Here is a 288358-nt window from a genome sequence, read left to right on the forward strand (position 1 = left end):
ATACAGCATAGCAAGGCTCTGTTACTAACCATTTCCTATTATTGCTGAGTTATAAATTCTGAGGGCTTTAACTGTATTTTAAGATATGTATTACATCAATTGTCTCGCTTGAGTAGTATAAAAACCATTGATGAAAGGTATAATGGTTGTTTGCATGAGCAGTACCAATGTTAACAGTGCTGAGGACATGTAAAAAGCAAAAAGAATGCAAGTTAGCCATTACAACCATTCTTCTGATTGGCTGCTGTGCACTATTTTCTTTTCTAAATCTCACCTACAGCCTACATTTAACCCAATCCTAATACAGTATGTAGTAAGTTCCTAAGTTGTTGTAGGCAGAATGTTATGTTTTTGGAACTCTGGATCAGAACAATGGTGCTCTGACCACTATAAAGATGTAAAGGGTTTATAAGGGGTTATGTGGGAATTGATAGTGATCACCTATCCTCTGGATAGGTCATCATTATAACATCAGTGGGGATCCAAGTCCCAGCATCGCAGCAGATCAGCTGTTTCAAGGAGCCGCTGCGCTCGCTGGTTTTCAACAGCTTTCAAAGCACAGTGGCATACATTGTATAGCAGCTTTGCTTGGTATTGTGACCGATGGCCATGTGACTGATGAATAATGACAGCACATGGCCTAGGAAGACATTGCGGCGCTCACAGAGCACTGGCCTCTTCTAACAGATGATCATTAGTAGTCCCAGGAGTTGGACTCAACCAATCTCATACTGATGACCTATCCAGAGTACCAGAGTATAGGTCAGCAAAATAAATTCCCAAATAACTCCTTTAAAGACATTAAGAATTCTAATTAAAATGTATGCTTTACATCATGTTGCTAGAATCATATTCTATAGGGACTGTTTCCTTGCAAAAAATGTAGACTGATTTGGGATAAGCCAGCACAAGCTCACCTGAAACCCCCTTGCTGCTATGGGTCCAAGGGAAAGCTGGGCCCCATATCCCATTGGGTAATAAGAACTTGCATTGGAATGTTCCCTCTTCACAGATTTGCAGACAGAAGTCAAAGAGATCTGGAAACCAGACCATGAAGGTTATGTTTGGATCCTGTGGTGGTATGTGGCAGCAAATGAAAGGTGCTGTTATAATTTTTGCTATGGGACTCCCTCTCTTCCATGTATGGTTCCAGTTAGGGAACTCATTTGTTACTTTGTCCCAGCTCTTTCGGACATAAACCATACAAATCCCACTGTAAAACTTAATTAATTGAAGTGGTGCTACTTGAAGCTAATGTACCTTCTTATTGTCCAGACATTTTAATGTGAAAACTAAATTATAGGAACAGCACTCCTACTAGTCACAAAGAACTGCACATGATTCTGCCCATAGCAGTCACAATGTCTAGTTAATGTTTATTTGTAGACACTTTTCTAAGAGTGGTCAACTGAAAGTACTAAACCTGGACCTGGTCATTACCTGATTACTATAAATGGACCTTCTATTTTGTGACTCTTGACAGTTAGAATTTGTCTGCTTTTATTAAACCTCCAGACTTTCATGTTCCATTTACTTAACCTTTGATGTGCTACACCAAAGTTTAGACCTCAATGCAAAAATCCTATGCAAACTTTATATAGTTTACTCATAGGTGTAGAATACATATAGCAGCATACATGCAGAGGAGAGGTATCCAGCTTCAGTTCACAAGTAACCCCAACAGGGTGATTTTTAGCTTCTCGTACTCGAGAAGATGTCAGTGGATTAATACAGCTGTAGTTTTTGAAATATTACCCTTTTGGGAGAACTTGAGTGTTGGAGTTGGGTCACCACAAGAGCAGGGTGTGACTTGTATTTTCTGCTGTTCCCATGCATTTAGTTAAAATGATTAATCATTGTGAACTGCTCAGTAATGACCAACAGTGATCACTGTTTGCAAATTGGAGGCTTTTAACAAAGCCTCAATGAAGAGGGCTACAGTTAATTATGAAGCTAGGACTAGTCCATCGCCTTAACTGCAGTTTAGCCCACCAAGAGATCCACATGTCTACTTCTGTAGATCACACAATCAAGATATTTGGAGTTGGATGTAGCTTTCAACTCCTACATCCAAAAGTTGAGTCCAAAGCAACCCAAACCAATAGAGGGTGGTCCTCTTGCTGAACAACCACTGCAATCTGTCGATGATGTGAGAGTATTCCCTGTAGCCAGCCTTACAATAAACACATAAAATAATGAAATGTTAAGTATCTTTCTTTACTTAGGGAAGAAAGGAACCAAGAAAAATAAAATGACTCTTTAATGTAAGTTATCCTTTTTTTTCCACCATCTCGCAATGATCAATCGAGAACAAACAGTAAAAAAAATGTGCAGAAACAGCCAGGAATATGTTTGCAAGCATGAAATCAATCTGGCCAGGAAGTCATAAAGTACATGCACATACAACACAAGATGCTCATTTCATGAAAGGGAGTTTGGTTCATTACGGGGAGTTTTATTTTATGTCAGAAGCAGGAGAGATGGCTACCACAATTTGCATAGAAGAAGTTGCATACAGGAAGAATCCATTACCTTTCACTTCAAAATATGTCTTTTTTTTTTATGGATTATACATTATATCTAAGTCCTGTAATAGAATCCTATAGCGCCTGGTCACTATAGACATTGAGTACCAAGGCTCCCTACTCAGTATTTCATTTTATGCCAAGGATGCCAGTTCTGTTCAATTTATATGAAGAGTCTTTGTGTATGGGAATATGGGGAGTATGCTGGTGCTGTATAAAGATTATTATTAAGCAGGCAAAGAGTGGATTTAGTCTTGTCCATGGCAACCACTCACATCATGGCTTTAACTTCATAACCTGCATTAGAGAAAAGAAAACTGGAATCTGATTGGCAACTGTCAAGGCCATCTGCTTTGCATGTTGTCCTCTTTCTTCCAGTTTTAATCCTACTGCGAGATGAGTCTTAGATCTTAGATGCCCTACCTTGCATAAAGAGTCTGGGCCTAAGGCGGTAGAGTTGGAGGATAACCCGCAAATAATTTTAATGAAAATTGATAGGGAGTATGTAGTATTCTATTAAATATGTATACTGAATATTGGAACAAAATGAAGAAATGGACATGTTTTATTATCTAATATATAAAGCTGAGTGTATGTATGTGTGTGTATGTATGTATGTCGGCTAAAGGAATCCGCACCGGCGCATTTACAATCATCAAATCTGGCACACAGGTACATCAGGTGCCCGGGAAGGTTTTAGTCCGGGTCTCAGCTCTCTAGCACATACCATTCCTGAGATATTCCCAAAAAATGCATTAGCCAATAGAAGCCTGGTAACATGACCCTTATCAGCCAATAGAAGCTCACTGGTCTCCACACACACACAGTTTTACACTAGGTTTACATAACAACCCAGCCATTTTTCTTCACTGCTGTAGATCAGCTTTAAAAGAAATCTGTCACCAGGATAGTCACTATTGAAGTAAAGCCATAGCCCTATAGCACTTATTACCTTATTTCAAGATGTGCCTTTGTTCCAGCAATAGATGTTTTTTCCCCCCCTGAAAATCCAGTTTATTTGGTATGCAAATGAGCCAATAAGGTGCCCAGAGGGGCGAGATTATTGCAGGAAGGAGCCCAGGCACGCCTCCTGCCATAATGTGTCTACCCACCCCTCCTACATCACATTCAAGCCATTTCCCTGCTCCCAGCATGAGGGCAGGCTTGGACACTAGCAGGAGGCGTGCCTGGGCTCCTTCCTGCAAGAGTGAAACCCCTCTGGGCACCTTACTGGCTCGTTTGCATACCAAATCAACTGGATTTTCAGAGGATAGAAAACATCTATTGCTGAAACAAAGGCACATCTGGAAATAAGGTATTAAGTGCTATTAGACTATGGCTTTGCTTCAATAGTGATTATCCTGGTGACAGATTTCCTTTAAATGGGCATGGTGCTGTGGATGACACTGCTAAGGGAGTGCAGTGCTGTGGAGATCACACCCTCAAAAGATGGACTTAAACCCCTCCCCCAGGTCCCGCTAAGCCATGCCCCTAATCAGGTTAGGTCACGCCCCCTCCCACTCCGCAGTCGATGGGGATTGAAAAAATGAAGGTAAAAATCTACTTATATCAGCTGCAGGGGTGGGAGGGAGGGTGACTTTCTACCTCCAGCTCACGCTCAGACAGCACAGTGCTTCTGTCGGAGAGTAAGCTGTTCAAAAGGACATCCCTGTGTCCGTCCATGCCCTGCGCCGGATGGAGGACAGGGAGTATAAAAGCCGGACTGTCCTCCCTAGGGGCAGGCTGCTGTGGAGGTCACAATTAAGGAGATGGTCTACTATGTAGGTCAATGTTAAGGGGCAGATTGCTGTAGAGGCCACTGCTAAGGGGGGGAGGTGTTGTGGAAATCACTGTTAAGGAGATGGGGTACTATGGAGGTCACTAATAAAGGGGTGGCCGCTGTGGAGGTCACTGTTAAAGGAGCGGGTCACTGTGGAGGTCACTGTTAAGGGGAAAGGATGCTGTGGAGGTCACTGTTAAAGGGGTGGGTGCTGTGAAGGTCTCTGTTAAGGGGGCAGGGAACGGTGGAGGTTACAGTTAAGGGGATGGTCCGCTATGGAGGTCAGTGTTAGGGGGCGGGGTGCTGTAGAGGTCACTGTTAAGGGGACGGGGTGTTGTGGAGGTCACATTTTAAAGGAACGGAGCTCTGTGGAGGTCACTGTTAAAGGGGCGGGTTATTGAGTAAATCACTGTTAAAGAGACGGAGGTCACTAATAAAGGGGCAGCCGCTGTGGAGGTCACTGTTAAAGGGTAGGGCACTGTCGATGTTACTGTTAATGGAGGAGAGGACTGTGGAGGCCACTATTAAAGGGGCAGCAGGGTATTGTGAGGTCACTGTTAAAGCAGTGCGGTACTGTGAGGTCACTGTTAAAGAGGACCCTTCACTAGAATAAAAAATCTAAACTAACTATACAGACATGGAGAGCTGTGCCCAGGGATCTCCCTGCACTTACTGTTATACCTGGGCGTCGCTCCGTTCTCCCGGAATAGCCTCCGGTATCTTCATATGTTAGGCTCCACCCGGTTGAACCTGCCGGCGTCTCATTCTCCCATGCTGTAGCGCTGGCCAATCGCAGCGCTCAGCTCATAGCCTGAGAGAAGAAAAAGCCTCTGAGGCTATGAGCTGAGCGCTGCGATTGGCCAGCGCTACAGCATGGGAGAATGAGACGCCGGCAGGTTTAACCGGGTGGAGCCTAACATATGAAGATACCGGATTTTTTATTCTAGTGAAAGGTCCTCTTTAAGGGAGCGGGGTACTGTGGCAGTCATTGTTAAAGGGGCAGTCCCTGTGGAGGTCTCTGTTAAGGGGTCCGGGAATGGTAGAGGGCACAGTTAAGGGGACTGTAACCTATGGTCAGTGTTAAGTGGCGGGTGCTGTGGAACTCACTGTTAAAGTGGCAGGCTGTTGTAAAGGTTAAAGTTAAGGGGGTGGGCTGCTGTGGATGTCCCATTTTGAGGATACGCGGCACTGTGGGGGGGTCAGTGTTAAGGGGTGGGGGGCTGTGGAGGTCACTCTTAAGGGGGTGGGGTGCTGTAGATGTCACTGTTATAGTGGATACTGTTGATATCTTTTAACTAGTGATGAGCAGCAGGGGCAATATTCTAATTTGTGATATTTGGCGAAGATTTTGTAGAATATTCATCATATATTCGTGAATTCGAGATTACATTCTTGATTGCGAAAATCGGCAATGTAATATTCGCGTAATGCGCGGAAAATACAGACGTGGCTCACTTATGCTGCATTTTTTAAGCTGGTATAAGTTTCCTGAGACTGGAGAAAATGTTTGGCAAGGCAGAACATTAGAATAGCTTTATATGCAGATAGAGTGCTCCAATATATTTGCGCTTGCGAATGTTCGGCAATTAATGATGCGCTTATTTTTTTCGCAATACGTGCAACTTGTGACATCACAGCACTATGTCTGTAGCATGTATGTATGGACAGCAGAACCTATCAGCTACACTATATCAGGATACAACCTACACTGACTATCTCCCCCTAACTATCTGAATTATATATATATATATATATATATATATATATAAGTTAACTGTCTAATGTAATACAAAAAAGCACAGAGCACAGCAATGACACTGCTGTCTCTTTCATAACTGCAATAAACTTTAGAAGATAGCTGCTGGGGAGGTTCTTATATAGTAAGCAGTAGGCAACTTTCCTATTGGTTGCTAGGGATGTTGCTAAGCTGTGACAAAGCCTTCCCATTGGCCCACAAGCTAGAAGAAGGGAGGGATGATCACCTGATGTGTACTGTGTTAAAAAAACAAATAATATAACGAATATATAGCACTATATTCTAAATATTCGCAAATTCTCGAAGTGCCAATATTCACAATAAAAATTCGTAATATGAATATTCGCGCTTAACACTACTTTTAACGACACGCACAAACATTAAATTAAATAGATGAAATATAACCGTGCAAAGCCGGGTCCTACAGCTAGTGATTATATAATTAAAATTCTGGTCCTCATATATCAAAATGCAACTATTCAGAGCCCAGGACAGTTTAGAAAATGAAATCTGAATGTTGATTGGATGCTAAGGTTCACTATCTGAAGCCTTGAGCTGCATGTTCTAAAGAAATTTAAGCCAAGGCATACTTGCTACTGCTAATGCAGAATAGAGCTGGGGCTTCAAAAATGACTTGCCAAAATTCCCTATGGGGGAATGCAGTTTCTTGCCATAGTTGATAGAACACCATGACTAATACTGGAATTTATATGAATGCATATTGATAGCAATTCACCTTTCTTGCACTAGTTCATACAGAAAGGAAATTTAATTAGAAAAGTAAATGCTTGTAGCTTGGATGGATGCATACTGTCCTTCTGTCCTCCATAATCACCTAAGGGTCAGTGGAATAATGGGTCTTTCATAATTTTTTTAGGCCAAGATGCCCCAGGTTGTGTGCTATTATAATCGTCATTCTTAGACGGCAGGAAGAACAGATTTTATATTTTCTAACACGATTGTGTGCCATTCATATAACGCGGAACTATGAATAAAGAAAGGAAATTAAAAAAATATAAATTCTAAAAATAAATAAAATAAAAATCAGCAAGAGGTGTGTACTATGCTATGTACTAGAATGTTATAAATGCATATATTCAATGCATATATTAGCAATAAAATCTCAAGAATACCGAGAACAGCTAAGCAAGCAATGTAATTTAGTGCTGCTATATAATTACTAGCTGATACTCTATGATTGATGAATGTTTCTGTTATCTAACTCCCACGTGTTACAATTTTCTTACACTATGAATTAATTTACATTTTAAAATCCAAATGTGTGTGATAGGGCTAGTAGCAGCAAATGTCGAATTTTATTGAAAATCTCAGAAAGAATTCTAATGTATTTTATATATTTTTTCTTATTGTGGGTTGTAAATGTGTTTCAGAAAACATCTAAATTTAGCAGGGAAGCATGGAAACGAGACTAAGTGTTGCTCGCAGGCATCACGTGAGGAGTACGGTTCGCCTAATTAGTTTATATTTTTAGCCAAAGCCAGAAAGTTATCTAGAGCACAAGAATGTCCTTTTACTGTGCGTCTTCATGTGTATCACCAGAATTGTCTGCTTTTTATAGATGCTATATGAAACTGTAGGTTTGTGAAGAGGGGGGGGGAATAAAATAAAAAATCTGTCTGTCTATCTATCTTGGGAAAACAGAGGGATGTGTATTTGCCGATAGAATGTCATGAGTAAAAATCTTAATTACATGATCTGAAACGCGTAGATGCTGTTTGTCATGCTGAATGGGTTTTATCCTTTTTGCTAAATAAATCTTCTTTTTTTTTTTTTACAGATGCTGGATATTTCAGTCTCCATTAACTCAAGAATATTGCAAAAATAATGGGTGGGCTACTATTACCATTTTTTTACAAATTTGTAATGGCATTAAAGGTTTAAAGTGGAACAAAAATATAATATCAATTCTACAATTGAGTGATTTAAAAAACCCTCATTTTCTATAGTAAATTGAGTCCTGTTTTACAGTAGTAAATATGTCAAATGAAAATATTTATTTAAAAATAAGTAAAATAACAAATGGAAGGTTTTCTAAGGTTTAATTTTATCCTTGTGTGTGTGTCTGTGTATTTCAGTACCTCCATCAGTATGTTAGGAACCACAAGGGGTTCTTGGATCCCTTACATGTGGCTCTCCAGTTTTGGCAGCTATAGATGCTAATGGCACCAGGGGCAACATAACACTACTATAACTTGGTACCTGGTAAAACTATACCACTAGTCATATCTGCAATAGACTTTTTCTCCTTTCAGGCAGTTTTTACATGCCCATGTGTGGTCCATGAAACATGCTCCATGTGATGGCTGCATTTCCTGGACTGAGCAAAGCTCCTCTGAGCTGAACTCCCTGTATCATAGTGATCTGTGATGCTGTGAGCTCCTGCCCAACCATGGGCCTACTGTCCCATGCTCAAATGATGCAGTAGAGTAGACTCGTGATGGGGCTGGAACTCACAGAGTCATAGATTACTATGATGCAGTGAGTTTAGCTCAGGCAAGGCTCCTTCGGTCTGGGATATGAGGCCATCACACAGAACATGCTTCACGAACCAAACATGGCTATGTTAAAGCAGTCTGAATGTGGATTAACACTATCTGTTGTATTTGAAAAAGGACTCATGACCCACAAAAGGGTGGGACCTCTGGTATAAACATAAAATAATAAAGGACAACAGAGGCTGGGCCTCATTTTTGATGAGACTTATTTTGCACATAAAATGGAAATTATGTTTGTAGCAACAATCAGATTCGAGCTTTCATTCATCCAGTGCAGGTGAGAAAATAAGACCAGTGATATGTTCGCTTGCTACTGGTAAACCCTCCAATTTTTGCCTGCATTAGTCTAACTGAATTCCAAAAATTATTCAAAATCCAACCTTTGTTCTCACATGACCCGTCATAGATTGGTCATCATAGTTTTTGTCTCTCCTTCCTCTGTCAACTAAGAAGAATTGTAAAATTAACCCATTAGTGAACCAACCCTCTTTCATCGCCATCCTTTGTGAACAAGAAACAAAGGGCAAGAGTTAAAATACGCATTGAAAGCAGTAAATCGCCATCATTGTCATCTCAACAAACATACATTAAGCACCAGGGCCACTGGCACGCTCAATCAGAAATGCATCATAGAAGTATTTCAAAGAGCAGAGTATTCACACAGAAAAGCACCTTCGGAATACTCCTCTCATGGAAAAGAGCCCCTTACATAGATTCCTTCAATTTATGTAGTGTCTTTAAGGTACTCATCATCATCATTGAAAGGCTGGCTTAATTTGTACATTTTCAGTTTTGAAGTCTGGAAGGAAAATATACCTTTTTTTTGCATATAACATTAAATATCATTGTTACAGTATAACATGCAAACACATGCTGGCTAGGAAAATGCAACCTTTAAATAGTATTTTTGAACTTGTTTTGTTTTGTTATATCTTTCCAGTTCCTTTTCCTTGTATTGTTAAATTTCTTTTGATGCATTAATGCACCCATAGCAGAGAACTGCCTTGCAAATAGTCAAAGTGATGAACACATTATTCTCATCATTCCAGTGCAATCCACTTGTATAGAACCTCAATTTAAAAAATAGAAGTATCCAGTTTATGTTTTATTTTTCAGTTCCTTCTTTCTTCCACATCGTCTTCGTCGTCATCGCAGCTGATTATTCTGACCATTATCCCATAGGCATTGGGAATGACCATTGATTTCCATCCCTCATTTTTTTATCTGATTTTCTTTAAGATTTTGCCATACTTTCAAATTTTTTTTCATTATCTTGTATATTTCTGTAGTTGCTGTTTTGTGTTATTTCAATTTTTTTAAATTACTAGTATTCGGAAATCATAGTGTCGGAAGGAGATTTGTGTACATGGGAGGAAATCAATTAATTCACAGTGACAGCTTCCGCCTGCATATATCGAACAAGGACAGGACTCTCCTTATAATTTTCTGTGTGAAGACGAAAGAGAAAAAAAAAAAGAAAGAGAAGGAGGAAGAAAATAGGAGGGAGTGTGACACAGGTAAATATAGTGGAAGGGAGGAAAAAAGAAAAAGAGAGAAAGAAAGGAGAAGTGGACTCAGCTTTCTGACAAAAAACAAAAACAACAGTCAACAGGGCCATGCACCAAAATGATTAGATAGCTATGGGAATGTCACCATGTTAAGCTACAGTATATACATATTTTAATTTATTAGGAATTTTGTAAAATTTAGGAACATGCAGTCAGGCAGACTCATTATTGCTTGCAACAGTAGCTCATGCACAGAAAGTAGAAAGGAAGTGTGAGGGTAGCAAAACAAATACAAATACATACACGCATACGTGTGTGTGTGTGTATATATATATATATATATATATATATATATATTGATATATGGCTCTTCAAATCCTGAGTATGGTGGTGAGGAGTGATCAGGAAGCACAAAGCAGCTCCATAGGTATAAGATCATGGGTTAATAAAAGAAAGAAAGGGAAATAAATAAGGATGAACCCCCCTACACACACACCAAAAAATAAAATAAAATGTATTGGAGAATCATAAATATAAGTATATATATATATATATATATATATATATTTAAACAAGTTTTCTGTAAGGTTATTAACAAATGTCTTTTGTATGTATTTATATATATATTATTTATGATTTTTAAACTTTTTTTCATAATTTCACCTTCACATTTCAAGAAGGAAATTCTTAAGAACAATAAATAATCATATCATTAAAAAAGTATACCCTTGTATCCCTCTCCGCCCTAAAGAAACCTCCTTTGGCTTGTGTCTCCTTGCCGGAAGAGCCTTTTCTACTCCACAAAAGCATCTTCCTGGAGCACAGCTATTTGATTTAGTAGGGGGAGTCATACAAGTCTTTTATAGTCTATTATATATTTCTCAACAAAGTGCAAAATGTTTTTCAGTTTTTTCTTTTTTTTTTCTTTTTTGTCTTTCTTTTTTCTTATATTAAAAGCCAAACTTGATTTTTTTTAAATATATCTGCATATAATCTATAATTTTCATCATCCTCTTAAAAAATAGCAAAATTTGTTAACGTCTCTGTCTTATATTTGTTCTTTTGCCACTGTTGATGTTTTGTAGTTATTACTAGTTAAGGTTCCCCTTATGAGTTGATTGAGTCCATGCTATAAGATGGAAGGAATGGGAGACCGTGGGCGTCTCACTGCCGATGGTGACCCAAATGGGGTAGAGATAGGAGACAGTCTGAGCGTATTTCCACTCATGCCAGCTATGCTGTTAAGACTCCGGGATTTTTCATAACCTTGATATTCATGAGATAAATAAAAAAGAAAAAAAAAGATTATGAAGCACAACTCATTTTGCCCCAAAAACATGGACAGGGAAACTTTATATAATAAAAGCTAAAATTGTGTCTACCCAGAAATAAAACAAGCCCTATACATGTCCATTTTCACGTTAAGATCATGTTGATACATGTAAAAAAAATTATTAATGTGCTATTTAGAACAGAAAATGTACAATTTTTCTTTTTTTATATTTAATTTATGCACATGTCCCTTACTGCTTGGCTGTTTGCATTCTTGCTTGCCATGGATTTTAATGCTTATTGATTATTTTGGCCTGGGAAACAACATCTTGAGCAGACCATGGTACCACAAGTACAAAGCTGTTCAAACTAGCACTCTCAAGATTGGCGTGGTTTTTGGTTGACATTTATATGAATAGTCAATTAATAATAATTATATCATTTTAAATATTTTTCTTACAATATTGTAGGGTACAATATGAATTCTACATAAGGACTGAGAGTGTATTTTTGGCAGTTTTTCCAGTTAGTATGGTAAACATACCATACAAACTAATTTTTATCCGGAAATGTATAGTAAGCAATTCTATGGCCTAAGCACCCAATCTGATAACTGAGACAAGAGTCACAAGCTGCAGAGTACTCAAAATGGCAATTATTAAATCTCCAATCAACCAACATGACTTTTCACTCTTTCACTAAGAAAAAGGAAGGTGTCCAAGTTCAGAGAATTTGAGCCTCTGGACAAACTAAACATGTTGTGGGTAAGAAATTTGCTTCTCTGTGGCCATCATTATTCGTGGTACACAAAACAATACTTCTCAATAGAAGAACATTTTTAATTGACCTAAACTAAGGTTCACTCCCAGTCTCTTGATGCCCCTAGGGATCTCAGCACTTGTATTGTGGGTAATTCATGGTACAGAAAGGAATACTTCTCTACAGAAGAACTTTTTTAATTGACCTGTTTCACTCCCAGTATCTTATCTCCTGCAAATGCCAAAGCCAAGCCTTGATGGCTGCAATATGTTTTTGATGGATGATAAAATACCTCTCCCACTAAACAGTCTTCATAGGCACATGTTATAAACTTTTTGGACTCTCACCAACTTTGATATTTAGACAGTGTTTGGTCTATCATGTTCTCATAAGAGCTGCCTGGAGAAATAATATGGCCCTGTTCCAGGCAACCCTGAATTATCCTTTAAAGGCAGCCTCTTTTTTTCACTTCCCATTTTTGCTAGTCTATTACTTAGCAATTAGAGAACGAAATAAGCAGGTGATAACACCATTTTCCTGTAGGTCTAGATTAATTTAATTGTCACTTATCTACAGACGTGGACAAAATTGTTGGTACCCTTTGGTCAATGAAAGAAAAAGTCACAATGGTCACAGAAATAACTTTAATCTGACAAAAGTAATAATAAATTAAAATTCTATAAATGTTAACCAATGAAAGTCAGACATTGTTTTTCAACCATGCTTCAACAGAATTATGTAAAAAAATAAACTCATGAAACAGGCATGGACAAAAATGATGGTACCCCTAACTTAATATTTTGTTGCGCAACCTTTTGAGGCAATCACTGCAATCAAACGCTTCCTGTAACTGTCAATGAGACATCTGCACCTCTCAGCAGGTATTTTGGCCCACTCCTCATGAGCAAACTGCTCCAGTTGTGTCCGGTTTGAAGGGTGCCTTTTCCAGACTGCATGTTTCAGCTCCTTCCAAAGATGCTCAATAGGATTGAGGTCAGGGCTCATAGAAGGCCACTTTAGAATAGTCCAATTTTTTCCTCTTAGCCATTCTTGGGTGTTTTTAGCGGTGTGTTTTGGGTCATTGTCCTGTTGCAAGACCCATGACCTGCGACTGAGACCAAGCTTTCTGACACTGGCTAGTACATTTCTCTCTAGAATTCCTTGATAGTCTTGAGATTTCATTGTACCCTGCACAGATTCAAGACACCCTGTGCCAGACGCAGCAAAGCAGCCCCAGAACATAACAGAGCCTCCTCCATGTTTCACAGTAGGGACAGTGTTCTTTTCTTGATATGCTTCATTTTTTCGTCTGTGAACATACAGCTGATGTGCCTTGGCAAAAACTTCGATTTTTGTCTCATCTGTCCACAGGACATTCTCCCAGAAGCTTTGTGGCTTGTCAACATGTAGTTTGGCATATTCCAGTCTTGCTTTTTTATGATTCGTTTTCAACAATGGTGTCCTCCTTGGTCGTCTCCCATGTAGTCCACTTTGGCTCAAACAACGACGGATGGTGCGATCTGACACTGATGTTCCTTGAGCATGAAGTTCACCTTGAATCTCTTTAGAAGTCTTTCTAGGCTCTTTTGTTACCATTCGGATTATCCGTCTCTTAGATTTGTCATCAATTTTCCTCCTGCGGCCACGTCCAGGGAGGTTGGCTACAGTCCCATGGATCTTAAACTTATGAATAATATGTGCAACTGTACTCACAGGAACATCTAGTTGCTTGGAGATGGTCTTATAGCCTTTACCTTTAACATGCTTGTCTATAATTTTCTTTCTGATCTCTTGAGACAGCTCTTTCCTTTGCTTCCTCTGGTCCATGTCGAGTGTGGTACACACCATATCACCAAACAACACAGTGATTACCTGGAGCCATATATATAGGCCCAATGGCTGATTACAAGGTTGTAGACACCTGTGATGCTAATTAGTGGACACACCTTGAATTAACATGTCCCTTTGGTCACATTATGTTCTGTGTTTTCTAGGGGTACCATCATTTTTGTCCATGCCTGTTTCATGAGTTTATTTTTTTACATAATTCTGTTGAAGCATGGTTGAAAAACAATGTCTGACTTTCATTGGTTAACATTTATAGAATTTTAATTTATTATTACTTTTGTCAGATTAAAGTTATTTCTGTGACCATTGTGACTTTTTCTTTCATTGACCAAAGGGTACCAACAATTTTGTCCACGTCTGTATGTAATCTGGTAATCGGTAGACATATTGTTGGATGCATAATTGCATATTGGTGACATGTCAGCCTCACTTCTGTGCCCTGGACCACAGTGATGTAACTTCAGCAGATTCCACATGTACTGAGATGTTAGCTTCACTATTGGTGGTAGTGGCAGCAAAGGTTTAGAAGACATGAAAGGTGGATAATCAACTTTATTTTTTTTATGTCTCCTTGTGGAGTACACAAATAGTAGCTTTGTATTGTGTGGCCTAACCTTAAAGCTGCTAAAAACACAATTTGATTCACTCCTTTGGACACGTGAAGTAAGTTATTCTTCAGAAACTAATATTATATTCTAGAGATTAGTTTTTAATCTTGTTTTTACATTGCATTTGATCTAGTGCTAGTTTGGTACCACTGCAAGTGGTTTCTAATAAAAAATATTCTGACATTCATGCACATTCCATTATATTCCATTAAATTTGAGACATCGGTCTTAATATTGCAGTAAATAGAGAATATTATGGTCATTTTTTGGCATATGATGGGACATATATTTGGCTGTGATACTTCTGAGCAGACACTGTGTTGTGACAAACACAGCTCCAAGCACAAACATTTAAGGTAGCGACACAAGCAAGTTACAATATGACCATTTCCCATAAATAATATCATCTGGGTGACACCTTGAAAGCTGGTGCAGACCAATAAGAGCATGTTGCAGCCTATGGAAGCCAGCCAAATATAGATCTGATTGGTTGCTATAGGCGACAACATATATTTCCGTTGCACAAGCTTTCAGAAATCCACCATAGGAATGAGAATTAATATACATTGTAAATCAGAAAAACAAATTTTTTTCTTTGTGGACCTTTGGTTACTAAAATTGATATCTTTTGGAGTAGTGGTTGCATTTTGTTGAAATTCATGTTTTCGCATTGATAGATGTGATCTCTAACCAGTGGTTCTCCAGCTGTTGTGAGACTACAACTCCCAGCAGGTTCTGACAGCTGCAGGCGGTCACAGCATGCTGGGAGTTACAAATTTGCAACAGCTGGAAAGAAACAGTTTGGAGACCACCGCCCAACTATTTAGTTAAGTTGAGGTAATTGTATTTACCTAGATTGTTGAAAGGATAGGACATACAGTTCTGTCCATAATTATTCATACCCCTGGCAAATTTTGACTTAAAGTTACTTTTATTCAACCAGCAATTATTATTTTTTATGGGAAATGACATAGGTGTGTCCCAAAAGATAATAAGACGATGTACAAGAGGCATTATTGTGGAAAAAAAACATTTCTCAGCTTTTATTTTCATTTGAGCAAAAAATACAAGATGTTCCGCACTGTGGAAAATCTCAGTGGACGTGGTCGGAAGCCAAAAGTGACACCAGTGCTGGCCAGGAGGATAGTTAGAAAGGTGAAAAAGAATCCAAGGATCACCACCAAGGCCATCCTGGTGAATCTAGGCTCTGCTGGTGGCAATGTCTCAAGGCAGACAATTCAGCGGACACTGCACAATGCAGACCAAGGAGGACGCCACTTCTCCAGATAAGGCACACAAAAGTTTGCTTGGCATTTGCAAAAGCTCATCTGGACAAAGAAGAAGACTTCTGGTCTTCTGTGTTATGGTCAGATGAAACAAAAATGTAATTGTTTGGTCACAATGATGTTTCCTTCATTTGGTGTAAAAAAGGAGAAGCCTTCAACCCAAAGAACACCATCCCCACTGTCAAACATGGTGGTGGGAACCTAATGCTTTGTGGGTGTTTTTCAGCCAATGGACCAGGGAACCTAATCACAGTAAACGGCACCATGAAAAAAGAGCTATACATGAGGATTCTCAACGACAACATCAGGCAGTCTGCAGAGAAACTTGGCCTTGGGCTCCAGTGGACATTTCAGCATGACTGACCCAAAAGACACAGCAAAAGTGGTGAAGAAATGGTTAGCAGACAACAAAATTAACGTTTTGGAGTGGCCCAGCCAGAGTCCAGACTTGAATCCAATTGAGAATCTGTGGGGGGAGCAAAAGATCAGGGCGAAGGCAAGAAGACCCTCCAACCTGAAAGATTTGGAGCTCATTGCTAAAGATGAATGGGCAAAAATACCTGTGGAGACATGCAAAAAGCTGGTATGCAATTATAGGAAGCGTTTGATTGCTGTAATAGCCAATAAAGGCTTTTCTATTGATTATTGAGAAGGCTAGGAATAATTTTGGACTGGACACTTTTTGCTCAAATGTAAATAAAAGCTGAGAAATGTTTTTTTTTTCCCACAATAATGCCTCTTGTACATCGTCCTATTATCTTTTGGGAGACACCTATGTCATTTCCCGTCAAAAAATTACTTGCTGGTTGAATAAAAGTAAATTTAAGTCAAAATTTGCCTGGGGTATGAATAATTATGGGCGGCACTGTATATGTAGCATACCACCTCTAATGGCCTTTTCCTACTAGAAAGTACTTTGGTAAAAGCTCATCTCTGAAGCATTATAGTGCACCCATTGAAATCAGTGGATATCCACTGAGTCAACTGACCCCCATGAACTGAAAAGTCCACCCCTTGATGTCTGTTTTATGGGACAGTCCCCTAATAAATGGGTCAATTGTGAGGTATGGTACTGAGACAAAAAAGCTTTGTGCAACTTTCACATGAACTCCAAAAATGCATTGACCCTCAAATTGTGCCAGGACCTACTGCTAGTCCTACCCTGTGCCTGTACATGACAACCCACATGAAACCTGAGAGCCACCGATGCAAACCAGACCCTTAAAAAGGTTGGATTAGAGGCTTGATTTTAAAATTCTGAACAATAATTCAAAGGTTCCCCTCTTCTACACCCAAAAGGTGAGAGCACCCCCCTTCTGCTTTCAATGGGTGCTGTGTAATGCTTCATGTCTCCTGTGGGAGCACTGTGGCTTGCTTCCAATACTGTTTTGACAATAAAGGTCATAATTACTGTCTTCGCAAACCAGTCCCCCTGAATACAAACTGCTCACAATTATTCCTCAAAGGACATTCAAATGTTATTTTAGCTTTTAGATGGTATTCTCAATGAGTGTGTTTTAAGGGGTTGTATGTGATTACAACAACATGGCTACTTTCTTCCAGAAACAGCATCTCAGGTTATTGTTTCAGTGGTACTGTTTCTGGAGAATGTTTTTCTAATTATATTTTTCCACGGAGAACTGTATTTTGATGAACATTGGTTTAGCTCACAAAAATAACTACCTTCAAGGTAAGCAGAAGATAGCCAGACTGTCAGTGATACGTTTGCTTAGCGCTACCTCAATAGCCATTGTAAAGCATGGAGTATAAGCAGGCATGCAGCAAACTAGCCGAGACTTGCAGTTAACAAATCCATACACACAATCAAACAAGACATTGACCCAGCAGCAGGGGAATCATCGAGGTTGATGGATCTTGATCACTTTACTGTGGACACATGCAACTTTCTCCTGCTAAGAGTTCCAGTGCTTTTTGCTTGTGTCAAACCTCAGTGATCCAATACAATCTATGATTGTGAAATTTCAGGACTGTCTGTTGCATTGTGTGTGTCCATAAGGAGCATATGTCTAAACAGTGCTCATCATCAGTGGTTGCATCAGATTCTGCTATTTGCTGGTTACGACCCATGATAAGTATTAGTTTTCAGCACAGAAAGAAAGCACAATTCTCACAGTAATGACATCTCCGCCAACCTTACCCACTACACTTATACACTATTAACAGTGGTCACCATGTGGCTTTAAGCATGAATTGATTACAACATTTGTACTGTAGTGATTAGACCTGACTTGCCTCAAATTTCAGCACTGAATAAATCAGCTTCAAGGTTTTACCAGAACTAAGAGGGAACAAAAAAAAAAAACACACACATACACACATAAAAAAAAAAGAAAAGAAAAAGAACTCAATATCAAAATTTTAAATAAAAAATTGGGTCAGGTATTAAAATTTATTATGGTTATCTCTAAAATTTGTCACTTTGTTAAATTTGGGTCACTTTTTTCTAAAATGAGGTGTTAAAGGATTTGAACAAGATAAAGAAAAAAGGCTGCTTCTTCCATAAACAGCTCCACGAATTTCAATGGGCTGTGTCTGGGATTCCAGCTCAGCTGCAGTAACACACACAACCTATGGACAAATGTGGAACAGATCCTGAAAGGAAGCAGCCATGTTTTTCTAATCCTGTACCATCCCTTTAAGAGCAAATATTTCTATCTAGTGAATGCAGCCATTTTGTGGGCCTTACCAATATTCAAAGGAAAGCAAGTTCCTTCAAATCATTAATGTCATTCAGGAGATCTTGTGAATTCTTGCTGCCTGATTCCTGAAGTTTGTAACACTCATTGGGCCTACACGGACCGGTGTCATGATCTGGAGTATGCATTATCCAGGGGAGGGCGTATTTCTATATACAGGGAATTAGATGAATTATGGCACCACTCTGTGCGAGTGCTAAAGTTGGCATGCTCTGGAGGGAACATACAGAGATACACTGGATCTGAGCATCCATTGTGAATATAGTTTTGGGCATGAGGCTGAACCATCTCTGGGCAAAAACTGGACATTCAGCATTAGGCTTCATTCACACGTCAGTGATTCACGGACGTGTGCCATCTGTGTTCTCCACAGACAGCACACGTACCTATTCATTTTAATGTGTGTACTCACACATCAGTGTTTTAGCACAGTCCGTGATTTAAGCATGGAGGCATACCCTGTTTTGTCTGTGTTTCCATCACGTCCATTATGGTGTATGGGTCCAGTAAAACACGGATGCAATACAGATACCATCCGCGTTTCATCCGTGTTTCACGTACCATTAAGAGGAGAATTAATTTTCTGTGGTGCAGTGTCAGTGGAACAAGGATGACACACGGAAAGAAAAAACAGACACACAGACCAAACATGGATTCTTCACAGAAATCTTCACGGATGAATCACTGACCATCTTATCACGTGTGAATGAGGATGTGGAACATACCGTATCATTAGAACGTAGTAAGGAGTTTCTCTATTATCCCAAAGTCTAACCCTCAATCAATTAAATAGTTGCAGTAATATTTTAGGGCTTTCCTAAAATGATCTCAATAAACTCAACAGCTTTATGATCTTGGATTACACATATGTCCTGTTACCCTGGAAGCACATTTTAATATCCGAAAGAAACATTTTGCAATAAAATGGGTAAGGCTACTTTGACACTAGCATTTCTATTTTCCGGTATTGAGATCCGTCATAGGCTCTTAATACTGTAAAAAAAAAACACTTCAGTTTTGTCCCCATTCATTGTCAATAGGGACAAAACGTAACTGAACAGAACGGAATGCTCCAAAATGTATTCCATTCCATTCTCATACCGCATGCTGCGGTTTGCTTTCCGTCCTGGGATGCTGAGCAAGACACAATCTGAGACGAAACGGATCAGTCCCCCATTGACTTTCAATGGAGTTCATGACTGATCCATCTTGGGTATGTTAACGATAATACAACCGGATCTGTTCATAACGAATGCAGATGGTTGTCAGTAACAGAAGCGTTTTTTCTGAACCCTGCCGGATCCAGCAAAAAAGCTAGTGTGAAAATAGCCTTATAGTATCACTAAAATGACCTGATCTTCCAAGGAATTTAGGTAAAACCCTTGTGGGCCTCAATTATTCATTCAACGAAAACTTGTATGAACTTGGCTTGACTACCAGCTTGGTCTTGTGCACATTATCAACATTGGTCTAGAATGATCTAAATGCAAGGATGCAAATATTCAGGGACCGTATGGAGTACATGTAAGTAAATCCTTCAAATGTGGGTGGTGAGAATGAAGTCAATTTTTGACAGTCATTTATTTAGTTGGGTACATTCTTTATATATTTTATTTTCTGTGTTTTTGTACTTCTCTGAGCTTATTATTATTAGATTTATTAGAATATTTTATTATAATAATGACCCTTGGGTTTCCTGACACTTTAATATTGATGACCTATCTTTAGAATAGGCTATCAATATCAAATTGGCGGGGGTGCAAATGGCAGCACCCCTTCTTATAAACAGTAGCTCCTGCGCTGGAAATAGGCATCTAAACTTCACAGCTCAGTCCACAGTATACTGACCAGAGCTGGGTACTGCAGCACTGCTCGTGTTCATAGTGAATAAAGCCTTGTAGTTCAGGAGCTACCACAGCAGATGATCGTTGGAGGTGCCAGCCGTTGAACCCTCGCAAACTGAAAAAGATGGTCCTTAGGGTAGACTATCAATATAAAAGTCTTTAAAATTCCCTTTTAGGGACTTGTATGGCAGTAGAAAAAACATGGCTGCTTTTTTCAGAAACAGGGCCACTGTTGTCTATGGGTTATTTTTGGTTTTTGGTTTTGGCTCGGCCACATTTATTTGAATAGGGTTGATCTGCCATTCCAGACGCAGTCCATAAACAAGAGTGTCTCCATTTCTGGAAGAAATCAGCTAAGCTTTTCTAGACCCCTATAATGCTCACGATACCTCTCCTTCATTCACTGTAAATATTCTAAAATCTTTTCATATTTTTATATAATAGATTTATGAATTGGCTTTTCATGAACTATAAATGGTATGAATCAGATTTTCCTGTTGTCACAAATCTAAAACCTTGCTTTACAATTTTTAGCAAACAACCACAGGCATCATATTTTATATGATATTATACCAGCAACTGGCTGATTGTACTTGTATAGTCAGGTCTGAAGTACTGCTGTGTAAGTTTCTAAGTAAATCTAATTTATATATTTAGTTCATTTAGTTATATTTAATAATGGGCAAATGAGTAAAAGCTCTAAACATTTGGTATGACTGTACTGGGATTTAAAGAGTTGAAGCTTTCCATGAAATGCTGATGAAGTTAAGCAAATGGAGAAGAATTCAAGCTGATGGACAATTAGAACATATTATACTAGTATAATATATCCCCCTCCCCATAAAAAATATTAAGGGGTTGAAATCCAACATTATTGATCAAATCATCTTGGTCATAGCAAGGATGATTGAATGTGACTGGCCACCTTGTAACACAATGTGGCTTTGAGGTCTAGCATGCTGTACTACTTTATTTCTTAAATAAAAATTCTTTATTTTTAGTTCCACCTCAATTTTATTATTAGGGCTCATGCACACGAAGGTTTTCTTTGTCCGTATCTGATCCGCATTTTTTGCCAGTTGGATGCAGATCCATTCACTGTTTGTCTGTTTCATTGCAAAAATATAGAACATACTACAGAAATTAATATAGAATAAATATATAGAACGTATTACGGACAAGGATAGGACTGTTCTATTATGGGCGGAACGCACAAGGCCAGTGGATCTGCAAATTGTGGACCGCAAAACTAGCTGCGGTCGTGTACATGAGCCTTACAGAGATGCAAATCCTGAGTTAAAGGGAATTTTCCACAATACAAACTTATCTCCTATCCTGTGGATTTGATCGACTGTTGGGACCTCTAACAATCTCAAGAATGGGGGTGAAATTCCCCCGAATGAACGGATTGGCAGGTTATACATGCATGCTGCCACTGCATTCACTCTGCATGGAACTGCCAAAGACTACACGCTCAATCTCTTATTTAGAGAAACAGGACCCCCTTTCTTGTGACTGGTGGCAGTGTCGGACTGGGGTACCTAGGGCCCACCAGTAAAATTTATTTTGGGGGCCCACCATACGGATACATTCAAATATAATAAATAATTAAAAAAGTTTTTTATATGAAGATAGGCTGGTTGAGGTGCTGTACATTGAATATATGTATGTAGTGTACTAAATCTAATGTGTTATGTTCAACTTGTGCAGGGGGTGGGAGACTAGGGGCCCACCTTGCTTAGGGGCCTACCGGAGGATTCCCCTGTACCCCTGTGGGCCAGTCTGAGCCTGACTGGTGGGATTCCCAGCAATCAGACCCTCACCAATCAGATACTTATTCTCAATCCTGTGGTTTTTATTGTGAGAAATGTATGATAAATGTATGGCTGCCTGCAACTTCCATTGGGGGCAGCTTATGAGCTGACTGTATATTGTTTTATTATCTAGTTCAGTGTATAAATTGTGTGCAGTCATTTCCTAATCTCCCTCTACTGGTGGTTATTATAGGTACAAATATTATATACCGGTATGTTATCAAACTAAATGTCTATGGGGGGAATTTAGGGTTATGCTGAAAACTGATCCCTGAATATTATAAATGGGTGTTAAGAAATTTTAGTTTAGAACTTTATAGCTACTTGTATTTGTAAAAAAAAATAAAAAATTGGAGTTCACTTCATGTAAGCCATAGACATTGGTATCAATTTCTCATTAATATGCATGTTTGACTAATCTTGGAAATTTAGGTGTAATGAATCTTTCTGCCCACCAAGAGAGGATACCTGAAACTATATAATTCAGAGCAGCATCTAAAACAATGGCATCAATCCAACAGGAATCTATTGTGTATAGGTGGTTGTAAGGATGTGAATTTTTCAGATTTGGCCAGAAATGTGACCAAATCTGACCAACACCCTCCATTCTGCTGTCAAAATAAAAGACTGGATCAAACCTTACATTCTTTTTAAGTCTCATAATCTGGCAAAAGATGGAATTCTTCTGACTGCACCTTAATGACAACATAACTAACATAGGTCCACTGATTAAACATATACACTGTGTTAATCACCTGAGATTTAAAGGGGTTGTTTCCATTGCATTAAACATCGCTCATTTCCAGGGGTTATGGCCACTGCTGCAATGCAGACATGAGGTGGCTGGGGTGGGAGCTCCTGTGCATGCGTGCGTATGTGCGTTCCCATGATCCTGGCCACCAGAGATGCCAGCGCTTTTACCTATAGTGTGCACGCACGGCCAACGCTGCTGGATTGCAGGATGGTCATGACCACTGGAAATGAGCGGCGTATAATGTGATAGAAAAATGAATCCAGCCAGCAAAAGAGGCAATATGGACAATCATAATACATTAGTAAGTGCCTTGTATTAACTTTCTCTACATGATAAATGCCATTTGCTGAAGCGAGACAACCCCTTTAAGTGCTGATCTCCAGCAGATGCCAGGTACAGCTTGTAGAAGATATCAAATGAGCTTTGTTCAGATATTATCGAATGGTGACTTGGCCATTGTGTGATGGTAACTTGAATCATGAAGACAGATGGTGCAGCACTGCATCTGCTTCCTTCTACCACTTGCCAATAGTGAGGGTTATTGAGGAATGATCTGAACATGTCAGATTGCTTCCAAAGGCTTGGTTGCTGCTTTGCTTCCAAGACAGCTCAATATGCATTTTGATGCATAGCCTTTGGATATCAGATCATTTTATAACTTGAATTTAGTATATGAAATGCGAGTAAAATGAAGTAGGATCCATACTTGGCTGGTGGCATATTGTACATATGGTATCTTTAGAAATTCTAGCCAAGACAAAAATCACTATAAATATGGATCTGGAGCTTATGAGTAGGATTACTTGGTGCATTGCAGAAACCAAAATGAGCAAGGATTGTAGTTAATGAGGGTGAGAAAAGGGACTCCCCTTTCATGCTACTCACCCCTAAGGCATCATGCATCCTACTGCTTGATCCATGTGGCTGCATTGGCATTGAGGTCATGCAGGAGATCAACGTCTTGTTTGTACCAGTCGTCGTGCTGAGGTGATGGAGTGCAGGCGTTGACAGCTGAAGGGCGCAGGCAATGACAATGAAACATGGATGGTAATGAGAATAAACAAACAAAAAAAAGATATGTTTAAATGTAGATGGTTTTATAGAGATGTACTGCCCCCATACTCCCAGCAGGTGTGTCAGACCTTACATTCTGTACACTACAGGAGATCACACCTTTTTATAAAAAAAACATTGCGTAACACTTTACAGAAAGACTAGAGCATCTGTCTTAGATTTAGCTAATTAAAAACTACCTAAAAACAGGAAGGTACATGAGTGGCAGAAAGTCCTACAGCTGAATTACCTCAGTCTTAACTTTTGGACTATATAAAACTAGAACTTGTTGGACCTTTAAATGAGCTATGACCAAATAGTGAAGGATGACTAAGACTCTAATGTTCCTCTAACCACATACTTGTTGTTGCATGTTTGGGACATTTGATTGATGGCCGATCCTTAGGATAGACCATCAATATACGATCATTGGTGATCCCATCCCTGGGATCCCCATACCGATGAACAAAACAAAGGGACAGTGGTACTGTAGCTGGAGAATAGTGATGAGCGGCAGGGGTCATATTCAAATTCGTGATATTTCGTGAATATTTTGTAGAATATTCGTTGAATATTTGCGAATTCGAATATTCGTCATATTCTACATTCTTTTTTTTTACTCGAAAATTGGCAAGGTAATGATCGCGTAATATGCAAATATTACGTGTTCAATACAGGCATGGGTCAAAACCGAATATATAGCACTATAGAATATAGTGCTATGTTGTTTTTTTTTAGAATATTTGTCATTTTTTCCATCTGAAAACATGATTCCTCCCTGCTTCTTGCTTGTGGGCCAATAAGTCATTGGCCCACAAGCAACTTAAGACGGGAGGAATCATGACTTCAGATGGAAAAAAATGCTGAATATTCTAAAAAACTAATATATAGCACTATATTCAATACTGTTCACTTCAGATGGAAAAAAATGACGAATATTCTAAAATACGAATTTACGGTATAGCACTATATTGAATATAGTGCTATATTCGTTTTTTTCAATATTCAGCATTTTTTTCCATCTGAAGTCATGATTCCTCCCTGCTTAAGTTGCTTGTGGGCCAATGACTCATATAATGAAAAAATGACGAATATTCGATATAACGAATATATAGCACTATATTCTGAATATTTGCAAATTCTTGAAGTGGCGATATTCGAGATAAAAATTCACTTTTCGAATATTTGTGCTCAACACTACTGGAGAACCTTCAGTGCAATACCCAGTCCATTGACATCTATAAGAGTGTGATGCTACTTGGTGATGCAGATCAGACAGATGCTGTTCTGTTTGCTTGAATGGACTTAGCTGTATGGACTTAGCTGTAGTACTAGACAAAGCCACACTCGAATGGAGGTTGCTGTGCCAAGAACTCTAATAAAGTTGCCATACTTCTCCAATCTGGAGCCCCTTAGTTCTGTTAATTGTCGGGGGTTCTTGGGGGTTGATTTCTCACTGATCATACAATGGTCTTTTTTTATATACTTGAAAACCCTTCATTACGCCTTTGCTGTGAAGGACAGGCTAAACCTATTAATGTAATGCTTAGAATTTAGAATATTAACGTGCTAACAAATGACCACACATAAACGGAAGTGTTACTGTAAGCTGTGTTAGAATAGTCCTCAGTGATACCAATAAATATTAGCATTTCCAGTGAGAAGACCCTTATTCTAAGTAGTAGAATTATCCCATGTTTCAGGAGACAATTAATCAAATAATTCTTCAGAACATATTTTCTTAGACAGAATTAAAGTGGTTATTCCACGAAAAACATATTTTAATCTATCCACAGAATAGTTACTTAATGTCTGATTGCTGGGTGCCCTACTAACCTCTAAAACGGGGATACCTAGTTCCCCATTCCTGCTCACTGCACGATGGGGACTTGGAGTGGTGGGCACACATGTACCCTGACGCTCCATTCAATGTCTGTTGGGCTGGTGGAGAGTACTCCTTGTTCAATGACACAATACATAAAGCAAGCAATGCTTTCCACACTTTTTCATAAATGACCTGTCTGATACAGAAAAGTCTAGTTTAACAGTAATACTTTTTCTTATACTGCTGAAGTGCCGAACAATAGCTACAGTATGCAAACGGACACAAAGGTAGCTCTTTTAGCTGACAATGCATAGAATACAGGTTTCCAAAAACAGCATCTGTACTGTGCAAATGGTATGTACTTGGAGCTGATATGTATTTGATTTCCTTAAGATTAGTGGATAACTAGCTGATCACTGGAGGTTCCACCAATGGGACACCCAGTGATCCCAAGAATTGGAGTCTCATTACCCCTTCCCTAATGGAGCGACATGTCAAGCATGTGCACTACCACTCCATACATTCTCTGTAAGAGCACCATAGATAGCCAAGTACTGTACTTGGCTATATCCAGTGCTCCCATAGAGAATGACTGGAGCAGCAGTGCACACATCATCAAAACAGGGGATCCCTATTCTCGGGGGGAAGGGGGGGGGGTCCCAGCGGTTGGACCCCCAGCAATCAGCTACTTACCTCCTATCCTGTGGCTAGGGGATAACTTATAAACTTTGCACAACCCCTTTAATGTAATAAAGTGCCTCTAACCTTGAGTGTCCCTTTAATTCATCCTTTGCTTCCTGTTCACTGTTAAATCGAAATGAAGGACTGATTTTCCTACATTTAAAGTCTCTGAGCAAAATTGTTAATCAGTTTTATAGTCAGGAAAGCAATTGCTCATTATGCTTGGTAGACGTGTGTTATAAGCTGTCTGCCATGTGCTGAAGAAGGTCTGTTGGGTGTAGGGTTCATTACCTGAATAGTCATTTAGTAATGCATGCAGTAGGTCAGTTCTATAATATGTGACTGCTGCTGGGCTAGATTTACCTATGGCAACATTAAGTGTATACCAATAGGCATTAGGGTAGAAAGGGGGTGCTGCCATATTGCACTTTAACTGTGAAAGCTCTTGCCATTGAATTTTATAGCTCAGTTTTTCCGATGCATAAATAGAAAACTGCATGATCACTCTTAACATCTACCTGGGGATCCTTTCCTTCTTTTGAAATATCAACTCTAATATGAGCCAAACCTTTTTTGTTCCAACTACTCCTTCCCTAGTTCCCCAAAGTCTTAGACCACTCCTTCCCTAGTTCTACTACATTTTACATCCTTCTTTTCTTGCCACCTATACCAGACATATGATATATAGATATATATATATATATATATATATATATATATGTATATATATACAGTCAGGTCCATAAATATTGGGACATCAACACAATTCTAACATTTTTGGCTCTATACACCACCACAATGGAGTTAAAATAAAGCAAACAAGATGTGCTTTAACTGCAGACTGTCAGCTTTAATTTGAGGGTATTTACATCCAAATCAGGTGAACAGTGTAGGAATTACAACAGTTTGCATATGTGCCTCCCACTTGTTAATGAACCAAAAGTAATGGGACAATTGGCTTTTCACCTGTTCCATGGCCAGGTGTGTGTTATTCCCTCATTATCCCAAGTACAATGAGCAGATAAAAGGTCTACAGTTCACTTCAAGTGTGCTATTTGCATTTGGAATCTGTTGCTGTCAACTCTCAAGATGAGATCCAAAGAGCTGTCACTATCAGTGAAGCAAGCCATCATTAGGCTGAAAAAACAAAACAAACCCAACAGAGAGATAGCAATAACATTAGGCTTGGCCAAAACAACTGTTTGGAACATTCTTAAAAAGAAGGAACGCACCGGTGAGCTCAGCAACACCAAAAGACCCGGAAGACCAACTCTGGTGGATGACCGAAGAATTATTTCTCTGGTGAAGAAAACACCCTTCACAACAGTTGGCCAGATAAAGAACACTCTCCAGGAGGTAGGTGTATGTGTATCAAAGTCAACAATCAAGAGAAGACTTCACCAGAGTGAATACAGAGGGTTCACCACAAGATGTAAACCATTGGTGAGCCTCAAAAATAGGAAGGCCAAATTAGAGTTCGCCAAAGGACATCTAAAAAAGCCTTCACAGTTCTGGAACAACATCCTATGGACAGATGAGATCAAGATCAACTTGTACCAGAGTGATGAGAAGAGTATGGAGAAGGAAAGGAACTGCTCATGATCCTCAGCATACCACCTCATCAGTGAAACATGGTGGTGGTAGTGTCATGGCATGGGCATGTATGGCTGCCAATGGAACTGGTTCTCTTGTATTTATTGATGATTTGACTGCTGACAAAAGCAGCAGGATGAATTCTGAAGTTTTTGGGGCAATATTATCTGCTCATATTCAGCCAAATGCTTCAGAACTCATTGGGTGGCACTTCACAATGCAGATGGACAATAAACCAAAGCATACTGCAAAAGCAATCAAAGGGTTTTTAAGGGAAAGAAGTGGAATGTTATGCAATAGCCAAGTCATTCACCTGACCTGAATCCGATTGAGCATGCATTCACTTGCTGAAGTACAAAACTGAAGAGAAAATACCCCAAGAACAAGCAGGAACTGAGACAGTTGCAGTAGAGGCCTGGCAGAGCATCACCAGGGATGAAACCCAGCGTCTGGTGATGTCTATGCGTTCCAGACTTCAGGCTATAACTGACGGCAAAGGATTTGCAACCAAGTATTAAAGAGTGAAAGTTTGGGCCGCTTAACAAGTGGGAGGCTCATATGCAAACTGTTGTAATTCCTACACCGTTCACCTGATTTGGATGTAAATACCCTCAAATTAAAGCTAACAGTCTGCAGTTAAAGCAGTGTGTTTCATTTCAAATCCATTGTGGTGGTGTATAGAGCCAAAAATGTTAGAATTGTGTCGATGTTGAAATATTTATGGACCTGACTGTATATATATTTATATATATATATATATATATATATATATGATAACTTCCAGACCATCCCTTCCCAGTTATTCATTATCACATCACATCTCTCAGTTATGTGTGTCAGGCCCTCCCTTCAAGTGATTGTTCTATGTGCCAGAGCGCTAATTTCTCAACTTTCCTGTATGCCAAGCCACTCGCCACTCTCTCCCTTATTTTTTACTGCATACCAGGCCACTCCTTTCTCAGATTTTCTGTGTGCCAGGCCACTCCTTCTCATATTTTCCTGTATGCCAGCCCACTCTATCTCCAGTTTCCCTGTGTGCCAGGTCACTCTTTCCCCATTTTTACTATGGTCCAGGCAACTCCTTCCCCAGTTTTTCAGTGTGCCAGGCCACTCCTTCCCCAGTTTTCCTGTGTGCCAGGCCACTCTTTCCCCAGTTTTCCTGTGTTCCAGGCAACTTCTTCCCCAGTTTTTAAGTGTGCAAGGCAATTTCTTCCCCAGTTTCCCTGTGTTCCAGGCAACTTCTTCCCCAGTTTTTAAGTGTGCAAGGCAACTCCTTCCCTAGTTTTCCTGTGTGCCAGGCAAAATTTCCCCCATGTTTCCAGTGTGCCAGGCCACTCTTCCCCCAGTTTTCCTGTGTGCCACGCAATTCCTTGCCCAGTTTTCCTATGTGCCAGGCTAGTCCTTATCCTATTTTCCTTTGTGCCAGGAAACTCCTATCCCAGTTTTACTGCATGCCAGGCCACTCCTTCCACAGTCTTTTTCAAGCCTTCGTGACACTGGTTGTTATACATGAAATTAGATTTTTTTAATCCATTTTGGACTTTTGACTTCACTTACAGAGATTTCTAAGACAATAAATAATGTGGATGAAATAATTTTTTACTCAGGTTAATTTGGGAAAATGAAAAGAAAGTAGAGCTTGGCCCATTTCTTGGCTATTTGTATTCTCTTATGATCAGTTTGAAAAAAATGAATCAGTCACCATCTATTCAACTGATAGAAAGTGATTAATGGTACCATGAAACTAACCAGTAGAGCAATATTTAAAACCTGTGAAAACACAAATGATCTCAGGTTTGGTTCAGCACTGGTCCAGGATGAAAATGGCCTTTGTCTATTAGCTTCTACTATGGTAGGAACTCAACATACAGGGCTCTCACCTACATGAGCACACAGTCATATGGACACATATTCACTCCTTGCCACACAGTATCAACAATTGCATACCATACTTTATGGTCATGTATGCACTGGTCTCTTGCATGACAGCTTGACCCACCATGCCTGTAACAGCATGACAAGGATATGGGTATGCTGACTAATGTAGCTGCAGTAGTGCTTTTATAAGATTTTGGTACAAGTAGCAAAATCTATTGGAATATGTATGTAGGTAATGACAATAATAAACTTGTATAGCAATAAAACCTCAGTCAGATATCGGGCCATTATGATCTGTCACATGAGCTGAAAAACAAAAGAGCAACAAAAGACACGAGAGTCGAAGGACATAACATATAACATGAGAACATGGCTGCTACTAGCCTGGCATTTCTAGACTTTCCAACATATAGACATTGAAACAACATCACATATGAGCATGCTGAGATAACATTGGGGCGTTCCATAATGCCTACATCCTTCCATTGATCATGCTTACTTATTGAGCTTTGTTTATACCCCAACCTTCACCCATCACCTCAGTTTCTTAATTCTGGAGAGTTCTGAGGTACTCGGGTGTATGACCCAGAGGTGATGTGGTAATTTTTTGTACTGCTGGAGGAGAGTAACCCTTGATACAGATGTTTTAGTTTCAATTGTATGTGGAGTGCACCCATCTATTCAATATCTTCTTCTTACCATACAAAAAGTAGGTATTGCATTTTCGCATTTGTAGCTGAGCTCCTTCTTGTTTTTGCAGACTCCTCAGTATTTTTCCTGACCACCATGGCGCATACACAGTTCAATTAAAATAGAGACTAAAATGTACTATTTCTACTAAAGCAGCCTACAAGAAGCAAGATTGCAAGGGAAGACGTGGCAATTTATTTTTTACTACGTGTAGCTCACATCTACACATCCCATTTAAAGGAGACTGAGAGTGATCAGAACCAGCAAGATCTAAGTTGAAAGCAGATCACAGACATTGGTCTTTGCATGGTAGTTTTTCAGGGATATCTTTTTCAAGCTTTTGCATTGCTGGCTGCAGTTAGCTGCATAAATGAAAGTGAGCAATGAAGGTGGGGGAAGTATGCATCAGAGGTGAATACCTTTGCGGATATTGCCATCTGGAGAATGGGCAAAATCCCCCGTTGTCAACAGGAAACAAGCTCGGTCACGATTGTATCTCTCTCTTGCACCAGGAGTGACAGGAGACTTTTCTTCTGGGGAAAGAGCCTGGTCTATTGTTGGGCAATCCTCATTGGCCAGTGCAGCGTTGGCAGCATCCCCGTTCTGCTTGGAGTCTTTAAGAACAAAGTAAAACAAACAAATGGATAAATTATGAAAGACCAACGATATATCTAATGGTCCAGGAAATGTATTTCCCCAGCCATCTATAAACTATAGATGTCCATTTGGCATGCAGTGCTACATTATTTTATTAGGATATATTATAAGGACGACACTCATAATAGAGTTATCCTGCAAATCCAAAAACATTAACGAACACCAGCCCAGATTTACTAATGTATATGCACCAAAAATTATTTGGTACATCTAATTTTTCTACACTTTTCCCCTCGACATGCTCAAAAAGGGGCAGGTCTTAGCATAAAGGGATGGGGCTTTGTGAGACGTTGGTGGGCTAAGATGCATCATTTTGCACCAAAATTTTGGCACAATTCTGGAATAATAACCTGCCTCAAATGAAAGGGGTTATGCAATGTCATAAACAGCCCCCCCCCCATGTGCCAGGCCCCTCACACAGAATATACTTGTCCCGCTCCCGCCACTGCTCCTAGTCCCGTCACCGACGCCGCTGCTTCCCCTGTCCCCCGACAACAGATGTTTTTATCCGTGTACAGGGAGGAGCAGCAGTGGCAGTGTGGGGACCAGGAGCGGGGTAAGTATATTCCATATGAGGGGTCCAGCACATGGGGGGGCTGTTTATGACATTGGATAACCCCTTTAAGCCAACCAATAGTTAGTATAGAGTCAGTGAAAAGTGTCTATCCCTACACCAGATGTATCAGATTTACCAGATTAGCATTATTTTGCACCAACATTTTGGCACAATTCTGGAGTAAAAATCTGCCTCAAATTAAGCCAACCAATATTTAGTATGGAGTCAATGAAAAGTGTCTGTCCCTACACCAGATTTATCATACAGCCTGATACACTTTTAAAAATAGGGTGCAGGTCTAGGCAGCTTGGTTGCACCTTTAGTACTAGTAAATAAATCTGGGCCATTGTCTGCAAAAAAATCAGTTCTGATGTTTCTTACTTGTAGAAGCCATTACATCTTGCAGGATACTGTCTGAATACAATTTCCCTATTAGGGGAACTTAACTTGAAATTGTTCAATTTGAAAAACCCGGTTCACCAGCTGCTACCCTATTTTTGGGACCTTTCAAAGATAACAGCTGATAGGACATATGGAAAGAGGTTATTAACTCTGGTCAAATGCCATGATACTGAATGGGAAACCTCTGCATAGAGGAGAATTTGCCATTGAAATTATTTTTTAGGGAGTCTTCAAGCTCTCTAAAGTTTAGTCGTCAGCTACAGTATACCAGACAATTATGGTGCAGTTCTCATCACTGGATGTGAATACATAAAGGGGTTGTCCAGGGGGGCAACATTTTTAGTAAAATACTCAGCTTTCCTGCTGGTCTCCACTTCTTGGTTCATGCTCAACATAAAGGACATGGGAGGAGTTGATTGCTCAGCCAGTCAGTGTTTGAGAGTGGTCATACCCTGCCATTTCCTGTGTGTCATGTCAGGACACATGGCGGCCAGATGGTACCTGGTAACAACTGGAGCAGCAGTGACAGGAGATCGGTGAGGGTAGATATCAATTCTTTCTTGTAATACATTTATATATTCTGAGCATTTTACTAAACATCTATCCCCAATGGACAACCCATTTTTATTGCAGTTTTGATGGAAAAGATTTAATGCTAAGCTTGTACTGATATTTTATGACTTTCTACTTATGCAAAGTTTTGGAGAGAAAAAACAGACACACTGACCTTCTGACTGCCTGGTTTAGCTCTACTGTTTATGTCTGAAAATAGCTGCTTAGTTATTGCTATAGACTTGCATTGAAACTATAGCAATTGTTTCTGTGTAGGTTGTGCTTCTTCACTCCACCTCTCCCACTAGAAGGTTCTAGTTCAGCTAGAAACTGTATATAAGGAGAGCAGTCAGAGCCCCTAGTTGACTGCATGAGTGACCAGAAGATGGGAATGCAGTGCCACCCACCCACCAACCCTGTGATCAGAGAGCTAGCTGGATGACTGAGCCACAGACCCTAGGCCACCAGCGTCTGGTCAGGATACCAGCCATCTGAGAGAGAGAGAGGAACAACGAGCTCAGGCTTTTCCTCAGCATGAAACCTTCTTCCACCAGGGAGGACACGGGAGACGCCACCTCAGTGCCTCTCCTGTATTGTTTTGCACTTGAGTTTCTACGGTAAACAAGTACACTGGTTTACTGCAGACTCTGAGTCTTATTGGACTTATTTCTCTGGACTTACCAACCCCTCCAGCAAGCAGCAACATATGGTGACACCTTAAAGGTATCTGGGGGACCCAGTGTTGTGTTGGGCTAACTCAAACCCAGCCACTGCATATACTCAGATATTTTCGGAAGAAATATAAAGGAAGAACATGATGAATCAAAGATATATTATTAAATGAACTGCCCTTCTAATAAAACATTTGCTGTGTAGTGGCCTCTGCAGGGGAAACAAGGCAGCTGATGACTATTTCTTGTCTTGACAGCCATTCCTACAGCGATCAGGTGATCGTCACAGCTGCTCTCCTATTAAAGGGGTTATCTGTAATGAGACACCTTTAAGGCATAATCCCCTTTGAGCCTTATTTTGTAAGATATATATATATACAGTACAGGCCAAAAGTTTGGACACACCTTCTCAGTCAAAGAGTTTTCTTTATTTTCATGACTATGAAAATTGTAGATTCACACTAAAGGCATCAAAACTATGAATTAACACATGTGGAATTATATACATAACAAAAAAGTGTGAAACAACTAAAAATATATGTCATATTCTAGGTTCTTCAAAGTAGCCACCTTTTGCTTTGATTACACTCTTGGCATTCTCTTGATGAGCTTCAAGAGGTAGTCACCTGAAATGGTTTTCATTCACAGGTGTGCCCTGTCAGGTTTAATAAGTGGGATTTCTTGCCTTATAAATGGGGTTGGGACCATCAGTTGCGTTGTGGAGAAGTCAGGTGGATACACAGCTGATAGTCCTACTGAATAGACTGTTAGAATTTGTATTATGGCAAGAAAAAAGCAGCTAAATAAATAAAAATTAGTGGCCATCATTACTTTAAGAAATGAAGGTCAGTCAGTCCGAAAAATTGGGAAAACTTTGAAAGTGTCCACAAGTGCAGTCACAAAAACCATCAAGCGCTACAAAGAAACTGGCTCACATGCGGACCACCCCAGGAAAGGAAGACCAAGAGTCACCTCTGCTGCGGAGGATAAGTTTATCCGAGTCACCAGCCTCAGAAATCGCAGGTTAACAGCAGCTCAGATTAGAGACCAGGTCAATGCCACACAGAGTTCTAGCAGCAGACACATCTCTAGAACAACTGTTAAGAGGAGACTGTGTGAATCAGGTCTTCATAGTAGAATATCTGCTAGGAAACCACTGCTAAGGACAGGCAACAAGCAGAAGAGACTTGTTTGGGCTAAAGAACACAAGGAATGGACATTAGACCAGTGGAAATCTGTGCTTTGGTCTGATGAGTCCAAATATGAGATCTTTGGTTCCAACCAACGTGTCTTTGTGCGACGCAGAAAAGGTGAACGGATGGACTCTACATGCCTGGTTCCCATCATGAAGCATGGAAGAGGAGGTGTGATGGTGTGGGGGTGCTTTGCTGGTGACACTGTTGGGGATTTATTCAAAATTGAAGGCATACTGAGCCAGCATGGCTACTACAGCATCTTGCAGCGGCATGCTATTCCATCCGGTTTGCGTTTAGTTGGACCATCATTTATTTTTCAACAGGACAATGCCCCCAAACACACCTCCAGGCTATGTAAGGGCTATTTGACCATAAAGGAGAGTGATGGGGTGCTGCGCCAGATGACCTGGCCTCCACAGTCACCGGACCTGAACCCAATCGAGATGGTTTGGGGTGAGCTGGACCGCAGAGTGAAGGGAAAAGGGCCAACAAGTGCTAAGCATCTCTGGGAACTCCTTCAAGACTGTTTGAAGACCATTTCAGGTGACTACCTCTTGAAGCTCATCAAGAGAATGCCTATAGTGTAATCAAAGCAAAAGGTGGCTACTTTGAAGAACCTAGAATATGACATATTTTCAGTTGTTTCACACTTTTTGTTATGTATATAATTTCACATGTGTTAATTCATAGTTTTGATGCCTTCAGTGTGAATCTACAATTTTCATAGTCATGAAAATAAAGAAAACTCTTTGAATGAGAAGGTGTGTCCAAACTTCTGGTCTGTACTGTATATATATATATATATATATATATATATATATTATATCTGCATACAAGTTATATCCTGTATTATAGTGTTGCATTCACAGTTTTGCTAGTTGCTATTGGAAACAGAGAATTTTGTTGTCAGATACATCCATAACAGCATAGTTGAGCTCCTGTAATGCAATGGAACAATTTTTACTGCAATACATAAATTACGACATAGTGCCTGGTGTAAATAGCCTACTTCCCAGAATATAAGTCACCAAGGTAAGCTCTGTGCAGACACCCAACAAGCTGGGATATTTGAGCTCTGCTATAATGCAGACAGTGAATAGTATTGATCGTGAATATTCTAATGGGAAATTTTTATTGTGCATTTTCCGATTGCTGATTTTCACAATCATATATTTGCTAAATATTTGCCCAAATATTCTCGAAATATCGCAAATTCGAATATTGCCCCTGCCACTTATCAGTGACAGTGACTCAAGGCAAGGCCTCATGCACGCGACAATATTTTTGGCCAATTTCCAATCCATATTTTTGTGCTGTCCGCATCTGTGCGGCTGTTTCGGAAATTATGGAACAAGTCCTATTCTTGTCCGTTTTGCAGACAAAAATAAAGCATTTCTATATAGGAGTTGCACAAACAGCCTCTATCTAAATTTTGCAGATCCACGGTTTGCAGAAGACAAGATGCATATGGTCATGTGCATGGGGCCTAAGTAATGAAACGTGTTTACAAATGTAATTAACATTTTATAGAAATCCTTAGATATATCATCTATAAAGTAAGTATATCCTTTAACCCTTTATTGACAGGATGCTGGTACTCGTTGCCAAGCTTTTCTGGCAAGAGACTGCAGAAGGAAGACTTTTATTCTTTTGGCTCTCGGAATGCAAAATTGTACATAAAACGTTAACTTTATTCTGACCTTGAAATACATATTACTTTGATAAAAAGCCTGCAGTTAAACTATCAAATGGCAAGAAGATAATTGAAGAGTCTTTCAGCCATACAGCCTATAATTTATTGTAAAGACTAAAGAACACAACAATTTCACCATATGTATAATGGGATTGGATCCAAGTATCTTTGACTATACAATGCATCATCATTTTCCCCATTAACCTATTCACAACGCAGTCCTGCTGGAAAAATTGAAAAGTAGTCCCAACGCAGAGTGCATAGAAAATGGACTGCTACACGCTGGATTACTCCGTTCCTTTTGGTATTCATTTCTAAATGTAATGGGAATTTTAAGGCATGTTGGTACAACAAATGGGGCTGTAGAGGTTGGAAATGCAATTGGACCCCTACGCCAGGGGGCTTCCTTACAACAAGTAAATGGTGGGCCCAGATATTTATTTTTCCTTCTGAACCCAAGATCAATCTCCATTTAGCTTTTTCCTGCCCAGTGGCATGAGTTAGTAAACCTCCGGGGGGAAAGGGGCAGGAGCAGCAATATGCGCTCCTACCCTACTCACTGCTGCTGTGGCCCCATTCATAAAGTGTACATCCTGTAATCCATACACCGCTGAGAAGTCAGCGGTGTACAGAAATGTTAATTTTAAGAGCACAGAAAATGGTGCGCTTTAGGGGGTGGAAACTGTAGTAAAAATACAAAATGCCTTAATAAAGTATAGTAGAAAAACTATTATTAGGGCATTAGGAACATCTTATTAAAATGTATTCAAAAGTTTAGTTACTCTTTAAGTGAATATAGAGTGTCCTCCATAGTGGGTGGTCAGGAGCGGCACTGTGCAAGGAAAAAGCACATTGGTACTAATGCATGACAAGGTTTGTTCATCATAAAACCTTTCTTTTTAGGAAATGTTAGGAAATATCATGGATAAAAGACATTTTCTATTAATTTACTATTAAAAAAAGGTTTGCCAAGCAGGGCTGATATACACAATGCACACCAGTCCATTAACTTCCTAATATACTTCAAAAATTGTAGATAAGACAGCAGTACTCACTGTCTTGTTCCAGCTTTTCCATTTTGTGGCGGTGCCTACAGTGTGGAATTCTGGCCTCCCGAATTCAATTACTTGTAATATTATGGAAAACTGAGGCTCTCCAATATCTTTGAAATGATCTCCTTTATTTCACAGAGACAGCGACGTTTCGACCTGTTAGGTCTTTATCAAGCTCAGACATACACATATATAGTCACCAAATTCCAATAATTGGTCAATCTTAACTCCACCTAAATTGGATAATACCGCCCACTTCATGTTAAAAAAAACGTATCTTTTGTTATCCTCATCACTCAATAGACATCTCCTGTCTCCAAAATAATGTCTCACTCAATTTCTTACCACCTATCCCAGACTGTGGGATTCGTCCATAGAGGATATAATGCGCACATTAGTCTTTCACCGCGCATGGTATGTTTGGCGTCTTCTTCCTCAAACTGCGTATGCGCTAGGTCATCATTGACGTCTGCCTTCTTAACTAACTCGCGTCATCGTATGCGATCTTTCTCTAGTTCCGCCCACTCCGGTCATGTTAATCACATGACTTGATCACATGACGGGAAGAAACATCACTGCATAGCGGATCCTTAGTTACTGTACATCTTATCCTGACAACGGACATTCTTCAATCTTATTTTCACATGACTTAATCACATGACCGGAAGATGCTTCTCTTTGGTGAGAGCAAATATGAGGGGGAGAGAAAAACAAGAAGGAAGGAAGGGTTGTTTGTTACCCATGCTTGGGCTGCTGCAATTGCTTCAACTTCTTCAGTCATCCGAGAACAGGAAAGAGATATGATATCAAAGATCATTATACCTCTAATTCACAATATGTTATCTATGTCTTGCAGTGCCCGTGTGGCCTTCTCTATGTTGGGGAGACCACGCAGGCCTGCAAGAATAGAATCAATCAGCATAGATACACAATTCGCTAATTATTGACAAAGAGGCAAGAACAAGAAGAAAGGGAGGAGATCCAATTACCAGTGCCAGAACATTTTGTGAAGTATAAACATAATATCTCACAGCTGAGATTCAGGATTATAGATGGAGTTCCGCTACCAAGAAGAGGAGGAGATAGAGAGAGAATGTTGAAAAGGAAGGAGCTAAGATGGATATTTGAATTAGACACACTGGAACCGAAAGGCTTGAATAGAGATTTTAAAGTGGGTTCGCTTTTCTAATCTTATGAAGGATATTGTATGTTAACGGAATTTGAGTGCCCGGCAACTGCTGCATTAATTTTTAATATATACTTATATATTTCGTTTTTTATCCACAGAACAGGAAACCCTGTGAACAGGCTTGTGGGATTAGTTTCCAGAGAGGAAAGACTGTGCATGCCTTACACTGGACATTTTATGGAGATATGGACAGAAAGAAATAATTACGATGAGTAATATTGTAATAGTGCTGATGCTGGGTACCCCAAGATTGGGTTGTTGGGTGAGCACATCTCATGCCTCGGAAGGGGGGTTAATTTGAGACCTAAGTGATACCCAGGGACGCATAATAGAATGATTATCGTGGAGATAAGCTAGGGGCTGGGCATGTTATTTGGAGCCCAATGAGAGAGACATATGTGGATGGAGTGTAGTATAGTATGGGCAGTAGGTTTATATAACTGGAAAGTGACCTAACCCTAATAGGGAAAATGGAACATAATAGTACTCCTTGGGAAAGGAGGAATAGGTCACTTAGGTTATATAAGACAATTTTGGAATGATGGTCACCTTTAATATTTAACTTTTATTATTCATAATAAAATAAATGCCCTAAAATGGGGGCATTTATTTTATTTTATTATGAATAATAAAAGTTAAATATTAAAGGTGACCATCATTCCAAAATTGTCTTTTCTAACTCTAGGTACCTTAAACCCCAACGGCTCATATCTGTGTAATATAATCCGTCACTAAGGTTATATAGACCGAAAGTACAGTAAGGTGGAGAACTATGACCGGAGGATACTAACTGGCATAGGGTATCCAGCCTTAATATGTTAAGCCCATAGTGAATGACTGAGATTTTGTCTCAATAAAGAGCCCCGTAAGCTATTAGAATGATGATGTCCATATATGCACTTATGCGTACACCCAGAGAGGAATCACCCCTGGGTTTATGCAGTTGTGTATAGGATGCAACAATAAATATAGATGCGGCCTTAGAGTGAGAAAGGTATTTGGGTCTCAGCCCCGCTGGGAGGTATGTGATCTGCAAACCGACAGCCTACCGAGGGGATTATACAGTATCATCACTAATTCTTACAATCAGTAAAAGACAAAATTCACCCATATATACCCCTCAATGAGGATATCAATAATGCGAAAATATAATTGAAGAATGTCCGATGTCAGGATAGGATGTTTGGTAACTAAGGAGCCGCTATGCAGAGAAGCTTCTTCCGGTCATGTGATTAAGTCATGTGAAAATAAGATTGAAGAATGTCCGTTAACAGGATAAGATGTACAGTAACTAAGGATCCGCTATGCAGTGATGTTTCTTCCCGTCATGTGATCAAGTCATGTGATTCACATGACCGGAGTGGGCGGAACTAGAGAAAGATCGCATACAATGACGCGAGTTAGTTGAGAAGGCAGACGTCAATGATGAGTATCATCTGGACCCCACCACTCCCACATCTATCGCTGACTGTTTGAGCACTTGAGATATTCAGGGGGAGTAGTTAGAATCAAGGAGCCATGGGCTCCAGGTAAATTATCTAGATTTATGAGACATAACCATGAAAGTCAGTGAGTGTTCGTATCTACATGATATGTTGACTTCTTGTATAACTTCTGAAATGGTTGGTGGAGTAAGTTGCTTCCAGTGGTGAGTGATTATTAGCTTAGCACTAAGGAGAATGTGCCCTACTATGTTTCGGTGTGGAGGGACTATATTATGTATGCCCAGGAACAGTAAAGCCAGTTCCGGGATCGGCTCTATGGTCTGAGCTGTTAAGCCTGATATTAAATCAAAGACACTCTGCCAGTAGGGAGCAATAATGGGGCATGTCCATAGGATGTGGAGCAAGGAGCCTATTTTATCGCAACCCCTCCAGTAGTAAGGGGAGGTTGAAGGGTAAATTGTGTGTAGTCTTTGGGGAGTGAAATACCATTGTAGAAGAGTTTTTAGCCCCGCTTCATAGTGAGTGACGCATTTAAAGTTTGAAACAAGAAATCTAATAGCTAAGGCCCAGATTTCATCAGGAAAAGACTTCCCCAATTCTAGTTCCCATTTTTTGATGGGTAGGGATTTGATTAAAGTGGCTTTATCTCCTAGTAGGTCATAGACATATCTAGTGGGGTGTCTTTTGAAAAGGGAGGGAAACTGGAACAGTCTCATAATGTCTGAGTTGATTGGAGGTGGGGATTGCATAATTTTCGTAAGAAAAAGGCGAATTCTCAGGTAGTTGTAGAATTCCGTTTGTGGCAGTGTAAATGAGTGTTGGAGTGAATCAAAGGGAAGGAGTGAGCGATCCACCATAATTTGAGAAATGGAGGTAATCCCTTTTTCTCGCCAACCCAATAAATTAATGTCCGGGTTATTTAGTTCTACTGCGCGGATAGTGGCGTGTTGAAGGAGGTGTGATTTCGAGTCACTCTGTGTTTTATGGATTTTAGTCCAGAGGCTACTAGCATGTGCTGTTGTTAGTAAGTTCTTTTTTGGCAGGGTCAGACTCCACAATAGATGGATCAAGTAGTCCTTTAGAGTAGCGTGCTTTAATACGTGTGATTCAATCTGGAGCCAGGCTTTCATGGCATCTGAGGACCACCATTCCCGAGCAAAAGAGAGGCCGATCGCTGTGAAATAGTCCCTGATATCTGGAAGGCCCATTCCACCAGTGTGTTTTTTCTTGGACATTAATGCCCGAGCAACTCTGGGCTTGGATGGTCTCCAGATATACCCACCCAGAATAGCCTGTGCTTTCTTAAAAAAATTGGCAGGGATTGGGATTGGGAGAGCACAAAATATGTAAATAAGTTTGGGAAGGGTCATCATTTGAAATGATGCCACTCTACCCACCCATGATACTGCTTTCATTGAGAAGCTTTTAAAATCATTTGACATAGTGGTAAGGAGGGGGTCATAGTTCCTAGTATATAGTAGAGAGCAAGGCAAAGTAATTCTGACTCCCAGGTATGAAAGTTCAGATGATTGCCAGTCTAGATTATGAAGGGATTTTAGTGTGGTCAATTCTGCTAGTGGGACATTAATGGGGAGAGCTTGAGATTTAGTGTTGATGATCTTATAGTAGGAAAGGGATCCATAATGGGAAATCACATTAAGGGCACTATCAAGCGAGTTGAGAGGGTCAGTTAATGTGAGAATGATATCTTCTGTGTAGAGTGTGACTTTTATGGGACCTGTCCCCTACTTCTACGCCAGAGATAGTGGTTAAGTTCCTGACATTTTGTGCTAGAGGTTCTAATGCGAGAATGAATAATAAGGGCGAATGGGGGCATCCTTGTCTAGATCCATTGGTTATGTAAAAGGGATCTGAAACTACTCTGTTAACCCAAAGTTTCGCGGAAGGGGAGGAAACCCCTTTAATGATTGTCAAAGTAAGGCCTTATGCACACTTCAGTATTTGGGATCCACACAACAAATCATAGCAATGTTCCATCAGATGTCCTTTGTCAGGTCCAGTTTCGCCTAGAATTACTCAACTTTCTGGAACTACACGCATGTGGCCTACAATATGGTATTCCATACAGCTCCATACTGTGTACAGTGTTATGAAAGGCAATGCACATAGTTTGAGATCTTACAAAAAATGACTACCGTATTAGCTTTTACTGGGCAGGAACAAGGGATGCAAAATATTGTAGAGTCGGACTGGCACACCTGACTATCAGATAATCTTCTGGTGGGCCTAGGTTCTGACACAGTAATGAGTCCAGCAAAAGACAACCCCATTTGTAGATTACTTTGAAGCCAGTGTGATCTATTTTTTCAGGGTGATTTAATAATATCCAATTTGATCTTATTGATGATATGTCCTCTGTGTACAACGATAACAACTAAGGGGGTCATTTATGACCAGATATATGCCACTTTTGTGGAGTATATCTGGCGCAGATTCTGTTGCATGCCATGGTGCTCACGCCAGGTCTAAAAAAGTGGGTGTGGCATGGGCAGAGAGTGGGACAGGCTGACAGGTCCGTCTCATTCATCATTTTCTACATCTGGTTTAGGTGTAGAAAATGGTCTAAATGTAAGCCAGCAAGGTCGCCGAAGTTATGTAGAGGCCAGCACCAATCCACTGCCAGCTATAGGGCTTATTAAGATCGGCGTCTAAAATGCTGGTCTTAATAAATGTGCCCCAAAGTTTCCAATGGCATCAATAGTGATGATGCACCTGTTCTGTACAGATGGAGGGTGGTCCTCCAGTCTCACGCTGCATGAGAAAGTAATGTCCCATAATACTAAGGCTCACAAACAAATACACAGGAAAAATGAGAAAACCTACCCAGTCCAGTCAGTCGGAATTACTCCTCAATAACTCCTCCCCTGTCTATCTGTAAGCCAGCCCAGTGTCCTGCTTATGTCACTGTCTCTGCCCCTACACATATCACCGCTGGACCCGGGCATACAACACACAATACCCTCTTCTGGTTATCCTAATAGAAGTCAGATTATTGCTACAGCTGGTGGTGATGGGTGCAGGATTTCAGGAGAAGAGTAAGTGACGAAAGTAGGACACTGGGCTGGCTTACAGTAATACAAGGGAGGAGTTATTGACGACTGGGGACTTGCAGGAATAGAAAATGCTCCTGGGCACTTGTGAGCTCATTAGCATATTGTGTCAAAGCTGCAGAAAAGGGAAACTAAGGTACTATTTGTGAACTGTGTATATGAACTACAATGCAAATCAAGCTGTTTAAGATACTTCTCTTGTCCTCACTTCTGGTCTGTATTTACCAGCAGCAATAATAACTTAACCATATATGGCACATGACTGCTGCAGCCAATCACTGTCCTCAGCGGTCTTGTACCATACACCACTGAGGCGAGTGACGGACTGCAGCTGTCATGTGCTGTACACTGTGTGCAAAATTATTAGACAAGTGAGTATTTTGACCATATCATCATTTTTATGGATATTTTTCAACTCTAAGCTGCATAAACTTGAAGGCTCATTGGATTGAAGCATATCAAGTTATGTGTATTTGTGTAATGAGGGAGGGTGTGGCCTAAGGAGATCAAGACCCTATATCAAGGTGTGCAAAATTATTAGGCTGCTTCAGTTTTCTTCTGGCAAAACGGGCCGAAAATGGAATGAACTGATTGAAAAGTCAAAGATTATTAAAATATATTGTGGTGTGATCACAGAACCATCAAATGTTTTGTTGTAAATAGTGAACAGGATCGCAAGAAACGTGTAGATATGAAAAGGTCACAAATGAACTGTCAAAGATTTGAGAAAAATAAAATGTGAAGCGGTCAGGAAAACATTATCCTCCAGTTCTGTCATATTCCAGAATGGCAACCTTCCTGGAGTGCCCAGAAGTACAAGGTGTTCAGTGCTCACACAAGGTAAGGTAGCCTGAAACCGGACCACCACTGATACATAAACCAGACCACCACTGACAACAAGACACATAAGTTAAAACGTCAAGACTAGGCCAAGAATTATCTGACGACAGATTTTTCAAAGGTTTTATAGACTGATGAGATGAGAGTGATGCTTGACGGACCAGATGGATTGGCCTGTGGCTGTATCAGTAATGGGCACAGAGCGCCATTTTGACTCAGACGTCAGAAAGTTTAAGGTGGGCTAAAGCTGGTATTATTAATGATGAGCTAGTTGGATCTTTTCGTGTTAAAAATACACTTAAAATCAACTACCAAACCTAAAGCTTTTAGAAGACACTTTCTTCAAGCTGTGGTACAGTAAAAAGTCTGGATCTTTCAAGAAAACCATGATTTTTGTGCAGGACAATGCTCCATGGCATGCATCAAAGTTCGCCACTGCATGGCTAGCCAGTAATGACCTTAAATATGAAAGAATAATGACATGGACCCCTTCCTCACCTGACCTAACACCTATTGTGAACTTGTGGCCCCTTCTTAAACAGGATATTAAGGGCTCATGCACACAAAAATTTGCTGGCACGGCCCATGCTGCAGATCGCAAATTGTGGTCTGCAATGCATGGGCACCAACCGTAAGGCCGCCGTATACGGGTGCAGGACCCATTAACTTGATATGCATCTGACGGTCCACACCGCAAAAAAAATAGTGCAAGGGGTTCCGTGCCTCCATTACGAACCACATCTTACGGATTGCGGACCACAATATGGGCACCAGCCAACAACGGTTGTGTGCATGAGCCATTACGTTGAAGGAAAACAGTATAACTCTCGGAACAGGGTCTGAGAGGCTGTGGTTGCTGCTGCACAGAAATCTATAAAATAATACTCACTCTAATACGTTGCCTGTATTATTAGCGCCACAGGTCCAGGTGTGAAGTGGGTAGTATTCACAAAATCAGTCTGTGCGTTTTCAAAATAGGACCACGCTATTTCACCAATAGGTAAGTCTTCAATCTAGCACAAAACCATCCGCATATCTGGACATAGGAAGCAGAATCAACCTCCACAGATGCACTCTTCTCCTCTGGGATATCGAGAGATCGCACCAATAGTGAAGCACTGATTTCTCCAATCAGATAAAAAGGTTTATTATACTCACAAAATCAATCCTTGTTAAAAGCATATGACAAATCGATTAAACACAATTCGTACTCTTGCCCGACCCGGGTTTCACTTTCGCGCTTCTTCACAGGGGTCTTTTATGTTTTTATTTATATATTACAATTTTTATTTGGTTATATGCATAGGCGTCGCTACAGGGGGGCACGACCAACCCCGCACCCCCCGCTGATTCCCCTTTTAAAAAAATGCTGGCCGGCGGCCGCCCAGGCGTCGACAAACTACGGCAGGGCACGGGGGCGTATAGTTCCCTGCCCCGCCAATCACCACTATAGGCTTCAGGCCTATGCGGTAGTAAAATACCGCCGTCATTGCGCGCCTGTGCCGGGACGTGCGCGCCTGCCTAGTACCGAGTCGAGTGAGCACCAGGAGTCTGGGACATAAGGTAAGTATTAGCTTTATTTTTTTGTGTGCCACTGCCAATTGCCAACTTTGGGGGAGATTACTTGGGGACACATGAGGATCATATTACTGAAGGGACAGTGGGGGGCAAATTACTACATGGGGAGCAAATGGGGGCAGTGTGGCCTGGGAACAATTAATACTGTGGGCCAAGTATTAGCTTTATTTTTTTTTGTGTGCCACTGCCAAATGCCAACTTAAATTGGGGTACATTACTGGGGGGCACAGGAGGATCATATTACTGAAGGGACAGTGGAGGGCAAATTACTACATGGGGAGAAAACTAGTCATGGGCAGTGTGGGGGACAATTAATACATTACTATGGGGGTAGCAGTGTGGGGGACAATTGATACTGTGGAGGTAGCAGTGTGGGGGACAATTTCTACTGTGGGGGCAGTGTGGGGGACAATTACTACTGTGGGTGCAGTGCGGGGGACAATTACTACTGTGGGGGCAGTGTGGGGGACAATTACTACTGTGGGTGCAGTGCGGGGGACAATTACTACTGTTGGGGGCATGTGGGGGACAAATACTACTTTGGGGGAAGTGTGAGGGACAATTACTACTGTGGGGGAAGTGTGGGGGACAATTACTACTGTGGGGGCAGTGTGGGGGACAATTGCTACAGTGTCATGCACAGATCCCCCATAACAGTGTCATCCACAGATCCCCCATAACAGTGTCATCCACAGATGCCCATAACAGTGTGTCATCCACAGATCCTCTATAACAGTGTGTCATCCCCAGATGCCCCCATAACAGTGTCATCCACAGATGCCCCGATAACAGTGTGTCATCCACAGATCCCCCATAACAGTATGTCATCCACAGATCCCCATAACAGTGTGTCATCCACAGATCCCCCATAACAGTGTGTCATCCACAGATCCCCCCATAACAGTGTGTCTTCCACAGATCCCCCACAACAGTGTGTCATCCACAGATCCACCATAACAGTGTGTCATCCACAGATCCCCCACAACAGTGTGTCATCCACAGATCCCCCATAACAGTGTCATTCACAGATCCCCCATAACAGTGTGTCATCCACAAATCCCCATAACAGTGCACCTGCAAAAGGAAGAGAGACTAAAAGGAGGGGAAAGCAGAGGACGTCACAGCAGACCACTGAATAGCTTCTTTGGTAAGTAAATAGTTTTATTATAAATGTAGTTTAGTTTAATGTCTAATTTTAACTTTTAAGTAGGTAGGAAGTGTCCGGCTGTGTAAAATTAGTAAGTGGTAAGTAGTATTAGTTGCACACACCAACACCCACAGGGTTATTTCACAAAAGGATGACGAGTTTGGAGAAGTGAACAATATAGGACAACATGGCTGATTTGAAAAAAATTCTCCAATTCAGATCACTTTCCTATTCAGTTATGTTGTCCTAGATTGTTCCCTTCTCCAAACTCTTCACCCTTTTGTGAATAAGCCTGTGAGCGTCTGTTCATTGGTCTTCTTTAGTGACATGTTTAACATATGGAATTATTTACACAGCCCTGGTGTTTGCTGAAACTGCTTTAAACTATAAAGAAAATTTTTCGAGAGTGTTTCTGTCTTTCTCAGGTCTCAAGCAATACCGAGGAAGAAAGGGAAAACTCTTGAAAGCTTGTCTTTTAAGTATTAGGTTAGTACAATAAAAAGGTATACCTGCATACCACAATACTTTCGTATTTTGTAATCTTATTTATATATACTTTTTTTTTTTTGTAGTATGATTAAGTGGTGAAAATTATTAGTGCCCCCCCATTTTTGACTGTGGTATCTTATGTGCCCCCCCTACAAATTTTTCCTAGAGTCGCCACTGGTTATATGTGTATTCTGGTATTGACTGATCACAGAGTATGGGTGGGACACTTTTGGAGATTTAAGACAGCCCTATAAGAGGTGGATCATTCGCCCCTGAAGAAGAGCGAAAGCGAAACCCAGGTCGGGCAAGAGTACGAATTGTGTTTAATCGATTTGTGATATGATTTTGTTAGTATAATAATTGATTTTGTTAGTATAATAAACCTTTTTATCTGATTGGAGAAATTAGTGCTTCACTATTGGTGCGATCTCTCAATATACCGCAGGAGTGTGCTGGAGGAGAGGAGGTCGATTCTGCTTCCTATGTCCAGATACGCGGATGGTTTTGTGCTAGATTGAAGACTTCCCTATTGGTGAAACTGCTGCACAAAAAGTTGATCGTCAGATTGAGAAACTGACTCTATGGATGGAAGGCTTTTTTAAAAAAAATTATATGTCAGAAATGTTTATTTGTAAATGTTGAGTTGTTGGTTGATTATTCTCAATATAACAAATGAAAATAAACAAATGAGATGGAAAATTTCCCTTTTTCATTTATTTGCATAATAATTCCGCACACTAATAATGATGCACATATAGATATTCTCCTAAGAAAGCCAAAACCTCACTTTTACTTCCTTGAATATTCAGATTTGAAGTATATTAACATTTTGGATTGACTGACAGCACTGTAGTTGTTCAATAATAAAATGAATCCAAAAAAATACTATTTATATATATATAATAATTGTGCACACAGTGCATATGTCACTGCTGCAGCCTGTAAACACATGTGAGGGCCAGAGTAGCAGTGCTAAAAAGTAAGGAGAATAAATGGTGAGTATTCAATATTTTACACATATTTAGTAGTTTTGATGAGGTTTTAATATAAGTCGGACAACCTCTTTAACTGAACATTGCAATGTCATATTTACTGTTGGTTCATTTGCAAATAGTGGGCCTATTACTGGTAATGCTATGTGTACATTGTTTATTTTGTAGCAGTGGGTACATGGATATGATGGGTATAATAAGCATAGCACCACACAGGCTCCATAATAAGGGCGGAGCCGGAATATATAATAAGGAGGATTAGTGTACCTCGTGGGTTGGTGTAGTGAGCCCTGAAAGAGAGTACAGTAAGCTATGATAAGTCCAAGATGAGGCGTGGAATGTTTCCAATGAGGTTCCCTGATTCTAACTGGATTGCTTTGTTGTTTGGGTCTGCCAGGGCAAGGGTGTCCTCTGCATTGGTCCTGTGGCTTCTGAGAGTAGATTTAGGTCCCTTACCATGTATGTGCCTGTGCCATGGGCTGCAAAGAGCTCTGTTGCTCCTACTGAGAAAAGAAACCTGAGACTGAATTGTGCCAGGCTATACAGAAGCTGTGTGTTTCCTTGCTATTGTGAGTTGCCCCTAAGCCTATTCAAGACCGTAACTAATAAGCTGTGTGCTCGCTACAGAAATGTAACCACTAAGATATGTGCCTCACAGAGAATTATAACCACTAAAAAACTGTAAACACAAAGCTGTGTGACTACCACACAATTGTCACCACTATGCTGGGTGCTAATGTGTGTGTTAATGGAAATGTGGAACAACCAGTATGCAACTGTCTCAATTCAACTAATATAAGCCTAAGTAAGCCTACGGTCAACAAAAGACATGTAGTTCGGCTGGAGAGACCAGTTCTGCACAAGTTCTCATGCCAGACAGAAACAGGGATGGGACCAACCATGGCTGCACCCCCTTACTCGAGGGGCCCCATAGCAGTGGCATGGTCGGCCTTTAGGGTATGGATGCCCCAGATAACACTTAAATTATTTCTGTGCATTACTGAACTACAATGCATACTGTATATCTTAGTTTGTATCACCATCTGACACATTTTTTGTATTCTATATTGTAGATGTTATACTGGGAAAAATAACAGACTCATTGAACAATGTGTTTTATTTTGGCAGGGACACTGACCTTTGGATGAGGCCCAGGCTTCTCAATGTTCTGGCTAGGGAAGCCCTAAAATAAAAAGCATGAGCAGCTCTGATCTAGATGATACCAAAGTGGATAGTATAGACTCATCTAAAGTACCTAGACCACAAAGTAATGTATTGTGTTCAATGATTGGCTGAAAGATGATTATGATAATCTTCTAACCTTGTAATGATGCCCACAAAATCAAAACAGTTAGTTTTTCCTTGCTTCTTTAAATAATGTATGCTGCAACATCAGCAACTCATTGTTCCGCTCAAGACTTGTCTATGCACTTAGGTATAGCTAGAGATTCCCCTGTCTAGCTTATGTACTCATTTTTAATTTCTCATCACTGTTGAATTAAAAGCCACCTTAGGTTATGGCCTGTGCTTCTCCTATGATTACCTACTTTGGGTTGCTTATTATATACAGTTGCAAGAAAAAATATGTGAACCCTTTGGAATGATATAGATTTCTGCACAAATTGGTCATAAAATGTGATTTTATCTTCATCTAAATCACAACAATAGACAATCAGTCTGCTTAAACTAATAACACACAAATAATTAAATGTTAGCATGTTTTTATTGAACACACCATGTAAACATTCACAGTGCAGGTGGAAAAAGTATGTGAACCCTTGGATTTAATAACTGGTTGAACCTCCTTTGGCAGCAATAACTTCAACCAAACGTTTACTGTAGTTGCAGACCAGACGTGCACAACGGTCAGGGGTAATTCTTGACCATTCCTCTTTACAGAACAGTTTCAGTTCAGCAATATTCTTGGGATGTCTGGTGTGAATCGCTTTCTTGAGGTCATGCCACAGCATCTCAATCGGGTTGAGGTCAGGACTCTGACTGGGCAACTCCAGAAGGCGCATTTTCTTCTGTTTAATCCATTCTGTTGTTGATTTACTGCTATGCTTTGGGTCATTGTCCTGTTGCAACACCCATCTTCTGTTGAGCTTCAGCTGGTGGACAGATGGCCTTAAGTTCTCCTGCAAAATGTATTGATAAACTTGGGAATACATTTTTTCTTCAATAATAGCAATCCGACCAGGCCTTGACGCAGCAAAGGAGCCCCAAACCATGATGCCCCCACCACCATACTTCACAGCTGGGATAAGGTTTTGATGTTGGTGTGCTGTGCCTCTTTATCTCCACACATAGTGTTGTGTGTTTCTTCCAAACAACTCAACTTTGGTTTCATCTGTCCACAGAATATTTTGACAGTACTGCTGTGGAACATCCAGGTGCTCTTGTGCAAACTGTAAACGTGCAGCAATGTTTTTTTTGGACAGCAGTGGCTTCCTCTGTGGTATCCTCCCATGAAATCCATTCTTGTTTAGTGTTTTACGTATCGTAGATTCGCTAACAGGGATGTTAGCATATGCCAGAGACTTTTGTAAGTCTTTAGCTGACACTCTATGATTCTTCTTCACCTCTTTGCGCAGTCTGCGCTGTGCTCTTGCAGTCATCTTTACAGGACGGCCACTCCTAGGGAGAGTAGCAGCAGTGCTGAACTTTCTCCATTTATAGACAATTTGTCTTACCGTGGACTGATGAACAGCAAGGCTTTTGGAGATACTTTTATGACCCTTTCCAGCTTTATGGAAGTCAACAATTCTTAATCGTAGGTCTTCTGAGAGCTCTTTGTGTGAGGCATCATTCACACCAGGCGATGCTTCTTGTGAAAAGCAAATCCAAAGCTGGTGTGTGTTTTTTATAGGGCAGGGCAGCTGTAACCAACACCTCCAATCTCATCTCATTGATTGGACTCCAGTTGGCTGACACCTCACTCCAATTAGCTCTTGGAGATGTCATTAATCTAGGGGTTCACATACTTTTTCCACCTGCACTGTGAATGTTTACATGGTGTGTTCAATAAAAACATGGTAACATTTAATTCTTTGTGTGTTATTAGTTTAAGCAGACTGTGATTGTCTATTGTTGTGACTTAGATGAAGATCAGATCACATTTTATGACAAATTTGTGCAGAAATCCATATCATTCCAAAGGGTTCACATACTTTTTCTTGCAACTGTAGAAGTTAATGTCTCATTATGATCTGTGGGGGCGCGATTTGTAATTATACTAACTTAAGGGGTTTTTCTTGATAATAGAGTCACTTTAATGAGTCCAATACGATGTAGACCTCAATCTGCAGCAAAATGCTTATGCAAATTAAGTTGTAATTGGATGCGGATGACTATATACATTATAGTGTTTGCTTTTTTTCCTATTGTCTAAACTACATGTATTAAGAATATCCTAGGTATTTGCATGTCATCTAGTCATGGAGTTGTTCTTTAGTCTGAAGAATAGAACAATACTGAACACAAGAAATGAATGTAACAAAAAAACTTTTCATTATATTGCAGTATATGTTATGCATTAGTTTATATATAATTACAAGAATGAACTATATATGGGTGCAAAAACCTTTCTGAACATTAGTATAGTTAATGGAAGGCAAGGAGAGTTCTTTCTCTCACTTTACTTTTTGACAGTGTATTTTGCATTGTATGGAGAACCTAAGTTGGGGGGGGGGGTCTCCTTTTAAAAAAATAAAAATAAACTCTGTAATCTAACTATAGGGCCCCATTCACAGGATTGTATTATGACATGTGCAGAAACCTTACAAACTGGGACCCTGGCACAAAGTTAAGCTTCAGAATTTCTCCAGCACTGCTCTATAATTCAGCAAACCCAACTTAGTTCGAGGTATTTGAATTGTTAAAATGTTTGAGAATTTATACCAAGACTTTGGTGAAGTCTTCGTAATAATCCCAGAAGAATCATCCTACTCATTAGATACCTCCAATGATCATGTAGTAGGAAACCTATATATTGTCCATTTTTTTGTCCAGCTGTTCTATATTTGTGTTAGATTTTTGAGTCACTGTCACATCTCAGCTGGTCTCCAAATAAATCAATGGCACTGGCATCCTCTACAATATTCATTGTGTTTCACTCATGGGGTGGCAAAAACTAGTCTTGGCCCTAGACGTAAATTAGACTCACAATGTAATTAGAACCCTACGAAGTGCCTAGTCTGTTCTGTCTCGAGCTGAAAGTTACCCCATTTCTGCAACTTGGAGGTGAGAACATGCATGGATAGGTTGTGCATCTGTCGAAATGATGCCCCATGCAGTCTGGGAATGGTGCTGATTCATGGAGGGGCTTCCTTGTAAGAACCTACGGAGAAGACCACAAAATATATGGTGATTTTTATTTTAGACAAGGTCTGTGTACGATCTCAGACCTCTTGCACTCAGCAGGTCTTGAATGCTACAAGATCCTTTTTGCAGTTAATATTTCTGGCTCTGGAACGTTTGTCAAATCCTTGATATTCACATCCAGTACACAGATGATTTATCGTTGTCTTCTAACATTGTTTTGGGAAAGTTCTCATCATCAGCCAAACGTGTCTCTCTCGGCTCCAGCTTCTCTCATGATCTGTGGGTTTTCACTGTCACAAGCCCCAGGTCGAGCCCTCCATAGATACTGTTGCTACGTCGGACAGGTCCGTTCACAGCAGCAGTTATGTAGTACAGCATAAGATCTTCCCTGCAGGTTATTACTGCGGCATTTTCACACTCCTGTCTAATTAACTCCCCGGTTCCTTTGAAAGCCACACAGCAGATCCGGAGATACTTTGGCAAAAGATATAATGTGGATGCTAAGCTGTTTCATCAGAAAAAAAATCTTAGGAAAACTCATGCAGCACAAAAGACAATAGCCAAGCCTGTCCACTCCATCCTGTGATAGATCTGCGGTAGAGAATCGGTCAGCTGCCTTGTCGAACTGAGCAAATGTTTCCAGTTAAATATATTTATTCCTGTCCTGGAAATGGAATGTCTTTGTCTTGATGTAATGGCATACAGCCCTTAGAATATTGATTGTGTAACATTATTGAATGCAGGATTGTGTAGCTGGGAAGACACTGAGATGGTGCACAGAATATAACCGCAGGTGGGGGATGGGATTTTATTGTTAGGTGAAATTCAGTGTGTCTTGCACTTTATGGTCGCTTGGTGCTCTTTGATCCTACAGCTATGACATATTGTGCCCCTGGTAGTAAAATATGCACAGCATATGATATCCATCACATGATAGGGGCTCTGTACCCAATCTAAGAATGAAGTAGTGGGGTACAAGCAAGAAATGCCTCCATAGGGACTAGATCTTTTTAAAATCCTATTCATAGTGATGTGGAGAACCCCCCCCCCCCCAATTACTTAGGCATAGTTGCTAACAGGGATTGCACTCTAAGCCCCACACTCCATTACATACCAGTCATAACAACAGAGCGCAGATCCTATTTATAGTGTTCCCTGTATAGAGTGTCATAAAGGTTGTCCCCATAAAAATGTGGATGGTCACATATCCCTGCCCTGATCAGAAGAGGTCAGGCTGGCAAGTGAAGAACAGAGTCACAGTATTCCAGAAGACAATCCTGTCTTCTCATGATAAGCAGTGGTGGTATACCAGTTAGCTATGGAATCAATGTCTGACTGATAAAGGTCTAAATGTTGGGACATACACAATGCCTATAACTAAGGTGATACTTCTGAGCAGGCACTGATTCCATTCAATGGGGCTACGTTGCAGTCATGGCACAACTGTTAGGCAAGGCATGGTGCTCATCATCAAGTACCACCACCCCTTCATACTAGTCATAATGATGCAGAGCATCCCATACGGTCTTTGATGGCTGGTGGCATACATCAAAGAGAGGAGGCACAACAGCCTATAGCATAATGGGCCCTGATTATGGTGCATGCTTTTGCCACCCAGGAGACTTTATTGGAGCGTTTGTTTCCTCTTTTTATGTCCTTTGGGCTAATCTCCCACCGCTTCTTAAAAAAATGCAGTTTTTCTGAACGGGGGAGTTCTGCACAGAAATTAAAGGGGTTGTCTCACGAAAAATATTCTACAGTTTTCAAAACACCACTTGGATCTAAATACTTTTGTGATTGCATGTAATTAAAAATTTAGCATAGCCACAGAGTTATTCAATAAAATGTATCTGTATAGTGCCACCTGCTGTTTATTATTTTCCTTATCACAGTCCTACTCACTGATATTCATCATTCATCTGCCCCCTGAGCTGCAATAGGGAGAGCTGAGACATGCCCCCTTAGCTGCAGAAGAAAAGACACGCCCCTTGTGCTTTCAGCTTGATATAAATCTAGCAGAGCATCTAGCAGAGCAATGAATGAGGAGATCTCTGGATCCATGTGAGGTACAGGGCTGATTCTAGCTTTGTTAGAAAGAGATTTCCATGTACTATATGATATCTGATTTTCATTTTTTACATTAGTCATGGGACAACCCCTTTAAGGGGATGGAACTAACCAGGGCTGTGGATCCTACCACTGGTCTTCTTCTGGGGTATGTGGTTCCTAGTTGTTGGCATATTTGATCTCATGACATCATCTATAACATGGATAGACATCATTGGTATCACTGAAAACAACTACCTAAATATAACTTTTATTCAAAGTTGCTAAAATATATATCCCTACCGGGGGACCAAAATTAGACATGGACAAACATAGAAAAGAGAAAATTAAGGACCAGGCAGAGAACTGATGCTGACGGAGACGATATGGGCAACTCGTGTGGATTAATAGTGTCTATCCCTAAGGTGTCCCTCAGACTATCCTCAGCCCAGAGATATACCTGGATGGTAGGAGCACTCTGTCCACGTGCCTTGGCTGCCTGTCCTTATAACGCCCTTGCCAACGGTATATTAACCCATATGGATGTCACAGATATACACCAAATACAAAAACAAAACAAAACTGGAGAACCCCCAAGCCAGTACTGGTCCTCTTCTATTTAGCCAATTGGCTACACGTATATTGTGTTACCTATTTCTATTGGTCTTTTTGCCAATTGGCTATGCGTATATTGTATTTCCCTCTCGCTGACCAGTACTGGCTTGGGGGTTCTCCAGTTTTGTTTTGGTTTTGTTTTTGTATTTGGTGTATATCTGTGACACACATTTATATACTTGTGTCCCCTGACAAACCTTTTTAATTGAAAGGGGAAACGCGTCGGGACAAGTGATGTGATATCAAGTTTTGTATATGTATTTAGTAATCAGTATATACAAGGACCCAGACATCCATATGGGTTAATATACCGTTGGCAAGGGCGTTATAAGGACAGGCAGCCAGGGCACGTGGACAGAGTGCTCCTACCGTCCAGGTGTATCTCTGGGCTGAGGATAGTCTGAGGGACACCTTAGGGATAGACACTATTAATCCACACGAGTTGCCCATATCGTCTCCGTCAGCATCAGTTCTCTGCCTGGTCCTTAATTTTCTCTTTTCTGTGTTTGTCCATGTCTAATTTTGGTACCCCCGGTAGGGATATATATTTTAGCAACTTTGAATAAAAGTTATATTTTAGGTAGTTGTTTTCAGTTATAGTGATTTTGACCTTACAACTACCCTTTGATTATTTTCCCTTGATGAGTATAGATAGACATCATTGGCCTTATCTATGGCCTTGGTACATAAGTAACTTGAAAGCTAAGAAGCGATTCTATAAACAGCAGGAACTACAGGTAGATAAGTGATATAGTCCTTGCTTTGAGTTTTACACATGATTGCACAAAAAGAGTCTACATCCAAGGGCTGGTCGAAAATAACCACTTAAAAGGCAAAGAAACATCAACCATTAAGGCACCTGTTTTACAACCTGAAGTGTGGGTCCCTGATTTCTACATACTGAGGTAGTAAGTAGTTACTTCACTTTGAATGAATCAGGTTTGACATCTCAGTTTCACCTTACTGGAAGCTACAATCAGACGCTCGCAGCCTGAGTGCTACTGTGCCATATATACAGAGGGCACAGAACAGTGCGTAATAATAGAAGCAGTCGGCTCTGTAACACGGGGATAACTAGTGTGGGCAGGGAGTGGAAATGAAAAGTCAGCTGCAGCTTATACCAAACTGCTGTTTAAAGGGGTTGTCCGGGTTCAGAGCTGAACCAGGACATACCCATAATTTCATCCAGGTAGCCCCCCTGAGGTTAGCATCGGAGCAGTTCATGCTCCGATGCTCTCCCTTGCCCTGAGCAGAATCGCAGGGCAAGGGCTCTTTTGTTCACTATAACACACTGCTGGGCGGAGGCTTCCGCCCGGCAGTGTGTTCGGTGACGTCACCGGCTATGATGGGCGGGCTTTAGCTCTGCCATAGCCATTACAGGCTAGGGCAGCACTAAAGCTCACTGCCCGCCCATCAGTGCCGGAGACTTCACTGGGCTCACTGCAGAAAGGGACCCAGTACGTCACTGACTGTAAGAAAAAGGGCACTTCCGGTTTGGATTTTCTCAATGTCAAAAGTGTTTGTCTAGTAAAGGTAGGAGAGGCATCAATGTAAAATTTAGGCCACTGTTGTCCACACACACCAATCTTCCCAATCCCGGACAACCCCTTTAACTGATTAATTAAAGGGGTTGGCCACCATATGCATAAAAAAAAAAAAAATGGCCCTAGACAGTAACTAAAGCCAAGAGGTATTAGTATAATGAGAGATATACTGTGTATATATAATTTTTGCTCCCATAGATGAGAGGCTGTGTGGGCAGAGCAGCTGGAAAGTGAAAGTAAAAATCCCAGCATGCATCACAGCCAGCATCTTCAGAGGAGCGGTCACATAACATCCCTGGCCAACTGTGATACCGTAGTAACAACAGCATCTCAGGTGTCATCTCATCGCCGACAAGTCAGCATAATGGTTTTTAGACACCATGTCCCATTTGAAGCGCCCCTAATGCACCCTAGAATAGAAGCTCCCAAAAAGTGACCCCATTTTGGAAACTACGGGATAAGGTGACAGTTTTATTGATACTATTCTGGGCTACATATGATTTTTAATCGCTCTATATTGCGTATTTTGTTAGGCAAGGTTACCAAAAATGGCAGTTCTGGCACAGTTTAAATTTTTATTTTTTTACAACGTTCATCTGACAGGTTAGATCATGTGCTATTTTTATAGAGCTGGTTGCTACGGATTATATCAAATTTGTCTACTTTATTTGTTTGTTTGTTTAACTTTTACATAATAAAGCGTTTTTGAAAAAAAAATCATGTTTTTGTGACTCCATTTTCTGAAAGCCATATTTTTTTATTCTTTGGGCGATTGTCTTAGTTAGGGTGTTAATTTTTTGCGGGATGAGGAGACTGTTTGATTGGCACTATTGTGGGGTACATATGACTTTTTGATGGCTTGCTATTACACTTTTTGTGATGTAAAGTGATAAAAAATGGATTTTTTGGCACAGTTTTAATTTTATTTTATGGTGTTCACCTGAGGGGTTAGGTCATGTGATATTTTTATAGAGCTGGTTGTTATCGACACGACAATACCTAATATGTATACTTTTTATTTATTTATTTTACTTTAACACAATAAAAGAATATTTTTTTAAAAACATGTTTTTGTGTCTCCACTTTCTGAAAGCCATATTTTTTTACGTTTTTGGGCGATTCTCTCATGTAGGGGCTAGTTTTTTGCAGGATGAGGTGAAAGTTTGACTGGTACCATTTTGGGGTACATATGACTTTTTTTGATCACTTTTAATACCTTTTTTTGGGAAGTGAGGTGGGCAAAATTTCAATTCCATCATAGATTTTTTTTTTATGGCGTTCACCGTGCAGTGAAAGTAACATGATCCTTTTATATATCGGGTCGTTACGGACGCGATGATACTATGATACTGTGTGCATCGGGCCGCCTGCGGGACTATTGTCCTGCACTTATATGATCATATGAGTGCGGGACGATAGCCCAGCGGGTGGCCCGATGCGTACAGTATCATAGTAACCTATGATGTAGTGCGCTCGCGTGCGCACGATCTATGCTGCTCCGGTACATATGGCCTGCTCTCGGATCGTATGTCTCAGAGGGCATAGGGTCGTGTGCATGAGCCCTTAGGCGAACCTACAGTGATATACTAGGAAACTGCAGAATGTAGCAATTTCCTAAAATACTTGGAATTACTGTCCTTATAATCCACCAAAGTAGAGATTTTCTGAACCTGATTATTATACAGAGAGGAGAAGTGCTACATAGCCACTGCTTAAAAGGGATGTCTCAATTCAGCAAATGGTATTCATCAAGTGGTGCAAAGTACTTCCTAATGTATTGTGATTGTCCATATTGTCTCCTTTGCTGGCTTGATTCATTTTTCCATCACATTATACACTGCTCTTATCCAGGGGTTGCAGCCACCGCTGCAGCACAGCACAGATACGAGGTGACTGGGATGGGAACTGCTGTGCATGCTCCCACAATCCTGGCCAACAGAAAGGACAGCATTTTTTCCCGTAGTGTGCAAGCGCGGCCACCACTGCTGGATTTCAGGGTGGTCATAACCATGGAAATGAGCAGTGGATAATGTGATGTAAAAATGATTCAAGCCAGTAAAGAAGGCAATATGGACAATAACAATACATTAGTAAGCGCTTTGCATTATCGTTATATACATGATAAATGCCATATGCTGATGTGAGACAACCCTTTTAACTCTTGCTGCAACAGAAGACTGCTGCACATGACTTTTGCAGTGCGAATAGACATGTAATGCTTATGTTTTTTTAAGAGGTTTCTTCAGCAGCTGCAGTGTGTATTTTGCATGGTGCATTTTAAATTAAATCCTAATTTACATTGTAGCTAGTTTTTTTTTCCCACCTGGCATAAAGGTTCAGTTTCCTGCTCTAACCCTACCTACCAACCCATCCAGATTCTGCCTCTGAGCAGAAATGATGGGACTCACAGGGGTTGTGTAAGAAGGGCTGTTAGATGTCCACCTATGAATGGAGCAAGAATGCTGCTCCTGAAAATCTCTTTTTGAGGTAAGCACATCCACATTCACTAATGCAGATTTCTTGGTTAAAATATTATGCAGCATGGATCTATGATTGTTTTGTCTGTGGTCTCAGAACCCCCTTTTTGAGTAATGTTTCTGGCATATCATTGTCCTCTGTGTATGGATACAAATAAAATCATATTAGTTCAACCCAAAACACAGATCCTCTCCAACACTTAGAATTATATTACTCAGTCCCCTTGTTAATGGAGGACTCAGTGTACTAGATATCTTCTATAGAAATCAATAGAGAGTGATTGTGCATGGGCAGCCTACTCTGCACCGGGAATGGAGCCTGTGCATTCCTATTCATGGAACTGGTTGAGTTCCAGTAGACAGAGATAGATAATCCCCAAAGCCTAGTTATAGAGAGTGTATTTTATAATAATCTTATATAGTGAGTTACTTTTTTTCAATGAATCTTTGTTTCTTTCTTTCCATTTTTTCCATTTTTTTATTGATACTTGTTGTTGTATTTATGTGAAACGTGCCGGCTTTCCATGACTGCTTCCCCTGAACATAGTGAGATAAGATCTTCCCGTTACCAGTCTTATGCCCCGTGTATTTATATGACTATAATGTGGACATCACAGAAACGCTGTGGTGCTGAGATAACGTTTACAAACACCAATAAACCATGTGTGATTCTATGTTTCTATGTTTGGTATGATTAGGTGACTACGTTGACCTACACTGTCATGTTCTATAATGATCTGTTCGTAACATTATATGTGGTTCGATTTGACGTTCCATTTGTATCATCCAAATCAGAAATTAGGATAAGGCTTTCAACGTTTTCATCGGACAGCTGTTCCAGGACAACCTGAGACACTGGTGCCAGTGGCATACATAGAGAAGTGAGGGCCCCATAGCAAGGATCTAACCAGGTCCCCCACACAGGACAGAAGGGTTTCTGCTTAAACCCTTTTCAATGACCCTTGGGCCATTTTTCCACTGGTTCATTTGCTAAAAGTTGTTTCTTTAGAGGGTAGAGTTCTGAATAAGTTTTCACCTCCAGTAGAAGAGATAATCCCAAATAAGACTGGGCCCCCTCTTGCCCTGGGCCCCATAGCAGTCACATGGTCTGCCGCTATGGTGGTTACGCCCTTGACTGGTGCATGGTAGTAACTACAACCATAGCAGATGCTATGAAATACAAAGGTTGAGAGGGCATACTAAGGATAAAACCTTGTTCTTTTGGTGGGGAAAAATAATACTCAGGTGGGTTTCTGATGACCAGCTCAACTATGTGGGTTCTCCATTGTGCAGAAAATCAGATCCCTCTTCTGGTTTAGGTAAGAGTAGTTATGGCTCTCATTGTCTTATTACAGTTTTATTCCTATGAAGGAGGCCCATTCTTGACATTCTTGGATGTTGGATCAAAGTACATCCTAAGATAATGGTTGACCGTGGCCATTCCTGAACAACCTGAAACAACTGTAGATCATATTATGCGGCCACTACTGAGTGATTCTAGTCATTTGTTTTTCCTAAGTCATTGGCTCATGTCATTGGCTCTGACACCACTTTAATACAAGTGTAAGTGAAATTACCTCCTTGATATTCAGGTAACCATGCTTACTATAAGTTTACTTCTATTCAAATGCAACTATTGCTGTTAAATCTGATCTTGAACACTTCTGATCTACAGAAGCATTTTATATCTGTCCAATCATTAGTCCAGTCATTGCCATAGGTCGAAACATTGCACCGTTTATGAACAGGTATAAATTTATGAAGAAGTCTCAGGCAGTAAATCAGCTGGGTCAGTGTTTGTTTAAGGACTTATGTATGTAGGAGCCTTTATAAATGTCTCTTCTATTTAAATGAGGATTTTGCAGATGAACAGAGTAAAGAGCTTTTTCCATAAGGAGGAGAATGATTCAACACGGAGAGAGAAAAATAGAACGTGCTCTACTTTTCTGGTCTGTCCCTGTTCTGTCATCTACCAGAGCTGGCCTATTCATTTGGAGATCAATTAACTAAAGAAGATGCAGTCTGCATGTCACAGCGATGGGCAACCATAAGGTCCCCCCTAAAAACAATGCATCTAGGGATACCTCTGCAATACCACATAGATACTTTAAACTCTATTTGGTAGCTTCGCCAAAATTCGCCAAGAATTTCAATTAGATCCAAATTAATTTGTCAAGAATCACTATAAATCACGTATACCCAGCCCAATCTGCCTAATCATATTCCTCCCACTTGGTGGCCCAATCTGAATGTGAAGGGTTGGAACTTAAACTGCAGGGAGAGTGCGGGGAGACTGCAGGGAGAGTGTATCGCTGTGTACATCAGTGTGCAGTGCACCAAGAGAGAATAGTGGCCCCATGACAGTGGGGAGATAATGGTGCCAGATCACAGTAGTAGCAGAACCCAACAACAGCAGTGTGATAGCAAGGGCCAGTGGTATGCATATCCTTGTAAAAATGCAACATGTACATATCAGTAGGCCAAGAAGCCCCTTTGTAGGAATGGGCAGAGGTGGGTGGCTGCATCAGAATGGTGGCAGCAGCACATGGCCAGAAGTAACAGGCAGAAAACTGGCCAGGCAGGAAAGCGATGGCAAACTTGACCAGTTGCGACCACACTTCAGGTATCCATGCCCAGTATCTTGGATCATGGGTGAAAGGGTGCACTCCAAGTATGCCACCACCTGCTGGTTGAGATTCTACTGAATGTCCAACTGCTGCTGCTGCTGGGTGGTTTCTTCAGAAGGTTGCTGAAGAAAACTGCTCATCAGAGACTTCATACTTATGGAGCTGGTACTGCCTCCCTGCTTCCATCTCCACTGCATACTGCCACGGTCTGCCGGGGTCATCTGCGTCGTCTTCATCGTTGCCCTCCAGCTCCTCATGATCCTCCTGGTTCTCTCCTGTTGCTTGGGCAGATAAACCACCTAGTTGTGCATAAAATTCCTGGACGTTTATGACCTCCTCCTCTGCCAGTTCATCCCCCTAAAGGCTCAGGTGGGCGTGAGATGTAAACACCATGTCTTCTGTCCCATCACCAATCTTATTTCTCAGCATCCTCTCCAAGATGTGAAGGAGTGGAATTACATAATTTATCCTGTAGTTCTGCCGACTGAAAAGTGGCCTCCTCAAAGGACCTAATCAAATAGCACATGTCACACATGAGCTGCCAGTGGCTAACGTGGAAGTTACACTGGGGAATAGACCTGTCCATCTGCAGCATTAAGAAATCGTTGACCACCTTCCTCTGCTCGTACAGGTGGTCTAACATAGGAAGCATGGAGTTCCAATGGGTGGAAACGTTGAATATCAGGCGATGTTGGGGAAGAGCATTTTGCCTTTGCAGCTCAAGAAGGGTGTGTTTTGCACGGTAAGAGTGGCTGAAGTGTATGCACAGTTTCCTGAACATTTTTAACAGCTCTTGCAGTAAAGTGGAAGGCTTCAAGAACAGGTGACAATGAGATTGAAGACGTGTCCCATGCAGGGTGCATAGGTCAGCCCTCCCTGACGCAGCGCAGACAAAATGTTCTTGCTGTTATCAGTAACCATGGTTCCCACCTCCAGGTGGCGAGGAGACAGCCAGTGTTCAATTTCTTTATTAATGACATAGAGCTGTTCCACGCGATTGTGGCTCAGTTTGCCAAGGCGGGTTGGTGAGAGATGCAGCGGTTTCTGCATCAGGCTCTAACACTAAATGAGTGGCACGGTTTTCCCATTCCACTTTATGGTGACGCTCCATGTATTGATGAGGGGCTGTCGTGCCTACATTAGAACCGTAATCCCACCTCACCTTCTGCCCACACATTCTGCATACCCCCACACTAAATTCCCACACTGCCGAATATGGCATTTTCCCTCCACCGCTGCATGATGCCTGCCTGCTGCTGCTTTTATGAACCCATTGACTGCTAGTGTGTTCCTCACACGCATTTGGCTATATAGCTATCACTATATCCACCCTGCTGTCTTTTAGCCTTTTGGCTAACGGGCACGCTTCCACCCTGCTGTCTCACAGGCATGCTGCCACACTCGCCCCCTGATGATTATGTCCCCTCTTCTCCAGTCTCCCACCTGCGATCAGCTACATCATCTACAAATGTTGTCACCCTCAACTGTCTCTTGAGCACGTCCCTGACCTCACGCAACATGTGCTCCCACCTGACTGTCATCATCGGTAGTTGCACGTCTAAAGGACTCCACAGCGGACCTCTCCTCCAAGTCTTGGCTGGCCTATAACTGCTGACTGTCCTCACAAAGCCAAAGCAGAACAGAGCAGTCGGCTACCATTACTTGGCTAACAGATGGAGCAGCAAAAGCAAGAGACAGGTGTCAGAGGAACCCACCGATTCCTGGCTGTGTATATCTGTTGTCACTTGAGATGATGTTGAAGAGCAAGTCAACCATTCTTGTACAGCTGGATTATTGGTCAAAACACGACCTCTGGATGAAAGTGGCAGCTCTGGCCTGTTGTTGCAGCTGCTACCACCCACCCCCTTCTTCTGCTGCTACACTGCCAGTTCTTTTAGAGGGCCCAGGCAACTGTCTGTTAGCCGTAGTGTATAACAACTGCATCGCTAACAGAATAGATTAGCTATCATAAATTTCACTTCACTGCACATGCACAGGGCGATAAATTACACCTGCCCGTTATACGGACTTAACGTAACACTACAGCTAACAGAATGGATTAGCTTTGATAAATTTTGCTCCACTGCAATTTTGTACAGGGCGATAAATTACACCTGCCCGTAATACGGACTTAACACATTCCTACAGCTAACAGAATGGATTAGCTATGATAAACTTTACTCCACTGCACAGTTATGTACAGGGTGATAATTTACACCTGCCCATTATATGGACTTAACGTAACGCTACAGCTAACAGAAAGGATTAGCTATGATGAATTTCGCTCCACTGCAGTTATGTACAGGGCGATAAATTACACCCGCCCATAATACGGACTTAACGTATTGCCACGGCTAACATAACGGATTAGCTTTGATAAATTTCGCTCCACTGCAGTTATGTACAGGGCGATAAATTACACCTGCCTGTAATACGGACTTAACGTATTGCTACGACTAACATAACAAATTAGCTATGATAAATTTAACTCCACTGCACAGTTATATACTGGATGATAAATTAAACCTGCCCATTGTACGGACATAACCATTAGCTATGAATGCAACGCTGCAGCTAACAGAAGGGATTAGCTATGATAAATTTTGCTCCACTGCAGTTATGTACAGGGCGATAAATTACACCTGCTTGTAATATGGACGCAAGCTAATGCTAAAGCTAACATAACGGATTAGCTATGAATGTTGGTGCATTGCACAGTGATGAACACAGTGATACACTACTCATAAAAAGTTAGGGATATTTGGCTTCCAGTTGAAATTTATAGAAAATGCAAAAAGTTCACACTCTAGTGATATTATATCATGAAAGTAGGGCATTTAAGTAGAAGCAGCAATGGTGATTTCCTCATCTCAAACAATTTATTGAAACAAAAGCCAACAATAGTGGTGGGTATACCCCAACAAAAAAGTCAATGTCTCAATAACTTGTCATGTGGCCTTGAGCAGGGGCGTAGCTAGAACTGACTGGGCCCCACAGCAAAATTTTGTATCCCCCCCTTCCCCCATGACTATCCTGGCATCGTATGTGTGTATATGTAAGGCAGGGTTCACATCACATTTTTGCCTTCCGTTTGATGTATACGTTGTAAAAAAACGCAGCACATTTTGCTTTTGTATCCTGCAAAGTCTGTTAAAAATACGTATACGTTAACGTATAATTTTTTTTTTCTTACAATGGTACTCTATGGTGACGGACGCCACTGTATGGTGTCAGTCTGAGGCATTTGTTAACATATACATTTTATGTATATATTAGACGAATGGCAAAACGTGATGTGAAACCGGCCTTAGTGTGCCATGATAGTGCCAAGTGCCAAGCACTAGGGGCAGAGAATGGAGGCTGCAATGTACTGCATGCTATAGTACAGAAGGCTGGCAGAGTGCACAGCCTGGTCTTGGTGATCAGTGGTGTGGACTGTATTCTACAAGGCTCACTCCACAGTATCATGTACTAGAATCTACAGTAAATACTGTAAAGATATTAGCCCTAACCCCGAATAATAATAGATTTAGTGACTATATAATCACCAACATATTGACACTAAATAATACCATCATATTGGATAATAGCTCATACCATGACTGGATAACAAAACACTGTAACGTTATAGCTCCATATCATGACTGGATAACACCACCATACAGCGACTGAATGACCGCCATAAAGTGACTGAATAACATTGCCGCACAGTGACTAGATAACAATGCCATACAGTGACTGAATAACACTGTCATACAGTGACTGGATAACACCACCACACAATGACTGGATAACACCACCATACAGGGACTGAATGACCGCCATAAAGTGACTGAATAACACTGCCGTACAGTGACTGGATAACACCGCCGTACAGTGACTGGATAGCACCGCCATACAGTGACCGGATAACGCCGCCATACAGTGACTGGATAACAGGGTATAAGGAGACACAGTACATGGTATGATTAGGGGCACTGTACAGGCTATGGTAAGGGGGCACAATGCAGGGTATGAGGGCATAGTACAGGTTAGTAGGCACAGTAAAGGGTATAAGAGGGCATAGTAAAGGTTGGGAAGCATAGTACAGGGGTATCCCCTTATGCTCCTGTAATGTGCCCCCTACAGAGTAATATATTGGAGCATAGATCAGGGGGCACGGTACAGTATAAGGGGCACAGCATAGGGGGCACAGTACAGGGCAGGCGGCACAGTACAGCATAGGGGGCACAGTACAGCATAGGCGGTACAGTAAAGGGCAGGGGTCACAATACAGCATAGGAGATACAGTATAGGACAGGGGGGCACAATATAACATAGGGGATGCAGTACAGGGCAGGGGGGGACACAGTGCAGCAGAGGGGGACACAGTACAAGGTAGGGGGCACAGTACAGCATAGCGGGCACACACAGTGCAGCATAGGAGGCACAGTACAGCATAGGGGGTACAGTACAGGGCATGGGGGCACAAACATTGCAGCATAGGGGGCAGAATACAGCATAGGGGACATAGTACAGGGCAGAAGGCAGAATACAGCATAGGGGGCATAGTACAGGGCAGGGGGCACAGACTCACCATTGTTAGTCAGGCTGGCAACATTGGCTGGCAGGCAAGCTGCAGTGATGCTCAGACGACTGAATAATAGATCAGCTGTCACTACAAGTGAGGCGGGTGGGCAGGTAAGAGAGACAGCCTGCCAGGCGGGCAGGCGCGCGGACGATCACATCCAGGGTCCACATGGAGCTTCTAGGAGTCTGGGAGCGGGCCCTGTTTGTGACTGAAGTATTACTTGAAATGATTGGTGGAGCAGCAGCTTCCGCTCACTGCTGCTCCACCAATCGGATAACACAGTGCAGCAGCGCAGAGGTAGGAGAATCCCTCTCTCCCCTCTTGTTTCATTGCGCAGCGTCACAACGCCCCTTCCCCAGGCAGGGAGAGATGGGAAATGTAAAATAAAAAATAAAAAAATAAATCATTATTAGAAACAGGGGCGTTGCTAGGGTCTCAAAAGATCCAGGGCCCAAGCCCCAATGCATATGGCCCAGTCAATGCCCCCCTGCCCGCACTAGCACTAGACATTTTACTTGCTGCATAGACACTATCAAACATACAGGAGTATACAGCAGCACATACCTGTCACATCCAGAGCCTCCCAACTGGCGTCTCTATTGATCTTCTCTGTCATCATCTTCTACATTAGCTCAGGACAACTTCTCTCAGCCAGCCCTCGTCTCTGCAGAGTGTGACACACAGACATCTTAGCTTCCTCACATTTATATCATCAGCCCCAACAACCTGGAGTTCCCACAGTGTTATCCTGCTGCTCGCTGTGCGCCCCAATGCCCCCAATTACTGCCATAGAAATAGTCCTCCCATAGTAATAGTGCTCCTCCAAGTCCCACCAATAGTAATTTCCTTCTAGAATGCCCTCATTAGTAATACTGCCCCCTACAGTGCCACCAATCATGATAATGCTCAATCAATCAAGAGCCCCCCAGTATTAATAATGCCCTCACAGAGTCCCCAGTAGAAATAAGGCCCCCTTATTGTCCCCCCAGTGGTAATAAAGCTCTCTACAGCCCGATGTATAAACACTCCTATAAAGCCCCCTGTAGCAATCAGGACCCCAATAATGTCCTCTGTATTTATAATGCCCCCATGCAGTGCCCCCTATAGTTAGAATCCTCCCTGTAGTGCCCTCAGAAATGATAATGCCCCAGCCATTTCAACATACAGACCCAATAACATAATTTTGCTCCCTCCACCATACAGTCCCATGTAAATAACATCAAGCCATCTCTCCTGCCTCCTCCAACATACAGTCCCATGTAAATAACATCAATCCACTGTCTTTAGCCCCTCCAACATACAGTCCCATGTACAAAACATAATTCCCTCCCTTCAGCCTCATCCAACACACAGTCCCATGCAAGAAACATCACTCCCTCCCAAACCGCCTCCATCATACAGTTCCATCTAAGGCTGCATGCACACGAATGTAAAAAAATAAAATAAAATAGGCGTTCAGAAGCAGACGCACTGTCATAACCATTTTCTTACCCTTTGTGTTTCCATTTTCTCGCCACCTGGCTGTTTAAAAATGAATGAATTTCATTGGCTTATCCCAGCCCCCTATAATGGCCCCAATTATAAATAATGCCCAAATATTGGTCCCCAGCCTTAATAATGTCCCTCATAGTGGCCACCAGCATTAATAATATGGCCCACAGGATTTTTTTTTACTGCAAAAAAAAGATACATACCTCACCCACTTTCACGCGCGGGGACACTCGCTCCTCACTGGATGCAGCAGGACCTGATGTGATCGTGTGATGTCATCACGCTGGGAGCGCAGGTCCATCTGCATCCAATGAGGAATCTGTGTCCCTGTGCTTTGGATGAGGTGAGTATTTTTCAAATTATTTTAACTCCTTAAATATATCATTTATCCCCACAGTACCTGTTTTTATCAGCTGTTAAACAGGCACGCTCCTGTCTAGACGGCTGTTAAAAATGGCCAAAAATAGGACATTTCCTATTTTTTGTTGGCCGCTATTTACTAGACCTTTAATTAAAAAAAAAAAAAAAAATGCCGTGTAGACAGCCACACAGACTGCAATTGGTTAGAATTGGTTATATATGGATGCTACTTAAACTGCTGTCACATAACCTAAATAACATCACTCTCCTCCAAGATACAGTCCCATGTAAATAACATCACTCCCCGCCCTTCAGCCCCTCCAACATACAGTCCCATGTAAATATCATCACCCCCTCCCTTTAGCCTCTTTAATATACAGTCCTATGTAAATAACATCACTCCCCTCCCTTCAATATACAGTCCCATGTAAATAACATCACTCCCCTCCCTTCAGCCCCTTCAATATACAGTCCACATGTAAATAACACCCCTCCCTTCAGCCCTAACATAAAGTCCCTTATAAATAACATCACTCTCTCAACCAAGCAGGGAAGTGGTGTGAGAGAGCAGAACTATAACTCCCAGCATTCCTCTGGCTCTCACATTGTATCCATCCCTTCACTTACCTCTCCTCAGTCACAGAAGCCATCACAGTCAGGGTCTTCTCCACTAGTTCTCCTCTTCACATCTTAGCTCCGCTCCCTCTCGCACTTATTACATGACAGTGACACCATCAAATGTCCTTCTCCACCACTGAGCTCTGCCTCTAGCACAGATCACCTGACTGTGATGTCATCACAGGTCCTTCAGCTCCTGCAGTGCGTCCCTGGTTAGTAGTCACCCTTTTTTTTTCATTAGCAAGCAGTACATTCGTAGCCTGGGACAAAACATCTGGGGCCTAGGCCCCGAATGTTTTAACCTAGTGACTAGGGTTGCCATCCATACGGGAATGACCCAGACAGTCCGGGTTTGTAATCCTGTGCCTGGGTACAAGCCGTTCTCAGACCCGGGCACAGGATTCCATTTCAAACAGCAGACCAGTTGCCAGCTAGCCTCATCTGACAGCTAGCGGTGAGCGGTGATGGGCGCTGAGCTAAGCAGCGGACGATCAGCTGAGCCTGTCACTGCCGGCGCGGCGATAAGCTGAGAGCCTGTGAGTGATGCTAGGCGGCACTGTCTCCAGACACTCCCCTCCCTCTCCTTCTCTCTGCTAGTGAGAGGAAGTGACATCAGAGAGAGAGAGGGAGCATGGGAGAAATCGTTCTCCGGCAGCTGCCCAGCGAGTGGAGCTACTAGCAGTGCTCCACCAGTTTCTTCTTCTTTTTCTGGGAGTCAGTCGACCTCTGCGACTAACGCCATAACTGCCGTCCTTCTCCACACACCTGGACCTCTGATATGAACTTCTAAAAAAGGTATTTAAAACATTTAAAGTGTTAAATAAAAAATATTAATCGGAAAGGGGGGGGGGGGCGTGGGCACGGCACTTGTTAGTATTGCACATAAAACATGCCCCCATAAGGTAACCAGTGACATGTTTTGTGGGGGCATCTTTTATGTGTAATAATAGATATCGTCCAATACAGACATCCAAATTTCATGTTAGTGCAAAATCCATTTTATTGATAGTTGTCGTCCAATCGACAAGTGCTTTTGGAGCTGTGCAGGGCCCCCTTCATTAGGCCCAGAAATGCGCTTGTTGTTTTATTGACAACTATCAATAAAATGGATTTTCACTATAGATGTACCGAACTACCGATACCGATACTAATATCGCTGCGATACAGAGTATGTACTCGCCCAAATGCTACGATATTTTCCCTGATATTGGAACTTCCGGTCGGAGGGAGTTGTCCCACTGACTGGCAGCGCCAAGGGAGCATACAGCCGACTTCCTTTCCCATCAGGAAGCCGGGAGGTGGGTTATCATCTGCCTCCTGGCTTCCTGATTGGCTAGGAAGCCTGCTTCACTTGTTGCTAGGCAGCCTGGCTTCATAACCAATCAGCAAGCTGGGCAGTATGTCATGTACGCTTCCTACAAAAAAGTGAATCTGGCTTCCTCGCCGCCCCTCTTCTTGATTGGTCAGGAAGCTAGGTTGCCTCTAAAGCCGGTGTTCTTTCACTTGAACGCCGTCTTCACGGGAAAGCAGGAAGCCAGGTGATGGGTCATGATCCACTGCCCGCCTTCCTCATAGTTATGGTACAAAAGCACCAGTATCGGTATCAAGTACCTGGAAAAAATATACCGGTACTCGTATTCTATACCCAAAAAATTGTATCGGCTACAATGCACAGATATATCGTCCGCCGAAACATATCGTCCAAAAATGGGACTTTTGGCTTAATGCCGAAAGCTAAAGGAGAACTATGGGGTTAAGGCTTTTCTACATAGTTCTCCTTAGGGTAATAGGAGGACACAAACTAGCGTCCTCCCGTCACCCTAGGCTCAGTATACCGCGAGCTACAGCCCGCGGTATACTGAGACGCCGCAGTGCATAGTGTATACTTTACCCAAAAATTGCTGCGAGGTGCTAAAGTGTTCGGGTTTGGCTTGAAGAAAAGGTGGCAACCCTACTAGTGACACCCATTATAGAAATATGGCCTTGGTAGCAACAACCCTGCTACTGCTCCCAGGCCCCTACTGAGCTTGGTCCCAAAGCAGTCGCTTCCCCTGCTTCCCCGATAGCTACGCCACTGGCCTTGAGCACCAATTACAGCTTGACAACAAAAATCTCATGCTGTTCACAAGTCAACTTATTGTCTGCTGAGGCATAGCATCCCACTCTTCTTAAAGGGCGGCCCTCAGGGAAGGGTGGCCCTCAGGTCATTGAGGTTCTGGGGTACAGAGTTACGAGCCTCTACATGGCACCTCAGCTGATCCCATAGGTTTTCAATGTGATTCAGGTCTGGGAAAAGTGAAGGCCACTCTATTTGAGGTACCCCAGTCTCCAGCAGGCATTCCCTAATGATGCGACCTCGATGAGGTGGTGCATTGTTGTCTGTGAAGATAAAATTAGGCCTGTGTTGTTCATGCACAGGCATAATGACTGAATTAATGATGTTATTCAAGTAGAATGAGCTTGCCACTGTACCATTTACAAAGTGTAGGGCAGTTCTGTATTGACTAGACACAACTGCCCACACTGTAACACCACCAGCACCACCAAGGCTCGTCTGGTGACAACAGTGGCTCATGCATAGCGCTCTCCTTGACGTCTCCAACATAGATGGTGGCCATCATTTCTGCTCAGTGTGAAAAAAATTTCATCTGTGAACAACACTGAGGCCCACTGGTGCTTCTCCAGCATTGATGCTCCCTGGCCCATGCAAGACTATGATGCCTGTGGTCAGGTATCTTTGCAGGTCGTGTAGCATACAGACCACGCTGATATAAACAGTTTTAAATGATCTGATGTGACACTTGGGTGCCTCTCACCTCCCTTAAATGTGCCTGGAGTTCTGTGGCATTCATGTTCTGGTTCCACAGGGCATTGTTCACAATAAAGCTGTCATCAATGTGGGATGTGGCAAAAGGACGTCCACTTCTTTACCTTTCTGTGACTCTTCCAGTTTCTCTGAATCTCTGTTGCAACCTGCTGATGACACTCTGTGACACTCTAAGCTCAGTGGCCATTTCCGTTTGAGAACTTCATGCTTGAAGCCTCACAATGGCGAGGTCCTGTTGATCAATTGTTAGGAGTCGTCTTGGTCTCATGATGTCAAAATGTTAACAGCATGATGAGGTTCTACTTGAACCAGGAAATGTATTGGGCAATTCATGGATCAAACACCTGTTGTGAATTTTGCTGTTAAGCTTCTTGTTAGAGAACAGCAAGTTGTGCAAAAATTACTGAAACATTGAACAGTTGGACATGTGCATTCACATTAAGTTTCCTTGTAAAGGTTAGAGTGCATTTTAGGTTCATCCTGAACTTTCACCCACAAGCCAAATCCTGAGGCACACTAACTGTATTACTAAAATAACATATTAACGCTGAATGTCGGTGCACTAGAATGTGATGGACATGGGGATATATCACACCTTTAATACAGAGACATACTTACTAGATCACTAAAATAACAGATTAACTTTGAATGTCCCTGAACTAGAACGTGATGCACACGGTGATACACTCTTCCTGCACTCGCCCTCTCCAATATTGTTCTTTCAAACTGTTTTCGGCAACACTGTCCCTAGCGCATGAGTGCTTGTCACCTTTCTCCCTATGCTCAGCTCACCGGACATTGTGGAGACTGGGTGGGTGAGGCTGAGGCTTTTATAGGGCTGTGACATTACAGGACATGGTTATCTGCATATTTGCTGGCTGCACGGCATTATGGGTGATCTTGTGTTCCCAAGCTTCTTTTACTTTCTAAAATGTGCAGCCGCCATTTTAGGAAAACCTGATTAGTTAACATGAAGTGCAAGGAAATTCTCCTTAATTTTTAACCGAATTCCACTTCGAATGTTTTGCTTTGCTCAACACTATTGATAATAAAGGTAAAGTAATGCACCAAGGCCTTAGTAGTCATATTACTGCATATGCATTAAATTGAGTAATACTAGGGACAACAGAGGAAGAGGACTTGGGTATTCTGGTTACAAGTAAGCTAAGAAGCCATACTCTATGCCAATCATCAGCTGCAAAAGCATATAAGATTTTATTATGTGCAGTACTGTGCAAAAGCTTTAGGAAGGTGTGTAAAAAAAATACTGGAAAGTAAGAATGCTTTCAAAAATAAAAGCATTAGTTTGTAGTATTATCAATTAACACATTGTAAAGTGAATGAACAAAAGATAAATTTAAATCAATTCATTATTTGGTGTGACACCCTTTGCCTTCAAACAGAATCAGTTCTTCAAGGTGCACTTGTACACAGTTTTTGAAGGAACTTGGCAGGGAAGTTGTTCCAAACACCCTGGACAATATAGATGTAGACTTGCTCAAATCCTTCTGTCTTTTCATGTTATCCCAGTCTCACTACCAGCACCAGCAGACACAATTCTCTGTATACCTGCTGGCGTCCAGTTGTCAGGGAGACAGTCTGATCACCCACGTCGGGTGTTCTGACATCATAGGTCACGTGAGGCCAAGTGTGGCACGTGACCAGGCAGTGCATCACGTGACCAGGAAGTGCAGAGTATTTAAAAAGGCAATCTGCTGGTCACAGATTGCCTGTGAATGGTTCTATATTCCTTACCAGCGCTTTGGATTGTGGATTGTTCTGACCTCCTGACTTCTGACTTTGGTTACTTCTTTTGACTTTGATTCTTCGATTCTGATTTTGCATTTCTGCATCTCCTAGTTTGACCCTGCTTGGATCTTGGACTCGCTTCTGCCTGATGTATTTGGACCTGGACTTGGCCGCTCGTGTATGACCTCGGCTTGGTATTTTTTTAGTAATCTTCTTTCTGATTTGGCTTCATTGTTCTCTCTTGGTTTTGATCCAGTACGTTTGACTCTTAGGGCTCTTTCACACTTGCGTTCTTTTCTTCCGGCATAGAGTTCCGTCGTCGGGGCTCTATGCCGGAAGAATCCTGATCAGGATTATCCCATGCATTCTGAATGGAGAGAAATCCATTCAGGATGCATCAGGATGTCTTTAGCTCCGGCCAAAAATCCTGAACACTTGCTGCAAGGCCGGATCCGGAATGAATGCCCGTTGAAAGGCATTGATCCGGATCCGGCCTTAAGCTAAACGTCGTTTCGGCGCATTGCCGGATCCGACGTTTAGCTTTTTCTGAATGGTTACCATGGCTGCTGGGATGCTAAAGTCCTGGCAGCCATGGTAAAGTGTAGTGGGGAGCGGGGGAGCAGTATACTTACAGTCCGTGCGGCTCCCGGGGCGCTCCAGAGTGACGTCAGGGCGCCCCACGCGCATGGATGACGTGATCGCATGGCGCGTCATCCATGCGTATAGGGCGCTCTGACATCATTCTGGAGCACCCCGGGAGCCGCACGGACTGTAAGTATACTGCTCCCCGGCTCCCCACTACTACTATGGCAACCAGGACTTTAATAGCGTCCTGGATGCCATAGTAACACTGAAAGCATTTTGAAGACGGATCCGTTTGGTTCTGAGTTTTTCTCAGTATTTGTGTGCCTGCATGTCGCTTTGTTTATTGTTTTTTCCCTCTGCTTTTTCCTGGTAAGACCCAGCATGTAAATAAGCAGGAACTGTCGACCAGTTGTGGTCTGCCACTTAGGGTGGTCATGCAAATAGGCAGGAACAGAGGTGCGGGTAGAATTTAAGATTCACTTGTTTCCCCCATGACTCTCAGACAGACTCAACGATGTTGAGATTAGGGCTCTGTGGGGGCTATATCATTACATCCAGGACTCCTTGTTCTTCTCTACACTTAAGATTGGTCTTAATGACATTGGCTGTATGTTTGTGGTCATTGTCCTTCAGCAGAATTAATTCAAAGCCAATCAAACACTGATAGTACTGCATGAAGGATAAGTATCTGCCTGTATTTCTCAGTATTGAGGACATCATTAATCCTCCCCAAATTCTCAACTCCATTTGCTGAAATGCAGCCCCAAATTAGCAAGAAACCTCCATACTGATTCACTGTTGCCTGCAGACAATTATTATTGTACCACTCTCCCGGCCTTTTTTGAACAAACTGCATTCGTCTACAGCCAAATACTTCCAGAGCAGCTGCTGCCATTCTTCTGCAACCCAGTTCCATGTCAAAGGTATGCCTTTTCAGCCGCAATTCTTCCATGAAGACCACTTCTGGACAGACTTCTCTGAACAGTAGATGGGTGTCCTGGGTATCAGTGGTTTCTGGCAGTTCTCAGCTGATGGCACTGCTGGACATCTTCCGATTTCAAAGGGAAGTAAGCATAGCGTATCTTTCATCTGTTGCACTAAGTTTCCTTGGCCAACCATTGCGTCTACGGTCCTCAATATTACCCATTTCTTTGCCCTTTTTTAAAAGAGCTTGATACGGGCAGATATTTATCCATCATAAAATATCATCAGGATGGCATTTGATTGGCTATGAATGTATTCTACAGCAGAAGAACAACCCAAAACATACAGCCAATGTCATTAAGAAATGTGTTCAGAATAAAGAAGAACAAGGAGTCCTGGATGAGTTTATATGGCCCCCACAGAGCCCTAACCTCAACATCATCGAGTCTGTCTGGGGTTACATGAAGAGACAGAAAGATTTGAGCAGATTTGTGGTTAGTTCTCCTTGCTGAGTTCCTTCAAAAACTACCAGCAAATGTACCTAGAACAATTGATGCTGTTTTGAAGGCAAAGGGTGGTCACACACCAAATAGTGACTCAATCTCTCTTTTGCTCATTCAGTTAGCATTTTGTTAATTCATAAAAATACACTATTAACATTTAGATTTTTGAAAGCATTCTTACTTTGCAGCATTCCCCCCCCCCCCAAACCTGCCTAAAACTATAAAAATAACTATAAAAACCTGTGATCCTGATCTAATAGTACCCCACTTCCTGCATCTCAAATATAGGATTCAGTTTTGGGATTCACAGGCAGGTGAATAGATTAGTGATTGGGATTGGAAGTTTTAGGCTAGAAATATTGGGGTTGCTCAGCTTAACCAAAGACACTTTAGAGGTAATTCATTTACATGTACAAATACATGCGTGGTCAATACAAAGAACTGGCACATGATTAAGGCTCCTTTCACACTAGCGTTCGCTGGTCCGCTCGTGAGCTCCGTTTGAAGGGGCTCACGAGCGGACCCGAACGCAGCCGTCCAGCCCTGATGCAGTCTGAATGGAGCGGATCCGCTCAGACTGCATCAGTCTGGCGGCGTTCAGCCTCCGCTCCGCTCGCCTCCGCACGGACAGGCGGACAGCTGAACGCTGCTTGCAGCGTTCGGGTGTCCGCCTGGCCGTGCGGAGGCGTGCGGATCCGTGCGGATCCGTCCAGACTTACAATGTAAGTCAATGGGGACGGATCCGTTTGAAGATGGCACAATGTGGCTCAATCTTCAAGCGGATCCGTCCCCCATTGACTTTACATTGAAAGTCTGGACGGATCCGTCCGAGGCTATTTTCACACTTAGCTTTTTTTTTTCCATTTTAATGCAGACGGATCCGTTCTGAACGGAGCCTCCGTCTGCATTATTATGAGCGGATCCGTTCAGAACGGATCCGCCCGAACGCTAGTGTGAAAGTAGCCTAATAAGGACATTACAGAAGACAAGGGGACATTTATTAGGTGTGGACGAAAGGAGGCATAGACATCAATACAGTAAAATATTATTTACTGGTAGAATAGTCAAACTATGGAATGCCCTACCACAAGAGGTAGTAGTGGCTATCCTATATCAGAATTTAAAGGGAATCTGTCACCACATAGTTCCCAATAAAACCATCTTGCCAGATGTGCGTTGGTCAATGAATTGTGATGGTGTTTGTCTTATCTCCATCGGTGGCTGAATTGTGGTGATATTAGGATTTATATTTTATGCTAAATAGCCGCTGGGTGCAACAAGGCGGTACCATTGCACCTCTTTGTATCCGAGGCTCCACTCCTTTTGCTTTCTGGCCAAGCCCCCACCACTTTGACAGACAGGGCCAGGCAGTGAAGACATACTCATCCTTGTCCCTGAAGTCTCATGATTGCTCATTGTCTTCACTGTTCTGCGCAGGCGCAGTAGGGAATCCATCGGCCGGTGAGCTTCTGTTCTGTACTGTGTCTGTGCCTAACAATCAAGCAAATGAACAATTGCAAGACTTTGGAAACTTAGGGCCAGACATGAGTATGTATTTAATAAAAGTGGTGGGGGAATAGCTGGGAAAGAAAAAGAGAGTAGAGCCTCAGGGGCAGCAAGGTGCAACCGGACCGCCTTGTTGAACCCAGGGGCTATTTAGCATAAAATAAAAAACCTAATATCTCCACAATGGGGCCATCGATGAAAATAGGACCAGCACCATTAGAATGTATTCAGAAGCGAGCATCTGGCATGTAAGATTGTTTCATAGTGAGCTATTTGATGACAAATTCCCTTTGAAAAAAAAGAGCTGGATGCTTTTAACAAATGGCATTGAGGGTTATAATTAATATAGCAATGAATGATGTACGGTATAATTGCTAGAGAAAGACTGTTCTTGATGAGCCGCCTGTGTCTTTTTTTCAACCTACTGTAAATATGTACCTGTGTGATTGAACATGCCAATTTTTCTTTTCTTTCAGATTCCATTATTGCTGGATCTTCTCCTCTATGATCACTCTTAGGCCTTGTTCACACCTCTGTATAAATGCTGTGCTGAAGAACTTAAAGGGGTTGTCTCACCTCAGCAAATGACATTTATCATGTACAGAAGGTTAATACAAGGCACTTACTAATGTAATGTTATTATCCATATTGCCTCCTTTGCTGGCTGGATTCATTTTTCCATCACATTATACACTGCTCATTTTCATGGTTACCACCACTCTGCAATCAGTCAGTGGTGGTCTGCTTGCACACTATAGGAAAAAGTGCAGGCCTATTTGATGGCCGGGACCGCGGGAGAGCACATAAGCTGGTGCTTTTTCCTATAGTATGCAAGCACAGCCACCACTGATTACAGGGAAACGAGCAGTGTATAATGTGATGGAAAAATGAATCCAGCCAGCAAAGGAGGCAATATGGATAATAACATTACATTAGTAAGTGCCTTGTATTAACCTTCTGTACATGATAAATGTCATTTGCTGAGGTGAGACAACCCCTTTAAGTTTTTCAGCACAGCATTTACACAGCTAACCATGGAAACGAGCAGTGTATAATGTGATGAAAAAATGAATAAAGCCAGCAAAGGAAGCAATATGGACAATCACAATACATTAGGAAGTGCCTTGTGTAACACCCCAGAGCGGTGTTACCACTACTGCACCCTGCTACTATCTCTAATGGGCTAATATAATGTTGTCTTATGTATGTCGTTCCAGGTCCTCCACAACGTGCATTCCTATTTTGTTATGCAACTGTTATGTTCACATGTAATGTGCCTGGTTCACCAGCAGGTGGCAGCAAACACAGCAGAGCTGTATGTAGATAGAATGGAACTTACCATTCCATTCTAACCCCCCTCTGAAGAGAAGTGGGTGATTCCTACTTCCTGCAGAAAGGGTGGGGCAGAAGTTCTAGTCAGTCTAGCTTATCCCCTGCTAGGGAAAGGGTGTGGAGCGGCATGTCTCTGCTGTACGTGCCTATGCCAGCCAGAGCACCCTAAGCTCTGCTGGCCATGGAGGCCAAAGCTTGAAGCCTCAGGAGCCAGGAGGAAAATTCCCTAGTATAACCTAGAACCAGACTACATAGAGAGTGCAGCATACAGAAGAAGCTGAGTTATACAGCAAGACTGTCAGTACAACAGAGTCAGAGAGAAAGATATAGCAGAGTGGAGTTTGCCTGCCAGTTTTAATGCTAAAGCCTGCTGGAACCAAGACAACGCTTGAAGACTGTTTCTGATTAACGTTTATTCAAGTAAAGCTGCTGTTCAACTACCTACAAGGTCTGGACTCAATCTTTCTTTCAAATTCCTCAATTATTCCCCCTATTTATTGCTTTGGAGCCAAAGCCAGCGTTATTCAGGTAGGAGCACCGTGACACACATAAAGAGACATTTTAGGCCGCACTATACCACTCGACATTCCTACACCTGGGTCGCACTTTATAGTAGGGCCCTGTGATAAATGCTATTTGCTGCAGTGAGACAACCCCTTTAAGGAATCGGCACTGAAACCACCAACCTTTGCTATCAAAGGGAGTCTGAAATGCCATCTATTTAGCCACGGATGATTACCATGCAGTTTTCCAAACTACATCAAGAAAGTTTATGTCTCTTCTTGCGAAGGTTTTCTCACAGGAACCACAATTAACTGCTGCAGGTGATAGATTTTCAGAACGGAATGGGGCTAAAGCCGCAGGCAGCCCTACAATGTGAAAACTCAAAACTGTAGCACAAACCCAGGGGCCATCTGTGGATTTCTGCTTTAGTTTACGCTGTGGATTTGGCCGGTGGAAAAATCTGCTGTGTGAAATATACCCTTAGACTAAACACACTTCTGATAAACATTCAATTCAAAAGATGGTTAACCAGAAATTGTGATACATATCTTTCATAATATCCATAATTACTTGCAGTTACCTTTTAGAATAACATGCTAAAAGAAACAGTTACAGTGGGGATATTATACTCTGGACATAATCATGGCAACCTTAATGAAAACATCCAATGTTAAAGGGATATTCCCATGGCATACAATGGGGGCATATCGCTAAAATATGCCCGCATTGTCTGATAGGTGTAGGTCCCACCTCTGGGAGAATGGAGCGGGGAGAGCTGTGGCTGGAGAACCCATGCGCGGCTCCTGCTCCCATTCATTTTTATGGGGCAGACGGAGATATTTTCGGCAGCCTCATTGCACAGTGCGCCCTCCATTAATTTCCCTGCTCTGTTCTTGTTGTAGGTCCCAGCGATATGCCCCCATTGTATGTGATGGCAAAACCCTTTTAAAGAAGAACTCCAGAATTGTATTTTTCTGCCTGTCCATTATGACTGACTCCTTGTAAACTACAGGATTACATCGTTATCTATAAAATTACTCCCTGGGAGCTCTCAGACCTCCACCCACTAAGCTCTGCCATCCTTGCTTCTCTGTATGTCCCCTCCATGTATATAGTACTATTGTAAACATATCGTTTCTGTGTCTCTACAATGATTAGCTGCAATTATAAAACTCTCCTGAATCACACTAAATGTCTGTACTATACGTGTGTGCTGTGTGCAGAATCTCCAGTGTATTTCCATGAGATTGAGCTTCACACTTCTTTCCACTTCCTCCTGCTTGTAAAAGCTGACAGGGAGAAATCTATCACAAAAAGGAGACAGGGGAGACAGGCTGAAGCGACATCACATAGGAATACACTGAGACTCTGCAGTGTGCGTTAGGGCAGAAGTTCTATGTCCCTGATATCACCTACTGCCATAAGATAGGACTCAGAGCAGAGCAAGTGCATGTAGGCATAATGGGAATAATGATAAAAAGATGAGATTGATGGGAAATATAGGGTTCATTAGGAAGACTATATCACAGGAGAAAGAGAAACCAAAATGAGAGGCATACCATAAATGTCACATCAACTATAACAGGTGTATACAAGAGAATCGACATTATTCTTTAATAAAAGTTTATGCTGTTCTATATAGGGAAGAAAATGCTGGAGTTCTTTTTTAACAATGTCAATGTTCAAGAAACGAGAAAGGGTGTACAAAAAGTATATGATATAAAGTGGCTTCTTTTCTTATCCACTAAATAGTCCACTAAAATAGGAGATGATGTTTCCAGCAGCTTTCCTTTCTTATTAAAAGTGTCCCTTCCCTGTCTACTATATTCAGATGCCTTATCATGGCTTATGGAAAGGGGTTCTAATGAAACCATCGCTTTAAGACACATTTGTGCTATTTAACTTAAAATTAAAAAATCATCTGCACATAAACACCAATTAGTCATAGACTTGTCCTCTTCTGTTAAAAATTCTAACCTGCCATTACTTATTTCTTATATACAATATATATTTTGTGGGATAGATGGATGACAACCATGATAGCTGTCTCTATGATAGTGAACAATACAGTAGTTGAAAATACACCTTTCTGGTGTTTCAAAGGAACTAAAATGGGTGACAATAATTGTAATTTGAAGCTCCCAGGTCATTAATTATCATATGCAACTATAGGCACTGGTGTCCTCTCCTCCACTTGGTCATTGGGGGCCCCTCAGATACCAGAGCCCAGGTACATCTACAATATTTGAACAACCTGTGATTATAGATACAAGTAATAACAGCTTGACAGGAATTTTAAAAACATAAGAGAATGACTCAAAGAGTTTACCAGTACCTGAGGACCATCAACAATGATCTCTAACTGGAATAGCTAGTCACATTCACATGTCAAAAAGTAAAAGGTACAAATATATGCTGATCATTTGTCCTTTGACTGATTCTTTATGGTAGGCAACCTTAAAATATACCTCTGCATTAAATTTCAGATCATTCATGCATTCACTCTTTCCTCTTACCTGCTCTGTTGATCTCTATGATTTCCTCCTGAGCTAAGGGGCAGGAATCTCCTGTTGCACTTCTATGAGGAGACTGCATGTCTGGTTTACAGTAATTAGGAGATCCAGGTTGAGGAGCCCGTGGAATATGTTTGTTCTTTTTCTTTGGTAGCTTCTGCTTAGCCATTGCTAGTGAGTAGTACATTCCAAAATTGTTGACAATGACAGGGACTGGCATAGCAATTGTTAGCACACCTGCTAACGCACAAAGGGCACCCACCAGCATACCCGACCAAGTCACTGGGTACATGTCACCATACCCCAAAGTTGTCATTGTAACCACAGCCCACCAGAACCCTATGGGGATATTTTTGAAGTTGGTGTGTTTACTACCAGTAATGTCCCCGGGCTCAGCCCCGATTCTTTCCGCATAGTATATCATAGTGGCAAAGATTAAAACCCCGAGTGCCAAAAATATGATAAGAAGAAGAAACTCATTTGTACTGGCTCGTAAAGTGTGGCCAAGAACTCTGAGACCAACAAAATGACGAGTGAGCTTAAAGATTCTCAGGATCCTAACAAATCGGACAACACGAAGGAAACCTAGGACATCCTTGGCTGCTTTGGAAGACAGGCCACTCAAGCCAACCTCCAGGTAGAAGGGTAAAATAGCCACAAAGTCAATAATGTTCAAGCTGCTCTTAATGAATTCCATTTTATCAGGGCAGAACAAAACACGCATGAAAAACTCAAAGGTGAACCATATCACGCACATGCCTTCTACATAAGTGAGGAAAGGTTCAGTCTCCACTTCTAATATAATCTCCGTCTTGGTGACGTTGTTTTGTGTGGTGGTCTCAGTCTTGTTGATGATCTCATTGAATGCCTCATGGGTCTCAAGGCAAAACGTTGTGATGGAGATGAGAATGAAGAACAGGGAAGCAAAGGCGATATACTGCCAAACAAACAAGAGAATACAGTTATACAAAAGACATAGACACAACACATAATATATAACACAAATGTCTGAACAACTACATAATATGTAAGAGGTCAACCACAACTTCATGAGATTCTACCAGCAACAGTTGTATCAATTATATTACATGGCCATTTATAAGCCTGTCACTCTTTGGTGATTTGGTCTGGATTAATGGTGTCCTCAATGCAGAGAAAAACAAGAAGATACTTATCCATCATGCATCCATCATGCAAACTTCAGGGAGGCGTCTGCTTAGTTCCAAATTTATTTAGCAGCAGGAGAACAACCCCAAACATATAGCAAAAGTGATTAAGAACTATCTTCAGCATTAAGAACAACGAGTCCTCGAAGTGATGATAGGCCCCCACAGAATCATGATAGCAACAGCATTGTCTGGGATTACATGAAGAGACATAAGGATTTGAGCAAGCCTACATCTACAGAAAATCTGTAGTTAGTTCTCCAAGAGATTTGGAACAACCTCCCTGCAGAGTATCTTCAAAATCTTTGAAAAAGTGTACCTAGAAAAACTGATGCTGTTTTGAAGGTAAAGGGTGCTCACAGCAAATATTGATTTGATTTACATTTCTCTCTTGTTCATTCACTTTGCATTTTGTTAATGATAAAAATAAACTATTAACATGTCAATTTTTTAAAGCATTATTACTTTGCAGCGCTATTCCACTTTACAACATGAGGTAAACAAAACATGGTGATGGATCTCAGCACTAGAGGCATGGAAGCTGCACAGAATTTAAGGAGGTTGTCCGACATTATTAAACTTATCAGATAAACTCCCAGGAGGTAAAATTCTTTTTTTTACTTGCCTCTTTCTCCAGCGCCATTATCTCTGGTCCTCCTGTAGCTGCTTGTTCACAAACTGCAATGGTGACGTGTCAGTATGTGCCACATGACTGCTACAGACAATCGATGCCCTCAGCAGCACGGAGAACCAGACCAGCAGGGCAGAGAACAGTGCTAGAGAAGGTGGTAAGTATGACATAACTTTCAGATGTAGATCATCAGGGGGCTTGTCTTCGATTTTTGATTATCTCAGACAACCCCTTTAAATATTACGTTTATTTAATTTTTTGTAACTTTTTGGCCAAAAATATTGTTACATTTTAACCAGTGTAGATAATCCCATGTGAGCTAAATGGGCCAGACTCTCTGCTGATACATTTAACCTATGCTGATAGCAAAATATTAGAACAGGATACATATTTGAGCTACTGCTCATGGAGTACTGTCTAAGGGTACTTCCACACTAGCTTTTTGTTTTCTGGTATTGAGTTCCATCACAGGAGCTCAATACCGGAAAAAACTGATCAGTTTTATCCTAATACATTCTGAATGGAGAGCATTCCGTTCAGGATGCATCAATTCAGTCCCTTTTACGTTTTTTGGACGGAGAAAAAAAAGCAGCATGCTGCAGTTTTATTTCCGGCCAAAAATACTGAACACTTGCCGGAATGCCGAAGTTGAAGTGTATTAGTGTCGGATCCGGCATTCAGTGTTCCGGAAAAACGCATGCGCAGACCTTTAAAAATGCTAAATAAAATTAATACCGAATCCGTTTTTCCGGATGACACCGGAGAGACAGATCCGGTATTGCAATGCCTTTGTCAGACGGATACACATCCCGATCCGTCTGACAAATGCCATCAGTTTGCGTCCGGATTACCGGATCCGGTAGGCAGTTACAGCGACGGAACTGCCTGCCGGAATCCTCTGCCGCAAGTGTGAAAGTAACCTAAGGCTTCATGCACATGACTGTAGTTTTGGTCCCATTCTTTTCAATAGGGCCACAAAAGATGCAGTCCACATTAGTTTGTCTGCTCCGTCAGCCCGCAAAAAAATAGAACATGTTCTATTGTTGTCCGTTTTGCGGACAAGGGCAGGACATTTCTACAAGAATTTAAAAAATGTCATGCACACTGCCGTGATTCGTGTTTTGCGGATCTGCAGTTTGTGAACTGCAAAAAACACAATCATGTAGATGAAGCCTAAACCAGATAAAATTGTATCTGCCACTCAGCAGATAAACAGGAACGTTTCCATTCAATGACAGCAAATGAGAGATCTTGAACTATTCAAACTCCTTTAAGAATATCCTGATAGTTCGCTCACACCCTCAGAATATCTGCTTGGTACATCACAAACAGGCATGAGCGAAGCGAGCTTTGGCTCATAGATCTGCAGTCGCTTTACTCAAAACTTCGTTTTAATGCTGTGCGGAGATCCGTCTCTGTACATAGTTAAAATGAATATGTAGTGCCCTGGTGCAGGAGGTACTTTGACATTTGGACATTTGTGGACATTTGTCTATTTCCCCTATGCAAAGTTATAAACTTCTTTCTTTATTTCACTTGAAAAGGTTAATTTGCACTGTTTAATACTGTGTTACTGAATTTTATATGTATGTTGTGATATATACCTTGTATATTATCACTGTATTTGCAAAGCTCTGTGGAAAGGGTTAATGAATACTGAGAGACTGTTAGGACTTTGAATGAGAAGCTAGTAATTTTCCACTGCTGTTACAGATTTTAAAGAAGAGCATGTTTTGGAGGGGAAAAGCCAGATGTTGTTTATCACCAAAACCAGACAGTCTGACCATTTGAATGTCTAGTTTTAGCTACGTTGTTATGTCTGGAAACTTGTTTTTGTCTGGAAAAACTGCTGTGTCATTGCCATTGAGTATCATTGAACCTCTAATGTAAGTCTATGACAGATGGAAAGTGTTACAATGCATCTGTTTGTGCTGAGCTTCTCCATTCCATTCCTCCCACTAGAAGGTTCTAGTCTAGCTAAAACTGTATATAAGGAGAGCAGTCAGAGCCCCTAGTGTTCTGCAGTTAGGGAGCAGTGCTTTGAGGGGAAGACTCATGCCAGCCTGCATGAGTGACCAGAAGACGACTCTGAGATGGGGACACTGAGCCACGGACCATGGGTCACTAGCCCTGTGACCAAGGAGCCACCCGGACTACTGAGCTACAGACCGTGGCCCCTTAACCAGGATGCCAGCCTTCTGAGAGAGAGAGGGACGGCTAGCTCAGGCCTTTCCTCAGCAACAAACTCTTCTTCTGCCAGGGAGGAGACTGGAGAAGCCAACCCAATGCCAATGCCTCGTCTGTATTGTTTTGCACCTGAGTTCCTCCAGTAAGGAAGCACCCTGGTTAATTGCAGACCCTGATTCTCTGGACTTATTTCCAATTGGGGTGCACCACGCCTTACTATCCCTTCGGGAGAGCAGCAACATGTGGTGACACCTCAACGGTGTCCAGGGGACCCAGCATAGCGTTGGGACCACCCCAAACCCGGCCACTGCATATGGGCTTCGGCGAGGTGAAATGAGTTATCACCAAAGTCTTGTGAGACTTCGGTGAATAACTTTGGCATTTGATTATTATAATGGAAAAACATTTTAAAACAGGTAGCCAAAGTCAACTCTGTACCGAAGCCAACTTCAGAACCAAGTTTTAAGTTGAAAAATCAAATCCCTCAGTTATTCACAAGTTCCACAAGACTTTGGTGATAACGAATTTGCCTCACCGGAACCACTACATTTTAATTCTGTACGAAGACGAAGTTTTGAGCGAAACAACTTCAGATCTATGATTCGAAGCTCACTTCGCTCATCCCTCATCACAGATATTAACCTTTATGATGCTGAGCTAGTACAACTTACTGCACCAGCAGTAAAATACTATTTCAGCCACACACACCCAAACAGATTTGCTGCTGCACGTGAATAAGAGCCTGAATACATTTTCAATGAATGTAATGAATGCGAGCACTTGCACCCTGACAAAAACAGTCAAAACACAGATAAATAAAGAGGTTCTTATCGCTGATTATAGGCTTTGTACGTTCAGTAATTTTTCCTTTTTGACTACATGAATAAAGTATGTAATCTGTTCTGTCTCATACCCAGTTTGATTAGGGTAAAAACGCTGAACCTATCAGTTCGGCTCCAAAATGGAATGGAATTTTTTTTGGGCGTAGATTTAAATATTGCTGCACTGTATCCCTCTCACAGTTATGCGGCAAACATTATGAAGACTTCAATTACATGTAAATGTTCATATTCCATTTTATAACTGTAAAGGTTTATGCAGGAAATCTATAATACTTGTCCAAAGGGAAAAAAGGAATTGTCCATAGCAATTAATTGGGTCATTTATCAAACTGGTGTAAAGTAGAACTGGCTTAGTTGCCCATAGCAACCAATCAGATTCTTCATTTCATTCTCCAAAGGAGCTATCAAAAATGAAAAGTGGAATCTGATTGGTTTCTATGGGAAACTACACCAGTTCTACTTTACACCAGTTTGAAAAATGACCCCAGTAAGACTGTAGTCTAATTGGTTGGGGAGCAGTCTTATGTCTAATTAACCATTAGTATAGCAGTATAAGCTGGGAATCCATGTTCTTCAAACTTCAAAAAGGATTTTTACCACCTCTAAAACATCTGTTTTAGTGAATACTAATCTCTACAAGAAGTATTTATGCTGGAGCATCTTTTCGTCAAGATTTGAGTTGTGCTGTTTCTGTGTTTCTCCTGGAAATGCATGAATCAATTGACAACTGGATGCTACTATCCCCTTGTCAATGGGCATTTCCTTACAAACTTTGATATTGTCTACACCCTATTGACAAGAGAGTAGTAAAGCCCAGTTGTCAGTACAGTATATTGCTTAGTGCTTTCGAAGAGGAGGTGGGCAGGGGACTGTCAATGCTAATTTTGCATTGCTAGCTGTAATAAGACTACTGGTGTTAGAGCCTCCTCAAAGCGTGCCAGTAGCAAACATAAAGGCAATGGCATACATTGAGAACGTTGGGCATAGCCCCTTATTCTTGCCCCTTGTATGACATAATCCTCTGGTCATTTTCCCACCTACTTATTTACAAGCGTTATTGGAATTGTGGATCCCTTGGAAGATTATACCTAGCCCATAGAAATGAGGGGTGGTGCTAGCACCTTGAACCCTAGTGACATACTTACCAACTTTTCAGTTTTTTCAATTCGAGACAAGTAGGCCCCACTCCAGTAAAGGGCCAAACATTGTGAGACTGCCCATTTATGACCCTTGGCTTTGGACAGACTAAATTTGCAGGGACTGTCTCTGAAAATTAAGGACAATTTTGGGATTCGGGACTGTTGACAACCATAAGAACTACTTCTACGGTACATACGCCCAGAGGTGCACCACCAATGAGGCCAGGTGAGGCAATTGCCTCAGGCAGCCCAGGTAGGGTCAAGAGGGGGGCAGCAGAAGGGCCATGGTCAATGAGCATTTTCATTGTGGCAAAGGGGTTAGGTTAAGAAATTAGCATTGGGGGGGCACGGTTTCAGTTTTTGCTTAAGGCAGCAGAAAGGCTAGGTGCACCCCCGCATACGCCTCTGTGTAACACCATTTGGTATACGGCTTCTCTGCAATTTTTACCCAGAAGCTGGTGCTATCTGCTCATGCCTCCTGCTGATTGTATAGGAGGTACCTTAAACACCCCTGCTTAGCAAAGGTAGAGCTATAGGAAGGGCAGAGATGACAGTTGCAACCAGGCCCTCATGCTCAAGGAGGCTTGTAGGCCCTTTGGCTACATTAGAAGACACCTCTGTTATAAATGCCTCATCAAAGATGGGGGGCTGGACAACCTAACATTCAGTCATGGACACTAGGGGTGAGTAGTGACTGCAGTGATTCATTATTGGATAGTTTTATTATATGGATATGAAAAATCTAAATTCTTGATGGTCTTCTAAAACAATCTCATATATTTTTTGGGGATATTTGTAGACTCCTCGGCTTATTATCAATCCCTCTCCATAATTTGCTTCATGTATGCCGTCTGAATCATCAAATGTTTAACAGTTCATTTATTTGGCCATTAGTATGAATGTCTGGATGGGATTGCTTTCAGTTAGTTAACACTGTTGTTTAAAGGAAAGCACAAGAGGCTTTTTTGGACCTTCCCAGGAGGCTCGTCTTGTATTCTGCCAGGAAAAAACTGTAAGAATCAAAACAGATCAATGACAACCAATGTCCCGGGCCTTCAAGGAAACCCAAACGTAGAGATCAAATTCTCACATTATGTACTGCAGCGATTGGCTGCACAAACCACCTCATTTGTGGGGCCACAGAACTTTGACTCTACTCGAGCCTTGCAGTTTTTTGTTCTGCTGTACAGAACTAAATAATTTCCAAAAATGAATACAGAATTAATATTTGATGTTACATGTGTACTATTAGAGTCCATTCACAAGATCGTATTTTGAGTCCGCGTCCGATCTATATTTTTGGCGGATTGCATGTGGACCTATTCAATCCTATGGGGCCACAAAAAAAAAACGGACAGCACACGGATGTTATCTCTGTGCTGTCTGGATCCATGCGGCTCAGCCACAATTGATAGAACGTGTCCTATTCTTGTCTATTTACGGACAAGAATAGGCTCAATGGGGCTGCAAAAAGTGTGGGATGCACACCGACTGCATCCATATTTTGCAGATCTGTGATTTGCGAATCACAAAACAGATATGGTCGTGTGAATGCATCCTTATACAAGGTAGAAAAAGTACATAAAAATATTGAGCACTTTATAGGTCTTGTGGTTCAGGTTATATTGCCCACAGAAGTCAATAATAATAGCCTCTCTGCTATGTACGCCTTAGAGCCATATATGTAGCATTACATGCAATATATAGACAAACCAGGACCTCTTTGTAAGTCGCTCACTGCTCTGGCTTATATAGGATTTCCTGAGTGGGGACATTCATACGTCCTAACAGAGCACATGGCAGGCATAGCTCAGCATCACCTTCCCACACAGCACAGAAGACAGCTACCGTGCTGTATAAATGTACTATTAGTAATACACAATTACTGATACAATTTGCCAGATCTATTAGTAGAGGGCTAGTATTTTTGCTAATTTGCATTATTGAAGGGTTGGCCACCATAAATATAAAAAAATAAAAAATTTAAATATCCCAGACAATAACTAAAGCCAAGATGTATTTGCATCATGAGAGATATACTGTGTATTGTAGGAGAGTACCTGGGGTGGTGGTAGACGGAAGGTACGTGCCACCGGGGGTCCTGGCCCTGGTGGAGTAAGAGCCGGAAAAGTGCATTTTGCAGCGGTTATGCTGTTAACACAGCGGATCCGGGCCGGCTCTTACTGGGAGCAGGCAGTTATGCGGGCGGGTGCCTGTCTCCCCACGGTCCAGGCCAGGTTTTGCAAGGAAGGGTTAAAACCAGACCAGCAACAAGGGTGTGGTGTGCAATGTGGAGCTTCTGGGTTCTCTGGCTGTGAGAGTGAGAAGTGGAGGTGAGCTGGGCTGTTTGCTGAGGCCTGTAAAGGAGTGTGCGGGAACCTGCAGCTGAAGCCAGGAGGGATCTGTGTTCCGTGGCTAGAAGACGGACCCAGGGACCCAGGGACTTGCTTCACCAAGAGAAAAAGGTGATATTACTCCTGGCTTTAAATAGACTTTGCTTTATGTGATGGAAACAGGCCTCAAGTAGCCTGCAGCAGGGACTTGCTGTGTTTCAACTATTATTTTGCTGTTGTGTGTGACCACCTTCCCTATGAACTGCACCGTCTTTCACTTGTATGCACCGTGTGAATAAACAAAGCATCGTGTTTATATTTATCCGGGTGGTGCACGGCTGCATGTCATACATTAAACCAGCCAGCTTGGTCATCCCGGACAAAATGGAGGAGCTAGGTTTAAGCAGTTGGTGCAGAGCAATGCACAACAGCAACAAACAAACAGTTTGCTGGTACAACCAATGGCGCTTATGCAAGAGGCTCTGAGTGCGTCCCAGCGAGAGACCCCACCGGCAGTGATTCCATCGCCGTCGGCTCCCAGGGATAAAGTCCGTTCAGCATTAAGGAAAATGGCTCCAGAGGATGATATAGAGGCCTTCCTGATGGTGTTCGAAAGGACCGCGGAACAGGAGAACTTACCGTCGGGACAGTGGGCTGAAGTGGTGGTGCCATTCCTACTCGGGGAAAGCGCACTTCGATCTCAGCAGGGAGGACGCCCAGTACTATGGGAAGCTGAAGGCTCGCTTGGGGGTTACTACCTATGTGCCGGCGCAGAGAGTATATCGGTGGGCATTTTCTGAGTCCAGACCCGTCCAGTCTCAGGCATATGACGTGGTACATATGGTGAGGAAATGGCTCCAGCCGGAAACTTTGAGCCCCTTCCAAATGGTCGAGCGACTGGTTGTGGACCATTTCGTGCGGACACTGCCAAGGGCCATACAGAGCTGGGTTGGTCAGGGAGACCCCGGCAACCTGGATCAGTTAGAAAGCCTAGTCGAGAGGTATGTGGCGACCCAGGACTTGGTGCAGGACTCAACACAGGCACGGGAATCCCATCAGGCTCCCTCTCAGGTTGGGGATCCGGAAAAAGGGACCCAACCACAAAGGGGGGGAGGCTAGTCCTACTCTGGGGAAGAGAGAGACCGCGGAGGGACCACGGGGATTCAATGTTGGTGCTGCCACGGCCTGGGACATAGGGCAGCGAACTGTCCTCAAACACCTGAACCCATGGACTGTGGGTTGGCTCGCTGGTCCTCTTTCTTTGCCCGGCCTGTATGTACCGCGGATGCCCGGCCGACCGCCGATATGCCGCCTCTGTGCCAAGTCTTGGTTGATGGGCATCCGATTAATGCTTTGCTGGACTCTGGGAACCTGGTGACCCTAGTGCTATGAGTCCTTAGTGTCTGAGACACTCCCAGAGAAGCAAACCCTGTCCATTGTCTGTATCCATGGGGACCGCTGGGAGTACCCCACTGCCAGGGTTACCATGTCCGTGTTGGGCCAAGAGGTGCAGCATGTCGTGGGAGTGGGACGCCAAATCCCTTATGCCGCCATACTGGGAAGGGACTTTCCTTTGTTCTGGACTCTATGGAAGAGCGATATGCCTTCCCTTAGGGACAGACGACAATCGGGCCCAGTGCCCGAAGATCCCGACCCGGGGATACCAGCTGTAGGAGTCACCACATCACCTGTAGAGTGTCATCCCGATAGGTTTCCCCTAGAGGTGTTGGCAGGCGAATCCGTGGAAACCCCGTCCATCCCGGACCTGGAGGTATCCCGTGACACGTTCGGGACCGCCCAGCTCCTGGATCCGACATTATTGCGGGCGAGGGAAGGGGTGACAGTGGTAAATGGGGTGGCTCAGCACCCAGGGGCCGACTCAGTGTTTCCCCATCTGGCAATTTCTGGCAATTAACCAGGACCTGCTGTACAGGGTGGACAAAGTGCAGCAGGAAGTAGTGGAGCAGCTGGTGGTACCCCAGCCATACTGTCGTGTGGTACTGGACTTGGCCCACTCCCACGTGCTGGGAGGACATTTGGGCATAAAAAAAACCAAGAATGGATTCTGCAAAGGTTCTATTGGTCCGGGGTTTATGAGGAGGTCAAAGGGTTTTGCCAATCCTGTCCAGTGTGTCAGATGACGAGCCCCCAACCCCACTATCGCAGTCCCCTAGTACCCATGCCCATCATCGAGGTCCCCTTCGAAAGAATAGGGATGGATCTGGTAGGCCCCATAAACAAGTCGGCCAGAGGGTACCAGCATATCTTTGTGGTCTTAGACTATGCCACCAGATATCCTGAAGCGATCCCACTACGTCATACTTCAGCTAAGCTCATAGCTAAAGAACTCATTGGTATGTTCGCAAGGGTGGCGATTCCAAAAGAGATCCTGACCGACAAGGGGACCCCCTTCATGTCTAGGGTGACGAGGGAGCTCTGCAAGCTTTTAGGGGTTAAACGGTTACACACGTCCATATACCATCCTCAAACCGACAGACTAGTGGAGCGCTTTAACAAAACCCTAAAAACTATGCTCAAAAGAACCGTAACCAAAAACAGAAAGGATTGGGACCTATTGCTGCCGTACGTATTGTTCGCAGTGCGAGAAGTGCACCAGGCATCTACGCGATTCTCGCCCTTCGAGCTATTATACAGTCGACGTCCAAGAGGGTTGCTGGACATCGCTAAAGAGGCGTGAGGGCAACAGCCCACCCCACACAAGAGTATTATAGAGCATATAGAAAAGATGCAGGACCGTTTAGAGACAGTCCTACCAATCGTCCGGGAAGACATGGAGGCCGCCCAACTGGCACAGAGCCGGGTATACAACCGGAGTGCCCAGGTCCGGACATTTAACCCGGGTGACCGGGTACTGGTGCTAGTCCCCACCATTGACAGTAAGTTTTTGGCATGGTGGCAAGGTCCCAAGGTGAAAAAGAAGGTAGGGTCAGTGAATTACAAGATATCCCAGCCAGCTCGGCGGAAGCCAGAACAGGTACAGTATATCATGTAAATTTACTGAAATTGTGGAGAGATAGGAAGTGTCTCGTTGGGGGCGGCCCAAGCACTGTCTTGTCTGCGGGGAAGATCCCAGCTCCACCCGAGGTCCCGTAGGGCACCTTCGCGGTAAAGATGACGAGTGATAACAAGCTCAGGAAGCCCAAGAGTTGGTGAGTCGAAATGGGGACGTGTTCTCTGAACTTCCTGGTCGAACTTCGGTAGTCCGACATGACATCGTCACCGAGCCCCACATCAGGGTACGGTTAAAGCCGTATCGTGTACCGGAGGCCCGGTGACAGGCCATTTCAGAAGAAGTAAGGTCCATGTTGAGGTTAGGGGTCATTGAGGAGTCAAGGAGCGAGTGGGCCAGCTCCATAGTCCTCATCCCAAAACCTGACTGTACTCTGCGCTTCTGCAATGACTTTAGAAAGCTCAATGAAGTGTCGAAATTCAATGCCTACCCCATGCCCCGGGTAGACGAGCTCATAGAACGGCTAGGGAAAGCTCGCTATTCCTCGGTCCTCTAAAAGGATATTGGCAGGTGCCTCTAATGGAGGCGGCAAAGGAGAAGACGGCCTTTGTCACCACCGAGTGGCTATTTCAGTACCAAGTTTTGCCCTTTGGCCTACATGGCGCTCCAGCCACCTTCCAGCGATTGATGGACGTCATCCTACGTCCCCATTGTCCATATGCTTTGGCATATCTGGACGACATGATCGTATTTAGCCAGGACTGGGAGAGTCACCTGCCCAAGGTACAGGCCTCAGAAAAGCCGGACTGACGGCCAACCCAAAAAAGTGTTCGATCGGGTTCGAGGAGGTCCGGTACCTGGGATACGTGATTGGGCGGGGAGTTGTCAAACCCCAGGTAGACAAGGTTGAGGCGATCAAGAGCTGGCCCAGACCTCTTACCACCAAGCAAGTACGTTCATTCCTAGGGATGATAGGATATTACATGCGCTTTATCCCCAACTTTGCCACAGTAGCAGCCCCGTTGACAAGACTTTTAAAGTGGAGGAAGACGGTGATGGTCCACTGGGATGAGCAGGCGGAAGAGGCGTTCTACCATTTGAAGTCGGTTCTGTGTGGGTCCCCAGTTTTGGTGACACCCGACTTCACACAGGAATTTGTCGTCCAGACGGACACCTCTGGAGTGGGCCTAGAGGCAGTACTCTCTCAGGAAATCAGTTGGGAGGAACACCCCGTTGTCTTCCTGAGTCGCAAACTCACCCCAGTGGCCATTAAGTGGGCCCTCGAGTCCCTTAGGTACTATCTGTTAGGGAGAAGGTTCCATCTGGTGACCGACCATTCCCCTCTCCAGTGGATGAGCCAGGCCAAGGAGGGGAGTGCCTAGGTCATCAGATGGTTCTTGTCCTCTAAGTTCAGTGTCGAACACAGGGCAGGCCGCTTACAGGGGAATGCCGATGCCCTGTCCCGGTTACACTGTTGTACATGTGTCCAACCTCCTCAGGATTGAACAGGGTGTGCAACCCTTCAGGGTTGAACAAAGGGGGATGATATGTAGGAGAGTACCTGGGGTGGTGGTAGACGGAAGATACGTGCCACCGGGGGTCCTGGACCCGGTGGAGTAAGAGCCGGAAAAGTGCATTTTGCAGCGGTTATGCTGTTAACACAGTGGTTCCGGGCCAGCTCTTACTGGGAGCACGCAGAACTTCTGGGTTCTCTGGCTGTGAGAGTGAGAAGTGGAGGTGAGCTGGGCTGTTTGCTGAGGCATGAAGAGGAGTGTGCGGGAACCCGCAGAAGAAGCCAGGAGGGATCCGTGTTCCGTGGCTAGAAGCCAGACCCAGGGACTTACTTCACCAAGGAGAAAAAGGTGACATTACTCCTGGCTTTAAATAGACTTTGCATAATGTGACTGAAACAGGCCTCAAGAAGCCTGCAGCAGGGACTTGCTGTGTTTGAACTATTATTTTGCTGTTGTGGCGCTCCTCCTACTGGTAAGTGACAGATCATTAAGCAATGCGCCGAACAGACCTGTCACTTACCAGTAGGAGGAGCTCCCAGCCGGTCACAGACAATGCAGCAGGTAAGTATGATGCTTCTAATATTGCTAAGTAACCATGGCAACCAGGACTGCAGTAGCGTCCTGGTTGCCATGGTTACCGATCGGAGCCCCAGCGATTAAACTGGGACTCCGATCGTAACTCTCCGTTACCACCAATGATCGGGGGGGGGGCGCACACTGGCCACCAATGAAATTAATACAATAGAGGGAGGGAGGGGGGGCAGGGGGGCCACACTGGACACCAATGAGATTAATACAGTAGAGGGAGGGGGGGGCCGAACACTGGCCACCAATGAAATTATTACAGTAGAGGGAGGGGGGGGCCAGGGGGGCCGAACACTGGCCACCAATGAAATTATTACAGTAGAGGGAGGGGGGGACCGGGGGGGTCGCACACTGGCCACTAATGAAATTAAAACTGGGGAGGGAGGGGGGTCTGCCCCCTGCTGCCTGGCAGCCCCTGATCTCTTACAGAGAGCTATGATATGCACAATTAACCCCTCAGGTGCGGCACCTGTAAGAGATCAGGTGCTGCCAGGCAGCAGGGGGCAGTCATGTACACAGTTCATAGTATATTCTAACTTGAAGCGTCCCCATCACTATGGAAACGCCTCTGTGTTAGAATATACTGTCGGATCTGAGTTTCACGATCTAACTCAAATCCGATGGTATATTCTAACATATAGGCGTTCCCATGGTAATGGGGACGCTTCTAGTTAAAATATACCATCGGATTGGAGAAATCTCTGATCCGATGGTATAATAGGTACTCCTGACTTTACATTGAAAGTCAATGGGGGACGGATCCATATGCAATTGCACCATATTGTGTCAATGTCAAACGGATCCGTCCCTATTGACTTGCATTGTAAGACAGGACGGATCCGTTTGGGTCCGCACGGCCAGGCGGACACCAAAATGATTTTTTTTTTACTTTCCTTCATGTCCGTGGATCCTCCAAAAATCAGGAAGACCCACAGAAGAAAAAACGGACACGGATCACGGAACTACGGGACCCGTTTTTGCGGACCGCAAAAAAAAACGTTTGTGTGCATGAGGCCTTTATATAATTTTTCTAATGTGTTCAGCATAGTATGCTCCCATTAATGAGAGGCTGTGTGGGTGGAGCAGCTGCAAAGTGAAAGTAAAAATCCCAGCATGCATCACAGCCAGCATCTTCAGAGGAGCGGTCACATGCCATCCCTGGACAACTGTGATACCATAGTAACAGCAGCATCTCAGGTGTCATTTAGGGTTGCTACCCGGCCAGTATCTCATGGGCGAGTCTGCTATTTTAGTGGCCCTGCCGGTAATTTTTTTTATTCCAGCAATATTGTGGAGCACTCATTAGTACAGTCTTTACCTCCTTCCTATGTGTGTTAATAAAAAATAAAAATAAAACACTCACCTCCTCCATTTGCTCGCGCTGTGGGGAACATTCGCTGCTGCAGACTGGAGGACCTGCGAGGCATCATCATGCTGGAGAGCAGGTCCTGTCCTGAGCTTCCAGTCAGCAGTGAATGTTCCCCACAGCGTGAGCAAATGGAGGAGGTGAGTGCTTTTTTTTATTTTATTTTCAGAAGTAGAGAAGGGAGCACTAATGGGGGCATTATCCTTACTGGGGGCACTAATGGGGGCATTATCCTTACTGGGGGCACTAATGGGGCATTATTACTGGGGGCACTAATGGGGGCATTACTATAACAGGGGGCACTAATGAGGGCATTATTCTTACTGGGGGGCCCAAATGGGGAATTATTCTTACTGAGGACACTAATGGGGGCAATATTCTTACTGGGGGCACTAATAGGGGCATTCCTATAATGGTGGGCACTAATGAGGGCATTTTTCCTACTAGGGGCACTATTGGGGGCACTACTATTACTGAGGGTACTTTTGGGGGCATTATTCTTACTGGGGACAATAATGGGGGCATATTCTTACTGGTATGGGGGCATTAATATTATGGCGGGGCTTTAATGGAGGCATTCATATTATTGGGAGCCACAGCATGACAGTGACTTAACACCCCATGTTAAGCCACACCCTTTGGGGGTGTGGCTTAACGTGGCCTGTATTTTTCTGTTGAGAAAGGTGGCAACCCTAGTGTCATTTCATCAGAGCTTTAGGCCTCATGCATATGACCATAGCCTGTCTGTGCCTGTATTGTTGTCCGCAAACAGGATCCTCAATATACAGGCACCAGCCGTGTGCGCACCTTATCATGGATGCTGACCCATTAACTTGAATGGGTCCGCAATCCGGAAGATACGATTCGGTGCGGAATGAAGCCCACGGAAGCTCTTCCGTGGGTTTTCTGTATGTGCCTCCACACCGAAAAAAAATTGTGCAATCGGAGACAGATGGCAGACCCTATTCAAGTGAATGGGTTGGCGTTCACAGAGAGAGGACACAAGGTCAGTGCCCATGCATTGCGGGCCACAATGTATATACTATATATATATATATTTTTTCTCTCTCTCTCTCTCTCTCTCTCTCTCTCTCTCTCTCTCTCTCTCTCTCTCTCTCTCTCTCTCTCTCTCTCTCTCTCTCTCTCTCTCTCTCTCTCTCTCTCTCTTTCTTTCTCTCTCTCTCTCTCTCTTTCTTTCTCTCTCTATCTATCTATCTATATATATATATATATATATATATATACAGTACAGACCAAAAGTTTGTAGATTCACACTGAAGGCATCAAAACTATGAATTAACACATGTGGAATTATATACATAACAAAAAAGTGTGAAACAACTGAAAATATGTCATATTCTAGGTTCTTCAAAGTAGCCACCTTTTGCTTTGATTACTGCTTTGCACACTCTTGGCATTCTCACACTCTTGGCATTGACACTATAATAGAAAATGCCTTTTCTGGTCCGCAATAGCGGACAAGAATAGGACATGTTCTATTTTTTTCAGAAACAAAATTGCGGATCCCGAAAAAACGGATGCGGATCCCGAAAATGCGGATGCGGAATCCAGGAAATGTGGATTTTCATCCCTTCCAGCCCGATTGAAAGTGAATGGGTCCGCAAATTGCGGAAAGAATGCAGACCCAAATTACGGACGTGTGAATGGACCATTAGGGAGAGTTCCTGTTTTACTTTCTTACAGAAATTATCCAATTGTGAGATATTATCTGTAGTTATTATAACGGCACCTCCTGCTGTTTAATCTGCATAGTAATATACACCAACTGAGGTGGTGGCACAAGCTCAGTTCCATCCTTCAACTGCCACCAGCCATATCTACTGTTATAAGATGTGACCTTTACATGGAGAGAGCAGCAGCAAAAAGGACACATCCCCTGAGCTTTGATAGGGAGAATGCTGCAGCAGAAAGGACACATCCCCTGAGCTTTGATAGGGAGAATGCTGCAGCAGAAAGGAAACACCCCCTGATCTGCCAGCCTGAGGAAAATGTGGCAGAGTAATTGCAGCAATGAATGGGGAGATCTCTGGAGCCATGTGAGGTACAGGGCTGGTTCTAGCTTTGTTAGAAAGAGATGGTTATATACTATATGAGGTCTGATTTTTGTTTTTTACATCAGTCATCCGCTAATCCCTTTAATTAATTCAATGCAAAACGAAATATGGGGGCTTTTAAGGATTTAAAGGAATAATATTGGAAAGATATTTGCGAAATTGGACGTAATTGAAAATCACAAATGTACAGGGAAACTGCTTCATTACCCAGCCCTGTATTCTGATGTGAGCAGATTGCAATGTAAAGATGGAGTCTGCTACATTTTGGTAACCGAGCATCCATCACTTTATGCCAAGTGGCAGTTCTGCCTCCGTATGCACTTTCTGCAGCTTCATATCATTATTCCATGATCTTATATAACATATTTCCCAGCATCACGGCTCTGCACCCAGATACACATAATCAGAAGTTCAGACGCCTTACTTTCTGATTTTAATAAACTGTGTACTGTGGACAGACGTAGCGGAGGGAACGTAGAGCTGCATTAGTTCATTACAACTCTCACTAGCCTCATCAATAAATAGCACTTGACTGCTGTGGCCAGTGACAGGCTGCAGTGGTGACATCATGTGTACCACTGCACTAGGGAACATTAAAAACAGCAACAGTGTGGACTGTAAAATGGTACAAGAAGCAGCAGGGGAGCACATGGTATGACTTTTGTTATTTTATTACATTTTCTGTTGCTTTTGTTTTTTTTTATTAACTTGAACAACCCCTTTAAGGCTGGCTACACACAAAGCTGTCGGCCAAACGCGGCTCCTTCAAATGTTAAGATGGGGATACTCCTTTACGTTGCATTTTGTCACTTGATTTTTAACTTTCTTTTTCCACCATTTTATAAATATACTCATTGACAGAAAAGAATAATGCACCCAGATAAAAATGTTAGATTGCTGCAGAGCTCAGTATGCAGTTATGTCTCAGATATGTAAATGATTACAGGTGTGGTCTCATTTGACACCAGATTTTGTCACAAGAGGGCGTAAAAGTGCTTCAACTACTGATTCTCAGAGGCTACTTTTAGGTAGAGGACCTCTTGTGATAAGGCCTCTTTCACATGGGCGTCATGTTTTTGGCCGGGATAAGATGCGGGTGCGTCACAGGAAAATGCGAGAGTGCAAAACATTTTAATGCGTTTTGCATGTGCGTGAGAAAAATCGGCATGTTTGGTCCCCAAACCCGAACTTCTTCAGTTCAGGTTTGGGTTAGGTGTTGTGTGGATTGTATTATTTTCCCTTATAACATGGTTATAAGGGAAAATAATAGCATTCTTAATACAGAATGCATAGTAATATAGCGCTAGAGGGGTTAAAATAAATAAATAATTTAACTAACCTTAATCCACTTGTTCGCATAGCCCGGCTTCTCTTCTGTCTTCATCTTTGCTGTGTAGTAGGAAAAGGACCTGTGGTGACGTCACTGCGCTCATCACATGATCCATCACCATGGTGATGGATCATGTGACGGACCATGTGATGAGTGCGGTGACGTCACCACTGGTCCTTTTCCTACTACACAGCAAAGATGAAGACAGAAGAGAAGCCGGGCTGTGCGAACAAGTGGCGAGTAAAATATATTTTTTTAACCTCTCCATCACTATTTTACTAAAAATAGTTTTAAGAATGCTATTATTTTCCCTTATGTTATAAGGGAAAATAATAATGATCGGGTCTCCATCCCACTTGCTTGCGGATGCTTGCGATTTTCACGCAGCCCCATTCACTTCTATGGGGCCTCGTGAAAAATGCACAAAATAAAGCATGCTGTGGTTTTCACGCAACGCACAAGTGATGTGTGCAAATCACCACTCATGTGCACAGCCCCATAGAAATGAATGGGTCCGGATTCAGTGTGGGTGCAATGCGTTCACCTCACACATTGCACCCGCGCGGAAATCCTGCCTGTGTGAAAGGGGCCTAAGTCATTGACGGCAAGATACTTTATGTCTCTATGACACACTTAAATACATTTTGCTCAGGTGACAGACATTAAGAGGAGGTACATCATTGGACTGAGAAAAGTAGATAGGTGTTTCAACAAATTGCCCTCCATCTAGGCTGATCTGGCCTTGCTTTTGGGATTTGTTGGGAGCAGTGGTTATGTGAGGGCACAGACAGCAAACTGGCTCCAGACGTCCTGGACAGAACACCAGTAGAGGGGATCATTTGATCCTCAGACAAGCACGAGCAGCTCCCAAAGTTTCGTTGTTCACCATCCAGACACAGGTAGAACCTTCATTACACACCCCTGTCCCTGCCTGGACCATTTCCAGCCGTTTAGCAGAAGAAAGTATCATGTTACATGTCCTGCCATTTACAGACAGCCACCATCACCCTCTGGTGTTGTGAACAAGAAACCCGAACTGCTGCAGACTGGAACTGTATTGTCCTTAGCTAGGAATCCAGGTTCTATTCGGGTCAGGTTCGAGTATGAAGGCCTCGTAGTGAGCAGTTTCATCCTGCCTTTGCTGTGGGAGACACACTGCTCTAACTGCTGGTGCGATGATCTGGGGAGTCATAATTTCATCATTCGCGTGCACTACACCAACACCTGCAAGTATTGCATTGTGTGCCACCATTCGGGACACCTGTCTTGCACCTCAAAGCTCATCTATACCAAGGGTACCCCCATTTAACACCAGACAGAAGTCTTAAAGCTAGGGAGTGCCCTGAGGGGAAGAAAAGGACTGCTCTCCCCATCACTGCACAGCACTGGTAGATCCAAAGTCAGGACAATCACTCTAAGGACAACTACTACCATCATTGCCATTACAATCACTCCTCTCCTCTACCCTTCTCCCTTTCCGGGCCCGTTGCACATATGACAGTTGGTCACCCCTAATAGTGACACTAACAGCTCAGTGGAGAGAGGAGTCTCTGCAGAATACTGGAATTCCTTAAAGGGGTTTTCCTGGATTTTAACATTGATGGCCTATCCTTAAAGGGAACCTGTCACCGGGATTTTGATGTATAGAGCTGAGGACATGGGTTGCTAGATGGCTGCTAGCACATCCGCAATACCCAGTCCCCATAGCTCTGTGTGCTTTTATTGTGTAAAAAAAAGATTTGACACATATGCAAATTAACCTGAGATGTGTCCTGTACATGAGATGAGTCAGGGACAGGACTTATCTCAGGTTAATTTGCATACTATTTTTTTACACAATAAAAGCACACAGAGCTATGGGGACTGGGTATTGCGGATGTGCTAGCGGCCATCTAGCAACCCATTTCCTCAGCTCTATACACAAAATCACAGGTTCCCTTTAAGTCTGCTTGGCGCGTGTCAGACACCTTGCACCCCTGGCCATTAGCTGTTCTGCTGTAGCTCCGGCACCGAAAGCAGGCAAACATTTTAGCCTTATAAACCTAAGGCAATGTGACACTTTAAGGGGTGTTCTGTCACCCCATTACAAGTCTGGGGGACTGTATTTGGGGGGTCTGTATTTATTTAGAGGGTTTGGGACTGTATTTATTTAGGAGCTCAGGTCTGGGGTCTGTATTTCTTTAGAGGGTCGGATCTATAGGTCTGTGTTTTTTTTTTTATTGTTTTTTGGATCCCATGTTTATGGTGTTGACTGTGCAGTAAAAATTGCATGTTAACTTTATTGTGCAAAGCGGAACAATTACAGTGACAGAAAGTTTATATAGTTTTTTGTTTGACCACTTTTACAAAATAATACCTTGTTTAAAAAAAATGATTTGTGTTGTCATATTCTCAGACCCATAACTAGGGATGAGCGAATTGACTTCGGATGAAACATCCAAAGTCGATTCGCATAAAAGTTTGTTCTAATACTGTATGGAGCAGGAGCTCCGTACAGTATTAGAATGTATTGGCTCCGATGAGCCGAAAGTATTGCTTTGCGAAATTTCGCGAGACTTCGCGCAATAACTTCATAAATTAATTTGTACTGTAAAAAAAAACATTTCCCGAACTCGGGTTCAGTTCCAAGTGGTACCTTAGAATCGAACCCGAAGCAATAACTTCGGCTCATCTGAGCCAATACATTCTAATACTGTACGGAGCTCCTGCTCCATACAGTATTAGAATGAAGTTTTATGCATATGTACTTCGGATGTTTCATCCGAAGTCGATTCACTCATCTCTACCCATAACCTTTTTCGCTTTTTCATCAGCAGAGCTTTGTGAGGTTTTTTTTAAGTGGGGCAAGCTGTTATTATAATGGTCCACTTGCTGGGATCCCCCATAAGGGCTCATGCACATGAACGCATGTCCCCGTGCCCGTGCTGTGGACTGCAAATTGTGGTCCACAATGCATGGGCACCATAGGACATTTTCAATTTTTTGCAGTACGGAGGCACGGACCTAAATCCCATGGAAGCTCTTTATAGTGCTTCCATGGGCATTCAATCTGTGCTTCCGCTCTGTATGTTGCGGATTGTGGACCCATTTAAGTCAATGGGTCCGCATCCATGATACAGAGTGTACAGGGCCTGTGCCTGTATTTTAGGTTTATATAGACAGTAGTCTGTCAGCCGCATAGAAAGGAATGGAAAGGGGACTGACTTGAGCACTACCTTTCCATTTAGAGAGGGACTCGGGGACCTTCATTCTTGGGGAAAAAGGTAAAAGGTTTTTAACAGTAGAAATTCATTTCGGAAGGTTTTTACCCGAAGTCTCACAAGACTTCGTGAAGTAATAACTTCGGCTCAATATTCATGCTGACTAATCGGCACCTTGGTATGCCACACCTGTGAGGTGGGATGGATTATCTCGGCAAAGGAGAAGTGCTCACTAATACAGATTTAGACAGATTTGTGAACAATATTTTAGAGTATTTTTGCACAGCGTATATGTGTATATATATATATATATATATATATATATATATATATATATACTGTATATGTCCTGTAAATGTGTCACTATATCAATATTTCATCTGTAAATTCGGGGCATCTAAGCCCTGCTCTAGACACACCCCAAAACGGCCAGGAATATCCACTTCTGGGTGCAGTTTACATAAATCCCAGCCATTTTGGACCTGGTCAAGCAAATTTTGCTGGGATAGCTTCTGGTAATTTGGGACAATCCCTGCACATTTGGGTCTATTGGCAACTACTGTGTGTATGCATATACTGTATGTGTGTATGTATGTCCTTTATACAGTCCTGATCAAAAGTTTAAGACCACTTGAAAAATAACAAAAAATAATATTTTACATTGTTGGATATTAACAAGGTTCCAAGTAGAGCTTCAACATGCAACAAGAAGAAATGGGAGTGAGACAAAATATTTATTGAGCATTTAGTTAATAGAAAATAACGATTAAACTGAAAAGGCTGTTTTTCAGCTGATCCAAATTTTAGGACCACATGCCTTTAAAAGGCCAAATCTGTGCAAAGATGTGGATTCATTGTCATTTTCTGTCAGGTAGTCACACGTTGTGATGGCAAAGGCAAAAAAACTCTCCCTTTTTTAACGTGGTCGGGTTGTTGAACTGCATAAGTAGGGTCTCTAACAGCGCGCCATCGCTGCTGAGGTGGGACGCAGTAAGACAGTAATTTGGAATTTCTTAAATGATCCTGAGGGTTTTAGAACCAAATAGTCAAGTGGGAGACCCCAAAAACTTTCATCAGCACTGAGCCGGAGGATCCAATTGGCTGTCTGTCAAGACACTAGATGATAACCATCAGATGGCATCTGAGACTGAAGGGCTTCAAAAGCAAAAAACGTCTTCAAAGACCTTGTCTCCTTGAACGCCACAGAACTGCTCGTTTGGACTTTGCAAGAGAGCACCAAACATGGGACATTCAAAGTTGGAAGAAAGTTTTATTCTCTGCTGAGAATTTTTTTTACCTTGATGGTCCTAAAGGTTTCCAACGTTACTGGCATGACAAGCAGATCCCACCTGAGATATTTTCTACGCGCCACAGTGGAGGGGGCGCCATAATGGTCTGGGGTGCTTTTTCCTTCAGTGGAACAATGGAGCTTCAGGAAGTGCAGGGGCGTGAAACGGCCGCTGGCTATGTCCAGATGTTGCAGAGAGCATTCCTCATGACTGAGGGCCCTCGTCTGTGTGGTAACGACTGGGTTTTTCAACAGGACAACGCTACAGTACACAATCCCCGCAGGACAAGGGACTTCTTCCAGGAGAATAACATCACTCTTTTGGTCCATCCTGCGTGTTCCCCTGATCTAAATCCAATTGAGAACCTTTGGGGATGGATGGCAAGGGAAGTTTACAAAAATGGACAACAGTTCCAGACAGTAGATGGCCTTTGTGTGGCTGTCTTCACCACTTGGAGAAATGTTCCCACTCACCTTATGGAAACGCTTGCATCAAGCATGCCGAAACGAATTTTTGAAGTGATAAACAATAACGGTGGAGCTACTCATTACTGAGTTCATGTTTGGAAGTTGGATTTCTGTTTTGGGGGGTGTGGTCCTAAACTTTTGATCAGCTGAAAAACAGCCTGTTTCAGTTTATTTGCTGTTTTCATTAAATTGAATGCTCAAAAAATGTTTTGTCTCATTCCCATTTCTTCTTGTTGCATGTTGAAGCTCTACTTGGAACCTTGTTAAAGAGGACCTATCATTACAATAAAAAATCTAAACTAATCATACAGATATGGAGAGCGGCGCCCATGGATCTCCCTGCACTTACTATTATCCCTGGGCGCCGCTCCATTCTCCTGTTATAGGCTCCGGTATGTTCAGATTTTCGGCTCAACTGGGAGGAGCCTGCCGGCGTCTCCTTCTCCCAGGCTGCCGCGTTCAGCTCATAGCCTGCTGGCAGGCTCCTCCCAATTGAGCCAAAAATCTGAAGATACCGGAGCCTATACCGGGAGAACGGAGCGGCGCCCAGGGATAATAGTAAGTGCAGGGAGATCCCTTTTGCCATTTTTCAAGTGGTCTTAAACTTTTGATCAGGACTGTACATGCACATATATCTGTGTGTTGGGCTATGAACTCCTTGCTGTCACATCTGAAGGGGGCTCATATTCCCGGATTGTATTGTGGGTCCCTGTGACTATTTGTTAGTCTCTGACAGAAGGCCAATAGTGTTTTCATGCTAAGAAAAGATATTTAAAGGTATAGTGGCTCAACCAGCGGATGTTCTTATTTTAATTGTATTTGTTTCCACTATATATACATTGTCAAATGTGTTTTTATCTATTTCTATATTTAGTTTTTAATTATTAAATGATTAAGTAGCAATATAGATTCTGCAGTGTTTGTTTCCATCTTCCAAGTGGTGAGTGCTCAGCCTTTGCTATTATTTTCGATAGTGTTTTCAGCCTAGCTTTCCTGATAAGGCAATTAGTTTAGTGATTGCTGATAATTTATGGAGGTCGTATTATTCTAAAAACCCAAATCAGGTTTTTAATTAATTGTCTGTCCGCATTATCATGAATATTACATTAACCCCTAAAATGCCTTACTCTGGGTAAATTATCAACACCATTCTAACAGGCTTTTTTTTTATTCGATCCTTCCATTTCACAGTCCTTAGTTATCATCATTTATTACTACCTTTGTGGTCACTGTCACAAAACAATGACACCATATTTCTGTGATTAAGGAGGATCCTGCCACTTTGAGTGGACTTGGTATATTTTACTAGTGAGTAGCAAGGCAGCACAGAGCAGACATTACACTGGATGATTAATCCCTTTAATAAAGAGCTGTTCCAGGAGGCCCAGTAGATCGCAGGCACTGATGCCAATGAGAAATCGGAATTAGCTCTACAGCATTTTCCTACAATTTCATATACCACAACAGTCTATAACAGGGTTAGGCAACCTCCGGCACTCCAGCTGTTGTGAAACTACAACTCCCAGCATGCATACTTACTCTGCTCTTCTAAGAACTCACATAGAAATGAATGGAGCATGCTGGGAATTGTAGTTTCACAACAGCTGGAGTGCCGAAGTTTGCTGATCCCTGGTCTATAATCAGGATCAAGAGTGCTGTTCATCCTGATCCCTCTGGTTCATGATTAGACCCCCTAGAATGACAGGCGGGACAGTAATTCTGTTCAGTAATGCAGGTTTATATACAATTCGGGGTCTGTAGAAAACTGTATAACAAGCTGTGTGCAGGGGCATCGCTACCATAGAAGCAGCAGCTATGGGGCCCAAATTCAGGAAGGGGTCAGGGGGGAGGACAAATGGATTTATTTTTAGGGCCCAGGGAGCAGTATGATGCTGCTAGTCCTATCCAGTATTACTCACTGCTCCCTGGTCTTCTTCTCCAGGCGCCTGCGTTGCACTAAGTCCTGACAGCTTCAGGATGGGACGTACTGTGCGTGGGATCGCACAATGACCTGACGCTGTGTGACATCAAGTCACAGAGTAGGGAGTATCTAGATGCAGTACTGCATGAAGAGTGGAAGAGCCCACAGGAGTTTTTTTTTGTCAGTTCTGACATCTGCGCTATGGAGACCTAGTGGGGACCCAGTTCAAAAATTTGCAGTGGGGTCCAGTCAGTTCTAGTTATGCCACTGGCATGGTATTAGCTGCAATTAGCGACCGCCACTCAGCATCTGTAAGGGTAAGACCACACAGAGCGGCAGAGCGTACACGACCAAACCATGACCACATGTGGTGGCAAATGGGCAAACTATTTGGCTGGTAAATCTTGCAGCCATTCACCCCACAAATGTGGGCTCTGTTTCACTACGTGCATTCAGTCACACTGTGTGGTCTCATCTTTACCCATATAAGAAGGAGACTAAATTGGCAGAACATTCAAAAGACTTAAAGGGGTTGTCCAGAATTTTTTTTGACCAATCCAATTATAATTACGTGTAGACAAACTGTGTAACTTAGGCCGGCCATGCACATTTGTTCATCCGACAGTTATCACTCTGGATCCGCTCACACACAAGCTGAGCAAGCATGTAGGAAGAGGGAGAGGAAGCAAGAACAAAAGGAGTGTGTCGTTGAAATTCAGGACATCTGCTGCCATACACATTAGATGGTTGGCTGGTCCCGCTGAAATCACTGGGTTCAGCCGACATACATCTGATCTATTTGGCCAGTTTTTACTCACTTTCATGTAACCAAAAGGATCTGACCCAATATCTTTGCTTTCCTTTTCATCAAAGACCATGTTCCATATAAAATGCCCTCAAAAGACAAGGGGGCACTGCCTCCGACAGGAGAAGAAAAAGATCAGTCTCCAGAAGCGTCAAAGCTTCATTACTGTAAGAACTGTAAATCTGTAGAATAGACTTCCTCTGGATGTGGTCACAACAGGGACAATCAATAGTTTATTAAGGGTTTAGATGGATTCTTAAAAGTAAATCACATTAAGGCCTCATGCACACGGACATTGGTTGGCCGTTCCGTGCATTAGGGACCGCAATTTGCAGTGAGTGGGCTTCAATACGGTCACGGCCGGGCAATGGCCATGTGCATGAGGCCTTATGCTTATAAAAAAACTTATAGAAATTTGCGTCCCACTTTCTTCTGGAATTTGAGCTCCCACTCATCCTTTGGTTGAACTTGATAGACTTTTGTCTTTTTTCAACCATATTAACTACAGATGTAGCAGGGGTAACACACACACTCTTACATCAAATTTCGTAACTCATCGCGTTATCTTGAAACAAAAGCCATTGAAAAGCAATTTCTTGACGCATTTAGTTGCATTTAGTTTAGATAACATGTCTCATAAAGCATGTGTGTTAACCCTGCTACATCTGTATGTAACTAAGAAACCATTTATCATTTATCCAGCACGTGATCTTGGCTGCCCATGTATGTGTTTTGAGCACTGACGTCACATTGGCCACCTGAAGCCATGGTTATCCTAGCACATGCACTGTATTTAGAGTATGCACATGCGCTATGACAAAGGGCAATGGAGCGTCACCATGACACACAAAACACAAATGACTTGTTGGCCTATGTACGTGACAAATATGTCACTTACATGATATCCAACTGTGCCTGCGCTATATAGGTTTAATGACTACACCAGTGTGGGGAGCAGGGTAAGCTTTTGAAGGAACTGTAGTTCGAAAGTACTGCCCACAAACTGGAAGTAGCAGAAGAAATATAGCGGTGCATGGCAGTTGTGACGGTGGACTAAAGGAAACAAAACACCAGATTTACACATGATGCATACAGCTTCAGTATTCTGCAACAATATGCTAGGTTTAAAAAATGTCCAGATCCCCAATAATGCCTTTTTAACATCACTGGATCTTAGAGACTGCAAGGATCCAGTATGGCAGCTCAGACTCATACGCACTCAATAGCCACCATATGATGCTTCCATCATGTGTAAATATTTCACAAGGTTTCCATGCAAATTTTTGAGAGAAAAAAAATCTCAATTTGAGGCCGATGGAAATAAAATATGGACCTCAAACAAGGACTGTGTTGGACTTGAATTCTTTGGACCCATCAGAGGTGATGATTTTAAGGGTCTACCCTCTGACTATACCTGATCTTTGTGATCATTGTAACACATAGGACATATAATAAGATCTAATATTTTTTGAATCATCCCATAAGGAACAGAACTAGTGATTGGCTCCAAAGTCACCTCCAAATGGGGTTGTCCTCTGCTGGAGCTTTAAGGATCCTCAGGCATTCAGCTTGAACAATTTGTCTATTTTCGGAAACATTTGTGCCGTTTTCATTGATGTAGTACGGGTCAGTAATACCCAGCACAGACCAATAGGACCTTGGCATTGTTCAAGTCAATCGATTTGACCAATGCTGTAAAATGCTGCAGTCTATTTTTTGTACTTCTGGTAAAATGCCTGATTATAGAGATGTTGCAGTGCTGGATGCTGAGCCTCAGTCTTGTCGAGGTCAGAGGGAGCTGGCACTTTATTCATACTACAGATGCAGCAGATCAGTGCTTGTCAGATGTAGTGGGGCTGAGGATGTCATCAGCCAATCTTCTGATGAGATCACAATATTTTACATAGGACTGCTGGTAAATCTATAGCATAACTGATCTCATATTACCACAATAATGTGCTCTGACCGTCTAATATCTAGCCTATAGTATAAATCAGGGCCAATTTCACACAGTAATTAGAGCTCATGAGTAGGGATGAGCGAACTCGAACTGTATAGTTCGGGTTCGTACCGAATTTTGGGGTGTCCGTGACACGGACCCGAACCCGGACATTTTCGTAAAAGTCCGGGTTCGGGTTCGGTGTTCGTCGCTTTCTTCGCGCTTTTGTGACGCTTTCTTGGCGCTTTTTGAAAGGCTGCAAAGCAGCCAATCAACAAGCGTCATACTACTTGCCCCAAGAGGCCATCACAGCCATGCCTACTATTGGCATGGCTGTGATTGGCCAGAGCACCATGTGACCCAGCCTCTATTTAAGCTGGAGTCACATAGCGCCGCCCGTCACTCTGCTCTGATTAGCGTAGGGAGAGGTTGCGGCTGCGACAGTAGGGCGAGATTAGGCAGATTAACTCCTCCAAAGGACTTGATTAACTGATCGATCTGCAGCTGTGGATCATTGAGCTGCTGATCCTCAATTGCTCACTGTTTTTAGGCTGCACAGACCGTTTGTCAGTCTCATTTTTCTGGGGTGATCGGCGGCCATTTTGTGTCTTGTGGTGCGCCAGCACAAGCTGCGACCAAGTGCATTTAACCCTCAATGGTGTGGTTGTTTTTTGGCTAAAGCCTACATCAGGGTGAAGCTGTGACACCAAGTGCATTTAACCAGCAATAGTCTGTTCATTTTTTGGCCATATACAAAATCAGGGGCAAGCTGCGCCTGTCACCAAGTGCATTTAACCCTCAATGGTGTGGTTGTTTTTTGGCTAAAGCCTACATCAGGGTGAAGCTGTCACACCAAGTGCATTTAACCAGCAATAGTCTGTTCATTTTTTGGCCATATACAAAATCAGGGGCAAGCTGCGCCTGTCACCAAGTGCATTTAACCCTCAATGGTGTGGTTGTTTTTTGGCTAAAGCCTACATCAGGGTGAAGCTGTCACACCAAGTGCATTTAACCAGCAATAGTCTGTTCATTTTTTGGCCATATACAAAATCAGGGGCAAGCTGCGCCTGTCACCAAGTGCATTTAACCCTCAATGGTGTGGTTGTTTTTTGGCTAAAGCCTACATCAGGGTGAAGCTGTCACACCAAGTGCATTTAACCAGCAATAGTCTGTTCATTTTTTGGCCATATCCCAGTCTAATTCTGTCACTAAATCCATACCGGTCACCCAGCGCCTAAATACTAGGCCTCAAATTTATATCCAGCTAAATCTGTCCCTAGTGCTGTAGCTGGGCGAGTTATTTAGTGTCCGTTCAAGCACATTTCTTGTTCTGGGTTGAAATACAATTCCCAATTTAGCAATTTCATAATTTAGTGGTTCCTGCTATATCAGAGCTATTTGAAATCTATCCCAAAAAGGGTATATAATATTGAAGGTGCACATAGGGTCATTCAGAGTAACTTCACACACACCCGCTACTGTGTATTTCCAAGTCTAATTCTGTCACTAAATCCATACCGGTGACCCAGCGCCTAAATACTAGGCCTCAAATTTAATTCCCTCTAAATCTCTCGTTACCCACCGCTGTACTGTTGTTGCTGGGCAAGATATTTAGTGTCCGTCAAAGCACATTTTTTGTTCTGGGTTGAAGTACAATTCCCAATTTAGCAATTTCATAATTTAGTGGTTTCTGCTATATCAGAGCTATTTGAAATCTATCCCAAAAAGGGTATATAATATTGAAGGTGCACATAGGGTCATTCAGAATAACTTCACACACACCCGCTACTGTGTATTTCCAAGTCTAATTCTGTCACTAAACCCATACCTGTCACCCAGCGCCTAAATACTAGGCCTCAAATTTAAATCCCTCTAAATCTCTCGTTACCGTTGTCCTGTTGTAGCTGGGAAAGTTATTTAGTGCCCGTCAAAGCACATTTTTTGTTCTGGGTTGAAGTACAATTCCCAATTTAGCAATTTCATAATTTAGTGGTTCCTGCTATATCAGAGCTATTTGAAATCTATCCCAAAAAGGGTATATAATATTGAAGGTGCACATAGGGTCATTCAGAATAACTTCACACACACCCGCTACTGTGTATTTCCAAGTCTAATTCTGTCACTAAATCCATACCGGTGACCCAGCGCCTAAATACTAGGCCTCAAATTTAATTCCCTCTAAATCTCTCGTTACCCACCGGTGTACTGTTGTTGCTGGGCAAGATATTTAGTGTCCGTCAAAGCACATTTTTTGTTCTGGGTTGAAGTACAATTCCCAATTTAGCAATTTCATAATTTAGTGGTTTCTGCTATATCAGAGCTATTTGAAATCTATCCCAAAAAGGGTATATAATATTGAAGGTGCACATAGGGTCATTCAGAATAACTTCACACACACCCGCTACTGTGTATTTCCAAGTCTAATTCTGTCACTAAACCCATACCTGTCACCCAGCGCCTAAATACTAGGCCTCAAATTTAAATCCCTCTAAATCTCTCGTTACCGTTGTCCTGTTGTAGCTGGGAAAGTTATTTAGTGCCCGTCAAAGCACATTTTTTGTTCTGGGTTGAAGTACAATTCCCAATTTAGCAATTTCATAATTTAGTGGTTCCTGCTATATCAGAGCTATTTGAAATCTATCCCAAAAAGGGTATATAATATTGAAGGTGCACATAGGGTCATTCAGAATAACTTCACACACACCCGCTACTGTGTATTTCCAAGTCTAATTCTGTCACTAAATCCATACCGGTGACCCAGCGCCTAAATACTAGGCCTCAAATTTAATTCCCTCTAAATCTCTCGTTACCCACCGCTGTACTGTTGTTGCTGGGCAAGATATTTAGTGTCCGTCAAAGCACATTTTTTGTTCTGGGTTGAAGTACAATTCCCAATTTAGCAATTTCATAATTTAGTGGTTTCTGCTATATCAGAGCTATTTGAAATCTATCCCTAAAAGGGTATATAATATTGAAGGTGCACATAGGGTCATTCAGAATAACTTCACACACACCCGCTACTGTGTATTTCCAAGTCTAATTCTGTCACTAAACCCATACCTGTCACCCAGCGCCTAAATACTAGGCCTCAAATTTATATCCAGCTAAATCTGTCCCTAGTGCTGTAGCTGGGCGAGTTATTTAGTGTCCGTTCAAGCACATTTCTTGTTCTGGGTTGAAATACAATTCCCAATTTAGCAATTTCATAATTTAGTGGTTCCTGCTATATCAGAGCTCTTTGAAATCTATCCCAAAAAGGGTATATAATATTGAAGGTGCACATAGGGTCATTCAGAGTAACTTCACACACACCCGCTACTGTGTATTTCCAAGTCTAATTCTGTCACTAAATCCATACCGGTGACCCAGCGCCTAAATACTAGGCCTCAAATTTAATTCCCTCTAAATCTCTCGTTACCCACCGCTGTACTGTTGTTGCTGGGCAAGATATTTAGTGTCCGTCAAAGCACATTTTTTGTTCTGGGTTGAAGTACAATTCCCAATTTAGCAATTTCATAATTTAGTGGTTTCTGCTATATCAGAGCTATTTGAAATCTATCCCAAAAAGGGTATATAATATTGAAGGTGCACATAGGGTCATTCAGAATAACTTCACACACACCCGCTACTGTGTATTTCCAAGTCTAATTCTGTCACTAAACCCATACCTGTCACCCAGCGCCTAAATACTAGGCCTCAAATTTAAATCCCTCTAAATCTCTCGTTACCGTTGTCCTGTTGTAGCTGGGAAAGTTATTTAGTGCCCGTCAAAGCACATTTTTGTTCTGGGTTGAAGTACAATTCCCAATTTAGCAATTTCATAATTTAGTGGTTCCTGCTATATCAGAGCTATTTGAAATCTATCCCAAAAAGGGTATATAATATTGAAGGTGCACATAGGGTCATTCAGAATAACTTCACACACACCCGCTACTGTGTATTTCCAAGTCTAATTCTGTCACTAAATCCATACCGGTGACCCAGCGCCTAAATACTAGGCCTCAAATTTAATTCCCTCTAAATCTCTCGTTACCCACCGCTGTACTGTTGTTGCTGGGCAAGATATTTAGTGTCCGTCAAAGCACATTTTTTGTTCTGGGTTGAAGTACAATTCCCAATTTAGCAATTTCATAATTTAGTGGTTTCTGCTATATCAGAGCTATTTGAAATCTATCCCTAAAAGGGTATATAATATTGAAGGTGCACATAGGGTCATTCAGAATAACTTCACACACACCCGCTACTGTGTATTTCCAAGTCTAATTCTGTCACTAAACCCATACCTGTCACCCAGCGCCTAAATACTAGGCCTCAAATTTATATCCAGCTAAATCTGTCCCTAGTGCTGTAGCTGGGCGAGTTATTTAGTGTCCGTTCAAGCACATTTCTTGTTCTGGGTTGAAATACAATTCCCAATTTAGCAATTTCATAATTTAGTGGTTCCTGCTATATCAGAGCTCTTTGAAATCTATCCCAAAAAGGGTATATAATATTGAAGGTGCACATAGGGTCATTCAGAGTAACTTCACACACACCCGCTACTGTGTATTTCCAAGTCTAATTCTGTCACTAAATCCATACCGGTGACCCAGCGCCTAAATACTAGGCCTCAAATTTAATTCCCTCTAAATCTCTCGTTACCCACCGCTGTACTGTTGTTGCTGGGCAAGATATTTAGTGTCCGTCAAAGCACATTTTTTGTTCTGGGTTGAAGTACAATTCCCAATTTAGCAATTTCATAATTTAGTGGTTTCTGCTATATCAGAGCTATTTGAAATCTATCCCAAAAAGGGTATATAATATTGAAGGTGCACATAGGGTCATTCAGAATAACTTCACACACACCCGCTACTGTGTATTTCCAAGTCTAATTCTGTCACTAAACCCATACCTGTCACCCAGCGCCTAAATACTAGGCCTCAAATTTAAATCCCTCTAAATCTCTCGTTACCGTTGTCCTGTTGTAGCTGGGAAAGTTATTTAGTGCCCGTCAAAGCACATTTTTTGTTCTGGGTTGAAGTACAATTCCCAATTTAGCAATTTCATAATTTAGTGGTTTCTGCTATATCAGAGCTATTTGAAATCTATCCCTAAAAGGGTATATAATATTGAAGGTGCACATAGGGTCATTCAGAATAACTTCACACACACGCTTCTGTGCATTTCCAAGTCTAATTCTGTCACTAAATCCATACCGGTGACCCAGCGCCTAAATACTAGGCCTCAAATTTAAATCCCTCTAAATCTCTCGTTACCCACCGCTGTACTCTTGTTGCTGGGCAAGATATTTAGTGTCCGTCAAAGCACATTTTTTGTTCTGGGTTGAAGTACAATTCCCAATTTAGCAATTTCATAATTTAGTGGTTTCTGCTATATCAGAGCTATTTGAAATCTATCCCTAAAAGGGTATATAATATTGAAGGTGCACATAGGGTCATTCAGAATAACTTCACACACACCCGCTACTGTGTATTTCCAAGTCTAATTCTGTCACTAAATCCATACCGGTGACCCAGCGCCTAAATACTAGGCCTCAAATTTAATTCCCTCTAAATCTCTCGTTACCCACCGTTGTACTGTTGTTGCTGGGCAAGATATTTAGTGTCCGTCAAAGCACATTTTTTGTTCTGGGTTGAAGTACAATTCCCAATTTAGCAATTTCATAATTTAGTGGTTTCTGCTATATCAGAGCTATTTGAAATCTATCCCTAAAAGGGTATATAATATTCAAGGTGCACATTGGGTCATTCAGAATAACTTCACACACACACGCTTCTGTGCATTTCCAAGTCTAATTCTGTCACTAAATCCATACCGGTCACCCAGCGCCTAAATACTAGGCCTCAAATTTATATCCCGCTGAATTTGAATACAATACATTGGGCCAAATAATATATTTGTTGTTGTGGTGAACCATAACAATGAGAAAAACATCTAGTAAGGGACGCGGACGTGGACATGGTCGTGGTGGTGTTAGTGGACCCTCTGGTGCTGGGAGAGGACGTGGCCGTTCTGCCACATCCACACGTCCTAGTGTACCAACTACTTCAGGTCCCAGTAGCCGCCAGAATTTACAGCGATATATGGTGGGGCCCAATGCCGTTCTAAGGATGGTAAGGCCTGAGCAGGTACAGGCATTAGTCAATTGGGTGGCCGACAGTGGATCCAGCACGTTCACATTATCTCCCACCCAGTCTTCTGCAGAAAGCGCACAGATGGCGCCTGAAAACCAACCCCATCAGTCTGTCACATCACCCCCATGCATACCAGGGAAACTGTCTCAGCCTCAAGTTATGCAGCAGTCTCTTATGCTGTTTGAAGACTCCGCTGGCAGGGTTTCCCAAGGGCATCCACCTAGCCCTTCCCCAGCGGTGAAAGACATAGAATGCACTGACGCACAACCACTTATGTTTCCTGATGATGAGGACATGGGAATACCACCTCAGCATGTCTCTGATGATGACGAAACACAGGTGCCAACTGCTGCGTCTTTCTGCAGTGTGCAGACTGAACAGGAGGTCAGGGATCAAGACTGGGTGGAAGACGATGCAGGGGACGATGAGGTCCTAGACCCCACATGGAATGAAGGTCGTGCCACTGACTTTCACAGTTCGGAGGAAGAGGCAGTGGTGAGACCGAGCCAACAGCGTAGCAAAAGAGGGAGCAGTGGGCAAAAGCAGAACACCCGCCGCCAAGAGACTCCGCCTGCTACTGACCGCCGCCATCTGGGACCGAGCACCCCAAAGGCAGCTTCAAGGAGTTCCCTGGCATGGCACTTCTTCAAACAATGTGCTGACGACAAGACCCGAGTGGTTTGCACGCTGTGCCATCAGAGCCTGAAGCGAGGCATTAACGTTCTGAACCTGAGCACAACCTGCATGACCAGGCACCTGCATGCAAAGCATGAACTGCAGTGGAGTAAACACCTTAAAACCAAGGAAGTCACTCAGGCTCCCCCTGCTACCTCTTCTGCTGCTGCCGCCTCGGCCTATTCTGCTGCTGCCGCCTCGGCCTCTTCCTCCGCCTCTGGAGGAACGTTGGCACCTGCCGCCCAGCAAACAGGGGATGTACCACCAACACCACCACCACCACCTCCGTCACCAAGCGTCTCAACCATGTCACACGCCAGCGTTCAGCTCTCCATCTCACAAACATTTGATAGAAAGCGTAAATTCCCACCTAGCCACCCTCGATCCCTGGCCCTGAATGCCAGCATTTCTAAACTACTGGCCTATGAAATGCTGTCATTTAGGCTGGTGGACACAGACAGCTTCAAACAGCTCATGTCGCTTGCTGTCCCACAGTATGTTGTTCCCAGCCGGCACTACTTCTCCAAGAGAGCCGTGCCTTCCCTGCACAACCAAGTATCCGATAAAATCAAGTGTGCACTGCGCAACGCCATCTGTGGCAAGGTCCACCTAACCACAGATACGTGGACCAGTAAGCACGGCCAGGGACGCTATATCTCCCTAACTGCACACTGGGTAAATGTAGTGGCAGCTGGGCCCCAGGCGGAGAGCTGTTTGGCGCACGTCCTTCCGCCGCCAAGGATCGCAGGGCAACATTCTTTGCCTCCTGTTGCCACCTCCTCCTTCTCGGCTTCCTCCTCCTCTTCTTCCACCTGCTCATCCAGTCAGCCACACACCTTCACCACCAACTTCAGCACAGCCCGGGGTAAACGTCAGCAGGCCATTCTGAAACTCATATGTTTGGGGGACAGGCCCCACACCGCACAGGAGTTGTGGCGGGGTATAGAACAACAGACCGACGAGTGGTTGCTGCCGGTGAGCCTCAAGCCCGGCCTGGTGGTGTGTGATAATGGGCGAAATCTCGTTGCAGCTCTGGGACTAGCCAATTTGACGCACATCCCTTGCTTGGCGCATGTGCTGAATTTGGTGGTGCAGAAGTTCATTCACAACTACCCCGACATGTCAGAGCTGCTGCATAAAGTGCGGGCCGTCTGTTCGCGCTTCCGGCGTTCACATCCTGCTGCTGCTCGCCTGTCTGCGCTACAGCGTAACTTCGGCCTTCCCGCTCACCGCCTCATATGCGACGTGCCCACCAGGTGGAACTCCACCTTGCACATGCTGGACAGACTGTGCGAGCAGCAGCAGGCCATAGTGGAGTTTCAGCTGCAGCACGCACGGGTCAGTCGCACTACAGAACAGCACCACTTCACCACCAATGACTGGGCCTCCATGCGAGACCTGTGTGCCCTGTTGCGCTGTTTCGAGTACTCCACCAACATGGCCAGTGGCGATGACACCGTTATCAGCGTTACAATACCACTTCTATGTCTCCTTGAGAAAACACTTAGGGCGATGATGGAACAGGAGGTGGCCCAGGAGGAGGAGGAGGAGGATGAGGAAGAGGGGTCATTTTTAGCACTTTCAGGCCAGTCTCTTCGAAGTGACTCAGAGGGAGGTTTTTTGCAACAGCAGAGGCCAGGTACAAATGTGGCCAGCCAGGGCCCACTACTGGAGGACGAGGAGGACGAGGATGAGGAGGAGGTGGAGGAGGATGAGGATGAAGCATGGTCACAGCGGGGTGGCACCCAACGCAGCTCGGGTCCATCACTGGTGCGTGGCTGGGGGGAAAGGCAGGACGATGACGATACGCCTCCCACAGAGGACAGCTTGTCCTTACCCCTGGGCAGCCTGGCACACATGAGCGACTACATGCTGCAGTGCCTGCGCAACGACAGCAGAGTTGCCCACATTTTAACCTGTGCGGACTACTGGGTTGCCACCCTGCTGGATCCACGCTACAAAGACAATGTGCCCACCTTACTTCCTGCACTGGAGCGTGATAGGAAGATGCGCGAGTACAAGCGCACGTTGGTAGACGCGCTACTGAGAGCATTCCCAAATGTCACAGGGGAACAAGTGGAAGCCCAAGGCCAAGGCAGAGGAGGAGCAAGAGGTCGCCAAGGCAGCTGTGTCACGGCCAGCTCCTCTGAGGGCAGGGTTAGCATGGCAGAGATGTGGAAAACTTTTGTCAACACGCCACAGCTAACTGCACCACCACCTGATACGCAACGTGTTAGCAGGAGGCAACATTTTACTAACATGGTGGAACAGTACGTGTGCACACCCCTCCACGTACTGACTGATGGTTCGGCCCCATTCAACTTCTGGGTCTCTAAATTGTCCACGTGGCCAGAGCTAGCCTTTTATGCCTTGGAGGTGCTGGCCTGCCCGGCAGCCAGCGTTTTGTCTGAACGTGTATTCAGCACGGCAGGGGGCGTCATTACAGACAAACGCAGCCGCCTGTCTACAGCCAATGTGGACAAGCTGACGTTCATAAAAATGAACCAGGCATGGATCCCACAGGACCTGTCCGTCCCTTGTCCAGATTAGACATTAACTACCTCCCCATAACCATATATTATTGGACTCCAGGGCACTTCCTCATTCAATCCTATTTTTATTTTCATTTTACCATTATATTGCGATGCTACCCAAAGTTGAATGAACCTCTCCTCTGCCTGTGTGCTAGGCCTAAATATATGCCAATGGACTGTTGCAGTGGTGGCTGACATGAAGCCTGATTCTCTGCTATGACATGCAGACTAATTCTCTGCTGACATGAAGCCAGATTGTCTGTTACGGGACCTCTCTCCTCTGCCTGGGTGCTGGGCCTAAATTTATGACAATGGACTGTTGCAGTGGTGGCTGACGTGAAGCCTGATTCTCTGCTATGACATGCAGACTGATTCTCTGCTGTCATGAAGCCAGATTGTCTGTTACGGGACCTTTCTCCTCTACCTGGGTTCTGGGCCTAAATTTATGAAAATTGACTCTTACAGTGGTGGGTGACGTGAAGCCTGATTCTCTGCTATGATATGAAGACTGATTCTCTGCTGACATGAAGCCAGATTGTCTGTTACGGGACCTTTCTCCTCTGCCTGGGTTCTGGGCCTAAATTTATGAAAATTGACTCTTACAGTGGTGGGTGACGTGAAGCCTGATTCTCTGCTATGATATGAAGACTGATTCTCTGCTGACATGAAGCCAGATTGTCTGTTACGGGACCTTTCTCCTCTGCCTGGGTTCTGGGCCTAAATTTATGAAAATTGACTCTTACAGTGGTGGGTGACGTGAAGCCTGATTCTCTGCTATGATATGAAGACTGATTCTCTGCTGACATGAAGCCAGATTGTCTGTTACGGGACCTTTCTCCTCTGCCTGGGTTCTGGGCCTAAATTTATGAAAATTGACTCTTACAGTGGTGGGTGACGTGAAGCCTGATTCTCTGCTATGATATGAAGACTGATTCTCTGCTGACATGAAGCCAGATTGTCTGTTACGGGACCTTTCTCCTCTGCCTGGGTTCTGGGCCTAAATTTATGAAAATTGACTCTTACAGTGGTGGGTGACGTGAAGCCTGATTCTCTGCTATGATATGAAGACTGATTCTCTGCTGACATGAAGCCAGATTGTCTGTTACGGGACCTTTCTCCTCTGCCTGGGTTCTGGGCCTAAATTTATGAAAATTGACTCTTACAGTGGTGGGTGACGTGAAGCCTGATTCTCTGCTATGATATGAAGACTGATTCTCTGCTGACATGAAGCCAGATTGTCTGTTACGGGACCTCTCTCCTCTGCCTGGGTGCTGGGCCTAAATATATGCCAATGGACTGTTGCAGTGGTGGCTGACGTGAAGCCTCATTCTCTGCTATGACATGCAGACTAATTCTCTGCTGACATGAAGACAGATTCTCTGTTACGGGACCTCTCTCCTCTGCCTGGGTGCCGGGGCCTAAATATCTGAGAATGGACTGTTCCAGTGGTGGCTGACGTGAAGCCTCATTCTCTGCTATGACATGCAGACTAATTCTCTGCTGACATGAAGACAGATTCTCTGTTACGGGACCTCCCTCCTCTGCCTGGGTGCTGGGCCTAAATATATGCCAATGGACTGTTGCAGTGGTGGCTGACGTGAAGCCTCATTCTCTGCTATGACATGCAGACTAATTCTCTGCTGACATGAAGACAGATTCTCTGTTACGGGACCTCCCTCCTCTGCCTGGGTGCTGGGCCTAAATATATGCCAATGGACTGTTGCAGTGGTGGCTGACGTGAAGCCTCATTCTCTGCTATGACATGCAGACTGATTCTCTGCTGACATGAAGCCAGATTCTCTGTTACGGGACCTCTCTCCTCTGCCTGTGTGTGTGCTGGGCCTAAATATATGCCAATGGACTGTTGCAGTGGTGGCTGACGTGAAGCCTCATTCTCTGCTATGACATGCAGACTGATTCTCTGCTGACATGAAGCCAGATTCTCTGTTACGGGACCTCTCTCCTCTGCCTGTGTGTGTGCTGGGCCTAAATATATGCCAATGGACTGTTGCAGTGGTGGCTGACGTGAAGCCTCATTCTCTGCTATGACATGCAGACTAATTCTCTGCTGACATGAAGACAGATTCTCTGTTACGGGACCTCCCTCCTCTGCCTGGGTGCTGGGCCTAAATATATGCCAATGGACTGTTGCAGTGGTGGCTGACGTGAAGCCTCATTCTCTGCTATGACATGCAGACTGATTCTCTGCTGACATGAAGCCAGATTCTCTGTTACGGGACCTCTCTCCTCTGCCTGTGTGTGTGCTGGGCCTAAATATATGCCAATGGACTGTTGCAGTGGTGGCTGACGTGAAGCCTCATTCTCTGCTATGACATGCAGACTGATTCTCTGCTGACATGAAGCCAGATTCTCTGTTACGGGACCTCTCTCCTCTGCCTGTGTGTGTGCTGGGCCTAAATATATGCCAATGGACTGTTGCAGTGGTGGCTGACGTGAAGCCTCATTCTCTGCTATGACATGCAGACTAATTCTCTGCTGACATGAAGACAGATTCTCTGTTACGGGACCTCCCTCCTCTGCCTGGGTGCTGGGCCTAAATATATGCCAATGGACTGTTGCAGTGGTGGCTGACGTGAAGCCTCATTCTCTGCTATGACATGCAGACTAATTCTCTGCTGACATGAAGACAGATTCTCTGTTACGGGACCTCTCTCCTCTGCCTGGGTGCCGGGGCCTAAATATCTGAGAATGGACTGTTCCAGTGGTGGGTGACGGGAAGCCAGATTCTCTGCTATGGAACCTCTCTCCAATTGATTTTGGTTAATTTTTATTTATTTAATTTTTATTTTAATTCATTTCCCTATCCACATTTGTTTGCAGGGGATTTACCTACATGTTGCTGCCTTTTGCAGCCCTCTAGCTCTTTCCTGGGCTGTTTTACAGCCTTTTTAGTGCCGAAAAGTTCGGGTCCCCATTGACTTCAATGGGGTTCGGGTTCGGGACGAAGTTCGGATCGGGTTCGGATCCCGAACCCGAACATTTCCGGGATGTTCGGCCGAACTTCTCGAACCCGAACATCCAGGTGTTCGCTCAACTCTACTCATGAGGGCTTTTTTTAATATAATAAAAAAAATGCAGTACTTAGATATTTTCCTGTTTTTCTGTCTCCTCTCATACTACCGTAGCTCGATGTACTGCAGGTCTACAGCAGAAAGTGACGTAAGCGCCTTAGCCCAGCATGTCCTGATAGAAACTGACTGCGATCCCGGAGCCACTGCTGTGCAGTCTACTGCACCAAATACATCTTAACGCTTTCTCTATATAATAACCGAGGAATGCATTCTATGGCTTGCACTACAAGTCTAAGCATGCCTAGGTCTCCCCAGTAATGCAGGGGTTCTGGTATCCTAAGCAGCTACAGGTTGCCTTCGCCAGGGACGAAAAGACAGCACTGCTGCATTAAAGCACATAATGACCTAGGCAATGTCACATACTATGCTGGCAAGACTCAGGCGGCTCTGTAAATCAGATCCATTCCCCCTGGTCTATGACTAAAGTTTTCGATAGTAATTACTCATATATTGCCCCAGAATTCTTGTGCAGCATTAGTGGGAACGCTCCGCTTGATGCACTGCAGTATATGCATTGCAGGTAATATTTCTCTGACTGCAGTAAGACCTAGAATGGAAAAAGCTCCTACAAGGAGATGAGACTGGGATGAAATGCGGCAGTTTGCATAGAAATGACCAGTAGTTGTGATGAAGCCTCTAATCAGCATAGACCTAAATCCATTAAAACGCAGCATAAACCGTATCTACACTCCTCATACACACATTTCCCATCTTATATTCCTGCAGCAGAAGGAAGGGGAAGATTAGCTCGGTGGCATTAGCTGCAATAACAGCAAAAACTGATTTGATGCCCAGTGGGAAGCCTGTGTTAGTTGTGCATTAAATATTACGGAATAAATTGTAAGCTCCTTGGGGAGAGACTTTTGTTCTCTTAAAGAGACAGTGGCACCAATTTTCATAAGAAGGGGACAGTAGCATTCTGCTGTTGGTTTGGCAATGTCAGCTCAATTTCAATTTCTTTAAAGAGGACCTTTCACCGATTATGACATTGTGAACTAAGAATACAGACATGGAGAGCGGCACCCGGGGATCTCACTGCACTTACTATTATCCCTGGGCGCCGCTCCGTTCTCCCGCTATACCCTCCGGTATCTCCGGTCACTAAGTTATGGAAGGCGATGTCTGCCCTTGTTCTGCTGTAGCGCTGGCCAATCGCATTGCAGAGCTCACAGCCTGGGAGAAAATAACCTCCCAGGCTGTGAGCTCTGCGCTGCGATTGGCCAGCGCTAGAGCAGAACAAGGGCAGACTCCGCCTACCATAACTTAGTGACTGAAATCTCTGCCTACTATAACTTAGTGAGCGGAGATACCGGAGGGCATAGCGGGAGAACGGAGCGGCGCCCAGGGATAATAGTAAGTGCAGTGAGATCCCCGGGCGCCGCTCTGCATGTCTGTATTCTTAGTTCACATTGTAATAATCGGTGAAAGGTCCTCTTTAAATTTCCTTGACTTATAATTTATGAAGTAAACAATTCAAATTCCAGTCTTATAACTTTCTGATTTACTCCCCATACAATTTCTATAATGATCCGCTAATTCCCCCATCTCCTAGGTCATGTTCTTTACCTTTGACACATGATCCTCCAAAGTACGTGCTGTCACGTGCAGTCAGACACGTGACATGTGGCACTCCATGTATGTGATGGTAATATGGGCGTGTAATTGAGGGCTCAGTGTTGAAACTCTTGACTTGCCCCCCATACTGGAAGCTGAAAATTAAATCAGGATTAAATTTCACAGCTTGTTTTGATTTTGGATCTCCCGAACGAGCCCTTTACCTTTCTTCCTTGAAGGGGGTGTCTAACTTCAGCAAATAGAATTTATTATGTAGAGAAAGTTAATATAAGCCAATTACTTATGTATTGCTTCCTTTGCTATCTGGGTTTATTTTCCCATCACACTGCACGTTTCCATAGTTACGACCACCCTACAATCCAGCAGTGGTGGCTGTGCTTGCACACTATAGGAAAAAGCACCAGCCTATGTGCCCTCCCACAGTCAGGGCCACAAGTACTCTGTTTGCTGTTATTAAATACAAACCTTCACAGCAGATAAAAAAATCTTTCCTGATCATGTGATGATTATATAGGTGTTCTGATAACTGTACTATAAGGAGACATATACCTGGAACTTAGACAATGACAGGAAACTGAAATTTTGACAGCTTTAATGAATTGATACAGGGTAATGGGGAAATTATATAACATTCCATTATACAATATATAACCTTTATTTTCTCAAAACCGAAAGCTTTTATAATAGACCTAAAAGGGGTTCTCCAGGAATTAAGAAAATGAAAATACTTAAATATTACTTTATTATGAATATATTCCCAAATACCTTACATTAGTTATAATGGCTCGTTTTGTCTGGGGAGCAATCACTGGAAGAAACAAAATGGCCACCGTCCTATTAGTACACACAAAATCTGTCCTAGTCACACAGCAGGACAAGTTTCTTCAGAGCACTGAGGTAAAGAGCTGCCTCATCCTCCTCTCAGCTCTGCTTGTCAGGGATTATGATCCTGAATACAGATGATAGGATCTTTAGCTGAATCTCTGTTGGAATTGAGTTCATGCGCAGATGTGGCTAATGAGCAGCAGCACTCGTATGCAGTCTCCATTACCACAGCCCCTCATCACCATAGTCTGTCCTGTCCATCCTTATGTACTTCACGTCTCCTCATGAACTCCATCCCCACAAAGATTCATCTAAATATTATATTAAACGGTATTCAGGATCATAATTCCTGACAAGCAGAGCAGAGAGGAGGATGAGGCAACTTTTTACCTCAGTGTTGTGAAGTAATATTGCCTGCTGTGTGATTAGGACAGGTTTTGTGTGTACTAATAGGACAGCGGCCATTTTGTTTCTCCTAATCATTGCTCCCTAGACAAAATGAGCCATTATAACTAATGAAAGGTATTTGGGAATATATTTATAATGAAGTAATATTTACATTTTTTAATTTTCTAAATCCTGAAGAACCCCCTTAAAGAGGACCTGTCACCACAAAATGCATTGCAATCTGCAGGCACCATATTGTAGAACAGGAGGATCTGAGCAGATTGATGTACTGTATTTTTCGCCCCATAAGATGCACTTTTTTTCTCCCCAAAGTGGGGAAAATGTCACAGCGACTTATGGTGTGAATACTAATGAGCGCTTCCATTATGGAAGCGCTCAATAGTAGTGGAGGAGTGGGAACCAGTGAATGCAGCGCTCTCCAGACTCTGATCCTATGCTGTCGGCTGTGCTATAGGTGCGCACAGTGTAAGGGCGTTCTGTGATCTCACACTGTGTGTGTTAGGTCACAGCACATCCGATGTCAGGAAGAAGACTAGAGGTGAGAAGCGGTGGCACCCGGACCAGGAGAGGTAAGCAGATTTTTTTTTATTTTATGTGAACTGAGGCTGGGGTCTGATGCCATGAGGCTGGGGGCTAATGACATGAGGCTGATGATAGTAGGCTGGGGGCTGATATGAGGCTGGGGGGCTGATATGAGGCTGGGGGATGATATGAGGCATGGAGATTCTATTTATATTCGGGCTCTTATCTGAGGTCTGATTGGGGGTCATTCACATTGGAGTCTGAGCTGAAGTGTGATTGGGGGTTTTATCTGAGGTCTGATTGAGAGACTTATAATAGGGGTTCTACCACGAAAAATTTTCTACAGTTTTCAAACCAGCACCTGGTTCTGAATACTTTTGAACATGCATGTAATAAAAAATGTATCATAGCCACTGAGTTATTTAATAAAATGTGTCTGTATAGCACCACCAGTTTTTTTCTTATTTCTTTGACCTTACTGAGAAGGCCGCACATGCTCAGTTCCATCCTTCATCTGCCTAGTGAGCTGTGATAGGGAGAGCATGTACACGGCCCCTGAGCTGGGATAGGGAGAGCATGTACACGGCCCCTGAGCTGCAGCAGAAAAGACACTCCCCTTGAGCTGTCAGTGTGATATAAATCAAGCAGAGCAATGAATGAGGAGATCTCTGGATCGATGTGAGGTACAGCGCTGGTTCTAGCTTTGTTAGAAAGAGATTGTCATTTACTATATGAAGTCTGATTTTCATTTTTTTTACATTAGTCATGGGATAACCCCTTTAACATTGGGGGTATGATCTGAGGTCTGATTGAAGGACTTAACATTGAGGGTCTGATTAGGACTGTGAACTGAGTTCTGATTAACATTGGGGGTCTGATCTGAGGTTTAAAAACCTATGTGCGTCTTGTGGGCCTGTGCGTCTTATAGGGTGAAAAATACAGTATATTTTTATAGGAAAAGATTCAGTAAAACTTGTAATTTATACATTTATATCTTTGCTTTTTACACCTCCTGTGAAGAGCTATGGGAACAGGGAGGAGGTGTTAGCAGTGATTGATAGAATTGTGAGACTGTCAGTCACTGGTAACATCTCCATACTGTACCAATGGCTATTCACAGGGGGTGTAAAAAGCTAAGATATAAATGTATAAATTACAGGTTTTACTAAAGTTTTTGCCACAAAAATATGCTATAAATCTACTCAGCTTTCCCTGCTCTATAACAAGGTGCTATCATATTGCAACGCATTTTGCTTTGACAGTTCTCTTTAACTGACAATTCCCTCATACAGAACCATCCACTTCAGTTGGAATCAATTCCCTAATAGCACTAGAGGCTTGCAGTCAGTTCCCCACCATTGTCCCATAGGTACCATCAGCAGAGCACAAAGAACTTTTTCAGTAGCCTGTATTCTCACATTCCGGAATTGCTTTGGCAGAATACAGGCTGCTATAAATGACTACTTTTTTCTGCTGCTGCTTCAGAGCAACATCAGGAAATGTGAGGTGTGACTGGAACACTCCATTTTTGGAAAATAAATAATTATTCTAAGGAAGTGCTTATTATGTTTGCAGAACCTCTTGCTGCCATGAACTCAGACTACAATATGCATAAATGTTTTTGGTGTCTGTTGGAAGAGAAGGTATATAAATTAAATGATTTATAGTCCCATTTTTTTCACAATAGAACATAGGACACATATCAGACATTGAAAGTGAGATATTTTATTAGTTCATGAAAAAAACACCTCATTAATGTATACCTTTGGGGGCATTTTTTTTAATTATTGCATTAAAAATATGGAAACCCTTTTCTATGCACAGGGCTGAGATGCTCCATTAGCAGGATCTGTATTTTCCCTCTTTATCGTCAGGCAGGAAACTGACAGGCTACTTATCTCTGCTCTCTGAAGCTCAATCCTTATCTTACTGATAAGAATGTGGTTTAAATAACTGTTTATGACCTCTTAGTAATTTAAAGATAAGGGTTATTAGATGACCGGCACAAAGTAAAAGTGAAAGTAGGATTCACACAGCTACAAAAAGTTAACCCATTGTGACAGAATGGCTCAATATTTTTCATAAAGACCATTTGAAAAAATTATTTTTAGCCCAAAGTGAGTAAAATGCAATCATAATAAAATAGCCTTTAACTTAATGGAAGCAACACATCTCAAAAAACTTTGTGACAGGGCCATGTGTACCATTGTGTAGCATCCCCTCTTCTTTCACCAACAATCTGTACACTTCTAGACGTCTGAATAGGGGCATATGTTTAGTATTGATTGTGTTTTTCCAGATGTGTAAGCTGCCCACATCATTGGCACTAATGCAACCCCATGCCATCAGAGATGTAAGCTTTTGAACCGTGCACTGATAACAAGATGGATGGTCCCTCTCCTCTTGTGTCCGCAGAACACGGTGCCTGTGGTTTCCAAAAACAATTTTGAATTTTGATTCAAAGAACACACCACTGGACAGTTTTCTATTTAGCCTTAGTCCATTTTAAATTAGTTTTTCGCCAGAGAAGACATTGACGTTTCTGGATCATGTTGACCTATAGCTGCTTCTTTGCATGATACAGCTTTAACTTGCATTTGTGGGTTGCACAGAGAACTGTGTTCATAGACAATGATACCTGGAAGTGTTCATGAGCCTATGCAGTGATTTCCTGTACAGAATCACGCCTGTCTTTAATGCAGTACCACTTTAGGGCCCGTAGATCACGAGTTTCTAATACTGACCATTGGCCTTGTCCCTTGCGCACATTGACTTCTCCGATTTCTCAGAATCTTTTGATGATATTATGTACTACAGATGGTGGGATATTCAACGTTTTCACAATTTTATATTGAGGAACATTTTTCTGAAATTGTTTTACAATTTTTAGATGCAGGTTGGGTAAACTTCAGCCCATATTTGCCTTTCTAACAGGCTCTTTTTATACCCAGTAATGTGACTTAGTTGAAAATTGTTCTTCCAGCTTCTTTGTATTAGTACAACTTCCAGCTGTTTGTTGACCCTGTCCTAACTTTTTTGAAACGTGTTGCTGCCATAAAGTTCTAAATGAGCTAATGATTTTCATGAAATCGTAAAATATCTCACTTTCAGCATCTGATATGTGTTCTATAATCTACTATGAATAAAATATGGCTTTTGACATTTGTAAATCATTACATTCTGTTTTTATTTGCATTGATTTACATTTTACACAGTGTCCCAACCTTTTTGGAATTGGGGTTGTCTATCTATTAATATACAAGTACAGGCTCAGACTGGCCCACCAGGGAGGCGCGGGATTCCTCGGTGGGCCCACAGTCTCCTGCGCCCAGAGATAAGACGGAGGAGTAAATATTTATCTTGTTTCTCAGGAGAGATAATTATTGTAGCCACTGGGTGGCAGTATCGCACAGCGATGCAGCCTCCTACTGGTATAAATTGTACAGGAGGCCCCGCAATATCTTTTAAACCTTCCGGGCTGCTGGCAGTGAAGGAGGAGAGAACATGTCTGGCCATCCTTCTGCCCTCCCTGCTGTCAGAAAACTGGCTGCTGGAGAGAAGGACTCCTCTGTGGTGCTGGGCTGATTTCTCAGGTGTGTGACAGTAGTGAGAATTTAAGGGATAAATAGGGGATTTGTTTATAGCAGACACAGATCTGTGTAGGTGTGCTGCTCTCTGGAGAGTTCAGAGTGGCATCGGGGGAACTCTGCCCTAGGTCCCCCCAATGCCTCTGTTTTAGGTGCATCCCCATTAGTGCCACAGCTCCAGATGTCCCCCAATGCCCTCACTCTAAATGCTCCCCTAATATTGCCTCTTCTCCAGTTGCCCCCTAATACCTCTGCTCCAGGATCACCACTATTACCCTGCCTCAGGCCACCCTAATGCCTCTGCTTTAGGTGCACCCCCATAAATGCCCCAGCTCCAGATGCTCCTACTCTAAATGCACCTCTAATATTGCCTCTTCTCCAGTTGCCCCCTAATACCTCTGCTCTAGGATCCCCACTATTACCCTGCCTCAGGTGACCCTAATGTCTCTGCTTCAGCTATGACACTCCGTTTGTGCCCTTTGATTACGTTGCTGCTCTAGCACCTTTGCTTGGGCTTTGTTAAAGGTTGTGACCTGCAAAGGGGGTTGGACTTATGACTGAAAAATTCTGCACAATGTGTCACATTCTCCAGTATTGACACGTATGGTTTACATGGCGGTAGTGATGATATTCCGTATTTATAGGCAACACTGCTGCCATGTAAAGAGATACTGGTGGTGGAGTGGTGGAGGATTTAAAGGGGTTGTCCGGGTTTTCAATATATCCTCTCCACACCATAGGGCATAACTAAATTGACTAGTGGGGTCTCATTCTGCGACCCCCACTGATCCCAGGAATGGGTCCTGTTCCCCCTTTTTGATGGTGTGGCAGGCTACACATGTGCCCTGCTGCTCCATTTATTCTCTTTGGGACCACTGGAAATAGCCAACGCTATACTCTGCCATCTCCAGCGACCCCATAGAGAATGGATGGAGAGGCAGGGCATATGCTCAACCTGTCACTCAATCAAGAAGGGGTATCAGTGGGGGCTCCAGTGTTCAGACCCCCACGAATCACTTAGTTATCCCCGATCCTGTGGATAGAGGATAACTAGAAAAGTGGACACAGGTCCTTTAAAAAAGCAAGCATTTCTATTTTAGGGCTCGTTCACACGACCGTATGGCTTTTTCAGTGTTTTGCAGGTCGTTTTTAACAAATCTGTTTTTCCATTTTTTTGTTTCAGTAGTGTTTCCGGTTCCGTTACGTTTCTCCGTTACGTTTTTTCTGTATGGCATATACAGGTCCTTCTAAAAAAATTAGCATATTGTGATAAAGTTCATTATTTTCTGTAATGTACTAATAAACATTAGACTTTCATATATTTTAGATTCATTACACACCTAACTGAAGTAGTTCAAGCCTTTTATTGTTTTAATATTGATGATTTTGGCATACAGCTCATGAAAACCCAAATTTCCTATCTAAAAAAATTTGCATATTTCATCCGACCAATAAAAGAAAAGTGTTTTTAATACAAAAAAAAGTCAACCTTCAAATAATTATGTTCAGTTATGCACTCAATACTTGGTCGGGAATCGTTTTGCAGAAATGACTGCTTTAATGCGGTGTGGCATGGAGGCGATCAGCCTGTGGCACTGCTGAGGTGTTATGGAGGCCCAGGATGCTTTGATAGCGGCCTTAAGCTCATCCAGAGTGTTGGGTCTTGCGTCTCTCAACTTTCTCTTCCCAATATCCCACAGATTCTCTATGGGGTTTAAGTTCAGGAGAGTTGGCAGGCCAATTGAGCACAGTAATACCGTGGTCAGTAAACCATTTACCAGTGGTTTTGGCACTGTGAGCAGGTGCCAGGTCGTGCTGAAAAATGAAATCTTCATCTCCATAAAGCTTTTCAGCAGATGGAAGCATGAAGTGCTCCAAAATCTCCTGATAGCTAGCTGCATTGACCCTGCCCTTGATAAAAAACAGTGGACCAACACCAGCAGCTGACATGGCACCCCAGACCATCACTGACTGTGGGTACTTGACACTGGACTTCAGGCATTTTGGCATTTCCCTCTCCCCAGTCTTCCTCCAGACTCTGGCACCTTGATTTCCGAATGACATGCAACAGTCCAGTGCTGCTTCTCTGTAGTCCAGGTCAGGCGCTTCTGCCGCTGTTTCTGGTTCAAAAGTGGCTTGACCTGGGGAATGCGGCACCTGTAGCCCATTTCCTGCACACGCCTGTACACGGTGGCTTTGGATGTTTCTACTCCAAATTCAGTCCACTGCTTCCGCTGCTCCCCCAAGGTCTGGAATCGGTCCTTCTCCACAATCTTCCTCAGGGTCTGGTCACCTCTTCTCGTTGTGCAGCGTTTTCTGCCACACTTTTTCCTTCCCACAGACTTCCCACTGAGGTGCCTTGATACAGCACTCTGGGAACAGCCTATTCGTTCAGAAATTTCTTTCTGTGTCTTACCCTCTTGCTTGAGGGTGTCAATGATGGCCTTCTGGACAGCAGTCAGGTCGGCAGTCTTACCCATGATTGCGGTTTTGAGTAATGAACCAGGCTGGGAGTTTTTAAAAGCCTCAGGAATCTTTTGCAGGTGTTTAGAGTTAATTAGTTGATTCAGATGATTAGGTTAATAGCTCGTTTAGAGAACCTTTTCATGATATGCTAATTTTTTGAGATAGGAATTTGGGGTTTTCATGAGCTGTATGCCAAAATCATCAATATTAAAACAATAAAAGGCTTGAACTACTTCAGTTGGTGTGTAATGAATCTAAAATATATGAAAGTCTAATGTTTATCAGTACATTACAGAAAATAATGAACTTTATCACAATATGCAAATTTTTTGAGAAGGACCTGTACTGTATACAGTAATTACATAGGAAAAATTGGGCTGGGCATAACATTTTCAATAGATGATTCCACAAAAACGGAACGGATACGGAAGACATACGGAGTACATTCTGTATGCGTTCCATTTTTTTTGCGGACCATTTGACTCGAATGGAGCCACGGAACGTGATTTGCGGGCAATAATAGGACATGATCTATCTTTGAACGGAACGGAAAAACAGAAACGGAATGCATACGGAGTACATTCCGTGTTTTTTATTTTTTTTGAGGAACCATTGAAATGAATGGTTGCGTGTATGGAACGCAAAAAACGGTCCATATACGGAACGCAAGAAAGCGTTCGTGTAAACGAACCCTTAGTTTGATACATATTTTGGGCCAGATTTTTAATTTTTATTTTATTTTTTTACACCCAAAGAAAACCTTTAAGGATAGGGAATGTGAAAAGGTCCAACAGCTATGACACGACAGGTGATAAGTGTCTGATTGATGGGGGACTGACTGCTGGTACCCCCATGATCAAGGGAACGTGGTCTTAAGACCCTTGTGCACATAGATTGGTGTTAATGTAATTGGATGTCTCATGTCAATGGTATTGGTAAGACCGCTCGAGCCTCCCTGGTTCCTACCTTTCACCCCTCACCATTAAAATAACAGCCGGACAACGTTTCGGATTAAATTGGCCACAGCAGCCTTTTTATTAAATAACAAATAAATAACAAATAATCATTCTACATAACATGATTTAAACCTGAGTAAAATGACATGGGAGGTCCTAGAAGCCCCAATAAACCACTGCACCCAAACAAACTGGCAACTCCATCTTGCCCCCAGCCGATGAATACCAGCTCGGAGGCACCAACTGATGGATGCCTAATTCCTCCACTCCAATTCAACCACAAGAGTCTAGCCTCACCCATGGGGCCCTCCCATTCTCAACTACCACCAAATTCACCAACTTCGAGGACCTCCCACCTCCGCGACAAATTACCGTAAAGTAACCTTCCCCCCCTTTTTTTATTTTATATGAGCCTCTACGCCTACCTGTCCTTACCAAAGGGCGGGAGGGCGAGCGTTACCTCAGCTAATAACTAAAATTGCGCTCCTTCACCCCCCGTGCCTCCTATATAAAGCCCCCTTTTGACCACTCCCCCGTTACCCCAGCAACTCTTTCCCCCTATCTGACTCTCGGACCTGTTAACCCCTTCCTGCCCCCTCACTCACCAAACCATCGTCATGATGGCCTCCCCTAAGGTCTACGCCCCCCAGTCTGGCCTCACTTGACAATGGTATTAGTAAGACCGCTCGGGCCCCCCTGGTTCCTATCTTTCACCCCCACCATTAAAATAACAGCCGGACAACGTTTCGGATTAAATTGGCCACAGCAGCAGTTTTATTAAATAACAAATAAACAACAAATAAACATTCCACATAACATGATTTAAACCTGAGTAAAATGACGAGGGAGGTCCTAGAAGCCCCAATAAACCACTGCACCCAAACAAACTGGCAACTCCATCTTGCCCCCAGCCGATGAACACCAGCTCGGAGGCACCAACTGATGGACGACTAATTCCTCCACTCCAATTCAACCACGAGTCCAGCCCCATCCGGCCCTCCCATTCTCAACTACCACCAAATTAATTAACTTCGAGGACCTCCCACCGCCAACAATGTGCAACTTGACCCCCTTAAGATTGCGCGTTCCTTGCCACGAATCTACCCACCGCCCGATTCACCTTGATCCAGGCTTTATTAAGTCGCTCGATCGATCTTTTCCCCTTCCAAGCCTGCTGTGTCACAATGTCCAATCCTACAGCGATCAACTTTGGGAATAACACCCGCAACCTCAGCAAATCAAATTGAATTCCCGGATTAACTCTCGGAATGCCTAAATTGTTACCCCTGGCATGTAACACTAAAATGTCTGTGGAACGGTCTAACTTCACAAAACGATGAAACTCCCGCAACCCCCCCCCCCATAACATACCTCTGATATCTAGCCACTGCAACACTGCCACGTCCCGCCCAAAACCAAGTTGTCAATCATTTTGCCTAAAGTGCGCCCTTATCGCCCCCCCCCCCCAGAACACGAACGAATGCCCCAAGATCCACACCAACGCAGGTAGGAAACCTAGGATCAATAAAAGAAAACATGCCAACATTAACCATTACCATGAACATCACTCACAACCTCCCCACTCGAGCGAAATCTAATAGATTCCCACCGACCAATCCGTTTTATCATCTCATCACTCAAACCTAAATGCTTCGCCTCAGTCGCCGCCCCAAATCTAAAAGAAGGCCCCGTATAACCCTCATCGCAAATCCCTAACACCTTCAAGCATCTCCTAAAAATAGCCAAAAATTAAAAAAGGCAACAAGAACGAACCGTATTTGAACTGAGCCCTCCCCACACACACCCTTATATTCCTGTAAACATTTTACCGGACAAAGGAGCCTGGGACCTCAAACAAAGCTAACTGCCTACCCTTATCTTCCTGGTCTGTTTTAGACTTCCGAATCCGAACCTCTACCCTATCTGCATACACATCTACATCCTCCAGCTTCAACCCCCCCAGCTCTATTAACACTATTACTCACTAATTCCCCCAGCCTAAACGCCCCAAAAAATGCCAGTGAAAAAGCAGTCCTAAAGAAGCCAACTTCCTAAGATGATCTACACACCTCCCCTAACTTAAAGCCAATATCCAACAACTTAAATGAGACCGGCCTTCTCAGATCCTCAGCCTCCCTGTCCCCGTCGCCAACCTTTTAGAAACTGCCTGACCAAAAAAGTATTTGTATAATCCGGGACTCTCCTTTAAAGAAAACCAAACGCCAACCCCGCAACCCACCTATTTAAACGAGACACAGACCACCCTTCCTGCCTGCAATGACCTTACAGCAGTAATAACACCATTTCGCAATCCTCCTCTCCTACTCCCAACTGCACGCACCACCAATCCCACATATCCCAAGCCTTACCATAAGCAGACCAAGTGCTCGGGTTCAAACACGCCCGCAAAAGCCCCATTACCATTCCTCCAAGATTTCCCACATCCAATCCGGACACCCTAGTCCCACGTTCTCTGGCTCCAGTTGACGAAAACAGTCCCACTGTGAACGAGAAAGGGCATCCGCCACGCCATTAGAAGCACCCGGAACATGGACTGCCACTACCCAAGCATTAATAGACAAACATCTCAGCACCAAAAATTTCAACAACCGAAAGAAGATGCAGTCAAACCATTAATTGCTTGCACTACCCCATATTTTCCTATTCTCAAAATGCCACTCCCACAACACTACCGCCAAAACAATTGGAAACAACTCCAGAAGCTCTAAATTTTTTACCCAACCCTTTACCATCCAAGACTTCGGCCGCCGACCTGCACACCATTGACCCTGGCAGTAAGCCCCCAAAACCAACTTCCCCCCTGCAGCGTCCGAATACAATTCGAAATCGAAGCTGTCGCAAACGTTGCCCATAAACAATGTCCTCCCGTTATGTACCCCCAAGAAATTCACCCAAACCTCCAAATCCCCCCTTAATTATTTTCCCAACCTAATGAAATTACGCCCGCGGCAGCGGAAGCCAAGCGTCTACAAAATATACGCCCTATCGGCATAATCCTGTAAGCGAAATTGACTTTACCCAACAAGAGCTGCAAATCCCGCAACCTAGTCTTCGCCAAGCTACTCGCCCTACCAAGTACTTGCCGCAAATCTGCCAACTGGTCTTCCGGCAACCTACACTCCATTTTGACCGTGTCAATCACGATCCCCAGAAAACACAGCTCCGTCGCAGGCCCCACCATCTTCTCCGCTGCCAAAGGTACCCCAAACTGATTAAAAACCGACTGTACAGTGTGCAACAAAAGTGACCGGACCCGAGACCCTGCTGGCCAGAGGCAAAGAAATTTGTCTAAATAATGAATAAGGGCCGAACAACCTGACACATCTACCACCACCAATTTGAGAAACGGACTAAAAGTCTCGAAATAGGCGCAAGATAACGAGCACCCCCCTTTCCATAAACAGCCTGACAAATGCAGACTATCTAGATGAACTGGTAACAAGCAAAACGCTGCTTCAATGTCAGTCTTCGCTAGCAACGTGCCCGGACCCAACTTTCTTACCCAAGCCATAGCCGCATCAAATGACGTATAAACCACCGAGCATAATTCAGGATCTATACCGTCATTGACCGTAAGGAAAGATGGTGAAGGAGGCCAAAATTTATTCGGCTCCTTCTTAGGCACCACCCCCAAAGGTGAAACTCTAAAATTGACCAATGACGCCTCCCGAAACGGGCCCGCCATACGACCCAATAAGATTTCCTTGACCAATTTCTCAGAAACTACCGCCCGTTGTTCTAGCGCTGACCTTAAACTCTTATGCACAATCTTACCTGCCAAAAGAGCTGAGAGGATCTGGAAACCCCACCTAAAAGCCTCTTCCAACAGAGTCGCTGCCTCCTGGTTTGGATACCTATCTAGAAACCCCCCCATCCTTTCCACTAGTACCAGCATCAGCCCCTTTTCCAGCATTTTCCCACCCTTTCTGTCTACCCCCTTCAAAGCACAGAGTGGCTCCATGGGCGCCACCACACATGGTGAACTCATGTTTAAATTTACACTTCGTCCCGAATTTACAGTTTCCTTAGTTAAATAGTACACACAAACCTCTCGCCGATGCCGCCGCAATACCCCCTTTTCCAGACCCCCCAGCCTCCCCCCAAAAAGGGCTGCCCCAATAGCGTTGGCGCCGTCACCCTAAGCCAGAGCTTACCTTCTGTTGCCGAAATTGCTCATCATACTGGGGCCAAAGTATACCGCCATACACCCTATACGCTTCCCATATTGTGTCCAGATAACAAAATAACGCTGAACAACATTCTGGCGTCTTTTCCCCAATTATGCTTGCTAAAATCGCGAATGCCTGCAGCCAATTGGAAAAGGAGCATGGGATCAGACGATAGCGGCGTTTTTCCTCCTCTTCCTTTTTCCCCTCTTCTTTTTTCCCTCTATCCAAATTAAACCTCTCTAAAGGAAGTAAGGAAAAAATATCCATGTACTCCCCTTTCCAAATCCTGTTTCAAATGTGCCCCCAATACACATAACCTCACCCTTCGCCCCATCATCTACCTGCGGCCTGTGCTCAACCCCTGCCGCCTCAGTCTGCACCACCACAGACGCCCCTGCCCTACCAGCTAGCCCCCCAACCCCCAGCAGACTCCCTGGATCCACTCCCCAAGCCGGCAGCGGAGACTCCCCTCCGTCACCTAAACCTGTCAACCACTCCGCCAGACAAGACCCCTTCCCAACTCTCCCGGGTGTGCCCCTCCCCCAACACCCCCTGGAGAACTATACCGTGCTAAAAGGGGACCCCATGATATCTCACCAGGCTGCACAGGTGCTGTGAAACCCGCCGCCGATTGTCCTGCATCCCGCCAGCTCCCACGATCCTGGATGTTGTTGCCACGCCGATACTGCTGACCGGATTCCTGACCTCTTCCATGCTGGCTGTGCTTGTTCTTCCTTCCATCGTGGCTCCTGCCACATGGGGGTGTGTCCTTCTTCCTACTGTCCTGCCGCGACAAAGGGCCTGTGCAGCTCCCTGCCTGACTCCTGTACAGCCTGAGAACCCATGCCTTGACTGCGCCAAGTGGACCTCCCAGCAGGGGGAACCCTGGGGGAGTCCACAGAACCTGTTCCTGATCCCTGCAAACTTGCAGCAGAGAGCAGAGGGGTAGGGTGGGGAGATCCCCTGCTCTACTCTGGGTCCTGCCGCTGCAAAGGGTTCCTCCCACGATGGGGGTGCCCGCCAACTGACTGCTGCGACGCTGCCCGCTGTGGAGGGTCCCTGGAGGGGCTCCTAATCTGGCGCTGGACCCAGGGGGTTGCCTCAGGGCTTAAGCGTGCCGGTGGGTGCACCAGCTGCTGCCAACAAGCCCTTCCTGCAGGCGCAGCCTCCACACTTGATGCGCCCTGCGCTAAGTTCTCCACCTGTGCCTTGAGCCAGAACGGACCCCGCGCCTATGCTTCCCTCCTGAACTCAGAGAGGAGCTCTTCAAGGGACATGGTGAGCTAGTTAGTTACTTAAGCTAATGACTAAAATGGCGCTCCATCACCCCCCGTGCCTCCTATATAAAGCCCCCCTTTTGACCACTTCCCCATTATCCCAGCAACTCCTTCCTCCTCCTATATGACCTATGTGGCCGTGCTTACACACTCTAGGGAAAGACTGGAAGTACGCATAGGCCAACACCTTTACTTATAGTTTGCAAGCACGGCCACCGCTGCTGGATTGCAGAGTGGTCAAAACTATGGATACGAGCAGTGTATAATGTGATGGAAAAGAGTCAATACGGACAATCACAATACATTAGTAAGTGCCTTGTATTAACTTTCTCTACATGAGAAATGCCATTTACTGAAGTGAGACAACCCCTTTGATGCCTTTAAGTGTGCTACAATTAATAGGGTTAGGCATAAATGTCTTGGTGTGTGCATTGCGTGTTTCCTATGTGTGATTGGTGTGTGCTATATATGATCTATGTATCAGTGGTGTATGTGCAGTATGTGACATATGCATCAGTGGCATGTGAGCCATGTATAAGTTTCTTGTGTCCCACATCTGTCCAATAAGTGATTGGTGTGCGCTGCATGTGTCTTGTTTCTGACTGACTTAGGCCTCTTTCACACGAGCGTGTACGCCCCGTTGCCGTATTGCGGACCACATTTGCGGACCACATACATGGGTGCCGTTCCGTGGGCATTCCGCATCACGGATGCGGACCCATTCACTTCAATGGGTCCGCAAATCCGGAGATGCGGTATGGTGCGGAACAGAAGTTCTTCAGTGGGGTTTCGTCCCGTACTTCCGTTCCGCAAAAAGATAGAACATGTCCTATCTTTTTGCGGAACGGCCGGATCGTGGACCCATTCAAGTGAATGGGTCTGTGATCCGCTGCGGCTGCCCCACAGACTGTGCTCGTGCATTGCGGGCTGCAGCACGACCACGGGGCGCACACGCCCGTGTGAAAGAGGCCTTAAGTGCAGGATATCCATATATGTGTAAATTCTGCCACATGAATATTTGCCATCATACTTCATCTTTAATATTTCTGTTATCACTGTAAGGGCTCATGAACACGAGCCGACCTCTAATAGAACAGTCCTATCCTTGTCTGTAATGTGGACAATAATAGGACATGTTCGATCATTTTGAAGAACGGCCATACGGACATACAGACACGGAATGCACACGGAGTCAGATTTTTATTTTTTTTGCTGCCCCATTGAAGTGAAGTGAACGGTACAGACATGGAAAAAAAATAAGTTAGTGTGCAGAAGCCCTAAGTACCCCAGTCCGACACTGTACAAGTAGATAGATAGAAATCATGTAGGTCACTTATTAAATAATAGAACTATACTGTATCTACTAAAATGCTGCCCTCTGCAGTAAAGAAAGGTGCCAAAGGAGAGGGACACAGAGGGGTTGGCCAAATGTAAATAATCTATGGGTGTATATTGCACTTTTGTATAAATAACAATTCCCTAAAACAGATTTACAGAGTTTCTCTCCAAACAAATCAATGGATAGAATTTACACATCCTGCAAATATGACATCAAAATTCTCTATGTACTATAAGGCACTAGATGAGTTACAACAACCCATGCCTGTTCACAGGAAAATGTGAATATTTTACTACCTTGTGCCTTCCCTTCTTTATTATTCTATCATTGTACTACGCAATTCTCCAATTAGTGCTGATGGTAAGTGGGCCAGATGTGTGCTATAAATGAGTGGGGTTCATTATGTGTAAATGGATATTAGATGAATGATAGATATGAGACATGAATAGATAGATAGATAACGAGATTACCAGAGAGACAGAGTGAGAAAGGTAAATAGATATGGCAGATAATATATGACTAAGGGCTCATTCAGACGGCCGTATGCTGTCCGCAAAAATGCGGATCCGGTTTTTTTGCAGATTAGATGCTGCCCTATTTACTTCTATGAGGCCTTTTCTTCCATTGCACGGCTACGTAAAACAAATGAAACATATCCTATACTTGTCAGTGAAAATCAGGACATGTCCCCATTGAAGTCTACGGGTCAGCAAAAAAACGGAATGCAATCCACTTTTTTGCGGACATGCTGAACTGTCTGCAAAAAAACGGATCCACATTTTTGTGGACAGCATACGGCCGTCTGAATGATCCCTTAGTTAGATAGATAAATAGATAGATAGATAGATACACAAGAATAACAGATAGTTAGAAAAGTAGATAGATAATATATTATAGAAATAGGTTGATAGGTATGAAATAGATAGACACATACAGTGCTGCCCATAATTATTCATACCCCAGGCAAATTTGGACTTAAATTTACTTTTATTCAACCAGCAAGTCATTTTTTTACGTGAAATGACATAGGTGTCTCCCAAAAGATAATAGGACGATGTACAAGAGGCATTATTGTGGAAAAAAAAAAAAATTCTCAGCTTTTATTTACATTTGAGCAAAAAGTGTTCAGTCCAAAATTATTCCTACCCTTCTCAATAATCAATAGAAAAGACTTTATTGGCTATTACAGCAATCAAACGCTTCCTATAATTGCAGACCAGCTTTTTGAATGTCTCCACAGGTATTTTTGCCCATTCATCTTTAGCAATGAGCTCCAAATCTTTCAGGTTGGAGGGTCTTCTTGCCATCACCCTGATCTTTAGCTCCCTTCACAGATTCTCAATTGGATTCAAGTCTGGACTCTGGCTGGGCCACTCCAAAACGTTAATGTTTGTGTCTGCTAACTATTTCTTCACCACTTTTGATGTGTGTTTTGGGTCATTCTCATGCTGAAATGTCCACTGGTGCCCAAGGCCAAGTTTCTCTGCAGACTGCCTGATGTTGTCATTGAGAATCCTCATGTATTGCTCTTTTTTCATGGTGCTGTTTACTGTGATGGTGCTGTTTACTGGTTCATGGTGCCGTTTACTGGTTCATTGGCTGAAAAACACCCCCAAAGCATTAGGTTCCCACCACCATGTTTGACAGTGGAGATGGTGTACTTTGGGTTGAACGCTTCTCCTTTTTTATGCCAAATGAAGGAAACATCATTGTGACCAAACAATTCAATTTTTGTTTTATCTGACCCTAACACAGAACACCAGAAGTCTTCTTCTTTATCCAGATGAGCTTTTGCAAAGGCCAAGCGAGCTTTTGTGTCCCTTATCTGGAGAAGTGGCGTCCTCCTTGGTCTGCATCCGTGGAACCCAGCAGTGTGCAGTGCCCGTTGGATTGTCTGTCTAGAGACATTGCCACCAGCAGAGCCCAGATTCACCAGGATGGCCTTGGTGGTGATCCTTGGATTTTTTTCACCTCTCTAACTATCCTCCTGGCCACCACAGATGTCACTTTTGGCTCCTCTGAGATTTTCCACAGTGCGGAACATCTTGTATTTTTTTGCTCAAATGTAAATAAAAGCTGAGAATTTTTTTTTCCACAATAATGCCTCTTGTACATCGTCTTATTATCTTTTGGGAGACACCTATGTCATTTCCCATCAAAAAATTACTTGCTGGTTGAATAAAAGTAACTATAAGTCAAAATTTGCCAGGGGTATGAATAATTATGGGCAGCACTGTAGATGTGAGACAATAGACCTATAGTCAAACAGATAGATAGATAGATAGATAGATAGATAAAAGATAGATATTAGAGAGATATATAGATATAATTTGGCAGGTGTTAGTGTTACACTGTATAGTTTTTTATGTACAAACATCCTCTTGTAAACTTCCTTCTGAGTCTGTGTAACCTTTTTTGTTTATGCAAATCTACAAAGTGACGCACAGTAAAAATGATATCTACTCAGTAGTCAAGTGTGAAATGTAATATTTGTATATTAGACTAAAGAAGGACAGAGAACCTGGGGGTTTCTGCAAGTCATAGGAACAGAATGTATAGTATACAATATCCTGCACACACCGGCGGTCTGTGCCTACGCATTCTGAGAGCTGCAGTTCTGCAACAGCTGAAGGGCCGCGGAGTAAAAACCACCGCTGTATATAGTGGCTTTTAGGGTATGTCTACACAGGACGTATATTTATAAATGTATTTGTCACTGTGGATTTGCGTGGTTTACGGCTTAGTCTACTTTCACATTTGCGCTTTCCCTTTCCGTTATTGAAATCCGTCATAGGATCTCAATAGAGAGGGAAAACGGTTCAGTTGTTTCCCCATTCATTGTCAATGGGGATAAAACTGAACGAAATGGAATGCGCCAGAATGCATTCCATTTCATTTGGTTGCCTCCCCATCGCGCACAGAATAATGCTGCAAGCAACGTTTTTCTGTCCGTGATGTGGTGCGGAGCAAGAAAGATTGGTCCTGACACACAATGTAAGTCAATAGGGACGGATCCGTTTTCACTGGCTGAGCATTATATGGCATGAGACCAATTAGGCCAGTGATTGGCTGCAGCGGTCACATGCAGTATACAACTATATTACCGCTGCAGCAAATAAACAGCAACTGTAGGTGAGGACCAGAACTGCACGGATGGAAATAGCAGGTCATTAAATGGCAAGTATGTTTCCTTTTTATTATTTTATCATATTTGGAGGCACTGGGGGAGATTTGTTGTAAAGCCTCATTCACACGTCAGTGTTTCACGGACGAGTGCTGTACGTCTTCTCCACGGACAGCACACGTCCCCTTTCACTTTAATGTGTGTATTCAGACATCAGTGTTTTAGCACGGTCCGTGGATCAGTGTTTTTAGGATGGATGCACACTTTATTTTGTCCGTGTTCACGGATCCATCATGTCCATTATAGTCTATAGGTCCGTGAAAACCACGGATGCCATTCGTGTTTTACGGATCATTAAGAAAAGATGCTTTGAAAATGAGGGTACATTCACACTAGCGGCAGGACGGATCCGACAGGCTGTTCACCCTGTCAGATCCATCCTGCCACTATTTCGCCGTGCCGCCGGACCGCCGCTCCGTCCTCATTGACTATAATGGGGATGGGGGCGGAGCTCTGGCGCAGCACGGCAGTGCACGGCGAAAGGCCACCGGACTAAAAGTACTGCATGTCCGACTTTTTAGTCCGGCGGCCTCTCACCGCGAACTGCCATGCTGCGCCGGAGCTCCGCCCTGTCCCCATTATAGTCAATGGGGACGGAGCGTCTGCACGGCAAAATAGCGGAAGGGTGGATCCGACAGGGTGAACAGCCTGTCGGATTCGTCCTGCCGCTAGTGTGAAAGTACCCTTATTTTTCAGCTGTTCAGTTTCAGTGAAACACGGATGCAACACGGACAGCAAAAAAACAGACACACGGATCCTTCACGGACAGCTTTACGGATGCATCACTGAGCACCTTGTTACCGATTGGACCACGGATGTGTGAATGAGGCTTAACTCAGGCAAACTCTTTAAGGAACAAGAGTATTTTTTCATTTTTTTCCTGCACGCATTCCATCAGATATAATCTAGAAGCTTTATATAGTTAGTTTTTATGCATTAAGGCATAAGCATGAAAAGCATTCCACCATTGTTTTTTTTTTCCATTGTTATTAATTAAATAAAAAGCATACCTTTATAGATTTATATAGTAATATTTTTTATATAATTTTTACTTTAAGTAATGTGTTTTAGGTATTTTTGTGCTGAATCATGATTTTATTCCATTATTTTTTTTAAAAATATTTTTGCTTTCCTCTTTTGTGTCCTTTGGGGAATGTAACTTAACTATTTAGGGGGTCATTTACTATCAGAAATATGTCTATATTGGACTTTTCCCTGCTCACGCCAGGTCTGAAAAGATAGGCGTGGGCGAGAAAGGGGACGGCAGGCCCGTCTCATTCATCATTTTCTACGCCTGTTTTAGGTGTAGAAAATGGTCTAAGTTTATGCCAGCAAGAAAGCAGTCTTTTGCGGCTCGGGTGCGGACCCATTCACTTAAATGGGGCCGCAAAAATGCGGACAGCACTCCGTGTGCTGTCCACATCCGTTGCACCGTTCCGTGGCCCTGCAAAAAAAATATAGCATGTCCTATTCTTGTCCGTTTTGCGGACAAGAATAGGCATGTCTACAATGGGCCGCCCGATCCGCAAATTGCGGAAGGCACACGGGCGGCTTCCGTTTTTTCGGGATCCGCGGTTTGCGGACCTCAAAAAAACTGCACGGTCGTGTGCATGTAGCCCTAGGCTCTATTCACACGTCCGCAATTCCGCTCCGCATTTCATTTCTATGGGGCTGCACTGATGTGCTGCCCGGATCCGTATATCCCGAAAAAAATAGAACATGTCCTATTCTTGTCCGCAATTGCAGACAATAGGCATTTTCTATTAAGTGCCAGCGATGTGCGGTCCGCAAAATGCGGAACGCACATTGCCGGTGTCCGTGTTTTGCGGATCCGTGGCCAGGTGCATAACTGCTTGATGCTCCTACATTAATTAATGCTGAGAGCATCTTAAAGTTATGTACCTGGCTGACAGCCATAGGGAGGACTTGGGTGCCCCCCTGGGCATCAGCCCTGTAGGGTCTATGGCCAGTTCACCTCTGCTGGGAGCCTTTAGTTCATCATGATCATGTTGTCGGGGCTCACAGGGACAGGACATAGGGAGCCATCTCTCTTTGTCAGCATCTAAATCTAAATTGATTGTGGTGCAGAAAGAGTTAAATGGCCGGGATTGTCCTTTAGGCTTCTTTTAGAAGGGCGTTGCGGGAAAATGTGCGGGTGCGTTGCGGGAACACCCGCGACTTTTCCGCGCGAGTGCAAAACATTGTAATGCGTTTTGCACTCGCGTGAGAAAAATCGCGCATGAGGCCTCTTTCAGACGGGCGAGTATTCCGCGCGGATGCGATGCGTGAGTTGAACGCATTGCACCCGCACTGAATACCGACCCATTCATTTCTATGGGGCTGTTCACATGAGCGGTGATTTTCACGCATCACTTATGCGTTGCGTGAAAATCGCAACATGCTCTATTTTGTACATTTTTCACGTAACGCAGGCCCCATAGAAATGAATAGGGTTGCGTGAAAATCGCAAGCAAGTGCAAATGCGGTGCGATTTTCACGCACGGTTGCTAGGAGACGATTGGGATGGAGACCCAATCATTATTATTTTCCCTTATAACATTGTTATAAGGGAAAATAATAGCATTCTGAATATAGAATGCATAGTAAAATAGCGCTGGAGAGGTTAAAAAAAAAATATATATATTTTTTAACTCACCTTAGTCCACTTGATCGCGCTGCCCGGCATCTTCGTCTGTCTCCTTTGCTGAACAGGACCTGTGGTGACGTCACTCCGGTCATCACATGTTCCATCACATGATCTTTTACCATGGTGAAGGATCATATGATGACCGGAGTGACGTCATCACAGGTCCTGTTCTTGAAATGAATGCTCACCACAGGCCCTGTTCAGCAAAGGAGACAGAAGAGATGCCGGGCTACGCGATCAAGTGGATTAAGGTGAGTTAAATTATTTTTTATTTTATTTTTAACCCCTCCATCGCTATTTTACTATGCATTCTGTATTCAGAATGCTATTTTTTCCCCCCTCATAATAAGATGTAAAATGTGAGCATGTAAAATGCAGTCATCACATGATCCATCACATGATCCATCACCATGGTAAAAGATCATGTGATGGATCATGTGATGACCGGACATCACCACAGGTCCTGTTCATCCACACAGCTAAGATGAAGACATAAGGAGATGCCGGCTGCGCAATCAAGTGGATTAAGGTGAGTTAAATTATTTTTAAAAAAAATTTAACCCCTCCAGCGCTATTTTACTATGCATTCTGTATTCAGAATGCTATTATTTTCCCTTATAACCATGTTGGGTACCAAACATGCGCGATTTTTCTCACGCGAGTGCAAAACGCATTACAATGTTTTGCACTTGCGCGGAAAAATCGCGGGTATTCCCGCAACGCACCTGCACATTTTCCCGCAACGCCCGTCTGAAAGAGGCCTTAGTGCTAGAGGATAACTCTAGATTACAGCTATCCTTCAGTGGGTGATCCAAAAGCTTCTGTGCCCTGCATGATTACCATCCATGTATATTGGGATGTGGGAAGGGTCTCTTCGCACTATGTACAGTACATGATGCTATAGGAGGCAGTTAAAGGAGTTTTCCACAATTGACATATATATATCCTATCATAAATGTCTGATTGCTGGGAGTTCCACCACCAGTCAGTTGAATGGCCATATCTGTCAGCCCCATGAACTTTGAAAGGTACAGCAGTGTGCATGCTCCATTTAAATTCCCCTTCATCCCCTTCAATGGACGGGGAATGTACAAAACTCCATCCCTATGAATAGTAAAGTAAAGCTTCATCTTCTGATTAGTTTTACATAATATATTAGATAATTGCATCAATAGTAGAGCAAGGCTGAATGCACACGGCCGTGGAACACGGACGTGAGCGGTCCGTGGTATTCCGGCCTGGCATCCTGCTGAGAGCAGGAGCGCACGGCGTCATTGGTTGCTTTGACGCTGTGCGCTTCATGCCGCTGCTGCACTATAGTAATAGACTCGTATGATCTATACCAGTGTATTACTGTAGTGCAGCGGCAGCATGAAGCGCACAGCGTCATAGCAACCAATGACGCCGTGCGCTCCTGCTCTCAGCAGGATGCCAGGCCGGAATACCACGGACCGCTTACGTCCGTTTTACACGGCCATGTGCATTTGGCCTAAAGCCTCATTCACACGCCAGTCAGCGAGCCAAAACCAGGATTGGAGCCTCCACAGACATCAGGTATAAGGGAAAGATCTGCGCCTGTTCTGGGTTTAGAGCCAATCCTGGTTTTGTCTCGCCAAAATCACTGATAGAAATCACTGACCGAACACTGAGGCTACATGCACACGAACGTTGTTTGTTTCCGTCTCCGTTCCGTTTTTTTTTTTTGCGGATAGGATGTGGACCCATTCATTTCAATAGATCCGCAAAAAAATGCGGACAGCACACTGTATGCTATCCGCATCAGTATGCCCGTTGCGTACCCCCACAACAAAAAATATAATATGTCCTATTCTTGTCCGTTTGTCCGTTTTAGTTACAATGGATCCGCAAAAAAAAAAAAATGATAGCATACGGATGTCATCCATTTTTTGGGGCGGATACGAAATTTGCGGACCGCAAAACACATACGGTCGTGTGCATGTAGCCTGACTGTGTCTATAAGGTATAAGAGAGCAGAGTTTTAGAAGGGCAACTTCTGATGGGCAGGTATGATACTAGCAGCCAGGTGTATATATATATATATATATATATATATATGGTCATATATGGTATTCTAGTAGGGAAGCGTTTTAGTCTAAGATAGATAGAAAGGCAGATAGATAGATAGATAGATAATAGACATATAGATGATAGATAGATAGATTATCTCTAGATAGATAACTAGCTATTAATATCATATTGATCTATTTATATATATATATATATATATATATATATATATTCTGTCTTATATTGATTATTTATCTCATATTGATCTATTATATTTACTGTATCTTTCTATCAATCTGATATTATCTATCTCATATCTATCTATCTAGCTCATATCTATCTAGCTCATATCTATCTATCTATCTATCTATCTATCTATCTATCTATCTATCTATCCATCTATATCATATCTATCTATCTCATATCTATCTATCTATCTATCTCATATCTAACTATCTATCTATCTCATATCTATCTATCTATCTATCTATCTATCTTTCTATCTGTCTGCCTATCTATCTCCTATCTATCTATCTATTTATCTATCTATCTCTGTCTGCCTATCTATCCGTCCATTTATCTGATCTGTTCAGTGGCTCCTTGATGCCTGTAAGATCCCTCCTCTCTCTATATGAAGGACTCGGACTGCAATCCAGAGAATTTCTGCTCCGTTATGAGGAGACACAATCGTTCCCATGATGACATAACATACCTCTAGGCTGATGCTAAAAATAAAAGCAGAGACAAAAAGGGAATCTTTAATTAGGGCAAATAGGAGGCTTTAATTTTTATGAGTTATGGAAATCTGTGCCATACCGGAGTCATTATGTTTGCAGGTAATAGTTTGATCATATTAACTTGCAAAAAAAAAGAAAATATATTTTGTATAATAAAAAATCATTAAAACTGAATTGAGTATGCAAGGGCTATCTTATTAATGAGGACTACAGAAGATTGCCTTCCACCCAGCATCCGTATACAGGCAAGTTTTACTTAAGGCCAAATTCATAATTAATGCTTTCCATCCACAGTCACCCATCTTTCTGATAACGGTCTCAAGCTACGATTTGGCAAATTAAAACTCCTAAGCACAAATGAGCATGAAAACGATGGATGGTGATAAAGTAATTAACAAAAAGACAGATATTGAAGGGATCCCATATCTATTGAAATGATACATGTAAATTCATATGACACATGGAAAATCTTATGGAAACCCCGGTCTGAAATATCATGTAAACCATAAACAAGATCTCAGCATCAGAATGAAGCAGATTTATGAAACGAAAAAAAAATAAAAATATTAAAAAAATAAATTAAATCTGCTCTTGTTGCCCTTAGCAACCAATCACAGCACAGCTTTTATTTTTGAAGAGCAGCGTACAAAATGAAAGCTTGGTTGCTATGGGAAACAAAGACAGTTTCTCTTTTAGACAGTTTCAGAAATTTCCCATTGTCTCTAAATTGCAGGAATGTCATGTGACCTCATCCTCCAATCTCCGCAAACTACAATGTTTCCTACATACTGATGTCATGTCATGTGACCTCAGTATCCTAAAGCTGTAGGCTGCAGGGACATCATGTGAGCTTGGCAACCAATGTCTGTAGGCTGCAGGGAAGTCACATGATCTCAGCATCCAATGATTCTAAGCTGCAGACATATTTGTTATATAGTGATGTACTGTCATGTGGCCTCAGCGTAGGCTGAAGGAACATTTTCATTTTATAGTAGAACGTTGTCCTTATTCTGTTTTACATTCTAGACACCCCCTTTTATTTGCATCTTGTGAAATTTTCTCTCAATAAGGCTACATGCACACGTTGTGTGTTTTGCGGTCTGCAAATTGCGGATCCGCAAAACACGGATGGCGTCCGTGTGTGTTCCACAATTTGCGGACAAGAATAGGACAGGTTATATTTTTTATGCGTACCACGGAACGGAGCAACGGATGCAGACAGCACACGGAGTGCTGTCCGCATCTTTTGCGGCCCCATTGAAGTGAATGGGTCCGCATCCAAGCCGCAAAAACTGCGGATCGGATGCGGACCAAAACAATGGTCGTGTGCATGTAGCCTAAGGGAACAAGCTGAGAGGTCAGAGGAGACAAAAAGTTGTAATTACACTGCACTACCGCTCCAAGGGAGACAGCATGCAGGCCAATATTAATGAGGATGCAGCATTTGCGCAAGCGCCATGGCCCCCTCAAACAGCTGATCGTGGGAGTGCCGGGAGTCGCCCCCCCCCCCCCCCCTTTCTCCAATCTGATATTGAAGACCTATCCTGAGGATAGATCAGCAATAGTAAACTGCTGCACAACCCCTTTAATGATACACTCTATATGGTGTATTTAAATAAGGTGCAAGGAAAAGGCCTCTAGTCCTTTGTACATGCCATGGCTTAGAGATACATAATACAATGCCTTTAGACTGCTATGGAGCCATACTTACATACATCTTCAAGTGCTTCTGATTTTATGAGGGGACACAAATCATTGTATGTCCCATCATATGCTGTATTATGGCAGTATTCCCCCCGGGACCAATGTATCATCCAGATGTCATGCAGGTCTATACTGCAGACCCATACAGACTGTGTGCTGCTGTATGTCTTGTGTCTGTCTTGTGACGGAATGTGTCATCACAAAATGAACTATTGTTTAAATCATATTTTTTTAAGAATTCTGGTGATGTTATTTCCATGTCAATATCTACATAGAAAAACATAAGATCCTGCAGTTTTTGCCCTGGTCCCTGCACCTTATAATAGGCACCACTTCTTGGTCCGCACAGATCACTTTACTGCAGTTATCTGCTTATCATTACATGCATGATCAGAATGACAGATCACCTCTATATATACATAAAATAGGATCCACCATACACGACAGGTGATATCACATTTTATCTCCCTCCTGACCTCTGCTGACGTCAAACAGCATGCCTGTAAAACTTCCCCATAGAAGTCAGTGAGGTTCCCTCCCGACTGTTGTGTTTATAGCCCATGGTAGCTGCTGTAAAGCAATTCTCTAAATGCTGTTAACTGCTCGGGCAAGATGGCAGCCCCATTATCATGTTCAAAAAATTGAATAAATACATTTGCAATCAGAAAATAAAAACAGATTAGGTAATGATAAGTGCCACTATATGGTTTTAACTGGCAGAAAAACTTGCAGTGACACATCCCCTTTAAGGTCGGTACGCAGGGGCGTTGCTAGGGTCTAAAGAGATCCGGGGCACAAGCTCACTGTGTTGAAATTTGCATAATAAGAATTAACATACAAGCCAACTTACTTAAATAACAGATTTTATTCTTCCATATAATACAACATTCGGAAACTTTCCAATATGTTATGTTTCATTTCCTCACCACTGCAGAAATCTTTGCTTGGGCCCTTTAATATTGATGGGGGTTGACCCTGGGTAACCCCACAGATCATCCCCCCACCCCCCTTGTACTTGTTCCGCTAATCCGCTACTTGCGGGCATGAGTTCAGTCACTTCGGTGCGCAATCCCGTCCTGCGGCGCGCGATCCCGCGAGACTTGTGTCCTCCCGCACTGGGTCTCGCAGGATCACGCGCCGCAGGACGGGATTGCGCACCGAAGTGACTGAACTCATGCCCACGCAGCCTGCAAGTAGCGGATCAGCGGAACACGTACAAGGAGGTTGGGGGGGATGATCTGTGGGGTTACCCAAGTCCAATCCATATTAAAGGGCCCAGGAATAGCCAAATAAAAAAATATGCTACCAGCATAACATTCGGGGCACTGGACAAAACATCCGGGGCGCAAGCCCCTGTCGGTATTAGACTAAATGTAGTGAATCTATTGTTCCCTTCCATGTAAAAATGGTCCCCCTTCCATGTCAGAAGCCAAAGCAAATGTGATCGAACCGGAATTTTGAGCTTCTGCATGCAGTAAAGCTTTAAGTATATAGTCATATGATGCTTTAAGTGCAATGCAGTGACATGGTAATAATGCAGATCTCATGTACAGGGAAAGAATGGAGTCTTTTCAGGCTTAATAAATAAAGGGCGTTTTACTGGGATGAAAGGCTTGTTTGGGATCCCTTCTCCTTATGCTTGCAGCTTCCATTTCACAATGTAAAACCCGATGTACATATGAGTTATTTATCTACTTATACATCCTGCTTATGACACAGCAAACAGTCTGATCTCAATAGACTCATCTGGTTATGGAACCGAATGGGAATCCCTATAGAAACGATTGTCAAATCAGAACATTATATGTTGACTCACAGGGGTTGTCAGCACCGGAAAACCTCTTTTTTTGTTAAAAGGATCCCAGGAGGATCTCAGAATGTCTTGCTGCTGGGATCCCCAGTGATCAGTAGTTGTAGGTCCTCAGCAGCGCTACCACAGCAGAGATAAAGTATTTCATGGTGCCCATTAAAATCAATAGTCATTTTGGTGTAAGGCATGGGTCCATGCCAGGTCCTCCTCAGTAAGAGATGATCTTTATAGCCACTTTACTTAAAGGGGTTGTCCAGGATATTTTTTTTTTAAGTCTGTGAAGACCGCTTCACATAAATAAATTTGCAATCAGAAAATGAAAACAGATTAGGAGAAAAATGATAAGTGCCACTATCTGGTTTAAACTGGGAGCCTTCTCTCTGCTGATTTGCTCCAGTTCTATGGCTCCTGTTACTGGACTTCTGGTCTTCGCATGTAAACTTCCTGCATGGACAGGGTCAAGTGCGCCGCTGCAGCCAGTTACTGGCTTCAGCGGGGACATGTCCTAAAGTGGCACGTCACTGCTGGATCACATGCCGCTTGAGGATAAGTGACTGTTGAGGTCAGTCATTAGCTCCAGTAGCACATGTAACCCCATCTATGCCAGGTAGTTTACATACGGGAACCAGAAGTCTGGAGAAAACAGCCACAGACTAATTCGCACAGTCAGTGTTTGGTCAGTGATTTCCATCAGTGATTTTGAGCCAAAACCATGTGCGGTTCTAAACCCAGAACAGGTGCAGATCCTTCCCTTACCTCTTATGTCTGTGTAGCTCCAATCCTGGTTTTGGCTCACAATCGCTGATGGAAATCACACCACAGTGCAGACATTTTAAAAAATATACATCTTAGAGAAGCCCTTTAATGGGGAAAACTCTATCAAGATTTGTGAAGGTATGTTTTTTTTAGAATGAACTCTAACTGACCATAGCTCTGGTCTGAGGCCTATATGCACCAGTATGATCTGCAGCACGTGGAACTATATGCATGTACCCTTATTATTATAATCTAACTGGAGAATACAATGAGAGGACCCCCAAAACCAAGTATACAATGGTGTTCTGGAGGCTGGTCTTCTTAAAGAAAGGAGTACTTGGTCTAGATCAGGGAAAAATCTGAATACAGGAAATATTGCACCACAGCAAACTGTACAGGTAGGTTGGCAATCTATTAAAGGAAACCATTGGACCTTGACCAGAAGTTCTGAAGTCAATGGAGCCTAAAAAGTATTTTGATGGGGAATATATATTATATATATATATATATAATTGTATTTTTTTCCCTAGTGCCAGACCCCTAGGAATTCTGAAAATCTGTATGTGTATATTATAAAGCATTTTCAGCCACAGATTAGAAATCCATGCTGCAGAAAAATTAAAAAATTAAAAAAAGTGTAGACATGTTGACGCTTAAAGCAGAGTCTGCTCATAATCCATGATGAGTAGCCACACACAGATTAGCCCCATTGAAATGGCCGGTCAAATTCAAATTTGAGGCAGAACTCAGATTTCTGCCACAGATTTTATGGCAAATTTCTCCAATGGAAAAATCTGATGTGAACATTGCCCAATGATTATTTTATGACAGAATACCGCTGTATATTTATCAGACAGTATACGGATATAGTAGGCTGAGTTTGTCATTTGGTTCTAGCTGCTGGTAAAATCACAATATCATCTGTGGTTTTAGGCTGTGTTTACACTATCCTGTATTTTTTTTCCCTTTCCATCCTAGGTTCTGGTATTGGCGACAGTACTACAACACCGTTTTTGCAAACCCAATAGAAAACTGATGGACCCCATTAAATGTAAAGAAAACCTGTCACCACCATAACGGCTTCCCAACTGCCTGGAGTACCTCACAGCTGTGGACATAATGTCCCCAATGATGTCTTTGCTGCAAAACCACTCTGAGATTTACCATTGCAACCAATCGGATAGAGCCTTCTCAGCTCTGAATAATGAAAGGTGGCACCTGATTGGTTGCTATGGGCAACTATTCCAGTTTTCCTTTGCACCAGTTTTAATTAATGGAGAACAAGATACAAGATACAGAGATAAGCCGCACTCACCATTCGTGTTCACGCTTCTTTATTGTAGGGCATGTTGCGGGGGCAGACTCACATGGAGTATCAATCCACAGCGACGGCCGTTTCGCGGTATGACCGCTTACTCCGGCTGTTTGATCCAGCCGGAGTAAGCGGTCATACCGCGAAACGGCCGTCGCTGTGGATTGATACTCCATGTGAGTCTGCCCCCGCAACATGCCCTACAATAGAGAAGCGTGAACACGAATGGTGAGTGCGGCTTATCTCTGTATCTTGTTCTCCATTTTATTCTGTTCAAGCTCTGCGCCCCGATTTCTTGGACGGTCGGATCAGGCCAGGATTGTGTTCCTTCAATTCCCAGGTGGGAGGACGGTGCCCTCAGTACTTCTTGTTATGTGCTGCAGTTTTAATTAATCTCACTCTTTATTCTCCCTGAAATTAAGGGGGGAGGGGTCTGACACTCCAAGTAAAAAAATTTTTCTCTCTTCCCACATCTTCACTCTTGATGGACATCTCTGAGCTTGCCTACATCAGATGGGATCTCCGGCACATCTTGTCTGGCGTACAGAAGCTCAGAGACAGTTGGGAGGCCATTGTGGTGGTGGCAAGTTGCCTTTAATGGGATCTATCACATTTCATTCACAAATGGACCCATCGCAGTTGTTGGGGCATCCTTATGAATGGAAGCCATGACACTGGTGTGAACCTGTCTCCATGGCACACAAAGGACACAGTTCAATGACAATTTCCGCTCAGCTTTGTGCCCCCTCTGATGTGGGTCCTAACAGCATGTGATGGGTGTATGACACTACGCTGCCCTGTCTCTATAGGACCTGTGCCCATGAATGCGGTACCCCATGTGGCTGACATAATAGACGCTCTCTTTATATTCTGAAATCACAATGTTCCTTGCTGAGCTCCCACCATGACGTGTGGGAATGTGATATGTACAATAACAGCTATGTATAATTTATTACAGCGGTGCAAGTGAATAAAATATATCCAGGGCCGCATAAAAATCCATCTCTATCCACAATCAATACTGCTGCCTTGGATAAATTCCTAGAGGCAATTTTCTCCCAGAGGTTTCTAACAAATGAACCATGGACAATTGAATGCCTTATATTTAGGGATACTGCAAATGGGAACCACGTCGTTTCTAAGGAAGGGACCTTGAAATAGCCCTGGTTATACTTTCTAACATGATGTATAGCCTTGCACTGAATCCTGACCCCCCCACCCCCCATACTCAAGGTAATTAAAATCTGCCGCATGTGCCTGCAATATGCTATAGTAATGCAAATAGCATGGTAATGACCCCCAAAGCACAGGATTAGTGCTCCACTGAGACTGTCTCTCTCCCTCTGCCTATTGATTCCTGTCATTTTCTATCTGGCAGAAATAAGATCTGTTTCAGTTTAATACACAGATGTAGCAGAGCTGAATGTGTCATCTAACTCTCAAAGACTAAATGCTGCATCATGGTAACTCATTAAGATAATGTAGTATGGATTCTGTGTAAATTACAGCAGACACAATATGATAGGATGATATGTCGGGCTGCATGGAAGAAAATCAGCACTGCTACATCAGTACTATGAGATATACATAGATAGATATTAGATACATAGATAATAAGTAGATACATAGATAATAGGTAGATATAAGATAGATAGATAGATATTAGATTGTTAATAGATAGATGATAGATAGATAGATAGATGATAGATAGATATTAGATAGATAGAAAGATGATAGATAGATATTAGATAGATAGATAGATGATAGATAGATATTAGATAGATAGAAAGATGATAGATAGATATTAGATAGATAGATAGATAGATAGATAGATATTAGATAGAAAGATGATAGATAGATATTAGATAGATAGATATTAGATAGATATATAGAAAGATGATAGATAGATATTAGTTAGATAGTCAATAGGTAGATAGAAAGTTGATAGATAAATAGATAGATATTAGTTAGTTGATAGATAGATAGATACAAATATAAATAGATGCCATTCATGGCATTTCAATTTAATTCCAATGTATTTTACTGACATAGCAGAGCCGAGTTCTATGTACAACTACTGTACCTAACAGTAAATTGACAAACTGAAATCTGAAATGTTATTCCCCCCAGCGGAATGCTATGTACAATGACTTTATGATGGGACTTCTGGTGGGGAAGCGCAGCTTTCAGCTCCTTCCATGGAACAATGCATACATCCTCCTCTCTCTTGGGCTAACATGGATAACCTTAAAAGGAGTTGGATTTGCAGAGCCTGTGAATTGTGGCACTGCAGTTGTGCCCCAGCACCGCGGACAGCTCACAGGCGCATTGCTGAACAAGCTGGGAGATAACTACTACCACATCCCATAGACAGCAGAGCAGGCCTTAAAGGAGCACTGCCCCTATACTGCCCCCACAGCTGCTCATGCCCTTGACATCTATGGAGGTACAACCTCCAGGAGGGTCTCAGCACTGGACATATGTGAGATGAAGTAGTGGCCATGGGGTTCTTCAAGAAGACTTCCTGCCATGAAACCCCTTCAAGACACTACAGTCAGCTTCTCCCCAGCCTGAGTGGCAGACATCAGGGAAGAGAGGATTGCATTCATGTAAATGACATTGATTTTAGGATTAATGTCCCCTTAGTCGTCAGGCGGCGACTCATACATATATATATATATATATATATATATATATATATAGACCGTGTGCTGTTTAGGTCACACAACCATATACCAAAATGTGAAAATCAAAAGACCTTATTTTAATACAGCGAGCCTTGCACAGTGCCTGGTTTTCAGAGGTTTCGCTGCATGTATGTAATACAGGAACTAGGTAGCCAGTGCGTCTGTGCATTGATTACATACTGACATGTTTTATTAAAGCCCATTCTATTGTCCTTTTTTTTTCTCAAATTGTGATTTAATCTCATGCCCTTAAATGCGTTTTTAATTCCTCTGCCGGATGATTATTTATGCCTACTGCTATGGACTTTAATCATTTCACGGTTTACAGTACAAGACAATAGATAATTAATCTGAAGGGAAAGCTGGTGGAGGGGGCTGGGGAGGAATCTGCAGAGTTAGCTGAAAATTCTTGCTGCAGTTTCTCACTTCTTTGAAAGAAGCGCGCCCCCTGGTGTTGGCAGGGTAGAACTGCAGGCCTTCTCTCCATTTCTACTCCAGCTTTACTTCTAGCACAAGGCAGTTATAATGAACTAGGCAGATGCAGCACTGACCTTTTCTATTATTCCCGCAGGCAAATAAGATTTGGTAATATGACATTATAAATAGCTGGGTACAGTCCAGCAGGGGTGGGTGAGAACAGGTCAAAATGTTCCTTTCAATAAGGAAGATACATTGTAATAAAGTCCCTTCATCTTGTGGTTACTTGATGACATTACAGGAGTTTTTTTTTTAAATGTCTGGCTCTGCTTCAAGAGAACACAAATCTAATTGGCAAGGGAAATACAGCCATGGCCCAGTTATGTCTTAATAAACTCAACAAAACTGAGATTGATAGAGACAAGATCATCCCAATACTGTCCAGGCTAGCCTGGATTTTACATAGTCACTACACATCTGAAGGCAAGTCCATACCCTCAAGTCAGATATCTGGCAGAAGACAATTTCCTTGGGACTTGATTGCTTAGGGACCCTTTTCTAACCTCTCTTAGTCTCCACTGCAGTGCAGATCCCCATTATAACCTCCCCCCAGCTCCCTTGCAATATCCACATTGCACTTTGCTGCTGCAGTGCATGCACATATTCCTACAGATCTCTTCCATTCTGATGGAGCCTGCATACACTGGACAATCGCGCATCACTGATGGATTTGCTCATGCATCAAAGCTGCAAGAGTTAAGAGCCAGGTATAGGATTAATGAGGAAACTTTGATATTCTGCATATTACAACTGAACAGCGCCATCTACCGTACATAATTGGAACAGCTTTTTTTTTTTTAAGCTGATGTGTGCAGTGCATCCCTCAATTCATAAAACACTTTCTCATAACTCAGTAATTATATGCAAGTGGGGAGGGGGTACATTACCCTGGCAGCTTTGGAAGAGTAAGGGTCCTCAAAGAGAGCCCAAACTTTTGGTTGGAGTCTCTTCCACCAGCCCAGCTGTCTCCCATCTTCCTGAAGGCAGAGTCTTTTCAGATCCCCATCTTCCTCCTCCTCTGTGGGCTCAGGCGCCTCAAAGCTATCCAGCGCCTCCTCAGCATCCCTGTGCTGCCTGTAGTTCATCCAGCAGCAAGCCTCCACATCCGTCTCATCAATCCCCCAAAAAGCCAGCTCTTCCTCATAGAGGGGTCCGCAGACATCTGCGGGGCAATGCAGCTTGCCAGTCCTATAGTAGTTCAAGACATAGGCGAAGACTTGAGGGTGCCTGTCGAAGAAGAACTCGTCAGTCTTGGGGTCATAGTCAAAGTTGCTGAAGGCATCAGGCTCTGTGAGCCAGGAGAGTCTGGTGCCTGGCAAGGTTTTGAGGGTACTCCTGTAGGTCTCATGCCTGATGCCACCAACATTAATGACAATCTTGTCGCTGTCCTCGTTTTTGCCCATATCTCCTTTCAAACATGACTTGGAAGGAGGCTTGTTACCAGACTTGCGCCCGCGGAAGGAGGAAACACAAACTGAGCTGATCATAAGTGCCCTGGATGCTTTTTTTTCTTTTCCTCTTTTTTTTTTTTTTTCCTGGTGAAATCCGCAAGTAGAGATCAGGTTTCACTAGGACATCGAATCGTGTGGCTTCAATGTGGAAGCGTCATCACCCTCAGCTTCAGCACCAACACAATCCAACCTCCCCCCTCTCTCTCTCTCACTCTCTGCACCCCCCTCCCCAAAAAAAGAAGAGACTTAGTACTGAAAGCTGCAAGAAAGGTCCAGCTAGAGTCAGTTCTTCATATAGACTCTATAGAAAAATAGATGTATCTCTAGATAGCTTCTAGGGGTCTACAGAGAGGTTCTGCTGCTAGCACTGAGGCTGGAAGACTAAGGAAGGACATTGGATGGATACTTTGTCCACAGATGGATTTGCTTCTGCTGGAAATCTGTAAGAGGAAACAGACAGGTTTATTGTATTACTATTATTTTCCAACTATACATCATCATCCCTGATCATCTCCTTTCCCTATGTACACATACACATGCCTGCGAGTCTCATCTACACCCTCTTCTCTTTGCATTGACCAGTCACTCACTATATGAGCTCGTGTTAGCTGTTTGGGTGGACTTTTATGGTGTTTCTTCTTTATGTCATTCTTTTGTCCCTCAATGTTTCTTACATGATGAATATTATCCCTGGAAATGTTCAGTGTTGTTGTTTGTCAGCTGAGTGTCAGTGTTAAGGGTTAATGGCATCTCTTGGATTAATGCTGGGAATTATTGTGATTTTTACATTAATATCTGCACCCCCAATTATGATATGACTGACATGTGGTCATTCTTGGAGAAGTTGAGGTCCTTCAGCTTATCTTATGGGAGCCCTGCAGTAATAGGACATGTAATGGGGGCAGCTCTGGTGCTGTGCAGTCAGGTAGTAAAAGGCTGAGTGGGCTTTTTCTTGCATGATCAATATGCTGAACACTAATAAGGTAAGTGATCCTGTAGCTCTTCACTATAATAACATGGTTTCCAAGACAAGCTCCTGAATATCATGAGCGGCTGTGGCTGCTGAGTATGTGTATTTTGCTGATGTAAGGGAAACCTATGATAGTGTATGGAGCTCCTGCCTGTGTGGTGGAGGTACTACTGTACACTACATACATATTGTCTTCACATGATGTCACAGGCTCACAGGCCATCATATCTCTATCTATCTATCTATCTCATATCTATCTACCTATTAACTATCTAATATCTATCTATCTCATATCTATTTGATATCTATCATCTATCTATCTCTCATGCATCTATCAATATTTATATGTAATATCTATTCACATCTTATCTATCTATCTAATTTTGATGTACAGTAACACATACAGTCTAGATACACATATATATAGTCTTCATCTATACATAGCCTAGATAGTTACATAGATACATAGTCTAGATAGTATTGATCTAGCTACAGTAATATCTATCTATCTATCTATCTATCTATCAGAAAAGGTATGTATATAGCATTTATGTAGATAAAGGACAACTTATTAGTGTTATATAACTATGTATTGTCTTCTTTTAGCTGAGACTATATATATATATATATATTAGAATAAATAGACAGATAGATGATAGATAGATATTAGATAGACAGATAGATAGATATTAGATAGACAGATAGATAGATAGATATTAGATAGATAGATAGATATTAGATAGATAGACAGATAGATAGATAGATATTAGATAGACAGATAGATGATAGATAGATAGATAGATAGATATTAGATAGATAGATAGACAGATAGATGATAGATGATAGATAGATAGATAGATAGATAGATAGATAGATAGATAGAATCACCTCTGTACTGTAATTATGATCATCTTGATGCTTTTTCAACAGCATCAGGACCTCAAGGGGAGCTGTAGGTTACACAGAGAGGAACCTGCAGAGGAATACCTCCACACTTGTCCTTGCTCAGCCGCTCAGTGAATGATTCGCCCTTTACCGTCTCTGCAGAATATGCCTAATAATGTGCAGTATTCCTGCCTGCACTGGCACCAGATACCCTGCCATGGTGAGCACTGCTGTGTGGTATCCTGCATTCTACTGGGCACATAAATCCTATTCTATGCATCTCCAGTACCCTTTCCACAAGACTAGCTCCTGCAGGAGAATGGTGGATGGGCTGGATTATTATGCCTAGGGTGTCCTGCACTGCAAGGGAAGACGCTGCCGTAAGGAAACTGATTGCCAAAGAGAAATGGCCACTGTGAGGGAGAGGATGGTGGTTGAGGGAAGGCAGAGAGGAGCAGGGAAGCCTGGTGACTAGCTGCATGATCAGACATGGAGGCTGCATAGCTGCCCTGCAGCATTCTCCCTGCTGCACACTGCCATCATTAGCTGTGTGTGCAGCTCTGGGTCTACAGAAGACAGATCCCAACAGTACAAGAAGCAAAAATCGATTAGTCATTAGTCTTTCAGTCTTGAATGCCTGCACACCGCAATAACTATCTGCCTGCGAGTCAGTCCGTATGTGCATGCAAATATCTATCTCATATCTGTCTATCTATCTATCTATCTATCTATCTCCAATCTATCGAGTGATCTATCTCTACCTGTCTACTATCTATCGCTCCATCTACCTATCTATCCATCTATCTGTCTACTATCTATCTCTCCATCTGTCTACTATCTATATAGCTTTATCTCTCCATCTATCTATCTATCTATCTATCTATCTATCTATCTATCTATCTCCCTCCTATCTATCGAGTGATCTATCTCTACCCGTCTATACAGATAAAGAGAGAGTCGCATGGTTACTAAGTTATCCATATGCTGGCAGGTTGTACATGTTATTTTCTCTACTCTGCAGTAGTATTATCAGACACCCACGGCTCTTTCCAGCAAATCACCAATGGTCTTGCTTTTTTTTATATATATAAAGCATATAATTGGCTGCAGCCCAATAGGATCCAATGGTGTCTACGTTTTTCCTACTTGCCCATGGACCAGCTCAGCACATAATCTTCATGTACCCTGCAGGGCTGCCTTGGTGGTTTTAGAGCATCTCTACCGATGTTATCATTATGCACCCCCCACCACATAAGCCACCAGAGCTGTCACCATGCCCGTCACCTGCTCCATAGCCCATCATGCTCCAGTATTTGCAGCTTTGCATTTCACCCTAGAGCTAAATAATGATGATGTCGCCATGCAAAACTTTCTGCAAGTTTAGCACATTCCGCCATCTACTACATTGGATGCACAAAGGGGATAATAAAGTTCCTGCCTCTCTGCGGGCCTACTGAAAGTCAGCCAGCCATCTCGGGTAATTTAAGACTGTCTAAAGCTTGCACAATGGCACATAACATAACAGGAATGTATAATCAATACTGCTGCCTCTTCCAATACGTTACTGGAATACAGAAGTAGCCCTGGACCAGACTTCTCTTCCAATCTCTGCTTGTAGTATATGCAAACGTTCTGTGCAGAGTCCCCCTTACTGGGCTCAAAATTGGCTTCCTGCAAGGGCAATGGGTCATAGCGTATGTGCTTTAACTGGCTTGATCATTCATGGTGAGAAAAAGGTTAACACTGAGTGCCCCCCCCCCCCACCCTCCACTTGTGCTGCATTGACTGGTTTAATAGCTAAAAGGATAGAATGCCCTCCAGCCAGCAAGGATGTAAGCAAGTAAAGATATAGCAGCAGCAGGTGCATCCTTGCAGCAGCATCCTTCGCCCTATCCACAAGTAGCCTGAGCCTTAACAAGTCAATGGATAATTCTGTATGGTCAAGGATACCTGTATGTATAATGACAGCTGCCCGTAATCCTAACGGAGAGCTCCCCAGCCCCATTCACATGGTCTACTGCACCATTCCCCCCAATACCCCCCCCCCCCCCATGGTAGAAATAGCCGACATGCAGTACTTACTTGGACACTTAAATCTTTTTAAGCTTTCAAACAGGTCCTTTGCTTAAGCTGCAACCTTATAGAAAAAAAATAAGACATTCTTCCATGCATCCTGTAAAATCTAGGTCTTTTTTACAGTTTTCCCCCCCAAACACAGGAAGATCTAGCAAAGATTAGCAGCCAACGTTGCCTCCAGCACAGGCTTTGTGAATGAATGAAAATTAGAAGGAAAAAAAAAAAAAAAAAAGAGCAAAAAAAAAAGAAGGAATTCTATAGAGGAAAAGGAATCCTCATCATCTTCATTGCAGAAGGGATTAATATTGTTGCCTTGCCTGGCCTGCTGGTACCGCCGTGTCAAAAAGAATGGGAGGTTTCAAAAAAAAAAAAAAAAAAAAAAAAAAAAAGGAGAATGGTTCGAGCCTGTGTGTGTATCTCTCCCCAGCTTGCAAGATGCAGAATGGGGTTGTGCCCAGTCTACTGCAGACTGTGTTATGACATCATTACCTCGTTAAGGTGGATTATCCATCTTCAGCCTTTTCTTTTATTCTACATTCTCAACCAGATGAAGGTTGAGGTAAGACTAGTTTGGGTTTTTCTAGGATAATGCCCAGACGAGGGGATTGCAAGGAAGCAGCACGTAGCAGCAGCAGCAGGGAATAGACTCCGGCAAGCTGCACCTGTAGCAGTTTTTTTTGCAAGGAATCTTGAAGCGTGGTTTCTTGGGTAATGCAGAAAAGCAAGATGAGGGAACTGACGGCAAACCCCCCTCCCCCCCCCCTTTACCCTCCACTTGGGCTGTATCATGACTCATAGTGTTAGGGTTGTAGTGATAACCTAGAATACAATGTATTGTATAGAGTACAATGTGAGGAGCCACCTTAAGGGATTTACAAAGAAATGCTGTAGAGTTGTGGTAGGATCCTATCGAGAATCACATAGGCGCAATGTATGGGGAGCCTCACATGTATCAGGGACCCCGTATTTGGAGGTCGCAGCCTCCTTCAAGGAGCTGCTCGTGTACGTGCACTAATTCTCTGATCATAGTAGGAAATCTCATCCAGCCTGTATCACAGAGTTGCTGCTGCCTACTTCACTTAACCGTAGGTTGGTCTACCTTCACTAGAAGAAGACATAAGGATGACTTACCTGACATTGGTTAGTTTATACGAAGACCTCATATACTATGGAGATAACAATTTAGAGTGCAAGCTCCTGGGGTCAGGGGATGTTCTCCAGATCAAAATCACTGCTGAATATCTTATTATTACTCACCCATGGAACGAGAAAAGCAGGTGCTTACCCGGGACAAGGGCTCAGCCTTCTGCAATCAGAGTTCTCCATTTGTATCCGGTTTATTAACATGAACTGTGTAAGATGATATTCTTTATCCTCAGACCTGCCAGCGACGTGTCATTAGAAACCGTCTGGAATGGAGCAAGCCTGGGGACGTTACTGCAGGGAGGTTCCCTACAGCACGCCAGAAGGTAAAGGGTTAACAAGGAATAGAGTGCAGGCTGGGTCCCTGTGAGGGGGTAACAGGCTGTGGATTCATAGGATGATAATCATAATGTGTGTAAATGGATATCCTGGTGTCTGGCATAGGACTTGGGGGTGCAAAACTAATAAAAATACAAGTAAAGTTATCAGAGTACTTAAAGCAGCTACACAGTATACAGTAAGTAAGAGCAGGAGCACTGGCCATCAGAGCTCACAATCTAAACCGGATGAAAGGGTAATTGTAGGTGGAAATGGCCATTTTTGATGGAATTAGAAAAGCAGTGATGGCCAGTTCGCCGTGTTCGCCCGCGAACACATGCGAGCTGCCATCTTAACTGACAAGTCCGGCGAGGCACAGGTAAGTCCTTACCTGTGCCTGTGCGCGAGCCGGTCTGAAATGAAATGTGGTCACCGGGAGCAGGCAGTTCCGAGAACAGCCTCCGGGGGCCTTCATCAGGCTGTTCTCGGAACTGCCTGCTCCCGGTGACCACATTTCATTTCAGACCGGCTCGCGCACAGGCACAGGTAAGAACTTACCTGTACCTCGCCGGACTTGTCAGTTAAGATGGCAGCGAACACAGCGAACTGGCCATCACTGTTAGAAAGGCATACCAGGTTTCTTACAGAAACAGCACCACACCTGTCCACAGGTCACGTGTGGTATTGCTGCTCAGGCTCATTCACTTGGAGTTGAGCTGCAATACAACAAATCGCATGTGTACGGGTGTGGCGCTGTTTTTCTAAGGGCTCATACACACGACCATATGTATTTTGCGGTCCGCAAAAAATGGATGCGCAAAAAAGACGGATGACATCCGCGTGCATTCCGTATTTTGCGGAACGGAACAGCCTGCCCTTCATAGAACAGTACTATCCTTATCCATAATGCGGACAATAATAGGACATGTTCTATTTTTTTGTGGAACGGAAATACGGACATACGGAATGCACACGGAGTAACTTTAGTTTTTTTTGCGGACCCATTGAAGTGAATGGTTCCGCATACGGTCCGCAAAAAATCTGAAACGGACATGGAAAGAAAATACGTTTGTGTGCATGAGGCCTAATCCATTACAATCTCTTTAATAGTGTCTGTTACGCTGGGTTCAGACCTGAGCATACTTGAACGTGCGCTCTGTATGCGCGATTGTACGGACGTTTGCAATCGCGCATACAGAGACAAGCGAACGCCCATTGTCGCGCGTTCCCGCTGAAGTCTATGTACGGGAACGCGCGACAAGACGCCCCAAAGAAGCTCATGTACTTCTTGGGGCGTCGGACGTTTTACAGCGCGATCGTACGCGCTGTAAAACGCTCAAGTGAGAACCATTCCCATAGGGAATCATTGGTTCTTACCTGTTGAGCGTTTTACAGCGCGTAGGAACGTGCTGTAAAACGCTCAGGTCTGAACCCAGAGTTTCTTAACTTCACCTTGCTTGTTCCCTGGTTTGGGAGGGGAAGGGGAGTGAAAAAGTGACAGCCAAGCTGACTGACATATTGTGTAGCAATTAATCTTTGTCGCACTCCGTAGAGTTTGCTGTAAGTAGGGTTCCAACCCCGTTTGCAATAATAAATACAACTACAGCATCAGGATTTTAATCTTGATAGTAGAGATTTTTATTTGACATATGGCAATATTTAAGTGTGACGTTTCTGCACGCAGGCCTTCCTCAGACACTGCCCATTACAAAAAACATAAGGTAAGTAAAGGGCTGACCAGAGTACTGTACACATTAATATATGCAGTCAAAGAAATTCCCCAAAAATGTAAATTAGACATAATAAATAGAGAAAACAGGATTTCCTTTTTTAATTCCTTTTTTACTTCCATCACCCTTTTTTTCGACTTTACTCCATCTCTCTGTACATTTCATCTTACTGATATTCTCTTATTCTCCTAATATTCTAATTCATCCTATTATTTTTTGTTTAAATTTTTTACTTCATTTTTAACTTTTTCATTTTTACTTCATTTTTTTTTTACCTTTTTCATTTTCTGTAATCTATTACATTATTTTGCATTATTTATTTTTCATTCTATCTTGAGTCATTTACTCTCATGTCTTCTTTATGGTTTCCTTAATGCATCATCTTTCTTCTATCACTATATTCATTACATCCCTACATCATTCTCTCTTATCCTTCAGTAACTTTCCTTCATCCCTAGGGTGCGATATGACCAGTGGAACGCACAGCTTGCTCTGTGCGTTCCACAGCACCGGCCGGTGGAACGCACACCTACTGCGCATGCGCAACGGGGGATTACCTCCGTACAGGCCGTGCACTTCTCCAAGCTGCCCGCACAGCGAGGATATTATACAGATTATACACAGGACTCTACCTGCATACTTTTCTCTACACTTTCTACATTTTCTCCTTTCTTCTTTATGCGTTCCACAAGCCCCCAACTTCCGGGCTTAGTGGAACACATACACAGGCGCACTGCAAACGGGAGGAGGTCCTTCCCATTCTTGCCCTACTTAAACAGGCAAGTTATCTACCACATTTAGATGCTTTTCCTGTACACATGTGACTTCACATACTACTTTTGCACTGCGTCTTTCCTTTTTACTTCATCACTGCGCATAGGTAAGTACTCCAAATCTAATTTGGCAAAAATGACTACAAATTGCTCTGGGCATATTTCTCTATATCGGGTATTTCTTCCTTGCGTTATATACAGAGCTTAACCTATATTGTGACCAGACTACTGTGAGAGAAATGGGACGACAAGTGTGTTTCACCATATGGTATTCATCATAGTGTATTCAGGATAAGATCAGTATTTTCCTTGGATTTTTGTAATACATCCTGGAGAAAAGTTTCATTTTCCGAGAGTAATAGCTCTAGCATTGCAAACTGCCATTACAAATGCGAATGTTACATTACAATTGGCAAACAGTACTATATTATATGGAAATCCTGTGTTCTCTATTTATTATCTCTTAGTTAAATTTTTTGTGAATTTCTTTGACTGCATATATTAATGTGTACAGTACTCTGGTCAGCGCTTTACTTACCTTATGTTTTTTGTAATGGGCAGTGTCTGAGGAAGGCCTGCGTGCGGAAACGTCACACTTCAATATTGCCGTATGTCAAATTAAAATCTCTACTATCAAGGTTAAAATCCTGATGCTGTAGTTGTATTTATTATGACATATTGTGCTGTCACCTCCCTTCTCTTGGGGATCAGGGCAATTATCAGGAACAAAGTTCCTATGAAAGCTTGTTTCTGATTTGTCCTCTGTAAGGGGACAATCACATGATGGCTTTTACAGCAGAATTTTGGCGTGGACAGCCAATACAAAATTCCACCGAAAACCCGCAGGCGGTCGTGTCCTTTCTACCTCTCATTCATTTCAATGGGAGGCAACACTGAGGATCGCAGACATTCCCCTTCTCAGTGTGGCCATGGCTATAAGCCGATGCTCCGCCATCCTCAGGATTACCTTCCATTGAGATGTATGGGTGGCAGCAGAATATATGCACTAAAATTCCGCTGTAAAAGCCGTCATGTGAACGTCCCCTTTAGCTACAGCTAATCGCTTGATGTGGCACCGAAAAGCAGTAAATCACCCTGTGTAAATGGAAATATACTGCCAACAAACAAATATACTGTATGGGAATGAACAATCGTAGTGATGATCATTCATCCCCTTACATCCCCGATCATTATGCAGGTAAAGGAGCGGACAGTGTCGTACATGTCCTAATATTTATAAATGTCCCTTATTGTGTACAACATTGTAAGATGTGATAATAGCATGTGCTTTATCACTGTGGTACTTTACCCTAATACAGCAAGATGATAATGAGAAATGTTATATACTAAGAAGGGAATTTATTATAAGGCCAATCATGTATATGTATTCTGTGGGAGGCCATCATCTGTCCGGGGAGAGACAGAAGCTTCTCATACATATTAGTGTACGGTAATGTGTATGGGGCCTTTACTCTTCATGCTCATAAACCTGTTTTAGTAGACATATTTGACATTAGAATACATGGCCCATTGGCTGTTTCATTGGGTTCTTCAGAACCTCATCAGAAGTTCATACCTGCAGATCTGGGTAAAACCACCGATAATACATTGTGCCAAAAGAATAGGGGCACTTTTACATGAGCTGAGGATCGTCCCAATTATTGGGAGGAACGTTCATACGAATGCTTCTTCCTGATAATTAAACCCATGTACATCTCTCATGTGTCACCCAAAATGTGTAAACAGGCCCTCTGTGCAAAGTAAATGGGGGATGAATGGTCATAAAAACGATTGTTTATCCCCTTTCATTTTGCATCTGGCTGTTTAAAGGCACTTTAAACAAGCACCGAACGATATGTATATTGTCAGTTAGCACTCGTTATCTACTCAGCATCAGTCCATGTAAGAGGACCTTCTTTTGGTTATGTCCACTTCTGAGCATAGTTAATTTGGGGTGGGGGAGAAACTTAATCTATAGGAGTTAATTCATTAGCAGCGGGGTCTATGGATATGTACATTCACAAATCCGATATGGCAACTACTGATCATAAAAATAAATACATTTGTCGCTGTGCATTGGTCAGAATGGGGTTCTCCATTTTGACCAATTTCTTTACATTAAAAGGAGTACCCTAGTAAATGGCTGGCCACAAGGCACCCATGGTCTTCTACACTGGATATAAAAAGTCTACACACCCCTGTTAAAATGTCAGGTTTCTGTGATGTAAAAAAATTAGACAAAGATAAATCATTTCAGAACTTTTTCCACCTTTAATGTGACCTATAAACTGTACAACTCAACTGAAAAACAAACTGAAATCTTTTAGGTGAAGGGAAGAAAACAAAAAAACTAAAATAATCTTATAACTGGGGATGTAGCTGTGTTCAGAATTAAGCAATCACATTCAAAACCATGTTAAATAGGAGTCAGCATACACCTGCCATCATTTAAAGTGCCTCTGCTTAACCCCAAATAAAGTTCAGCTGCTCTAGTTGGTCTTTCCTGAAATTTTCTTAGTCGCATCCCACAGCAGAAGCCATGGTCCATAGAGAGCTTCCAAAGCATCAGAGGGATCTCATTCTTAAAAGGTATCAGTCAGGAGAAGGGTACAAAAGAATTTCCAAGGCATTAAATATACCATTGAACACAGTGAAGACAGTCATCATCAAGTGGAGAAAATATGGCACAACAGTGACCTTACCAAGAACTGGACGTTTCTCCAAAATTGATGAAAAGACAAGAAGAAAACTGGTCTGGGAGGCTACCAAGAGGCCTACAGCAACATTAAAGGAGCTGCAGGAATATCTGGCAAGTACTGGCTATGTGGTACATGTGACAACAATCTCCCATATTCTTCATATATCTGGGCTATGGGGTAGATTGGTAAGACAAAAGCCTTTTCTTACGAAGAAAAACATCCAAGGCAGGCTACGGATAGAGTAGAGTTAACACTCCTGTTTTCTGAGATTTCTGAGTTGTGTTATCTAATCTAAGCAAACACCTTCAATTGCTTTTCAATGGCTATTGTCTGTACATTTTGCAAAAACACATCTGAAGTCTCCCAAGAGCATGTGGGAAAAGGTGTTATGGTCTGATGAAACCAAGGTTGAACTTTTTGGCCATAATTCCAAAAGATATGTGTGGCACAAAAACAACACTGCACATCACCAAAAGAACACCATACCCACAGTGAACCATGGTGGTGGCAGCATCATGCCAAGGGGCTGTTTTTCTTTAGCTGGAACTGGGGCCTTAGTTAAGCTAAATGGAATTATGAACAGTTCCAAATACCAGTCAATATTGGGTACAAAACCTTCAGGCTTCTGCTAGAAAGCTGAACATGAAGAGGAACTTCATCTTTCAGCATGACAACGACCCAAAGCATACATCCAAATCAACAAAGGAATGGCTTCACCAGAAGAAGATTAAAGTTTTGGAATTGCCCACCCAGAGCCCAGACCTGAATCCAATTAAAAAATCTGTGGGGTGATCTGAAGAGTGCTGTGCCCAGGAGATGCCCTCGCAATCTGACAGATTTGGAGTGTTTTTGCAAAGAAGAGTGGTCAAATCCTGCCAAGTCAAAATGTGACATGCTGATAGACTCATACCCAAAAAGACTGAGTGCTGTAATAAAATCAAAAGGTGCTTCAACAAAGTATTAGTTTAAGGGTGTGCACACTTATGCAACCATTTCATTTATTTTTATATTTTTTCTTCCCTCTACCTAAAAGATTTCAGTTTGTTTTTCAATTAAGTTGTACAGTTTATAGGTCACATTAAAGGTGGAAAAAGTTCTGAAATGATTTATCTTTGTCTCATTTTTTTATAGCACAGAAACCTGACATCTTAACAGGGGTGTGTAGACGTTTTATATCCACTGTAAAGCCAGAACTGCTCTTTTTAATGCTAAAACAGCATTATTGTGGTTTTGTTCATTTTAGATATTGCTCTATGGCAATTTTGCTAAATAATTTGGCTATAATGTGTGGGATGTTTTATATTACAAGTCAAATCAGATTCTTGAGAAAATGATTTGCATTGGTTGTCCACAATACATGCATTGTAGATACAACTCACACTCTTATAATGCTTCTCCTGTAGCAGCCTTGCATGGGTTGTCTCATAAAGACCATAGGGGATATGGATAACATAGAGAGGGGTCTGCTAATCAACAAGTTAGAACAACTCTTGCTCTTAATGAACCCAGTGTATTCCACTATGAACGTAGGCAGAGATCACCCACATCAGTCACCTAACAAGTTGTTTCTTGGTCATCAGGTCGGTCCACACAAGGAGCTGGGGGATAAATGAAATCATGGTGGGAACACAGAGCCTTCTGTGGTAGACACAGTATATTACAAAGTCATTGTATCTATTAACTCTGGATTCACTAATTGGGTATTTGAAAAGTTGATTTCTAAACCAGCCCTCCTCTTTAAATTTGCCAGTGACCATCTTAATCTGTGTTCACATCATGTTTGTAGACTTATTTTTCATGTTTCATTCTGGGAGATGTTCCCAACATTTTGTACTTCATTGGTTAATGGAATCCTATCCATATAACATAGGCCAATACTATGATGTGGATAATGTGAAGTGAACCCAGCCTTACTCCCATCATGTTCAGTCCCCTGTTTCAATACTGGAGATACAGGAAATGCAGAAGAATCTCTCCATTGTGAGGAACCTACCAAGGAGCACTGCAGATCTCTGTTCTTGAACCCTTATAAGTATGACATGTTAGAGGTTAAGAGATTAGGGATATCTGCAGTCATGCCGGAATTTTTTAGGCTTGACTGTATTGGGCTAATTACACACTAGCGGCAAGGAAGTCCAGCAGGCTGTTCCGGCAGGCGAACAGCCTGTCTGATCCGTCCTGCCGCTAGTGCACGCGTACGACATGTCGTACTTATAGTCCGGCCGCCTCTCGTCATGCGCTGCCGTGCTGCCACCAAAACTGCTCCCCGCCCCCATTATAGTCAATGGGGCCGGAGCGGTAGTCCGGGGACACACGTGCACTAGCGGCAGGATGGATCCGACAGGCTGTTCACCCGCCAGAACAGCCTGCCGGAGTTCCTTGCCTAAGTACCCTTAGATGTTTAAGTTGATAGAAAACGATATACAGTATTATGCAACTATATTTCAGCTCATGACTCATTTCCCATTATCTTGATATTCTGCATAGTACACGAGCCCTAATATTATTTACTTCGACCAGTCATATAATGGAGCTATAGAGGCCTAGAAGGAGACAAGTGAGGTTGGGTGAAATTATTTAGAACAAGAATATCCTTACCAGCCCCAACCCTTTCATATCCAAAGTGTATATAGCTACACACAACCATCCAGTGAGCAAACTGGATGGACCTTTTCTACAATCAAGTTCTATGGGGTCCGACTTCTGATTGAATTTTGTGATATATCTTTAAAGTGGCTGGAGCTCTCTTTTTCTAATACAGAATCATGAATCCCCCTCATAGAGATACGTATATAGGATAACATGCTGCGGTTGCCACCAGACGGAGCTTTGAAGCCCCCTGCATACTGTTTATACAAGGACCTTGAGGGCTACAACTCTATGTATATGCAGTTTTTTTACCTCGTTATATGGAAATGAAAGCCCCACTGTAAACATAAAAAATGAATCAGTACAGGATTTTGTACCTAATGAGAAAACGGTGACGATTCTTAAAGGTCTGTAAGATACAGTACAGGATCTTGAAATCTGTGCAAACTGGCATTTGTAATTGAGGTCCATAAGATTTTGTAACGTATGTTTTCTAAGCCCTTAGGCCTCATGCACACAACCGTTTTTTTTTTAAGGTCCGCAAAAACCGGGTCCGTAGGTCCATGATCCGTGACCGTTTTTTCGTCCGTGGGTCTTCCTTGATTTTTGGAGGATCCACGGACATGAAAAATGAAAAAAAAAATCTAAGTCAAGTTTGCCATTGAAATGATAGGAAAAAATGGACACGGATCACGGACACGGATCAAGGACGCGGATGACAATCTTGTGTGCATCCGTGTTTTTTCATGGACCCATTGACTTGAATGGGTCCATGAACCGTTGGCCGTGAAAAAAATAGGACAGGTCATATTTTTTTCACGGCCAGGAAACACGGATCACGGATGCGGCTGCCAAACGGTGCATTTTCCGATTTTTCCACGGACCCATTGAAAGTCAATGGGTCCGCAAAAAAACAAAACAGAAAACGGCACAACGGCCACGGATGCACACAACGGTCGTGTGCATGAGGCCTTATTCACACAGTCAGTGTTCGGTCAGTGATTTCTATAAGTGCTTTTTAGCCAAAACCAGATGCAAGCCTATCTCTTCTACCTTATGTCTTTGAAGGCTACAATCCTGGTTTTGGCTCTCAATCACTGATGGAAATCACTGACCAAACACTGAAGTGTGAATAACATAACACACCTCTACTAGAAGCTAACATCCGCCCTAAAATGCAAAGCCGGTAGCATATAATTGTTTATTGGTATGTAGATTGGTTTAAGTAGTCCGACAGTCCATTGAGCCCCAACCTCTAGATGACCATCATAGGGCGGGTTAGGACCGTGCACTGTTGTGCATATGAATAGCTCCTATTTGTAAGCTGCTTTAGTCTTGAGAACTTCAGAATGACAAGGGTACATTATACTGAAGTGAAGGGTTACTGTAGTCGTAGACATACTGCCAGGAACACACACAGAACACAAGGGCATTTTGACCTGGATGAAGGACCATTTATTAAATGGAGCTCTTCAGAGCATTAGAGATTAGAGTTGCAAGAATAGCAAATGATATAATACATTTACTGTGTGGTTTTGTGCATTCTGCCTTTTCCTTGGTTTGTTTGGGAAATGATGGGTGCGTTTCTATACTGCACAATGTACGGTTTACGCAATATTTTATTGCTCTTGACTGGTCAGCTTTGAGTGTAATAAAAACTTGCCTGCTTATACTTCAAGCTCCGGTCATATTTTTTATTTTATTTAGGGGTTGCAAGAAATTAGAAAATATTAGAGCTTGCTTCTTTTCCAGAAAAAGCACCGCTGAGTCTGGTATTGCACTTCAGTCTTATTCTCTTGATCCGGGCTGAGCTGCAGTACCATACACTGCCACTGGATACATGTGGCGCTGTTTATGCAACAGAAACAGACTTTATTTTATAACCTTATACAACCCTTTTAACTGAGCATACAACCATAGCTCAGGTCCTTCACCGTCATCTGTATGGGAGAGCAACAAAGAGAAATAACAACTCTTTATGTTACCCCTGTTCATGGGGCAAGTTTCAGGGGGTAAAGAAACGGTGTAGGGAGCATTGTGCATGCTCATTTTGTATAAGTATAGCTACTAGGATAGCAGTCATAGAAACTGATATGGGATCACAACAACTGAGGGGCCCATCTCAAAGGTTGAGTTCCGTTAGTGGTGACTAAGTTCTTTTTTGTGTGTTATTTCTGTCATTTGTCCTTTTTGTGTCTGATATGTATGTGCTATATTATCTTTGTGTTCATTATCCCCCTTCTATGGCATCACTGTTTCTAAAATACCTATGCTGAGTGCACTGTGACATCATTGCGTGAATTATCTCTATACTGTGATGTCACTGTGTGCATTGCTCTGGTGCTGTGGAATCACTGTTTTTATAATTCCTATATCATAACTTCACAGGGTATTCGATTATTCTTGTATTATGACATTACTGTATTTATTTTTCCTGTACTATGATATCACTGTGTGCATTATCCCCCACTGTGATATTACTGTTTGAATTATCTCTATGCTATGGCATTAGTGTGTGCATTATCCTAGTGCTATGGCATCCCTGTACTGTGACATCACTGTGTGCATTACCCCTGCACTGTGAGATCACTTTGTGAATTATCTCTTTGCTAATACATTACCGTGTGCATTATGCCTTTGCTGAGGTTTCATTGCGTTTATAATTCAAGTGTTTTAGAGAAAGACACATATAGCGGGGGAAAAAATGAGTTAAATCTGTTAATGTTTTTGAACTTGCTGATGGTCAATATACCGTACATCTGCTTTTGGGATATAAAAATATGCTGAATTTTCTGTAAGTCAACCTGCACACCATCCTTAAAGGGGTTAAACTGAGTTTACACTTCAATTATTTGTTCCATCAGTTAGGGCTTGTTCACACAACCGTGCCGTGTTTTGCGGTCCACAAATTGCGGATCCGCAAAACACGGATGCCGCCCGTGTGCCTTCTTCAATTTGCGGAACGGAACAGGAGACCCATCATAGAAATGCCTATTCTTGTCCGCAAAACGGACAAGAATAGGACATGACTCATATTTTTTGCCGGGCCACGGAACGGATCCACAAAAAATGCGTGTCGGAGGCGGACCAAAACCAGAGTCGTGTGAATGAGCCCTTATTGTGAGCCAAAACCAGGTGCAGGTGCAGATCTTTCTATTACACTTGATCTCTGAGTAGGCATCACTACGGGTTTTGGAAATAACTGAAGTGAAGTGCTATCACTAGCTGATCAGCGGGGTCCTGCTATTTGGGTGTAGCTCTGTCCCCGGAAGTTGGGCTGGACAACTCTTCAATGTATAATATTTTATGAGCAAGGTAATGCTTTTGAGATGCCTCTTTGATAGCCTTCAGTGACTGGTATCAAAGGTAAAACGCATTCATCAGAATAAGGGCTCATGTCGGCCCATGCTGCGAACCACAAATTGAGGCGGGCAATGCACGGGCACCAACCGTACGGCCACCAGACGTGGATCTATTCACTCGAATGGGGTCCGAGATCTGCATCTGATGGTCTGCACCGTAAAAAAGTTGTGCATGTACCTTCTAGATTGCCGGAGCCCGTATTTTGCGGAACCGCTGTTTGCGAGCTGCAATGTTGGCACAGCCGGCACGCGGTCGTGTGCATGAGCCCTAACGGGAATTCTAAAGGCCTCTTTCACACGAGCATGACGGATTGGCTCCGGATGTGTTCAATAAAACTCGCACCATTTTGCAAGCAAGTTCAGTCAGTTTTGTCTGCGATTGCGTTCAGTTGTTCAGTTTTTTCTGCGCGGGTGCAATGCGTTTGATAGAAAACTGAAGGTTTACAAACAATATCTCCTAGCAACCATCAGTGAAAAATGCATCGCATCCGCACATGCTTCCGGCTGCAATGCGTTTTTCACTGAGGCCCCATTCACTTCTATAGGGCCAGGGCTGCGTGAAAAACGCAGAATATAGAACATGCTGCAACTCAGAACTCATGTACACAGACCCATTGAAATGAATGAGTCCGGAATCAATGCGGGTGCTATGCGTTCACTTCATGCATCTCACCCGAGCGGAAAACTTCCTCGTGTGAAAGGGGCCTAAGGGACGTTGTGCTGCAGTCTGCAAGAGAACTGAGATTTTGAGAAGAATTAGGCCCCTTTCACATGAGCGAGTTTTCCACGCGGCTGCGATGTGTGAAGTGAACGCATCGCACCCGCATTGAATCCGGACCCATTCATTTCAATGGGTCTGTGTACATGAGCATTTTTATTTCACGCATGTTCTGCGTTGCGTGAAAAATGCAGTTTGTTCTATTATTCTGCATTTTTCACGCAGGCCTGGCCCCATAGAAGTGAATGGGGCTTTAGTGAAAAACGCATTGCATCCGGAAGCAAGTGCGGATGCAATTAGTTTTTCACTGATGGTTGCTAACAGATGTTGTTTGTAAACCTTCAGTTATTTATCCCGAGCGTGAAAAATCATCAAAACGCATTGCAGATAAAACTTAATGAACTTGCTTGCAAAATGGTGCGAGTATTACTGAACGCACCCTGAACGCATCCGGACTAATCCGTAAAGCTCGCGTGAAAGGGGCCTTACAGTACATTACAATTTATGGAATGGCTACGCAAACCTTGAGATGAGAATTTGTGACTGGACTTGAAAAAAGCTTGCTAGGGTTGCTCCTGCTGTCCTTGTGGGCAGTATAAAACTACAACGCCACCGGATTGCAGCCACCTAATGCAGTCTAGCAGGCTGTGTTACACTGTTTCTGTAAATCCCATGTGTGTCTGTACCTGATGATTGTTAAATATATCCCGGTTTGCTCTTGGAGGTTTGAAGCTTAGATATTTTACGTTCCATAATTTACAAACAACATTGTGTGATTTTGTTACAAATACTCTCATAGAACACAATGGGCTATAACCACACACGCAGACTGGTCACATGATCTCCATCTAATAAACCCGACGCGTTCAGCTTGATCTGTGTGGGTGTTTGGGACCATTGTTCAAATGATATCATGCATTGCTTATTCTAAATGTTGAGATTTCGGCTGAAACATATTCCCGGTATGTGGCTTTATGAACTCACAAGGAATCAAGTCCCTACAGCTGCTCAAAATCAGCCACGGTTTTCCATTTATCGGCACATCAGCACTTCATGTGGGAGGTGATATAATCTAAATGCGGCTACAGCAGGTTTATTATAACACTCCACCACTAAATGATGAAACTCCTACACGTGACACATCAACAGCCCAGTAGCTGCCAGGGGTTGGTGGTATGATAAGATCACCTATGAATGAAAATTGCTGGATAGAAATTCATATCAGACTGAGAATACACAGACCGGTCTGGAGAATCCAAACGGAAAGCAACAGAGAATTTAATGACTGTGATATCTAAAGCCGAATACCTATCAATTGTATTACTATGGTTTAAATGGTTCTCCACTGCACAGTAATATGGGAAAAGGTCAAAGGCACATGGGAACCTAAGGGACCTCCAAAACACGCTTCCTGCCCAAGTTGGTTCTTTCAATCTGTTCCCTCACTTATAGACCTGGCAGTCACTATTTATATGGGTAGTATATTCACTGCTCATCTCTGGGACCTTCACCTCTCTGGAAAAAAGAAGTGATTTGAGTGCTATTCAGTAATCCTACCCAACTAAGGAGGTGTAAAGGGGGGCATGTATGCATGTGGCTCTTTCCATTGAAGGTGTTGGCTCGGTTGTCTCCCAAAGAATAGGTGAAGAGTGCCTCTTGACAGCTGGCTGCAACAGAGTAGAGCCGGGTTTCTCAACTCAAGTCCTCAGGGCCTACCTATCAGTCATGTTTTCAGGATTTCCTTGGTATTGAGCAGGTGATATAATTAGTCTCCATGCATCAGGACTTACCACAGGTATTCATTCTGTGGGATATTCTCAATCCCGACCGGTAGGTGGGTCCCAAGGCCAAGAGTTGAGAAACCCTGGAGAAGAGGTTCAAGAGGGGGGGGTTTGAGTTCCAAAGGAGCAATGAGGACTAACACCACATTTCTCCACCACCCTTGTGGCCTCAATAACACAACAGATTTTGTGCATGTATTTCATGCCAAAAGCCACGCAGAAGTTGTCTCCCATTGTGGTCACTGGGGGGCCATGTTATTTCCAGAAGACACCAACAAAGAACATGACCTTTCTTAGTGCATTTCTGCTAGAAACTGTGTTAGGTGTCCATTCATGGATATGCCCATTGAATGGGACTAAAGTCCTTGGCAGACCTGCCGTATTCAAAATGAAAACCTGTAGAAATGCAGAAACCATTCTCAGGTTCTGCCGCAGATTCCACAGATGATTTTTTTTTTTCCATTTGAACGATCCTCCACGTTAAATATCCTAATTAAATACATGGGTTCGGCACAACCAGGGTTAAGTATCCTGGCCCAGCCCTCTTAAGGTATTTAAAATGTGGGCTGTCTCCACCCCTAGTTCAAGAGAGTTCTAGTTTAGTCTGAGGGAGATCTTGAAGGGGGTAAGGGAAGACACTATTGGCCAGATTTATCATGACTCTGACAGCTCACTCCACTTTAACATATGGCTAAAGTCAGTTTTAGCCAAGTCAGATTTATGATCGGCCCTTTAAGACTGTAATAAATGTGGTTTGACGGTAGCAGTTTATCCGTCAGTAAGCAGCTTTACAAAAGTCACACATCTTTATGAAAAAGTCGCACGTTTTTATGAAAAAGTTGCATGTTCTATTAAAAAGTCTCATAAGATAAGCATGGTCTTCACTGGAGTGAAATTGCAACTTTTTTGCGACTTTTTAAATAGTCCCAATAGTAAATCTGTCTAGAGATTCATTTACATAAGAAAACACGCCCACTTTCAGAAAACTGCCGAGCATAATGTAGAGCAGAAAAAAAGTCGCAAATTTGTGCGCAGTTTTAGAGTTTGGGACTTTTTGGGGACTTTTTCACTCCATTATTCTGACCTGAGCTAATGATAAATCTGGCCCCATGTGTTTCTCTCTTTGGGCCTCCAGCTTCAAGAATCCATAGACTAACAGATCTTCTGGGATCCTCTTCTTCTGCTACAGCAAGAGAGGAGGAGAAACAAGATTTGAGAATCTGCATGGCCAAGTGAGGAGTCAGCAAGGTAATCTGCGTAAGCTTTCTAGACCCTGATACTGTGTAGAGGTAACACCTTAAGACACCCTACACACCTCAGGAACGACTTGGACAGTCAAATTTTTTTACCTGCATGCCAAAGTTCGAATTGCAGGTGTTAATAATAGAATACAGTTGCCAGCCAGAGATTTGAATGAGAGAAACTTTAGCAAGAGATAGTCTTAACAGAGGGCCATTGCTTCCAACATTTATTAATTCATACCAGACATCTGGAGAGAATTAGCACTGTGTACAGACAGTTGTTGGGTGTATTACAACTCCCATGTTGCATTCAAGTAAAGAAGTACATTTGTTGTGTTAAACCTGTTCTGGTTACTGACTCCTAATACACCACAGGCTGGCCATTGCATTGCATTACATTACACCTCCTGCCAGGCACCCGTACAACAGCCACCATCAAGGGCACCCCAAACTACCATCGGAGAGAAGGCCCAAGTACACAAAGTGTCTTGAGGGAAAAAAGGGTGCGCCCTCTATTTCACTGCACGGGCTCTAGGGAGTGATGGCCTGGGTAAACCACTGTGACACATCCTTTAGTCGGGCCAATACCATTCCCATCCTCCGCTCCGGCTCCTCAGGATCTCGCTGCACAAGCATCTGTACAGTCACTTGCTAATGATCTTTACAGCGCAGTGCCAGGATGTTCTAGGACAAGCTGATTGAAATACTGTATGTGCAAATGTCTTTTTGTTATCTTGGTTACCGATCCTTTGTCATATACAGAACCTAGGTGTAATGTCATATTATGACGGTGTATGACAATGAAATGACACGGTTTTCTTTCTCTTATTCATCTAGGATTGTGACATAGCACAGTCTACGGTATCATTCATACATAATGCACCACCTGCACCCTACTGAATGCTCAGGACTGCAAATGGAAGCTTCACAAAGGCATCACCATGTTTAGATGTAAAATGTGAGCATGTAAAATGCGGTCATCACATGATCCATCACATGATCCATCACCATGGTAAAAGATCATGTGATGGATCATGTGATGACCGGAGTGACGTCACCACAGGTCCTGTTACTGCACACAGCTAAGATATAGACAGAAGGAGATGCCGGCTGCGCGATCAAGTGGATTAAGGTGAGTTAAATTATTTTTATTTATTTTTTAACCCCTCCAGCGCTTTTTTACTATGCATTCTGTATTCAGAATGCTATTATTTCCCCTTATAACCATGTTATAAGGGAAAATAATACAATCTACAGAACACTGATCCCAAGCCCGAACTTCTGTGAAGAAGTTTGGGTTTGGGTACCAAACATGCGCGATTTTTCTCACACGAGTGCAAAACGCATTACAATGTTTTGCACTCGCGCTGAAAAATTGTGCGTGTTCCCGCAACGCACCCGCACATTTTCCTGCAGCACCCGTGTGAAAGAGGCCTTAAGGTGTCAGGGGCCACTATTAATGGGGCAACTGCTGTGGAGGTCACTGTTAAGGCAGCAGGGTATTGTGAGGTCACTATTAAGGCTGCGGGGTACTGTGGAGGTCACTGTTAAGGGGCGGGCCCCTGAGGAGGTCACTGTCAAGGGAGTGGGGTGCTGTGAAACTCACTGTTAAAGGGGCTGGCTGCTGTGAAGGTCAAAGTTAAGGGGATAGGCTGCTGTGGAGGTCCCATTTTAAAGTGGCGGGGCACTGTGGAGTTCACTATTAAAGGTGCGGGGTGCTGTAGAGGTCACTGTTGTAGGGGATACTGTCGATATCTTTTAACGACACACACAAACATTAAATGAAATAGATGAAATATATACCCGTGCAAAGCCGGGTCCTTCTGCTAGTATCTGTATAAACATTATAGAACTTACCATTAGATTATACAGAGGTAAGTGTGCAGTACACCGGACCCGCAGGGTATTGCGATTGTGAGGTCACGGTTAATGGTTAAGCGAGGGTTACTCACAGTTTTGTAGGAAAACCCTGGGCAAGCATACGGCAGTGAAGGAGAGGAAGGCACAGGAGACCTCTGGGGCACACTCAGTATTTAGGGACCAGGCCTGATGGTGGATGATGTGCCCTGGATGTTCAGGTATTTAATGTGCCTAGGGCAAGGTCCCTTTAAGGTTCGTGACGCCAGTGCCTGTAACGGTGGTACACTGATTTATAGTTGTAGTAAATGAGGAACACGATGGTATGGTGAACCAAACTTTGCTTTACTGGTGAAACAGTTCAACTTTGTACAGTTGGGTGTCAATACAGTTCCATATATCAGGTTCACTTCACAAGCAGGCTTTCACAATAATGGCAGGTATACTGTTCCTTGCAAGATACTCAGAGGGCAACAACAAAACACTCAGATCAGACTGTACCTTCTCCTCAGAAATAGTGTACACTGTTCATTAGAACTCCTGTCTGCTCTTATCCCAAGGCCTGGATGCCCTAATACTGGCTTTATCCTTGGTAGAAATCTTCCTCCTGTATTTATCCTTGCTTTATACTTATAATCCTTCTGCCCTTCAGCTTTCTTGGTTAGCTGGTACACTGGCTCTGCTTGGCTTGTGCGAACTGCAGGTTTCTCCCAGGAGGCAAACTCTTCTCATGGGGTGACTCTTCTCTTAACATAGGCTCAAGAAAACTTCAGGCAGGCTAGACTTCTGCACTAGCCTCCTGGTGGCAACTAGAAGCCTGGACTATCTAGCTGCATGTCAGGAGTGGGTCCTCAGCTTGTCTCTGGCTGGTACCCTCTCACTTCTGTCTCCACAAACTCCTGACTACAGACTAACTCCTCCCTATCTGGGCCTGAACATTTATACTAGGGGCTCTCTATCTCCATCTAGTGTCTAGGATGCTACACTACACCCCAATAGGCCTGCTGCACACATCATAGGGGGACAATACACATAAAAGCATATAGAAAATACATTACAATGGACGGTTAGCTATACTGCCACTGTCCCTTAAGAGTAGGAGGACAACGTGGCCCAATTGACCCTTGTGTAGTGCCCACATTTACCTAGTGGGACACTACAAGTGACACCACATACACATAAATTGCGGCAGAAGTCACAGATCTCATTTACAGGAATTTGGCTGATGGACTTGTAGAGCTTACTATTGCTTTAAAAGAGCTTGTTCAGCAGCTGCAGTATGTATTAGTCAGTTCTTTACCCCAGCTGCTGCAGAACATCATAGGACTCACTTCAGCTGTTGCAGATAATTTATTTTAAAATTATGCAAGATAAAATGGCGTCCAATTAAAAGATCAGAGTGAGTACATTTATACAGATCTTGAAATCTTGAAGGTGTCTTATAGTATTCCTAAAGAGGTATTCCAGATTCTTGGTATTGATGACCTACTTTCAGCTTAGGTCATCCGTTTGGTAGAGGTCTGACTCTCAGCACCACCGCTGGTCAGTGAAGGGGGTGCGACGGAAGTGTGAGAGCTGCATCCTCAATGTTTACTTGCACGCAGTCTACATAGTAGTGATGATGCAGAGTAATTACAGCTGTTCATCCCATTCAAGTAAATAGGAGTGAAAGCTGTAATTACACCAACACTATAACGTAGACGGCACGCAACTGTATAACTGTACTCAGCCTTCCACTCTGGGCTGTCAATTGGGCCCCATTTACCTTGTGTCACTGAAATCTTGAGTTTGATTATGACTATGGACAAATCTACAAGGCGTATACTGTTTGTTCTTCCTGAATTTGTTACCGTTTCCTTGGAGCTCTCCTGTTCCTGCCACATTCCAAAAAACCTTTGTGTTTCTCATGTTTGACTGTTTTAGTGCAGAGTATGACAAATAAAATTAGTTGTCACATGAAAATCCTTAATAAATGTATTTTAAATTATATTTCACTTGTTGTTCTTGAGTGAATTAAAGACATCAGAAGGTGTTCTGAACTATGTACCAAGACATGTGTTTGTTATAATTTGGATGATTATGGCTTATAGTTTATGAAAACCCTAAAGTCACAATTTTGAGGTACCTTTGCTCAGGGGGTATGGATGAATTAGCTGACTACAGTGTCACACTTTAAGCCTAGAATATTGAACCTTGTTACAAAATTCAAATTTTAAGCTACATTAATGCAATTCCTTTGAATTTGCCTTAGGCCTCATGCACACGACCGTTCCGCTTTTTTTGCGGTCCGCAATTCGCGAATCCGCAAAAAACAGAAGCCGTCCGTGTGCCTTCCACAATTTGCGGAACAGAACGGGCGGCCATCAATATAAATGCTATTCTTGTCCGCAAAGCGCGGACAAGAATAGGACATGTTATTTTTTTTTGTGGGGCCGCGAAACGGAGCAACGGATGTGGCATCTTTTGCGGCCCCATTGAAGTGAATGGGTCCGCATTCTAGTCGCCAAAACGGCGTCTCGGATGCGGACCAAAACAACGGCCGTGTGCATGAGGCCTTACCGAAAAAAAATGGACTTCTGCACGATATTAAAATTTTTCGAGTTTCACATGTGTGTAAATATATAAATATATATATATATATATATATATATATATGTATATACTCTGCTACCTCTGCACAGTCACATACAGTCAAGTCACATTATTATGACCACCAGCTAATATCTAGAGTAACCACCGTGTACAGCACAAACAGCAGCATGTATCTACAGCCGTGCTGACTGCAGTGCAACCCACAGCTGCTGGAGGGTGTGTGGCGGAGGATCCATAGAGCAAACAATAGAATGAGGGTGGTCCCACCGATGCTCAATTGGGTTTAAGCCTGGGGAATTAGGGGGCCAGAGTAGTACTTGGAAGTATTGGTCATGTTCTTTCAACCAATGTCGGACATTTCTAGCCATGAGACGTATTACATTGACTTTGGGAAGATACCATCTGCCCCAGGGAAGACAATCAGCATGTATGGTAGTGATGAACGAGTATGCTCGGCCAAATACCTGTTCGGCTAAAGCATCGCTATGCTCGACACATGGCGGTACTTGGCCGAGTACCACATGTGCTTGAGCGCCATGCTCGAGTCTCCTCTCCGCACGTTTTGCGGCTGCTAAACAGCCAAGAAATGTGAAGGTAAGTACTGCCATCAATGTAATGCTAGTAGCCATGTTGGCTGCTGGCATTACAGTGATTGGCTGGCCGGAACCCATCATCGGGTGCTATATAGCACCCGATGACGCGGGTTCGGCTCATTGTGAGTCAGTGAGAGCTGCGCTTAGGAAGGGACAGATAGTGTAGGGACATTGTGATCGCAATATATTTCAGTGAATAACGTCTCAAAGACCCAAAAGTCCTTTTAAGGACTACTGTGTGTTGTGGCAGCAATTTAATTGTGCAAAGTTGTATTCAAATATATATTTTTTATACTTTGCGAAATAGCGATTATTTTGCTATATAGAAGGTGTCTGCAGTGACTTGTGACATCTGTGCAGCAATACCTTCTGTGTGTCAGGGGCAGAGATAGGAAGAATATTAGTGAAAACAATAATTTTTTTCCCATAATACACATTTTTTCTGGTGTAATCCGTGAATTGTGTGATCTGCGCTTCAATACCTTGTGTGGTTGTCAGTCCCAGATATACGGAAAAAATTATAGTACAGTAAACACAATTTTTCCCCCCATAATCTATCAACATTTTTGCTGTCAACGGTGTAATCCGTGAATTGTGTGATCTGCGCTTCAATACCTTGTGTGGTTGTCAGGCCTAGATATAGGGGGGAAAAAATTTAAAATACAGAAAACAATTTTTCTCCCATAATCTATCCACATTTTTGCTGTCAACTGTGTAATGCTTAAATTGTCTAATTTGCGCTTCAATACCTTGTGTGGTTGTCAGGCCCAGATATAGGGAAAAAATTATAATACAGAAAACACTATTTTGTTCCCCATAATCTATTCATATTTTTGCTGTCAACAGTGTAACCCAGCTTCATGTCCAACTTAGGCTACTTTCACACTAGCGTTCGGGTGTCCGCTTGTGAGCTCCGTTTGAAGGGGCTCACAAGCGGCCCCGAACGCTTCCGTCCAGCCCTAATGCATTCTGAGTGGACGCGGATCCGCTCAGAATGCATCAGTCTGGCAGCGTTCAGCCTCCTCTCCGTTCAGCAGGCGGACACCTGAACGCTGCTTGCAGCGTCCGGGTGTCCGCCTGGCCGTGCGGAGGCGTGCAGATCCGTCCAGACTTACAATGTAAGTCAATGGGGACGGATCCGTTTGAAGATGACACACTATGGCTCAATCTTCAAACGGATCCGTCCCCCATTGACTTTCAATGTAAAAGTCTGGACGGATCCGTTCAGGCTACTTTCACACTTAGAAATTTTTTTACAATATAATGCAGACGGATCCGTTCTGAACGGAGCCACCGTCTGCATTATATGAGCGGATCCGTCTCAGACGGATCCGCTCTGAACGCTAGTGTGAAAGTAGCCTAAGTTGGGCAGACAACACTGTCCAAGTCGGACCAGTGCGAACAGTTGGTCGGTTGGATTGCTGAAGATAATGCTTCCAGTCGGTTAAGCACCACCCAAACGAGTGATCCCACACTCGATTATTCCGAGGAGCTCTTTCCAGCGCCACTATTCAAATTTAATAGTGGCGCTGGAAAGAGCTCCTCGGAATAATCAAGTGTGGGATCACTCGTTTGGCAAGCCTCTCCATGGTGGGAAGAAAGATGATCAGAGTGAGGATTCGGTTGACCAGATTCTTGGCTACAGAGACTGGACTTGGTGGAAGAGAGGGTGGTGCTTAACCGACTTGAAGCATTATCTTCAGCAATCCAACCGACCAACTGTTCGCACTGGTCCGACTTGGACAGTGTTGTCCGCCCAGCTAAGTTGGACATGAAGCTGGGTTACACTGTTGACAGCAAAAATGTGAATAGATTATGGGGAAAAAAATAGTGTTTTCTGTATTATAATTTTTTCCCTATATCTGGGCCTGACAACCACACAAGCTTGAAGAGGGACCTGAGATATTGTGCCCTGATTTCCAACCTCTTGAGCTTTCATATTATCAAGATGATGATAGTGGTGAATGGCAATCATTAATTCACGAGGTGGATGATGATGAGACACAGTTGTCAATCAATGAGGTTGTGGTTAGGTCAAGTCAGGAGGATGAGCAGAGTGAGGAAGTGGAAGAGGAGGTGGTTGACGATGAGGTCACTGACCCAACATGGGAAGGTGAAAAGCCGGCTGAGGACAGCAGTACAGAGGGGGAGAGATCCGCTGCACCGCAACAGGCTGGAAGAGGCAGTGGGGTTGCAAAAGGGAGAAGTCGCCCACAACAAACAGGCCCGCAACCATTACACCGAGCACCCCCATGCGTAAATCTACCTTGCCAAGGGGTAGGTGTTCCGCAGTATGGCGCTTTTTTGAGGAAAATGCAAATGACAAAAGAGTGGTAGTTTGCAACCTGCGCCGTACCAAAATGAGCCAGGGAGAGAACACTAGCAACCTCAACAGCATGATCTGCCACATGGCATCCAAGCACCCTAATAAGTGGGCCAAATGCCTGGTTCCACAATCTGGGTCTTCGGGTCACATCACTGCCTCCTCTTCCCCTTTGATTACGTGATGCTGGCCAATCCCCGATCGAAGGCGCAGGCCCGGATGCCACTCGCCTTGCACCTGAACCTTCGTATGAGCCATCAGCAACAACATCCACTTCCCTGTCCCAGTGCAGCATCCAAATGTCCATAATACAGTCATTTGAATGCAAGCTCAAATACCCACCCACAGGCCCTAGCACTAAATGCGCAACTTTCAAAATTACTGGCCCTTGAAATGTTGCCATTTAGGCTTGTGCCTGATGTTGGCGGCCATCCCTCGGTACGCAGTCCCCAGCTGCCACTATTTTTCACGGTGTCTTACACCATCATGTGTCCCAGAACATCACCCGTGCCATGACCAACTCAGTTACTGGGAAGGTCCACTTAACCACGGACACATGGATAAGTGCTGGTGGCCAGGGATGCTAGATTTCCCTGACCGCACACTGGGTGAATGTTGCGGAGGCCGGGAGTGAGTCGTACCCTGGGATGGCACAGAAGCTAGCTGGAAGCAGTGTAGCACTGCTGTGGGTAAGCATCAACAGGCCGTGCTGAAGTTGATCTGTTTAGGGGACAAACAGCACACCGCAGCAGAGCTGGGTTTAAGGGACCAGACGGAGCTCTGTCTCTCACCACTCAAGGCGCGCCGTGTGTGTGCCCATTTCCACAAGTCGTACACAACTTCAGCTGGTCTGTCAACGCTGCAGCAGCGCTTCCGGCTTCCAGCTCATCGACTGTTGTGCGATGTGAACACACGCTGGAACTCTACGTTTCACATGTTGGCCAGGCTTTGTGAGCAGCAGAGGGCAGTTGTGGAATACCAGCTGCAACATGGTCGTCGCCTTTCGAGTCAACTGTCACTATTCACAAACGAGGAGTGGGCATTGATGTTAGACCTCTGTGAGGTTTTAAAAAACTTTGATGAATCCACACAGATGGTTAGTGGCGATAACGCTATTATCAGCGTAACCATCCCACGGCTGTGTCTACTCAAACGATCGCTGCTCACAATTACGGACGACGCTCTGAATGTGGCAGACGAGAAAATGGGGGAGGACATTACACAGGGTGATAACCAGCCCACCCTCAGTTCGTCTTCTCAGCGCAAATTGGACCATGAAGAGGAGGAGGAGCTGCAGACAGTTGCTTCTGCTACAGAGGGTAGTACCCATGGAACTTTAATTCCATCTGTTCAGCATGGATGGGCAGAAGAGGAGGAGGAGGATGAGGAGATGGAGAGTCATCCTGATGTCGACATCGACGTCTTACCTATTGGTACTCTGGCACACATGGATGACTTCATGTTAGGCTGCCTTTCCAGCGACCCTCGCGTTATATGCATTTTAGATAACACGGATTACTGGGTGTTCACCCTTCTCGACCCCCGCTACAAAGAGAACTTCTCACCTCTCATTCCTCTGGTGGAGAGGACGAGCAAAATGGTGCAATACCAGAAGATTCTTGTTGGAAAATTGCTCCAACATTTTCCATCGGACAACGCTAGTGGCAGAGACCGTACTTCCTTGGCCAACCGAGGAGGGGAGACAAGGGGAACACACAGCAGTTCCAACAGAGGAAGGGCAACACTCTCCAAAGCCTGGGACAGTTTCATAACACCCAGCCAGCACCCTCACCCTGATGTGTGGCCTACTGCCACAATGAGAGAACATTTTTGGAAGATGGTGAAGGAGTACATAGCAGACCGTGTCAACATCCAAGCAGGACACGTGGCACGAACTGGCGCTCTATGCTTTGGAGGTGCCTTCCACCAGCGTTTTGTCTGAGTGTGTATTTAGTGCTGCTGGTGGCATTATAACAGATAAGCGTATCCGCCTGTCAACTGAAAATGCTGACAGGTTGACTCATATAAAAATGAACAAGGCCTGGATTGACCATTACTTCTCGACTCCACCAGAGGAATGCTGATGAACATAAAGGCACTTTACATGTGTTGTTTTTAATGTAGTTAATAGACTGTATTCCCATGCAACCCTTCCACCACAAACAAGGGTATATGGTTGAATCTTCCTTTTCTCATCCTCCTCCTCTCCTGTCATATCAACATGCATTGCTTATTCGTCACATATAATGCCCTCGCATATATGGCCTTTGAATATAATTTTTAGAGGGTCCGCTCACCATCAGGCCCTCACATCTAATTTTTAGAGGGTCCACTTACCAGCAGGTCCTCACATCTAATTTTTTAGAGGGTTTGCTCACCAGCAGGTCCTCACGTCTAATTTTTTAGAGGGTCCGCTCACCAGCAGGCCCTCACATCTAATTTTTTAGAGAGCCCTCTTACCAGCAGGCCCTCACATCTAATTTTTTAGAGGGTCCACTCACCAGCAGGCCCTCACATCTAATTTTTTACAGGGTCCTCTCACCTGCAGGCCCACAACTCAAATCGTTTACAGGGTCAGTTCACCTGCAGGCCCAAACCTAAAATCTTTTACAGGGTCAGATCACCTGCAGGCGCACAACTCAATTTGAATGAGGCCCTCCTTTATGTGATATACAGGTTGTATCGGAGTGCCTCTTCCTTGTCATTTTTGGCAGCACTTGCACTCTATATACAAGTAAATATACAGGAAAGAATGTTTTCATTAAATTTTTCCTATAAATTCGATTTTTTACTTTGGTTTTGTGCACAAAACCTTAATTAAATTGTGGGCCTGGTAATCATTTTTAGCCCTTTTAAGCTGCATCATAAGCAATAAAAATGAGTGGCATGGTGACATGGTGTGGAGATGGCAGCATGAGGAGGCCGCATAGTGGCACAATGACTGAGTTTGGATAAAAGACTAAGGCCACAGATTGTTTAGAAAGATGCAGATGGAAACAATCTGTGGAGCTGTATCACGGTCACCTGCAGATTAATGCAGACCAGGGCCGTAGCTATAGGGGAAGCAGGGGAAGCCGCAGTTTTGATGCCCTGACCCAGAAGGGGCCCATCCAGGAGGAGGAGGACTAAAGGATTTGGTCAGGGCCCCCTCAACAGTATTACACAATGAAATGATATACAGTGACATTACAGACAGTGTATAAAACTGATGGAACATCTGCCGGCCCTGGTCTGAGAGAGCGATCTTTACTAGCCACAGGAATAGGGGCGGCATGAAAGGAATGGGTCACTAAAAAATTACTGTGGGATGGAGCCCCATTAAAAAATTTGCTGTGGGGCCCAGTCAATTCTAGCTACACCACTGATGCAGCCCACAAAAGCAAGTTGGGTTTATCATTTCCAAAACCTTAATTAAATTGTGGGCCTGGTGATCAGTTTAAAGACTTTTAAGCAGCATCATCAGCAGCATGGTGATAAAAATGAGTGGCAGGGTGACATGGTGTGGAGATGGCAGCATGAGGAGGCCGCATAGTGGCACAATGACTGAGTCTGGATGAAAGACTAAGGCCACAGATTGCTTAGAAAGATGGAAACAATATATCGAGCTGTACCACGGTCACCTGCAGATTAATGCAGCCCTCAAAATCAAGTTGGGTTTGTTGGTTCCACCTCAGCTCACCAGCAGGCCCACATCTAAAATCTTTTACTGGGTTAGCTCACATGCAGGCCCGCAACTTAAATCTTTTACAGGGTCAGCTCACATGCAGGCCCTCGCATATAACTTTTTAGAGGGTTAGCTCAGCTGCAGGCCCTCACATATAATGTTTTACAGGGTCAGCTCACCCGCAGGCACTAGCATATAATGTTTTACAGGGTCAGCTCACCAGCAGGCCCGAACCTAAAATCTTTTACAGTGTCAGCTCACCTTCAGGCCCGCAACTGGAAACTTTTACTGGGTTAGCTCACATGGAGGCCCGCGACTCATGCTGCCTTGCTTTGAAGAAGTAGCCGTAGCCGTTTATCAGGCTCCCTCTCCGAAATCTAACAATGATTCCCCGTTACCGGTAGTCACCACTTTAGGTGCATAAAGGAACATCGAAAGTTGATAAGGAAGATATCCAAATGGATCATGGATCAGGCAGAAGTTATCTAGAGTCAAAAAAGCGGCAGTAGGGCCTCTCCTGTATAACGTTTCCTCATCCAAAATACCGCAGTGACATTCCCTGTAATTTTGTATTACTCATTCTAATAACAGGGCATCTTAAGAGTCCTGTATTGATATTTATCGTCACTACCTCCCTGAGTCGGGAGTGGGTAATTGCCCCGCGCGCCTGCTGCCTTCCTCGGATGTTTCTGCTTTGGTAACTTGACCCACCCTGTCTGGGTGGTTCACAATTAGGAAAAAATAGCTGTGGAAGTTACAGGGAGAGAGCTACCACAAAGGACATGCTCCCGTCACCTGCCAGCCTGAAATAAATATAGCAGAACAATTGGAGCAATAACTAGGGAGGTCTCTGGATCCATGTGAGGTACATGGCTGGTTCTAGCTTTGTTGGAAAGAGATTGACATGTACTAAATTATCATTTTCATTGTTTACATCGATCATGGCAAAAACATATTACCCTTTTAAGGAGTGATTTATCAATTCTCAGATTAGAGATTAAAACTTTCATTACACACACAAAAATGTAAGGGGCATTGGAGAGGCCAAACACTATGACATCCCAATGGTTTTCCGATCCATCTGTTTTGGATATCTTTCCTTGAGCAAGAACAGTGTCTAATACTATGTCTACACACTGTTTTGTGTGGAAAACAGGTTTTTTTTTTTACTGGAAAGGGAACGTTTTTATTGGTAGTGTAAGGCTGTTTTATAATCACATTTATGACTCAATGATCTTTGGAATTCTTGTTATGGTTCCCCTGGCTACTGTTGCCTTCCTACAGCAGCAGTGTCAAGGTGGGGAGTGGGGGAAAACTCCTAACCGTATAGCGTAGGAAAACGGGGAAGCAGCTATACGGTGGGGAGTTTTCCCCCACTCCCCACCATGACAGTATGACTAGCTAGGAGGCCCTCCCACTGAACAGATGGTATATCCAGGAAAGGAGCAACAATCCAGCTAACACAAAGGCTGGAGAGAAACAGACCTCACACTCACAACACCAGGAAATAAAGAACCAAGAGGCCACTCCCTGGACACACCTGGATCTCCACCAGCCAGATAGTTAACCCCTCCAGCACCAAATAGGGAAGGGAATCTGGGGGCAGTGTAGGGGAAATTATTATATGGGGGCAGTGTGGGGGAAATTACTATATGGGGTAGTGAAGGGGAAATTACTATATAGGGCAGTGTGGGGGAAATTACTATATAGGGCAGTGTGGGGGAAATTACAATATGGGGACAGTGTGGGGAAAATTACAATATGGGGGCAGTGTGGGGGAAATTATTATGTGGGGGCAGTGTGGGGGAAAATGCAGTGTGGGGGCGTTGCTATTAGGGGACATTATTTTTGGGGACACTATACAGGTATTATTACCTGGAGCAAAATATAGGGTGGTATTATTACTGGGGGCACTCAAGGGGACATTATAACTGCTGTAGACACTATAGGGACCTTTGGGTCAAACTGGTGTAAAGTAGAACTGGCTTAGGCTACTTTTACACTAGCGTTTTTTGAATCCGGCGTTCAATTCCGTCACCCGAACTGCCCGCCGGATCCGGAAAAATGTGTGAAAATGGATTACATTTGAATCCTGATCAGGATTTTGATCACAATTAAAAAAATGCATTGGAAAAAACGGATTCGCCATTTATGGACTTTTTTTTCAAATTTTTCGAGTTTAACATGCAAAAGCCGGATCCAGTTTGACGGAACACACTGCGCCGGAGTCAATGGGAAAAAGGCCGGATCCAGCGTTCAGTCAAAGTGTTCCGGATATTTGGCCGGAGGTAAAAATACAACATTCTACGGTTTTCTGAAAAGCCTGCTCAGTCAAAAAGACTGAACTGAAGACATCCTGATGCATCCTGAATAGATTACACTCCATTCAGAATGCATGGGGATAAAACTGATCAGTTATTTTTTAGATTTGAGCCCCTAGGAAGGAACTCAGCGCCGGAAAAGAAAAATGCTAGTGTAAAAGTACCCTTAGTAGCCCACAGCAACAGATTCCACCTTTCATTTTTGACAGCTCTTTTATGGGCAACTGTCATGGTCTTACCTTCTTGCTGTTCTCCTTCGTTTGACATGTGCTGGCGGCCATCTTGGTTTCTGGGTTTCTTGTAGCCTCCCACCCTGCGGCTTCTCCTTCCCACTGGGAGGAGCTGGATGCCTAGCTCATATATATAGGAGGTCTGTGGCTTCAGTTCCTTGCTTGGTCCTCCTGTGTTCACATGCTTCTAAGACTCCATGCCTCTGGTTCCTGATCCTGGCCTCGTCTGACTACCCTGCTGGTTCCTGATCCAGGCTTCGTCTGACTACCCTGCTGGTTCCTGATCCAGGCTTCGTCTGACTACCCTTCTGGTTCCTGATCTCTGGCTTCGCAAGACCCTGCTTCGGTTTAGCCATCTGTTTGGACTTTTGCCTTACAGCTTGATTTTCAATAAAGCCTTCTTATTTCCACTTATCTCTTGTTGTACGTCTGGTTCATGGTTCCATGACATTAGGACCAAGCCATGAATTCTGACGGTACAGGGCCATCCTCGCTACCTACGCTGGTTGCCAGACTTGATCAGCAGGATCACCTGTTGGGTCGGTTCGCTGTGGCGTTGCAAACCCTGCTTGAACGCACGGCTCATTTAGCTTCCGTTGCCGATGGGTCGGTTGTCGCTCCTGGGCCCGCTCCTACTGCCGCTCCGGTTGTTGCGCCAGAGTCTACCCCGACACCTGTTGCTGCGCCTGCGGTGTTTCGGGGTATGACCGGTTCTGCCCCCCTTCCACAGCGCTTTGGGGGAGAGCCAACTCAGTGCCGAGGTTTCCTTAACCAGGTGGGCATTTATTTCGAGTTGCTGCCACATGCCTTTCCTACTGAGAGATCAAAGGTGGGCTTCTTGATCTCGCTGCTCTCGGACAAGGCCTTGGCCTGGGCCAGCCCTTTATGGGAGAACAACAATCCGGTGGTTGCCGAGTTTTCCGGTTTTGTTGCTTCTCTTCGGAAGGTATTCGATGTGCCGGCTCGTGCTGCCTCTGCTGCGAAGCTCCTTATGTCCATCAGACAGGGTTCACGATCCGTAGCTGAATACGCCATTGAGTTTCGTACCCTGGCAGCAGAGGTGGGCTGGAATAATGAGGCTCTGGTCGCTGCTTTCTCTCATGGTCTCTCGGATGCCTTGAAGGATGAGGTTGCAGCTAAGGACCTACCAGTGGAGCTCGAGTCCCTTATTTCTTTCCTGATTTTGATTGACACCAGACTCAGGGAGAGACCTTCCTTTAAGGAGAGCCTGCGGAGGTCTTCTAACAGATTGGCGCCTACGTTTGCTGTCCCACCCGTGCCTCCCTCTCCTCCCACGCCTCCTGGGGATGACTTGTCTGGGGGTGAACCCATGCAGCTGGGGTTTGCTCGCCTGTCCGAGGGGGAGAGGGTACTCCGGAGACGCGAGGGCCGATGCATGTACTGTGGTCTCGGTGGGCATTTTCGGTTGGCATGCCCGAACCGTCCGGGAGAACGCTCGCACCTGAGGTCCTGTCGGGGGCAGATCTTGGGTGGAGTCTCCTCGTCCCCGGTTTCCCTTGTTGACAAACCACTGATCACGGTTGTCCTCTCCTGGGTCGGGGGCTCGGTGACGACCCAGGCGTTGGTGGACTCTGGTGCTGGTGGTTTGTTCATTGATAGAGTGTTCGTTGCCGCCAATTCCATTCCTCTGCAGCCTCGAGGTTCCCCACTGGCTCTTGAGGCGATAGACGGCAGACCCCTTCTGCCGCCACACGTGACTCATGAGACCCTTCCAGTGGGGATAGCCATTGGTGCCGTTCACAGAGAGTCGGTCTGTCTCAAGGTTATTTCGTCTCCACACTACTCGGTGGTCTTGGGGTACCCCTGGCTCCAGAAGCATAATCCGACTTTCGATTGGAGATCGGTCGAGATCCTCTCGTGGTCACCGCAGTGTGGGGCTAGTTGCATCCATGGGCCTGTCAAGTTGCTGTGTACTTCCTCGGACTCTCTGTTGCCTCCTGAATACGAAGAGTACCGGGATGTATTCGATAAGGTGCGCGCGGTTGCCCTACCTCCGCACCGCCCATACGATTGTGCCATAGAGTTACAATCCGGTGCCGTTCCTCCTCGTGGCAAAGTCTATCCACTGTCGGTAGCGGAGAATGAGGCCATGGAGGAGTACGTGAGGGAGGTGCTTTCACGCGGACACATTCGCAAATCCTCGTCCCCGGCAGGGGCTGGATTTTTCTTTGTGAAAAAGAAGGGCGGTGAGTTGAGGCCTTGCATCGATTACAGGGGTCTCAATCGCATCACGATCAAGAACGCTTACCCGATACCCTTGATTTCCGAGCTGTTCGATCGCCTCAAAGGGGCCACGGTCTTTACCAAACTCGACCTGAGGGCGGCATATAACCTGGTAAGGATCAAGGCGGGCGATGAGTGGAAGACCGCGTTTAACACCAGGACCGGTCATTATGAATCCTTGGTTATGCCCTTTGGGTTGTGCAATGCGCCCGCAGTCTTCCAGGAATTCATCAACGATGTTTTCCGTGACCTGTTGCAGCAGTGTGTGGTGGTTTATTTGGATGACATCTTGGTATATTCTGAATCCATGGAGGCCCACATTCTGGATGTCAGACGAGTGTTGCAACGGTTACGAGAGAACAAGCTGTTCGGTAAGCTTGAGAAATGCGAATTTCACCGATCCCAGGTAACCTTCTTAGGTTACATCATTTCCGCTGAGGGGTTCTCCATGGATCCTGAGAAGGTTTCGGCTGTCTTACAGTGGCCCCAGCCCAGTGGTCTTCGTGCCCTGCAGCGCTTTTTGGGCTTCGCCAATTATTATCGGAAGTTCATCAGGGACTTTTCCATGCTAGCCAAGCCTCTCACGGATCTGACCAGGAAGGGCAGTAATCCCCAGGTCTGGCCGCTCGAGGCCATCCGAGCTTTTGAGGCTCTAAAGTCCGCCTTTGTGTCGGCTCCGATTCTGTCGCATCCCAACCCTGGGTTGCCTTTTGTCCTCGAGGTGGACGCGTCTGAGACGGGAGTAGGCGCCCTTCTGTCTCAGCGTAGAACACCAGAGGGTCCTCTGCTTCCTTGTGGGTTTTACTCCCGGAAACTGTCTTCCGCGGAGTGCAACTATCAGATTGGTGACAGGGAGTTATTGGCCATCGTGCAGGCCCTTAAAGAATGGAGGCACTTGCTCGAGGGCTCGGTGGTTCCGGTTCTCATCCTGACGGACCACAAGAATCTGACCTACCTCTCTGAGGCCAAGAGATTGACACCACGTCAGGCCAGATGGGCTCTGTTCTTGTCACGTTTTAATTACGTGGTCTCCTACCTACCCGGTTCCAAGAACATCAGAGCGGATGCCTTATCACGGCAGTACTCCGAGCTGTCCGGAGAGGAGTCGATTCCGACTTCGGTCATACCTCCGAATCAGATCCTGGCCGCCATTCGCACCAGCCTGACCTCTCCCCTTGGTGAGCAGATTTTGGCGGCTCAATCTGGTGCTCCTTCTGGGAGACCCAACGGCAGATGTTTTGTGCCTGAGGAGTTGCGCACTCGGTTGTTGCGAACCTACCATAACTCCAAGGCCGCGGGGCATCCTGGAAAGAATCAGCTGTCCTGGGCTGTTTCACGTCTGTTCTGGTGGCCTTCTCTACGTTCCGACATCGCCGCATATGTAGCGGCATGCTCCGTTTGTGTCCAGAGTAAGTCCCCTCGGCACCTTCCGTTGGGCCTTTTGCAACCCATAGCCACCGGGGAGCGTCCATGGTCACACCTGGGGATGGATTTCATTGTGGACCTCCCTGCATCCCGAGGCCATACGGTCATTCTCATGATTGTGGATCGGTTTTCCAAAATGTGCCACTGTGTTCCTCTCAAGAAGTTACCCTCTGCACAAGAGTTGGCCTCGATTTTTGCCAGGGAGGTCTTCCGGTTGCACGGTTTGCCCAAGGAGATTGTGTCGGATCGGGGGAGTCAGTTTGTGTCCAGGTTCTGGCGCGCCTTTTGCTCCCAGTTGGGGATTCATCTCTCTTTCTCCTCGGCCTACCACCCTCAGTCCAATGGGGCCGCAGAACGATCCAATCAGGCCTTGGAGCAATTCCTTCGTTGCTATGTCTCCGATCACCAAGACAATTGGGTTGACCTCCTGCCTTGGGCTGAGTTTGCCAGGAACACGGCGGTGAACTCTTCCTCTGGGACGTCTCCCTTCATGGCCAATTATGGGTTCCAACCTGCCGTGTTACCGGAGGTATTCTCTCCCCAGGATATTCCGGCCGTGGAGGATCACCTTTCCGTCCTACGTGCTTCTTGGGTACAGATCCAGAGGTCCCTTGAGGTCTCTGCGCAGCGCCAGAGACTCCAGGCTGATCGCAGACGAGCGCCCGCTCCTTCCTACCAGGTTGGAGACCGCGTATGGTTGTCCACCCGCAACCTCAACCTTCGAGTGCCCACTCCCAAGCTGGCGCCTCGCTTTGTTGGTCCCTTCCGAGTGCTTCGCAGGGTAAACCCGGTAGCCTATGCCCTTGCGCTTCCTCCTGGCATGCGGATCTCCAACGTGTTTCATGTCTCCCTGTTGAAGCCACTGGTGTGTAATCGTTTCACTTCCTCGGTTCCTCGGCCTCGTCCGGTCCAAGTGGGCAATCGTGAGGAGTATGAGGTGAGCAATATCCTGGACTCACGCCTGGTCCGCGGTCGGGTGCAGTTTTTGGTCCATTGGCGTGGTTATGGTCCAGAGGAGCGTTCCTGGGTTCCCTCCGCAGATGTCCATGCTCCTGCCTTGCTCCGAGCCTTCCACGCACGCTTCCCTCAGAAACCGTTCTTTACTCCGCGGAGGAGGGGCCCTTGAGGGGGGGGGGGTACTGTCATGGTCTTACCTTCTTGCTGTTCTCCTTCGTTTGACATGTGCTGGCGGCCATCTTGGTTTCTGGGTTTCTTGTAGCCTCCCACCCTGCGGCTTCTCCTTCCCACTGGGAGGAGCTGGATGCCTAGCTCATATATATAGGAGGTCTGTGGCTTCAGTTCCTTGCTTGGTCCTCCTGTGTTCACATGCTTCTAAGACTGCTGCTGCTTCTGGTTCCTGATCCTGGCTTCGTCTGACTACCCTGCTGGTTCCTGATCCAGGCTTCGTCTGACTACCCTGCTGGTTCCTGATCCAGGCTTCGTCTGACTACCCTTCTGGTTCCTGACCTCTGGCCTCGCAAGACCCTGCTTCGGTTTAGCCATCCGTTTGGACTTTTGCCTTACAGCTTGATTTTCAATAAAGCCTTCTTATTTCCACTTATCTCTTGTTGTACGTCTGGTTCATGGTTCCATGACAGCAACTAAGCCAGTTCTACTTTACAACAGTTTGATAAATTACCCCAATTATGAGAAATCTAATGTGTCTGTGTAACAATCTCTATAGAGACGATATGCGGCTGAAAGAATTTGTCATGGGGGTCTGGGTCAAACATGCAGGTAGGTAGGGATAGTGGTTAGAGGCAGTGTTAGGGCTGCACTATCCCTGTTTGACTGTGAGTGTACACTAGTTGTTCATGAAGGCCCCTTTACATTACTCAATTGAGCAGAAGCTCAATTGATTGTCAGGAGGAAGCATTTCTTACTGACAATCAACTGCTGGTCAGTAAAGGAGACCGCTGCTATTAAATGCAGCAATCCCCTCCACAGTATGGGGAGAAGCGATTGCAACAGGTACCTCCCCCTAGGGCCCTCTATATCGCGTCCCAGGTTTAGTAGAAATGCCAAGTGGTATGGTGCGGCCTAAATGTCTCTTTATGTGTGTCACGGTGCTCCTACCTGGATAAGGCTGGACCCCAAGCTTTGGCTTCGAAGCAATAAATAGGGGGATTAATTGAGGGATTTGAAGAAATAAATTGAGCCCAGACCTTGAGATGAAGTTCAATGGCAGCTTTACTTGAATAAACGTTTCTCCAAACAGTTTTCAGGCTTTGTCTTGGTTCCAGCAGGCTTTAGCATTAAACTGGCAGGCAAACTCAACTCTGCTATATCTCTGATTCTCTCTGACTCTGCTGTACTGACAGGCTGGCTTTATAACTCAGCTTATTCTGTATGCTGCACTTCACTTTGTAGTCTGACTCTAGGTTATGCCAACTTTCCTCCCGGCTCTTGAGGCTTTATGCTTTGGCCTCCATGGCCAGCAGAGCTTAAGGTGCTCTGGCTATTTGGGCACGTCCAGCAGAGACGTGCCCTGCACACCCTTCCCCTAGCTGGGGTTAAACTAGACTAACTCTAACTGGTCCCCACCCTTCCTGCAGGAAGTAGGGCAAGCCCACTTCTCTCCAGAGGGGGGTTAGAATGGAATGGAAAGCTCCATTCTCTCTAAGTACAGATCTTCCGTGTTTGCTTCCACCTGCTGGTGAACCAGGCACATTACATGAACAGTTACATACCATTATTATAAATACACAGTGTTGAGGGACCTGGAAAAAAATATACAGAGGGCATTGGTGTTAGCCCAAAAAAGACAGTAGCAGGTTGCAGGAGTGGTAACACCACTTTGGGGTGTTACACGATCACCAATGCCATTGCTCGTCCCCATACAGAATCATTGTTTGCCAGCAGCATCATGCAGTCGCCTAAATCATTGTTTCCATCAGTCAGATAATGTTCTCTTGACCTTGTTAGGTGATATCATGTTGACAAATCTTGCCTATAGATCTCGTAAGTCACTCTATGTGACCCATTATGCAGTATCTCCACAAGCCCAAAATCTCTCACTCTGGCCTACAGCCCACAGCCTCTCTTGTCATAAACTGGGTACTCTGACCTCCAGCCCATCAGTGTTACCATGATGAACAAGCCCCTTCTGGCCTTCAGCTCACTGATACTCCTCTAATACAGTCCTAACAATTCCCATTGAAAAATCACAGGTTTTTCAGGCACCTCACGTGGTCTATTCAGCCCCCTGGCACCAAAAGACTTTTTATTAGCTTGTCCCTACTAAGAGCATCATGGTGCAATGTTCCAGCATCACAACCCACATGCTCTTTCTAGGTATACGCTAAAATTGGCACCTCCCTTTATTGTCTGACAGCAGAGAAACCAGCATTCTCACTGCCACCTACCATGACAGGGCACAGTGACACGGCCAAGTACCAAACCCTTCAAACCCCAGCAACGCAGGACCTATAGCTGTCCTTGTATACAGTTAAAACTGATGTCTATTAGTTGTGAAACCCTCTTTTATGTTTATGTGTTATATTAGACCATGTGGTCAGGGGTTGTGCTAATTGGATAATCCCTTTAAAGGCTATGTACACCTTTGGAGGCAATTATTTTATGATTGCATTGTACTCATTTTGAGCTAAAAATTATTTTTTCTCTCTGCTCCGTCAGCCAGTTATCTAACGGGCTACTTATCTCTGCTCTGACATTATAAACACTCATTATAGCTCAGTTCTTATCTAACTGATAAGAATGTGGCTTAAATAAGTATTTATGGCCTCTTAGTAAATTACAGATAAGGTTATTAGATGACCCGCACAAAGTGAAAGTCAAAAGTACTAATTACACAGCTAGATAAACTGTTCAATAACGGCTCAATAATTTTAATAAAGACCAATTGAAAAAAATGATTTTTTAGCCGAAAATGAATAAAATGCAATCAGTAAAAAAATTGCATCCGAAGGTGTACATGTCCTTTAAAGCCTGATTCTTGACAAAGCAACTTGTTGTAATACATGACAAATGTCATGTAACATAATAAAGTCTTTTTCCAGAGCGACGTCCCCTTCTGGTCAATCAAATAAAATGTCTTCCTGTCTCAAAGTTCACAGAATGTAGTCTTCTAGCAGATCAAATTACCGTATAGACCGGTGTTGGTGAACCTTTAAGAGACCGAGTGCCCAAACTGCAACCCTACAACCCACTTATTTATTGCAACGTGCCAACACAGCAATTTACCCTGAATACTACAGTCCAATATAGTATATCTTCCATGTGATTTAGCTATAACAGCCTGCCTACATTCAGTGTGCTGCCTGTGCCGTTCATAGTGTGCCCCATGCTGATGAGTGGCAGGAAAAGTCTTAAGCATACTGGTACACCTTAGACTTTTTCCAGGGGGCGGGTGCCCACCCGTGCCATAGGTTCTCCACCACTGATATAAACCATATACACTATCTTACCCAACCTCCCATGCACACTGAACTGAGCTGAGTGGGCCTAATATAATTTTGACACTGGTGATTGAGATGTTGGTCAGCGCAGTAGATGAGTAGATGTTGTTGAATTAATTTTCCGTTTTCATGTAGCAGGTACTATATTTGCTGCTTTGAAAATCTACAAAACCAATGGATCAATTTGAAAAGCTCGTATTTTGAGTTTTAATGGCATCTTGACTAGAAGACTAAGCACTGATGCTGAAGGACAGGCCGAGCAGAACAGCTCTGCTTCATCCTCTGGCAAGCCCTGCTACCTCATTCTGTCACACAGAGTTTTTGTCACTTTCTTACTCACCGTAATCTAATTGAATCTGCTTAGCAACTACACCAGCCTCAGATATGCAGAACATGAGAGCACATTTAAACAAATGAGCCCAGCAGACAGGCGCACGTGGGTCCATTTCATCCCAGTGTGTGCTTTACTGGGCTGTGAAATCAGGTAAATTATATGAGGTCACAACATCCGGGATATTACCTACTGCATATTGCAGATGTATAAATCCTACCACAGTGGTGTAATTAAATATCATAAAATATTGAGCACAACTGAATATGAATAGAACATGTTGCAAATAAACTTAATTACAATGTATTAAGCAAATGTTGATGGAACTGAGTTTCTTAAGAAATAAATGAATTACAACTAAAAATACTTCACCTCTCTGGACTTTCGTTTTGAAGGAGCATGGCTGAGTAATAAAACATTTTTCAACCTTAGCTTTACCAAGCAAGATTGTAGTATTTCTGAAGAAGTATTGGGTACAGTTTGTAGTCTCCTAGGCCTCCACCGTTTAGAGGCCTCCACCACCCCATCAATAACTTAAAGGGGTTATCCCATGACTAATGTAAAAAATGAAAATCAGACATCATATAGTCTATGACAATACCTTTCTAACAAAGCTAGAACCTGGATCCAGAGATCTCCACATTCATTTTTCTGCTAGATTTATATCAAGCTGACAGCTCAAGGCGAGTGTCTTTTCTGTTGCAGCTCAGGGGGCGTGTCTGTTTTCTCCCCATCCCAGCTCAGGAGCCAGTTAAAGATTGAAACTGAGCATGTGCGGCCTTGTCAGTGAGCAGGACAAAGAAATAAGAAAAAGAACAAACAGCAGGTGGAGCTGTACAAATACATTTTGTTGAATAACTCAGTGGCTAGGCTAAATTTTTAATTACATGAAATTACAAAAGTATTCAGATCCAGGTGCAGTGCTCCAGATGGCGACCAAAATGGTCGCCAATGCGACTTAGAATTTACAAATGGCGACAAGACTTTTTAGTCTTGTCGCCATTTGCGACTATACCCGCCACAGCTCTTTCGTTGAATACAGCCGATGTTCTTAGCAGCGCAGTGGAGGAGGAGTCTCTCCCTCCCCCTGTGCTGCCGCTGCCAATAAGAAAGGAGAGATGGGAGGAGGAGGTGAGGGGCTGTGGCCACTGCGACACCAATGAAGATAACTGAGCTGTTAATACAAATACAGGAGGCGGGAGCTGGAATCAAATAGCCGGCACCCGACCTCTATGACAGGGAGCTGCGATCAGCGGCAGTTGAGTTAACCCTTAAGGTGCGGTACCTGAGGGGTTAACTGCCGCTGATCGCAGCTCCCTGTCATAGAGGTCGGGTGCCGGCTATTTGATTCCAGCTCCCGCCTCCTGTATTTGTATTAACAGCTCAGTTATCTTCATTGGTGGCGCAGTGCGCCCCCCCCAGTATAAGAAAGATTGGTGGCACAGTGCGCCCCCCAGTATAAGAAAGATTGGTGGCACAGTGTGCGCCCCCCCAGTATAAGAAACGTTGGTGGCACAGTGCGCCCCCCCAGTATAAGAAACGTTGGTGGCACAGTGCGCCCCCCCAGTATAAGAAACATTGGTGGCACAGTGCGCCCCCCCAGTATAAGAAACGTTGGTGGCACAGTGCGCCCCCCCAGTATAAGAAACATTGGTGGCACAGTGCGCCCCCCCAGTATTAGAAACGTTGGTGGCACAGTGCGCTCCCCAGTACAAGAAACGTTGGTGGCGCAGTGCGCCCCCCCAGTATAAGAAACGTTGGTGGCACAGTGCGCCCCCCCAGTATAAGAAACGTTGGTGGTGCAGTGCGCCCCCCCAGTATAAGAAACATTGGTGGCACAGTGCGCCCCCCAAGTATAAGAAACATTGGTGGCACAGTGCGCCCCCCCAGTATAAGAAACGTTGGAGGCGCAGTGCGCCCCCCAGTATAAGAAACGTTGGTGGCGCAGTGCGCCCCCCCCCCAGTATAAGAAACATTGGTGGCACAGTGCGCCCCCCCAGTATAAGAAACGTTGGTGGCACAGTGCGCCCCCCCAGTATAAGAAACGTTGGAGGCGCAGTGCGCCCCCCAGTATAAGAAACGTTGGTGGCGCAGTGCGCCCCCCCCCCAGTATAAGAAACATTGGTGGCACAGTGCGCCCCCCCAGTATAAGAAACGTTGGTGGCACAGTGCGCCCCCCCAGTATAAGAAACGTTGGTGGCACAGTGCGCCCCCCCAGTATAAGAAACCTTGGTGGCACAGTGCGCCCCCCCCAATATAAGAAACGTTGGTGGCACAGTGCGCCCCCCCAGTATAAGAAACATTGGTGGCAAAGTGCGCCCCCCCAGTATAAGAAACATTGGTGGCACAGTGCGCCCCCCAGTATAAGAAACATTGGTGGCACAGTGCGCCCCCCAGTATAAGAAATGTTGGTGGCACAGTGCACCCCCCCAGTAAAAGGAACCTTGGTGGCACAGTGTGCCCCCCCAGTATAAGAAACCTTGGTGGCACAGTGCGCCCCCCCCCAGTATAAGAAACATTGGTGGCACAGTGCGCCCCCCCAGTATAAGAAACATTGGTGGCACAGTGCGCCCCCCAGTATAAGAAACGTTGGTGGCACAGTGGGGAGTGCCAATGAGGGCAAAAAAATAATAATTAACTCACCTCCTCCAATTGATCGCGTAGCTGACGGTCTCCTGTTCTTTCTTCAGGACCTTTGGTGACGTCACTGAGCTCATCACATGGTCCATTACCATAGTGATGGATCATGTGATGAGCACAGTGATGTCACCACAGGTCCTTTGACAGGTCCTGAAGAAAGAACAGGAGACGATCAATTGGAGGAGGTGAGTTAATTTTTTATTTATTTTTTAACCCTCATTGGCACTGCCCACTGCGCCACCAATGTTTATTATATTGAGGGGGGCGCACTGCGCCACCAATGTTTATTATATTGAGGGGGTGCGCACTGCGCCACCAATGTTTATTATATTTGGGGGGACGCACTGCGCCACCAATGTTTATTATATTGAGGGGGGGCACACTGCGCCACCAATGTTTATTATACTGGGGTGTATATAATGTTTATTATATTGACCTTCTACTATGCATTCTGTATTAAAGAATGCTATTACTTTCCCTTATAACCATTTTATAAGGGAAAATAATACAGTGAATAGACTTTCTTCCTAGCAACCATGCGTGAAAATCGCACCGCATCTGCACTTGCTTGCGGATGCTTGCAATTTTCACGGAGCCCCATTAACTTCTATGGGGCCTGCGTTGCGTGAAAAACGCACAACATAGAGCATGCTGCGATTTTCACGTAACGCACAAGTGATGCGTGAAAATCACCGCTCATGTGCTCAGCCCCATAGAAGTGAATGGGTCCGGATTTAGTGCGGGTGCATTCCGGTATTTTGAATGCCGGATCTGGCACTAATACATTCCTATGGGGAAAAATGCTGGCATTCAGGCAAATCTTCTGTTTTTTTTCGCCGGAGATAAAACTGTAGCATGCTGCGGTTTTATCTTTTGCCTGATCAGTCAAAATGACTGAACTGAAGACATCCTGATGCTTCCTGAACGGATTGCTCTCCATTCAGAATGCATGGGGATGAAACTGATCAGTTCTTTTCTGCTATAGAGCCCCTAGGACGGAACTCTATGCCGGAAAATAAAAAAGCTAGTGTGAAAGTACCCTAAAATATTAAAGGGGTTGTCCAGGTTCAGAGCTGAACCTGGACAGCCCTCCATTTTCACCCAGGCAGCCCCCCTGACATGAGCATCGGAGCAGTTCATGCTCCGATGCTCTCCTTTGCCCCCCTGCGCTAAATTGCACAGGGCAAAGGCATTTTTCTGAGTTCCGGTGACGTACTGGGGCTCTCCATGGGGCTGACAGGAACCCCGGTGAAGTCACCGGCACTGATGGGCGGAATTTGGCTCTGCCCTAGCCAGTAAAACGGCTAGGGCAGAGCTAAAGCCCGCCCCTCAGAGCCGGTGACGTCACCGAACACACCGCTACGCGGAAGTTACCGCCCGGCAGTGTGTTATTGAAAACAAAAGAGCCCGTGCCCTGCGCGATGTAGTGCAGGGCACTGGAGCGCATCGGAGCATGAGATGCTCCGATGCTAGGCTCAGGGGGGCTGCCGGGGTGAAAATAAGGGTATGTCCGGGTTCAGCTCTGAACCCGGACAACCCCTTTAAGTTTAAATCCCCCCTTTCCCAATTTTACATATAAAATATATAAACAATAAATAAACATTAAATAGCGCTGTCCAAACTATTAAATTATTAAAAAATATCTCCTATGTGGTGAGCATTTGCCATTTTTTTGTCACCTTGTCACCCCTAAAATAGGATAGGACTGTTCTATTATGGGCCGAACGTTTCATAAAATGCGAAATGCACGCAGCTTTTTTTGGTGTTGAAAGCAAATCAAAATTTTGGTATCAAAACAACCCTACGCTGATCTGATCGGCGTAGCGTTGTCACGATACCAAGATTTTGATTCGGTTTCGATTTGGCGACTAAAAATTTGATTTGGCTCCTAAATTTTTCAGTTCAGGAGCCAATGGCTACTAGGTATTTTTTTTAGTTTGGAGCACTGAGGTGCTGGTCTGAAAACTGTCGAATATTTTTTTGCTTTAAAGGGGTTATCTAATAATCACTGTAGAAATGAAATTGAACCTTCATGTAGTACATGACAATCTCTTTCTCACAAAACTAGAACCAGCCCTGTTCCTCACATGGATCCAGAGAACTTGCAACTCATTGCTCCAATTGTTCTGCTAGATTTATTTCAAGCTGGCAGATTGGGGGCATTTCCTTTGTCAGGGTGTGTGTCCTTTCTAGTGGGGACATGTCCTTTCTGCTGAACCCCTCTCCCTGTAACTGTCACAGCTTCTAACAGGAGATAGAGCTGAGGGCAGTTGGAGGATAGAACTGAGCATGTGCGACCACCTCAGCAAGATGAATAGAGAGACGAGGAAACAAACAAACAGCAGGTGGCATATAGGTTGCCAGTCATCGAGAAATTTCTGGACAGTCCATAAAAAATATACGCAACTTTTTTCCAGTGTCCCTGAAAAAAATATGTGTCTGTGATTTTTTTGGAGATTGGTTGTACTTGACTAGATTATTTTGCTAGTAATTATTATCATTGCATGGCTCACAGTTAATGCTGGTAAAGTTCTTATCAGTATATTGTGCTAAAGACCTGTATTACTTATAATCTTTATTATTATACTCACTTTTATAGTGCTGCTATATTATACAGCACTTTACAGACATTAGCATCACACTGTCCCCAATGGGGCGCACAATCTAAGGTCCCTATCAGTAGGTCTGTGAAGGTTCTCATTTATCCAGGTCATGGTATATATCTGTAAAGAATAAATCAAGGCAACTGGACGTACTGTAGATTTCTTGAAAACGTTTCACTCGTTCTTCCAACGAGCTTTCTCAATTCTGAGTGATTGTACAAAATTTCTGGGAATAAATATGTAACTGAATCACATCTGGTAATTATACCCAGCATTGGGTCAAAGGTGTAGATTCCATTATCCTAATTGGAGTCAGTAGGTGATAAAGACTTCCCAGAAAAAGGTGTCAAGACAGCATTGTATGTGGCAGACAATAGATGTCTAACCCCCCCCCCCCCCCACCACCACTATTCAAGCTTGGCTTCTCCGTTTTTACGTAGATGGCCTCCTTCATGCCTCTTTATCACCTACTGACTCCAATTAGGATAATGGAATCAACACCTTTGACCCAATGCTGGGTATAATTACCAGATGTGGATTCAGTTACATATTTATTCCCAGAATTTTTGTACAATCACTCAGAATTGAGAAAGCTCGTTGGAAGAACGAGTGAAACGTTTTCAAGAAATCTACAGTACGTCCAGTTGCCTTGATTTATTCTTTACAGATATATCCCTATCAGTAGGTCTTTGGAGTGTGGGAGGAAACCGGAGTACCCGGAGGAAACCCATACAAACACAAGGAGAACATACAAACTCCATGCAGATGTTGTCCTTGGTCGGATTCAAAGGTTTTCCAGTTTGTCCATAAAAATGGTTGGCTGTCCATGATTTTTGGATAAATAGTCCAGAAAAAAGAAAAACCCTGCATGGCCCCATCTATGCCGAAAGTTTAGAAGTGGGGGGCAGAGTGTGGCGAACACAGTGGTGGCCCGAAGGAGCTGGAACTAGATGGTGAGGAGCAAGAATGCCTCCTTCCAGGAGGCTGGTAGAAAAATTTGGTAAAAAGCTGAAGAATCTTTTTAAGATTACTTATAAAAGAAAACTTTCATGAAATACAGCTCCTAGTTGGCGTAGATTGCAGATTCTGGTGCACAGACCTCCCAAGATGCGGAAAACCAAGACATGAACATCTTTTTAAAGTTGGCACATCTCACACCAGCAGAAACTAGAATAAGACTGGTGTAACAATGTATCAGTTCATAAAAAATATAGGTGACATATCTCCTAGATATTTGCTTTAAGATCCCCCACGCTGCATGCTCATATCCCTCCACCTTCACACTTTCCTTCTGTAAAGGAACGAAGGTTTTCTTCTCGTTAGAAGCAAATATTTGCTTCTTCTCTTTGATGTCAGGAATATTTGTAGCTTTCCCAATTACACAGGAGACAAGGTGTATTATTAATAAGCTTTAACAATTTTGTCTGTGATCAAATAAGGAGCCTTTGAACTAAACTGAACACTTACTAAAGCAAATCATTGTTCATACGGACCAAGAAAGTAATAGGCAAATCAGTTTTCTGTTTTAGGCACATTTTCGATGTATTCACTCCAAAAGCCATAAAGCAAAAATCTTACGAGGCTAGGATGCGCTTTTTGGTTGAGCAGTTTTTAAAGGATGAAACACATTTTTAAACATGTATCACCTGTGAAAAACTTGCATTGTAAAAACGCGCAATTTGGAGTACAACGCAGCACACTACATGATGATGATGATGTATAGTCTTGTGTACACGCAGTCTTACCCTTCGGGCCTCGATGTGCTTAGATGACTAATTCAACAGGGAGGAAAAAAAGAAGGCATGACACTTTACCATGGGCCACAAAGGCCTAGAGAATAAGGCACCTATTCCAGAGACCAATTTCCTAGCACTTATCAAATGCAGAGTCAAGAAAAAGGGGAGGAAGGTAGGGGGATCTCAAGGTTCAAAGGGTTCGGACGAGATATGAAGAAAACAATTTAATAAACGTGGGGGAAAAGTATCTTTAAAATAAAGGAACAATACAAACCCTGAATTTATAGACTAGGATTTAAGAAAACCCCCAAAATTATATAAACCAGATAAGTGTTATATAGGAAGATCAAACGCCTGTTTGAAAAGTAAGGTTTTCAGTGCACGTCTAAATGAGAGAAGACTGGGAATCATTTTCAGGCCAGAGGTAGGTGGTTCCAAAATCTGGCCCCTTGAGCCGAAAAGGATCTACCTCCACATCTGATCTTGTTAACTTGCGGGATGTTAAAATTTGCAGAGTTACTAGACCTCAATGTCCTGAATTTACGTCGCAGGTACAAGGGCCCCATACCATGGAATACCCTATGCATGAAGCATCCAATCTTGAACATCACCCGTTGTTGGACGGGGAGCCAGTGTCCATGTGCATACACCCTACAATTCACTCTGTTAGAACAAGGAACATTGTCACTATTCTTATGGAGGACGGTGCAAACAAAAATCAACATGGATATTTCCACTGCAAGTGGAGGGGGCGGCAGAGGTGGATTGAGAGCAGGTTTGATCCAGATAGCCACTCAGAAATCCATGTCAAATCCTCCACATTAGTTATGTCCCGAACTATTCGCCGGTGAACAGTTCACGGCGAACATGGCTTGTATGCGTTCGCCACGGCGGGCGAACATATGCGATGTTCAGTCCGCCCCCTATACATCATTATTGAGCAAACTTTGACCCTGTACCTCACAGTCAGCAGACACATCCCAGCCAATCAGCAGCAGACTCTCCCTCCCAGACACTCCCACCTCCTGGACAGCATCCATTTTAGATTCATTCGGAAGCTGCATTCACAGTGAGAGGAGGGACAGTGTAGCTGCTGCTGATTTAATAGAGAAATCGATAGCTAGGGCAGTGTTCTGTGTCCACAGACTCATCTGCTGTAAGGACAGCGTCCTGGCTGACAGCACCCCAAAAAGCCCTTTTTAGGGCTGGTACATCAGTCTGCTTTTTTCTATATATATATATATATATATATATATTTTGCAGTTGCCTGCCCGTGTGTGAGAGGCTGCACGCCCACAGACTGTACTGTGTGCACACCATTCATACAGGGTGTCACAATACCTTGCAGAAAAAAAAGTCAATTTATTTTTTCTCTGTGATATAATCGCAGTTGCAAGCCAGTGTGTGTCAGGCCCACAGACTGTACTGTGGTCACTGGCCAGGCCACCAATCATACCGTTACAGGGTGTCACAATACCTTGCAGATAAAAAAAGTCAATGTATTTTTTCTCTGTAATAAATATAATCGCAGCTGCAAGCCAGTGTGTGTCAGGCCCACAGACTGTACTGTGGTCACTGGCCAGGCCACCACTCATACCGTTACAGGGTGTCACAATACTTTGCAGATAAAAAAAAGTAAATTTATTTTTTCTCTGTAATAAATATAATCGCAGCTGCAAGCCAGTGTGTGTCAGGCCCACAGACTGTACTGTGGTCACTGGCCAGGCCACCACTCATACCGTTACAGGGTGTCACAATACCTTGCAGATAAAAAATGTCAATTTATTTTTTCTCTGTGATATAATCGCAGTTGCAAGCCAGTCAGGCCCACACAGACTGTACTGTGCCCACTGCCCACCACTTATATAGGGTGGCACAGTACCTTGCACGCATAGTACCACTAAAATAAAATGACAGGCAGAGGCAGGCCACCCCGCAGGGGCCGTCGTGGTCGTGGTGCTGTGATTTCCACTGGCCCTGGAATAATGCCCAGTATTCAGAGGCCACGTACCCTGAACCCAAAAAATTCTGAGGACATAGTTGGCTGGCTTACACAGGACACCTAATCTTCAATAGCCTCCGCTAAGAACCTTGATGCACCATCCTCCTCCAGCTCAGCTTCGGTCACCTGCTCTCAAGTTACCACTCTCCCGTCCACCGCCTCCACCACTACCACCACAGCCACCACAGCCGCTTCACTTGATCCGTCAGAGGAGTTATTTGCACATCAGTTAGATGAAATTAGTGATGTGCAACCATTAGTGCCAGAGGATGTAGATAACAGGGATATGTCTCAGTCAGGCAGGATTACACACATGGATGTACAGTGTGATCATGATGATGATGTTGTACCCGCTGCTGCTTCCTTTGCTGAGGTGTCAGATAAAAGTGAAGTGGTTGATGATGACGATGTGTCCGTGGATGCCACGTGGGTGCCTGCTCGAAGAGAAGAAGAAGAGGGGGAAGTTCAGAAGGGGAGACAGAGAGAAGGAGGAGACGAGTTGGAAGCAGGGGGAGGTCGTCGCAAGGAGCTAGTGGCACAGTCAGACAGCATGTATCGGCACCTGGGGTCAGCCAGACAGCACGCCAATCAACGCATGCTGTTGCCACCACCAGAATGCCATCATTGCAAAGCTCAGCAGTGTGGCATTTTTTCTGTGTGTCTGCCTCTGATAACAGCAATGCCATTTGCAACCTGTGCCAAAAGAAACTCAGTCGTGGGAAGTCCAACACCCACCTCGGTACACCTGCTTTGCCAAGGCACATGATCTCACATCACAAACACATGAGTAAAAGCAGCACACAAACTCAAAGCCACCATCCTCCTGCTGGTCCAGCATCTTCAGCCACGTCAACCACTGCTATCCTCCTTGCCCCCTCTCAACCACCCGCCACTCCGCCTCTCACCTTCAGCAGTTTCATCTCATCTGCCCACAGTCTGGTGTCTGTCAAGGAAATGTTTGAGCGTAAGAAGCCAGTGTCAAAGAGTCACCCCCTTGCCCGGCGTCTGACAGCTGGCCTGACGGGAACTCTTAGCCCACCAGCTTTTACCATACCAGCTGGTGGAGTCTGAGGCTTTAAAATTTGTCGCTATTGGGACACCACAGTGGAAGGTACCCGGACAAATTTTGTTTTCAAAAAAGGCAATCCCAAACCTCTACTCAATGATTGAAAAGGAAGTCATGGCATCTCTGGCATACAGTGTTGGGGCAAGGGTCCATCTGACCACTGATACCTGGTCTGCAAAGCACGGTCAGGGCAGGTATATCACGTACACTGCGCATTGGGTCAACCTGCTGACGGCTGACAAGCATGGAATGCGTTGCTCTGCAGCGGAGTTGGTGACACCGCCACGACTTGCAGGCAGGTCTACTGCCACCTCCTCTACTCCTCCTACTCCATCTTCTTCGATAACCTCCTCGGCTGAGTCCTCTTCTACAGCGGCGTCTGGCTGCACATCAACTGAATCCCCCCAGCTCCCCAGGGGCTATTCCACATCCCGGATACGACAGTGTCACGCTGTCTTGGGGTTGACTTGCCTGAAAGCAGAGAGCCACACTGGACCAGCACTCCTGTCCGCCCTGAATGCACAGGTGGATCAGTGGCTGACCCCGCACCAACTGGAGATCGGCAAAGTGGTGTGTGACAATGGAAGCGTGGAAGGTGTTGGCGGCATTGAATTTGGGCAAGTTGACACATGTGCCGTGCATGGCACATGTGTTGAATCTCATCATACAACGCTTTGTGTCTAAGTACCCAGGCTTACAGGACGTCCTCAAGCAGGCCAGGAAGGTGTGTGGCCATTTAAGGCGTTCCTACACGACCACGGCGCACTTTTACGATATTCAGCAGCGAAACAACATGCCAGTGAGGTGCTTGATTTGCGACAGCCCGACACGTTGGAATTCAACACTCCTAATGTTCGACCGCCTGCTCCAACAAGAAAAAGCCGTCAACGAGTATTTCTATGACTGGGGTGCTAGGACAGCCTCTGCGGAGCTGGGAATTTTTTTGCCACGTTACTGGACGCTCATGCGCATTGCCTGTAGGCTCATGCGTCCTTTTGAGGAGGTGACAAACCTAGTCAGTCGCACCGAAGGCACCATCAGCGACCTCATCCCATTTGTTTTCTTCCTGGAGTGTGCCCTGCGAAGAGTGCTGGATCAGGCTGTAGATGAGTGTGAAGAGGAAGAGGAAGAGTTGTGGTCACCATCACCACCAGAAACAGCCTTGTCATCATCGCTTGCCGGACCTGCGGAAACGCTGGAAGAGGAGTATGAGGAAAAGGAGTCAGAGGAGGAATGTGGCTTTGAGGAGGAGGAAGACCAACCACAGCAGGCATCCCAGGGTGCTCGTTGTTCTCACCTATCTGGGACCCATGGTGTTGTACGTGGCTGGGGGGAAGAACAGACCGTCAATGACATCAGTGAGGACGAGGAACGGGAAATGAGTAGCTCGGCATCCAACCTTGTGAAAATGGGGTCTTTCATGCTGTCATGTCTGTTGAGGGACCCTCGTATAAAAAGGATGAAGGAGAACGACCTGTACTGGGTGGCCACGCTACTAGACCCCCGGTATAAGCAGAAAGTGGCGGAAATGTTACCAAATTACCGAAAGTCGGAAAGGATGCAGCAGTTCAACCAAACTAAAAAATATGCTTTACACAGCTTATAAGGGGGATGTCACAGCACAACGGGAATCTAACTGGGGAAGAGGTGAAAGTAATCCTCCTCCTACCACGACCACGGCGGCAAGGACAGGACGCTTTACAGATGTGTTGTTGATGGAGGACATGCAGAGCTTTTTCAGTCATACACATCGCCACAGCCCTTCGGGATCCAGCCTTAGAGAACGACTCGACCGACAGGTAGTAGACTACCTCACCTTAACTGCAGATATCGACACTCTGAGGAGCGATGAACCCCTTGACTTGGGTGTGCAGGCTTGACCTGTGGCCTGAGCTATCCCAGTTTGCGATAGAACTTCTGGCCTGCCCCGCTTCAAGTGTCCTGTCAGAAAGGACCTTCAGTGCAGCAGGAGGCATTGTCACTGACAAGAGAAGTCGCCTCGGTCAAAAAAGTGTTGATTACCTCACCTTCATTAAGATGAATGAGGCATGGATCCCGAAGGGACTGACAGTGGGGGATACGTTTGACTAACAAAAGGCCTGATGACATGCCTTAGCCTCAAAATGGTCCCCACGCTGCTGTATTTAATGTCTGCATACCGGATGACTTTCGTGAATTCTCCACCACCAACTAGGGTTCAAGCCGCAATGTTTTAGTCACCTTTCTGCCTGGAAAACATAAATTTTTCCGGCCGCTGCTACAATAGCGGCTGCAACTATACCAATATTTTTCAGGCATGTGTACATGCCTAATTTTTCTGTCCTCTGGTGCTGCACTGTGGATGCAAAAACAAAACAAACAAAAAAAAAGGCACATACAAGTGTCAATTCCCCTTCGTGATCGTTACCTTGTTGTGGTGAATGGGCTTGCGTATCACAATGAAGCGATCATCACCTCTATGAGTGTGTTGGCAATGTTGCCACACCCCAGATGATAAGGCCGTTGCTTCATTATGATCAGACCAAAAGTGATCGGCCGGATAATTTTTCATAGAAAAAACATTAATTTTCTTTTTTTTTTTTTAAGTTGTATGGGTTTTTGATACATAAAATAAAAAAATCATAATAAAGTCTCTTAATAGTTTATTAGAAATAATGCAGACAATTTAAAAAATCCCCACCAATTCCAATACAAAGCAAGTACAGAGCTCAGAACAAAATTATTTCAGGATGTCGTAATGGTTCGTTAATTCGACAATGGTTAATCAATTCGACACACGTCTCCGGATAGGGGACGTAACAAGAAATAAACTGATAGGAATAGTACTAGTTAAGACCACTCATATAGGGTATCACAGCACATTGCTCCGTGCACGCGCAGTGCCCCAACTTGGGAGTAAGAGGACCGACCAAGCTGCTTTTTCCATCCCCCGGTTCCTAAAATCAATTCAGTTTGGTGTATCAGAGTTTGGTCTGTCACTGTGAAGGCAGTCGAAGGTACCCGGCCCAAATTTTTTTTCACAAAAGGCAATCCCTGATATGGGACATAACAGGGATTAAACTTATGAGAAGAGAACTACAGAAAATACCACTCATATCGGGTGTGACAGTAAATTGCGCGGCGCAGATGCAGTGACCGTGGATTAAAACAAAGGGGAGGGAGCCAGCGTTTTTTTAACCATCTCCCCGTTTGAAAAATCTATTAAATTCACCTTTCGGGGACCCTTAGTGTTGTACGTGTCTGGGTGGAGGAAGAAACCTTCAATGACATCAATGGGACATGGCTAGCTTGGTATCCAACCTTGTGCAAATGGGGAGTTTGCGGTTGGGCAAATGGACTGTTTGCGGTTGTTTGCGGTGCATTAAAAGGGGAGTTTGGTCTGTCAATGTCTGTGAAGCGGGCGTAACCCTTACACTACCTGATCGATACAACATCATACCTGATCGTATACACACACTAGATGTTTTAAACCACGTTGTTCCAAAAAAATTTTGATTGTTAGGTGATTTATGCCCTTTATGGATTAAAATCCAACTCTGCGTCAACTATGTAATTTTCCATGGGAGTTTTGCCATGGACCCCCCTCCGGCATGCCACAGTCCAGGTGTTAGTCCCCTTGAAACAACTTTTCCATCACTACTGTGGCTAGAAAGAGTCCCTGTGGGTTTTAAAATTCGCCTGACTATTGAAGTCTATGGCGGTTCGCCCGGTTTGCCCGTTCGTGAACATTTGAGGAAATTTGCGTTCGCCGTTCGCGAACTGAAAATGTTATGTTCGCGACATCTCTACTCCACATGTGAACTTTCCATCTGGCCAAACGGACAGCATCACTTTTGAATAGCAACAGCCCTTGCTGCTGCTCCGATTTTGGAGGGCTGTAGGTTGAGCATGCCTGACCTAAGGTAATGCAAGCATCGGCAAACCAGAGATTAGCATCCTACAGGTTTTTTTTAAGAAGGATTTTATTAGTGTAAACAAAGCGTTTCAAGGGCAGATTGCAGTCTTCATCAGGTTATATACAGTCAGGTCCAAAAATATTAGGACATCGATACAATTCTAAAATTTTTTGCCTCTATACACCACCACAATGGATTTTAAATGAAACGAACAAGATGTGCTTTAACTGCAGACTGGCAGCTTTATTTGAGGGTATTTACATCAAAATTAGGTGACCGGTGTAGGAATTACAACAGTTTGCATATGTGCCACCCACTTGTTAAAGGACCAAAAGTAATGGGACAATTGTCTTCTCAGCTGTTCCATGGCCAGGTGTGTGTTTTCTCTCATTATACCAATTACAATGATAAACAGATAAAAGGTCCAGAGTTCATTTCAAGTGTGCTATTTGCATTTGGAATCTGTTGCTGTCAACTCACAAGATGAGATCCAAAGAGCTGTCACTATTAGTGAAGAAAGACATCATTAGGCTAAAAAAACTAAAACAAACCCATCAGAGAGATAGCAATAACATTAGGCGTAGCCAAAACAACTGGAACATTCTTAAAAAGAAGGAACGCATCGGTGAGCTCAGCCTAAAAGACCCGTCAGACCACGGAAAACAACTGTGGTGGATGACAGAAGAATTCTTTCCCTGGTGAAGAAAACACCCTTCACAACAGTTGGCCAGATCAAGAACACTCTCCAGGGGGTAGGTGTATGTGTGTCAAAGTCGACAATCAAGAGAAGACTTCACCAGAGTGAATACAGGGTTCACCACAAGATGTAAACCATTGGTGAGCCTCAAAAACAGGAAGGCCAGACTTGAGTTTGCCAAACGACATCTAAAAAAACCTTCACAGTTCTGGAACAACATCCTATGGACAGATGAGAGCAAGATCAACTTGTACCAGAGTGATGGGAAGAGAAGAGTATGGAGAAGGAAAGAAACTGCTCATGATCCTAAGTATACCACCTCATCAGTGAAGCATGGTAGTGGTAGTGTCATGGCCTGGGCATGTATGGCTGCCAATGGAACTGGTTCTCTTGTATTTATTGATGATGTTACTGCTCACAAAAGCAGCAGGATGAATTCTGAATGGGATTTGGAGATTTAAAATCAGTGAGTCTGTTCCTTATTGACACTTCATCGCCATCACATCCACCATTGCATAGCTGCAAAGTCATTTTTTTTACTAGTTAGAATTTTAAAGGAATAAGTCTCATGGCGACATTCAGGTGAATGGGACTGAGCATCAGTCTCAGACATCCCAGCCTATGCACAAGAGCGGTAGGGGAAAACCTTTTTAAGCCAGAAAACTGATAAATTCCCCCATGGTGTTTTTTTTTTTTAGTACACGGCATGATGTAGCAAGGTGCAGGGGTCAGTAGTGTTGTGTTGTGTCGATGGTATTGGAAATTGGATAATATGTGCTGTATCCCACTTTCCACACAATTAAATCCCACTATTGCCTGTCTCTGTAATAAGAGAAACATTGTTTTGCCCTTTTATACTAGAACTTCTAATAAAGATTTATTATTTTATTTTAAGCCGCTTATCAGGCAGTGACACTACACAATGATATCACTGTAGACATTTCCCTGTCTCCGAGATGTGAAGAATTGGAAAATACTGAATAGTTCAGACTCTACTTTTCTTTCTCTGCACACATAGGGGGGAATTTATCATGAGGGTAAAATTTGAAGTCAGTTTTGCTTGAGTCTGCGTTGAAGTACTTTATGCCACATTTATCAAATGTCTCATGTTACTTGATAATTTTGTCTTATCCTTAAACCTAACACTTTTGTCTAGAGAAGCTACTCCAATTTTCCTACTCCACCCTCCTCCTGGAGTAAAAAAAAAAAAACCTGGAGTGAAACTCATTAACATAGCTAACCACACTCACTTTTCCACCCACATTACAAAACTGGCATGAGTGGTGTAAAAATCCCAAAAGTAAAAAAAAATTGCGCAAGTGAGTGCAAAAAGTCACAAAAGCCCTATTTTTGCAACATTTTGATGCCAAAATTCTGGACTGAAAGTATGATAAATCAGGGCCATTATGTTGCACCCGATGGGATGAAATAGGGGAAGGACAATGAGTGGGTATTCATAATGACTGAAATATGATAAAGAGGAAGGAGGACGGCCCAGGGAACCTTATGATATAATCAGGCACCTTTGTCAATCGAGAAAGGAGACCAGGAGATATTTTCAGTCTATATACATTCAAAATTCAGACATTGACAAGTCTGGAGAAAAAAACTGCATAAAAAAGACTTCATACTCTCTTTACATATGGTATGTAGATTCTGAGGCAATGTCAATTTTACATTTTTGATTGGGAACACATTTTAACACTGAGCTCCAGTCATCCAAAAGGAGAAGCTTTGTGAAGCAACTTCTAAAGAAGAACAGATTTTTTTCCTATAAATGTTTTATGCTCTTCTGTCCAGTATGGAGATCCAGTTCTTGCTCTCTGTCCACAGCTGTCATAAGGCATAGCTTTCATTTTTCTAAAGCAGTAAATTATTGCCCGGGTTTATACTGCTCTTGCAAAACCAACTCGATTACTGTCCCGGTCGAAGACTGTGTAATAACGACCGATGAAGACATCGCCCAAGATCCAAAAAGGTTCTACAGGTAAATCTATTCCCATAAATCCACTAAGGCACAGTGTCTTTCCCATCTTTGATATCTGTACAGAAAAAATATAAATTATGAATGCATCAGCAATTTATCATAGCTACTAGTCGAGTTATGGATTGTGGAGATTATGGAGGCTCCCCATTCCTCATTATCCCCAATCCTCATTATTCTCATGTGTGTTTCCCATTGTCCGTATGAAGACAGGGTTATGTGGCTCTACTCACTTTTTGTAGGGAGATGAGTTTTAGCAACCAAGTAATACCCAATTATGGGACAGAAGTTGTGGTGGTGTACCAGCACCAAGAGGTTGGCTTTGGTTTGACTTTTGCAATGGTGTACCCGATTTCTCTCACAACACAGCAAGAATCATGCACTTGCAATGTTTTGCTTAGAAAACTCATTCCTAGGATGTAGGTTCAAGATGAGGGAGAGGTAATACTGTAGGTGCACAATAAGTGCACCATTGATTTAAAATATTGTGTACAACCAACTAGAACCTGTGTACAAGTTGCTGGTAATGCTGTAGGTGCTGAGGTATGATTAGCGCTTCCCACTGGATAACATTTATGTGTCATATATACAGACACTTGGTAGGGGGCCCACATATCTGTATATACTGTACGTGTGCCTAATTCGTGTCTTCCTAAAGAACATATATAAATGTTACATTTAGTGCCAAAAACTGGATCAGATCCATAGTGTTTCCTGAAAAACAAAACATAGTCCATGTTCAGGATTGTCTATAGATTAGGTTCAACACCTTTGGAATCAGTGGTGTATACACAAAAAATAGGGGCCAGATAGAATGATGGCTTCTTCATCATGTTGTAGAGTTTTTCTTCCCAGTACGGAAGCACATAATTTTTGTTTTACCATCCACCCAATTTATATAAACCTTTGGCCAAATCTTGTCTCCCTTGGTCACGTAAATGGGTTGGCCACTTTCTGGCTACTTGTGACCAATGTGTATGTAAGTATGGCATAAATGTATGGCAATTGCTAATATAGCCTTTGTTGATAATCTGTGACATTTCATAAGCCATGCACCCTTGTTAGTCAAATCTTCGGTGATGCCCATATAGAGGTCCTGTCCATTAGATGGTCACCACCATGTGATGTCTCCTGCATACAAACTTCCAACAGTACAAGTACAGATGGCAGGTGCAATGTGTCTGAACAGAGGAGACCCTCAATCAGCAGCCATTTTATGAACAGGACCTCCATGTGGACAGCACAAAAGACTTGGCAAATAAGGGGCCATAGCTTATAAAATAAAGAAAATGGCGCAGAATTTCAACAAAGTCTATATTAGTAAGTGTCATATAATCATCTTTCAAACACATTGGTCAACAGTAACCTGAAAGTGGCCAACCCCTTTAAGATATAAAAACCCAGCAAAGAGTTGAAAGACATGCAATATGGGGTTCCTACCTTCTGCACATAGTCTTCTCCAGTAAGATTGTACTGCACTCCTCCCAGGATAAAGGAAATTGAGGGTAGCGATGATATACTGTCGCAGTCAACAATGTACTATATATAAGGTATAGATAATAAATAAATTTATAATTGATCAATTCAATTATATATATATCTTATGTGATATGGTCGACGTTCAGTTTAACTGTAATGGACATCACTTGGGCAGAATATTAATTGCAGTATGAAAAACAACATTTCTACACAGATATTTTATAAAAATCAGTGCATTTTTTATTCAAAAGGCTATATATGTTCCATTTTAACATTTTTAGGGGTCAGTCACATGCCGATAACAGCGCAGCCATATGTCCCATAACAGGACGGGCACATGCCATATAATAGTGCAGCCACAAGCTCCGTAAATGTGCAGACAGTGATGGAAGACGACATTTGTATTTTACTCCTATATCCATGATTAATGTATCAAAGGATTAATGGCTGAAATGTAGTGTGTTGGCCAGTGATGATCCCCCTGCGGTTTATGGCCTCACATTTCTTCTGAGATTGGGCAAGGCAAATTCAGGTTTATGGGATTTTTGGGCACCAGTTTGCCTTTGTTTAAAGAGACTGAAAATCAGCCTGAATAAGTAAGCTCCGGTGACCAAATGCATTGTCTGGAGGGCAGGACACATCAGAAAACACGATCTGTTAGGCCTCTTGCCCACGAATGTAAGGGCTCCGTGCACGTGCTGCGGACCGCATACGGCAGTTCCGCAATTCACGAGGCATGAATGCAGACCCATTTACTTGAATGGGTCCGCAAATCCCGAGATGCGGTGCGGAACGGAAGCACGAAACGGAACCCCACAGAAGCACTATGGAGTTCTATCTTTTTGCGGAACGGACGTATCGCGGACCCCATTCAAGTGAATCCGCATGCGGCTGCCCCACGGTCGGTGGCCGTGCATTGCGTCGCAATTTTCAGTCTGCAGTCCGGAAACAGAGCCCCATGGGCAAGAGGTCTTTACCATATGATTGGGCAAAGGAAATACAGTGTGAGTTTTCCCAGGGAAAGTTAAAAAAAAAAAACACCTGGCTATGTGGGGACGAGTCTGTGTGTAGCCACGCAAAAACATCAGTACACAGTTCCCTGGATAACTGATAAAGAACTGCATGCCACACTGCACTGGCAAGATAACTTAAGCCCAGGGGCATAGCTAAAGGCTCATAGGCCCTGGTATAAGAGCTCAGCTTGGGCCCCTCTTCCCTCATTGCTTTGTGGCAAGGGGCAGGGAAGCACATAGCCTTTATTCATGCTGTCTGTGCCAAAAATGTAAATGGTACCCCTTCCCCATGCCAAATTCTTGACCTAACCCCTTCCCTCGAGCTAGAGGACTAACTGGAACATTCTGGGCCCCAGTGCAAAATCTATAACAGAGCCCTGCCAGCATGCACTTTCAACTGCTACCTCTGCACCCCCTGTAGCTACCTCTCTGCCTGCACCACATCTTTCGGGATGTGAGTTTGTTTTTTATGTAATCCCCTTTGTTTTACCTCCTTTTGTATTGTCTTTCCGTAACTGTAACTTGTATGTGCTGTTATTAAATCAAATTAATTAGTATAATAGCTGCTGTGATGTCCTGTTGATGGAATCCGTTTAAATTTAGTTTCGTAATCTACTGTGTGTACAGCAGTGTATTGGCTTGGCTGCAGTTGCTGAGCAGTGGGTGGGATAGTCCTAGCATAGGCAGGATTCCCTGTAGATAAGGGTGGGGTCCCATAGGGTAGAGTACTGTATTTGGCTTTGTACAGCTTGGGGTATTCTGGAGACAGACTTCTGTATCAACCCACAGGGAAGTGGGCATATAGGCTTAGACAAGGAGTGAAAAGTGGAATCTTGCGCAGTGTGCCAAGACGTGGCTATGTGCTCCATAACTGTGCCGTCACAAGCCCATAACTGTGCCAGCCTCTTGCCCTATCCTATCCTAATGGAATTCTATCCACCCCTCATCTCCTCCAGACTTTACACATATTGTTACTTACATAGGCACGTAAGAACAAACAGTGTTGCAGGAGGCAAGGATAAATTCTAATGCCAGCTCTATGTTCACTAAACCACCAATGTGGTAAGACCACTGACAGCAGGAATGGTTCTGAGAATGTTCAGCCTGAGATATTGAGCACGTAACCAAGTGCTATCAATGACGATAGAGGAGGCCTATGTACACCCATGTAAAGTAGACCCGATTTCTGACAAGTACACCATAAGTAAAACAACTTACACACACACATACAAATGCCAGATGCAATCACATTGAATCAGTAGCACTAAGTACAAGAACAATCACTGTAAAAATGGCAAGAAGGTACAAGTCTACTGTGTGCTGAATGATAATCTCTTACGTCGCCATTGAACAGTGGACGAGCTCCTATAGCAGTGTGAAGAGCTCTGTGATTTCTGCGGCTGGACCTGTTATCAAAGATGTCCCGGTGTCCACTATGGCTTGACAGCCTCCTTTGCAGAGTGTAAGTTGGTTTCCAACTCTAACTCTAAATAGTGAATAAAAACAGCCCAAAAAAATGTGACCACCACCTTCTACAATGTGCAGGTTCTCAATTTCACTTTGACGCCTCCCATCAAAGAAAGTGTTGCATATGTATGAGCTCATTCAGCAGTTGCCTGTTTAAATAGGCCACACTTCTGGTCACATGACACGTCCGACTTCATGTGATCAATGATGTGTCAGCACTGCTTCCTATTGGGGGCGCTCCTTTACTCAGAGGCCCAGCCTGGTTGTCTTGGAAAGTTGACACTGGCAGCACTGCCCACATTTGCCCACCAGAGAATCCGGTAAGATGATTACATTGTGCCAGAGACTGGCATAAATTATAGCTCAAATCTACACCAGTTACAGCACGGACTATCAGATGATGTGATAAATTTATTAAAAGCTCTGTGCCACTTAAAGGGATTGGCCCATCTGGGACATTGATGGCATATTGCTAAGATATGCCATCAATGTCAGATAGGTGCATATCCCAGACATGAGACCCACTCATATCTCAGGAATGGGACCCCTGAAATGAACATGCAGCAGCTGCACATGCTCAGCCAACCTCACCGCTATGGGAGTTCCCAAAATGGCACAGCTATTTCAGGCAGTCTCATAGTGGGGAATGGAGAAAGCGCTTCCACGGTGTGCTCTCCAGTCACTGCTAAGACTAGCCGAGTGCTCTCGCTCAGCTGTATCAGCTATAGCGATGAATGGAGAGCACATCGCGCATGTGCTATGTGCTCTCCTTCACTTTGGGGCCCCGTTCTTTAGATAGGAGCAAGTCCCAGACGTGGGACCCGTAGCTATCTGACATTGATAGCATATCCTAGAGATATGCCATCAGTGTCCCAGAGAGGCCAACCCCTTTAATAGCACATTTTACACCAGCGCATTTTTTAGTCAGACTGGCATATGGAATTATCTCTCTTCTTAAAGGGGTTGTCTCATCATGGACAATGGGGGTATATCGCTAGGATATGCCCCCCTTGTCTTATAGGTGCAGGTCCCGCTGGGAGACCGGAGCCCCGCAAGTGAAGGAGGGTACACTGCGCATGTGCAGCTGCCCTCCATTCATTTTCTATGGGACCGGTGAAAATAGCTGAGCGCTGGCTAGGCTATTTCCGTCGGCCCCATAAAAAATGAATGGGAGTGGGGGCCGCGCATGCGCGGTACACTCCCATTCACTTCTATGGGGGCCGGCTTGGTGGTGGTCAGACCGGAGTCCTCCAGCCACCACCTTGCAGGGCTCCGTTCTCAATATAGGTGCGGGTCTCACACCTATAGCAGTGGGACCCACACCTATAAGACAACGGGGGCATATCCTAGCGATATGCCCCCATTGTCCATGATGAGACAACCCCTTTAATGATTATTTTTCCCCATGCTACATTTTGGTTGTGGTCCATTTCCATTATCTCATAGTCTAATCTTTGTCAGCTGCTGAAGGTCTGAAGGTGTCTGAATATAAGGTGGAATATATGTCACCAAGAAAGTATTCGACTAAACAGATCATGATATAAACCAAGTGGATCATTTACAATTACAATTGCCAAGGTGGATTAGACTGAAGGGTAGATGGAAATAGCTATAAAAAAAATAATGATTAAAATTAGTAAGAACTTACTCATCAGTCTTTATTTGCCAGTAGGCCATGCGAGTTATATTCAAATAATGGAAGTAATGGAAACAGAAGTTCACCCCTAACTGGAGCGGTAGGATCTCTTCAGCAAATAAATGAAACATAACATATCAGTCACTTTAAGAATTGTGAAGTTTTGCAATCAGTTCCAATCAAAGCTCTCTGGGGCAATTCCTACTCATTGGAATGGTGTCTTGACATACGGCTCCATTCGGACGTCCGTATGTGTTTTGCGGATCCGATCCATGGATCCGTGGATCCGCAAAACACATACGGACCTTTGAATGGAGCCTTACAGGGGGGTGATCAATGACAGGGGGGTGATCAGGGAGTCTATATAGGGTGATCACCCCCCTGTCATTGATCACTCCCCCTGTAAGGCTCCATTCAGACGTCCGTATGTGCATTTCGGAAAGAAGACACCCCAAGGTATTCACTGAGGGGCATATTGAGTTTAGATTTAAGATTTAACTTTTTGTCCCAAGTTAGCGGAAAGGGAGACTTTGTGAGAAAAACAAAAAAAAATCTATTTCCGCTAACTTGTGCCCAAAAAAAATAATTTTCTATGAACTCGCCATGCCCCTCATTGAATACCTTGGGGGGTCTTCTTTCCAAAATGGGGTCACATGTGGGGTATTTATACTGCCCTGGCATTTTAGGGGCCCTAAAGCGTTAGAAGAAGTCTGGAATCCAAATGTCTAAAAATGCCCTCCTAAAAGAAATTTGGGCCCCTTTGCGCATGTAGGCTGCAAAAAAGTTTCACACATGTGGTATCGCCGTACTCAGGAGAAGTAGGGCAATGTGTTTTGGGGTGTCTTTTTACATATACCCATGCTGGGTGAGATAAATATCTTGGTCAAATGCCAACTTTGTATAAAAAAATGGGAAAAGTGTTCTTTTGCCGAGATATTTCTCTCACCAAGCATGGGTATATGTAAAATGACACCCCATGAGTTATACTGCCCTGGCATTTTAGGGGCCCTAATGCGTGAGAAGTAGTTTGAAATCAAAATGTGTAAAAAATGCCCTGTGAAATCCGAAAGGTGCTCTTTGGAATGTGGGCCCCTTTGCCCACCTAGGCTGCAAAAAAGTGTCACACATGTGGTATCGCCGTATTTAGGAGAAGTTGGGCAATGTGTTTTGGGGTGTCATTTTACATATAACCATGCTGGGTGAGAGAAATATCTTGGCAAAAGACAACTTTTCCCATTTTTTTATACAAAGTTGGCATTTGACAGAGATATTTATCTCACCCAGCATGGGTATATGTAAAATGACACCCCAAAACACATTGCCCAACTTCTCCTGAGTACGGCAATACCACACATGTGACACTTTTTTGCAGCCTAGGTGGGCAAAGGGGCCTTTAGGATTTCACAGGGCATTTTTTACACATTTTTATTTCAAACTACTTCTCACACATTAGGGCCCCTAAAATGCCAGGGCAGTATAACCACCCCACAAGTGACCCCATTTTGGAAAGAAGACACCCCAAGGTATTTTGTGATGGGCATAGTGAGTTCATGGAAGTTTTAATTTTTTTGTCACAAGTTAGTGGAATATGAGACTTTGTAAGGAAAAAAAAAATCATCATTTTCCGCTAACTTGTGACAAAAAATTAAAAGTTCTATGAACTCACTATGCCCATCAGTGAATACCTTAGGGTGTCTACTTTCCGAAATGGGGTCATTTGTGTACTATAGTTTGTAAACGCTATAACTTTTACCCAAACTTTTTTTTTAATCTAAGATGTGTAGAACAATAAGTTTAGAGAAAAATTTATATAGAGATGTAATTTTTTGGGGAAAATTTTACAACAGAAAGTGAAAAATGTCATTTTTTTGCAAAAAATTCGTTCAATTTCGATGAATAAAAAAGTAAAAATATCAACAGCAATGAAATACCACCAAATGAAAGCTCTATTAGTGAGAAGAAAAGGAGGTAAAATTAATTTGGGTGGTAAGTTGCATGACCAAGCAATAAACGGTGAAAATAGTGTAGTGCAGAATTCTAAAAAGTGGTCTGGTCATTAAGGGTGTTTAAGCTAGGGGGGCTGAGGTGGTTAACCTGCAGCCGGCCCCCCTCTGCTGGACTGGCTGCCAATGACCCACAAAACCCTTTAGGGTTTATAGCTCCAGTCCAGAAGGTCACAGGGAGAGGGTTCTGGGAACAACGGATCCTCCTGGGTTTTGGCTACAACTAGAGTCCAAACATGGTGCCGCTATTGGGTTTCTGTGGGGAGATATGGATATCTCCCTTCCCTGGCATCCCACCCTCAAACAAAAACCATGGGCATTTCCACCGTGGCCACTGGGACACAAATATGTATCCCGTTTGCGACTGCGATGGCCGGGCGATTCATAATTCCTTATGAAATGTAGGTGCCAACATGTCTTGGAGGTATCATTGATCCTGGCAAGGGCTGATACCTCCTGCTGAGAGTTTTCCTGAAGGATCCATGCTGTCTGACTGGAGGTGTGAAATGTAACCAAATGTGGCCTGCTAGTAGTTTTCTGCTATCTGGCTGCTGCTTTGAAGCAGGGACCCCCTGTGGAACTGTGCCATCTTTCAGCAAATGGTGGGTGTGAGGACATGTTTAACCTGGATGCTGAATGTCAGGAAGAAGAGTTCCAAAAAGCCACTCTGCCATAGTCAGGGTATTGAGATACAGGGTCAGGTCAAGGCATACTCTTAAAGGGTTTCTACCACTTGCTTTGCACCCATTTCGTTTTCAGACACTAGCGATCCGCTAGCGGTCTGGAGCGACGAGCTGGGCGGCAGTTTAGGAAGGTAGACGGAGCCTCTAGGTGCTGGAAAGACGCCCACATAGCACCTAGAGGCTCATTTGCATAAATGTAAAAGTGCTTTTTTAAACAAAACGGCCGGACAGAATAAGATAATACTTAGCTTGTATTGTACATCAGACACTAGCGAATCGCTAGTGTCTGAAAACGAAATGGGTGCAAAGCAAGTGGTAGAAACCCTTTAAGCCTTGGTAAAGTAGTAGATTTGATATATCAGTGTCATAGATAGGCTTTCCTTTATCCAGAACAAAAATTCAGATTGCTGGCATAACCCTTTGTTTAAATACCTGGCCATTGAAGTGTGGCATGTGGGCATCCTTCCTGGCATCCTGCACCTTGAGTCCGTGCCCTGCCAGCCCTCTCTGTTACTCACCTCTGGGACTTCTGCTTTATTATCATATGATAGCCTTGAAATCACATCTTACAATTTATGGTAGCATTGCAATATACCCATATCCATAAAAGCCGGAACCAGAGCGTGCCAAGAGAAAATAAATGCTACTGACAGCTGCCTGCCAGCGAAGCCATCACTTGTACACAGAGCGAAGACTGTGAATGCAGATTGAGGATCTCCAACATTTACTGCACTTTAAATCTTAAGACATAAAATTAGCTTAGGTTTGTTAGCCATTAAGTGGTTATGTGTATAGTAATAATTGCTAGCTACTTCTGTTATAAATCCATTCAGATGGTACAGGACTAATAATGGAATCTCACTAAATACTGTAGATCCATCCTTATTTAACGTGCAGTGTATGGAGTTTTCTATTGCAGCATGTCTCTCTCCCTAACACCCTGAACTGGTGCCAAGCGGATTAGTACCAGCCAATGCGTTATTATATCCTTACTGGCCCAGACTCAGAGAACAGCAGGTACATTGACTGCGACTAAGAACTGGCACCCACAACTTCCTATTAAAGTACTGTAGGAATATAGAAATAGTTTATTAAATGAGCAAAGAAATTACCATGTCTTATAGTGAAGTGAATGGGAGGAGAGCTGCAGGTACAGAGCTACAGGGTAACAGCTTATCGGTGGGAACATGGGGTGGCAGACCCCAGCCCATCTGATATTGATGGTTTATCCTGAGGAGAGGTCATCAATATCTAAATCTAGGAGAACCCCTTTAATGAGAAAAGATTGTATATTTTTTTTAACTCAGCACCTGGATCTAAATTATTTTGTAATAAAAAATTATCATTCAATACAATCTATCTGTAATGTGCCACAGACTGTTTATTCATTTCCTTATTTCTCTGTCCACACTACAGAGGTGGCCGCACGTGCTCAGTTCCATCCTTCAACTGCCCGCAGCCGTATGTTCTGGTAGAAGCTGTGACAGTTACAGAGCAATTGAAGCAATGAATGGGGAGATCCATGGATCCATGTGACGTACATGACTGGTTCTAACAGTTTTTTTTACATTAATCATGGGTTAACCATTTTAAGGCTCAAATAAAGATCCTGCCTGATCATATGAAGCTCCTATGGGTCTATATTACAGAGCCACAGGCTGCTGTATGGTGGGTCTATGAGGCACTGGCTTCTTCCATAAAGGCAATGCTTCATCTAACACATTTTCCTCAAAGATTTACAGTACAGATCAAAAGTTTGGACACACCTTCTCATTCAAAGAGTTTTCTTTATTTTCATGACTATGAAAATTGTAGATTCACACTGAAGGCATCAAAACTACGAATTAACACACGTGGAATTATATACATAACAAAAAAGTGTGAAACAACTGAAAATATGTCATATTCTAGGTTCTTAAAAGTAGCCACCTTTTGCTTTGATTACTGCTTTGCACACTCTTGGCATTCTCTTGATGAGCTTCAAGAGGTAGTCACCTGAAATGGTTTTCACTTCACAGGTGTGCCCTGTCAGGTTTAATAAGTGTGATTTCTTGCCTTATAAATGGGGTTGGGACCATCAGTTGCCTTGTGGAGAAGTCAGGTGGATACACAGTTGATAGTCCTACTGAATAGACTGTAACCTCTGCTGCGGAGGATAAGTTCATCCGAGTCACCAGCCTTCAGAAATCGCAGGTTAACAGCAGCTCAGATTAGAGACCAGGTCAATGCCACACAGAGTTCTAGCAGCAGACACATCTCTAGAACAACTGTTAAGAGGAGACTGTGTGAATCAGGCCTTCATGGTAAAATATCTGCTAGGAAACCACTACTAAGGACAGGCAACAAGCAGAAGAGACTTGTTTGGGCTAAAGAACACAAGGAATGGACATTAGACCAGTGGAAATCTGTGCTTTGGTCTGATGAGTCCAAATTTGAGATCTTTGGTTCCAACCACCGTGTCTTTGTGCGACGCAGAAAAGGTGAACGGACGGACTCTACATGCCTGGTTCCCACCGTGAAGCATGGAGGAGGAGGTATGATGGTGTGGGGGTGCTTTGCTGGTGACACTGTTGGGGATTTATTCAAAATTGAAGGCATACTGAACCAGCATGGCTACCACAGCATGCTATTCCATCCGGTTTGCGTTTAGTTGGACCATCATTTATTTTTCAACAGGAAAATGACCCCAAACACACCTCCAGGCTGTGTAAGGGCTATTTGACCATGAAGGAGAGTGATGGGGTGCTGTGCCAGATGACCTGGCCTCCACAGTCACCGGACCTGAACCCAATCGAGATGGTTTGGGGTTAGCTGGACCGCAGAGTGAAGGGAAAAGGGCCAACAAGTGCTAAGCATCTCTGGGAACTCCTTCAAGACTGTTGGAAGACCATTTCAGGTGACTACCTCTTGAAGCTCATCAAGAGAATGCCAAGAGTGTGCAAAGCAGTAATCAAAGCAAAAGGTGGCTACTTTGAAGAACCTAGAATATGACATATTTTCTGTTGTTTCACACTTTTTTGTTATGTATATAATTCCACATGTTTTAATTCATAGTTTTGATGCCTTCAGTGTGAATCTACAATTTTCATAGGCATGAAAATGAAGAAAACTCTTTGAATGAGAAGGTGTGTCCAAACTTTTGGTCTGTACTGTATAAGGAAATAAATGTCATCCTCTTTATGAAACATCGAAGTTACTTGATGTTTGTGGTATGCTGTAATTTTTAGATGACTGTCATGCGACCAAAAGATACAATGGAGAACTAGCCTTAGCCTTAGAATATAAAAAAGAAAATGGGAATAGGTAAAGATTGAAGTCACACACTACCCATGTTAATGCCGTGATTTTACAGCTTTGGTCTTAAAAAGGTCAATCTTGAATTTTAGATTAGTTCAGATTACAATGGAAGCCATCACACTTTGCCAGATATGTTAAATCCATGTCCTTAACGTAAAATGGTGGCCATCAGGGTATCATAATTTTGGATAGGAAGTATGGCATTGCATGTAGGATAAAGATGGTAGCATCCAACATAAATATGAAAAAAAAAAATACACTCAACTATTCAAGTAAAATGAAAAGACATTGTGATCAATCAATTTCTGACGCATCATGTTATCAAATAGTGGCAGGACCCCAACCATTGAGATGTTACGGTACCCCATTCCAAGAATGCCATCAAACTGGGCAAAAACAAGTCCAGGCTGCTTTACTGCTTCAGCAAAGGACTGGTTTAGAACTTGTAGCTCACCAATCTGTAGAGAGGAACAATATAGTTGTAACATCCCAGAGTTATGTTACAACCTGTTAAGTGTATTTATACTGTCATCTAATGTGATTTTATCTAATATTCTCACAAATGTGCATTCTAAGCCCTGTTACATGTATATTGCTGTAAGTTCTATGTTCACCAGCAGGTGGCAGCAATGTGGTAGCAGAGACTTAGCTACAGTTTAGCATTTCTAGACTGGAATAGTACATTCCAGTTTAGATTACACCTCTGTGAGGAGGTGTGGAATGTTTCAACATCCTGCCTCATGGGTGGGGAAGGAAGTTAGAGTTAGAGTGTGCCAGCCACCCCTGCTAGGGGAAGGTTGTGCAAGTAGGAGCTCCTAGATATAGGGATCCAAGCCAGTATCTTGTCTCTGCTGAGACAAAAGATCATAATTTCATGGTCTGAGCCCTTCAGCCTCAGCTGGTTGAAAGCAAGCAGACACCTCCAGTATTCCAGGAAGAAGCATACCCTGTGAGCACAACTGTGAGTACTGTCCAGAGACCAGGAGAAGCCAAATTCCTCCTCAGCTAGTCAGTCCCCAATACAGCAGAACATAGTATGCGCAGAAGATATAAATTTCTGCCACATTACAGAGCCACAAGCAGATGCCTTATCCTGCAAAGAGCTCCAGGCACATGATAGAAGCAGAAGATAGATTCCTGCCACACATTGCCAATACCTGCTGGGACTTCAGACTATTGCTGTATCTCACTTCGATGAAAGCTGCATTAAGTAAAGACAATTTTGAACTTTATTCCAAGTCTGGATCTCAATTATTGCTGCAAATCCCTCAAATACTCCTACTAGCAACACACTCATTTTATTGCAAGTGAGCCAGGATCCAGGAGTCCAGCCGTACCAAGGTAGGAGACACCGTTGACACTATTGCCATTACCACACAGAGACATTACACCACTCTGGCACCCACTGCACAATTTGGCATCCGTGTAACCGTACCACGGTCCTGATCATTGCATAGTGACATATACATATAGTATAATCTAGTATGTGTAGTACAGGAATAACTTTAACTATAATTTGAAATATCTTGACTGGGCAACAGTGGAAAAAGGAGAAATTGATCACCATCATTCGCCACTTCTGGGCTCCACCTCCATCCTGTTTTGGGTTATCAATATATTGTACCCATTAAGCAGTGATACCAAACCATATCATGTAGCATAATAATTAAAATGAATAATGCATGCCAGGCAGCCGACAATTGTAATTTTCACCACCTCAGCCTCTGGAAAAATATCCATCTTTATTTAATTAGGGGAAGCTGATGTTCCCCACAGGAATGAGTGCTCCAGAGTAGGGCTGCAGCCATTGATTATTTTAGTAATCGAGTATTCTACCGATTAGTTAAAAAAAAAAACGAATTAAATGAACGTTTTCTATAAAAACTCATCAGCTCCCCCAGTGCCATCAGTTTCCCCCTCCAGTGCCATCAGTTCCTCCCCAATGCCACCAGCTCTCCCCACTGCCATCAGTTCCCCCACTCCCCTTCCTAGCCATCAGTGCCCAACCGCAGCGCAAAGTTTGCTGCTAAACTGCTTTTAGATCTTTGTTTCAGTTGTTTCTGTGATGTAGTGAAATATAATTACACGCACTTCATACGTTTCAAAGGCTTTTATCGACAATTACATGACATTTATGCAAAAAGTCAGTATTTGCAGTGTTGGTCCTTCTTTTTCAGGACCTCTGCAATTCGACTGGGCATGCTCTCAATCAACTTCTGGGCCAATTCCTGACTGATAGCAACCCATTTTTTCATAATCACTTCTTGGAGTTTGTCAGAATTAGTGGGTTTTTGTTTGTCCACCCGCCTCTTGAGGATTGACCACAAGTTCTCAATGGGATTAAGATCTGGGGAGTTTCCAGGCCATGGACCCAAAATGTCAACATTTTGGTCCCCGAGCCACTTAGTTATCACTTTTGCCTTATGGCTCCATCGTGCTGGAAAATGCATTGTTCTTCACCAAACTGTTGCTGGATTGTTGGAAGAAGTTGCTGTTGGAGGGTGTTTTGGTACCATTCTTTATTGATGGCTGTGTTTTTGGGCGAAATTGTGAGTGAGCCCACTCCCTTGGATGAGAAGCAACCCCACACATGAATGGTCTCAGGGTGCTTTACTGTTGGCATGACACAGGACTGATGGTAGCTCTCACCTTTTCTTCTCCGGACAAGCCTTTTTCCTGATGCCCCAAACAATCGGAAAGAGACTTCATCGGAGAATATGAATTTGCCTCAGTCCTCAGCAGTCCATTCATCATATTTTCTGCAGAAGATCAATCTGTCCCTGATGGGTTTTTTTTTGGAGAGAAGTGGCTTCTTTGCTGCTCTTCTTGACAGCAGGCTATCTTCCGAAAGTCTTCGCCTCACTGTGCGTGCAGATGCGCTCACACCTGCCTGCTGCCATTCCTGAGCAAGCTCCGCACTGGTGGCACTCCGATCCCACAGCTGAATCCTCTTTAGGAGACGATCCTGGCTCTTTCTGGACTTTCTTGGATGCCCTGAAGTCTTCTTAACAAGAATTGAACCTCTTTCCTTGAAGTTCTTCATGATTCTATAAATTGTTGATTGAGGTGCAATCTTAGTAGCCACAATATCCTTGCCTGTGAAGCCATTTGTATGCAACGCAATGATGGCTGCACGCAATTCTTTGCAGGTCACCATGGTTAACAAAGGAAGAACAATGATTTCAAGCATCACCCTCCTTTTAAAAGGTCAAGTCTGCCATTTTAACCCAATCAGCCTGACATAATGATCTCCAGCCTTGTGCTCATCAACATTCTCACCTGAGTTAACAAGACGATTACTGAAATGATCTCAGCAGGTCCTTTAATGACAGCAATGAAATGCAGTGGAAAGTTTTTTTGGGATTAAGTTAATTTTCATGGCAAAGAAGGACTATGCAGTTCATCTGATCACTCTTTATAACATTCTGAAGTATATGCAAATTGCTATTATAAAAACTTAAGCAGCAACTTTTCCAATTTTCAATATTTATGTAATTCTCTAAACTTTTGGCCACGACTGCACAATAATTTCCATACGTGTATGCCCTTTAGAGCAGTGTCACTTTAAATGGAACTATGATGCAAAAAAGGAACTGCAATTTATAGAATTGAGTCCTCCATAGAATCTTTCTACATAATTATTTAAATTCCTATAACATAACTAGCACATGAGCTGTTATTTACATGTCATACAGTGCTTTGGGCATTAAAAGCCTGAAGGCATTTTTGTTACTCTAAAGTTGGCCATACTCCTGGGGGCCTCTTGGGCAGACTCCACAGTATGGCCAGACTTGCAGAGAGAATCATACTTACCTGACCCCCGCAGCTATGTTCTCTCTCCTTCACTACCAACCTCGCCCACAGACCTCTGCAGTTCTCAGGTCCGCCTGCATCAGCATCTAGTTTGATGCAGGTCTAGTGGCTACCACAGAGTTGACGTGTCTCCCATGCATCATGTCACTGGGTCATGTGATGCATGGGAGACATGTCACCGCTGTAGCCAGTCATTGACTGCAGTGACCATGTGACCCACGTCAAAAGAATGTTAGTGCAGGAAGAACATTTTGCGGACAAGAATGTGCATTTCTACAACTGGGCCCATGAAAAGTGAGTGATGCACATGGACTGCATCTGTATTTTATGGACTTCAAAACGGATACGGTTGTCTGCATGAGGCCTTAGTATGATTCCCTTTACAGGTCCACCCACACTGAGGAGTCTGCTCAAGAGGCCCTAGGGGTAATCAAACCCTGGGACTTAGATATTTATGAACTATGCTCAGGATTGGTCATCAATATTAGACCGATAAGCACCAAGCAGCCCCACTGATTAGCTGTTTTAAGCAACCACCTCTGAAGGAAACTGTACAATCAACAGAGCCAAAGCAGATGGCAATGTAGTGGCTGTGTAGTGGCCATGCAAGTACTGCAGCTCAGCTGTCTTTCAAGTGAATCAGAGCTGAGCTGCAGTATGCCACTGCTGGAAACTACAAAGTGGATAGAGCCCTCTGGGTGTTGGATTCCTATGGATTTTCTATTGGTGACTTAGGAAAGGTCATCAATATCTAAGTCCTGGAAAGCACCTATAATTTAATGTCAACCAAATACATTGTTGGTGGAAAAAAAGTTTACATGTTGGATTTCAACAAGCCCAAAACTTTCATGCTTTGGTTCAACCGAACAGGCTTTTGGTCAATAGCTATCAAAAGTGCAGTGGATATGGAAAGTCTGCACACCCCTGTTAAAATGTAATGTTTCTGTGCTGTAAAAAATGAGACAAACATAAATCATTTCAGAACTTTTTCCACCTTTAATGTGACCTATAAACTGGGCCACTCAATTGAAAGACAAACTGAAATCTTTTAGGTGGAGGGAAGAAAACAAAACAAAAACTTAAATTAGGCTACTTTCACACTAGCGTTCGATCGGATCCGTTCTGAACGGATCCGATCATAATAATGCAGACGGAGGCTCCGTTCAGAACGGATCCGTCTGCATTATTTTTAGCATATAACAGCTAAGTGTGAAAATAGCCTCGTACGGATCCGTCCAGACTTTCAATGTAAAGTCAATGGGGGACGGATCCGCCTGAAGATTGAGCCATATTGTGGCATCTTCAAACGGATCCGTCCCCATTGACTTACATTGTAAGTCTGGACGGATCCGCACGGATCCGCACGCCTCCGCACGGCCAGGCGGACACCCGAACGCTGCAAGCAGCGTTCAGCTGTCCGCCTGTCCGTGCGGAGGCAAGCGGAGCGGAGGCTGAACGCCGCCAGACTGATGCAGTCTGAGCGGATCCGCTCCATTCAGACTGCATCAGGGCTGGACGGCTGCGTTCGGGTCCGCTCGTGAGCCCCTTCAAACGGAGCTCACTAGCGGACCGACGAACGCTAGTGTGAAAGTAGCCTAATGTGGTTGCAAAAGTGTGCACACCCTCTTATAACTGGGGATGTAGCTGTGTTCAGAATTAAGCAATCACATTCAATATCATGTTAAATAGGAGTCAGCATACACCTGCCATCATTTAAAGTGCCTCTGCTTAACCCCAAATAAAGTTCAGCTGCTCTGGTTGGTCTTTCCTGAAATTTCTTAGCCGCATCCCACAGCAAAAGCCATGATCCACAGAGAGCTTCCAAAACATCAGAGGGATCTCATTGTTAAAAGGTATCAGTCAGGAGAAGGGTACAAAATAATTTCCAAGGCATTAGATATACCATGGAACACAGTGAAGACAGTCATCATCAAGTGGAGAAAATATGCCACAACAGTGACATTACCAAGAACTGGACGTCCCTCCAAAATTTATGAAAAGACGAGAAGAAAACTGGTCTGGGAGGCTACCAAGAGGCCTACAGCAACATTAAAAAAGCTGCAGGAATATCTGGCAAGTACTGGCTGTGTGGTACATGTGACAACAATCTCCCGTATTCTTCATATGTCTGGGCTATGGGGTAGAGTGGCAAGACGAAAGACTTTTCTTACGAAGAAAAACATCCAAGCCAGGCTACATTTTGCAAAAACACATCTGAAGTCTCCCAAAAGCATGTGGGAAAAGGTGTTCTGGTCTGATGAAACAAAGGTTGAACTTTTTGGCCATAATTCCAAAAGATATGTTTGGCGCAAAAACAACACTGCACATTACCAAAAGAACACCATACCTACTGTAAAGCATGGTGGTGGCAGCATCATGCTTTGGTGCTGTTTTTCTTCAGCTGGAACTGGGGCCTTAGTTAAGCTAGAGGGAATTATGAACAGTTCCAAATACCAGTCAATATTGGCACAAAGCCTTCAGGCTTCTGCTAGAAAGCTGAACATGAAGAGGAACTTCATCTTTCATCATGACAACGACCCAAAGCATACATCCAAATCAACAAAGGAATGGCTTCACCAGAAGAAGATTAAAGTTTTGGAATGGCCCAGCCAGAGCCCAGACCTGAATCCGATTGAAAATCTGTGGGGTGATCTGAAGAAAAGTGTGCACAGCAGATGCCCTTGCAATCTGACAGATTTGTAGTGTTTTTGCAAAGAAGAGTGGGCAAATCTTGCCAAGTCAAAATGTGCCATGCTGATAGACTCATACCCCAAAAGACTGAGTGCTGTAAAAAAACCAAAAGGTGCTTCAACAAAGTATTAATTTAAGGGTGTGCACATTTATGCAACCATATTATTTTATTTTTATATTTTTTCTACCCTCTACCTAAAAGATTTCAGTTTGTTTTTCAGTTGAGTTGTACAGTTTATAGGTCACATTAAAGGTGGAAAAAGTTCTGAAATTATTTATCTTTGTCAAAAGTTTTTTACATCACAGAAACCTGACTTTTCATATCCACTGTATATAGAAAGCCAAATATTTCCATGGCACACTATGTGCAAATAAACTCCAGTATGTGGCTTCAATGCCCAGACCTAGATTATAGGGATAAAAAAGGGGCAATTACCCAGAGGCCTTCACCAATCAAGCTCCTTCTAGCCCTCTTCAGAAGAGTTTATTATGCAGCTTTTACTCTAGGCTGGGGCTATGTTCTCCTACCTTCACTGCTAAGTGGATGAATTCCAATGGTCAAGCATGCATACTTATTGCCAAAGGGAGTGAGGGATATGTAGCTTCCAGATACCTCTAAGCTTATCTCCAGACTGAGTAAATGATAGATTAACTTAAAATCTAACATGCCATACTTTGTTTGCCCCAACCGCAGACACTGGTGGAGAGTTAGTTTTCTCCCATACACATTAAAATGGTCATCATGAAGGCCTGCCAACAATGTTTATCTGCTGCCAAGCTTAAGCTAGCCACACATAATATAGCGCAGTAACGGGGAAAGGGTCCCCACTAATTTCTTTTTGCCCAGGAGTCTTCCCCAACTTTTATGACATTTGAAATAAGTGGACTTACCATGACTATGTCTTGGCTCAAGAATCCAGTGAGACTTCCAGTTCTATACTGTATTGAAAACTTTATATCATTCCTTTTGTAAGTGCTGGAGGCTCCAGAATTATATTTATTGTGAAACCCTGCAATGTAGCAGAAAAGAAAATGGTGTTACATCGACGTTGTATTATCCCAAACTGCAGTAGCTTTATGACACCAATACTCAACCTGACACCATAGTAGAAACACATTGGATTCATTGTGCCACATGTAGGTATTGGAATGGACCTTGCACAGCAGCACACAAAGTCCTGTGGATCCATATTACGAATGTGAAGGAATATTGTGTCTCCATGTATGGGCTTGGAGATACAAAAAGGTATACGTATACGTTCTTAGAGGGTGATTAGTGCCATAGTACAGCTCCACACCAGATAAACCTGTAATATATGTGCATTTCCGTTTCCCATGTGCGTTTCTGTTTACATTATAAAAAAGCCTTTGTTGAAATCCTGACCACACTGCCTACAACAAGAGGTCCTGGTGCCCCGTTTTCTTACGGCTACACAGCTGTTTAGGGCTCTTTCACACTTGCGTTCTTTTGTTCCGGCATAGAGTTCCGTCGTCGGGGCTCTATGCCGGAAGAATCCTGATCAGGATTATCCCCATGCATTCTGAATGGAGAGAAATCCGTTCAGGATGCATCAGGATGTCTTCAGTTCAGGACCGGAACGTTTTTTCGCCGGAGAAAATACCGCAGCATGCTGCGCTTTTTGCTCCGGCCAAAAATCCTGAACACTTGCCGCAAGGCTGGATCCGGAATTAATGCCCATTGAAAGGCATTAATCCGGATCCGGCCTTAAGCTAAACGTTGTTTCGGCGCATTGCCGGATCCGACGTTTAGCTTTTTCTGAACGGTTACCATGGCTGCCAGGACGCTAAAGTCCTGGCAGCCATGGTAAAGTGTAGTGGGGAGCAGGGGAGCAGTAAACTTGCCGTCCGTGCGGATCCCGGGGCGCTTCAGAGTGATGTCAGGGCGCCACACGCGCATGGATGACGTGATCGCATGGCACATCATCCATGCGCATGGGGCGCTCTGACGTCATTCTGGACGGTAAGTATACCGCTCCCCCTCTCCCCACTACTACTATGGCAACCAGGACTGGCTGCCATAGGAACACTGAACGCATTTTGAAGACGGATCCGTCTTCAAATGCTTTCAGTTCACTTGCGTTTTTCCGGATCCGGCGTGTAATTCCGGCAAATGGAGTACACGACGGATCCGGACAACGCAAGTGTGAAAGAGCCCTTAGTCCCAATCCCTTGAGTTCCCTTCGCATTGTGCATGTGGAAATGCTCTTATCTTCACTATTAGGCCTCATGCACACGACCGTTGTGTACATCTGTGGCCGTTGTGCCGTTTTCCGTTTTTTTTTTCGCGGACCCATTGACTTTCAATGGGTCCGTGGAAAAATAGGAAAATGCACCGTTTTGCAGCCGAGACCGTGATCCGTGTATCCTGTCCGTCAAAAAAATATGACCTGTCCTATTTTTTTGACGGACAACGGTTCACGGACCCATTCAAGTCAATGGGTCCGTGAAAGAACACGGATGCACACAAGATTGGCATCCGTGTCCGTGATCCGTGGCCGTAGGTTACTTTCATACAGACGGATCCGAAGATCCGTCTGCATAAAATCTTTTTCAGATCTAAGTTTTCGCTTCGTGACGCTTCTAGTTAGAATATACTACAAACTGTGTACAAGACTGCCCCCTGCTGCCTGGCAGCACCCAATCTCTTACAGGGGGCCGTGATGAGCACAATTAACCCCTTCAGGTGCGGCACCTGAAGGGGTTAATTGTACTATCATTTCCCCCTGTAAGAGATCAGGGCTGCCAGGCAGCAGGGGGCAGACTTCCCCCCTCCCCAGTTTGAATATCATTGGTGGCCAGTGCGGCCCCCCCCCTCCCTCCCTCTATTGTAATAATTCGTTGGTGGCAGTGTGCGCCCCCCCCTTCCTCCCTCTATTGTAATAATTCGTTGGTGGCACAGGGTTGCCATGGTTACCGATCGGAGCCCCAGCGATTAAACTGGGACTCCGATCGGAACTCCGCTGCCACCAATGATCGGGGGGGGGGAGATGGGAGGCCGCACACTGGCCACCAATGTTGTTAATGCTATAGAGGGAGGGGGGGCCGATGGGGGGGCGCACACTGTGCCACCAAAGAATTATTACATTAGAGGGAGGAAGGGGGGGGTCGGTCATATACGACAGTATATTCTAACATAGAGGCGTTCCCATGGTGATGGGAACGCTTCAAGTTAAAATATACCATCGGATTGGAGAAAACTCTGATCCGATGGTATAAAAGGGACTCCAGACTTTACATTGAAAGTCGATGGGGACGGATCCGTTTGAAATGGCACCATTTTGTGTCAACGTCAAACGGATCCGTCCCCATTGACTTGCATTGTAATTCAGGACGGATCCGTTTGGCTCTGCACGGCCAGGCGGATACCAAAACAACTTTTTTTTCATGTCCGTGGATCCTCCAAAAATCAAGGAAGACCCACGGACGAAAAAACGGTCACGGATCACGGACCTACGGACCCCGTTTTTGCGGACCGTGAAAAAATACTGGCGTGTGCATGAGGCCTTAATCAGTTACTTCATATCCAAAGAAACAAAAGCTCCACGTTTGCCTGTTCATTTACTGTACTTTGCCTATTTCTGGATACCTTCACTGCCTGACCTGACCACTGCCTGTCCTCTGTTCTGACTCTCTGCTGCCCATCTTGACCTTTGAACTGTTTAATGGATTGCTTTTATCCTGCCTCCCCTGACTGCCTTCCCTGCTTTTTTTTCCTGACTCCAGTTTTGCCTGATCCTTGGTGCTCCGCACTGGAGTCTTTTGACCCCCAGCAGCCTCTGAACTACTCCAGTAGGTAGTGGTTCCCCTGCAGCAGAGCCCAGATTCCTGTATAGGGGTTAAAGGTTGAAGACCAGAGAACTGTCAGGATAATGCTCTTAAAAGTAGCCCCAAGCCAAATCAGCTCAGTGGCACAGAGGATGAACATCTGCTTCCATAACACCCATAAGGAGTTATTAAACTCCAGCATGACACCTTTAGACCAGACAGACATTGACACTAACTGATCCATCTATTTTGTATTTTTCCAGTGACCAATACAACCTTCACGAAGACGCCAATATATTTTAATTTTTACAAGAAATCATTGCGAGTCCTACTGTTATAACTAGGGATGAGCGAACTCGAACTGTATAGTTCGGGTTCGTACCGAATTTTGGGGTGTCCGTGACACGGACCCGAACCCGGACATTTTCGTAAAAGTCCGGGTTCGGGTTCGGTGTTCGTCGCTTTCTTGGCGCTTTTGTGACGCTTTCTTGGCGCTTTTTGAAAGGCTGCAAAGCAGCCAATCAACAAGCGTCATACTACTTGCCCCAAGAGGCCATCACAGCCATGCCTACTATTGGCATGGCTGTGATTGGCCAGAGCACCATGTGACCCAGCCTCTATTTAAGCTGGAGTCACATAGCGCCGCCCGTCACTCTGCTCTGATTAGCGTAGGGAGAGGTTGCGGCTGCGACAGTAGGGCGAGATTAGGCAGATTAACTCCTCCAAAGGACTTGATTAACTGATCGATCTGCAGCTGTGGATCACTGAGCTGCTGATCCTCAATTGCTCACTGTTTTTAGGCTGCACAGACCGTTTGTCAGTCTCATTTTTCTGGGGTGATCGGCGGCCATTTTGTGTCTTGTGGTGCGCCAGCACAAGCTGCGACCAAGTGCATTTAACCCTCAATGGTGTGGTTGTTTTTTGGCTAAAGCCTACATCAGGGTGAAGCTGTCACACCAAGTGCATTTAACCAGCAATAGTCTGTTCATTTTTTGGCCATATACAAAATCAGGGGCAAGCTGCGCCTGTCACCAAGTGCATTTAACCCTCAATGGTGTGGTTGTTTTTTGGCTAAAGCCTACATCAGGGTGAAGCTGTGACACCAAGTGCATTTAACCAGCAATAGTCTGTTCATTTTTTGGCCATATACAAAATCAGGGGCAAGCTGCGCCTGTCACCAAGTGCATTTAACCCTCAATGGTGTGGTTGTTTTTTGGCTAAAGCCTACATCAGGGTGAAGCTGTCACACCAAGTGCATTTAACCAGCAATAGTCTGTTCATTTTTTGGCCATATACAAAATCAGGGGCAAGCTGCGCCTGTCACCAAGTGCATTTAACCCTCAATGGTGTGGTTGTTTTTTGGCTAAAGCCTACATCAGGGTGAAGCTGTCACACCAAGTGCATTTAACCAGCAATAGTCTGTTTATTTTTTGGCCATATCCCAGTCTAATTCTGTCACTAAATCCATACCGGTCACCCAGCGCCTAAATACTAGGCCTCAAATTTATATCCAGCTAAATCTGTCCCTAGTGCTGTAGCTGGGCGAGTTATTTAGTGTCCGTTCAAGCACATTTCTTGTTCTGGGTTGAAATACAATTCCCAATTTAGCAATTTCATAATTTAGTGGTTCCTGCTATATCAGAGCTATTTGAAATCTATCCCAAAAAGGGTATATAATATTGAAGGTGCACATTGGGTCATTCAGAATAACTTCACACACACCCGCTACTGTGTATTTCCAAGTCTAATTCTGTCACTAAACCCATACCTGTCACCCAGCGCCTAAATACTAGGCCTCAAATTTAAATCCCTCTAAATCTCTCGTTACCGCTGTACTGTTGTTGCTGGGCAAGATATTTAGTGTCCGTCAAAGCACATTTTTTGTTCTGGGTTGAAGTACAATTCCCAATTTAGCAATTTCATAATTTAGTGGTTCCTGCTATATCAGAGCTATTTGGAATCTATCCCTAAAAGGGTATATAATATTGAAGGTGCACATTGGGTCATTCAGAATAACTTCACACACACCCGCTACTGTGTATTTCCAAGTCTAATTCTGTCACTAAACCCATACCTGTCACCCAGCGCCTAAATACTAGGCCTCAAATTTAAATCCCTCTAAATCTCTCGTTACCGCTGTACTGTTGTTGCTGGGCAAGATATTTAGTGTCCGTCAAAGCACATTTTTTGTTCTGGGTTGAAGTACAATTCCCAATTTAGCAATTTCATAATTTAGTGGTTCCTGCTATATCAGAGCTATTTGGAATCTATCCCTAAAAGGGTATATAATATTGAAGGTGCACATTGGGTCATTCAGAATAACTTCACACACACCCGCTACTGTGTATTTCCAAGTCTAATTCTGTCACTAAACCCATACCTGTCACCCAGCGCCTAAATACTAGGCCTCAAATTTAAATCCCTCTAAATCTCTCGTTACCCACCGCTGTACTGTTGTTGCTGGGCAAGATATTTAGTGTCCGTCAAAGCACATTTTTTGTTCTGGGTTGAAGTACAATTCCCAATTTAGCAATTTCATAATTTAGTGGTTTCTGCTATATCAGAGCTATTTGAAATCTATCCCTAAAAGGGTATATAATATTGAAGGTGCACATAGGGTCATTCAGAATAACTTCACACACACGCTTCTGTGCATTTCCAAGTCTAATTCTGTCACTAAATCCATACCGGTGACCCAGCGCCTAAATACTAGGCCTCAAATTTATATCCCGCTAAATCTCTCGTTACCGCTGTACTGTTGTTGCTGGGCAAGATATTTAGTGTCCGTCAAAGCACATTTTTTGTTCTGGGTTGAAGTACAATTCCCAATTTAGCAATTTCATAATTTAGTGGTTCCTGCTATATCAGAGCTATTTGAAATCTATCCCAAAAAGGGTATATAATATTGAAGGTGCACATTGGGTCATTCAGAATAACTTCACACACACCCGCTACTGTGTATTTCCAAGTCTAATTCTGTCACTAAACCCATACCTGTCACCCAGCGCCTAAATACTAGGCCTCAAATTTAAATCCCTCTAAATCTCTCGTTACCGCTGTACTGTTGTTGCTGGGCAAGATATTTAGTGTCCGTCAAAGCACATTTTTTGTTCTGGGTTGAAGTACAATTCCCAATTTAGCAATTTCATAATTTAGTGGTTTCTGCTATATCAGAGCTATTTGAAATCTATCCCTAAAAGGGTATATAATATTGAAGGTGCACATTGGGTCATTCAGAATAACTTCACACACACGCTTCTGTGCATTTCCAAGTCTAATTCTGTCACTAAATCCATACCGGTGACCCAGCGCCTAAATACTAGGCCTCAAATTTAAATCCCTCTAAATCTCTCGTTACCCACCGCTGTACTGTTGTTGCTGGGCAAGATATTTAGTGTCCGTCAAAGCACATTTTTTGTTCTGGGTTGAAGTACAATTCCCAATTTAGCAATTTCATAATTTAGTGGTTTCTGCTATATCAGAGCTATTTGAAATCTATCCCTAAAAGGGTATATAATATTGAAGGTGCACATAGGGTCATTCAGAATAACTTCACACACACCCGCTACTGTGTATTTCCAAGTCTAATTCTGTCACTAAACCCATACCTGTCACCCAGCGCCTAAATACTAGGCCTCAAATTTAAATCCCTCTAAATCTCTCGTTACCGCTGCACTGTTGTTGCTGGGCAAGATATTTAGTGTCCGTCAAAGCACATTTTTTGTTCTGGGTTGAAGTACAATTCCCAATTTAGCAATTTCATAATTTAGTGGTTTCTGCTATATCAGAGCTATTTGAAATCTATCCCTAAAAGGGTATATAATATTGAAGGTGCACATTGGGTCATTCAGAATAACTTCACACACACGCTTCTGTGCATTTCCAAGTCTAATTCTGTCACTAAATCCATACCGGTCACCCAGCGCCTAAATACTAGGCCTCAAATTTATATCCCGCTGAATTTGAATACAATACATTGGGCCAAATAATATATTTGTTGTTGTGGTGAACCATAACAATGAGAAAAACATCTAGTAAGGGACGCGGACGTGGACATGGTCGTGGTGGTGTTAGTGGACCCTCTGGTGCTGGGAGAGGACGTGGCCGTTCTGCCACATCCACACGTCCTAGTGTACCAACTACCTCAGGTCCCAGTAGCCGCCAGAATTTACAGCGATATATGGTGGGGCCCAATGCCGTTCTAAGGATGGTAAGGCCTGAGCAGGTACAGGCATTAGTCAATTGGGTGGCCGACAGTGGATCCAGCACGTTCACATTATCTCCCACCCAGTCTTCTGCAGAAAGCGCACAGATGGCGCCTGAAAACCAACCCCATCAGTCTGTCACATCACCCCCATGCATACCAGGGAAACTGTCTCAGCCTCAAGTTATGCAGCAGTCTCTTATGCTGTTTGAAGACTCCGCTGGCAGGGTTTCCCAAGGGCATCCACCTAGCCCTTCCCCAGCGGTGAAAGACATAGAATGCACTGACGCACAACCACTTATGTTTCCTGATGATGAGGACATGGGAATACCACCTCAGCATGTCTCTGATGATGACGAAACACAGGTGCCAACTGCTGCGTCTTTCTGCAGTGTGCAGACTGAACAGGAGGTCAGGGATCAAGACTGGGTGGAAGACGATGCAGGGGACGATGAGGTCCTAGACCCCACATGGAATGAAGGTCGTGCCACTGACTTTCACAGTTCGGAGGAAGAGGCAGTGGTGAGACCGAGCCAACAGCGTAGCAAAAGAGGGAGCAGTGGGCAAAAGCAGAACACCCGCCGCCAAGAGACTCCGCCTGCTACTGACCGCCGCCATCTGGGACCGAGCACCCCAAAGGCAGCTTCAAGGAGTTCCCTGGCATGGCACTTCTTCAAACAATGTGCTGACGACAAGACCCGAGTGGTTTGCACGCTGTGCCATCAGAGCCTGAAGCGAGGCATTAACGTTCTGAACCTGAGCACAACCTGCATGACCAGGCACCTGCATGCAAAGCATGAACTGCAGTGGAGTAAACACCTTAAAACCAAGGAAGTCACTCAGGCTCCCCCTGCTACCTCTTCTGCTGCTGCCGCCTCGGCCTATTCTGCTGCTGCCGCCTCGGCCTCTTCCTCCGCCTCTGGAGGAACGTTGGCACCTGCCGCCCAGCAAACAGGGGATGTACCACCAACACCACCACCACCACCTCCGTCACCAAGCGTCTCAACCATGTCACACGCCAGCGTTCAGCTCTCCATCTCACAAACATTTGATAGAAAGCGTAAATTCCCACCTAGCCACCCTCGATCCCTGGCCCTGAATGCCAGCATTTCTAAACTACTGGCCTATGAAATGCTGTCATTTAGGCTGGTGGACACAGACAGCTTCAAACAGCTCATGTCGCTTGCTGTCCCACAGTATGTTGTTCCCAGCCGGCACTACTTCTCCAAGAGAGCCGTGCCTTCCCTGCACAACCAAGTATCCGATAAAATCAAGTGTGCACTGCGCAACGCCATCTGTAGCAAGGTCCACCTAACCACAGATACGTGGACCAGTAAGCACGGCCAGGGACGCTATATCTCCCTAACTGCACACTGGGTAAATGTAGTGGCAGCTGGGCCCCAGGCGGAGAGCTGTTTGGCGCACGTCCTGCCGCCGCCAAGGATCGCAGGGCAACATTCTTTGCCTCCTGTTGCCACCTCCTCCTTCTCGGCTTCCTCCTCCTCTTCTTCCACCTGCTCATCCAGTCAGCCACACACCTTCACCACCAACTTCAGCACAGCCCGGGGTAAACGTCAGCAGGCCATTCTGAAACTCATATGTTTGGGGGACAGGCCCCACACCGCACAGGAGTTGTGGCGGGGTATTGAACAACAGACCGACGAGTGGTTGCTGCCGGTGAGCCTCAAGCCCGGCCTGGTGGTGTGTGATAATGGGCGAAATCTCGTTGCAGCTCTGGGACTAGCCAATTTGACGCACATCCCTTGCTTGGCGCATGTGCTGAATTTGGTGGTGCAGAAGTTCATTCACAACTACCCCGACATGTCAGAGCTGCTGCATAAAGTGCGGGCCGTCTGTTCGCGCTTCCGGCGTTCACATCCTGCCGCTGCTCGCCTGTCTGCGCTACAGCGTAACTTCGGCCTTCCCGCTCACCGCCTCATATGCGACGTGCCCACCAGGTGGAACTCCACCTTGCACATGCTGGACAGACTGTGCGAGCAGCAGCAGGCCATAGTGGAGTTTCAGCTGCAGCACGCACGGGTCAGTCGCACTACAGAACAGCACCACTTCACCACCAATGACTGGGCCTCCATGCGAGACCTGTGTGCCCTGTTGCGCTGTTTCGAGTACTCCACCAACATGGCCAGTGGCGATGACACCGTTATCAGCGTTACAATACCACTTCTATGTCTCCTTGAGAAAACACTTAGGGCGATGATGGAACAGGAGGTGGCCCAGGAGGAGGAGGAGGAGGATGAGGAAGAGGGGTCATTTTTAGCACTTTCAGGCCAGTCTCTTCGAAGTGACTCAGAGGGAGGTTTTTTGCAACAGCAGAGGCCAGGTACAAATGTGGCCAGCCAGGGCCCACTACTGGAGGACGAGGAGGACGAGGATGAGGAGGAGGTGGAGGAGGATGAGGATGAAGCATGGTCACAGCGGGGTGGCACCCAACGCAGCTCGGGTCCATCACTGGTGCGTGGCTGGGGGGAAAGGCAGGACGATGACGATACGCCTCCCACAGAGGACAGCTTGTCCTTACCCCTGGGCAGCCTGGCACACATGAGCGACTACATGCTGCAGTGCCTGCGCAACGACAGCAGAGTTGCCCACATTTTAACCTGTGCGGACTACTGGGTTGCCACCCTGCTGGATCCACGCTACAAAGACAATGTGCCCACCTTACTTCCTGCACTGGAGCGTGATAGGAAGATGCGCGAGTACAAGCGCACGTTGGTAGACGCGCTACTGAGAGCATTCCCAAATGTCACAGGGGAACAAGTGGAAGCCCAAGGCCAAGGCAGAGGAGGAGCAAGAGGTCGCCAAGGCAGCTGTGTCACGGCCAGCTCCTCTGAGGGCAGGGTTAGCATGGCAGAGATGTGGAAAACTTTTGTCAACACGCCACAGCTAACTGCACCACCACCTGATACGCAACGTGTTAGCAGGAGGCAACATTTCACTAACATGGTGGAACAGTACGTGTGCACACCCCTCCACGTACTGACTGATGGTTCGGCCCCATTCAACTTCTGGGTCTCTAAATTGTCCACGTGGCCAGAGCTAGCCTTTTATGCCTTGGAGGTGCTGGCCTGCCCGGCAGCCAGCGTTTTGTCTGAACGTGTATTCAGCACGGCAGGGGGCGTCATTACAGACAAACGCAGCCGCCTGTCTACAGCCAATGTGGACAAGCTGACGTTCATAAAAATGAACCAGGCATGGATCCCACAGGACCTGTCCGTCCCTTGTCCAGATTAGACATTAACTACCTCCCCATAACCATATATTATTGGACTCCAGGGCACTTCCTCATTCAATCCTATTTTTATTTTCATTTTACCATTATATTGCGATGCTACCCAAAGTTGAATGAACCTCTCCTCTGCCTGTGTGCTAGGCCTAAATATATGCCAATGGACTGTTGCAGTGGTGGCTGACATGAAGCCTGATTCTCTGCTATGACATGCAGACTAATTCTCTGCTGACATGAAGCCAGATTGTCTGTTACGGGACCTCTCTCCTCTGCCTGGGTGCTGGGCCTAAATTTATGACAATGGACTGTTGCAGTGGTGGCTGACGTGAAGCCTGATTCTCTGCTATGACATGCAGACTGATTCTCTGCTGACATGAAGCCAGATCCTCTGTTACGGGACCTCTCTCCTCTGCCTGGGTGCTGGGCCTAAATTTATGACAATGGACTGTTGCAGTGGTGGCTGACGTGAAGCCTGATTCTCTGCTATGACATGCAGACTGATTCTCTGCTGACATGAAGCCAGATCCTCTTTTACGGGACCTCTCTCCTCTGCCTGGGTGCTGGGCCTAAATTTATGACAATGGACTGTTGCAGTGGTGGCTGACGTGAAGCCTGATTCTCTGCTATGACATGCAGACTGATTCTCTGCTGACATGAAGCCAGATCCTCTTTTACGGGACCTCTCTCCTCTGCCTGGGTGCTGGGCCTAAATTTATGACAATGGACTGTTGCAGTGGTGGCTGACGTGAAGCCTCATTCTCTGCTATGACATGCAGACTGATTCTCTGCTGACATGAAGCCAGATCCTCTGTTACGGGACCTCTCTCCTCTGCCTGGGTGCTGGGCCTGAATATATGCCAATGGACTGTTGCAGTGGTGGGTGACGTGAAGCCTCATTCTCTGCTATGACATGCAGACTAATTCTCTGCTGACATGAAGCCAGATTGTCTGTTACGGGACCTCTCTCCTCTGCCTGTGTGTGTGCTGGGCCTAAATATATGCCAATGGACTGTTGCAGTGGTGGCTGACGTGAAGCCTCATTCTCTGCTATGACATGCAGACTGATTCTCTGCTGACATGAAGCCAGATCCTCTGTTACGGGACCTCTCTCCTCTGCCTGGGTGCTGGGCCTAAATTTATGACAATGGACTGTTGCAGTGGTGGCTGACGTGAAGCCTGATTCTCTGCTATGACATGCAGACTGATTCTCTGCTGTCATGAAGCCAGATTGTCTGTTACGGGACCTTTCTCCTCTACCTGGGTTCTGGGCCTAAATTTATGAAAATTGACTCTTACAGTGGTGGGTGACGTGAAGCCTGATTCTCTGCTATGATATGAAGACTGATTCTCTGCTGACATGAAGCCAGATTGTCTGTTACGGGACCTTTCTCCTCTGCCTGGGTTCTGGGCCTAAATTTATGAAAATTGACTCTTACAGTGGTGGGTGACGTGAAGCCTGATTCTCTGCTATGATATGAAGACTGATTCTCTGCTGACATGAAGCCAGATTGTCTGTTACGGGACCTTTCTCCTCTGCCTGGGTTCTGGGCCTAAATTTATGAAAATTGACTCTTACAGTGGTGGGTGACGTGAAGCCTGATTCTCTGCTATGATATGAAGACTGATTCTCTGCTGACATGAAGCCAGATTGTCTGTTACGGGACCTTTCTCCTCTGCCTGGGTTCTGGGCCTAAATTTATGAAAATTGACTCTTACAGTGGTGGGTGACGTGAAGCCTGATTCTCTGCTATGATATGAAGACTGATTCTCTGCTGACATGAAGCCAGATTGTCTGTTACGGGACCTTTCTCCTCTGCCTGGGTTCTGGGCCTAAATTTATGAAAATTGACTCTTACAGTGGTGGGTGACGTGAAGCCTGATTCTCTGCTATGATATGAAGACTGATTCTCTGCTGACATGAAGCCAGATTCTCTGTTACGGGACCTCTCTCCTCTGCCTGGGTGCTGGGCCTAAATTTATGACAATGGACTGTTGCAGTGGTGGCTGACGTGAAGCCTGATTCTCTGCTATGACATGCAGACTGATTCTCTGCTGACATGAAGCCAGATTCTCTGTTACGGGACCTCTCTCCTCTGCCTGTGTGTGTGCTGGGCCTAAATATATGCCAATGGACTGTTGCAGTGGTGGCTGACGTGAAGCCTCATTCTCTGCTATGACATGCAGACTAATTCTCTGCTGACATGAAGACAGATTCTCTGTTACGGGACCTCTCTCCTCTGCCTGGGTGCCGGGGCCTAAATATCTGAGAATGGACTGTTCCAGTGGTGGGTGACGGGAAGCCAGATTCTCTGCTATGGAACCTCTCTCCAATTGATTTTGGTTAATTTTTATTTATTTAATTTTTATTTTAATTCATTTCCCTATCCACATTTGTTTGCAGGGGATTTACCTACATGTTGCTGCCTTTTGCAGCCCTCTAGCTCTTTCCTGGGCTGTTTTACAGCCTTTTTAGTGCCGAAAAGTTCGGGTCCCCATTGACTTCAATGGGGTTCGGGTTCGGGACGAAGTTCGGATCGGGTTCGGATCCCGAACCCGAACATTTCCGGGATGTTCGGCCGAACTTCTCGAACCCGAACATCCAGGTGTTCGCTCAACTCTAGTTATAACCTTAACTAGAATTTGGGTAAAAAAAACTAAATATATTTTCCACTCCTAAGAGGCCATATTTATCCCAATACAGAACATGGACTTCACTTTCCAGGGGCCCCATAATAGCTGCATGGTCTGCCTCTATATATTAAATGCATGCTTGCTATGATCTGACTCTCTAATAATGAATGGAAGTTGAAACCTACACTTTAGCCATTAGGCTGACATGAATATTTGAGGACATTAGTTTTTTTTCCAGCAGAGGAGAGAATAGGAAGGTTAGTAATGCCTGTCATTTTCTCCTAAAGGAAGCAATCTCTTTTCTGCCTCTTGACTGAATTTTTATTGTACAGCTTGCTAAGGAGGATTTAAAACAGAGTGCTAAACCATTTAAGTGCTTTGATATCCTGTGTTTCCTTCAATACATTCTTTCTTTTTGCAGCGACTGCACCATTGAAATAGAATTTAAATGAACCTCCGGATAGCATCTGAAGCCATATATCTAAACAACCATAGATCAGAAGAGCAGAGATGCAAAGGCCGCATCCCTGCTTGAAGCCTGTGCTCGTTCTGTGAAGTGTTTCCCTGTTGCTCTGACTGATGATCTATTCCCCATGCAGGCCTGAAAGTAAATAATAATCTACCGTATTCTCAGAACAATAACTAATATGAAGGTGAAAACCTCCAAAGTATTTCTGGGCCAAGATTGGGCATAATTGGCCCCAGGAGGCCATATTTATTTCTAAACAGGATTGATGGCACTGATGAAGCTCTGTAAATAGATAATTCATTAATAAATAAAGCCCTCAGAGTGGTTTCCTTTAGAGAGTTAAGATGTTTAATGTGACATGAAGATGCTGCGGGTGGCAATCATATTTTCTTTATTACTCACAGCAAGCTATGTCAAAGAAGGAGCAATGGACAGAGGGGACCCAGAGGTTGAAGGAACCAGTGTCAAAGATGACAGTAAATTTCTGAGGAGGCGTTCCAATGTAGATCTCGCCGTAGTACTGGGCCTGTGAGATACAAGTCAAGTGGTCAGGACAGTGAGAAAAATACATTTATCAGGACAGTGAGGTTGCCCATGGCAAACATCATACATATTATGTATCTGCTGATTTTTTCTGATGGACATCAGTTGCACAATACTTCCTGATTTGTACAGTAAGTACGTTGGGTTACTGAATTTGTTCTGATTCTGTATAATTATGTATTACACTCTGTATACTTTCATAATTTATATATGAATTTAACCTAATTTAGAGAGCTCATCTGATGGATCCAGCACAGAATGACATCAAGCAGTTTGTATTGTAGTGTATATACATGCAAGCTGCAGAAGTCAAGCAACAGAACATTTTTAAGAAAAAACAATTGAAAATCTCTATTATTTGTAAAATTACATGTAATGCAATAAAAAAAAAATGGGTCACCTGTTTATTTTATGGTGCACAAGTTGACATTCATCATTAGAATCCAGAGGTCTTAGAGTCCTCTAGTTTACACAGTAGATATTTTATTGTTAAGCTGTACCAATAACAGTTTTGGATGTGAACAATAGAGATGTTGCAAACATAAAATTTTCCGTTCGTGAATTTTCGCAAATGTTCGCCAACGGGCGAACCGCCATTGACTTCAATGGGCAGGCGAATTTTAAAACCCACAGGGACTCTTTCTGGCCACAATAGTGATGGAAAAGTTGTTTCAAGGGGACCAACACCAGGACTGTGGCATGCCGGAGGGGGATCCATGGCAAAACTCCCATGGAAAATGACGTAGTTGACGCAGAGTCTGGTTTTAATCCATAAAGGGCATAAATCACCTAACATTCCTAAATTGTTTGGAATAACGTGACAGACCAAACTCCCTGTTTAACGCACCGCAAACAACCGCAAACAGTCCATTTGCACAACCACAAACTCCCCATTTGCACAAGGTTGGATACCAAGCTAGCCATGTCCCGTTCCTTGTCCTCACTGATGTCCTTGAAGGTCTCTTCCTCCACCCAGCCACGTACAACACCAAGGGTCCCCGAAAGGTGACAACAAGCCCCCTGGGACGCCTGCTGTGTTTGGTCTTCCACCACCTCAAAGCCACCTTCCTCCTCTGACTCCTCTTCTTCAGACTCCTCTCTCTGCGTTGCCTCTCTCTGCATTATTATAAGGTGTGTTAAGTAGTACTATTCCTATCAGTTTAATCCCTGTTACGTCCCCTATCAGTGGACATGTATATGGCATCGATTTTAGGAACCTGGAGATGGAAAAAGATGCTTGGTCGGTCCTCCTACTTTAAATTTGGGGCACTGCGCGTGCAATCGAATGTGCCACCAGATATGAGCGGCGTGTTAAGTACAAACCGGATTCCAAAAAAGTTGGGACACTATACAAATCGTGAATAAAAACTGAATGTAATCATGTGGAGATGGCAAATGTCAATATTTTATTTGTAATAGAACGTAGATGACAGATCAAACGTTTAATCCGAGTAAATATATAATTTTAAAGGAAAAATACGTTGATTCAAAATTTCACGGTGTCAACAAATCCCAAAAAAGTTGGGACAAGTAGCAATAAGAGGCTGGAAAAAGTAAATTTGAGCATAACGAAGAGCTGGAAGACCAATTAACACTAATTCGGTCAATTGGCAACATGATTGGGTATATAAAGAGCTTCTCAGAGTGGCAGTGTCTCTCAGAAGCCAAGATGGGTAGAGGATCACCAATTCCCACAATGTTGCGCAGAAAGATAGTGGAGCAATATCAGAAAGGTGTTACCCAGCGAAAAATTGCAAAGACTTTGCATCTATCATCATCAACTGTGCATAACATCATCCAAAGATTCAGAGAATCTGGAACAATCTCTGTGCGTAAGGGTCAAGGCCGTAAAACCATACTGGATGCCCGTGATCTCCGGGCCCTTAAACTACACTGCACCACAAACAGGAATGCTACTGTAAAGGAAATCACAGAATGGGCTCAGGAATACTTCCAGAAACCATTGTCAGTGAACACAATCCACCGTGCCATCCGCCGTTGCCAGCTGAAACTCTACAGTGCAAAGAAGAAGCCATTTCTAAGCAAGATCCACAAGCTCAGGCGTTTTCACTGGGCCAGGGATCATTTAAAATGGAGTGTGGCAAAATGGAAGACTTTTTGTCACGATTCGAAGTTCTTTTTGGGAATCTGGGACGCCATGTTATCCGGACCAAAGAGGACAAGGACAACCCAAGTTGTTATCAACGCTCAGTTCAGAAGCCTGCATCTCTGATGGTATAAGGTTGCATTAGTGCGTGTGGCATGGGCAGCTTGCATGTCTGGAAAGGCACCATCAATGCAGAAAAATATATTCAGGTTCTAGAACAACATATGCTCCCATCCAGACTTCATCTCTTTCAGGGAAGACCCTGCATTTTTCAACAAGATAATGCCAGACCACATTCTGCATCAATCACAACATCATGGCTGCATAGGAGAAGGATCCGGGTACTGAAATGGCCAGTCTGCAGTCCAGATCTTTCACCTATAGAGAACATTTAGTTAGAGGCCTGTATTAGACAAGAATGGGAGAGCATTCCAATTTCTAAACTTGAGAAACTGGTCTCCTCGGTCCCCAGATGTCTGTTGAGTGTTGTAAGAAGAAGGGGAGATGCCACACAGTGGTGAAAATGGCCTTGTCCCAACTTTTTGGGGATTTGTTGACACCATGAAATTCTGATTCAACATATTTTTTCCTTAAAATGGTACATTTTCTCAGTTTAAACTTTTGTTCCGTGATTTATGTTCTATTCTGAATAAAATATTAGAAGTTGGCACCTCCACATCATTGCATTCAGTATTTATTCACGATTTTTATAGTGTCCCAACTTTTTGGTAATCCGGTTTGTAGTACTATTCTTATCAGTTTAATCCCTGTTACGTCCCCTATCAGGGCACGTGTATATGGCATCGATTTTAGGAACCGGGAGATGGAAAAAGACGCTTGGTTGGTCCTCCTACTTCAAATTTGGGGCACTGCGCATGCAATCGAATGTGCCACCAGATATCAGCGGCGTGTTAAGTAGTACTATTCTTATCAGTATAATCCCTGTTACGTCCCCTATCAGGGGACGTGTATATGGCATCGATTTTAGGAACCGGGAGATGGAAAAATACGCTTGGTCGGTCCTCCTACTTCAAATTTGGGGCACTGCGCATGCAATCGAACGTGCCACCAGATTTGAGCGGCGTGTTAAGTAGTACTATTTTTTATCAGTTTTATCCCTGTTACGTCCCCTATCAGGGGACAGGTATATGGCATCGATTTTAGGTGCGCTGTGTAATGTACTGTGCAATCCCAATATGTGTGGTGTGTTAAGTAATACTATTCCTATCAGTCTAATCCCTGTTACGTCCCCATCAGGCCTGTTTTAGTCGAATGTATCGCCCACTGTCAGTCCCTTCGTGATCCATCCCTCATTTATCTTAATAAAGGTGAGGTAATCTAGACTTTTTTGACCTAGGCGACTTCTCTTCTCAGTGACAATACCTCCTGCTGCAATGAAGGTCCTTTCTGACAGGACACTTGAAGCGGGGCAGGCCAGAAGTTCTATCGCAAATTGGGATAGCTCAGGCCACAGGTCAAGCCTGCACACCCAGTAGTCAAGGGGTTCATCGCTCCTCAGAGTGTCGAAATCTGCAGTTAAGGCGAGGTAGTCTGCTACCTGTCGGTCAAGTCGTTCTCTGAGGGTGGACCCTGAAGGGCTGTGGAGATGCGTAGGACTTAAAAAGCTCTGCATGTTCTCCATCAACAACACGTCTGTAAAGTGTCCTTCCCTTGCCGGCGTGGTCGTGGTAGGAGGAGGATTACTTTCACCTCTTCCCCTGTTAGATTCCCGTTGTGCTGTGACATCACCCTTATATGCTGTGTAAAGCATACTTTTTAATTTATTTTGGAACTGCTGCATCCTTTCCGACTTCGGGTAATTCGGTAACATTTCAGGCACTTTCTGCTTATACCGGGGGTCTAGTAGCTCGGCCACCCAGTACAGGTCGTTCTCCTTCAGCCTTTTTATACGAAGGTCCCTCAACAGGCACAACAGCATGAAAGACCCCATTTGCACAAGGTTAGATGCCGAGCTTCTCATGTCCCGTTCCTCTTCCTCACTGATCTCACTGAAGTTCTGTTCTTCGCCCAGCCACGTACAACATCATGGGTACCAGATAGGTGACAACGAGCACCCTGGGATGCCTGCTGTGGTTGGTCTTCCTCCTCCTCAAAGCCACATTCCTCCTCTGACTCCTCTTCCTTAGACTCCTTTTCCAGCATTGCCACAGGTCCAGCAAGCGATGCTGATAAGGCTGTTTCTGTGGGTGATGATGGTGACCACAACTCTTTCTCTTCCTGCTCATCTACGGCCTGATCCAGCACTCTTCACAGGGCATGCTCCAGGAAGAAAACAAATGGAATGATGTCGCTGATGGTGCCTTCGGTGCGACTGACTAGGTTTGTCACCTCCTCAAAAGGACGCATGAGCCTACAGGCATTGCGCATGAGCATCCAGTAATGTGGCAAACAAATTCCCATCTCCGCAGAGGCTGTCCTAGCACCCTGGTCATAGAAATACTCGTTGACGGCTTTTTCTTGTTGGAGCAGGCGGTCGAACATTGGGAGTGTTGAATTCCAGCGTGTCGGGCTGTCGCAAATCAAGCGCCTCACTGGCATGTTGTTTCGGCACTGAATGTCTGAAAAGTGTGCCATGGTCATGTAGGAACGCCTGAAATGGCCACACACCTTCCTGGCCTGCTTGAGGACATCCTGTAAGCCTGGGTACTTATGCACAAAGCGTTGTACGATCAGATTACACATAGATTACATGTGCCATTGATGTGGAGCAAGACGCAGCAGCAGAAGAGGACTCAGCCGAGGAGGTTATGGAAGAGGATGGAGTAGGAGGAGTAGAGGAGGTGGCAGCAGACCTGCCTGCAGTCGTGGCGGTGTCACCAACTCTGCAGAGCCACGCATTCCATGCTTGGCAGCCGTGAGCAGGTTTACCCAATGCGCAGTGTAGGTGATACACAGTACAGACCAAAAGTTTGGACACACCTTCTCATTCAAAGAGTTTTCTTTATTTACATGACTATGAAAATTGTAGATTCACACTGAAGGCATCAAAACTATGAATTAACACATGTGGAATTATATACATAACAAAAAAAGTGTGAAACAACTGAAAATATGTCATATTCTAGGTTCTTCAAAGTAGCCACCTTTTTCTTTGATTACTGCTTTGCACACTCTTGGCATTCTCTTGATGAGCTTCAAGAGGTAGTCACCTGAAATAGTTTTCACTTCACAGGTGTGCCCTGTCAGGTTTAATAAGTGGGATTTCTTTCCTTATAAATGGGGTTGGGACTAAAGTTGAGCGGACACCTGGATGTTCGGGTTCGAGAAGTTCGGCCGAACTTCCCGGAAATGTTCGGGTTCGGGATCCGAACCCGATCCGAACTTCGTCCCGAACCCCATTGAAGTCAATGGGGACCCGAACTTTTCGGCACTAAAAAGGCTGTAAAACAGCCCAGGAAAGAGCTAGAAGGCTGCAAAAGGCAGCAACATGTAGGTAAATCCCCTGCAAACAAATGTGGATAGGGAAATAAATAAAAATAAAATAAATAAAAATTAACCAATATCAATTGGAGAGAGGTCCCATAGCAGAGAATCAGGCTTCACGTCAGCCACCACTGCAACAGTCCATTGGCATATATTTAGTCCCAGGCACCCAGGCAGAGGAGAGAGGTCCCGTAACAGAGAATCTGGCGTCATGTCAGCAGAGAATCAGTCTGCATGTCATAGCAGAGAATCAGGCTTCACGTCAGCCACCACTGTAACAGTCCATTGGCATATATTTAGGCCCAGCACCAAGGCAGAGGAGAGAGGTCCCGTAACAGAGAATCTGGCTTCATGTCAGCAGAGAATCAGTCTGCATGTCATAGCAGAGAATCAGGCTTCACGTCAGCCACCACTGCAACAGTCCATTGTCATATATTTAGACCCAGCACCAAGGCAGAGGAGAGAGGTCCCGTAACAGAGAATCTGGCTTCATGTCAGCAGAGAATCAGTCTGCATGTCATAGCAGAGAATCAGGCTTCACGTCAGCCACCACTGCAACAGTCCATTGTCATATATTTAGGCCCAGCACCCAGGCAGAGGAGAGAGGTCCCGTAACAGAGAATCTGGCTTCATGTCAGCAGAGAATCAGTCTGCATGTCATAGCAGAGAATCAGGCTTCACGTCAGCCACCACTGTAACAGTCCATTGTCATATATTTAGGCCCAGGCACCCAGCCAGAGGAGAGAGGTCCTGTAACAGAGAATCTGGCTTCATGTCAGCAGAGAATCAGTCTGCATGTCATAGCAGAGAATCAGGCTTCACGTCAGCCACCACTGCAACAGTCCATTGTCATATATTTAGGCCCAGCACCCAGGCAGAGGAGAGAGGTCCCGTAACAGAGAATCTGGCTTCATGTCAGCAGAGAATCAGTCTGCATGTCATAAAAGAGAATCAGGCTTCACGTCAGCCACCACTGCAACAGTCCATTGGCATATATTTAGGCCTAGGCACCCAGCCAAAGGAGAGAGGTCCCGTAACAGAGGATCTGGCTTCATATCAGCAGAGAATCAGTCTGCATGTCATAGCAGAGAATCAGGCTTCACGTCACCCAACATTGGAACAGTCCATTGGCATATATTTAGGCCCCGGCACCCAGACAGAGGAGATGTTCATTCAACTTTGGGTTGCCCCGCAATATAATGGTAAAATGAAAATAAAAAGAGGATTGAATGAGGAAGTGCCCTGGAGTACAATAATATATGGTTAAGGGGAGGTAGTTAATGTCTAATCTGCACAAGGGATGGACAGGTCCTGTGGGATCCATGCCTGGTTCATTTTTATGAACGTCAGCTTGTCCACATTGGCTGTAGACAGGCGGCTGCGTTTGTCAGTAATGTAGCCTCCTGCCGTGCTGAATACACGTTCAGACAAAACGCTGGCCGCCGGGCAGGCCAGCACCTCCAAGGCATAAAAGGCTAGCTCTAGCCACGTGGACAATTTAGAGACCCAGAAGTTGAATGGGGCCGAACCATCAGTCAGTACGTGGAGGGGTGTGCACACGTACTGTTCCACCATGTTAGTGAAATGTTGCCTCCTGCTAACACGTTGCGTATCAGGTGGTGGTGCAGTTAGCTGTGGCGTGTTGACAAAACTTTTCCACATCTCTGCCATGCTAACCCTGCCCTCAGAGGAGCTGGCCGTGACACAGCTGCCTTGGCGACCTCTTGCTCCTCCTCTGCCTTGCCCTTGGGCTTCCACTTGTTCCCCTGTGACATTTGGGAATGCTCTCAGTAGCGCGTCTACCAACGTGCGCTTGTACTCGCGCATCTTCCTATCACGCTCCAGTGAAGGAAGGAAGGTGGGCACATTGTCTTTGTAGCGTGGATCCAGCAGGGTGGCAACCCAGTAGTCCGCACACGTTAAAATGTGGGCAACTCTGCTGTCATTGCGCAGGCACTGCAGCATGTAGTCGCTCATGTGTGCCAGGCTGCCCAGAGGTAAGGACAAGCTGTCCTCTGTGGGAGGCGTATCGTCATCGTCCTGCCTTTCCCGCCAGCCACGCACCAGTGATGGGCCCGAGCTGCGTTGGGTGCCACCCCGCTGTGACCATGCTTCATCCTCATCCTCCTCCACCTCCTCCTCATCCTCGTCCTCCTCGTCCTCCAGTAGTGGGCCCTGGCTGGCCACATTTGTACCTGGCCTCTGCTGTTGCAAAAAACCTCCCTCTGAGTCACTTCGAAGAGACTGGCCTGAAAGTGCTAAAAATGACCCCTCTTCCTCCTCCTCCTCCTCCTCCTCCTCCTCCTGGGCCACCTCCTCTTCCATCATCGCCCTAAGTGTTTTCTCAAGGAGACATAGAAGTGGTATTGTAACGCTGATAATGGCGTCATCACCACTGGCCATGTTGGTGGAGTACTCGAAACAGCGCAACAGGGCACACAGGTCTCGCATGGAGGCCCAGTCATTGGTGGTGAAGTGGTGCTGTTCCGTAGTGCGACTGACCCGTGCGTGCTGCAGCTGAAACTCCACTATGGCCTGCTGCTGCTCGCACAGTCTGTCCAGCATGTGCAAGGTGGAGTTCCACCTGGTGGGCACGTCGCATATGAGGCGGTGAGCGGGAAGGCCGGAGTTACGCTGTAGCGCAGACAGGCGAGCAGCGGCAGGATGTGAACGCCGGAAGCGCGAACAGACGGCCCGCACTTTATGCAGCAGCTCTGACATGTCGGGGTAGTTGTGAATGAACTTCTGCACCACCAAATTCAGCACATGCGCCAAGCAAGGGATGTGCGTCAAACCGGCTAGTCCCAGAGCTGCAACGAGATTTTGCCCATTATCGCACACCACCAGGCCGGGCTTGAGGCTCACCGGCAGCAACCACTCGTCGGACTGTTGTTCTATACCCGCCACAACTCCTGTGCGGTGTGGAGCCTGTCCCCCAAACATATGAGTTTCAGAATGGCCTGCTGACGTTTACCCCGGGCTGTGCTGAAGTTGGTGGTGAAGGTGTGTGGCTGACTGGATGAGCAGGTGGAAGAAGAGGAGGAGGAAGCCGAGTAGGAGGAGGTGGCAACAGGAGGAAAAGAATATTGCCCTGCGATCCTTGGCGGCGGAAGGACGTGCGCCAAACAGCTCTCCGCCTGGGGCCCAGCTGCCACTACATTTACCCAGTGTGCAGTTAGGGAGATATAGCGTCCCTGGCCGTGCTTACTGGTCCACGTATCTGTGGTTAGGTGGACCTTGCCACAGATGGCGTTGCGCAGTGCACACTTGATTTTATCGGATACTTGGTTGTGCAGGGAAGGCACGGCTCTCTTGGAGAAGTAGTGCCGGCTAGGAACAACATACTGTGGGACAGCAAGCGACATGAGCTGTTTGAAGCTGTCTATGTCCACCAGCCTAAATGACAGCATTTCATAGGCCAGTAGTTTAGAAATGCTGGCATTCAGGGCCAGGGATCGAGGGTGGCTAGGTGGGAATTTACGCTTTCTCTCAATTGTTTGTGAGATGGAGAGCTGAACAATGCCGTGTGACATGGTTGAGATGCTTGGTGACGGAGGTGGTGGTGTTGGTGGTACATCCCCTGTCTGCTGGGCGGCAGGTGCCAACGTTCCTCCAGAGGCAGAGGAAGAGGCCAAGGCGGCAGCAGCAGAAGAGGTAGCAGGGGGAGCCTGAGTGACTTCCTTGTTTTTAAGGTGTTTACTCCACTGCAGTTCATGCTTTGCATGCAGGTGCCTGGTCATGCAGGTTGTGCTAAGGTTCAGAACGTTAATGCCTCGCTTCAGGCTCTGATGGCACAGCGTGCAAACCACTCGGGTCTTGTCATCAGCACATTGTTTGAAGTGCCACGCCAGGGAACTCCTTGAAGCTGCCTTTGGGGTGCTCGGTCCCAGATGGCGGCGGTCAGTAGCAGGCGGAGTCTCTTGGCGGCGGGTGTTCTGCTTTTGCCCACTGCTCCCTCTTTTGCTACGCTGTTGGCTCGGTCTCACCACTGCCTCTTCCTCCGAACTGTGAAAGTCAGTGGCACGACCTTCATTCCATGTGGGGTCTAGGACCTCATCGTCCCCTGCATCGTCTTCCACCCAGTCTTGATCCCTTACCTCCTGTTCAGTCTGCACACTGCAGAAAGACGCAGCAGTTGGCACCTGTGTTTCGTCATCATCAGAGACATGCTGAGGTGGTATTCCCATGTCCTCATCATCAGGAAACATAAGTGGTTGTGCGTCAGTGCATTCTATGTCTTCCACCGCTGGGGAAGGGCTGGGTGGATGCCCTTGGGAAACCCTGCCAGCGGAGTCTTCAAACAGCATAAGAGACTGCTGCATAACTTGAGGCTCAGACAGTTTCACTGGTATGCATGGGGGTGATGTGACAGACTGATGGGCTTGGTTTTCAGGCGCCATCTGTGCGCTTTCTGCAGAAGACTGGGTGGGAGATAATATGAACGTGCTGGATCCACTGTCAGCCACCCAATTGACTAATGCCTGTACCTGCTCAGGCCTTACCATCCTTAGAACGGCATTGGGCCCCACCAAATATAGCTGTAAATTATGGCGGCTACTGCGACCTGAGGTAGTTGGTACACTAGGACGTGTGGCTGTGGCAGAACGGCCACGTCCTCTCCCAGCAGAACGGCCACGGTCCACTAACACCACCACGACCATGTCCGCGTCCACTTCCTTTACTAGATGTTTTCCTCATTGTTATCGTTTACCACAACAACAAAAATATTATGTATTGAATTCAAATTCAGGCCTTTTTTAAAGACAACTAACACTATCTGGCTATCTATTTAGGTACGGTATTACACTAATACAGGCACAGCAATAACCACAGATTTAGCTGACTATAAATTTGAGGCCTATTATTTAGGCGCTGGGTGACAGGTATAGGTTTACTGACAGAATTAGACTTGGAAATGCACAGTAGCGTGTGTGTGAAGTTATTCAGAATGACCCTATGTGCACCTTGAATCTGATATACCCTTTTAGGGATAGATTTAAAATAGCTCTGATACAGCAGAAACCACTAAATTAGGAAATTGCTAAATTGGGAATTGTATTTCAACCCAGAACAAAAACTGTGCTTTGACGGACACTAAATAACTTGACCAGCCACAGCAGTAACGACAGATTTAGCTGGATATAAATTTGAGGCCTAGTATTTAGGCGCTGGGTGACAGGTATAGGTTTACTGACAGAATTAGACTCTATGTGCACCTTGAATCTGATATACCCTTTTAGGGATAGATTTAAAATAGCTCTGATACAGCAGAAACCACTAAATTAGGAAATTGCTAAATTGGGAATTGTATTTCAACCCAGAACAAAAACTGTGCTTTGACGGACACTAAATAACTTGACCAGCCACAGCAGTAACGACAGATTTAGCTGGATATAAATTTGAGGCCTAGTATTTAGGCGCTGGTGACAGGTATAGGTTTACTGACAGAATTAGACTGGGATATGCACAGTAGCGTGTGTGTGAAGTTATTCAGAATGACCATATCTGCACCTTGAATCTAATATACCCTTTTAGGGATAAATTTAAAGTAGGCCTGATACAGCAGAAACCACTAAATTAGGAAATTGCTAAATTGGGAATTGTATTTCGACCCAGAACAAAAACTGTGCTTTGACGGACACTAAATAACTTGACCAGCCACAGCAGTAACGACAGATTTAGCTGGATATAAATTTGAGGCCTAGTATTTAGGCGCTGGGTGACAGGTATAGGTTTACTGACAGAATTAGACTTGGAAATGCACAGTAGCGTGTGTGTGAAGTTATTCAGAATTACCCTATGTGCACCTTGAATCTGATATACCCTTTTAGGGATAGATTTAAAATAGCTCTGATACAGCAGAAACCACTAAATTAGGAAATTGCTAAATTGGGAATTGTATTTCAACCCAGAACAAAAACTGTGCTTTGACGGACACTAAATAACTTGACCAGCCACAGCAGTAACGACAGATTTAGCTGACTATAAATTTGAGGCCTAGTATTTAGGCGCTGGGTGACAGGTATAGGTTTACTGACAGAATTAGACTTGGAAATGCACAGTAGCGTGTGTGTGTGTAACTACACACACACACGCTACTGTGCATTTCCAAGTCTAATTCTGTCAGTAAACCTATACCTGTCACCCAGCGCCTAAATACTGTATAATGTATAATGTAACTACACACACACACACTACTGTGCATTTCCAAGTCTAATTCTGTCAGTAAACCTATACCTGTCACCCAGCGCCTAAATACTAGGCCTCAAATTTATAGTCAGCTAAATCTGTTGTTACTGCTGTGGCTGGTCAAGTTATTTAGTGTCCGTCAAAGCACAGTTTTTGTTCTGGGTTGAAATACAATTCCCAATTAAGCAATTTCCTAATTTAGTGGTTTCTGCTGTATCAGAGCTATTTTAAATCTATCCCTAAAAGGGTATATCAAATTTGAATGACCCTATGTGCACCTTGAATCTGATATACCCTTTTAGGGATAGATTTAAAGTAGCTCTGATAGAGCAGAAACCACTAAATTAAGAAATTGCTAAATTGGGAATTGTATTTCAACCCAGAACAAAAAATGTGCTTTGACGGACACTAAATAACTTGACCAGCCACAGCAGTAACGACAGATTTAGCTGGATATAAATTTGAGGCCTAGTATTTAGGCGCTGGGTGACAGGTATAGGTTTACTGACAGAATTAGACTTGGAAATGCACAGTAGCGTGTGTGTGAAGTTATTCAGAATGACCCTATGTGCACCTTGAATCTGATATACCCTTTTAGGGATAGATTTAAAATAGCTCTGATACAGCAGAAACCACTAAATTAGGAAATTGCTAAATTGGGAATTGTATTTCAACCCAGAACAAAAACTGTGCTTTGACGGACACTAAATAACTTGACCAGCCACAGCAGTAACGACAGATTTAGCTGGATATAAATTTGAGGCCTAGTATTTAGGCGCTGGGTGACAGGTATAGGTTTACTGACAGAATTAGACTTGGAAATGCACAGTAGCGTGTGTGTGAAGTTATTCAGAATGACCCTATGTGCACCTTGAATCTGATATACCCTTTTAGGGATAGATTTAAAATAGCTCTGATACAGCAGAAACCACTAAATTAAGAAATTGCTAAATTGGGAATTTTATTTCAACCCAGAACAAAAAATGTGCTTTGACAGACACTAAATAACTTGACCAGCCACAGCAGTAACGACAGATTTAGCTGGATATAAATTTGAGGCCTAGTATTTAGGCGCTGGGTGACAGGTATAGGTTTACTGACAGAATTAGACTTGGAAATGCACAGTAGCGTGTGTGTGAAGTTATTCAGAATGACCCTATGTGCACCTTGAATCTGATATACCCTTTTAGGGATAGATTTAAAATAGCTCTGATACAGCAGAAACCACTAAATTAGGAAATTGCTAAATTGGGAATTGTATTTCAACCCAGAACAAAAAATGTGCTTTGACGGACACTAAATAACTTGACCAGCCCCAGCAGTAACGACAGATTTAGCTGGATATAAATTTGAGGCCTAGTATTTAGGCGCTGGGTGACAGGTATACATTTACTGACAGAATTAGACTTGGAAATGCACAGTAGCGTGTGTGTGAAGTTATTCAGAATTACCCTATGTGCACCTTGAATCTGATATACCCTTTTAGGGATAGATTTAAAATAGCTCTGATACAGCAGAAACCACTAAATTAGGAAATTGCTAAATTGGGAATTGTATTTCAACCCAGAACAAAAACTGTGCTTTGACGGACACTAAATAACTTGACCAGCCACAGCAGTAACGACAGATTTAGCTGACTATAAATTTGAGGCCTAGTATTTAGGCGCTGGGTGACAGGTATAGGTTTACTGACAGAATTAGACTTGGAAATGCACAGTAGCGTGTGTGTGTGTAACTACACACACACACGCTACTGTGCATTTCCAAGTCTAATTCTGTCAGTAAACCTATACCTGTCACCCAGCGCCTAAATACTGTATAATGTATAATGTAACTACACACACACACTACTGTGCATTTCCAAGTCTAATTCTGTCAGTAAACCTATACCTGTCACCCAGCGCCTAAATACTAGGCCTCAAATTTATAGTCAGCTAAATCTGTTGTTACTGCTGTGGCTGGTCAAGTTATTTAGTGTCCGTCAAAGCACAGTTTTTGTTCTGGGTTGAAATACAATTCCCAATTAAGCAATTTCCTAATTTAGTGGTTTCTGCTGTATCAGAGCTATTTTAAATCTATCCCTAAAAGGGTATATCAAATTTGAATGACCCTATGTGCACCTTGAATCTGATATACCCTTTTAGGGATAGATTTAAAGTAGCTCTGATAGAGCAGAAACCACTAAATTAAGAAATTGCTAAATTGGGAATTGTATTTCAACCCAGAACAAAAAATGTGCTTTGACGGACACTAAATAACTTGACCAGCCACAGCAGTAACGACAGATTTAGCTGGATATAAATTTGAGGCCTAGTATTTAGGCGCTGGGTGACAGGTATAGGTTTACTGACAGAATTAGACTTGGAAATGCACAGTAGCGTGTGTGTGAAGTTATTCAGAATGACCCTATGTGCACCTTGAATCTGATATACCCTTTTAGGGATAGATTTAAAATAGCTCTGATACAGCAGAAACCACTAAATTAGGAAATTGCTAAATTGGGAATTGTATTTCAACCCAGAACAAAAACTGTGCTTTGACGGACACTAAATAACTTGACCAGCCACAGCAGTAACGACAGATTTAGCTGGATATAAATTTGAGGCCTAGTATTTAGGCGCTGGGTGACAGGTATAGGTTTACTGACAGAATTAGACTTGGAAATGCACAGTAGCGTGTGTGTGAAGTTATTCAGAATGACCCTATGTGCACCTTGAATCTGATATACCCTTTTAGGGATAGATTTAAAATAGCTCTGATACAGCAGAAACCACTAAATTAAGAAATTGCTAAATTGGGAATTTTATTTCAACCCAGAACAAAAAATGTGCTTTGACAGACACTAAATAACTTGACCAGCCACAGCAGTAACGACAGATTTAGCTGGATATAAATTTGAGGCCTAGTATTTAGGCGCTGGGTGACAGGTATAGGTTTACTGACAGAATTAGACTTGGAAATGCACAGTAGCGTGTGTGTGAAGTTATTCAGAATGACCCTATGTGCACCTTGAATCTGATATACCCTTTTAGGGATAGATTTAAAATAGCTCTGATACAGCAGAAACCACTAAATTAGGAAATTGCTAAATTGGGAATTGTATTTCAACCCAGAACAAAAAATGTGCTTTGACGGACACTAAATAACTTGACCAGCCCCAGCAGTAACGACAGATTTAGCTGGATATAAATTTGAGGCCTAGTATTTAGGCGCTGGGTGACAGGTATACATTTACTGACAGAATTAGACTGGGATATGGCCAAAAAATAACCACACTATTGATGGTTAAATGCACTTGGTGTGACAGCTTGACCAACCACACTAATGAGGGTTAAATGCACTTGGTGACAGGCTCAGCTTGCCCCTGATGTAGTATATGGCCAAAAAAGAACCAGACTATTGATGGTTAAATGCACTTGGTGTGACAGCTTGACCCTGATGTAGGATTTAGCCAAAAAACAACCACACCATTGAGGGTTAAATGCACTTGGTGACAGCTTGCCCCTGATGTAGTATATGGCCAAAAAATAACCAGACTATTGATGGCTAAATGCACTTGGTGTGACAGCTTGACCCTGATGTAGGATTTAGCCAAAAAACAACCACACCATTGAGGGTTAAATGCACTTGGTGACAGGCTCAGCTTGCCCCTGATGTAGTATATGGCCAAAAAATAACCACACTATTGCTGGTTAAATGCACTTGGTGTGACAGCTTGACCCTGATGTAGGATTTAGCCAAAAAACAACCACACCATTGAGGGTTAAATGCACTTGGTGGCAGCTTGTGCTGGCGCACCACAAGACACAAAATGGCCGCCGATCACCCCAGAAAAAAGTGACTGAAAAACGCTCTGGGCAGCCTAAAAACAGTGAGCAATTCAATAGCAGCAGTTCAATCATCCACAGCTGCAGATCAATCTCTGAATGAAGTCTTTTGGAGGAGTTAATCACTGCCTAATCTCGCCCTAACGTCGCGGCTGCAACCTCTCCCTATGCTGATCAGAGCAGAGTGACGTGCGGCGCTACGTGACTCCAGCTAAATAGAGGCTGGGTCACATGGTGCTCTGGCCAATCACAGCCATGCCAATAGTAGGCATGGCTGTGACGGCCTCTTGGGGCAAGTAGTATGACGCTTGTTGATTGGCTGCTTTGCAGCCTTTCAAAAAGCGCCAAGAAAACGACGAACACCGAACCCGAACCCGGACTTTTACGAAAATGTCCGGGTTCGGGTCCGTGTCACGGACACCCCAAAATTCGGTACGAACCCGAACTATACAGTTCGGGTTCGCTCATCCCTAGTTGGGGCCATCAGTTGCGTTGTGGAGAAGTCAGGTGGATACACAGCTGATAGTCCTACTGAATAGACTGTTAAAATTTGTATTATGGCAAGAAAAAAGCATCTAAGTAAAGAAAAACGAGTGGCCACCATTACTTTAAAAAATGGTCAGTTAGTCCGAAAAATTGGGAAAACTTTGAAAGTGTCCCCAAGTGCAGTCACAAAAACTATCAAGCGCTACAAAGAAACTGGCTCACATGCGGACCGCCCCAGGAAAGAAAGACCAAGAGTTACTTCTGCTGCGGAGGATAAGTTCAGCCGAGTCACCAGCCTCAGAGATTGCAGGTTAACAGCAGCTCAGATTAGAGACCAGGTCAATGCCACACAGAGTTCTAGCAGCAGACACATCTCTAGAACAACTGTTAAAGGGGTTGTCCAGTTTCAGAGCTGAACCTGGACATACCTCCATTTTCACCCCGGCAGCCCCCCTGACATGAGCATCGGAGCAGTTCATGCTCCGATGCTCTCCTTTGCCCTGCGCTAAATCGCGCAGGGCAAAGGCATTTTTCAGAGTTCCGGTGACGTACCGGGGCTCTCTATGGGGCTGACAGGCAGCCCGGTGACGTCACCGGCACTGATGGGCGGGATTTGGCTCTGCCCTAGCCAGTAAAACGGCTAGGGCAGAGCTAAAGCCCGCCCCTCAGAGCCGGTGACGTCACCGAACACACTGCTGGGCGGAAGTTACCGCCCGGCAGTGTGTTATTGAAAACACAAGAGCCTGTGCCCTGCGCGATCTAGCGCAGGGCACGGGAGCGCATCGGAGCATGAGATGCTCCGATGCTAGGCTCAGGAGGGCTGCCGGGGTGAAAATAAGGGTATGTCCGGGTTCAGCTCTGAACCCGGACAACCCCTTTAAGAGGAGACTGTGTGAATCAGGTCTTCATGGTAGAATATCTGTTAGGAAACCACAGCTAAGGACAGGCAACAAGCAGAAGAGACTTGTTTGGGCTAAAGAACACAAGGAATGGACATTAGACCAGTGGAAATCTGTGCTTTGGTCTGATGAGTTTAAATTTAAGATCTTTGGTTCCAACCACCATGTCTTTGTGCGACGCAAAAAAGGTGAACAGATGGACTCTACATGCCTGGTTCCCACCGTGAAGCATGGAGGAGGAGGTGTGATGGTGTGTGGGTGCTTTGCTGGTGACACTGTTGGGGATTTATTCAAAATTTAAGGCATACTGAACCAGCATGGCTACCACAGCATCTTGCAGCGGCATGCTATTCCATCTGGCTTGGTTTAGCTGGACCATCATTTATTTTTCAACAGGACAATGACCCCAAACACACCTCCAGGCTGTGTAAGGGCTATTTGACCATGAAGGAGAGTGATGGGGTGCTGTGCCAGATGACCTGGCCTCCACAGTCACCAGACCTGAATCCAATGGAGATGGTTTGGGGTGAGCTGGACCGCAGAGTGAAGGCAAAAGGGCCAACAAGTGCTAAGCATCTCTGGGAACTCCTTCAAGACTGTTGGAAGACCATTTCAGGTGACTACCTCTTGAAGCTCATCAAGAGAATGCCAAGAGTGTGCAAAACAGTAAGAAAATAAACAAAACCATGAAGACAATAGACAAGATGAGCTTATGGTGTGTACAGTAGGGTACTGCTGACAGCCCCATACTTTATACCCTATGATTTGGGCCCCACAGTGACCACATTGCGCTTTTGTACAGCGCTTTTTTGTGCTACGGCAGCCCAATGGCATGCCAGTACTTTGCGGTCTCTCTGTGAAGACAAGTGTGCAGTCAGGTCCCACTGGCCTGGCCACCATAGTGCCGTCAGGTCCCACTGGCCACCGTACTGGCCCCACTGGTCCATATTTTGTCGTCCTTGACCCACCTTGGCCATAACAACGCAGCTCTTAGTCCGTTACCTATTTGGCTTTAAATTTAACAATTTTTAGCCCACTTGCCTACCAGTATTGCTATCTCCACAGGCGTTTCTTTGCCTGTTACCCTGTAATTTTCACGTCCCCTGATTAGTTTTTTCAACTGAATCGTGACACGTCGGGACATCTTTAGGGTACACTAGGGATACCGGCCCCCACCAGGGACAGGTATTCGGACGGGGTCGCTCCTTGCGGGGCAAGCACTCCGTATAGGTAGGTAGGGTCTACTAGCCCCTTCCCTCCTTTTAGGGATACACCAGGGACTTTGTTCCTGACCTTGCTTACTACCCAGCAATCCATTGTACGCATGGTTTCCAGTGATCACCACCTCAAAGAATTGGAAGATTCCCATGATGTTTTCTTGCTCTGGCACCATCTAAAAGACCTATGCATTCATCCATCAAGTTCATCTTGGGTGAGAACGTTCCTCTTTTACACTGGTTTTCTTTTCCGTGCTCTTGTTTGTGGCCCACCCGGGCTTGTCTATTTATGTGTTTTGTCATTGTCCTTTTTTGTGCCACTCATTCTAAAGCATCTATGATTAAATGTTAAGTTGTATTCCCTTTGGTCCCACTCAGGGGATCAGTCTATTTGCATTGTGTACAGTAGGGTTGTTTCGATACCAAAATTTTTATTTGGTTTTAATACCATAAAAGTATTGCGATACTCGATACCATTCGATACCACACAAAAAAAATAAAACGTCCAAAAAAGCTGCTTGCATTCAGCATTTTATGGAACGTCCGGCCCATAATCGAACAGTCCTCTCCTATTTTTGGGGGGGACAAGGTGACAAAAAAAGAATCGCGCGTTTTTTCTTTTACGGCGTTCACCGCATAGGAGATTTTAAAAATATTTTAATAGTTTGGACTTTTTGGATGTGGCGATATGTAATATGTTTATTTATTTATTGTTTATATATTTTATATGTAAAATTGGGAAAGAAGGTGATTTATACTTAATATTTTGGTGTTTATTTTTATTTTTTACTTTTTTTTTTCAGTTTCAATGGTTTTTATTATTTTAAAAAAAAGAGAAGACATACATGATTATGCATAGAAAGAAAAAAAAAAAAAAAACTTAGCCGAAATCAATACAGCAATAACATACACAACATACATAATAACCTAAAGACAGACAATGCAGTCGTTAGGCAGTGTTTATACATATATAATTTTTATGCAGATACAGTTTTATACTACAGGATATCCAGCTATATACTAAGCCTCTCAGTCAGAGGATGGTAAGGCAAGCGGGGAAGTCCTCCACACCCCCCATTCCCTCTCGAACCTCCTAGCTGCGTCTCCAGCTCTCAGCAGCACCCGTTCATATATATAGGTAGAATTTAGCCTGCGGATAATCTCCGTTAGGCTAGGGACATCCCACGATTTCCAATTTTGGACTATGGCCATTTTGGTTGAAAGAAAAAGATGTCCCAATACCACCCTCCCCTCACCAGGTATCCTAGCCAGATCAATCCACAAGAGAGCCAATGAAGGAGATGGCTGGAGTTGGAAACCCAGCAAATCCGAGGCAAGAGAGAACGCAGCCCTCCATATATCTTGCAACAACGGACAGGACCACAGAATGTGATATAGTGTACCCCTCCCCCCGCATCCCCTCCAACATAAATATGGGGAATCTGGAAACATATGGTTCAAACGGTCAGGTGTATAATACCACCTCAATGTGGTTTTGTGGTCTCAAGATGTAGAGCACAGAGAACATTTTTCGAAATAAGGGAAAAAGCCGCGGACCACTGCTCATCAGAAAATCTTAGCCCCAACTCCCTTTCCCAACTGAGTAGTGGAGTCGTTTTAACAAATGATCCCTTGTCCCCCATCATCATATACAGAGGCCGCAGTCGTGTACTTTGTGGCGGGGCAAGTGACCATAGTCTAAACACTTCCCGATTGCACACAAGATTAAACGGAGAATTGGCTGCTATAAAGTGTCTAATACACAAATATTTATAAAAATCTATGTGTGGAATCTGGAATCGTCTGTGTAGATATTCAAAGGGGCATAGGGTATCTATCTATCTATTTTACTTTTTTTTTTTACTTTTTATTTAATAACTATTTCCCCCCCTTAGGGGCTAGAACCTGGGATCTTTTAATCCCTTGTCCTAGTCACCCTAATAGATCTCTATTAGGGTGAATAGGACTTCACACTCTCCCTGCTTCCCTGTGCATAGTACACACAGCAGCAGGGAGCTTACCATGGCAACCAGGGCCTTCAGTAGTGCCCTGGCTGCTATGGTAACCGATCGGAGCCCCAGGATTACACTGCTGGGGCTCGAATCAGAAGCTGCCACTGCCGCCAATGAGAGTAGGTGAGGGGACTCTGTGACCACTGCCATGAATGATTTTAATACTGGGGGGGGTGGGGGGGAGAGGGCGCACTGCGCCACCAATGATTTTAATACTGGGGAGGGGGAAGGGGGAAGGCGCACTGCGCCACCAATGATAGTTAATGTTTAATGCAAATACAGCCGGCGGCAGCAACACATTGCCGGCACCCGACTTCTGACAGGGAGCTGCGATCAGCGGCAGTTAACTCCTCAGGTGCAGCCCCTGAGGGGTTAATTGCCGCATATCGCAGCGCCTTGTTAGAGGTTGGGTGCCGGCAATGTGTTTCTGCCGCCAGCTGTATTTGCATTAAACGTTAATTATCATTGGTGGCGCAGTGCGCCTTCCCCCTTCCCCCTCCCCAGTATTAAAATCATTGGTGGCGCAGTACACCCCCTCTCCTCCTCTTCGATCCCATTGGTGGCAAAAGCACAGGGGGAGGGAGAAACTGCTTCCTTCTCCCCGTGCTGCTGAGGGAACATGGCCGCGCTGAGAGCAGCGCGATCCATGTTCTCTGATATTGGGTTGTGCAGTAGCACAGCCTAGTATCGATAAAAGGCAAATCCCGGTATCGTATCGATCCCAGGACAAAAGTATCGACTGGGTATCGAAAGTTCAGTACCCGAAACAACCCTAGTACAGTATGTCTAAAGGCTTCAGTAGTGTAATCAACCCTGGATACCGAAAACTAATGTATGTTCATCAGTCTTTTCTGTCCTTCATACTTACATCAAAGCAGTTGGTGAGTTTTTCAGGAATTTGTATCAAATCATAAATTGCCCTTTGGTTAACAAGTCTGCTCTCTGACTCCTTGGTCATCATTTGGTCACTCAGTGCACGTCTGATGGATTGGAACTTCTTGAGGGGAATCCTGAAACAAATAGGAAATAAAATAGACTTTTTCCATCAATTTTAGTAATATTTAAAGGCAGGAGTGGGGCTAGGTAGGGCAAACGGGGCACTTGATCTGGGCCCTGTTCCAAAATGGGCCCTAGCAAGAGTGTTTCCTTTAAACTACTTAGCGCTACAGTCTGACAGGTTAAAAACACCCCCCTTAAAGAGGTTGTGTCAGTTCAGCAAATAGCAATTTATCATGTAGACAAAGTTAATACAAGGCACTTACTAATGTATTGTGATTGTCCACATTGCCTTGTTTTCCATTACATTACACACTGCTCGTATCCAAGGGTTATGACCATGCAACCCAGCAGCGGAGGCCGTGTATCCACATTATAGGAAAAATCATGACCTTTATGCATTCCCTACAGCAGTGTATCCCAACCAGTGTGCCTCCAGCTGTTGCAAAACTACAACTCCCAGCATGCCTGGACAGCCTTTGGCTGTGCGGGCATGCTGGGAGTTGTAGTTTTGCAACAGCTGGAGGCACACTGGTTGGGAAACACTGCCCTACAGTGTGTACGCATTGACCTGAGGACAGGAGCCATCCCTGGTCATCAGGATTCCTGTAGACATCACTCCTTCCACTAGCCAATGCAAAGAGGATCCTGCTTCCGGCTCAGTCTGTTTAGAGGATTATGCATGAGGAGTTGAAATACTTATTTTATCTTGCCTCCGGGCACATTTCAAGATAGATGTAAGAACATAATACATGTCCTCTGTGCAGAGCAACAATACCACAATTACTTCAGAAATAGCTGGAAAGAGTTGTGACCATCTACATTATTACAACTTCTGTTATAAACCATAAATCCCAGTTACTGGTTCATTCTGATAATGAATGGAGAAACCTGATCTTTCTCTAGCAATGGAAGAAGTAATACACCATAATGTGTCAAGGGAGCAATAGAGAAACTCCAGCAATTTCATTTTGCATTGACAATCTTAATTTTATTGGAAAAATCCTGTGGTCTCCCTGTCCCAAAGAGAGTCCTGTTGACGCAGCATTGTGTCCCCCCACTCATCCTCCCCACTCATATTGTTTGCATAGGGTGCCATCTTTGTGAGTGGGTGGACATAAGGGACAGTCTAGGCGAAAGGGGGCATGTTTAGCAGTCTATGTGATATAGATACATGGGGAGCAGTCTATGAGAGAGAGGAGACCATTTGGAGCAGTCTGTAAAAAAGTGGAGGTCATGTGGGGCAGCCTATGTTTGAGAGAAGAGCATTAGGTCACTCTGGAACATTATTCGTAACACTATTAGGCTGGGTTCACACGGGTGTTGCGGGTGACGTGCGGGAAAAGATGCAGGTGCGTTGCGGGAAAATGCACGATTTTTCCACACGAGTGCAAAGCGTTTTAATGTGTTTTGCACATGCGTGAAAAAAATCGGCATGTTTGGTACCCAGACCCGAACTCAGACTTCTTCACAGAAGTTCGGGTTTGGGATCGGTGTTGTGCAGATTTTATTATTTTCCCTTATAACATGGTTATAATGGAAAATAATAGCATTCTTAATACAGAATGCTTAGTAAAATAGGGCTGGAGGGGTTAAAAAAATAAAATGTAACTCACCTCATCCACTTGTTCGCGCAGCCCGGCTTCTCTTCCTTCTTATAAGGGAAATAATAGCATTCTTAATACAGAATGCTTAGTAAAATAGGGATGGAGGGGTTAAAAAAAATATATATAATTTAACTCACCTCATCCACTTGTTCGCGCAGCCCGGCTTCTCTTCCTTCTTCTTCTTTGATTTAGGAGGAAAAGGACCTGTGGTGATGTCACTGTGCTCATCACATGGTCCATCACCACGGTGATGGACCATGTGATGAGCGCAGTGACGTCACCAAAGGTCCTTTTTCTCCTGTCATCAAAGAAGAAGAAAGAAGAGAAGCCGGGCTGCGCAAACAAGTGGATGAGGTGAGTTAAAAAAAAAAATTTATATTTTTTTAACCCCTCCATCCCTATTTTACTAAGCATTCTGTATTAAGAATGCTATTATCTTCCCTTATAACCATGTTATAAGGGAAAATAATAATGATCGGGTCCCCATCCCGATCATCTCCTAGCAACCATGCGTGAAAATCGCAGAGCATCCGCACTTGCTTGCGGATGCTTGCGATTTTCACGCAGCCCCATTCACTTCTATGGGGGCCGCGTTGCGTATAAAACGCACAATATTGAGCATGCTGCGATTTTCACTCAATGCACAAGTGATGAGTGAAAATCACCGCTCATGTGCACAGCCCCATAGAAATGAATGGGTTTGGATTCAGTGCGGGTGCAATGCGTTCAACTCACGCATTGCACCCGTGCGGAAATCTTGCCCTTGTGAAAGAGGCCTTACTGTCTGTGCGCACTATTATTGTGTAGGGTAGGGTACAATTTATAGCACTTTAACTGTGTGGTGCCCTTTTACTGAACAGGGAACAACTAATTATTGTGAATTATTGATACACTTATACAGGTCCTTCTCAAAAAATTAGCATATTGTGATAAAGTTCATTATTTTCTGTAATGTACTGATAAACATTAGACTTTCATATATTTTAGATTCATTACACACCAACTGAAGTAGTTCAAGCCTTTTATTGTTTTAATATTGATGATTTTGGCATACAGCTCATGAAAACCCAAATTTCCTATCTCAAAAAATTAGCATATTTCATCCCAACAATAAAAGAAAAGTGTTTTTAATACAAAAAAAAGTCAACCTTCAAATAATTATGTTCAGTTCTGCACTCAATACTTGGTCGGGAATCCTTTTGCAGAAATGACTGCTTCAATGCGGCGTGGCATGGAGGCAATCAGCCTGTGGCACTGCTGAGGTGTTATGGAGGCCCAGGATGCTTCGATAGCGGCCTTAAGCTCATCCAGAGTGTTGGGTCTTGCGTCTCTCAACTTTCTCTTCCCAATATCCCACAGATTCTCTATGGGGTTCAGGTCAGGAGAGTTGGCAGGCCAATTGAGCCCAGTAATACCATGGTCAGTAAACCATTTACCAGTGGTGTTGGCACTGTTAGCAGGTGCCAGGTCGTGCTGAAAAATGACATCTTCATCTCCATAAAGCTTTTCAGCAGAAGGAAGCATGAAGTGCTCCAAAATCTCCTGATAGCTAGCTGCATTGACCCTGCCCTTGATAAAACACAGTGGACCAACACCAGCAGCTGACATGGCACCCCAGACCATCACTGACTGTGGGTACTTTACACTGGACTTCAGGCATTTTGGCATTTCCCTCTCCCCAGTCTTCCTCCAGACTCTGGCACCTTAATTTCCGAATGACATGCAAAATTTGCTTTCATCCGAAAAAAGTACTTTGGACCACTGAGCAACAGTCCAGTGCTGCTTCTCTGTAGCCCAGGTCAGGCGCTTCTGCCGCTGTTTCTGGTTCAAAAGTGGCTTGACCTGGGGAATGTGGCACCTGTAGCCCATTTCCTGCACACGCCTGTACACAGTGGCTCTGGATGTTTCTACTCCAGACTCAGTCCACTGCTTCCGCAGGTCCCCCAAGGTCTGGAATCAGTCCTTCTCCACAATCTTCCTCAGGGTCCGGTCACCTCTTCTCGTTGTGCAGCGTTTTCTGCCACACTTTTTCCTTCCCACAGACTTCCCACTGAGGGGCCTTGATACAGCACTCTGGGAACAGCCTATTCCTTCAGAAATTTCTTTCTGTGTCTTACCCTCTTGCTTGAGGGGGTCAATGATGGCCTTCTGGACAGCAGTCAGGTCGGCAGTCTTACCCATGATTGCGGTTTGGAGTAATGAACCAGGCTGGGAGTTTTTAAAAGCCTCAGGAATCTTTTGCAGGTGTTTAGAGATAATTAGTTGATTCAGATGATTAGGTTAATAGCTCGTTTAGAGCACCTTTTCATGATATGCTAATTTTGTGAGATAGGAGTTTGGGGTTTTCATGAGCTGTATGCCAAAATCATCAATATTAAAACAATAAAAGGCTTGAACTACTTCAGTTGGTGTGTAATGAATCTAAAATATATGAAAGTCTAATGTTTATCAGTACATTACAGAAAATAATGAACTTTATCACAATATGCTAATTTTTTGAGAAGGACCTGTACAGTGTGCACAGTGCATGTGTAAAGTCTACTGGTAAATTTAAACAGCACTACTGTTGGGTCCAAATCGGACAGTCCATGGAGTGGCGATGTTAGGCCCTAGCCTAATACTTGAAAAAGACTCACTGTAGTTGAAACGTTGCATTCTTAATGAATAAATTAGGAATTGCATTGACATTGAGTGCTGCAGTACTTATCCCATATTTTCTGTGTAAAGTCTACTATTATATGATCCCTTTATAATGGTAATATTGGTCTTTGTATGTTTTTATTAAGTAAAAGTGTGGAAAAATTATGGATATGCAGTGCTAATCGTAGAGGTAATCGTGTGATGGAATTATTGGGGTCTTGTTTATTGATATCTCTTGTAATATTTGTCCTTGTATAGTAAGCAGAGTCAACACATTAAGGCCTCTTGCACGGAACGGAACCACTACGGCCGTGTGCATTGGGGACCACAATTTGCGGTCCCCAATGCACGGGCAACGTCCGTAGGGCTGCCGGGACAGATCTAGACCCATTCAACTTGAATTGGTCTGTGATCCGTCCGTTCCGCAAAAAGATAGAGCAAGTTCTATTTTTTTGCGGAACGGAAGCACGGATCGGAACCCCACAGAAGTACTCTATAGTGCTTCCGTGGGGTTTCGTTCCGTTCCGCAACTCCGGATTTTCGGACCCATTCAAGTGAATGGGTCCGCATCCGTGATGCAGAGTGCACACGCTGGTGCCCCGTGTATTGTGGAACCGCCGAATGTGACCCACAATACGGCCACGGGAGCACAACGGCCGCGTGCAAGAGGCCTAAGGCAGGGACAACAGCATGCATTAGGGGGGCCCAAAATACTATAGTGCAGAACAAAATACCATCCCAGCAGAACAAAATACCACAGTGCAGCACACAATAGTGCCACTGTGTCATCGTCTTGAGGATGGCAATACAGTTGAATTCAGGAGGACACCTGAGGCCGCTCGCAAGGAGCATAAGATGCTCCTAGTTATCATATTTTTCGCCCTATAAGATGCATAAGACAAAAGTTGGGGGAAAATGTCAGTGTGTCTTATAGGGCGAATACTAATGAGGACTTACATTATGGAAGAGCTTTTTAGTACAGTAGGACCGGAGAGGGGTGTATACGGCGCTCCCTGTGCTGGCTCTGTACTCACCGCTTCCTGGTCTTTGTCTGACCTGCGCAGTGCACGAGGATGTAGGCGTGCTCTGTGACCTCACGCTGTGTAACGTCAGGTCACAGTGCAGTGTCCCACTCAAGTGATGGTAGTGGGCACTTCAAATTTTTGTATAGTCCTATCTAATGTATTTTTGGGTGTAGCTGTAATTCCTATTTCCAGGCTGTTAGAGTGCATTTCATCCAATCGCCCCTAGGTGGTGCTGGCATCACTTATATATATATACAGTTGCAAGAAAAAGTATGTGAACCCTTTGGAATGATATGGATTTCTGCACAAATTGGTCATAAAATGTGATCTGATCTTCATCTAAGTCAAAACAATAGACAATCACAGTCTGCTTAAACTAATACACAAAGAATTACATGTTACCATGTTTTTATGGAACACACCATGTAAACATTCACAGTGCAGGTGGAAAAAGTATGTGAACCCTTGAATTTAATAACTGGTTGAACCTCCTTTGGCAGCAATAACTTCAACCAAACGTTTCCTGTAATTGCAGATCAGACGTGCACAACGGTCAGGAGTAATTCTTGACCATTACTCTTTACAGAACTGTTTCAGTTCAGCAATTTTCTTGGGATGTCTGGTTGTGAATCGCTTTCTTGAGGTCATGCCACAGCATCTCAATCGGGTTGAGGTCAGGCCACTCCAGAAGGCATATTTTCTTCTGTTTAAGCCATTCTGTTGTTGATTTACTTCTATGCTTTGGGTCGTTGTCCTGTTGCAACATCCATCTTCTGTTGAGCTTCAGCTAGTGGACAGATGGCCTTAAGTTCTCCTGCAAAATGTCTTGATAAACTTGGGAATTAATTTTTCCTTCGATGATAGCAATCTGTCCAGGTCCTGATGCAGCAAAGCAGCCCCAAACCATGATGCCCCCACCACAATACTTCACAGCTGGGAAAAGGTTTTGATGTTGGTGTGCTGTGCCTCTTTTTCTCCACACATAGTGTTGTGTGTTTCTTCCAAAGAACTCAACTTTGGTTACATCTGTCCACAGAATATTTTGCCAGTACTGCTATGGAACATCCAGGTGCTCTTGTGCAAACTGTAAACTTGTAGCAATGTTTTTTTTGGACAGCAGTAGCTTCCTCTGTGGTATCCTCCGATGAAACCCATTCTTGTTTAGTGTTTTACGCATCGTAGATTCGCTAACAGGGATGTTAGCATATGCCAGAGACTTTTGTAAGTCTTTAGCTGACACTCTAGGATTCTTCTTCACCTCATTGAGCAGTCTGCGCTGTGCTCTTGCAGTCATCTTTACAGGACGGCCACTTCTAGGTAGAGTAGCAGCAGTGCTGAACTTTCTCCATTTATAGACAATTTGTCTTACCGTGGACTGATGAACAGCAAGGCTTTTGGATATACTTTTATAACCCTTTGCAGCTTTATGCAAGTCAGCAATTCTTAATCGTAGGTCTTCTGAGAGCTCTTTTGTGCGAGGCATCATTCACATAAGGCAATGCTTCTTGTGAAAAGGAAACCCAGAACTGGTGTGTGTTTTTTATAGGGCAGGGCAGCTGTAACCAACACCTCCAATCTCATCTCATTGATTAGACTCCAGTTGGCTGACACCTCACTCCAATTAGCTATTGGAGATGTCATTAGTCTAGGGGTTCACATACTTTTTCTACCTGCACTGTGAATGTTTACATGGTGTATTCAATAAAAACATGGTAACATTTAATTCTTTGTGTGTTATTAGTTTAAGCAGACTGTGATTGTCTATTGTTGTGATTTAGATGAAGATCAGTTCACATTTTATGACCAATTTGTGCAGAAATCCATATCATTTCAAAGGGGTTCACATACTTTTTCTTGCAACTGTATAGCCTGGGGTTTGCTAAGGGTACTTTCACACTAGCGGCAGGACGTATCCGACAGGCTGTTCACCCTGTCAGATCCGTCCTGCCGCTATTTCGCAGTGCCGCTGGACTGCAGCTTAATCTCTATTGACTATAATGGGGACAGGGGCGGAGCTCCGGTGCAGCACGGCAGTGCGCGTTGAGAGGCCGCCGGACGCACAATACTTTTAGTCCGGTGGCCTCTCGCCGTGCACTGCTGTGCTGCGCCGGAGCTCCTATATACCTATATACTTACCTGATCCTGTTCCCTGACGATCCTTTGCCTCCTCCTCCTGTACTGCACATTCTCCTGGTAGTTTGACCCCGGCTTCCACCTGACTATTCTTTGCGGACTCCTTTGGTACTTCTCGACTCTCCTGGTATTTATGACCCAGGCTTCTCCTGACCCTTCTTTGCTTATCCCTCTGTACTGCGTTGTCCTCTTGGTTTTGACCTGGTCCGTTCACTATCCGTTAATTGTCTTGTCTGTCCTTCCCGCACGTATCCTATGTTAGGGACTGCCCTCCAGTTGTACCCTGTCATCAGGACTCGTGAGGCAAGTAGGCAGGGCCAGGGGTGAAGGTGGAGCGCAGTGGTCACTATCCTCCCCCTTGTGTGTGTGTGTGTGTGTGTGTGTACGTGACCGTTACACCATGCTTAAGATGTAGAGGTGATGTAATTGGGATAGAGAACTAACACAGTAGAAAATGTCATGTGACCACGATGGAGTGCAGAAAAATGGGGCATTGCAGGTAAACAGTCACTATTAGTAAATTGATGCTAAAAATTGAAAACTGGAATGCACCCTAAAGCTTGTTAAAATGTGTAACATGGGCATAATTCAATACAAATGAGGGGCACTTTAAAATCAGCTATGGGATCAAGGATCTTCTTTCTTGAACATTTTGTGGTATAATCTGATATAAGATGTTTTGCTTATTTGCCCTATATAATAAAGGCATCCAAAGGAAATCCAAGCAATTTTTTACTATCTTGTGCTTATTAAATACTTTGATCACACTGGCCAGAAAGGTTTAATACCCTTACAGTCTTGCCAAATATTTGCAAGAGAAGCAGACGTCTCAATGTAGGACATACATCTTTCAAAATGATCGCATTATAAATAATACAGAATGCATTTCTAATATATCGAGTAAATGGAAAGTTATTGAGTGTGTCCTCACCAGACTTCCATTTGGTCTTGTTAAAAACCAATGTGTCACACATCAAGAAGACAGTGGAGAAATCAAAGACACTTATATGTAAGTAGCTGAGCTTGATGTTTGACCCTAGCTCTCTTAAAAGGCTTGTCTCCCTTTAGCAAATTACATTTATCATGTAGATAAATACTAATACTAATCACAATACTAATGTATTGTGATTGTCCATATTGCTTCCTTTGCTGACTTGATTCCTTTCTCCATCACATTATACACTGCTCATTTCCATGGTTATGACCACCCTGCAATCTAACAGTGGTGGTCATGCTTGCACTCTATAAGAAAAAGATCTAGCCTCTCTGGTGGCTGGGACTGTGTGCATAGACCGATGTTTTTTCGTATAGTGTGCAAGCATGGCCACCACTGCTGGATTGCAGGGTGGTCGTAACCCCTGGATATGAGCAGTATATATTGAAAAGATGGAAAAATGAATCAAGCTACAGATGTAGTTTTATGAGACGTGTTATCTAAACTAAATGCGCTAAGAAAACAGCCTTTCAATGGTTTTTGTTTCAAGATAACACGATGAGTTAAGAAATTTGAGTTAAGAGTTTGTGTGTTAATCCTGCTACATCTGTAGCAATAGGAGCAATATGGAAAATCATAATACATTAGTAAGTGCCTTGTATTAACTTGGTCTACATGATAAATGCCATTTGTTGAAGTGAGACAACCTCTTAAAAAACTTCAAAGCATTAAAGTGGTTCTCCAAGACGACTGCCTTCGTAAATACAAGATTCAAACTTACCTGCTCCCTGCCACTCTGGTCCTCCGCGACTTCTCCGCTTTGTGTCAATGTTCCGGTCCCCTGCTTGTTTCCTTCTGGCACTGCATGGGCATGGTCACATGCTCCACTGCAGCCAATGACTGGGTTAAGCGGTCCCCTGGACGGAAGTAGCATGTCACTGGTGAAGCCACTCTTTGCAGTGGAGCATGTGACCATGGCCATGAAGCTCCCGAATAAAATCAAGCCGAGGACTCAAACATGGCGGAGGCATCGCAGAGGACCAGAGGGGCAGGGAGCGGGTAAGTATGAGTCATCTGTTTACGGGGGCATGTGAAACTCAGTACAGTAGTTAGGGAAACAGGGCTGGGAACTGAAGATGGAGGATCACATGACCCTGAGCAGAGCTCTGGCTGGTGGACTTGCCCACCAAGCTTTGCAGTCAGCCTGACAGCCAATCAGGAGGGAGGATATTTGCAGGTCCACCACTGATGTGATAAGATGTGTCTGCCATGTCTCTGACAGACACCAGTTACCGACACAAGCCAGCCATTACAGAGATTGCAGGGACAGTGTCACTATTGTGAAGAAGATATATTTAGTTAGGTAGATTGAATTACTATGTAGAAAGGCAGGTTTAATCATTAGAGACAGGATAGGGGCAGTTAGTGAACTGTGTGTCTGCAGCTGGGGCTGGAGCTGTTCATATCTTCATGTGTGGCACTGCACAAAATATGAACTTTTAAAGAGACAGTGCTCTTTTTATATGTGCAGGAGCTAGCTTTATTAATATTGATAAGTCACAAAAATTCTGTGCGATTTTTCACTAATTCCTTCTCTCTCAAAAAGATCTTCCAATTATGCAAGCACTAGTGGGATGTCGTATATTCCAAATATTCCTCTTTCCACTACAGCAGGCATGGCCAACCTCAGGCTCTCCAGCTGTTGCAAAACTACAACTCCCAGCATGCTTAGACTGCAGCAGGGCATGGTGGGAGTTGTAGTTTTACAACAGCTGGAGAGCCTCAGGTTGGCCATGCCTGCACTACAGCATCTGTATGCCTGGTCTGTATAAGCATATATAATCACTGCCGACAATCCTCATCAGATAGCTGAACTCACCAATACCATGTTCATCCACAAGTTGCTTTATTCTGTACATCAAACAACAGGATACAGCAGAATAAATAGATCTCAGTGTTATGCGGTCAAAAGATGATACTTTCTTTAGAGTACCATGAAGAATACATGTGTCCCTGTTACATGTGGCCTGTTAGCTGCATCCATGACACATGAAGTGCTGTACTCAAGAAGAAGGGTGGAGCATCACACAAAGGAAATGTGTCATACATCTCAGGGAAGGGAACATCGAAAAAACAAGCTCATTCCGAAAAAGGCCACTAGATGGCAGCGTATACCTAACCATTGAAATATCCATAGGAAATGGTTCAAAAGACTAAACTACATAATATCCCATATACATTAATGTAAATATTAACTGTGTAACAGCATACTCCCCATCTGACATTGTAAATGTCACTATTTATACCATAACAGTAGTTATACAAAATGCAAATAAACAACAATGCAATTTGCTTTGATGTCTGAAGACCTGAAAGAGATAAAAGAGAACATGCAAATAATGCAACAACTATAATGTAAGGCTTCAGGTTGTATCAATTGAAGTTCAAGACACTTTCTTCTTGAAGTCGCAGGTAGGATCCAGCAGCATACGCAAGCAAGTTTATTCTCCAAAGGGCAAGAGCAGAATAAGTTCCGTGATAGGTCTGATGAAAGTCTTTACAGTCCCTTGTCTTGCAACTTGCACTTTGCGTACTTTACCATCATCATTAGGAACGCTCTTTACAATAAGCCCCATAGGCCACTTGATTCTTTCAGCTTGCTGGTCCTTGAGAAGAACGAGATCTCCAACTTGTATGTTAGGGTTCTGTCACGGCGGACAGGAACTCAGATACACAGACAACCAAATATAAGAGGTGTCTAGGCTAGATGCTGGGGACAGGTCACCTCCTAGCATATCCCTGACTTCTCTCCCTGTGCTGCTAAGCCCACTTTCAGACCTTGATGGTAGGTAAGAAGTGTCCTCGTGCCTGGGCTGAAAACACCCTAGAATCCCTGAGATGGTGAAAGGGGAGAAGGGGCAGAAGACACACAAATAGCCTAGACCGCAAACAACACAAACAGAAATGAAACTTATCTGAGCTGGAACAGACAATCCTTCCCTCCTGAATCCAAGACCAGAATGAATACTATAACCCGCACGGCCCTCTGGGATAGAAGACAATTTAAGCCAATGACCCCACCCAGAGCACCTGAAGGAAGGCGGATCCAGCATGATTCCAAAACAAACAAAAAGGTTAGACACGTGCTGCCAATCTGACAGACCTCCGCACACCGTCCGAACAAGGCATGACAGGTTGCTACTTCCTGCGTCCTTGCAGAGTGGAAAGATACTCCATCTTCTTACAATTCCAGAAGCAGTTGGCGAGGTGTTGTGCTTGCTTCCACTGGTCATAGCACAAATTTCCGGCTTTAAAGTTTCCAGGTGAAACAGGAACGGACCCAAGCTTCTGGGTAAGAAGGGTAGCTGGGGTAAGGATAGTTGGGGTCTCTGGATCTGTAAACAATGGAACAAGTGGTCTTGGTCATGGCAAAATCTGATGGTAGAAACCCTTTAAGTGAGGATTGTGATATGCAGCTTCTGGAGTAGGAATCTCTTCCCTTTCGTCTGGTATCTGGTCACACTCAACTAATGTTGGTAGGGGTATGCCCTCTCCCTCGTTGATATGAGAGACCATGAACCCATCAACCCTTCTGCCGAAGGGCTCTACATGAACAGAACAGGTTCTGAGAGTATACGGTGTGGCGTGACCCTCTATGCCAAAGATCGCAAAGAATTTAGGCTTAACCAGGGATCTGTTGCTCTGTTCATCTATTATGGCATACATCCTAGCAGCTTTCTCAGGATGACCCTTTGGGTATTTCTTGACTAGGCATATCTTGGCATAGCATTGGTGATCCATGCCTACTCCACAGACATGAAGAAGAAACATCATCTTTGGCTGGCGCATTACTTTGTTGCTCCCCGCCATGATTTGAGACAGGGGTGGAGATAGGTAGCTGCTGTGGGTTGTCTGAAAGTGGAGTAGGAGGCATAGCAGTAACATGTCTGTCGCTACTGCATTCTGTGCACTTGATGAAATCTTCACAGTCTTTAGCAAAACGGCTATAAGAAGCACAGCACTTATAGTATATTCCAAGTTTCTGGAGACTCTCCCTGCGCCCTTATAAAGTCTTTGCCCTAAGCCCACAACATTTCTTAAGAGGGGGAGGCTTCTTGTGAATAGGACACTGATTATTTGGGTCTTTATCTCTGTCATCCACAAAGCCCTTATCAATAGGTGAGGTTGTGAAGGGTGAGATGTCTGTCCTTTTAACAGATATTGATCTATTAAAGTCTCTACGTTTAGCTGCTGTGTTTTCATACCTTGATGATGATGAGGATGAAGCAGCCAAGTTGGGTTCACTGAAGCTGGGATCATTTCTTGTCCAGTCTTGATCACTAATGAACCTGCAAAAGTATGAGAATGGAGGAAAGGATACGTTATAGTCTCTTTTGTACCTTGAGCCCTGTTGTACCCATTTCTCTTGCAGTCCGTATGGCAGTTTAGACACCACTGGGTTGACACCATGAGCAGTGTCCAGGAAGCTTTGTCCAGGTAGACGTGGGTCTGTCTTTGCCAACTCTAGCTCCATGAGGAGGTCACTTAGATCTTGAAGCTTGCAATAGTCTTTGTTCCCTATTTTTGGGAAGTTTGCAGTCTTATGAATAGAGAGCTTTCTATGGATTCAGAGCTACCATAGGCTTGCCGAAGTCTTGCCCATGCAGCAACAAGACCTGCATCTGGGTGTTCAACATGTACTGTTCTCAGTCTTTTAACACGATCTGCAGATTCTTGCCCCAGCCACTTTATGAGAAAATCAAGTTCCTCCTTAGTAGTAAGGTAGAGATTAGCAATAGCAGCCTTGAAGGTTGATCTCCAGGCCCTGTAGCTCTCTGGACAGTCGTCAAACCTTGAGAGGCTGGTGTTAATGAGCTCACGGCGTACCATATATCTGGCAAAGTCATTCAAGTCTGATCTCTCACTCTTTGGTGCCAAAGTAACTTGTGGAACCCCTTGGGAGTTAAAAGTAGATGTACTTGTGTTGCAGACTTGAAGAGGCTTAGGCATATGGAGCTAAGAGGTTTCTATGTTGAGAGTCAGAACAGTGTTGTTAGTAGGAGGTACTGGAGAGGACTCTGTATCTTTGCAAATGTGATGCTTTAGTACATATTCACTGGTGCATTCAACTGGATCTTCCAGTTCTGCTGGGTTAAGGCAGTCTGAATTAATACTGGCCTGTATAAGTAGATATAATCACTGCGGACATTCCTCATCAGATAGCTGAACTCACCAATACCGTGTTCATCCACAAGTTGTTTTATTCTGTACATCAAACAACAGGATACAGCAGAATAAATGAATCTCAGTATTATGCGGTCAAAAGATGATACTTATGCGGTCAAAAGATGATACTTTCTTTAGCGTACCATGAAGAATACATGTGTCCCTGTTAAATGTGGACTGTTAGCTTCATCCATGACACAGGAAGTGCTGTACTCAAGAAGAAGGGTGGAACATCACACAAAGGAAATGTGTCATAGATCTCAGGGAAGTAAACATGCAAAAAAAAACAGTGCATTACAAAAAAAAAGGCTACTAGATGGCAGCATATAACTAACCATTGAAATATCTATAGGAAATGGTTGAAGAGAATAAACTATATAAATTGCCATATACATTATTGTAAATATTAACTGTGTAACAGCATAATCTTTGTCATGAAAAGTCTAGAAGAATGCATTGAAAACAATCATCAGGTAAAGGGATTATCTCATATCCAGACTTGTATGTTGCTCAGTGCCACGAGAAAAACGCCCACACAGGACATAATTTACGGCTGAGAAATTCACAATAGGATCTGATTGAGATATCCAGATTTATTGTGGATTTTGCTGCTGATTTGCTGAAAATTGCATTGCAAGGCAGAAATGTAATATCTCCACGGCATGTCAATTTATGCTGTAGATTGTTTCAGCATGTGGACATGATTTGCTAAAAGCTTTAAAGGGTTTACCCCTTCTAATGCCCGGGCCCCTCATACAGGTTGTACATAACCCGCTCCCAGGCACCCGCACGGCCGCTGCTGCATGTCCCCATCACACAAATCGAAACATCCTGCAACGGGGGTGGGGGGGTTGTGGGTATTGGGTATTAGCCAATAGCAGGCTGGGACTGTACGAGCCTTCCTAGCATCACAGGTGACACTAGGAAGGCTCGTTCCCATCACGGCCTGCTATTGGATGCAGCTGCGGCCGTGCGGGTGTCAGGGAGTGTTGTAAGTACAACCTGTATGAGGGGTTCGGGTATTAGAGGGGGCATTATAGGGGTTGGATAACCCCTTTAATATGCTGTGAATTTTCTGGACACAAAAGTGCAGTGGAAAATCCTCTGTGCATACACCACATGTGAACATACAGTCGTGGCCAAAAGTTTTGAGAATTACATAAATATTGAAAATTGGAAAAGTTGCTGCTTAAGTTTTTATAATAGCAATTGGCATATACTCCAGAATGTTATGAAGAGTGATCAGATGAATTGCATAATCCTTCTTTGCCATGAAAATTAACTTAATCCCCAAAAATCCTTTCCACTACATTTCATTGCTGTCATTAAAGGACCTGCTGAGATCATTTCAGTAATCGTCTTGTTAACTCAGGTGAGAATGTTGACGAGCACAAGGCTGGAGATCATTATGTCAGGCTGATTGGGTTAAAATGGCAGACTTGACCTGTTAAAGGAGGGTGATGCTTGAAATCATTGTTAACCATGGTGACCTGCAAAGAAACGCGTGCAGCCATCATTGCGTTGCATAAAAATGGCTTCACAGGCAAGTATATTGTGGCTACTAAGATTGCACCTCAATCAACAATTTATAGGATCATCAAGAACTTCAAGGAAAGAGGTTCAATTCTTGTTAAGAGGGCTTCAGGGCATCCAACAAAGTCCAGCAAGTGCCAGGATCATCTCCTAAAGAGGATTCAGCTGAGGGATCGGAGTGCCACCAGTGCAGAGCTTGCTTATGAATGGCAGCAGGCAAGTGTGAGCGCATCTGTACGCACAGTGAGGCGAAGACTTTTGGAAGAGGGCAGCAAAGAAGCCACTTCTCTCCAAAAAAAAACATCAGGGACAGATTGATATTTTGCAGAAAATATGGTGAATGGACTGCTGAAGACTGGGGCAAAGTCATATTCTCCGATGAAGCCTCTTTCTGATTGTTTGGGGCATCAGGAAAAAGGCTTGTCCGGAGAAGAAAAGGTGAGAGCTACCATCAGTCCTGTGTAATGCCAACAGTAAAGCATCCTGAGACCATTCATGTGTGGGGTTGCTTCTCATCCAAGGGAGTGGGCTCACTCACAATTTTGCCCAAAAACACAGCCATTAATAAAGAATGGTACCAAAACACCCTCCAACAGCAACTTCTTCCAACAATCCAACAACAGTTTGGTGAAGAACAATGCATTTTCCAGCACGATGGAGCACCGTGCCATAAGGCAAAAGTGATAACTAAGTGGCTCGGGGACCAAAACGTTGACATTTTGGGCCCATGGCCTGGAAACTCCCCAGATCTTAATCCCATTGAGAACTTGTGGTCAATCCTCAAGTGGCGGGTGGACAAACAAAACCCCACTAATTCTGACAAACTCCAAGAAGTTATTATGAAAGAATGGGTTGCTATCAGTCAGGAATTGGCCCAGAAGTTGATTGAGAGCATGCCCAGTCGAATTGCAGAGGTCCTGAAAAAGAAGGGCCAACACTGCAAATACTGACTCTTTGCATAAATGTCATGTAATTGTCGATAAAAGCCTTTGAAACGTATGAAGTGTGTGTAATTATATTTCACTACATCACAGAAACAACTGAAACAAAGATCCAAAAGCAGTTTAGCAGCAAACTTTGTGAAAACTAATATTTGTGTCCTTCTCAAAACTTTTGGCCACGACTATACACTAGCTTGTAATGTGCTCGAGATTATCATGATGAGGAGTTTTGCAGGCTTTAGAACTCAAAGAGCAATCACCCATCGTGCCCGCTTGACGTCAATTACATCGAGCTTACAAGACGCGGTATGCTCACTGGTTACCAAGACGTGACGTTACGCCCTCCTAGAGGAGCAGGTAAGGTCAACTTGGTACAGTTTACACCGACTGCTCCTGTCCACATGGGCACAGAGAAACAACAAGCTGAGGGAGCCTGGTCACTGCCCTCAGCCCGGGAAATCTGCCACCAGCTTCTCGTTTGATATAAACCTGGTCTGCTAACGGGATTATATTGGGTGAGAAACCAACCCGCGGTAGCTTATAACTAGGCCGAAACGCGCACGTGGGGATTCGTGGTCGAGATACAAGACAGCACAAGATTAAATTATATATTTAATCGCCTTAAAGGGCACACTAGATAACACAATATACACAAAGAATATATACAATGGTCTGAGGTTACGAATACAGGTAGTATGGTACAAACAGGATTACACAGATTACAAGTCAGTTACCGGGCAGATAAATGTTCCTTTGGGTTATGATTAGTCCTTTGCTGTAGTCACATGGAGGGCAGTGATGTCAGCTGGTTGCAGGTCCCTCTAAACACATGGCACGATGTGACCCTCCTTCAGAGAAAGACACGCCCACTTGCTGGCACAAGCCTTTTAACCTGTAGCCAGACCCTCCCCTCCTGGCCTCTGGGAGGGTCCTATTCCCCTTTGCTGGACTGGCAGCAAATGACCCTTTAGGGTTCATAGCTCCAGACCCAAAGGTCACAGGTAGATGGTTCTGGGACCAACAGATCCGCCTGGGTTCTGGCTACCAGTCGAGTCCAAGCATGGTACCGTTATTTGGTTTCTGTGAGGAAATATGTATATCTCCCTTACCTGGCATCCCACCGGTAGCCTGTTTATCGTGGCCACAGGGACACAAATATGTATCCGGTTTGTGCCTGTGATGGTCGGGCGATTCATAATTCCTTATAAATCACTGATTCCATGCTGTCTGCTAGATTTGATTGAACTGGGGAATGGACTAGACCTCATGCTGAGGAGAGATTCTTCCTGTCACATCAGCTTGGTTCCTAGCTGACTGTATGGAAGTGTGAAAAGTTTTAAACAATGGGGGACTGCTAGAGGTTCTCTGCCATATGCTGGCTTTGAAGCTGGGACCACCCTGTGTAGCTCACTACCTCTGCTATCTGACAGCTGATGGCTGGTGTGGGGACATGGCTTACATAAAATATTAATCCACATTCCTGACAAAGTGTATAGGAATGAGCCGCCCCATTGAAGTGAATGTGACTGCTTCTTGTAATTACACCTGCTCACCGCTGCTGTTGCGATGGCGAGCAGGTAAGCAATGACGAGAAAGCTGCACTGGCATGGCGTGCGCCTTCTCTTCAACCAGCTGATCGGTGGGGGTGTCGGGTGTCGGACGCCCACTGATGTGATACTGATGACCCATCATTGACTTAAAATGATTTTCATGCTGTATCCGCTTTGTTCAGTTTAGATTTAATACAACCGGATGCGGCCTAAACGGATGCATTAAATGGCACAGATCC

At 44.0% G+C, this 288358-nt stretch overlaps 1 protein-coding gene across 5 annotated transcripts; it reads right to left on the minus strand.

Annotated features, from left to right (window-relative positions):
- Positions 1–11014: 11014 nt before the first annotated feature.
- LOC122926679 (potassium voltage-gated channel subfamily C member 1-like) lies at positions 11015–157520 on the minus strand. Of its 5 annotated transcripts, none has more exons than XM_044278133.1 (5): positions 156921–157520; positions 81355–82288; positions 31127–31321; positions 20993–20998; positions 11215–11351 (listed from the first exon to the last, which is right to left on the minus strand). In XM_044278133.1, exons 1-5 carry the CDS (start codon positions 157518–157520, stop codon positions 11215–11217), a joined length of 1872 nt encoding a protein of 623 aa, XP_044134068.1. The 5 variants fall into 5 exon arrangements, with proteins under 5 accessions (XP_044134069.1, XP_044134068.1, XP_044134071.1 ...); XM_044278136.1 differs by lacking the exon at positions 20993–20998 and adding an exon at positions 62033–62067 and having other exon boundaries at positions 31127–31253; XM_044278134.1 differs by lacking the exon at positions 20993–20998 and having other exon boundaries at positions 11015–11351.
- Positions 157521–288358: the final 130838 nt, after the last annotated feature.

The sequence above is a fragment of the Bufo gargarizans genome, chromosome 2 (genome assembly GCF_014858855.1).
Source record: "Bufo gargarizans isolate SCDJY-AF-19 chromosome 2, ASM1485885v1, whole genome shotgun sequence".
Lineage (NCBI taxonomy): Eukaryota > Metazoa > Chordata > Amphibia > Anura > Bufonidae > Bufo > Bufo gargarizans.

Bases quoted from the DNA above. Each gene is read 5' to 3' on its own strand.
- LOC122926679 (XM_044278133.1), bottom strand. From the start codon at position 157,520: ATGATCAGCTCAGTTTGTGTTTCCTCCTTCCGCGGGCGCAAGTCTGGT. The intron at 82,289-156,920 runs GTAATGTACCCC...TTTGTTTGGCAG, and splicing joins ACTCTTCCAAAGCTGCCAGG to TATATCGCCTTTGCTTCCCT. The intron at 31,322-81,354 runs GTAAGAGGAAAG...TTGTTCTTAAAG, and splicing joins CATAGAGATCAACAGAGCAG to ACTCCAAGCAGAACGGGGAT.